The sequence below is a fragment of the Vulpes lagopus genome, chromosome 7, assembly GCF_018345385.1.
Source record: "Vulpes lagopus strain Blue_001 chromosome 7, ASM1834538v1, whole genome shotgun sequence".
Lineage (NCBI taxonomy): Eukaryota > Metazoa > Chordata > Mammalia > Carnivora > Canidae > Vulpes > Vulpes lagopus.
In genome coordinates, this window is record NC_054830.1 from 75,279,722 (window position 1) to 75,523,514 (window position 243,793).

Below are 243,793 nucleotides of genomic sequence, written 5' to 3' on the forward strand. Positions count from 1 at the left end.
CCAGGCAGCATCTGAGGAGTAAGATTAATCAGCCCATTGACCAAGCCTCATGAACAAACCTTGATTATTCCCCTCTTTCAGGAGAGGACACACTTACAGTAGAGAGAGAACTACAATGACTGAATCCATTCTATCCAATGCAATGCTCAAGTCCATTCTACAGTGGGGGGAAAGTGGGGCAGGGAGACCTTCACAAAGATTCATTCCACCTGAGAGAAAAGGATTGGACAGGGAATTGAAAAGAAACAGTTAAGAGAGGTTTCACAAGGGAGATGACATTTGAGCTTGATTAGAAAGCATAAATAGAATATTATCATATAAGGTAAAAGACATTCCAAACAGGGGGTACAGCATGAGCAAAGGCAAGGAGGCTTGAAAATATACATTGTACTTGAGGACTTCTGGGTTGTCTAGGGTGATTAGCATATAGGCAACATAGTAGGAAATAGCAAAAATTAAGCTAAACTGTGTGTGTGTGTGTGTGTGTGTGTGTGTGTGTGTGTGTGTGTGTATGCATGTGTATACACATATATATGCCGGTATATACATACATTCATATGCATATATATTTGTATACATTGTTGTTGTCAGACTGCAATCAGATTGTGAAGTCTTTCACTATAACCCTTAGGGAATTGAACCTGTCCCTAAAGGAACACATTCAAGATTTTAATCAAGCAGAGAGGCAAGATTAGTTTTATAAAATCAGTGATAAGGATGCAGAGGATAGATTGGAAGGAGAGAACTACAGCACAGACATCAGACCCATCAAAGGTCACTCACAACAATCCATGTAGGAGATGATGATGAGCTAAAGCAGAGCAGCGGTCACAGGGATAGAGAGGAAAAGGCAGCTTCAGAAGTTTTTGAGAGTTAGAATCAACACAACCCAATATATTTCCCCTATGTATTTTACATAGGGGAAAAGAAACAATGAGGTTCCTAACTTATGCATCAGAGGATGGATGAGATGGAAGTGCCATTAATGAAGACAAAAAAATGAGATTTGGGGGGACAAGATTATAAACTGGATTTAAATTTGAAAAAAAAAAGAAAGAAAGAAAAAAACAACAGCCTGGAACATAAGAGTGAGCTTATGCTATAAGATTGAGAACCCAGAATATTCGTAATATTTGAATACTTGGGAACACACAAAATCATCCGGGGAAAATGTCTTAAAGAAGGGAACCTAGAGAAAATTAAATTTGTCTGTACATGAAAAGATGTGTCATGACTACAAAAGTAACTGTAGAGACATTTTAGCTAAATGGGTATTAGCTAACAGAGAAATTCTTATATTTGAAATTGGTGGCACCTGGGTGGCTCAGTCTGTTAAGCATCTGCCTTCGGCTCAGGTCATGATCCCAGGGTCCTGGGATTGAGCCCCTTCAGGCTCCCTGCTCAGGAGGGGGTCTGCTTCTCCCTTACCTTCTGACCTTCCTCCCTGTTTCTCTCTCCCTTTCTCTCCCTCAATCTCTCTGTCTCAAATAAATAAATATCTTTTTAAAAAAAAATGGAGAAGTACTAAAAGGAGGAAAGTTTTTCCATACTCATATATGTCACACTGACAACCAGCTACTCTCCCTACCTAAGTCTTGGAAAAACAAGAAGGTAATAATGGTCTGTGGGGTCTTTTCTAGTCTTCATTGTCCTATAATGCTCTCTTCTCAGAAGCACTTGCTTAACTTATATCTTATCTACAGAATCCAGGCTTTTTCATGGGCTGATGCTGGACTGGCAATGGCACAGCTGTCATCTAAAAATGCATCTGAGTTCATGGCAATGAAATCCATCATTGAAATTATGCAGCAGACCTGGTTGACAACTTTCTGGAAACTTGCTGTGGCCAAAACTACTCTACACAAATTAAGTCTTTATATTCATCATTATTTCCTGTTAACAATTCAGACATAATTTTTCAGGTAATTCAATGACATATAGTAAATGACCTCTTCTATTACACTGATTTAGCAACAAACATACATGTTAATTAACCTGATTGTGGTAATCATTTCATAAAGTACATGTATATCAAATCATCATATTGTACACTGTGTGTTAGATCTTAATTGTTAGTTATACCGAAAAACCTGGAAAAGAAAAAAAAAACATCCAGTTTATTACATGCTTAGATACCTCAGTATTCTCAACAATAAAGCTGGGATTACAAATGTACCTTACAGAGTTGTTGTGAGGGTCAAACATTTGTGGAAGTATTTTATAAACTTTTAATTACTATATAATTTTTGTTATTAGTAGTATCAGATCCTGGAGTTTAAATGCATAGTTAATGATACACAGGATTAAGTGACAAAGTGATTTTCATTTCATTTTTACTACAGCTCATAAAAATAGTGCATGATTAATCCAGGGACGCCTGGGTGGCTCACCGGTTGGGTGTCTGCCTTTGGCTCAGGACGTGATCCTGGAGACCCGGGATCGAGTCCCACGTCGGACTCCCTGCATGGAGCCTGCTTCTTCCTCTGCCTGTGTCTCTGTCTCTCTGTCATAAATAAATAAATAAAATCTTTAAAAAAAAAAAAAGACATTAATCCAAAGAAACACATGATATTTTAACAGACAAAATTTGTATTCTGATGATCTAGCTGAAAAATAATCATAAAATTGTACACATTCAATTCAGTACCTACGTAAACACAAATAGAAACTCTGGTCCTCCAAACATATCCCTGAGAAACAGTAATGCAAACAAAGCCAGGCCCTGTGTGGAATTCACTACTCCTGCCACAAGTTCTTGCACAGATTGAAGTCTGTAAAACCTGGTTTTGTTTTTAAGTTCTTCATAGGGCTCCAGAGGATCTGCTCTTCACCTAAGTGAGGACGGAGCTGTCACAACCCTGGACAGTAGCCGAACAATGTCTTCTCATAGTAAATGAAGATGGGAGAGAAGTTGGAAATGCCCAAAGAGCAAATGACACACTGCTTACAGCACTTCATCAGCCCACATCTGACGTGGACTGAAGTCACAGTAGCATTTTGCAATGTGTCTAATTCATAAATTAATTTCTCCTTATCAATGGAGAGTGGTTGGCAGAACAAAGAATGTGTGCCTGTGGAGGCTATCAGTGAATGTGTGCCTATCACAATGCAAAGGGGGAGAATGAATGTGAACAGGCAATATGTGTATGGTTGAATGGAAAGAGCTAGGTGAGTGTGGAGATGGGCAGGGAAGAGCTGGACGTGCCCTACAGGCCAGGAGCCTCCAAGGGACTCTCCACCTGTGATGTGGGAGTTCCAGCAGAAGAGCCTCCCTTTCCCCACCCACCTCCTGAACTCCAGCAGTCAATGGTGCATACAGACATATTTCTGGGAGCTGTCCAGGAGCTCATTGATCTCTTGGCAATAGCAGTAGCAGCAAGGGAAACAAAAAGAAACGCTTGCCCTTTCATTGTGAATAAGAAAAGGTAGTAAACTAGGCTGCCAACAAGAGCCTAAATAGTTATGTTTTATCTAATCAATTATATTGTATGGACAGTAAAACTATTGAACATCAGTGAATCAAAAAGACATCAATTTCACTGTTATAGTCTTGGAGTGATATTGTACAGGCACTATTTTAGCAGAAATTTTGTTCCAAAATGATTAATCAAACCTAGATAAAATACAGAAAAGCACTGTTGTTCCAAATACTAGGCTTAATCCATTCATCCTGAGGGAATACATTCTAATTTCTCCATATCCCTGCAATATTTTATATCTATACTCAAGAAAAGTCTGGAATGAAGGAAAAGATATGACTAAATGGTGGAACATTTAGCAGCAAAACCTTTTAACTCAAAGTAGAATGATGATGAGATTAGCTGTTTCAGAAGAAAATCAAAACTATGGAAAGTAAAGAAAAATGTACGGTTAGAGTAAGCAAAGTAAATGCAGGCTCCCATAATTCACAAGAATATACATTTTGTAAGGGAAAAAAAGTGTTAACAATAAAGTTAATTCTCTTACCCCAAACAATTGAGCACATCAGGAAATTTTCTTTTAGAAAATTGTTGGGGATCCCTGGGTGGCTCAGTGGTTTGGCACCTGCCTTTGGCCCGGGGCACGATCCTGGGACCCAGGATCGAGTCCCACGTTGGGTTCCCAGCATGGAGCCTGCTTCTCCCTCCTCCTGTGTCTCTGTCTCTCTCTCTCTCTCTCTCTCTCTCTCTCTCTGTGTCTATAATAAATAAATAAATAAATAAATAAATAAATAAATAAATAAATAAATCTATCTTTAAAAAAAGAAAAGAAAGAAAAAAGAAAATTGTTTGTTCAAGAAATAAGAATTATATGGGGCACCTGGGTGGCTCAGTCCATTAAGTGTCCAACTCTTGTTTTCAGCTTAAGTCATGATTTCACAGTCATGAGACTGAGCCCTGCACCAGGCTGCATACTTAGCTTAGAGTCTGAGATTCTTTCTCCCTCCCCCTCTACTCCTCCCCCTGCTCAGTGGCACTCTCTCCCTCTCTCTCTCTCTCATAAATTAATAAATAAAATTTTTTTGAAAACAAATAAGAATTATCTGTAAATGGAACCTTTGTCTGAAAACAGAGACAGGGCACAGAGATAAGAATCATTTCTACTCTAGAAGAAAGATGCAGTTTGGTACTGTGGAGATCTATTTGAGAGTACAAATCCAGTTCTACTGCTCTCAGTGCTTAGTGTCTCTAGGATTCTCCAGCCATTTCCTTCTGCAGGGGCCCAAATATGACAGCATATGCTGCATGGGATGGCCATTAACAAAGAAATGTGGGCTTAGTATAAGAATCAATCCCAGCTGTCATCTTATGTGATCACAAGATAATTTTTAAAGCCCAAATAATTTCCTTGATTTGGTGTTAAGGCAATTGAGCTCATTTTTCAGTAGCTAAAAGTACATAATTATATATTTACCCCTAACCACTTAAAAGGGAAACAGAATGCTGTATTTCTCAAGAGAAGCAGACTTGGCTTGCCCGGACTATAGATCAAATTAAGTGGGGGCCATGAGGCAAATGAGCTCAGATTTGGGACAACACATTCTGTCAATGGATTTGGCTCCATTAGACTTGGGTTACAAACTACACCAAAATAATGGGATTTGGTTCCATGTGAGAACAAAATTATGGAGTTAAAAAAAAAAAAAAAAAGACTCCTTCCCATTACAATCAACCATTCTGCAAGGGAAATGCACTCAAATGAATTAGTTGTGTAACTGTTACTCTTTCATTAAAATGATTTAATAGTTCTACAAATGTCATGGCATTAGCATTTTATGCAAAGCTATAAAACAGTAGCAAGTAAAAAAAAATCAACTGCCTTTAAAAGTCAGCACTTTTGGACTATGTTTATGAGACTACACGGTCACTTTGTGATATGAAATGGCAGCATCGCTAAGATAAATATTGCTTGCTGGCCAGTTTTATTTTGGGCAGAAGGCCATTAAAGGAAGAAGGCTGATGAATTCATCTTTCATTTGGATGGGCTTCAACAATTCATGTATATTGGCTTAACTCAACTAAGGAAAAGAGAAGGTTTTTGGAGTATCTCCTTAAGAGATTATTTAATTTCATATTCCTACGATGTTTAAACTACTCCTTTCAGGACAATCTAAAAACATATCTACAAGCAGGTGATAGACAGACTTGTGATGGCAAAACAAATGACTTCCAGAAAGACAAAGGTGCTGACTCTGTTGACAGTCTATCCCTAATCCACTGGATCTCTAAATAAATATTAAATGTTTACCATTCTCAATAGAGTATGCCACATGATGTTCATATTATCATTGGTTGTTTCCAAAGCTATTCCTTAAACAAAATTTTGATAAGAATTAACAATACAATTAGGCTGGAGAATAGCCTAGAAGGTCTAAATTACTAACTCGACATTAGCCAACTGCTAGGGTTTAATGGCAACAAGTGTTTAATAATATATTGTTATTCAGAATAAAAATTAAAGTTTGGAAAAAATATATAGGAAGAAAGAAAAAAGAGAAGAAAAGAAAAGAGAAAAGAGAAGAGAAGAGAAGAAAAAAGAAAGAAAGAAAAGAGAAAAGAAAAGAAAAGAAAAGAAAAGAAAAGAAAAGAAAAGAAAAGAAAAGAAAAGAAAAGAAAAGAAAAGAAAAGAAAAGAAAGGACCACCTGGGTGGATCAGTCAACCAAGCATCTGACGTTGGCTCAGGTCATGATCCTGGGGTCCTGGGATAGAGCCCTGGATTGGACTCTGCTCAGCGGGAAACCTGCTTCTTCCTCTCCCTCTGCCATTCCTTTTTTTTTTTTTTTTTTAATTTTTATTCATTTATGATAGTCACACAGAGAGCGAGAGAGAGGCAGAGACACAGGCAGAGGGAGAAGCAGGCTCCATGCACCGGGAGCCTGACGTGGGATTCGATCCTGGGTCTCCAGGATCGCGCCCTGGGCCAAAGGCAGGCGCCAAACCGCTGCGCCACCCAGGGATCCCATCCCTCTGCCATTCCCCCCACTTGTGCTCTCTGGCTCTATCTATCTGTCAAATAAATAAATAAAATCTTAAAAAAAAAAAAAGGCGGGGGGAAGGAGAGAGGGGAGGAGGGAGACAGAAACGTATGTAGGTTTTGGACTGTCATAATTTTGAGTGTTGATTGATAAGATTTAAGTGATTAATACACTATCAATGGTCCTTCATGAGCTGATGCCATGTAAGAGACTGGTTAACAAAAATGAATAGGTTCACAAAACAAGTCCCTTTTCTGTGCTATTGGTCTTATTTGCATATTACCTAGGCTACTCTTTGGCTAACACGTTCAATAACGTATTGAAAGGAGATTGCTTGGGGCCTGCCTCTGGCCCAGGGCTGATCCTGGAGTCTCTGGATCAAGTCCCACATCGGGCTCCCTGCATGGAGCCTGCTTCTCTGCTTCTCTCTCTGCCTATGTCTCTGCCTCTCTCTCTCTCTCTCTCTCTCTCTCTCTGTCTTTCATGAATAAATAAATAAAATAAAAAGAAAGAAAAACAGAAAAGAAAGAAAGAAAGAAAGAAAGAAAGAAAGAAAGAAAGAAAGAAAGAAAGAAAGAAAGAAAGAAAGAAAGAAAGAAAGAAAGAAAGAAAGAAAGAGAGACTGCTTGATGTAGTGGGAGAACACTGATTTTGGAATATTAAGATCTGGGTTAAAATTCTAGCTTGATCCTGGGAAATCACATAGCTTGTCTTTACACTAAGACCCTGGATTGGATGAAGTTCTCATCTATAAAATGAAGTGGACCAAATGGTGTGGAGGAAGGAGAACACTGCATTATCACACAATAGTGACAGGCCACTAGTGGCGTGCCCAACAATTGTCAAGAGTAGTCAGAGGGTATAGGAAAACTCTGTGTAGGGATCCCTGGGTGGCGCAGCGGTTTGGCGCCTGCCGTTGGCCCAGGGCGCGATTCTGGAGATCCGGGATTGAATCCCACGTCGGGCTCCCGGTGCATGGAGCCTGCTTCTCCCTCTGCCTGTGTCTCTGCCTCTCTCTCTCTCTCTCTCTGTGACTATCATAAATAAATAAAAAATTTTTTAAAAAGTGTGATTATTGGGATCCCTGGGTGGCGCAGCGGTTTGGCGCCTGCCTTTGGCCCAGGGCGCGATCCTGGAGACCCGGGATCGAATCCCACGTCAGGCTCCCGGTGCATGGAGCCTGCTTCTCCCTCTGCCTGTGTCTCTGCCTCTCTCTCTCTCTCTCTGTGACCGTCATAAAAAAATAAAAATTTAAAAAAAAAAAGTGTGATTATTAAAAAAATTAAAAATAAAACTCTGTGTAGCCCCTTAATATCTACCTATTAAATTGATGTGGAAAACTGGATTAGAAGTGGGCTTTTCGGGCCCCCATATGATCTCATTCCAGTCATAAGATAACTTCATTTATAATCTTAAACTCCTAAATTTTATGTTACTCTAATCACTTTTAGGAGGAGGGGCAAGATGGCGGAGGAGTAGGGTCCCCAAATCACCTGTCCCCACCAAATTACCAGGAAAACCTTCAAATTATCCTGAAAATCTACGAATTCGGCCTGAGATTTAAAGAGAGACCAGCTGGAATGCTGCAGTGAGAAGAGTTCGCTTCTATCAAGGTAGGAAGATGGGGAAAAGAAATAAAGAAACAAAAGGCCTCCAAGGGGGAGGGGCCCCGCGAGGAGCCGGGCTGAGGCCGGGGCGAGTGTCCCCAGGACAGGAGAGCCCCGGCCCGGAGGAGCAGGAGCTGCACCAACCTTCCCGGGCGGAAAGGCACCCGCAGGGAGTTAGAGCAGGACCCAGGAGGGCGGGGATGCCCTCGGGCTCCCTGGGACACTAACAGGCACCTGCGCCCCGGGAGAGTGCGCCGAGCTCCCTAAGGGCTGCAGCGCTCGGCGGGACCCGGAGTAGCTCGGAGGGGCTCGGGCGGCGGCTCTGCGGAGGGGACTGCCGGGCGGGAACGCGAATCCAACAGCCCAGGCCCCGGAGCAAAGGGCGCCCGGACACAGCCCAGGATCCGGCCTCCCCCCGGGACAGGCAGAGACCAGGAGGGCCCAGGACAGCGAGGACGCTCCTGCCTGGAGCTGAGCAGATCAGCGGCCCTGCCCCGGAACCTCCAGGCCCTGCAGACAGAGAGCCCCGGAGTTACTGCGGGGGCTGAATCCAGGGTCCCAGAGCTGGCCCCGCCACTGCGGTGGTTCCTCCAGAGGCCTCACGGGGTGAACAACCCCCACTGAGCCCTGCACCAGGCAGGGGGCAGAGCAGCTCCCCCAAGTGCTAACACCTGAAAGTCAGTGCAACAGGCCCCTCCCCAAGAAGACCAGCGAGACGGACCAGTTCCAGGGGAAGTCAAGGGACTTAAAGTATACAGAATCAGAAGATACTACCCCGTGGTTTTTTGTTGTTGTTGTTTTTTGTTTGTTTGTTTTTGCTTTTTTATTTGTTTCCTTCCCCCACCCTTTTTTTCCTTTCTTCTTCTCTTTTTCTTCTTTTTTTTTTCTTTTTTTCTTCCTCTTTTCTTTTTTCTTTTTCTCTTCCTCTTTTCTTTTTTCTTTTTCTCTTTTCTTTCCTTCTTTCTCTCCTCTCTTTTTCTCCTTTTCCCAATACAACTTGCTTTTGGCCACTCTGCACTGAGCAAAATGACTCGAAGGAAAACCTCACCTCAAAAGAAAGAATCAGAAACAGTTCAACAGAAACCGTTCAACTCTCCCACAGAGTTACAAAATCTGGATTACAATTCAGTGTCAGAAAGCCAATTCAGAAGCACTATTATACAGCTACTGATGGCTCTAGAAAAAAGCATAAAGGACTCAAGAGACTTCATGACTGCAGAATTTAGAGATAATCAGGCAGAAATTAAAAATCAATTGAATGAGATGCAATCCAAACTAGAAGTCCTAACGACGAGGGATAACGAGGTGGAAGAACGAGTGAGTGACATTGAAGACAAGTTGATGGCAAAGAGGGAAACTGAGGAAAAAAGAGACAAACAATTAAAAGACCATGAAGATAGATTAAGGGAAATAAACGACAGCCTGAGGAAGAAAAACCTACGTTTAATTGGGGTTCCCGAGGACGCCAAAAGGGACAGAGGACCAGAAGGCCAGAATATGTATTTGAAAAAGTCCTAGCTGAAAACTTTCCTAATATGGGAAGGGAAACAGGCATTCAGATCCAGGAAATAGAGAGATCCCCCCCTAAAATCAATAAAAACCACTCAACACCTCGACATTTAATAGTGAAGCTTGCAAATTCCAAAGACAAAGAGAAGATCCTTCAAGCAGCAAGAGACAAGAAATCCCTGACTTTTATGGGGAGGAGTATTAGGGTAACAGCAGACCTCTCCACAGAGACTGGCAGGCCAGAAAGGGCTTCTTCAATGAGAAGAACATGCAACCAAGAATACTTTATCCAGCAAGGCTCTCATTCAAAATGGAAGGAGAGATAAAGAGCTTCCAAGACAGGCAGGAACTGAAAGAATATGTGACCTCCAAACCAGCTCTGCAAGAAATTTTAAGGGGACTCTTAAAATTACCCTTTAAGAAGAAGTTCAGTGGAACAATCCACAAAAACAAGGACTGAATAGATATCATGGTGACACTAAACTCATCTCTCTCAATAGTAACTCTGAACGTGAACGGGCTTAATGAGCCTATCAAAAGGCGCAGGGTTTCAGACTGGATAAAAAAGCAGGACCCATCTATTTGCTGTCTACAAGAGACTCATTTTAGACAGAAGGACACCTACAGCCTGAAAATAAAAGGTTGGAGAACCATTTACCATCCAAATGGTCCTCAAAAGAAAGCAGGGATAGCCATCCTTATATCAGATAAACTAAAATTTACCCCGAAGACCATAGTGAGAGATGAAGAGGGACACCATATCATACTTAAAGGATCTATCCAACAAGAGGACTTAACAATCCTCAATATATATGCCCTGAATGTGGGAGCCGCCAAATATATCAATCAATTAATAACCAAAGTGAAGAAATACTTAGATAATAATACACTTATACTTGGTGACTTCAATCTAGCTCTTTCTATACTCGATAGGTCTTCTAAGCACAACATCTCCAAAGAAACGAGAGCTTTAAATGATACACTGGACCAGATGGATTTCACAGATATCTACAGAACTTTACATCCAAACTCAACTGAATACACATTCTTCTCAAGTGCACATGGAACTTTCTCCAGAATAGACCACATACTGGGTCACAAATCAGGTCTGAACCGATGCCAAAAGATTGGGATCATCCCCTGCATATTCTCAGACCATAATGCCTTGAAATTAGAACTAAATCACAACAAGAAGTTTGGAAGGACCTCAAACATGTGGAGGTTAAGGACCATCCTGCTAAAAGATGAAAGGGTCAACCAGGAAATTGAGGAAGAATTAAAAAGATTCATGGAAACTAATGAGAATGAAGATACAACTGTTCAAAATCTTTGGGAAGCAGCAAAAGCAGTCCTAAGGGGGAAATACATCGCAATACAAGCAGCCATTCAAAAACTGGAAAGAACTCAAATACAAAAGCTAACCTTACACATAAAGGAGCTAGAGAAAAAACAGCAAATAGATCCTACACCCAGGAGAAGAAGAGAGTTAATAAAGATTCGAGCAGAACTCAACGAAATCGAGACCAGAAGAACTGTGGAACAGATCAACAGAACCAGGAGTTGGTTCCTTGAAAGAATTAATAAGATAGATAAACCATTAGCCAGCCTTATTAAAAAGAAGAGAGAAAAGACCCAAATTAATAAAATCATGAATGAGAAAGGAGAGATCACTACCAACACCAAACGATTTTAAAAACATATTATGAACAGCTATACGCCAATAAATTAGGCAATCTAGAAGAAATGGACGCATTCCTGGAAAGCCACAAACTACCAAAACTGGAACAGGAAGAAAAAGAAAACCTGAACAGGCCAATAACCAGGGAGGAAATTGATGCAGTCATCAAAAACCTACCAAGACACAAGAGTCCAGGGCCAGATGGCTTCCCAGGGGAATTCTATCAAACGTTTAAAGAAGAAACCATACCTATTCTCCTAAAGCTGTTTGGAAAGATAGAAAGAGATGGAGTACTTCCAAATTCGTTCTATTAGGCCAGCATCACCTTAATTCCAAAACCAGACAAAGACCCCACCAAAAAAGAGAATTACAGACCAATATACCTGATGAACATGGATGCAAAAATTCTCAACAAGATACTAGCCAATAGGATCCAACAACACATTAAGAAAATTATTCACCATGACCAAGTAGGATTTATCCCCGGGACACAAAGCTGGTTAAACACCCGTAAAACAATCAATGTGATTCATCATATCAGCAACAGAAAAACCAAGAACCATATGATCCTCTCATTAGATGCAGAGAAAGCTTTTGACAAAATACAGCAACCATTTCTGATCAAAACTCTTCAGAGTGTAGGGATAGAGGGAACATTCCTCAACATCTTAAAAGCCATCTACGAAAAGTCCACAGCAAATATCATTCTCAATGGAGAAGCACTGGGAGCCTTTCCCCTAAGATCAGGAACAAGACAGGGATGTCCACTCTCACCACTGCTATTCAACATAGTACTGGAAGTCCTCGCCTCAGCAGACAACAAAAAGACATTAAAGGCATTCAAATTGGCAAAGAAGAAGTCAAACTCTCCCTTTTCGCCGATGACATGATACTCTACATAGAAAACCCAAAAGTCTCCACCCCAAGATTGCTAGAACTCATACAGCAATTTGGCAGCGTGGCAGGATACAAAATCAATGCCCAGAAGTCAGTGGCATTTCTATACACTAACAATGAGGCTGAAGAAAGAGAAATTAAGGAGTCAATCCCATTTACAATTGCACCCAAAAGCATAAGATACCTAGGAATAAACCTAACCAAAGAGGTAAAGGATCTATACCCTAAAATCTACAGAACACTTCTGAAAGAAATTGAGGAAGACACAAAGAGATGGAAAAATATTCCATGCTCATGGATTGGCAGAATTAATACTGTGAAAATGTCAATGTTACCCAGGGCAATATACACGTTTAATGCAATCCCTATCAAAATACCATGGACTTTCTTCAGAGAGTTAGAACAAATTATTTTAACATTTGTGTGGAATCAGAAAAGACCCCGAATAGCCAGGGGAATTTTAAAAAAGAAAACCATATCTGGGGGCATCACAATGCCAGATTTCAGGTTGTACTACAAAGCTGTGGTCATCAAGACAGTGTGGTACTGGCACAAAAACAGACACATAGATCAATGGAACAGAATAGAGAACCCAGAAGTGGACCCCCAACTTTATGGTCAACTAATATTCGATAAAGGAGGAAAGACTATCCATTGGAAGAAAGTCTCTTCAATAAACGGTGCTGGGAAAATTGGACATCCACATGCAGAAGAATGAAACTAGACCACTCTCTTTCACCATACACAAAGATAAACTCAAAATGGATGAAAGATCTAAATGTGAGACAAGATTCCATCAAAATCCTAGAGGAGAACACAGGCAACACCCTTTCTGAACTCAGCCACAGTAACTTCTTGCAAGATACATCCACGAAGGCAAAAGAAACAAAAGCAAAAATGAACTATTGGGACTTCATCAAGATAAGAAGCTTTTGCACAGCAAAGGATACAGTCAACAAAACTAAAAGACAACCTACAGAATGGGAGAAGATATTTGCAAATAACATATCAGATAAAGGGCTAGTTTCCAAGATCTATAAAGAACTTATTAAACTCAACAGCAAAGAAACAAACAATCCAATCATGAAATGGGCAAAAGACATGAAGAGAAATCTCTCAGAGGAAGACATAGACATGGCCAACATGCACATGAGAAAATGCTCTGCATCACTTGCCATCAGGGAAACACAAATCAAAACCACAATGAGATACCACCTCACACCAGTGAGAATGGGGAAAATTAACAAGGCAGGAAACCACAAATGTTGGAGAGGATGCAGAGAAAAGGGAACCCTCTTACACTGTTGGTGGGAATGTGAACTGGTGCAGCCACTCTGGAAAACTGTGTGGAGGTTCCTCAAAGAGTTAAAAATAGACCTGCCCTACGACCCAGCAATTTCACTGTTGGGGATTTACCCCAAAGATACAGATGCAATGAAACGCCGGGACACCTGCACCCTGATGTTTCTAGCAGCAATGGCCACAACAGCCAAAATGTGGAAGGAGCCTCGGTGTCCATCGAAAGATGAGTGGATAAAGAAGATGTGGTTTATGTATACAATGGAATATTCCTCAGCCATTAGAAATGACAAATACCCACCATTTGCTTCAACGTGGATGGAACTGGAGGGTATTATGCTGAGTGCAGTAAGTCAATCGGAGAAGGACAAACAGTGTATGTTCTCATTCATTTGGGGAATATAAATAATAGTGAAAGGGAATATAAGGGAAGGGAGAAGAAATGTTGGGAAATATCAGAAAGGGAGACAGAACATAAAGACTCCTAACTCTGGGAAATGAACTAGGGGTGGTAGAAGGGGAGGAGGGCGGGGAGTGGGAGTGAATGGGTGACGGGCACTGGGGGTTATTCTGTATGTTGGTAAATTGAACACCAATAAAAATAAATTTAAGAAAAATAAAAATAAAAATAAAAAAATCACTTTTAAAATACTATATTCTATGGTGTGCTTGGTGGTTCAGTCAGTTAAGGGACCAACTCTAGGTTTCTGCTCAGGACTGATCTCAGTCAGGGTCATGAGATCGAGCCCCCAGCAAGCTCTGAGTTCAGTGAAGAATCTGCTTGGGTTTCTCTCTCTCCTTCTCCCTCTAACCCTCCCCCCCCTTCCATGCACATGTGCTCTTTCCTCTCTCTAAAATAAATAACTTAATTTTTAAAAATCTTTAAAATTCAATATTCTAATTACAATTATTAACTCCCACCAATATCTCTGTTCTTTTATTATTAAAATCTCCTCAAATTTAAAGGCAGGCAAATTGAAACAGGAAATGAGGATGTAGTCAGTGTCAGAAACTAGAGAAGTATTCATAAGATTGGCCCTAACTCTGGGTTCTAACTCTGCAGGGCCTTTGACTATTACCAGTTGCTTTAAATGTAAGTTCCATTATTTTGAATCTTTCCCAATGCTGTATGAATACATTTAATTTTGCCGTCTACATCAAAAATGCAGGTATTGAGTAAGCATGCAGTAAACATCTAAATGTTTATTGCAAACTTTGGGATTCAGAAGATAGTAGATAAAATAATCATTGACCTCAAAAAGTTCACAGTCTGGGGTGCCTGAGTGGCTCAGTTGGTTGAGCAGCTGCCTTTGGCTTGGGTCATGATCCCGGGGTCCTGGGATTGAGCCCCAGGTCTGGCTCCCTGCTCAGTGGAGAGTCTGCTTCTCCCTCTCCCTCCACTTCTCCCCATGCTTATGTGCTCTCTCCCTCTCAAATAAATAAATAAAATCTTTAAAAAAAAAAAAAAAGTTCACAGTCTATACTGCATATTCACCAAAAAAATACAAAAAAAAATTAAGTCAAAGGGATACATGCACCCATATATTTATAGCAGCATTATATACAATAGCCAAATTATGGAAGCAGCCCAGATGTCCGTCAATCAATGAATGGATAAAGAAGTGGCATATATATAGATATAAATATAAATATTCAGTCATAAAAAAGAATGATATCTTGCCATTTGCACCAACACAGAGGGAGCTAGAGACTATAATGCTAAGTAAAATAACTCAAAGAAAGACAAATACCATATGATTTCATTCATATGTGGAATTTAAGAAACAAAATAAATGAGCACAGAAAAAAGAGAGAAAGAGACAAACCAAGAATTAGTCTTACCTATGGAAAACAAACTGATGGTCATCAGAGGGAAGATGGGGGAACGGGTGAAACAGGTGATGGGATTAAGAGTACACTTTTCATGATGAGCACTAATAATAGAATTATTGAATCACTCTACTGTACACCTGAAACTAATATAACACTGTATGTTAACTATACTAGAATTAAACATTTTAAACAAAAAATAAGGTTAAGTCTTATTAGAGAGATAAATATAAAACTGAAAAGTCAGCAAAGTATGTGCAGTGGTTTTCAAAATATAGTTTATAAGATTCTAACTAAATCTACATGGTCAGGAGACCACATGTTGAAAAACACCAGTGAGTAAGTAAGAGCTCAGGCCCTGGAGTCAAATAGTCCAAATCTTACCAGTTTCCAGCTGTGTGACCTTGATTAAGTTAGTAAAGTTCTCTAGGTTTTAATGTTCTCGTGCATAAAATGAAGATAATACTACTACGTGTGTATTAGGTGGTGGTAACACTGGCACTCAGTAAACACTTAGTAAAAGTTGTTCTTGTTTTTATCATTATGACAACACTAGAAATTGATCAAGTGCTAATTGGCCTCACATTATTTACAGAATTCAGTGAATAAAAAGAGTTCTGGATAGGGGTAAAAAAAAGCTTTAAGGAAGGAGAGAAAGTTGAATCAAATCTTAAAATCAATGAAAGGTTTGTATTATCAGAGAAAATAAGAAATTCTGGGTGAAGGGAACATACTAAACAAATTGTCAAGGAAAGTGAGAATGAGCTGTGCAAGGACAGGGAAGGGGAGCAGCCCCTGGTGTGGAGGGCTGAAACGGGGAGAAGTGGGAGGTGAGGGACCAGAATACTAAAAGCTCAGCAAGCCTCAAGTTCCCCATCTTTTTATTTTAAATGCCTATTCTAAGGGGAAGCCACATTAGAGACAGACACCCACTTTAAGAAACAGGATATAAAAAGGTCAATTTATAGTAACTTATCTTTGTACAAAAATAATCCCTATTTACAAAATACATTACCTTACAGGGCTTTAATTCATTGTTTGCATTCACAGGTTTAAAACACATTTCAACTCACTAAAAATAATTTAACCTGCTATTTTTTGAAAGCAAGAGACTATTTCACTCATTTCAGGAACCTCAGACTCTAACATAAGGCCAGGAACATGATAATAGCTCTAAAATTGAATGGTTGCTCAATTAAATAGTCATATTTAGATATTGTCATGATATGAAAAGGGATACACTTTTTAAGTTTATTTTCTTTTGAAATCTGCCACATCCATTTATTGCTCATATTCCCAGGTGGGGCTACTGCTTTAAAAATGAACCAGATTGAAAAAAAAAAAAAAAATGAACCAGATTGTTTTCATTTATACTGAGTGTCCATAACTATATAAGCAGCAATAAATTAAATTAAACATTGCACATGTCAATAGTCAAGCTGGGCAATTCAATTGAAAATACACTGAACTCTCATTTGACTTCACAGGAATTGGAGTAACTTCATTACATTCATAATTTAGTGGATGAGGAGAAAAGCACAGTGCACTGAGCCACTAAAAGCCTGCCTTGTTCTTTTCTCAGGCTTCTGTCTACACGGATCCTTAGAGGTTTACTTACAGTTGCAGCTTGATTCTCCAAGAAAACAGGCATATCAAACATCTCTAAACCCCCAGGATGAAAGTATCCCCATACTGGTTCCCATTGCCCAAGAATTTCTTTTCTGATTTAGGACATTCCAATTTTTCTGTTTCTATCTTGAGAAAATGTTAATGGAGTACATGGGATAGTCCTTTTATATTTTTCTTTGACTCCTCAAATGATGTCTTAAAAATTATGTCATGGTCATAAGGCACTCAAAACATGGGCCACAAAGGGTACAAAAATACTGACTCAAAGGTGCACATGCACCCCAATGTTTATAGCAGCATTATCAACAATAGATTATAGAAAGAGCCCACCTGTCCATTGACTGATGAATGGATAAAGAAGATGTGATGTATACAATAGAATATTACTCAGCCACCACAAAGATTGAAATCTTGCCATTTGCAATGATGTGGATGAGCTAGAGTGTATTATGTTAAGTGAAATAAGTCAGAGAAACAAATACCATATGATTTCACTCATACGTGGAATTTAAAAAACAAAACAGGGGATCCCTGGGTGGCTCAGTGGTTTAGTGCCTGCCTTTGGCCCAGGGCATGATCCTGGAGTCCCAGGATCAAGTCCCACGTCGGGCTTCCTGCATGGAGCTTGCTTCTCCCTCTGCCTGTGTCTCTGCCTCTCTCTCTCTCTCTCTCTCTCTCTCTCATGAATAAAAAAAATAAAAAATAAAAATAAAAATAAAAAAACAGATGAACATAGGGGAAAGGCAAAAAAAAAAAAAAAGAAAGAGAGGGAGGCAAACCATGCCTCCCTCTCTTAACTACAGAGAACAAACTGAGGGTCTCTTGAGGGGAGACAGGCAAAGGGGACAGGTTAAATGGGTGATGGGTATTAAGGAGGGCACTTGTTATGATGAGAAATGCGTGTTATATATAAGTCATGAATCACTAAATTCTACTCCTGAAACTAATATTATACTATACATTAACTAGAAACATAAAAAAAACTTGAAACATTTATACACACACACACACACACACACACACACACACACACACGGGCCAGAAGTTCATGAGGGTGTACATACTTTGCTTTCATAGAGGCTATCCATGTCCTGCAGACAGGGCAGCTGTGTTTATCACCTATAAGGCACAAATTAAATATAGATCATGAACTATATCACTGACTGAAGAATCAGTATGCAAGGCAAAGACTAATGTCCATGTTGGTTATTAAGATATTCATTATAGTAGAAAAGACTTGCTTTATAGAAGAACCATAGCAGAAAAAAAGGAAATTATCTGAAGTGCTACTTTTACATTGCTCTGTCCATGAAGTAACTACTACAATGAAAATACTCCACTAATACGATTTGTAATCTTTGATGAACTAGAAAATGTGTCTTTGATCCCACTACCATTTACTTCCTGTTTTTGTGAACTGGGAATAAAATGACCAACTTAAGCTTCACTTCACTAATCTGATTCCAGTTAATGCCCCAAGGGGAGCTATCAGCATGTCTCTTCCAATTGCCTCCTAGGGAACAAGCGAGAAATATTTGGCCTATTAAAAACAATGAACGCATTCACTTCTGTACTGGACTGAAGGGGACCCTGTGCTTCCGTTTACAACTGCCAGGTTCATTCAGCTCTTTGATTACCTTCTATCAGTGTGCTCACAACCAATTCAAATCAATAGTGGGAGACAATTAAATCTACCGAAACAGAGTAGTTTTTATGGTCACACCTGCCTAATGTCCCCCAGTCTATTTTCATGCATTTGTAATTAATACTGCTGTATGCCAGTAACTCAAACTTCCAGCAATATAGAGCATGGTGGTAAGAGCTCTGGTTATAGCCCTGGAGCTAGCCAGGCCTGGGTTTGTGCTCCAGCTGATACACTTAGTACCTGTTTGCCTTTTCAAATACTGTGACTCAATATACCCCCATTAATCATGCTGTCTTATAAAATAAACAGAACAATGAAAGAACAGCAAGAAAGGCAGGGATTACATTTGCTTTTGTACTAACAGTCCCTGCCACTGAAGCACTGTCACTGAAAGTCACTGCTTTTCAATATAGGCAGGGGCAGAGTGGCACTATGAACTAGTAGACATCTGTTCTTCAGAATCATTTGAGTAGTCTCTCTTATAAAGGATGAGCATGTACCTTTGCTCTGGGAGAATATGATATAAACATTTGTGCCTTACCAAGTCAGACCCCTCGTAATACCCACTGGCAACTAGGCTGGCTTCTAGGTGAAAAGCTGAACCAATACTACATATTCCAAGACAGAAGGAGACGATCAATAATAGACCAGAATGGTCTGGAATAAGGCCCATGGAAGAGAAAGGAAGCCCTCTAGAGTAAAATTACCCGTGGAATGATTAGCAATCTGAGCTCAAAAGACCTGAGATTCCGAAGTCAGGGGACATAGAGATAACACAATGCACACCTTGAAGTCTCTTGGGACCCAGCCATCCAAGCACAATGTTATGTGTAAAGGACATTACACTATATACTAAAGAACATTTGAATTTATAGACTTAAATATGATCTTGGAGCCCAATTGTAAGGTACCACAGTGGTTGGCACAAGAACCCGGACTATTACCATATTGCAAAGGGGAATGCCAACATTCATGGGATACTACAGCACCCAGCTTCAACGGCAGTGCCATAAGTTAATATGAAGCAAATACCAGGTTTCTCAATTCCCTCTAATTCTGGCATCAAAAGAAGAAATAACCCTTTCCTCAATTTTAACAAAGTAAGCTTCTAGAGTTCTTAGAAAAACACTAGGTATCTTCCTACGAGAATACCTGAGGTCTTAAAGAATTAATTTGACAAAGTTAAGGTGATATGACCATATTTATACCCTACATTAATAAGGTTAGTTACATTGTTTACACTGCTGCAAAGGCAGGATCCACACAGCCCAACTTGCAAAAGGAGCAAGCACTGGCCTGTAGAAGCAGCTGCGCCAGCAGCAAACATGCATCAATCTCTCAGCAGCACAGAACTGCCACCTTCTAAAACCACTCATTTAGTTTATTGTCTCATTTGTTAGATTTCCAGATAAGGTGGAAATCTGAACTATCCCATTCCTGGTGCCAACTTAAATTATTTAAAAATTATAAGAGTATGAAAAGTATCTAATATCTTCACACAAGAAACACTGAGGTATGCAAAGGGAGCTAGGGCTGACCGTTCCCATGACCTCTCTAACGTGTTGAATTTACTTAAAAAGTGGAAGAGAGCTCAAAAGAACCCACTGAAGAGGACAAGGAATTGAGGGAGGCCAAGGTGGTCTTTTCACGTTTAAACCCCCCCCTCGCCCCCCGAGCCTCTGGAAAAAGCATGGGTACTGGAAACCACATCAAGCAAGGACCCTAGGAGGGGCTTACTCCTCCTAGTTCCCATCTAGGGGAGACTGCTCTGCTTGTCCATGTATGGGGGTACTGCCATGGCTGGCTCACTTGGAGAGCAAGCCTGCCACACCAGAAAATATGGAATTGCCCTCGCAGTCCAATTGCCACAACAAACATGGAAAATAAATGCTATTCTTTTTCTATTAGGATGCTAAATCTTTAAAATAATTGGTAGCTCAAAGCTTCAGATAACCTAACCTTTTCCTTTTCTCTTTCTTATTTATGTCTGAAATATTAACAAGAATCCATATTCCCTCCATTAGACCCACTTCAACTACCAGTAGAGGCCATGTATTGGCATTCTTCTATAAGAAAAGCAAATGGGATGGTTGGGAATTAACTGAACATGTAAAGCTATAAAGTAAATCAAATGAAGGGGAACAATCTGAGGAACCAGAATAATATGTGATCGCATATGTCACCACCAAAAACAGGAGAGAATTTTAGACATTTCCCAATGTGTTCTCAAAAGAGCGGAGAGAAAAGCTCACACTGAAACCTCAACAGACCATTACGAAGTCACAATAGCCTGACATCCAAAAACAAACAAACACACTGCAGTAAAAAACATGTACTGAAAATACTACAATGGATAATAATGAGTAACTGATTAGATCCCTCTAAACTGTATTCAGGATTACAGAAGTCAAGCTCAAAATAGTCTCCCAAGAATACAGAAGAAATTGATTAATAGGCTAATTTAATGAAAGAAAGGATAAGATATATGGAGAGATGAAGATTTTATCTGTAGAAGTAATGTCAGATGTAAAAACAGAGAGAAGAAATAACTTTTTAAAATTAGAAGCAAATGTCTTAAGATGAAGAATTCATTTTGCAAATCCCAAAGCTTAAAAGAGTACCAGACAAAATTATTTAGATGTAACCTAGATAAAATTTTGAATTAGTGAAAAAAATATGCAAGAATACAATCAGAAATAAAGGTAGTGTGCAAGAGAGCAAATATCAGATTGGTCTCAATCTTTATGAACAGAATTTTGAGGCAAAAAAGTATAATATATCTACTCAAGGAGTTATCTTTAAAGACAAAAAAATTTCTGAAATTAAAACACTCATGTACTCTTCATGAAAAAAACATCTAGAGTATATATATATAACCAAAAGATGACATAAACCAAAAATTCAAGAAAGGGAAAATTGATATTATAAAAGAAAGTGGTTAGTGAAATATAGTCTAGTTAACATATGGATTAAAAAATTAATGTGAATGTCAAATTATCAATAAAAGGCTATATGTTGCCCAATGTAAAAGTGATAATTGTCTAATAACTTGGATTTAAAACACCAATTTACAATAAACAGCAGTAAGTGGAGAGAGGAAGGAAGAAGTAAAGGCATAGTAAGTTTCTCATTTCCCAAACACAGGAGTGGGCTCAGAAGAGCCAATGTTGCTTTTCTCTTTGAACTCCAAGTCCAAAGTCATCAGGTCAATAGCTTGAAATTGGCCTTGGGGAAAGCATTTACACCACAGAAATCACCAAATGCTAAATACTGCTTTTCTTTTTCTTCCCCCTCAGAGAGCCACTACTGTTCCATAGGGTATAATGAAATAGTCCTTTTTTTTTTAGAGTGTAGTAAAACATATGTAAAATTCACAATTTTAACCCTTTTTAAGCATGCAGTTCAGTGGCATTGAGTACCTTCACGATGTTGTACAATCACCACCACACCATCCATCTCCAGAACCTTTTCATCATCCCAAACTATAACTCTCCCTTACAGACATGTTCAAGGATCTTAGCATATTGTGTCGGAAGCCTTCACCCAATTAGAGTCTTGGTACAGGAGTTGATAAACGAATGAAGAAACATGCACTGAGCACCTGTTCAATGCCAAGCACTGCGCTTGGTACAGTCACAGGCATCATCTTATCAGTCCTCATGAAATATTCTCCACATTAAAATCCTGTATGTACTCTTTGAACCAATACAGTGCACATCAATATTTACATTTCTGAATGATACATGAACTGGCTTCTCTGTTAACTTATCTAGTCTCAATTGGATTGACAACAATCAAGGAGATATGCATATATAAACTGTTCCTATGTTCTTATGGTGGAAAATCCAGGCTCACAAAGGGAATGGGAATGTGTTGATAAGAATGGAGGAAAAGAGTTCCAAACAATTTCTGCAAGCCCAGAATATTCATATTCACTTCATAATAGTAGAAGGGAAGAGAACAATTGTTTCTGCTTTCCAGATAAGGAGAAAGAGCTGAGTGGAAGAAATTAATCTAGTTGAAGAATCAGCCAATTTCTATTTTAGATTTGAATCACTGGCTTAATCTTGGTTGAGGTGGTATTTCTGGAGGTGCTTTCATTGCTTTCTTTATCATTTTAATGCTCAGTGTATGAACTATCCATGTGCTCTTCCATGTCTTTCTGCTGTCTTGACCTTCTTTTCTTCTTAGGGGTGATCCTTGTAGATTGTGCCAAACAAGCTTAATCTGATTGATTCACTGTTTTTCCGACATTTTATAAGATTACTCAGCCTCAGTGAGATTATTCAGAGAATTCCTAATCCATTCAGAGGTAGCAAACCAAAAAAAAAAAGAATGCTGGAATATATTATCAGGAGGCTGTTATATAACTCCAGTTAATGATACACTGCCTTCCCAAAAAAGGGCTGTAGGGACAGAAGCTCTTAATCCTCCAGAATACTACTAAACTTGGTTTCATCTGGGTGCCAATGGCAATTCTGATTAGCCTGGGCAATTTTTTTTATTTCCCAAAATAAATATGCAGCCCAGTCTACTTCAAGTGTGAAACATAAGAAACTGGTCCTAGTCTGAGCTCTGTGCTCTCCTGGAGAAGGCAGAAAAGGAAAGTGAACTAGCAATAATTCTCATAGAAAAGAAAAGCCACTGTAGGAAGCTTTGGCCAAACGTAGGCTGGCTGTGTGGCACCATATATCCTTGAGGTGTTACTAGATGATGTGCCTGTTATGGGCTGAATTGTGTCTCCTGAAATGATATTGAAATATTAACCTCCCATACCTGTGAATGTGACCTTATATGGAAATAGGTCTTTGCAGATGATCAAGTTAAGACAAGGTCATTAAGATGGGACTTTAATCCAATATGACTGGTGTCCTTATAAAAAGGGGGAATTTGACACAGAGACAAACACGGGAGGGATGACGATGCAAAGACACAGGGAGAAACACCATCAACAAGCTAAAGACCACCAAGGCCACCAAAAGCTAAGAAAGGATGCATGGAACAGAGTCTCCCTCCTAGCCCTTGGAAGCAATCAACCCTATTGACACCTTGATTTCCAACTTCTAGCCTCCAGAACTGAGAAAATAAATTTCTGGTGTCTAAGCCATCGAGTTTATTGTACTTTGTTACAGCAGCCCCGGGAAGCTAATATACAGTCATCAAAAGAAAGTATTGATTTAAAACCTGGGTGGACCATTCAAAACCAAACCACTAATCCAGAGGCCTAGGTAAAAAGGCACTCAGAGTATACTGTCAAAGAAGGCAGGCACCAAATAGAAGTAATCAGAGAAAGTAAAAGGGGCAGAAGGAACAGAACCAGGAATAATCACAAAACCAAAGAGGAAATTAGGTTCACTTTGTGAACATGGCTTTAGTACCCCCTATAGGCCAGGCACTGCCTCAGGTGCTGGGGATTCAAGAGCAAATGAGGATTTATTCGTCATCTGCCTCACTAGACTTTTGCAGATGTAGTGTGCCAAGACAGCAAGCAGGGTGTTCTGGGATTAAAGCAGTGGAGAATGCTCACAGAGAATATGCGCCTAGGATTTGGGGAAGACTTATTGGAAAATAGGATATCTAAGCTCAGTCTTAAAAGATAAGAAATTGGCAGGATGGACCCAAAAATGCCTATTTTCATAAAGAATCCAAGGGCCTCTAGATATTATGTTAAGAGTGTCTAACAAGATATGACTATTTTTAAGAGGAAAAAAAGTATAACCTTCATATACACAGTTGAACATAAAACACCGTAAGTTTATCACCTTTGGAGCTGGAGAACACCAATCCCGATGTAATAACCAGCAGAAACAGTTGCCACATTAATGAGCAGAGGAGGGGATCCCTGGATGGCTCAGCGGTTTAGCACCTGCCTTCAGCCCAGGGTGTGATCCTGGAGTCCTGGGATCGAGTCCCACATCGGGCTTCTTGCAGGAAGCTTGCCTCTCCCTCTGCCTGTCTCTCTCTCTGTGTCACTCATGAATAAATAAATAAAATCTTAAATAGATAGATAGTAGAGAAAACCATGGCCAGTAGAAGAAACTGACCTCAGCATTTGGGGACATGAGAACAGGAGGAACAAAACTGCATGTGCCCACTGTATTTGTTCTCAATACACATGAGACACCCCACACCATTGCCATCTTTGAGAACTACCAGGAAAACATAGGAGAACTTCCCAGGGACTCATGACAGCAAGTGTGAAAAAGCCAGAGAAACCAGAGTAAAAATGAACATAATAAGGATCTCATAGTGTTTTTTGTAAGAAAGAATATTTCAAAGCAACTGGGATATACTACCCCCACTCCATCTATCAATGCTGGGTCCTATCTGCATCTTGTTTATTTTATCATCTTGTGTTAATTTGTCATCATTATCACTTACCAATATTCATTTCTTGAAAGCAACCTACTTTGGGAATGATGGCTCCCTACCACAAATGAGGCTGATTTAATGACTGGCGAGTAGCAGTCTAATGGGGATCACCGTGGCTGCAAGCCTGAGCACAGACAGGCGTGGCACAGATCTTTGTGCTGCAGCGCTCTGCTAATTGGGTCTAATGGAGGAGTTGGAGGTATTCTTCTGTTTTCCTAACGATATTAATGTCTTCATGAGGTTAATGAAACTGCTAACATGAGCCAACTGTGAATGGTTTCATATATAATATAAAACCATCCATTCTGAGTCTTATCCAAACACCAAGATTACTACTGTTGTAGCTGGTTTTATCTATTAATGTATGTAACATCATCTTTTTTTTTTTCTTTTTTCTTCTAGGAGCCATAATCAAAGACTACTAAGGATCTGATCTGATTCAGGGATTCCTAGACTGGTAGGTGGACACCAGCTGGGGATGTTTGAGACTATCGCCCTGGTTTGGTAGCATCCTTTATGGTCTCTACTGCCCCCTGCTGGTCTGAAGGGGGAGGAGCAGATCTCCAGCACCCCCATGGGAGACGAAAAGCACCCGGAGACAAGATAAAGTACGAACATCTATTATTTACTATCACTTACAATGTGCTTTCTAATTTAATACTCACAACATTCCTGTAGGGTAGGTCTTGCTACTGCCATTTTACAGATGAATAAACCTAGGTTCAAGTAGTAAGCCAAGCCACCTAAGGGCACAGGACTTGCGAGCAGCAGATCCAGGGCAAGGTAGCAATCTGTCTGACTCACAACTGTTGTTACACTCCCACCAGGAGATGTAGTATAGTGAAAAGTACCCATACTTTAAAACCAGAGAAACTTGAGGGTTTTTTTAATTCCCCAACTCAAGGGCTGTTTAGTGTTTAAGATAAACTTTCAGTAAGTTTTTAAATTTATTTAAATTTGCTGAGCTTGGTTTCTTCATCTGTAGAATATGAATCATACCTACCCTGGAGAACTGTTGTGAGGGTTAATAATTAAAGTAGGCAAAACACAGGACCTGGAGTATAGTGGCTGCCCAATAGATGGTAGGTCCTATTTAGGCCAGAGACAGAAGGTGGACAAGGATCAGCCTTCCTATGGCTCAGCAGCTGCTTCATTCAGGTTCTCAGGTTGTAACTCAAAGCCCAGTCTCAAAAAAATACCAGAATTCTCAAGTAATGATGCTGACACATCTGAATGGCTCCTTAACACTTATAAACCACTTCTACATATGTATATTTTAGTTTATCTTCACAAATATGTACCTATAGATGCATAAATATGCTACAATTTTTTACAATAAAATAAAAAATTAATTGAGGAAACTCACAATATGCCCAGCATTTAACTAAGCACATAAAAAAATTGTTGAATTTTGTCTTCATAACAATCCCACAGGTTGGTATTATTTTCCCCATTGTCTCAATGCAGAAAGGTTCAGGAATCATCCCAGAAAAACACTGAACTAAATAGCTATGACTTAAACACTGGCCAATCTGACCACAGAGCTCATTTCTCTCAACCATCAGGCTATATTGCCTTCTTCTGGAGTAAGCAGGGTAAGTATTACATTTTTACTATATACATGAGGATAATCTGATTCATATAAAGGTAACCAACTTGTTTAAGTACTCATAAGTTGTACTTATGAAAATTAGGTCTAAATGGTAACCAGGGGTGTCCAGGAGTAAGTTCCTTGTCTCTGAAGATCATAACAAGGTAAGATGATTATTTCCCAGGTATAACACAGATGACACTTATGAATCAAATAAATTACATGCTTTATGTGGCTCTGAGGTTTTTTTCCCAAACCACTTACTCTATAACCTCATTTCTAATGTAGAGGGCCTCAAAGTCTTAAAACTAAAATATTTTTTTAATTAAGATACATTTAGAGCAACATTGGCATGAGAAGGTTCCAGGTGTGTCAGGTTTACACTGTGACAGCTGGAAAAGAACCTCGTGAAACTAGTCACTAGAGCATTAATATCCAAAGATAAATTCATAATAATGGGAAAAACCAATTATTCACTGAAACTGGAATGAGGAATGAGGTAAGAAAAAACTATATTATCTCTCTGCAAATATGGCCCAGCACTTTCACTATAAATTAAAATCTATGATAAATCACAAGTAAATTGGATGGACATCTGCAGCAGAAATTAAATTACCAAAGAAAAACTGCACATTTGGGGAATTTTAAGAATATGGAAACCACTGAGATGGCTTTCCTTACAGATTGTTTTACAGATTCATTTCTTATTTAAAATCTTTTAAAGAACAAATGTGATGCCTCCCACTCACTAGCTCCTTCTCAATATGAAGAATTTTCTAAGAACTAGACTGTAAGGACAGGTATCTCCAGCAGTAAATCCAGAAAATGCCACTGTCATAATGTCAGGTACGTAAGGACACTGCAACATGGGGACTCTAACACATAACTATAATGTTTACATACAAATTTATCAAGTTGTGGATACAAATCTGAAACTTGTAACCATAACACATAACAAATCTCAGGTTATAATTATGAAAATAATGAAATCAGAATGGAAAGGCCTTCATAAATATGAACTTCCTCATCTTTAAAAACGGTTTATGTAAAAAAAAAAAAGGCTTATGTTTATATATGTCTATATATCCCAAAATGAGTTGTGTATTTAAAATAAACAGTAGTGGGATCCCTGGGTGGCTCAGCAGTGTGGCACCTGCCTTTGGCCCAGAGTGTGATCCTGGAGTTCCAGGATCAAGTTCCACATCAGGCTCCCTGCATGGAGCCCGCTTCTCCCTCTGCCTGTGTCTCTGCCTGTCTCTCTTTCTGTGTGTCTCATGAATAGATAAATAAAATCTTTTAAAAAAAATAAAAATAAATAATAAATAAAATTAATAGTGAAAAATACAAATTAATATTTTGTTTCTTTAAAGTTGTATAGAAAGGGAATGGTTATTAAATTACTTGCAATCTTACTATTTAAAATAAATCTATTTGTCCCCTCCCTTTTTAATGTTCTTCAGTTTCTGTTATTTTAACTTATGCTTTCCTTTTATTGTATTTCCATTTATTCAACCAAGACTTTGAAGGTAATAAAGTGAATTAACTTTGCTTTGCAAGGAAAGTTACCCTTCCTGTGACCACAGCATAGAAGACACACTTGGCCATTCAGCAGCAGTGGGCCAGGAAGTTGCCTGCATCTCATAAACCATTATGAGTCACCACAACATAAGAACAAGACAGAGAAATGGCAAGTGTCCAGCCGCTAAGAAGGAAACCTCCCATCTACTGTGAGATGCTTTCATATAGGGGGCAAGGGGAGTCCTCTTGACAACCAATGGACATCCCAAATACCCATCCTCTCCTCTCTAAACCTGTGCCATCTCCCTACCAACTGAGAGGCATGATTTTATCCTATACTCTACTCCCTTCACAGGTTATTATATCTGCTCTTTCCCATTCCTGTTGATGGTATCATGTATGTAAGACTTTCTTCTATCCCCAATAGTGAGTCTCTTGGCAAAAAGGCAAACACCGCTATTTCTTTAGTTCTCTTGAGATGTATAGAAACTGGGAGTTAGGAGAGCTCTGTTTAAAAAAGCCAAAGCAGACCCAGGTGCTCTCTATACTTTGGGTTGTACCGTAGCCCCTGAAGCAGTTCTTTGTGTCAGAACAAAGTGTTACCTTTCTCCTAGCAAGGAAGCTTTACAGAACCCAGCCAGTACAGTAGCTGTCCACTGGACCAAAGGAAATGTCCAGCTTCAATCTTTGCCAAGTGTATGCTTTTGTCTGGATGAATAAATTCCTCTATTCTAGAAAAGAATGCTGGGGGAAATGCTTTTATTTTCAGAAATCCTTAAGGGGTAAAATCCACCCAGGCAGCCCAGAGAGGGAAATCAATCAGACACCAGAGCTAAGATTTCACTTTATAGTAAGTGTGAGCTGGGAGAGAAGCATGGCAGGGATTCACTTGCCCCCTACATGGTCTCAGACTAGAATATCACAGGGAGCTGGACTGCATTCCATAGTGTAGGGCACTCCAGGCCAACCTGAGAAGATTTCTGCCTCAGAACACAGGAAATCTAAACCCGGGAAGCAAGACACATATTTCTAAAGCACCTTCCTGAGCTGCAGTTTATAAAATAGAATTAGTGCTTTTTTCTAATTGTATAACACTGACCAAATATTAATGAATATTATTACCATCTGGAATAAATAGACTAGAACTTAAAAGGGAAATGTGCCAAAGTTGTATGGTGTACTATGAAGACTGGACCTATATTCAGAAGACCTGGGCTCTAGCACACTGCCATATACTACTACATTCCCAGCACCATCTCTAACTCTCAGTTTCCTCATCTGCAAAATAAAATGATTCAAAAGTTGTCAACTGGCAGCCCCGGGGCTGACTGTCCTGAGTTTTTCCAAAAAGTTTAATTTAATTATCTTTATATGAGGCACATGCTGTCTAGGCAACCAGAGCCCATTACTTTTTTTCATCTCATATCTGATCCTCCTTTACACATTTATGATACCAACCTAGCCCTAAAGCACTTATGCTAGAAATTTAAAACTCTCAAAGAGTTTACCAATCTTAAAAAAACCCTACAGATTTTGACCCAGGCAGCCATAACTACATACTCTCGTGTTCTCTCCCTATTTGAATATCTCAGCCTGAGTTGCATTTTGAAAATGAAGAAAGAGATAAAGGCAGTCCAGCAGGAGGAAGGAAAAGTATGTTAAAGTATGACACTGAGAAGTGTCATGCCAAGTTGCAGAGATTCAAGCAGTTGGGCATGACTAGACAGGGAGGTAGGGGGAGAAGTAAAGGGAATAGAAAAGTGGAGATGAGAGGCATAATGTCAAGAGACAAATACTGAAAGGAGTTGTGAGTGAAGCTGAAGATCCCGAACTTTGTCCTGAAAACTGAAAAGAGATGGTAGCAGGAGGGGGGAGAGGTCACTGAAGATTTTTTAACCTGTTGGATTTCTATATTCAGCCTCTCTACTCTGGAGGCTGCACAGAAGATGGATAAGTACTTTCCCCATCAGTAATATAAGTTGGTGTAGAACGAGGGTTCACACTGCTGGCTGCATATTAGAATCACCTGAAAAACTTGTATAAGTGCTACTCACCTAGCCTCAAGCTGAGAGATTTCATATAACTCAAGGGGAAGAAACGGGTATTTTTTTCTTAAGTGTAAAAACCTCAGAAACTCTTCTCACTCTGAAATTCTACGTCAAAGAAGGTTCCTACCATCCAAAGTGAAGTGTGGTAAAAAGTGGTTTCCTTTGTATCTTCAAACCCCAAATCTGGGACAACATGTGGAAAGCACCTCCAAACAGTTTATATCACTCTTCTTCTTTAAATTGGGTTTTACTCTCAGGCGTATCAAGCTTTTCTCTGAAAAACCACAGGATTATCTCGGAGAACGATTTTAAACTTCTATTTTAGAATTTCACACTACTGAATCATTTAGATGTGAAAGAATTTACCAGCACCCCCTAAACAAATGGAAAACTAATATGAAATCATAGCAAAACCTATTCATATCTTAGAAAGGATTATTTTTCATCAATCAGCCAATGAAGCATATACGTTAAGCAACTTAATGCTTTATGCATATACATCAAACCTTAGTCTGTGTAACAGTGTCCAAAATAAGTTATTCCAGTCTGGTAGGAAAGCATCTCCCTACTCACTCTCTGCCTCTCTCTTTCCCTAGCCTGAACCTGAAGACAGTCGCCTGTTTGCTTGCTTGCCTATTTCCAAGGCTAATATTTTATTGAGTGCTTCCTACGGGCCCGGCATTGTGCCAAGGACTTTACAAACAAGTATTTATCACCATTAATGTGGAAACTGCAAAGAGGAAAAATAATTCACTCAAGAACACCGAGCTGGTAAGAAGCAATGCTAGACTTTGAATCCAAGTCTGCCCTCCCATCATCACCCCAAAAGGTACAGCCATTCCTCCCTACCCTCTAATCACATCCTGTCACCCACCCATACCCCCCAAACCCTCGAAGCCTCTACCGTGACGTGAGGAGCAGGATTCCACTCTGGGTTCCCTCCGAGCATGAGAGGTGCAGTAGGAGTAGACACACGCAGGAGCCTGCCATCCTGGCCTCACTCTGGGACGATCCCTCAGATCGCTGGAGCAGGGCGCCCTCTGCTGTTTAAAATGATGTGGGGCCAAAGATACAGATGCAATGAAACGCCGGGACACCTGCACCCCCATGTTTCTAGCAGCAATGTCCACAATAGCCAAACTGTGGAAGGAGCCTCGGTGCCCATCGAAAGATGATGGATAAAGAAGATGTGGTCTATGTATACGATGGGATATTCCTCAGCCATTAGACACGACAAATACCCACCATTTGCTTCAACGTGGTTGGAACTGGAGGGTATTATGCTGAGTGAAGTAAGTCAATCGGAGAAGGACAAACATCATATGGTCTCATTCATTTGGGGAATATAAAAAATAGTGAAAGGGTATAAAGGGGAAAGGAGAAAAAATGAGTGGGAGATACCAGAAAGGGAGACAGAACATGAGAGACTCCTAACTCTGGGAAACGAACTAGGGGTGGGGGAAGGGGTGGTGGGTTGGGGGTGGGGGTGACTGGGTGACGGGCACTGAGGGGGGCACTTGATGGGATGAGCACTGGGTGTTATTCTATATGTTGGCAAATTGAACACCAATGAAAAATAAATTTACAATTAATCAATTAATTAATTTGAAAATGATGTGGGGTTAAGACCGGGCCAGGGAGCAATGAGAGGGCCTCCTTACAACGAGACGGCAGCTGGAGACGAATTTTTCCCTTATTAACAAAACAACTGTATCTCCCGCTCATAAAGGCAACACGCTCCCCCAAAAGAAGGCTTCGACTCAAAGGAGCAAAAGACATCCATCCCAGTTTTCGAGACGTTGTCCGAATTCAAGGCACAGAATCACCACGGAGGCGCTGACATTAGTCTCCACCCCCGTTCGATTAGATGTTATTTCCCTGCGTTCACGCTGTTCACGTTAAACGGAAGCTTTTAACCTCTGGCTACTGCCACCTTCTAACAGGGTGAGGAGGATCGCCTGCAGGAGGCATTAGAATGATGCTGAACTTGCTACGAAGAATACACAGCCCTAGATGCTTTCCTTACCCAGAAATTATAAAACATTTAGAGACCCCTGGGGCAAGTTTACCATAAAATATTCAGCAACATCTGCGCCCTATTCTTTACTGACAGACTAGACCCAGAAAACATGGCGCCTCTTCCTCCCCTGCCCTGCCTCACGTGGGCGGCGGGTGGCGGCCGGAAGCGCTGCTCCGCGGGCCTCTGCCTCCATCGCCCTCTTTCTTTCTTTTTTTTTTTTTTCCGCTCCAATGGGATTTATTTACTTATTTATTTTAGTTTGTTTTTATTATTATTGGAGTTCAATTTGCCAACATATAGCATAACACCCAGTGCTCATCCCATCGAGTGCCCCCCTCAGGCCCGTCGCCCAGTCCACCTCCCTTTCCAGCGCCCTCTTTCTCACACTCAGGCCTTCTCTCCAGCACCTCAGCCGCAAGGCCACCAATGCGAGCCGGCGATTAGGTTTGTGCTCACAGCCTCTGCGGGCAAAGCAATTTCTAACAAATGCCACCCCCCCCCCGTCGTGGGGGGGCTGGGGTTGTGGGCCTCCCCTCAGGAACTTACACAGGTGAGCGGCAAGGTGACACGGTCGCACCAGGCGGAGCACACACCCCCTCTTGTCCCCTGGGGTCTGCGCAGGCGCACAGGCACCTGCGCATGCGCGAGCTTCAGGCTGCTCCAGAGCGGTGACTGGAGGTCAAGGCCTGTGCGTGCTGGGAGGCGGCCAGTCGGTAAGTGCATAGTCAACACTTTCTCTGTGCGGGGCTCAGTGCTAGGCTCTGGCTTCCAGTCCTGACCTAGCTGCCTCGCGACCCTAATACCTCTGCGCCCATCAGTGTGGGTTTGGGGATACGGACGCAGGGTCAGGACAGTCCTCTGGAGAGCTGTTTGTTGTAAACTACATGCCCTTCCTATCACTGAATTCTGGTACACGGTTGCCCTCTCCACCGCTCTCGCCTCCTCTCCCCACCTGCATGTTTATTTTGGAAAAAGTTCCTCACAGGATACTGTGAGGCCTGTTCCCCTCAAGAACTACTGGATTAGATTCTTTGTAAGCAAAGTGACCACGCACCCGGTTTGTCCAGAACGGTCCCAATTTACACTTGTTCTCCTGGCTATTAACATCCCTTTTCACTCTCGAAAGTGTCCTAGTTTAGGAATGTAGGTTATGTGGTCAGCCTATATAAGGTCCTTTCCAGATTTAATGCAACTTTAACCACCCGTATCAAAGATTTCAGGGCTTTTAGAAACTTCTCTACAAAAATCTCTCCAACAATTGAAGAGTCCTTATCAAGGTGTCTCAGCACATGTGTTTCTATTAGACAGGATTGTTCTAGACCCTTCCAATCCAAAGTGTTCTTCACAGGGCAGCCCGGGTGGCTCAGTGGTTTAGCGCCACCTTGGCCCCAGGTCGTGATCCTGGAGTCCCGCAATCCCTGCATGGAGCCTGCTTCTCTCTCTCTCTCTCTCTCTCTCTCTCTCTCGTGAATAAATAAATAAAATCTTAAAAAAAAAAAAAAAAGTTCTTCACAGACCAGCAACTTGACTATCACCTGGAAGCTGTTAGAAATTAGGAGCTCAGGCCCCATCACAGGTGCACTGAATTAGAGTCTGCAGTTTAATAATATCGCTGGGTGATTCATCTCTACCTTGAAGTTTGAAAAGCACAGAAGACCAGAATAGACATTTTTCCAAAGAAGACACACTTATGGCCAACAGACACTTGGAAAGATGCTCAACATCACTAATCATCGGGAAAATGCAAATCAAAACCACAGTGAGATATCATTTTATACCTGTCAGAATGGCTAGAATCAAAAAGAAATGGTGAGGATGTGGAGAAAAGGAAACCCTCATGCACTGTCGGTGGGAATGTAAATTGGTGCAGCCGCTGTGGAAAACAATACAGAGGTTCCTCAAAAAAAAATGAAAAATACAAATACTACATGATCCAGAAATACCATATAATACTAATTCCACTACTGGGTATTTACCCGAAGAAAACACAAACACTAATTCAAAAAGACATATGCACCCCTATGTTTACCGCAGCATTATATACGATACCCAAGATATGGAAGCGACCCAAGTGTCCATCAATAGATAAATGGATAAAGAAAACTGTGTCTGTGTGTGTGTGTGTGTATGAGATCTTGCCATTTGCAGCAACATGGATGGACCCAGATAATATTGTGCTCAGTGAAATAAGTCTGACAAATACCATATGATTTCACTTATATATGGTATCTAAAAAACAAAATGAACAAAATAGAAACAGACCCATAAATACAGAGAACTAGTGATTGCCAGAGGAAAGGAGGATAGGGTATTGGCAAAATGGGTGAAGGTGAGTGGGAGGTGCAGGCTTCCAGTTATGGAATGAAAAAGTCATAAGGATGAAGAGTACAGCATAAGGATTACAGTCAATGGTAGTATAATAGCACTGAATGGTGACAGATGGTAGTTACATTTGTGGTGAGCACAGCATAACAGAATTGTCAAATCACTATGTTGTACACCTGAAACTAATGTAACACTGTCAACTATACTTCAAAACATTCTCATTACATGAAAAACACTTTGAAATGCACAGTTCAGAGGCCCAACATTTTCTTTACATGGCTGGATCATAAATATTTCAGGCTTTGTGGGTCATCCAGTCTTGGTCACAACTACTGAAGTCTGTCATTGTGCTATATAAAAATGAATGAGTGCAGTGTGTTCTCTTGAAACGACTTACAAAAACAGGCCATATAGTTTGCCTATCCTTGGCTGGACCGGTGGTTTCTCAAATGTTAGGATTCATTAGCATCACTTGGGGAGCCTGTTAAAGCTTGCTTGCTGGGTCACACTCTCAGAGTTTCTGACTCTAGGTTTAAGGAAGGGTCTGGGAATTTGCATTTCAAGCAAGTTTCCAGGTGAGGCCAAAGCTGCTGGACCAGAAATCACAATTTAAGAATCACTATTCTAGAGTTATGGTTTTCAACTCTGGCTGTACGTTAGAATTATTTAGGAGTCTTTTTTAAAATATCCTGAGTCTTACTACAGACCAAACAAATCACAATCTCTAAAGGTGGGGCCTGACAGCACTAGTATTTTTTTAAAAGCTCCCCAAGGTAAAAGGTGAAAGATTTATTTGATTTGAAGAGAAACGCCTGGGTGGCTCAGCCAGTAAAGCGTGTGATTCTTAGTTTCGGCTCAGGTCATGATCTCAGGGTCCTGGGAAGGAGTTCTATGTCGTTCTCATTGTTGTCATTGAGCTCCCCGATCAGCAGGTTGTCTGCTAGTCTCCTTTTCTGTCCCCTCCCCTGGCATGCACGCGCTTGCGTATATGCATGTACTCTCTCACAAATAAATGTTAAAAAAATATATTCCCCAAGTAATTCTAATGTGCAACCAGATATCTGCACATTATGAAATTACCTTCTATTCCCTAAATGACAATGGCAACGTGTTAGGAAGACAGAAATGTTAATGAACTAATTTACAATTATCTCTGAAAACCTACTGGACCTTAACACACAAAAGACAAGTATTTTACAAGGGGATTCCTTCTTAAGATTCTCAAATTGGTAAAACAGACAGTGTGACTAACCACACAATTTAAAGCCTTCGGGTTGTTCAGGGAGGAATTTTTAAGTAAGTAGGAAGAAACATAGGTTATCAGGATTTGCGTTCCCACCCTGTTTGTTTTCCATGTCACAAATAAACAACTCAACACAAGTACCAAGACCTGACTCTTAGGTCTGAGCTTGCAGATTAAACCAGCTGTGTGACCTTGTATAATTCTCTTGAGCTTGTACTTTCTTGACTATGAGAGGGTTTGGCTTGTGTCCTTTCCAGCTCTACATGTCTTTGCTTTATGATTTGCATGTTATGAATCATGACTTTCTATAAACATTTCAAGATTTTTCTCTCCAGCAGCAGCAGTGGCTATTTTGTCAAAAGGATCAGGCCAAGAGTGAAAGCAGCTGCTTACATAGAGATGCCCTGTATGTGATTTTTGTTTACAGAGAACCAAATCCGAGCACCGCATAACTTGCCATCTTTATGGACCACTCTTAGAAATCAGTATCATGGCCAGGGCCAGTATCTGGTGGAGATTTCAACTACTGTGCCAAGGTCTCAGCTCCTTTGAATAGTAATATTGGGGATGGGGATATTGGGGAAGAGAGGAGATTGAATAACCATGGACAAAGAGAATAAAAACAAAGTCCTAGGATAGAAGAGATTTTATCCTTGGACTAAGTTAAAAACAACAGACCCAAGAGAAGTCAACAGAGATATAGCTCAGCAATGGTATGAGAATAGAGGTCAAGTGGGAATGATGGTATGAGAATCGAATCTCAAACAATGGTATGCAAATAGAGGTCAAGTGGGAAATGACAATCAGTACAAACAGTGGGAGAGGGAATAAGGACACTCATGTGAACCAGAGGAAAAATGAAGGAAAGGTAGTAGGCATATATATGACTTCCTGCATCTATATTTAATGCCTAACTCACTTGAAAATAGTCCAAATGCCCTCAGAAAGACCTATAAATATACAATAATTAGATCAATTCTGATTCTTTGGGAAAACCCAGTGAACAAAGGTACTCCTATTACTAGACAGACTTTGGACATTAGGAGTCATAATTTCTATGTGGGCTTTTAAAGAAGGCATTTTAACTTCACTAGCTATGTATAAACATATTTTATGTGGGTTTTTTTTGAATTTTAATATATTAGCCCCTTAGACATTCTTTCTACTGTAAGAAAATACTGTCTTTTCTGTATCATGCACATTGGAAACTAGTTTTCCATTAGATATTTAACTTTTACTACTCTAAATAATCTCAGTTTAACAAGGAATTAATTAAATGGATATAGTGAGAAAACAAGTGAAATGATCGCTAACAGTAGTCTATTAATTCCATCTTTTATCAACAATGGATGTGAATCAATATAGGGTAAGCCAATCTCTTTCTTCCCATAAAGTCCTGTCTGGATTCATAAAATAGAAACTTTCACCAACATGTCCACCTTCTTGAGGAACTTCCATCAACAACTCCACCCTCTTGCTCCTCTGGAAGAGAGGAGAAGCAATTTACCTAATTATTGAAATTGGGATAAAATGCACAGCTCATGCAGAACTTTGGCTGAGTCTTGAGAACCAACATGAGATTCTAAAAATGGAAAAGTTATGGATCTTGCTGAATATCACTAAGCATTCCTATTACTCAGCAGGGAAGAAATGTGAAAAAGATATGAAAGTGACAGTTATTGAAGAAAACAGAAATATTACATGTTTATGCTCCAATAAGGTAAATTTCTGTTAGCATTTTTCTTTTTAATCTGAAATGGGATATATTATACATTAATCTCCAACTTAATTTTTTTCATGTAATAATATATCATTGGAACCCTTGCAGTTCACTAAATGTAAATCTGGTTTCTTCTTTTTAATTTTGCTATAAGAGTTTGTGGTAAAGATTATTATAGTTTATCCAACTATTCTGCTATTAATGTTCATTCAGTTTGTTTCCAGCTTGACTTTTTGCCCATGCAAACAACATTAAATAAATATCTTTATTCGTACATCCTTAGACATTTATGCTTTTGCTCTTTAGTGTAAATTACCCAAAGGGATTACAAAATCAAATTATATGTATTTTAAACCTTTATAGGTATTGCTGAATGTTTTCTTCAAAAGTTCTAGTTATTCAAATTCCAACCAGCAATGGACAGCTACCCATTTCATATTTTCACCAACATTTAGTGTTTCCAAAGTTTCCCATTTTTACCATGCTAATGGTTTAATGTTTATTTTAAAATTAAAACAAAATTGTACTGGTGATTACTAGTGAAATAGAGCATCTTTTCATGACTTTACTGGCTATCTGCACTTTTCTTTCTGTGAATTATCCATGCATATACTTTGCCCATTTTTAAAATAGGTCATTTGCCTGATTCTTACCCGTTTATAGGAAGTCTTTATTAAGCTTGTTAAATTTTGTCCATCATAGATGTTGAAGTATTTTTTTCCTCTTTTGTCTTCTGTCCTTTGCTTTCCTTATATTTAAATATACATATTTTTATGTTTTTTGAAATTTAATAGATTAGTCTGTTATTGCAATTGGGTTTCTTGTTTAGGAAGTTCTCCCCACCCAAGCTTATGAAAATTTTCTCCTAAATTTCATTATTCTATATTTCTACACTGAAATCTTTAATATATCAAAAAAGTATATTTTTATTGAGGTAAAATTCACATAGAGAGAAAAGCACAGATACAATCTTTTCATCAGATACATGTATTGAGAATAGTCTTTCACACCTGTGGCTTTTCTTTTCATTCTCTCTTTCTTTAAGATTTTATTTATTTATTTGAGAGAGAGAAACAGGGAGGACCGGGGGGAGGAGCACCAGCGAAGAGAGGGAGAGAGGGAGAATAGAAAGGGGGGGGAGATGAAGGAGTGGGGAGGAGAGAGGATGGAGGAGGGTGTAGGGAGGTAAAGGAGGAGAGGGTGGAGCAGGCTCCTCTGCTGAGCAGGAAGCCAGATGCAGCTCCATCTCAGGACTCTGGGCTCATGACCTGAGCCAAAGGCAGATGCTTAATAGACTGAGATACCCAGGTGCCCTTCTTTTTGTTCCCTTAACAATGTCTTTCAATGAGAAGGCATATTTAATTTTGATAAAGTCTATTCACCAGGTTTTTTTCAATTATGGCTAGTGCTTTTCTTTCTTTTTTTTTTTTTTAAGATTTTATTTATTTGAGAGAGAAAAAGAGGACAAGTAGGGGAAGAGGCAGAGAGAAAGTGAGAAGCAGGCTCACTGCTGAGCAGGGAGCCCAAGGCCGGGCTTAATCCCAGGACACCAGTTTCTAAGTTTATTTATAGTGTGAAGTAAGGCCTTAAAGTTTATTTTTTTTCTATATGTTTAATCAGCTGTTCTAGCACCACTAGACTGAAATCTTTGTTACGGCAAGACTAGTCCAATTAGAATGAGAAGATAAACAACAATTGCAATGCCTAAAATTTCCAAAAATAGGGAGAATGAGGCATTCTTATACAAACTGCTGTATAAACATAAATCATACTTCGGTAGTACCTTCCGTCAGAGCAATTTGGCAAAGTATCAAGTTCCTTAAAACATACATAAACTTTGAACTAGCAATATAATTTCTAAGAATTTATGCTAAGGAAATAATTCCTGTGCCCAAATATTTCTGTACAACAATGGTCACAGGATAGCGGTAATCTAAAATGTCCAAAATCAGGAGATAGGTAAAATAAATTATGCCATTTATAATAGATTTTATAATAGAATTTTATATGGCTATTAAAATTTGATTCATAAATGTTTTACAACTCCATTGTTATATATTTGTAATATATTAAGTGAAAAAGAAGTATAAAACACCAAAAATCATTTGACAATATTTTTGCACAAAGATAGAGTAAAAGATCAGAAGATATATACCAAAATGTTCCACTCTTAAAAGAGTAGTTTGCTCCTTGTCCACATTCATTCTTTAATCCTCTGCCAGATTCGGGTTTGAGATTATAGATCATGTTATTTTTCTTATCTGTTTCCCTTTTTCACTACAATTAGCATATGTTGCTTTTGTACCAAGAAAAAAAATAATAATTTTAAAAGTAAAAAGAGTGAGCCTCCAAACCCAATATGTGTTTTTGTCATATGTTTCTTCCCAATCAGCTTCAAAACAGTTGTATTTCATCAACTGCTACTTCTCTTCCCTTTTCCCTGGTGCAGATATCATGTGGACACATGGTGGATTTACAATTACTTGTCCTCTGCTCAACATATTATTTTCATCACAACTCTAGTAGGTTTGTGTCACATGGGCAGCCATGGAAAAACAATGATGCAGCTAATCAACACTGCCAGAGTCAACAGGAAATAAAAAACTAAGTTGAGAAAAGGGACCATTTATAGCCAGTATATCCAGAATTTCAGCTTTCACGTAGAGAGAAAAATTAGGGGAAAATTGGAATTGCATTTACTGTCCATGTTTTAGAATAAACAATGAGAACTTTGCTCATCTACTCCTTCCCACCACAGTACAATTTGTGCTATCATTTCGTACATTAGCTTTGCTTATGCAGAAAATAAAAGGGACATGCTATTTCTTGTTCTGTTTCCTATTCTATGTCAGTAATGTAATTTTAGCCCTATCAACTGTCCCTTTTTGACCAGCACCCAGAACCACAGGCTTCTCTTAAATCTTGAACTAAAAGCACACATTCATTAGGATCTGTTGCCCTCTCTCCAAGTCAGTAATCCTACTGGCAAAGACTACTGGCATAGGATCCTAGCATGTTGGAACTCAAAAAGTCTTAGAGAATATAGCTCTCAGAGTACTCACCATACAATAGGCATTATTCTAAGAGTCATGCACACAAATTAACACATTTAATCACTCTAAAGTAGGTTCTATCTTCATTACAAAGATCAGGGAACTGAGGCATAAAGAGGTTAGGGTAAATTATCCATGTCACAAAAAAATATTCTAGGATTAGAATGGATGTTGTCTGGCACCAAAGCCCCCCCACCCCCATTCTCTGCCTCTCCATCATTATCTGTATGTACATCAGGTCCTCTTAAAGATAACCAAGTACCATTCTCATTGTGGAAAAATTAGCACAGATTACAAAATGAATACGTCATTCATCATCTGTCTTTCATTTTTATTTATAGTGTTTCTGACCAAAGGAAACATTTTACTCTTTATGTACCAGATCTTCCATTGTATATTTTATGATTTCTGCCTATAGTGGCATACTTAGATTTTCATACCTCTAGATGATATGTAAATAAAGTCAACTATATTTATTTCAGTACTTCTATATTTATTTACTTATCCTATAGACTATTTCAGTTCTTTTGAAACATTTATATCTCTATTCAAGTGGAATTTATTCTGATGTGGTATGAAGTAACATTTCCAAAATTGTTTACCCTGCTGTCTACTTGATTTATGATACATTCAAGCTTTTCCTGCTGATTTTAAATGTAACCTTTATCACACAAATCTGTTTCAGGACTCTTACTCCTATTCCATCAATATGTCTCGGATTAGGACTCTTTTGTTTTCCATATTCTTTTTTAAGATTTTTATTTATTTATTCATGAGAGACACAGCATGAGAGAGACAGGCAGAGACACAGGCAGAGGGAGAAGCAGGCTCCATGCAGGGAGCCTGACGTGGGACTCAATCCTGGGTCTCCAGGATCACAACCTGGACTGAAGGCGGCACTAAACCACTGAGCCACCCGGGCTGCCCCTGTTTTCCATATTCTAATTTTTCTTTTAATATTTCACATTTTCATTCAAATTTTATTAATTAACATTAGAGTGTAATATTAGTTTAAGGAGTAGAATTTCATGATTTATCACTTACATATATTACCAGTGCTCATCACAAGGCCCTTCTTAATATCCATGACCCATTTAGCCCATTGCCCCCACTCACCTCCTCTTAAGGGACCCTGTTTTTTCTCTATAGTTAAGCGTCTCTCATGGTTTGCCTTCCCCTTTTTTTTTCCTTTCCCCTATGTTCATCTGTTTTGTTTCTTAAATTCCACATATGAGTAACATCATATAGTATTAGTCTATCTCTGACTTATTTCACTTGCAAATAACTTACTTTATTTAGCATAATACACTCTAGCTCCAACCACATCATTGCAAATGGGAAGATTTCAATCTTTTTGATGCCTGAGTAATATGCCCTTGTATGTATATACCACATCTTCTTTATCCATTCATCAGTCAATGGACATTTGGGTTCTTTCCATAATTTGTCTATTGTTGATAATACTGCTATAAATAGGAAATCATCAAAATCCTAGAGGAGAACACAAGTAGCAACCTCTTAGACATCAGCCGTAGCAAATTCTTACTAGACACATCTCCAGAGGCAAGGGAAACAAAGCAAAAATGAATTACAGGGCTTCATCAAGATAAAAAGCTTCTACACAGTGAAGGAAACAATAAAAAAAAACTGAAACCTATGGAATGGGAGAAGATATCTGCAAATGAGATATCTACTAAAGGATTAGTATTCAAAATCTATAAGGAACTTAACAACTCAACCACTAAAAAAAAAAATCCAGTTAAGAAATGGGCGGAAGACATGAATAGACATTTTTCCAAAGAAGACATACAGATGGCTAAAAGACAAATGAAAAGATGCTCAACATCATTCATCATCAGGGAAATACAAGGCCATGTTCTAATTTTAAATACATGTTAATATTTTATTGAGGAACCACCCATCTAAATTATCATTGCTTTATCAAGTTTCCCTCAATATTTGGAAAACAACTGAAATTCTCATTCAAGAATTTGTTATGTCTGTACATGTTTTCAAGTCTCCCTTTAATGACCTTCAGAAAGGGCTTATTTAAAGGAAATAATTTTATAGTGTTTTATGGATTATTAGAGTAAGCCATTCTTACTATGTTAAAAATTATATACTATATTGAATGAAAGTGGTGTAGGTGGACATCCTTGTCTTATTCCTGACCTTAGGGGAAAAGCTCTTAGTTTTTCACCATTGAGTTAGATGTTCACTGTGGGTTTTTCATATAGGACCTTTATTATGTTTGGATATGTTCCTGCTAGACCTACTTTGCAGAGGCTTTTTCTCATCAATGGACGTTATACTTTGTCAAAAGCTTTTTTTGCTTCTATTGAAATGATCATATGGTTTTTATCATTTCTTTTATTGATATGACATATCATGTTGACTGTTTTGCAATATTAAACCATCTTTGTTTCCAAGGAATAAGATCCATTTGATTGTGGCATATGATTTTTAAAATATATTGTTAGATGTCCACTCTCACCACTGTCATTTAATATAGTACTGGAAGTCCTAGACTAAGCAGACAACAAAAGGCATCCAATTCAGCAAAGAAGTAAAACTTTCACTATTCACAGATGACATGATACTATACATAGAAAACCCTAAGGACTCCACCAAAAAAGTACTAGAACTTATACATGAATTCAGTAAAGTCACCAGATATAAAATCAATGTACAGAAATCTGTTGTGTTCCTATACACTAACAATAAGCAGCAGAAAGTGAAATTAAGAAGACAATCCCATTTACAAGTGTACCAAAAACAATAAAATATCTAGGAATAAACTTAACCAAATAAGTGAAAGCCTTGTACTTTGAAAACTATAAAACACTGATAAAAGAAATTCAAGATGACACAAAGGAATGGAAAGACATATTCATGGGTTGGAAACAAATATTGTTAAAATATCTATACTATGCAAAGATAATGTAATCTCTATCAAAATGCCAACAGTATTTTCATAGAATTAGACCAAACAATCCTAAAATTTGTGTGGAACCATTAAAGACCTTAAATAACCAAAGCAATCTTGAAAAAGAAAAAAGCAAAACTAGAGGTATCACAATCCCAGATTTCAAGTTACATTACAAAGCAGTAGTAATTAAAATAGTATGGTACTGGCATAAAAAATGACACAGAGATCAATGGAATTGAACAGAAAACCCAGAAATAAACTCACAATTATATGGTCAATTAATCTTTAACAAAGGAAGAATAAATATATAATGGAAAAAAAGACAGTCTTTTCAACAAATGGTGTTGGGAAAACTGGACAGCAACATGCCAAAGAATGAAACTAGACCACTTTCTTACACCATTCACAAAAACAAACTCAAAATGGATTAAAGATCTAAATGGGAGACCTGAAACCATAAAAATCCTTGAAGAGAGTACAGGCAGTAATCTTTCTGACATTGGCTGTAGCAATATTTTTCTAGATACGTCTGCTGAGACAAGGGAAATAAATGTAAAAATAAACTATTTGGATTTCATCAAGATAAAAAGCTTCTGCACAGCAAAGGAAACAATCAACAAAACTAAAAGGCAACCAACCTACTAAATGGGAAAATATTTTTGCAAATGATATATCAACTGAAGGGTTAGTATCCAAAATATATCCAAATACTAATATTTGGTTAGTATCCAAAATATATAAAGAACTGATACAACTCAACACCCAAAAAACAAATAATCCAATTTTAAAAATAGGCAGAAGACATGAACAGATATTTTTCCAAGGAAGACATATAGATGGCCAACAGATACATGAAAAGATGCTCAACATCACTCATCATCAGGGAAATGCAAACCAAAACTACAATGAGATATCACCTCATACCTGTCAGAATGGCTGAAATCAACAACATGAGACACAAGTGGATATGCAGAAAAAGGAACCTTTTGTACTGTTGACAGGAACGCAAATTGGTACAGCTACTGCAGAAAACTGTATGGAGGTTCCTCAAAAAGTTAAAAATAGAACTACCCTATGATCCATCAATCACAAATTCTGAACATTTACCCCCAAAACACAAAAACCCTAATTCAAAGGGATATATGCACCCTTATGTTAACTGCATTATTATTTACAAGAGCCAGACTATGGGAGCAGCCCAAGTACCTACCGACAAATGAATGGATAAAGAAGTGGTATATATATACAATGTAATATTATTCAGCCATAAAAATGAATGAAATCGGGATCCCTGGGTGGCGCAGCCGTTCGGCGCCTGCCTTTGGCCCAGGGCGCGATCCTGGAGACCCGGGATCGAATCCCACATCGGGCTCCCGGCGCATGGAGCCTGCTTCTCCCTCTGCCTGTGTCTCTGCCTCTCTCTCTCTCTCTCTCTCTCTCTGTGACTATCATAAATAAATAATAAGAAAAAAAAATGAATGAAATCTTGCCATTTGCAATAACCTGGAGAGAGCTAGAGTATAATACTAAGCAAAGTAAGTCAAGGACAAATACCGTATGATCTCACTCATATGTGGAATTTAAGAAACAAAACAAATAAGCAAAGAAAAAGGAGAGAGAGTTAAGCCTAGAAGTCAACTCTTAACGATAGAGAACAAACTGATGGTTACCAGAGAGGAGTTGGGTGAGGAGATGAAGGCATGTGCCTTGACTAGATTTTCACTGGTATCCTGAAAGGACTGATCTAGTTATAGCTCTATTAAGTTACTTTAACTTTTCAAAAAATACCTTAAACTGTTAAAAGTATTAAAACTGTTAAAACTGTTAAAAATATTTTAAATATCAAAATTAAAAACTGTATTTAGAGTCCCTTGTAATTAAAATTTTAGCATAATTTTATATATTGCTACTTTTCTAATGATCTAACTTTCCATTCTTTACTGTTACTATTTTTACCTTAATTTTGTTTTCATGAAAACTATTTTGACATTTGCATTCAGCTTTATAATCTGCTTAGCTGTGTTTAATATGTTCTAGTCCTCACTATCAGACTTCCCATATTCCTACCGGCACTGGGGAAAACTGTTGATCATACAAAGCTGGGTTTGATCACACTTGCTCAGCAGAACAGAGCATCCTCTTAAGGAGGTTTCGATGGGGTCTCCTAAAGGGAAGAGGAGCTTAGTGAGGAAGGTTTCAAAGTTTCAGAGGCTGGTGTTAGTCACAGAGTCTCAAGTGGAGGTAAGTAAGTATGGTCCAGGCAGTTGTTGGTCAGAATTTATAACTGGGCCAGTTGCTGAAATAATAAGTGGTCTTATCTTTGGAACACAAGTCTACTTGTGTGGAGTTACTGTGAAAACAAATTGTGGTCTTACCCATTTGTCTGAGGGTCTAAATGAACTGGTATGAGAACAGTTTGGGCTCAGGGTTGCATTTGGTGTTTTATAGTCTGTTTTGCCAGCCAGTTATGTTTTCTGTTTCATCCAGCACTGCAAGTCACTATTTTGTTTCATGTATTTGTTATTTAGAATATGGCTTCAAAAATTATTTTAAAAGTAAAATATTTTCTGAGTCCTTTAATACATGAGTTTTGTTCTCTTATGTTTTTTTTTTTCTGTTGACTCCACCGCTTGGAAAATTGCTTATTTAGCTATAAATTTCCTGGTCACAACCTCTTTCTCTCAAAATGCTGTAAATGTTCTTCCGTTGTCTTCTGACATTTAATGAATGATACAGAAAATGGAACTCCGAAGCCAGTGGTTTTTCTTCTTTCTTTCTTTTTTCCCCTTGAATACTTGAGAATTTATTTTCCTTTCTTTTTTTTCTACGATTTTATTTATGTATTCATGAGAGACACACACAGAGAGAGAGAAAGAGAGAGAGAGAGAGAGAGAGAGAGAGGCAGAGACACAGGCAGAGGGAGAAGCAGGCTCCATGCAGGGAGCCTGACGTGGGACTTGATCCTAGGTCTCCAGGATCATGCCCTGGGCTGCAGCCTGAACTAAACCACTGAGCCACCAGGGGCTGCCAGAGAATTTATTTTCCTTTCATTCAAAAACTTTGTCGGTCTCTATTTAAGTGTAGATTTCTTTTTCAATCTTGTCTGGAGTACTAGAGCCCTATCTTGTCTACATACAAAGATACCTTTTCAATTCAGGAGCATTTTTACCAATTATAACTCTGATCATTGTTTCTGTTCCGTTTGTTTATTTTTCCCTTCAAGAATATCTAAAATTCCTATGTTTGCTCATCAATCTCTGTTTTCTACATCTTTCCTTTCTATTGTTTCTTTCACCTGTTCTTTTGCTGTATATTTTATGAATGTTCCTAGGTTTGTCCTCTCCTGTTTCAGTCTTTAGTAGTGCTAATTCTGCTCTCTCTCTCTCTCCAAGGAAGTATGACACACTAGTATAGAGCACTCCCTCTGCCTGGATTAGAAATCTGAGTTTTTCTCTTACCCAACTGTGACCTTAGCTGCATTTCTAATCTTCTCCATACTTTGGTTTTTCTCATCTGTATAATAGAGATAATAAAAGGTACTGTTTCATAGAGTTGAATATAGTGAGTTAATACATGTAAAGTTGACACTCAAAAACTACTAGCTATTATCAATTCTACTATTGCACTTCCTTTTTTTACAATTATATTTTAATCAGATCTATTTTCCTCTTCACTTTATCCCCCTATCCTTTCATCTCAATCTGTTCTCTAATTATTATTTCTTTTCTCAGTCCAAAAATCTTCTTAAAAATTCTATGAAGGATATATAATAAATACCTGAAATCCCAGAGTATTTCATTTTCAGAAATGTGCTCTTCTTCTGAGTCTTCAGGATCATATTTACTCTTCCCTGTTTTTTAATCCTTTTCCAAATGTCCCATGTTGAGTTTTAGACTTTTATCTTTAGATATTGTGAGATTTTTTTTTAAAAAAATGAAGTATTTTCCAAAAATGAGGTAAATTAATTTCTCTAGCCCATTTTTTGATTGGGTGCTGGATCTTTCTTACTCAAATCTATAGCTAATGAGTAGGTTAGATTATAGGTTAGCAATGGATTATACTGTCTCCGCCCTGGCTTCTAACAGGCAGCTTTTCTGAGATTAAGGGTTCTCCTTGCCCCCACACCTGGATCTCTGACATACTGAACCAATCCAATGAATAAAAACCACCTCCCCCAACATGAACTAAAACAACCATCTATCTTCCAGTCTTCTCCTTTAACCATAATGCTTTACCAGTTGGAATTTATACATCATCATCGTCACCATCATCATCATCAACAAGAGCTATCATGTTTTGAATGCTTGCCATGTGCCAGCACTGATTAGGACACTTTATATCTCAAATATATACAATAATTCTACAAGATAAATATTACTGCTTCCATATTAAGAGCAAAGGAGGAAACAAGCTCAGGAAGAGTAAGTCACATTTGGGAAAAGCCTCTCAGCTATTAAGTGGAAGAACTAAGAGTCTAGCCCTGATCCATCTGTTCATTTGTTGTTCTATACCAAGCCATGTGCCCCTTCTTCCAACTCTGGTGTTTTCTAGAAACCACATTCTGTATTAATGAATATTAAAAGATAGGGAGGTAGAATTTTGCCCTTTTGTCATCTTAAAAATCATTGATTCTAAGGAAAAGAAGATCAGAGCTAGGTCCCTAAGACAGGACAGATGGTGAGTAGAAGAAATCACAGTATTTTTCTATATACTTTTTTTCAAATGGGTCTGTTCCATAAGGTAAAGCATGGGTGTGCCAGACAAGGAAGATGAGGAGGTATTTCTTAATCCACCCTCTGCCAATCAGTTTTTCTTTATTAAATCTTCTTAGGTTTCAGGATTTTCCTTGCACCTCATAGACATTTCCATGCAAATTTGGGAAAGATTATGTCAGAGACAGCTAACCGCATACTATTTTAAACATTGCAATTTTCTATCATTAGGCCCAATTAGAGAGTCTGTGTGAGCCAGTGAAATACATGGTGCACACAGACCTTCCCACTCCTCTCCTACACATGAGCCCATTCCAGCGTGATACAACCATGATCCTGGGAACTCACGTAGGTTAAGTGGAAAAAATTGGCTACAAGCACTCAGCCACAATTTTTAAAATACCCCATGCATTAGTTTGAGGTTAATTAGGAATATGAGTTTTGTCATAAGGCCAAACACCTCCTCTAACCTGAAGGAATGATTATTCAGAGCATGTCATTCAAGGTGACAGAGAAGACCTAGTGTCACTCAGTTCTTTTCTGGTTGCTGATTGTAATTATCTTTGTATGAGCTTTTTATAATTCTCTACTTGAGTCAAGGGAACTTGAAGAAAAATAGAATAACTAATATCCATGTTCAGCATTCCTTTTCCTAGGTGAATATGTTACCTAAATATTTTTTCTAGAGAAAGATTAATTAAATAAAAAAGAATGCTGAGAGAGCAGAATATGATCTGGGTTATAAATTAACAACATTTACTGTTAAACGATGAGGATCATTCACTAATGAGCCAAATGCAATGAACAAAAAAGTGCATTTTACTTCTTCCAGGTCATTTGGTGAAATATTAGAGCTTAATTAAGTGTAGCCTAAGAAAGAGCATTCTCTAACAAATTTTTGATTCAATTCTTTAATAAGTGAAGCGCACTATTTAGTTTCCAGGGGTCATGAATCTGTCCTTTATGCTCTTGCTATTAACAATTTTGTACTTGTAACTACAAGTTACTAAAAATATTGAGGAATTAGCAAAGAGTTACAACAGGAGCTGAGAGCTGAAATCCTATGCCCAGAAACTGCTGTTGGTTTTGAAACTACCCATCATGGCTGAGTCAGTTGTTCATGTGTATCTCTGCTTGGGAGCAATGATCATTTTGTGCCAAATTTGGCAGGTGTTGTCCTCATATTCCAAAATAGGGAGAGAAGCTCTCTAAAAATATCTTTCTTCCTTTTTCACACAGGCATCATATTATTCTGGGAATGAACGCCTTACTATCAACAACTGGGTATGTATGTATTCATTTATCTTTTGTACCATTACTTGTTCCAAAAAAAGATTTGTGTTTATGTTATATTTTAGGATGGAGCATCTAACCTGATTCCTGGAACACAGTACCCAACAGATGCTGAAGGAATGAATATTCCAGCAAAGCAACTCAAAATCTCTTTCCCAGGAATTATATCCCAAAATGCTCAGAGCCCAAAACAATTGGCTTATTTTTAATGACCATATATTTCTTGCACATTTCTATTTGTTTTCATATTTGTTGACAGTAGTTTACAAAAGTACAGCTTTCTTTGCCAACATAGTTCCTCAGCTTCTGTCCTTCTGACCTTTGTTTTATATGTATTTTCCTAGGATTCTTCTATTTTTGTTCAAGCCATTTCTTCCTCCTCAGATGACCTCCTTATTATTCACAACAATCTGAGTCCCAGCTCAAACTATGCCTCTTATAAGACACCCACCATCCCTCCCCATTATCCTCACCACTCAGCACATACACACTAGGTCTGTGCTAGTTGTCCTGGCATCTCTAGTCTCCCCTTTAGTTGTTCTTAAGCTACTTATGATGCACTTTTTGGATAAAATTCTTTCCACTGCCCCATGTTGATTTCCCTAAGTCACATCATGTCACATATAGTAAGAATCCAATGAATGATTTGGTGTTCAAAGATCACACTTCACAATGTATCTGCTTATGTTCAAAGCAGTTTTGTTCTTAGCAGTTCTTTGGCTAATCTATACAGTCCTCTGATTCTCAGCCTTCACATCTGGCACTTCATAAACACACATTCTACTAAGTCACAAGCCACACTTCAGTAATATATTCTAATTGCACATCTTCTATAAGGCTATCCTAACAGAACCTCACAAGTAATTTTATGTCAAAGAAATGTGTGTGTGTGTGTGTGTGTGTGTGTGTGTGTGTGTGTGTGTGTGTTTGTCTAGAGCTTCCTTCTGCTTGTCCAATATAACAACACATTCTTCAAGACAAAAGGTATCACTTCATAAAACAATCTCTACTCTGGGGGAAAAATAAACCTTTGTATTTTGTTACTGTACAAGGTAGAAAATCAACCACTGTCCTCCAAGTTCTCAAACGATCATGCTATAAGAACTCAGTAAGAACTCTGTAAGGCAGAGTAGAGTGTTCAAATTTTCTTCTAGTGCATGGGAAGTCACTGGAGTGCTTTAAGCAGAGTAGGGCTTTCTTAAAATCACTCAGGCTGTCGGGTAGAGAACAGCTTGTAGGGGAAGAGGAGGATTACAGAAGGAAGCCTGTGAGGATGGCTTGGACCATGCTGATCTTTCCTAAGAGTATATTGAAAACTGACTGTAAAAAAAAAAAATTAAAAAGTGGATAATTACAAATAGGAAATCAAAAACATCTTTTTTGCAATACAACCTTGGGGAAAAACAATAGAAGTTGAGTCAACAAGCACAGAAACCTGGGGCATTCGTTGATTGCTTGTGAGTGAGAAAGCTGAGAGATGTATATACACCTCTGATAGAGCAGGCAAGATCATTATCTATCTGTGCCCTGATGTTTGTCATATGTCACTGCCTTGCATGGGGTTCAGGAATGTTCTCCATGTACTGAGAAAAGTTGTTGAGAAGTACTCCTGGATGTATGCCAAGATTTCTCCTACAGCTATACCAAGCTGAGAAGGCTAATTAGACTCTACATAAGATATTTTCATCTCAGGCACCTGCTCACCGTCCATCCTGAAACCACAGGCACCAAACATGTACAATGACAAGTTCATCTGTGGCCATGATGTTCTCTCAGCATTCTTCAACCACTTAACTATCTAAGATTTAAGCCTATATATGAAAACTATTTTACAAAGGTGAGGAGATGCAAAATAATATTTACTGATCTCCTCTGTGCCAAGCTCTGGTAGCTATTATATATTTGATATTCATTGTCTCATTTATTTATTCCATCAAGCCAGCAGAGTAGTTATGACTATCTCCAATTTATAGAAAAGTAAACTGAAGCCCAGAAAAGGCAGGGACATACAGCCAATGAGTGTAAGGGCTTGGATTTGTTTTCAAACCTCATTATTTTAAGGAAGCCAAGTACATAATATAGCTTTGATTTCTCAAAAAGAACAGAGACAAGTTGTTTTTAAAGGTGAACAATTGTGCCTTAAAATAAAATAGCTTTATTTTTGGTTTTGTAAAAGAAATACATGTTCAGTGTTAAAAAAAAAAAAAGTATAAATAATACAGAAATATTTGCTCCTACTTCATGGCAATGCCCAGTTCAGGTGGGAATCCCCAAGCTTTAGACCCACTGGAGGTCTCACTGCACTTCTGTACCCTCTGTTCCCTCCAGCTGGAATTCCCATCCAGACTCATCCACACTCCCTTTCTCTCTCTGGTAAATTTATAAGTGTCCTAAAATTCTTTCTTTTTAACATTTTATTTATTTATTCATGAGAGACACAGAGACAGAGAGGCAGAGACACAGGCAGAGGGAGAAGCAGGGTCCATGCATGGAGCCCGCCGTGGGACTCGATCCCAGGTCTCCAGCATCAGACCCTGGGGTGAAGGTGATGCTAAACCACTGAGCCACCTGGGCTGCCCAACGTCCTAAAATTCTTAGTCCAAATTTCCTTCAAGGCTCTCATTATAGCCTTTGCTTTGCTCCCGCCTTCCCCTACCCAGACAGAATCACTACTGCCTCCACCTCCTTCACTTAGCCTCTGAAAGCTGTAGTTAGCCTCCTGCCGTAGTTGGCTGTTTTTGTATCTCTCTCCTCCCCCTTGGATTGTGGGCTCCAAGAGGGTAGGGGCCAATCATGTTCATCTTCATACTGACAGCATAAATGCCATGGCACCATTTGTAGCATAACCTGGCGGCGGGGAAAAATACAGTGTCTCTATTGTTCCACGGTGAGATGGCACAGTATGGCAGTGAGGAGCAGGGACTCTGGGGCCAGACTGCCTGGGTTCAAAACCTGGTTCTGCCCTTGCCAGTTACAACTTTGTACACATTGATTAACCTCTCCATGCTTCAGTTTTCTCCTCTGCAGGATGGAAATTATAATAGCGCCCACCTGACAGCAAAATCATGAGGATTGAATGAGGTAGTATTTGTAAAGAACTTAGAAAAGCACCTGGAACTAAATAAACATTTGTTTAAAAATACTTGTTTGGAGAATAAATATTATTCAAGCCCCAAACCTGTACCACATCATTCAAGAGAGAAGAAAATACAGCTCAAATTCAGACTCTTGGGCCCACTTTTTTCCCTCCAGTTGTTTTCACCAAGTCTTTGGTGTAGGGACTAGTTGATATTGTTCCCTACATTAAAAATAGGGATTTGGCTGGAATTGATTTTAGAGATGACTGAGCTTAAGCTTCTCATTTTATGGGTGAGGAAACCAAGGTGATTTGGCTCTCTGAGGGCACCAAGACTCATCATAACAGTGTTTCATTTGCCAAACCAGTGCTCTTTCCACACATTCTCAGATAATAGAGAAACCCAGAAAGCTTGAGTGTTGTTAAAATTATTTGGGAAAAAAAATGTCAGCAAAACTTGTATGAGCACAGGGCCCATGCTGATTAAGCCTCTGTTCTTATTCAAAACAGACCTCATTATATTCCCACCAAAGCTGGATTCTACTCCTTCCAGAGAACTACTGGGCCCTTCTCCTTGGACAAAATCACAATGAATTTGAGAAAACGCCCCTAATTGCTTAATGAGTGGCAGGAAGAATTACAGGATGTTAAATTGCTTTGGTGTCATCTAGGGAGAATTTTTTCAATTTTATGCTTCCAATGGGAGAGTACAGATAACTGTTACTATTACAACAAATGTGGGCATATCGTGGAATTAAATGCAAAACGTGCTTGCTTTTATTTTATTTTATCTTTTAGTGTTACGATAACATTGCAAAGAAATTTCCCACTCCTAGGCGGATGCTTCAGGCTATACCTCCACCCTCTAGCGATCAAATCCACTCTCTTCTACCCTCATGGGTACTTTAGGAGGATGTTTTGCAATGCAGTGAAACAGCAGAGTAGAGGATATGAAGTACCTAGTGGGCTCACATTCAAAATCTCACATATACAGTCTAGCCCGAGAGATGCAAACAAACAAAAATCAAAACAAGCATGGCCACTCTTTGGACATGATTCCTGCTCCTTTGCCTTCTTCCCTTTGACAAACATAATGTGCAACCGGGACAGAGCCATTTTCATAAATGTTTCATTCTCCCTCCCCCGAGCATGGCATCACTGGAGCATGAATTATGACCAGCTTGGCCGGCAAGCATCTTTCCGCGAGCACATCCTTTCTCATTTGTGGTCGTGGTACTGCTTCCAGTGGAGCTGCCTGGGTGAAAAGAGCTCAGTATCGGAACACACCAGTGGCTCCTGCATCTCCCGACCAACCCCTTGCCTGAGAGTTTACCAGGCAGTAAATTTATGTTCTTTTCTCAAAGCCAAGACAAGGGTCTTCTCTCCTTCCTGCTTGGTTGCAAACAGGGAAATCCCACTGTTGCTGACTTATCCCACTCGGGACTCCCCATTCAAGCACTATTTCTGTTGTGCCATATTTGAACAATAAACATTGTTAGTCCTTTTTTAAAATGAACAACTTCCATGGTTGCTGACTGATAATACTCATAATTGTTGCCAACCAGGATAATCTGTTTGTGGGTGTTTCCTTCTGCAGCTGTAACCACAGCATTGCAGGGGACAAGCAAAGAGAAAAGAATATGATGTAGCCCCAAACACACACCCTCTGGCAGCCTCACTCATCTCTCCATGAATTCCTCTCCCTTACACATGCCTGCTTGGTAACATAAAACCCATCCACAGAAGCCACTTAATTTATCGAAAGGCCTTCATCAAATATTTCCTTAATATTCAGTAAAGTAGAAGTCGCTGAAGTGGAAAAATGGAGTTTTCTTTAAAAGGAAACTCACCGTGTGAGGTAAAGCAAAATGCATTAACCCTAAGACAACTGTACTTTTGAAGATTCTGTTTCTCCTTAACTCTCCAGGTCGCTGATGGCACTTCTGCCCACCCAGCTACCCAGCTCAAAACCTTTTGCTTCCTTACTTCCCTCCACTCATCACCAGCACAGTCAAGTTCTATGTCTTAGATACTTCTTAAAACATGCCCTCTCATCCCTAACCTCACCCCCACAGCCTTGATTCAAATCACCAGTTTCTCTGCAAGAGTTGTCCTTGTGGTTCTCAAAGTGGGTCTCCCAGAACACTACCACCAGCATCAACTGAGAACTTCTCAGAAATGCAAATTCTCAGGCCTTACCCCAGACCCACTATATCCAACACTCTGGGGTTGGCTTCCAGCAGTCTGTGGGTTGTTTTTTTTTTTTTTTAAGATTTTATTTACTTATTTATTTAAGAGAGAGAAAAAGAGAATGTATGCCAGCAAGCTAGGAGAGGGACAGAGGGAGAAGGAAAGAAACCAAGAGTCAGAGGCTTACCAGGCAGTCTGTGTTTTACTAAGCGCTCTGGCAGGTTCCAATGCCCACTCATTGAGTACTACTACTACTTTATTGCAGTAGCATCCTAACTTATCTCCTGCCCCAGTCTTGCCTCCTTTTCTGTTAATGACCTTTCTAAATGCAAATATGCTTATGTCAGAGCACCTGAGTGGCTTAGTCAGTTAAGTGCCCGGATCTTGATCTCAGGGTTGTGAGTTCAAGCCCCATGTTGGGCTCCACAGTTAGTCACACTTACATCATCTAAAAAGCCATCAGTGGTTCCCTCTTGCCCTCTAGATAAAATCCTAACTCCCCAGAAGAGCATGCAAGGCCTTCTCTGATCTGTAAGTTTGCTCCCCTTCTGCTGGTACCCCTCCCCATGCACCCTCTGGTCCAGGTATACCAACCAGACAGCCACTTTGAATGTGCCTCTCAAACTGCATGCTGCACCCCACCTGGGGAAGACACGAAGAGGTCAGAGCAGGTTTCACAGAGGCAGCATTCCTTGTCTGGGTCTTAAAACAGAGGAGGTGAGGGGTGCCTGGATGGCTCAGTCAGTTAAGTGTCTGCCTTCGGCTCAGATCATGATCCTGAGATCCTGAGACTGAGCTCCCTGCTCAGTGGGGAGTCTCCTTCTCTCTCTGCCCCTCCCTCCACCTTGCTCATGTATGTGTGTGCTCTCTCTCTCTCAAATAAATACACAAAATATTTTTTTAAAAAAAGGAGATGAAAGCCATTCCAGATATGGTCCTGGTGGGTACAGAGGCCATTGAGGTATGACTGTGCACACAGGCCTATCTATTATTGTAAGAACCTGGTGACTCCTGGGTTCTAGAATTGGAGATGTTCTTCCAGGGGCAGGAGCTCATGTCAACAGATACTACACTTCATTTTTTTTTTAAGATTTTATTTATTTATTCATGAGAGACACAGAGAGAGAGGCAGGCAGAGACATAGGCAGAGGGAGAAGCAGGCTCCATCCAGGGAGCCTGATGTGGGACTCAATCCCAGGACGGTGAGATCACACCCTGAGCCGAAGGCAGATGCTCAACCACTGAGCCACCCAGGCATCCCCAGATACTACGCTTTATAGAACAGGAGGCCTGGCACCAATGGCTCCATTCAGGCTGTGGTTTTCATTCACAACTGTTAGTGATACCCATGTGCCAGTAATAAAGCAAAGATAAAATATATTTTAGAAGACTTCTTGGGTGACTAGGAACCACCACAATGGTTATTTTTCAGGAGATTTAGTAAAGGGAATCAAGGCTGGAAAAAACAGAAGTAAAGGACTATTAATAGCTTGTCAGCATGAGATAGTGCTGGTTGTATGACCTTGAGTAATGAGTAAACTTTCTGTACTTCAGTTTTCACATTTGTAAAGTGGAGGTAGTGATAGTACCTACCTTACAGAATAGGAACTAAGATTTTTAACCTAGAATACTTAGCATAGCTTGGCACATAGTAAGCACTCAAAAGTGTAATCATTATTATCATCAATATTGCAATTCTTGATATTTTAAGAGTCTGTCAATGCCACGCAGTATGTGTTTGCAAAGAAAGCATCCAGATGGGACAGAACATATTCTGGAAATCAAGACAGCAATAATAAGATTCAAACTGCTTATATCAATTAAATCTTTCACTTGTCCTCCTCCAATTCATTCTAGATAGTATGTCCACTGCCTCACCAATGAAGTTAGTTACCCGTTCCAGATAATGTGTTCCAAGATTTGAGAGGATCATGGCCTAAGCTTCCCTAAGCTTTACACAACTCACCCAAGTATCTCAGCTATTGAGAGGGAGACAGAGGTGGGAATTTTTTTGTTTTATTTATTTTTTAAAAGATTTTATTTATTTATTCATGAGAGACACAGAGAGAGACAGGCAGAGACATAGGCAGAGGGAGAAGCAGGCACCATGCAGAGAGCCCAATGTGGGACTTGATCCTGGGGCTGCGGGATCACACCCCGAGCCAGAGGCAGATGAGCCACCCAGTTTGTTTTATTCAGAGAGGCACGGAGAGGCAGGGACATAGGCCGAGGGAGAAGCAGGCTCCCTATAGGGAGCCTGATGCAGGACTCAATCCCAGGATCCTGGGACCACACCCTGAGCTGAAGGTAGATGTTCAACTACTGGGCCACCCAGGCATCCCCAGAGGTGAGAATATTATCTGATAAGATCTAACTCATAAAATCAAACTCGTGTATAAAGTTATCTGAATAGCTTGGTCTCCTTTTGACCAGGGACAGTATTATTCATCAGGTTTTGATGATGACTCCCATACCTGTGGCTGACTTGTCACTAGCTTACAAAACTGAAGGTGTTTCAACAAGAGAGAAAGATATTGTCCTCACTTCTAATGCTTAGCACCAAGTGCCTTGTTTGATAAGGCATTTGTGATCATCAAAATCAAAGAATGCCACCCACATCATTTTAACAGCATATTTTAGGAATAGATTCTAGTGGCAAATACTCAGAGCAGGGATTCTAAGTTTCTGCCAGGCTTCCTGAGTTTACTCCATTCATTTTAAAATGTGAGTTTCAAATTCTGGTATATACGATTTTGTGATTGAGAGACCTGGGTAATGAAAACTGAACTGAAGCTACTAATTCTGATAAATGAGGCTATCATCAAGAAAACTCTTGACTGGGATCCCTGGGTGGCGCAGCGGTTTGGCGCCTGCCTTTGGCCCAGGGCGCGATCCTGGAGACCCGGGATCGAATCCCACGTCGGGCTCCCGGTGCATGGAGCCTGCTTCTCTCCCTCTGCCTATGTCTCTGCCTCTCTCTCTCTCTCTCTCTCTCTCTCTCTCTCTGACTATCATAAATAAATAAAAATTAAAAAAAAAAAAAGAAAACTCTTGACTATGTTTAGTCAGAGTTATAGGAGCAATAATGAAAGTAACAACCTAGGGATGCCTGGGTGGCTCAGCTGTTGAGTGCCTGCCTTTGGCTCAGGGTGTGATTCCAGAGTCCCAGGATCTAGTCCCACATCAGGCTCCCTGCATAGAGCCTACTTCTCTGCCTTTGTCTATGCCTCTCTCTCTCTCTCCCTCCCCCTCCCTCCCTCCCTCCCTCTCTTCCTCCCTCTGTGTGTGTTTCCCATGAATAAATAAATAAAATCTTTAAAAAAAATGAAAGTAATGACTTAGAAGCAATTTGGTCCCATGATTTCAGTAACTGCTTAGGGGGTCTTTGCATGATTAATAAATGTTTATTATGAGATTCCATCTAGCCCTAATTGGTTCAAATAATACATTTGGCTTCTCAGTAGGATTTGGAGTGCCATAAACAAGTTACTGAGTTGTATAGCTCAAGGGGTCTGGCTTAAATGAAGAGGTTGCTAACATGCTCATACACCTTTCCTATGTCCAAGGTGATGACTAACAACATTTATGAAATGCCAAATCTGTTTTCAATACCGTATTAAATACTTCCATGGATCTTCTCTTTTAACCTTTATGGCAAAGCTACATGAAGGCTACTACTAACATTAGTACTTTGAAATAAGTGGTATTTAGAGAGTTTTAACTTGCCCAAGATACAACAGCTGGTCAGTATAGGGCAGCAACAGTCAAACTGGGCGATCTGACTAATAGAGCCCATGCTCTGAATCACAGGGCTCTGCTGTAGCCATACTGACTTTTAAAGTCTAGGTTTCTGAGCCATTCCTGGAATGTTACAGTTCTTTTAACTGATCATCTTTTTCTCCCTTCTTTGGTTGATAAGAAAGTCAGGATCAATTTTCAGTACTTCCTGGGGAAAAGCCACTTAGCATAGTGGAGAATGGCTCAGCCCTGGTCAGTCCACTACAGGCCCATAGCTCAGCTCCTCCCCTTAACTGCCTTGTGAACATGGACATGTGATTTCACTTCCTGGAGTCCTATCGCCTCATTTAGAAAACAGCAACATAATACCTGCTCAGGGTTATTATGAAAATAAATGTTGTGAATTCATGTAGTCGTCTTGTCAGTAGACTGGTGGTGATTGTTTTATGAAAAGAGATCAGCCTTACATAGTAAGTATAAGCAATGTTTCCAAAAATGTTTGTCTGATGTCGTGTGCTAATGCACACACTCCTGGGTCACCATATAAAATGTGTTTGTTCCTGTGAGTTGGGGGCCGAGTTTGAAGGCCATTGTTCTAACCCTCCTGCTCCCAACCTTTCCTCTGAGATCTCTGGGGTTCCTTTACACCCTCTTTTTTTTGCCTCTTGCAATGAGAAGTGGAATCTTCTTTTCCTTAGAATTTATTCCACACAGACATAAGGAATATAGTCACCACAAGAAAACAAACTCTTCTTAACTGGCCCTTTCTGATTTGGGAAAAAGAAACCAAGAACTTTTTCCCTTCAAAGTGTCCTCAGCTAAGCAGCAGATACTTAGTCTGATTCTCCAAGCTATCCCACAGGCATCTCTGGACATGGAAGCTCGACACAGAGAAGCCCAACAGTTTTATGACCAAGTAGCTTACTAATAACTCTAAGTATCCAAAAAATTTCCCAAGTGTGTGTGGTAACCGGGATCAATGACCTTATCCTATTTCATTCTGGCTTTCCTGTATTTATTCCATTCTCCTAAACCCTTCTTGCTTATTTATCTCTTCGAATCCCTTTCTTCCTACTAGCCAAATAGCCTATTGGAATGCAAAATGCTAATTTTAATTCTTCATTAAGTATTTTTAATGACAATTACATAAAACCAATATCTTTTAGTTGATTTAAATCAGTACAACCCTTCAGTAATTGAATGGTCATCAAAACCATAGTTTTGGTAAAAATAGTTCCCACTTTCAATCTGCCATCAATCCATCATCAGGGGCAATAAGCTTGCACTGAATTTCCTAGGCTCAAACAGAACTTGTACAAGTGACTTATGGAGCTGCCCTTTGATTTGCTAATCATGCAGGCTGATAGAATAGTCATATATTCAGAAAGCATCCTCACTGAAGCAAACAGCTCTATTAACAACCTGAAACCCTGACAGTCATTCTGAGCCAGTAGTACCATTATGTATACGAAACAAGATGAATAGTATAGTACATGAGGCCAAGCAGACTCCCTTCCAGTACCAGATGAAAAAGACACCTGATTTACTATGACTCCAAGAGACCATTGACATATTGTGATATCCACCTACTTTTCTTCACTGCAGACTAGGAGGGAATGTTTGTCAGTCCTGTTAGCTGGGCTTTTTACTTTACCGTAAGAATTATTATTGACAGATTCATTTAGGGTAAGAAATGGTCTTTCAGGAAAACACGAGGGGATTGCAGCAGAGCCCAGGAGCAGATGTGCATTATAAAGCAATATGAGGCATAATGAGAAAAGCAGTCTTCCCTATCCTATTAATTGTTGGCCCTACCTGCTAATCAAGAATTACTGACCCCTCCCTTGAGTTAGCTGATATTTGTGTATTATAATGCACCATGGCCCATGGCTCAACTCTAGGTAATGCTAAGAGCCAGCATATCAGTAACATTAATCTGAACCCTACCTATTCCCTCTGCATTGCCTATAACACAATTTGTGAATAATACATAATTCTTTCCGGTAGGTGAATGACTGAGTAAATGATACAATGCAATTGATGAACTGTGCAAAAAATTTAATTGTCAATTATGAAGGCGATTTTAAAATATGGAAAATGCTTTACACATAGGATTTAATGATAAAAGCAAAATACAAAACCGTCAGCGTACTAAGCTTACCGATATGTAAAAATGCAGTTGGATGTAAAGAAAGAAGACAAGCTGTTGTTTTGATAAAGGATGATAAGCAATTTGTTTTTCTTTTGTTTAGAAAATACCTTTTAATGTTCCTATGCTATTCTAATAGTAAAAGTTATTTTACAATTGAAGCCCACCTCTTAGGAAAAAGTTAGTTACTGCTTACCATACATACAACCATAAAATAAAACCTGCACATGAAAATGCTGAAACATTTTTTTTTCAGGCTCAAAAATAGTGTTGGAATCTGCCAAGGAATCAGCTCACATTATTCAATGTCAGACACATTTACACTCATATGTATTAGTAATTCCTTTGGTTGACTTTTCCTTGCTGTTGTCATGGCAACCATTTCCACTGCCATTAGTACCTCTAGGGCCCTGCCTTGTTCACATATTTTTAGGCCGCTTCTCTTGTAACAAAGCAATTAATACTTGTGGCATATCCATATCGAAGCCCTGGTGACCTGTTCTGTCTCTTGGAACTGCTGAGCATTCGGTTTCCTTCCTTTCTGCTTCTGTAGGTGCTTCCCTTTCCCTTTGTTGTGCTTCTTTTTCACTAATTCTTACAAACCTCTTGACTGTTTCTAATTATATCCTATTTGGAATATTTAAAGTTTCTTTTTTTTCCCCACATACTCCATGTTTCCCTATGCAATGACATTCTCTCCATTTTCAACAAAATAGCCTATTTTCATTCATGACCACTTTGGACCACCGTCATTAAAGAGAATCAAAATGCAGTGGGGATAATTGAGACTGTAGAGTGATTCTAGACTGATGACCACATGGCTGGGTAGTCAAGGATTGCACACCTCCAGTCACAAGACACCCACCATAGCACAAGATAGCACCTTGCATTTTCTGACAGCTGGAGTGAGTCATCTAATAGTCTTTCTAATGAAGATTAAAGATATTAGCTACCTTTCTTCATGCCAAATTAATTTTTTCATAGTAATGACCCATTTGGTGAGGCTGCTATAAAACAGACTGATTCTTACATTGCTGCATAGAGAATAAATGTAGGCACTTCTTGCTAAGCAATAACTACTATCAAATAACTCATCAATGTTTATTCCCTTTGGCTCTATAATTCTTATAGAAATCTCTTCTATGAAAATTATCTAAAATGTAGGAAAAAATAAGTATTTGTTTATTTAAATTTGTTTATAATAACAAAAACACTGGTAGTCACCTAAATCTTTAAGAGTAGAAAAGAAATATGGGGTATCCACAAGATAAAATATTTGCAAGTGATGCATCTATAATGGCATGGCAAGTGCATGTGATGTAATGAAAATTTTAAATGTTAATGTGAGGGGTGTCTGGGTGGCTCAGTGGGTTAAGCATCTGCCTTCAGCTCAGGTCATGATCCCAGCATCCTCGAATCAAGCCCCATGTTGGGCTCCCTCCTTAGCAGGGAATCTGTTCCTCCCTCCCCTCTGCTCTTGCGCTCTTGCTCTCTCACTTATGTTCTCTCTCTCTCTCTCTCTCTCTGTCTCTCTCAAATAAATAAATACTTTAAAAAAATAAAAAATAAAATAAAACATTAATGTGAAAAAGCAGGATGTGAATATGTGATTATAACTTTGTAAACCACAAGCCCTGTAAGGAACCATGTTTTTCTTATTTATCTTGTATCTATATAACCTACCATAATATCTGTAAATATTTGCTGTATAAGTGGGTGAATGAATGGATGGAGAGATGAATATGTGAGCCAAAAAGAATGGAATGTAATATACCATTTTTCTAAGAATGGTTGTCTTTGGGAGATAACTTTTTGTGCTACGTTGTTCTTAATTATATCTTCCATCTTATAATTTTTAAAAACTTTTTGGAGGAGTTGAATTTATCTTAGATTTATGCCTTGCATATGGAGATAATGCAGAACAGATCTATACCCTTTCTATACAGAATCTTCCAAATAGTTCCAGCAATTTCAAACAAATTCTATAAGACATGTATTCCCAAACCTACATACAGTTCTATCTACTTCATTCTGCGAGACCAAATGTTTTTAAAATAGGTGAGAAAACTGTAAACTCTGTAAACTCAAGAACTCTATATACATATGAAAATTCTATATGCTAAAATTACTTTTGTTATTTTATAAATTCTCTTCCTAATGTATGAGTCATATCATTTCCTTCATCAAAAAATCTTCTGGCCTAATGAATAAAATTCTACTCCTTAGTCTGGCATTCAAGGCTTTCCAAAACTCAATTCCAAAGTATATCTCTACTTTCATATCCCATTACAATATTCCCAAACCCTGTGCACTAGCCTTCCCAGATTATTTGCTATTTGTCATGTCTTGCCTTCCTACCAATACTAACTCTGTGCCCTTAGCTTGAAATGTTCTTTTCCCTCCCTCTTGTCAAAATCCTTCAACACCAACCAAAACACTCCCTTTTCTGGCTATGAAGATATGATCAGTGATGACAGTCTATAGAATGCCTAAGATTAAAGCCCTTTTACACTTACAAATAACCAGGTGTGGTTTCTGCTATCAAATCAATAAAAAAAATTAAAGTATCTAATATTCATTGGCCTTCTAATTAGGATCTGCTATGATCACGTCTCATTAGTGAGACATAGCCATTTTACCTGGCAAATTTCCTTCGACTCCATCCTGACAGGAAGGTGAGAGAGAGAGAGAGAGAGAGAGAGAGAAAATTACATAAGGTTTAGACTCAGGATTAATGTAACAAACACTCTGCAGTATGTGTGCATGTGTATGTTGGGGGATAAGAGAGGGTAGCACATGTTGACTAGAAGGAATTTCTGGGATTGTGGACCATTTTATATCACTTTTAAGAGTTACAAAATATAAGTGGGGATCACTGGTGGTGAGGAGAGAACAGCAACTTTCTAGCCTGATAGATAGACCAAAAATAGCAAGTGAAGAGAGGTAAAAAGAACTTCAAAGGACATTTGTTTCTATCTTTTAAGCCATAGTTGGGAAATTTACCAAAAGATGACATTTTAAAATGTTTCTCTTTATAATGGTTACCCAAACTAGCCTTCACCCTGCCAATGAGCGCAAATAGGAAATTAAACCACCAACCCAGAAAAACACCAGCTGTCAGAAGAGACTGGCACATGGCAACTTCACTTAATTCAGGCACAGAAATGCCTTCACTGAAGTGCCATGCTCTCTTCTGTCCCTCCTCCTGTGGGGGACACTTCAACACAGCCAAATCATCTTCTCTTTCCTTGCAGTCATTTGTCTGTAGTTTTTTGGAATATTTATTATATTTCCATTTTTGTAAGTGTTCATATTTCCTTCCTCATCAATAAAAACCATATATAACACATCCTTCAATTTGTATGAAAATTAATTCAACCAGCTCATTTCCAATAAAAAATGGAGTGCACTTTTCCTCACTTTGTATTTCACTAATTCTCTCAGTAAGTTCTAACAGAATTACACCTATATTTTCTTTCTAGTGGAGAATTTTCCACTAATTCATTGGAGGATTGCTAGTTCAAACTATTGCAAGGACCCAGATAATTGATTGATGCTGACTGGTATTACTCGATCTCTCCAGAAGATTGAACAAAAAGAAATGGGATTAAATCACATCTGAGAGGAAATACTGAGACAGGAAGAAAAAGCTTCTTAAGTGTATAAATCAAATGTTACAAGGGTTTCTATGAAGGTTGTAGAACACCAATCATCAAAATTCTTTAAAAAGGAGATAAATCTGTTTTTAAAGCCCAATCTCTTGGAAGAAGTGATCCTGAATGAAAGACCTCTTGATGCCTTATCCTTCACAAAAATTCTATTATTAACCAATATTATAGCAGCAGACACCATTAACTGCCTACCCAATATCCTTTCTTCCCTCTTCCCGACCAACAGACTCCTCTTCTGCTGCCAGACATGGCCATATAACCTGGCTAATGAAATGTATGCAGGGGCACCTGAGGGGCTCAGGCAGTTAAGCATAACTGTTGATCTCAGCTCAGGTCTTGATCTCGGGGTTGTGAGTTCAAGCCCTATGTTGTGCCCCATGCTGAGTGTGGAGCTTATTTAAAAAAAAAAAAAAGTGACTGAAAAGGAGCTTCTGAGGAAGCTTTACAAAAAGGAACCAGACTCAGCAGTCATGCTCCTCTAACCCTTTGCCCTTTGCTCTTTACCCTTTCCAACTCTTCCAACCAAAAGGCAAATTCAAACCCTGGAGATGTAGCCACCATCTTGGAAGTCACACACTAGTGGTGCGTGAGTGGCGCAATGGGTCAACTGTCTTCAGCTCAGGTCATGATCTCAGGATCCTGGGATTGAGCCCACATTGGGCTCCCTGCTCAGCAGGGAGACTGCTTCTCCCTCTCTTCCCCACTCCTGATCTCTCTGGCTATCTCTGTCACTATCTCTGTCTCTCTCTCTCTCAAATAAATAAATAAAATCTTAAAAAAAAAATGGAAGTCACACACTAAACATAACAGAGGAGGAAGACACAGGTACCTTGTACTAGTACCCCAGTCAAGGATAGACTCTTCTAGACTTACTGTTATAGGACAGAAATAAAGCCCTTCTTTAGTTAAACTCACTGATACAATTGCATTCCCTCTTTCTTAAAACTGTCTACCCTTTGCTCTTGTGATACCACATTTTCCTGGTTTTCCTCCTCTCTCACTATCCCCTCCTCCTCTTTCTCCTTTGCCGGATCTTCTCTGCTCAGCCTCCACAGAACACTCCAGAGATCAGTCTTGGGCTCTTTGGCAGGCAAAATAATGGCCTCCAAAATTGTTCACATCCTAATCCTCAGATTATGCGAATATCCTATCTTATATGGCAAAAGGAACTCTGCAGCTATGATTAAGGATCTTGACATGAGGAATCATCCTGGATTATCCAGGTGGGCCCAATGAAATCCCAAGGATCTTTATAAGGGAAAGAGGGAAGCAGGAGAGTCAGAAAAAGTTATGATGATGGAAATGGGTTGAGTGACACACTATAAACACAGAAGGAGGGGCCACAGGCCAAGGAAAGCAGGTAGCCTCCAGAAGCTGAAAAGGTGAGAAAGCAGATTCTGCCCTCGAGTCTCCAGAGAGAACTCAGTCTGTCAACGCCTGATTTCAGCCCAGTGAGACCTCTTCTGACTTTTAGAATATAAAATAATAAATTTGTGTTGTTTTAAGCTACTACTTTTGAAGTGATTTGTTACAGCCACAATGGGATGCTAATACAGGTCTCATTTCTTTATCTATATGTTCTTCCTAAGAAACCTCAAGGCATCCTGTGGCTTTAAAAACTATCTACATTCCACAGTTTCCAAATCTTTCTCAGCAAATCTCACCTCACTCCAGGATTCCAGATTTGTATATTCAAATTAATATGTAAAGCACAAAAAACAAAAATAGTAGCCCTTTACAAATGCAGACTTATCTGAGCCTATTTTTGTCTGAATGTGTTACTTATTGAATTAATCTAGTTTTCTGTGCCCCACAGGTGTTGATGAGCAGCATCTGAAAATAGCAAAGATGTAGTGACAGAGTAGATCACTATCTACTTCATTCCCTCATTCCCTCATCCAAATATGGTTAATGACCCAACCTAGAATGTGCCAGTTGCCATGCCAGTCCCCCAAGTGGATAAGGCATGTTCTTTCTTGTGTATCTAATAGATATCCCAAACTCCACACAGCCATTGAAGAACCCCTGACTTACCCAGCTCATCCCACAGCATCTCCCCTTCTGTACCAAAAAACACTCTGCTCCTTTCCCAGGCTCCCTCATCTCAGTAAAAAATGCACCATCATCCACCCTGTTGCTCATGCCAAAAACCTAAGAGCTTACCTTGTACCCATTCCTTTTCCCTCATTTCGTGCATCCAGCCTATAAGCAAAAATCCTGTCAACTCCATCTTCAAAACACACCCAAATGCATTCTCATCTTCCCTCTCTACTGCTTGCCTTGCAATCCAAGCCACTGCCGTCCTTCATGTGCATACCACAACCACCTCCAACAACCTAGTCCCTACACAGCAGCCAGAAGTACATTTTTTTTAAATGTAAATTAGACCACATCACTCCTCTGCTCTTTTTTTTCTTTGCACACGGAATGCTTTAATAATTATCCAAATATAACAACTTCTTCATTGTGGTCTTCTTGGTTTGCAAATGAGAGTCAGAACCAGAGGCCTGGGCCCAGACAGGTACAAGGAGGAAGCCTGAGAAAACCATTTATTCCTGGGGGCTCCGGTCAGGTTTATTTGTAAATGGGAAGGAAAGAAAATAATGTGAAGTGGAGGCAAGAGGAAGGAGAAATGAATTCCTGAGTGAGAAGAGGAGCTCTGGAATGACTCTACGGCAGCCCTGTGTCCTGTCTCATCCCAAGAAACATCAATGATATCTTGTTTCTCTTAGAATAAATGTCACCCTGGCTTTCAGAGACTTTCTTCCTGCTTCCTCACTGTAGACCTTGTCCCATACCTGGCAATGAGTAAAAGAGGACAGTAGCCTCACTGTATCCTCAGATGTTCCCTCACCACACACAAGAGGCACATTCAAGATACAAACTAAACAGAAAATTCAGACAAAATTAAACTTAGGAAAGCCTACATTCTGTGAGGGTCTTGCTTATATGACTCCAGTGTTCACCCTGGTCAGCCTAATAGTCAGGTGGGGTCCCCCTGAACTAAGTTCAATGTAGAATAATACCCTAAGGATTCTCTGCTTAGGAACATTATGAAGAATATAAAAAGATTGATGGGGGATTCCTAAACCTTCATTTTGTAATGAGAACAAAACACAGTTCATGGAGTATACTAATACACTAAAAAGCCATAAAAATTGTCGAGTGGATTCTGATGTGTCTCATTTCACTATGGAACTAATAATAATATAATTGCATTATATTTGTACAGCAAACATTTATGGAGAATTTACTAGGACCCAGAAACGTTGCTAAGAGCTTTACATGAGCTGCGGTTTGCTATAATTACTCTTATTTTAGAGATAGCATGACTGAGTTTGAGGAACACAAGATCACACAGTTATTGCACGGCAGATTCAGGCTACAAACCCGGAGACCTGACTCCTGAGCCCATACCCTTAACCACAGCACTAGCCCGAATTAACCAGCAGGCTCAGAGACTAGTCAGACTTTCTCAGATGGTTCTCTCTGCATCCTTTTCTGGATGCATATATGCATATATGGCTCCCATTCCCGCCCAGTCCTCTGCTGAGATGTCTAGAAGTCTTATGTGTACTTCATGACCCTTAATATAAAGACCTGAGTCTCTGCTTAAGTACGAATTCAAAGGACTGATTTCATCATAACCTAAACCCCTACACATCTGGCTTTGCTTGTCTCCCACAGACTCTGGGTAATGCTGTGACGGCTGCTTGGTGCTGGAGCTCCCTGGCTCTCCAACCTGAGTGCTCTACAGCTGGTTCTCTCGGCCCCAGTGTTCCCTGTGCTGTAGCTGAGCACTGGCAGCGGGATTAACATATCCCAAAGTCTCTTTGACACGAAGAATATATATCTGCTTGAAGTGGAAAGTTAAAATGACTCCTTCATCAGACAGAAACCTGGAGGGAATGACATTCCGGAGGAAATACATTTAACAGCTCCACATTAAATGTTTAATTATTTCACGCCCAATTTTATGTAGGTTATTCTAAAATACTCTAATAGGGAGCAGGGCTTTTTAATCACATTTTGTAGATTCTAAATTGAAAACACATTAATAAATGAAGTCACAGGTACTTTCCACCCTGCAGTGCACAAGAGTCAGGTGTACCTTCTCTCAAACGACACTCCCTTGGCACTTGGGTCATACAGTAATACATTTGTCTTCCTACAATGCTTTCTTGCTTTGGTGTTTGTCCATTTACAACAAAGGAGGTGAAGATGACAAGGATAAAAGACAGAAATGTGTCTTTTCCCACCAAAATTTAAGACACATGGTCTCTATATCGTGCATCTTTGTTTTGCGTTCACATTATGGGAATATTCAGAAGAGCCAAACTAGGAGAATTCTGGCCAAACTGAAAAGGAAAAGGCACCAATATAGTTATCAGTCATGTCTTCACGCAGGTATCAGCATATTTTTAAATGCCAAATAATATGAGTAAGTAGTAAGTTGAAAGCTTTAAAAACGCATCTACATTTTAACCACTAATATCTCCTGCCTCACTACATGCATTAGGTAAACTTCCAAATGGGGGTCATGTCGCTTTAAGAAAATTAAGGCCCTAAACATAGAAATATAGCCAATTACAGTTACCAAAAATAATCATGTCTATGTTGCTCAGTGCAGGAGACATTGCTTATACCCCAAAAGAGATAGGGCTTTGTGGCATAGTAGCTCCTCACAGCTGTCAGAAGCCAGTTTCCTTATCAGTCCAGCAGGAGTGTAATTAAAGACAATAGCCAGAGCAGCTGCATTGAAAAAACAAGTCATTTGTCTTCCCCTTCCCCCACCCCTTCTGCTCACATAGTTAATCTGAACATAGCATCAGCTCCATCGTCAAGGATCCTTCAAAAGGCAGAATAATAGGAAACATATATCTGTTTCCCACTGTGGATTGTGAAGGCTGAAGAAACACTTGCTCTTATCTCGCTATTACATTACATAAAATGCAAGTAATTTAAGTTTAGAAACTCAAAAGCTCCTAAAATAGGGCAAGTTTTTGGAGAATGAGAAAAATTATTTTCAGGAATAGAGAGAATCTGGGGAAATGACCTAAACTCAGTGGTGTCCTGGAAAATGTTTAACAACAGGCCATCTAGGAGGAAAGCCCTGATTTGTAACATTTGGGATTTCTGTAAATCCCCTCGTTGTGGTTGATGTCAGGCTATCGAGGTGACCTCATTGAACATAGAGGTAGAAAGAGGGGCACAGGAGATGCCAATACACAGTGTTTATACCACACAAACAACAGATGTATGTAATCTCAAGAGCATAGATAATAGATAATTTGGACATAATCTCAAGAACACATTTTTAAAAAACTAGGAAATAGTACATTTTGATTGTTACCTTTGTTTTTAATGTAATTTATTGAAAGTTTATATAATTTTTTTTTAACAATAGCTATGTTTATTGCCTTGGAGAATTGCTGAGAACAATCACCTCTCACAGGCCAGTACAAACTGACGCCAGTCCACCACTATCTAACCTATACTCTAGTAAGCTGGCTGCCACCTTACTAGAAGTCATAAATAGTCCTCAAGTTATAACAGGTAGAAAAGGATGCAAAATAACATTTTTTTCAACAATGGAATTTGGGCACTTTAATCATTTTCCCAAGACCTATCTTTCTAGAATAATCTCCCCAAAGCCAAAAAAAGAAGGAAAAAAATGTAGGTACATGCTTATGTGTTCTTCCTAAAACAGTAAGAACATGGGTGCTTTTCACAATCATGGCTATTGAGAATGCATTTATAATCCTTTCTTCCTCACATGTATATAACTAAATGCTAATAGGATATTTTGGCTAAAGTGAAGAGATACAAAAGCTATACCCCCATTGAAGTGCAAAGCTTTGCTGAGAACTTGCAAAACGGTTGATTAAAAACAGTTATATGAACTTCTACTTCTGGGAAGATGGAGCTGACCTATTTTTCCCTGTCTCTCCTACTAAGTACAACTAAAAACCCTGGACATTATACAGGAAACAAACGAAAGACTCTGAAAGGCAGAGAGGGAAGACAGGGCAACTAGGGAGTAACAGAGGTGAGTTTCTTCCATACTATGGGGCCCATATCCTCAGCACAAACTCTTGTCCCAACCCCAAAGCTACTTGAACCTAAGCTCCTTGACTACCAGCCACCTCCCTCAGAGCAACTCAGATAATTCAGCATCTACTACTCCTGTCTTTAATTTTTGTTTTGGTCCTAACAATTTCTTTTTCTCTTGCACTCAGTTATCCTTCAAATAGATATCTATTATATTTTACCTAGTTCCCCAGGCATTCTGTACCAGGAAAGTTTTCAGGTTATCTAATCTCTAAATTGCCGAAAGAGAAGTCTAGTATGTAGAGAATTAATTCAACTTGGTATATATTATACTATCTACTGATCAATGCTTTTCAGATTTTTATTTACATAAAAATCAGCTGAGGATCTTGATAAAATTCACATTCTGATTCTAGGTCTTGGATGGCGCAAAAGAGTGGACCTTTCTAACAAGCTCCAAGGTGAAGCCAAACCACACAGTGAATAGCAAGTTTCTAGATGACCATATGTTAAGTAGTAATTATCTGATTTAATCTTAGCCTTTATACTTTTCCATGTTTTCTAAATTTACTTCAATAATTTGACAAGTAAATTATAACGATGTTATTTCCATTTTTAGGAAAACATACTCCGCTTTAATCACTTTATGGTTTAGAATCTCATAATCCTCTAGATCTACTTTTCTCCTTCTGCCTCCACTGTATTACTTTTGTTCACCACTATGCTGTCACACAGAAGAATGTGACTTCCCTGGAGGGAAAGAACTGTAACTTATTGTATCACTAACAAGATCTTATATTCAGAAAGCAATAAAAAATACTTCTAAAAAGGGGCACCTGGGTGGCTCAGTCAGTTAAGCATCTGCCCTAAGATCAAGCCCAGAGTAGGGCTTCCTGCTTAGTGGGGAGCCTGCTTCTTCCTCTCCCCGCTGCTTGTGCTCTCTCTTGCTATCACTCTCTCTAATTTACTCATTAATAAACATTAATATGCCAGGTGGACCTATCAGTCTCTACCCATAAGGAGCTTTAAAGTAACAGCTACCTATACAAGTTGAGTCAAATAGTCAACATCCTAGTCATAATAATAACAGCTAACACTTCAGGAACAACCCATTGGATGCCAAGTATCTGATATGTGTTACTTCACTTAATCCTTTAACAATCCTCTAAGGGAGGTACTATTATTATCCTCATTTTATAGATGAGAAAAGCTGAAGCTTATAGAGAGGCTGATAATTTCCCCATGGTTACTCCAATAGTAAATGGTAGAACAAGAATTTAATATCATGTCATCCTGATTCCAGAAGCCAACTCTTACCACTAGGCTATATTACGGTCACATATAAATTTCAAAGCACTCTGGCTCAGGCATGAAGCAAAAGTAACAACGTAAGGCCAGCAGGAGAGGGACTACAATAGATCCAAGGGTTTCTCATTCATGTGGACATGAATATGGGCAAAGGGTAGATAACCTACCAGCCTCATGGAAGATACACCCAAGGTTTGGTCTGAAGTAAAGTTTAATTCCAACTTAGATGGAATACTGAGACTGAGTCTGCTGCACCCCCTGATCCCCACTGGAACAGTTCCCGCTGCAACAATCCTGGGCTTTCAGATATCCAGCCGTAGACAGTTGAGGGAGAAAATTAAGTTGGAGACTCTGTGGTAGGGGCAGGCATAAAAGCACAGAAGCCAGTATGGTCAGGCTAAAGTTCACTTACGTGCTGAAGAAAGCCCATCATTTTTATAAGGATGAAGACATCAGGATTTTCACAATGTGCTATGGTATTTGAAAATGCCATTGCCTGTGTCTGGAGGACACAGCTCTGTAAAATTTATATTTTCTGGATTTTAAACAAAGACAAGTTCAGAAGAGGATTTGTCGAGTTGAAAGCATGAGAAGCTAAGGGTAAAGAGACTGAGTGAGCTGCTGCATGGTAATTTTAAGTAATTAGATAGATAAATGGTCAGTGCCAACAAACATCAAGGATGCTTGTGCCCACTTACTAGCAGGTGCAACCTCTTCTAAAGAAAAGGTATTTTCAAAAACTCAGACTAAATGGGATAGAGTAAAATTCTCACATCTGAATAGAATGTTAGAGAGCCTTGAAAAATCTCATTTTAATTTTTTATGCCAGTTTGCCATCTGTAAAATTTCTACCTAGAAAAACTAAAAGAAAAAAACTGTACACATTCTTTAATAATAACTCATGGTCTTCAGTATTATGAAAATAAGCATTATGTAATTATTAAACTATCAGATTCTTACCTGAGGCTGACTGATCTCAACACCAGACAAGGCGTAAATAAAGCCACGGCTAAGGGTTAGTTCTTACAAAGGCTATTCAGGGTCACTGTGTTTCATGACTGCCACCTGAACCTTTGCTTCAGCTGGTGGCAAGGGGAACAAAGCAAGACAGAGGAAGAAATAGTCCTAGTGATGGCAGAGGAATGGCATTGCTTTTCCATATAAAGGAAAGCATATTATTAGGTCATGGCTGACATTTAATAGGTAATTCACTGAAATGACTTACCACTTCATACCCTGTAATTTGATGTGATTCTTCTTTTAATAGCACACCAAACAGATGCGTATTTCCCATTTACATTCAAAATGACAGCAAATTCTCTACCAATATGGCTCTTGTGAAGGATAAGGAAAGAGAGGGTGAATGTTCTAGGGGACCACACAGATCTCTGGCCCTGTCTGCCTGTCTCATCATTCCTCTGCCACCCTCGGCCCTTTCCACCTCTATGAGCCCCTTCCTTAGTCCCTTTATATCCTTTGAAGTTCTATTCTTCCCTCTCTCAGCCTTGGAAAACGTGAATGTACTTATCACTTAATAGACACAGATAGATACATGATAGATTTTACCATGAAGAATCTGAAGAGTCATCCAATTCTCATCTCAGGGAAAGATGTCCCTTTCCCTCTCTCTCTCTATAATTCCTGTCTTTACCCATCCATCTATTAAAGGTTTGCTTTGACTTTTAAATGCATTTTTGATAGTTATAAGAGAAATACAGTAGGCCCTAAATAACTAATCCCCTTTCCCTCTCCATTCCTTTACCCCACCTTACCCCCACTTTACACAGAGCTTTCCTCTCCTTAAAAATAAATTTTGAAGAATGCTCTTGAAGGATATGTAATACCCTATTGATTGTTAAATTGACCTTTAAAACATTTTTTTCATTTTTTTAAGCATTTTTTAAAGGCTGTGTGAACACATACCTTTTGTTCCCATGGCTTTTCATCTTCATATGAGAACCACCAGTAATACTTAACCACCTAAAGTTTAAACTTTCTCTGAGGATTAAGTTGAAGGCTTGCAAGTCTTCTTTTAAAAGATAAAAGACAACAGTCTCTTGCACATAATGTCCCTCTTCCATCAAGCATTTTTTTTATAAGAAAATTAACATCCTCAAGTTTAGTAAAAACAATTTTATTCAAAGGAGAATTGATTGCTGCAGATGGCCCTCAAATTCTGTTGCAGCTTTGGAAAACATTCCTCCCAAGTAACCGAAAATGATTAGTCTAATATGAAAAAATTAGAACTCAGTTCTGCCATAGATAATGTAGCAAGAGCCAGTAGCTTGCATTTCTACAGAGCTGGAACTGAGAAAGAATAGCAGATCAAATAAAGGTACCACATTAAAATATTTGTCAATTGTGGGATAGCTCATATTATTGTTGACAACTATTTGTCCCCTATCCCACAAGAGAATTACACATCTTTATTGTTTGCTGTGATACCTGCAAGGCCAGAGCACATCTCACTGCCCAGAGTCAGACTTAGCCATGGGCTTGACAGGCCAATGAATGTCAGCAGAAATGACAGTGTGCTTACTCCAAGCAGGAGCTTATTTAAGAGGCCTGCTTTAGCTTTTTAATCTCTGCCTAAAGAATAGCATATCCTAGATGGGATGCTCCATTACCCTGGATCCCAAAATGAAGATTCATGGAAAAGAACCATATGGAACAGAGCCCTGACTACAGCTGCAACCAGAGGCAACTGGCAGCAATGGGGTAAGCTTCATCCACAGAGGACATGCAATGGGACAAAGAATAAATATTCATTGTTATTTGCCACTGAGATTTAGGAGTTGCTTTTTATCACAGATTAGATGATTAATACAACAAATAAGTCATGATGTGCTTATCCCAAGAATGGGGAGACTGGGTTTCCATGTTCTAGGAAAAAAGGAACATATATAAAACATTTGCTCAAAGCTAACTGCTATTCTAGGAGTTTTCAGGAAATTGGCCACCAATCAGATGCCCTCCCTCCCAAAAAAAACCTTTTGAGTCTCATCTAGAAAATGAAAGGCTAGGTTCTATGATTTCTAAGTAAGTTTCCAGAGCTGGCATTCAAGTATGAGTTCCTTACTGGAGCCATTTGGAAAAGTAAGATTCACTATATAACTTAGAGTCACTGCATTTTCAAGAGAGTAGATATCTGGCCAAGATATCTGGTCAAGAGTGGATATCTGACCCTATTTTTTTTTCATAATATGATTGATGTTTTAATGTACCAAGAATTATTAGTACCATTTTCAGAGAAAATTGTCTCCCAGTTCACTAATGTTCACTAATGTTTGAAACTTTTTATTTCAGAGAACAAATCCATTTTTAGTTCCTATATTCACCTACTTATTAACCCAACTACCAAAAATGTCGGAATTCTTCCATTTTTAATGGGAATTTTCATTTAAAATTGCTCCTTTTATATTGCCATGAATTTAAGATGCCTGTAAACATAATGATAATTATGTGAATCTGACTAATAATTTGTCTTACCCAAAATTTGTAAGTGATAATAGAGATACCATCAAAAGATTTCAAGTCATTAGAGTCTAGTATTATAAAAGATCGATACTGTCACCATTAATGAGACATAGGCATTGTTCTGGGAAGGGAAATACATCTAGAGTTTGATAAATGGATTTCAAATAAAGAGCAGAAATAATCTATCCAGGCTAAAAGAAAGCTTTTAAAGGCTGGCCAAGTGAAATATAATATTCTAAAGCAAAATTTTCCTATGCCTCTTCTGTTTTGAAAAAAAAAATGTAGAAAGATACCACTTATATCTTATAGTGATGTTAATATTTTTAACCATTTTATTCAACATTTTAACTATATAAATGTTGAATAGAACAAGAAATCTATAAATGTGCCAAACTTTTTAGTTCTAGGCAAAGAATGATAAGCTGTTGGGCCAGAATTAGAAATATAGTATTAGAAAAAAATATATGATGGCTATTTTTTCCAAAGCACATTATTAAAATTCAGTGCTATAAAACATTCATTTAACATGGGTACTGTTATATCTGTATATGAAATAAAGGCACAGACTAGAAATAAAAAAGGTAAGTTTAGACAGGGGGATTATGGGTGATTTGGTTTATGTATCTTTTATCTTTAGAATAATATTTTTAAAGTTACAGATAAATGCTACTACTGGTATCTTATTATATACTAATTTTAATGTCCTATTTATATGTTACTTTTAGTAAATCTAAGCAATCCATGATCTTTTCAGGAAACATACATCACATGAGAGTGAAAAAGAAAACAGAAGCATCTGTATTCCTACAAAAATTCCAAGTTCTTTGAGTCTTTTGTCTGTGCATATTTATATGAAAAGAGGGGGAGGGCAGCCCTGGTGGCGCAGGGGTTTAGCCCCGCCTGCAGCCCGGGGTGTGATCCTGGAGACCTGGGATCGAATCCCACGTGGGGCTTCCTGCCTGGAGCCTGCTTCTTTCCTCAGCCTGTGTCTCTGCCTCACTCTCTCTCTCTCTACCTCTGAATAAATAAATAAATCTTAAAAAAGAAAAAAAGAAGGGGAAAAAACAGAGTTTCCGCTTCAAGGATAGTTTCAGAATAGCCATCCTATTAAGAACAAGAAAAAGATGGGCACAGTGTTTTAAAATATATATTTGAAATAAACATTGGTCTCAAAGAACTGCCAAGGCAGCGAGAAGTTGTAGGACCAAGATTTAAGAGAAGAAGGAAACCAAGAAAGGTAATTCCAGAACTCAGGGCGCTTTTCCCTCTGGGCAAACTGCCAGTTCTGAAAATGATAAACAACAAATGAGAGGCTGAGAAGGTGAGCACAATTTTCTTCACTCTCACAGCACTAGAGGAATAAAAATTTGAGTTCAAGGCATGCCAAAGAGGAGGGGCTCAGAAACACCCTGCACTGTCTCTGAGATTCTGAAAGAACGTAAGAGTAAATTAGGAACAGACTAGCCCTCATAAGAACTGAAGCTCAAATTTGAATCTGGTCTCAAGATTCTGATGGGATGACATTGACTCTGTCCAGATGAACTGTATATAAAAGCCAAAGGAAATCTTCCCAGGACAAAAAAACATATCACCCAGGCCTTCAAATGATCAATAAGATTTTTCATAAACAATGCTTGCCCCTCAAAAAAAAAAAAGGCAGATAAGACAGATAAGAGAATAAGCTTTATCTGAAAATCAAGAAAAACAATAGAAATAAACTCACAAGTGATACAAATATTAAAGTATCAAAGACAGATAAACTATGTTCAATCAATAACTGATTGAGAAGATGGAGAATTTCCAAGAACTGGAAAGCAGAAAATAAATCAAACCAAAAGTCTGGAATTGAAAAATAAAACATGGTAAATTGACAACAGGGGATGACATACAAATGAAAAGACAATTGGTGAAGAGAACATCAGAGAAGAATATATACAGTGAAGCATGGAAAATCAAAATGAAAAAGTAGAGAAATGATTCTAAAAGACACATGGGATATGATGAAAGTATGCAAGAATAAGAAAAAGTAGAAGTGATACTTGAAGAAATAATGGCAAAACTCTTCCCCAAAAAATGTCAAACACATCAAGAAGTGCTACAAACTCCAAGAAAGGTAAATACAAAGAAAACCAAACTGTGACCACAGCATTCTCAAACTGGAAAACAAAGATAAAGAGAAAATCTCCAAGTCAACCAGAGGAAAAGAGATATATCACCTTTAAAAGAAAACACTAAAACCATCAGCTGATTGCTCAACAGGAAAGAAAAAAAAGCAAGACAATGGAATGATAACCTCAACGTAGTAAAGAAAACACCTCCTATCACAGAATTCTATATCCATCAAAAATATCCTTCAAAGTTTTAAGCAAAATACATTTAATACAAAAAACTGAGAGGGTGTGTGATTAGCACAAATGTACTCATGGAAACACAAAAGGGAGTGCTTCGAGAGAAAGAAAAATCATCCCAGAAAGAAGTGCCAAGATGCAGAATAGAATGCAAAGCAATTGAAAGGGTAAAGTACGTCAGTATATTTAAGTAAATATTGATGAGGATATAACAGGAATAACATCGTATGGAGTTTAAAATATATGATTAATAACCTTAACATTAGTAGCACAGAAGGCAACAGGGGGCTGCTCTACCATCTTTGCATTATCCAGAAGTGGTAAAAGTAGTAATACATACAATACTTTAATAAGTATTTGAGGGGATCCCTGGGTGGCTCAGCGGTTTAGCACCTGCCTTCTGCCCAAGGTGTGATCCTAGAGACCCGGGATCGAGTCCCATGTCAGGTTCCCTGCATGGAGCCTGCTTCTCCCTCTGCCTGTGTCTCTGCCTCTCTTTCTCTCTTTCTCTCTGTCTCTCATGAATAAAAAAATAAAATCTTAAAAAAAAAAGTATTTGATTAACAGAAGGCAAATAAAAAAAAAAGAACTTAGACTAATAGGACAAATAAGTATGAAGATGATAGCTTTATACCCAAGATATCAATAATACATTGAAGGTGAACAGATCAAATACATAAATTTAGAAAAAGTTGTCAGGCTGTCATTAAAAATAAGCAACTTGGAGCACCTGGTTGGCTCAGACTATTAAGTGTCTGCCTTCAGGGAGCCTGTTTGTCTCTCTCCCTCTGCCCCTCCTGTGCCACCTCCCCTCCCATCCCAGCTTGTGTGCTCTCTCTCATATAAATAATAAATAAAACCTTAAAAAAACTAAGCAACTCAATTACAATAAAAAGATACATCATAAATATGTGAGTTTGGAAATAAAAAGGTGGAAAATTATATACAGCATGCAAACACTCACTAAAAGAAGGCTGGTAGAGCTTCACTACCATAAGATAAACCAGACTTCAAGACAAGAAGCACTACTCTTCAAATAGAAAGAAGGATGTTTTTTATGATGATAAAAGCATAGATCTAAAGGGAAAACACAATGCCTAAATTTGTATTATGAATCTAAGCACGTTACCTCAAAATACATAAAGCCTGAAACTGCCAGAAATAAAAGAATAGAAAAATCCACATCATGGTTAGAGACTTTAACACATCCTTCTCAGTAACTCATAGAAAAAACAAATATGACATCAGTAAGGATACAGGTTTGGACAAGATTAACAAGTAACTTAATGGACAGATCAAGAACAGAACACCTCAACTACTGTCAACTACACATTCTTTTCAAATTTACCAAATTGTTTCCAATTTGAGGCAAAAATCAAGTTTTAACTTGATTTTTAGAAGATTTAAGTAATACATGTCATGTCCTGACTAACTACAGTAGAATTAGACTAATAAATAATATCAAAAAGATAACTAAAAAATCTCCTTATATTTGGACATTAACCAATGCCCTTCTAAATAGCTCAGTTAAAGAAGATAATGAAAGTGAGAAATATTTGAGATGAATGACAATAATTTTTTAAGCCATATATTCATTTTTTACAGACGAAGAACTAACACCACACTTAGAAGGACATTCATAGCCTTAAATGTGCACCTAAGAAAATTGAGAAAGGCCAAAAAATCAATGCTCTCAGCACTCATCTTATGATGTTAGTAAGAGAAAGGATATAAAATTAAACCCGAAAAGCTGAAGACAGGAAAAAATGAAGATCAGAAATCAATTAAATAAAAACAGTCATATAGGAACATTGCAAAAGCAAAAGGTTGCTTCCTTGAAAGCCCTAAGAAAGTTAACAAACCCCCATCAAGACCAAGAAAAAAGGCAAAAAAAAAAAAAAAAACAGGAATAAAAATGGACATCAGTTGCAGTATTTACAGACATTAAAACATAAGGATAAAATATTAAATTAATGCCAAAAATTTTGAAATAATAAATAGACTAATTCCTAGGAAAATGTAACTTAGCAAAAGCATCAGAAAGTCTGAAGAGTCTCATATCTATTAGAGAAATTGAATACAGCCTGGTATTTTTTCATATAGCAATATATTAAATAAATTTCCTTGTGTCATTAAGTATACCTGTTCAGTGACAGAGAACATTCATTATAGTAAAGATTGGAGTTTCATTTAAACTTTACTAATTCTTAACCATGTGACCTGTGATAAATTATATAACCTCTTTATACCACAATTTTAAAAATTCTGACCTCATAGGTGAGATATTAAATTTACCTAGCACAATATCTTGGATCTAGTAAATCTTGGATCTAGTTTGAGAATGACAGCAATGAGTACGTTTAATAACTGCATGGTTCCCCTCTTAAAAATACTGCAAGAAATCCTTATCTGCCTTTACACACATCCCTAATTTCCTCAGGCCAAAATCCTGCACGTGAGATTAATGGATCAAGAGATTCATGATGCATAGGGTCCAAGTGTCCTTCAGAAAAGCTCAATCAGCTCACACTTTCACAGACAATATAAAAGTGCTCATTTTCCTACACCCTTGGCCACTTAGATATTATCCTTTTATATTTTTGCCAATTTGGTAGAATAAAGTGGCAGATAGTATTCCATTTATTTTGCATTATATTTATGATTTAGTAAGTATGAACATTTATTAGATCTATTGGCATCAGTAATTGTCTTTTCATAAATTGTCTTTTGGCATCTTTTAGCAGAGCAGAAGAAAAGGAGGATAATTGGCACAAATCACACAGTCCTGGTGGTCAAGGCGTTCCAAAGTAAGTACCTGTTGGTTCTTAAACACAGAGTGAGGAGAGACAGAGGAAAGAAACAGGCCAGTCCAGATTGAAGGGTGGCAGGTTTAAAAAGCAAGGGAACTTGTCTTAGCAGCCACAAGGTAAAGAGATCTCAACACCAGCCCACCAGAATCTTAAGTTTACAGAGGCCTTAACAGGGTTCCGCTCCCTTATACTATCAGACAGTCCCAACAGCACCTTACTGTCTCAAGGCTGCGGCCTTGGAAATGGCTCCCACTGTGGAATGATGGGCAGATCCTACAACCCAAGGAAAAGAGAGTTGGTGAGGAGCCTCTAATTGCCACATCCAGCTCATGGAACAACCTCATGTCACGTCCTCGCATGACCTGCCCCAATAGTACCATCTGAAATGTCTTAGATAGTCTTTCCTTTCTGGGGACCTAAAAACTGTTTGCCTAGAGGCCACCTTCTTGACAGCCCTTCTTTCATCCACTTTTCTTCTGGGATATTTGTACTTTTTCATATTGATTTATAAGAGCCTTTTAGAGTTTGTTGTTTACCTTTTAATTCTGTTTAGGTTTATTTGCTTTCATTCTCATTTAATAAGGGAAGTATTAAGGCCATAGATTTGTCTCTGCAGTTTTGGTCATATCCAGTGGGTTCTTACAGGGAGTTTCTTTGTTGTTGTAATCAATTTTTACATCTGTGATTTATTTTTCTTTGCACCTAGATTTAGTACATAAATATAGAAGAGAAAACAAAATCAGGATGGCACAATGACCAACTCGCATTACCTGTTGGGTTTTGCCTCTTGAATAGTTATAGAATATTAAACAAAGCATATAAAGACCATAACCATGAGGATATGCTCATCTAGAGTAATCGAGGTTTGTTTGGGTTTTTTTCCAATTCAAAGGTTAAAGAAAAAATATGGGAGCAGGGAGAGAATACAAATTCTAAAAGGCAAAATTTTTACATAGTCACTGTCAGAAGTTGTATGAGAGTAAAATGATATTGCATTCATGATCAGATAATGCTTTAACATACCAGATGTGATCCATAATACATAGGTCTCAGGAAATGAAAACAACCAAAGCCAGGCTGCAGACCAGCCAGCATGGGCTTGCAGTGGAGCGCTGTCAAGCGAAAAACATGTCACCATAGCAAACTTCCCTGAGGTCTATTTGACTAGAACCAGAAATTACCTTCATGATTAATAGTGTATGTAGCACTGTTTATACTATAGCACTGACAGTTTAGAAATTATTGACATTTCCAAAAGAGTCATCTGATAAGAGATTTTGAAATTATTTGAATTGAGGACAGTCCATGGCTTCTTGTCAAATTAAGCTCCTATTACAAGACACAAACATGACATGAAGAATCCCAGAACAAGCTATAGGGACGCAAAATTTGATGAACTGATGCATAGACATTAACTGAACCAAGGTTTTTACTGAATTTTACATTATACCTTTTCAGGTGAAAGCTGCATGTAAAATATGTGCAATATATGAGAAAAACAGGCAACCCTGATTTTGCTCAATCATATTTGGCAATGTTTAATTATCAAAAATATCAAATTGGGGAAACCTGGATGGCTCAGCAGTTGAGCCTCTGCCTTCAGTTCGGGTCCTGGGATCGAGGCCCGCATCGGGCCCCCTGCATGGAGCCTGCTTCTCCCTCTGCCTATGTCTCTGCCTCTCTCTGTGTGTCTCTCATGAATAAATAAATAAATCTTAAAAAAAAAAAAAAAGATCAAATTGTGCCCCAACCAATGAGGTACAATAGTCCCCCTTATCCATGAGGGATACATTCTGAGACCCCACTGGGTGCCTGAAACCCCTGATAGTACTGAATCCTGTATATATTGTGCTTTTCCCTATACACACATACCTATACAGTAAAATTTACAAATTAGGCACAGTAAGAGATTAACAACAATAACTAATAAAACACTCATAACAATATCCTGTTACATTATACACATAACAATACACACTTATAACAATAAAAGCTATATGAATATGGTCTCTCTCTCTCTCAAAACATCTTGTTGTACTATACTCACCCTTCTTATAATGACGTGAGTTGATAAAATGCCGTGTAATAAGATAAAGAGCAGTGAGTGATGCTAGCGTTTTTGACATAATTAACGTGATGCTACATCAGAAGGAGGAGCATCCGCTTCCAGACAAGGTTGGACTGCCAAGGGAAGCTAAAACCTCCAAAAGCAAAACCGCAGATAAGGGGGACCACTATAGAGTCCAGCTCTGAGAGCCTGGAAAAGTAACAAACAATAGACAAAATATACAGCTACAAAAGGGAGACTGATTCTAGCCTCTATTTTGGCACCATAACCCTGTTCCCATCAAAGCATATCATAAGAGTCTGAGGCACTAGCTTTTTTCAAACACCACAGACAGAGAATTTCTTGACATCAGCATTTCCCACAGAATCCTTAGAACCCAGCGCACATTTAGCTTTGGTCTGGGAAACACCATTTAGAATATATTTTATAAAAGAATGTTTGTTAACATGCATACAGTATACTGACAAGTAGTTCAACACCATGTATAAGATAGTAACAATTGTGTTATTAGGTATTTTATATACTTTTATATATTTATTTCTTTAAATACTTATATATCTAAACATATGTAAAACACATTTATATAGTATAAATTTTGTTTTTATATACACATACACAGTTGATCTTCATTATCCTTAGGTTCCATATTTGCACATTTGTCTATTTGCCAAAATTATCTGTAACCCCAAATACTCAGGGAACTCTTGGAGTCATTCACTGACATTCAAAAAATGGAAAATTTTGAGTTGCCCAACGTTCACGTTCTTAGATGAGGTTAAACAGGCGACATTCTGCATTCTTGTTTTAGCTCTCCTATGACAAATAAAGGTCCTGCTCATGGTTTACTTAGTGCCATCTTTTTCACATTTTTGTGCTTTTTGTTGGTGATTTTACATGGAACCCAAACATAGGGCTGAAGTGCTGTCTGGTGTTCCTAAGTGCGAGAAGGCTGTGATGTGCCTGATGCAGAAAACACATGTATTAGCCAAACTTCATTCAGGCGTGAGTTATAGTGCTGCTAGCTATGAGCTCAATATTAACAAATCAACAATGATATTAAATAGTGTCTTTAAATAGAAACACATATAAAACAAGGTTATATATTGATTGGTTGACAAAAATGTGAACAGAGGTTCACAGAAACCTAACTCTGCATTTGCCCTATGAGCGATGCTGCAGTACTGGCTAATTCAGTGTTCAAGGCAACTTTATAGAATGTAACTACCAGCAAATAACAAAACTATGTTATATATAAAAATGAGGAACAGAAACTTAAAGAACTTAAACTTTTTTCAGCTAGAGAAATGAGCTTGAATAAGGTCTGTCTCTGGTAGCTATTCATTTTTTCAATTAATGAATATATATTGAGTTCTTCTATGTGCTGGGTATAAAACTTGTGCACAAATATGGACATTGCCCTGACTTTCTGAATGTTTGTGGTCTAGCAGGAAAGGGCCACCACTCCTATACACTGCGTAACGCACAACCTAACTGGGGAATATAAATATAACCAAATAATCACATTAATGAATTAATCATCTCAGACTTGGATAGGGCTCTGTAAGAGAAGAATACGGTTCTCTGCCAAAGAAGTCACCCAACTTAACTGGAAGGTAGGGGATGAGAAAAGTATTCCAATCAGAAAACATGGCCTGGGCAAAGGCTTGTAGCAGGAGGGAGCATGGCATTCTGTAGAAACTACAAGGACATTGTGCCTAAAGCAAAAGAAATAAAAATGGTCCAAAATAAAACTGGAGAGACAGGTTGGGGGGTGAACCATCCAAGGCCTTGTAAGCCCACCTAAAGTATGTTGGTTTTATTCTGAGTGCAATTTGAAGCCACGTATGAAAGGTGATTATATTATTTACCCTAAAAGATTACTCTGGGTACGGTGTAGCCAAAGCAGAAGGGGGTGGTCAAAGTCAATGTGTGTAGAACTGTTAAATTATCATAACCTCCCTCAAGTGTCTTTTACATCATAATTATAGCCTAGTAAATATATAGCTGTAAGTATGCAGATTGGACCTTATGTGGAGGGAAGAATAATGAGAAAAAGCATGGCCATAATCAAAAGAGTTTTATATTTCTTATTCTAAAAGTTATAGGGGTGCCTGGCTGGCTCAGTTGGTGGAATATGCTATTCGTGATATAGGAGTTATGGGTGTAGGGATTACTTGGAAATAAAATCTTTACAAAATTAATTAATTAATTAACTAAAATTAAAGTTCTAAATCTTGGAAATATTGTGACTTCCTTTCTTTCCAAATATATATCTGAAGTTCCTATCAGATGCACACTTAATCTTCTTTACTATGACTTCTCCTGTTTTTCAAAATGTACATTTGCATCCTCATTCAAATATATATGCATCAAAAAAGGAGGTGAAGGAGGAGAGGGAGAAAAAAGGAGAAGTTAAAACAGGAGAAGAGAAAAGAAGAAATGTTATCTTCTACCCATGTGACCTTGTCCGGTCCTCATTTGACCAAAGATTGTAAGCAGATCTTTTTAAGACAAGGGGGAAATTTGAATAAGGACTGTGCAATAAATGACATGGGAACATTTTCATAGGTGTGATAATGTTTTACATTTTAAATATAAAAATATATTTACATATCATTATTTATTAGAGATGTATACTAAAGCATTTATGGGTAAAATGACATGAAGTCTAGAATTGGCTTTATAATGATCTAGAAAGGGAACAAGATAAATGAAATGTGATTGACAAAAGTAATTGTTGAGCCTGGGTGATGATACACAGCAATTCATTACACTTTTCTTTAACTTTGGTCTATTCTTAAAAACTGAGGGAAAGGAGACAGAAGCCAAATTGCACTGAGCCAAAGAGCGACAGGGGGATACTTTGTTTTCTCCGTTTCAAAGTCTTTAGTACATTTGTATTAAACATTAAGCTTTGATTTAACTAGGATTCAAGAAATTAAGAGAGTGAATGTATTTGTAGTTGGGGAGGGATATTATGCAGCCTCCCTTCTTAGGAGACCATGGTCCAAGAACCACAGAGGGCGGCCAGTAACACAGTAGTCCCTGGTGGAGCGTCAGGTCCCAGCCAGAAGCCCTGCAACCCTGGAGGCTCAGATAAAGGTGATAAGCAACATCCAAGATGGATTTGGTGCTTGTAATGATTCCTTTAAAGCCCCAGAAAAGACTTGGGGAGGTGAACCTCATAAATGACTGCAGTTGCAGCGTTCAGCAGAATGAGTGCACAGACTCAATATTTGGGCTTCAAAGGGAAAAGCCATGCCTTGAGGCTGGACAACTGAGGAACATAGAATACACACACACACACACACACACTTAACAGAGCACTTCCTTGAGCTGTGTCCTGTTCTACACTCTTTACATATGTGCATTTCATCCTCTAAACTACTGTGAAGGGACGTTATTATATAGAAATGCAGAAACTGAAGGACAACAAGATTCTGTATTTTGTCCTTTCCAGATAGGGAGCAGAACAGCTCGAGTTCTAACCAAGCAATGTGACTCCTGAATCCATGCCCTTAATGTCTATTCTATAATGCTGCTTCTCTCTCTCTCTCTCTCTCTGTAAGGGAAAACAACCAGATGGACATTCACTAGTGTGTTTTTGGTTGAAGATTTTTTTCCTTTGCACTTAATTTATTTTCTAGGTTTCTTAAGTTAAACATGTATCACTTCCATCATTATTTTTTAAGTCTATAAATATATTTTTTAAAAGGACCTTCCAGGGATCCCTGGGTGGCTCAGTTGGTTAAGTGGCAGCCTTCAGCTCAGGTCATGATCCCAGGGTCCTCAGCAGAGAGCCTGCCTTTCCCTCTCCCTCTGCCTACTACTTGCCATCCTTCTGTTCACTCCCTCTCTCTCTCTCTCTCTCTCTTTCTCTCTCTCTCTGTCAAATGCATAAATAAAATATTTTTTAGAAGTGAAATAAATAAGGACCTTCTTCTTAGAAAATCCTCAAAATAATAATATGAGATTTTTCCCAGATTAAGTGAAAGAAAAAGTGTCTTCTGGAAGCATTTTTGTTTCATGCTCATGTAGATGTGTTCCCCAACAATAGAAAAGGACTATAAGGTAGAAAATGTGATTGTTAACATGGAAAAACATCAGGAAGACCCTCCCATGAGGTCAAAGACCTTCTGACACTACAGTAGAGAAAGATGGGATGAACAGAATGTGGTGAATTGCAAAATTGGACACAAATTTTTCTACCCCAGGATCCACACTCTTTTGTAATGGGACATTACAGCTCTTCCCATCAAGACATGGGGTCTATTCTGGAGATCTAATGCACTGCATGGTGACTATAGTTAACAACACTATCTTTCATACTTGAAAGTTGCTAAGAGAGTGGATCTTAAAACTTCTCATCACACACACACACACACACACACACACATAGAAAGGTAAATATATGAGATCATGAATATGCTACCTAACCTAATTGTGGTCATCATTCCTCAATATACACATATCTCAAATCATCACATTGTCAAACACCGTAAACTTACAAAACACTGTTTATCAGTTATATCTCAATAATGATGGTGGGGGGAAAAAGAAGTCTACTTTTCATCACCTTGAATCTGGGCTTACTCACAGACCTTAGTCTAGCCAAGAGACATTGGCAGATGTAATATAAGCAGAGACTTGAGAAACATTTGTTCCCTGTGGCTTGCTTCTTGCTGATCTTAAAAGCTTGAGATACCATATAAATGAACCCAAGCTAACCTACTGGAAGATAAGAAGCCAGACAGAGAAAATCATGGTTCTCTGGCTTATAGCCTGCCAACCACCAAAAATGTAAATGAGACCTACCAGCTGACCAGAGTTGCATGCCTCAGTTTTTTTCATCTGTAAAATAAAGTTAACTTTTTTTTTTAAGATTTAATTTATTTGAAAGAGATAGAGAAAAAGAGCACATGAGTGGAGGGAGGGGCAGAGGGAGAGGAAGAAGCAAACCCCCCACTGAGTAGGAAGCCCAATGCAGGGTTCGAGTCCAGGACCCCAGGATCATGACCTGAGCTGAAGGCAGCTGCTTAATCAACTGAGCCACCTAGATGCCCCCAAAGTTTATTTTTTTTAAGATTTATTTACTTATTTTAGAGAGAGAGAGAACACACAGGGAATAGGAGCAGAGGGAGAGAGAAACTCAAATAGACTCCCCACTGAACCTGATGGAGGACTCGATCCCATGACCCATGAGATCATGACCAAAACCAAGAGTCAGACACTCAGCCAAGGTGCCCCAAAATAAAGTTAATTTTGTGAGAGTTTACTGAGGTCAGGTATATAATGTATTTATAACTATATCAGGCATAATAACACTACCAAATATTATTACCACAGGGAAAAATTGTGAAAGATATTGAAATGGACCAAAGAGATTACTGAGTGTAATCCTACATAGCACAACCATTCAGGTTATTATCAACCTTTCATTGTCACTGGGCTATTTCACAACTCTAGAACATGGGAAATAATGTAAATTATCCTTGTCCATAAAAATGCAAATTAATTGTGTCTAGTGGAATATAATTGATTATTGCCGCATAAATAGACCTATTTTGAATCTATTTGTAAAAGTATTCCAACATTACATATTCGCCTAGATAGTGTGTGGTTGTTCTTTGAATTTCTGTTTGAACCAACTATACATCTTACTGGTTCTCTTACTAATTAATTAGTTAAATAAATAAATGTAATCTTTCATATATCTTCATTTTATGCTTGTATGAGTCAAAATTCCACTTTTTAAAAATTATTTATTTATTTATTCATGAGAGACACAGAGAGAGAGAGAGGCAGAGACACAGGCAGGGGGAGAAGCAGGCTCCATGCAGGAAGCCTGACATGGGACTCGATCCCAGGTCTCCAGGATCACACCCTGGGCTGAAGGCAGCGTTAAACCGCTGACCCACCTGGGCTGCCCAAAACTCCACTTTTTTAAAGTAGCTTCAACACTCTAATTATAGTGTTCTGTTGTTGTTTAAAAAAAAGGAAACTTTTGTGAGTCAAAACTGTTGTGCCTACTTTCTTTTATATAGGAAAACAACACAAGGGTATTCTCACATATGCAAGAACACCAATACACTTATAAAACATAGAACACATATACCTTCATTATAAAAAGTGCTTAAAGAAATCAGCATACTGAAGCATAAATCAACATTAAGAAATCTGAAAGAGCAAGAACTGAAGTGAAACACTGAAATTCCTTAAATATAAGTCATATAACATGTTTTGAAAATAACATAATATTTTAAAAATAAACTAGCAGAATCTAGGGAGGATTCTAAGGAAATGTGATACAATGCATGAAGCTGACAACCTCCTATCCCCAATTTCCGTCTTTTTTAAAAAAAATTTTTAAGATTTTATTTACTTATTCATGAGAGACACACAGAGAGAGGCAGAGACATAGGCAGAGGGAGAAGCAGGCTCCATGTGGGAAGCCTGAGGCAGGACTCAATCTCAGGACTCTGGGATCACAAGCTGAGCCAAAGGCAGATGCTCAACCACTGAGCCACCCAGGTGCCCCTAACATTTTTTAAAAGTAATCTCTACACCCAATGTGGGTCTCAAACCTGATGTGGGAAACAAAGGCAGAAGAAAAATTATTATATTTTCTTACTGCTTATAGCCCATTGACAAGTCCTTGAAACAGGCAGAGTGCCATTCCTCTAGGAACTCAGCTTTCTTGATACTAATACTTTGCTTACTTTGCTAAGGGCAAAAGGCACTCTTAGCACAACCCCCAGGACCCTGTCAGGCTATTTTAACATATAAAAATACTTTGGAAACTTCCTTTATCTCTACCTACCACCCCCCATACATGTTGGCAATCATCCTCCAAGTCTATGATCCACTAATATACATCGTGGCTGAGTATATTAGTGGATCATATACGTGGCTGAGTTTTTACTAAACAGTAATAAATGACCTTTTCCTAACAATAACTAGCCCCCTCAGGATCCCTGAAGTGTTTCCTAAATATCTGAGAGGCTTACACTATCCCTAATTCCCTCCCAACTTGAAAGTCTATAATGGGCCACTCCCCATGCCTCCAGTGCAGCAGCTCTTTCTGCCCACAGGTCCTGTCCCCATGCTTTAATAAAATCACCTTTTATCGCAAAGACATCTCAAGAATTCTTTCTTGGCCATCGGCTCCAAGTCTCACCTACATTCAAAAACTACATTAGAACCCACAACCCCAAGATCAAGAGTCACATGCTCTACCAACTAAGCCAGCCAGGCCTACCACTAGCTCCCTCAATTCCCTTCTTAAGTAGATGAGGAAATCCCATTCCATAAAGATGAGTTTCCCATACATGCCTGAAAAACTTTCTGCAAAAAAGGTACAGTGATGAGGAGGGTGGACAGCTTACCTGCCTTGTTCTCCAATAATATTCATAAGCAGAGAATGTTCCCTTCTGGCAGTTCCTTTCTGCAGACCTTGGCAAAAAGAGACCTCCCCTCTAGGCCATAGCAATCATCTGCCTACACTAAAGAGATCTAAGAGGGGACAGCTAATCTCTTAACTGTGTAAGCTTAAAACTAATTACCTTGGTTCTAATGTGCCTGTTTTTGTAAGTATAAGAACACTAAGAAACTGTAAGGACTATCTGCTATCTTGACCCAAAATGTTTTGTAAGAAAGAAGATCTGTAGAAAAATGTATCTTACTATTTAGAACTTGTAAAAATGAATTTACGTGCTTCTGACTCAGCAATGTCTGAGCACTTACAAACTCATAAATAAGTGTAGGGGGCAAAATTTGCTATCCCAACACATGCCTCTTTGGCATGTGGATTATTTTAGGTTATTTTTAAGAAACAGAAGACCCAAAGTTTTTCTTTCTTTCTTTTTTTCTTTTCTTTTTTTTTTCCTTTTTGCCTCCCTTGTAGCTGCTTCAGAGGGAGCCATCACCATGGGCATTTATAGTGTAATATGAACTAGATATGGTAGACAGAGGAACCTAGCAAGGGCCACTTGATCTGAATCCATTCTATGTCCCATTTTTTTCTGTATGGCCCAACAAATGTGTTTACCAAATATTTATTCTTTCTCTTCTTGTGAATTGCATTCCTTCCCTAAGAAATCCCAGGCCCCTATTCCTTTCTCCTTAGGCTGAATGACATACAAACCTCATTTTATTGACTGTCTTTGCAATCTCATTGTTATGTGGATTCACCATATATATGTAATTAAATTTTTTTTCCTATTAATCTATCTCATGTCAATTTAATTCCTAAATCAGCCAAAAGAACTTGAAGGGTAAAAGAAAATTTTCCCTCCCCAATTTAAGCCACACCATCCATCACAAGAATATTTATTGAATGAAAGGTAAATAGCTACAGGGCCTTGACTGGTATCTTGACAAATGAAATAATTAGTATAACAATGACTTCTTAGTCTTCCTATGGGAAAGCATGCTAAGAAACTACAAAGAATTCACCTTATATATGCCCGTATTTTCTACTTAAAAAAAAAAATATATAGCACACTTAAATGTGTAATTCTTCTACATTACATTACATTTCTTAGAAGTACAGCTTCTAAGAAATTTCAAGGAATACATATTATCCCCATCCAGAATGTTGGCTTCTTGGAAAGAAAAGATAGATCTCCCCCAAAAGATCAAATCACTACTTTTTATGAAAAATCAGCTAAATGATAACCAGATATTAAGGCTTCTAAGTATTTACATTCCTCTAGACCAAATGTTCCCCAATTTTGTCTTAAAGGGCCAGATAGTAAATATTTTTGGCTTGGCTAACCATATGCTCTCTGTCACAACTATTCATAGTCATTTAAAGACTGACAATATGTCAACAAATGGATATGGCTGGGTTCCAATTAAATTCATTTACAAAAACAGGCAGAGAGCCAGATTTGGCCTGAGGGCCATAGTTTGCTGACCCTTCCTTTAGAAGTCAGAGCTAATGGGAAACAAAGTGTGAGGCAAGTTACAGTAAACACCCCCCACTCCATCTTCCCACATGAATCAGTTTAGTGGTCCCGTACTCTGGAACTGCTCTCTAGAAAAATAGCACCTCAAGCAAGTGAACAAGAATCTCTCCTTTGTCTTGCTTATTAGTATTCCAGATTGTTCCTCAGACTCAGTGAAGGGCAGATGCAGAGGATATTTTCAGAGAAATCTGTAAGATGTGACTCAATCTCACTTTAAAAGGATCCCCTTCTGGCCAGAAAGTCATTTTAACCTGGAGTACCACTTATCTCAAAAGGAAATTAGGTACCATAGTGTCTTAGCCTGCCATCTTGTGGCAGATAGGGTAAGGAAAGGAAAATTGTCGCACCAAGACCTGGACACCAGGTGGAATGCCTGCTTTGTAAAACAGGCACTCTGTAACATGTGCTAGATGCAAGGGCTATCCAGGGAGCCAAAAAAAGCCACAGTCCCTTGTCCTCACAGAGTTTACAATTTGTAGGACTGGAGATATTTCTCAAAAAAAAATTTTTTTTTTGCACAAACATATGTAAAGTTACAACCATGGAAAATGGTCTGATGGAGCCTTACATGCTGCCCTGAAAGTGAATGGAACTCAACCTAGACAGGGAAAGGTGGAGAAAGTTTCCCTGAAGATGAGGTGATTGAAATGAGGCCTGAATATGAACAGGGATTTCCCAGATGAGAAAGTGAGGGAAGATAGATCTCAGAGACAGGGAACAGTGTCCAGAAAAACTGCCACGGGGAAGCTGGGTGGCTCAGGGGTTGAGCGTCTGATCCCAGAGTCCCAGGATCGAGTCCCACATCAGGCTCCCCCAGGGGAGCCTGCTTCTCTCTCTGCCTATGTCTCTGCCTCTGTTTGTCTCTCATGAATAAACAAAATCTTTAAAAAAAATAACTGCTGCAGGAGGAAAGCAAGGAGGACTCTGGTATGAGATGAGGCTAAGGAGGTAAAGAGGAGGACATTTTGGGCAGAGCCTCAGAAACCATGAAAATGAGGGGATTTTCTTTATCCTATAAGCAGAATGAAACCAAAACATGATCTTAAACAAGGAGTGACAAAATCAGATTTACATTTCAAAAAGATTGAGCTGTGTATCAGTCAGGGTCCAGAAACTATACAGTAATTTGAACAGGGGAAAAAAGGGTTTTTTTTAAAGATTTTATTTATTTGTTTATTCATGAGAGACACAAAGAGAGAGAGAGAGAGGCAGAGACACAGGCAGAGGGAGAAGCAGGCTCCATGCAGGGAGCCTGACATGGGACTCGATCCCGGGACCCCAGGATCACACCCTGGGCCAAAGGCAGACACTCAACCGCTGAGCCACCCAGGTGTCCCTGAACAGGGAAATTTTAAATCAAGAATTACTAACTATATTTAATAGGAGATTAAAGTAATCAGGGACTGGCCTGTAAGACATAAGCAAGACTCTAAAATATATATAAGCACAGCAGCATAAGGAGCAGCTACTTTCCAAGCAAGGGCCTCCCTACTCCCAGAGCTGAGCCCCAGACCTTGTTGGAGAACCAGAACCTCTGTGGCTCCCTGGATGGCAGTAAGTCACAGTGCTGCAACTTGCAGCAAATGCCCCCTCTGGGTACCAGGGGAAACCCTTCAAAGGGAGGTAACTCTCTGGAGGCACTCCACTATGAGACCAGCTAAGGGGGACACCCATGAGAAGCTTCTGGGTGCTGGGCACTGCTGGCCGCAGGGCACTACCAAAGCTGGGCTCAGGAACCCAGGCCTGAGGAAGCTGGACCTGGAAAATCCGTGCACAATGCAGGAGCCTGAGCAGAGCGGGAAAGAAAAGCCCTTCCTCCTCCAGTGTCTCTCCAGTGCCCTCTACTGACAAAGTTTAGCATCGTGCCAGCTGGCAGAGGAAAAATATTTAATGGACCCAGCAGAGCAGGCCATTTGAAGCCAGCATCTGTCTTGTTAGTTCGGATGAAAGAACATTAGAGGTTAGATCATCCGCAGGCGTGGCCAGAAAGGATAGAGATCCAGGCCTCAGAGATGTAATGCTTGCCTAGCAGCCAAAGGAACGTGAAGAAATGCAATCACATCAGCTTACACACACACAAGTGGTTACTGTGAGCACGTACAGGCAGCTAATCGCACTGTCCTGAACACATGCGCACCAGATGTACCTCATAACCTCTACCGTAAGAAGCAAAGATATTTTTCAGATCCCAAGTCTCTTGAGATAGAACAGGCCTGATGAAGAGGCACCCGTTATAACTAAGCAACATTTGTTAACATGACTATATGGACCTCCAGCCAACAGTGTCCACCTTCTCTGGAGACCCCTGCCTCAAAGTTTGCCCTCAAAAACCCTCACTTGTAAGCCACTGGGGAGTTCAGGACTTTGCTAGCAAGCCTGGCCTTCTGGGGCTTCATACAGGCTTTCAATTCACCCACGTTTCAAGATCATCAGAGGGTCAGGGACCACCCGAAGGGGGTAAAGTGCCCCAGCTTGTCTGTAAGAAGTCACCCCTCATTTCTCCGAAGCATTAGTGTCACCAGCTGGCAGAACCTGAATACTGCTTGAGAAGCTGGGTTAAAGTAACTTTGTCAACAATTAAAATTTACTAAGCACAAAAACAAACAAGAATTAGAGTGGCTCCTTCTGAATAGTGAACTGAGGGTAGGGAGAGGGGTGGGCCAGTAATTTTTAAATAAACCCTTCTATGCGGTTTGGTATTTTTTAAATCAGCCCTCAAATAAAAGTGGAGAGAAACTTTCAGATGAGTTATGTCATTATAGCCTTATAACACTGGACTGGAACTTTCATTACTCAAAGATTACTGTTGGGTCTAAAAGCAACTCAAGGACTTTTTATTATTCGAGAGTGGCTGAAGAAGTTTCAAGACATGCCTGAGATGGTCTGTGAGAAAAGAACACAGTGTCCCTCTGCCGCCACTTCTTTGATCTCAGCTCTCTCAATGTAAGGGCCCCCACAGGAAGTGTGCTGAAAGAGAGCTAGTTAGAATTGAGCTCTGCTAGTAGGGAGGGCACTTGTTGTGATGAGCACTGGGTGTTGCATGCAAGTGATGAATCACTAAATTCTCCACCTGAAGCTAACAACTAATATTATATGGTATGTTAACTGGAATTTAAATAAACATGTGGGAGAGGGACTCCTGGGTGGCTTAGCGGTTGGGCGTCTGCCTTTGCCTCAGGGCGTGATCCTGGGGACTCAGGGTCGAGTCCCACATCGGGCTTCCTGCGTGGAGCCTGCTTCTCCCTCTTTCTTGGTCTCTGCCTCTGTGTGTGTGTGTGTGTCTCTCTCTCATGAATAAAGAAAACCTTTAAAAACAAAAAATAAAATAATAAACATGTGGGAGAAAAAAAAAGAATTGAGCTCTGCTTGTTCAGGGGAACTGGGATTTGGACAAGTCTGAATCTAGGGGTAGCCTTGGTTTCTGACATAGAGTTGACCAAGCTCCTTCATTCCATGAAAGTTTTCCTTGGTCCCCACAGATTGGTTTTGATAATGCTGTAGCATCAAACCAAAAGTCTTGTTTTGGTGGCATTAATCAATCTATCGAACTATGTGGGGGGCATGAGCCAGTAGTGAAACAGACCATCCTGGTGGTGAGTTTGGAAAGGAGGACTTGGCTAAAAACCTTAAATCCATCATCCTGCCCATAAAGAAGATATAAAAAAGGGTAAGAGTGCAGTTTGGAAGAGGTGTTGGATGGAGGATTTCTTTGGAGCCCTGCTGATCTCCCAACCAAAGGTGGTGGGTATGAGCGGCTCGCCTCTAACTTCAAGCTTAGCGGAGGGGACCTCCTCAGGATCCCCCAGAGTTTGCATCGAGGAGTTGCAGTGGATTGCTGTTTGACTCCCATCTGGGAAATATGGAAACCAACGGCGCCTCGCAGGTGTGGCAAATCCTCAGGGCTGATTCAACCTCTGCATCCCCCAGGACAGCTCCTGCCCCCTCTGCTGAGGTCCTCTCACCCTGAGAAAGGCCCCTTAGGAGAGTCCTTCTCCGAGTGACCACCACGCCGGCTCCCTTCTGCAGACCCACCTGGTGCACACAGGACTCATTCATCATCGCCCTCCTCCTCCTCACTGCCATCGGTTCCCTCTAATGCCACCTATGGGGAGGGGACTGCACTTGCCCACTCCCAAAGCTCATGTTTATTAACAGCGTGGCTGCCAGCCCTAAGGAACAGCTCAAGAAAAGAATATTGGTACTTAGATGGCCAACAGACCCCCGCACACTCTCCCTAAACCCCTGGGTTGCATGGGTGGCACCTCATATTTCATATGTACATACTTTAATTAACGAATTCCCTCTTGGAAGGCGGTTAGATCGCGACCCATTTGTTTTAATACAATTCCTACAAATCAAACTTCCGGATCACGTGGGGCTCCGCTCAGGCGCAGGACCAGGACCCTAAAGCCCGGGAGGCCGACCCCAGGGTGCCCCCCGCGCCTGCGCACGGAGGCGGGCTCCTCTCCCTCGCGCCTGCAGCGCGCATGCGTCACCCAGCCCCGTATCCCGCATCACCGTCCCCACTCCTGCCTCCTTCGGGAAATGCAGTCTTCACCCCTCCGCCCCCTTGCGGAACCTGGGGCAAGATGGGAGGGGGCTTCTGGAACAAACCCGGTTCCAGAGAGCACGACCCGCCCACCTGGGGCCGGGCAGGGCTCCCGGGAGGCAGGGAGCCAATCAGGACCGAGGCCCCGCCCCCCGCCCCCCCTGCTCCCGACAGGTGGGCTCTGTTCCACTTGTGTTGTGAGGGTTAAAGTACTCAAAGTTCCTGCTGCTTAAAGAGTATAAATACCGCGCAGCTATTTACCTGCCTCCATGTCTACTCATTTTCCTAACGGTGTTAGTAGTAGTTTGGATCCACTTCTCCAAGATTAATCTTGTATGTTCAATCCTCTTTCTCAAGAACTTCTAACTACTTGTCACTTCTGTGGCCTCCACTTTATACTTTTCTAACTGGACATTCTCCTTCAGCCCCAGGTCCCGCATCATTTACATATAAATACCCTCCCGTTGTCTTGGATCCTCAGGGCTCTCTCTACCTCTCCTGAGATCTGTAAAAGGTTACCCATATCCATCTCTCTGTCCCTCCTACCCCCTTTACTTCACTGGAATCTGGCTTCTTGTGCCCACTCAACACTGTCCCCAGCAAGTGCCATTAGATACAACGAACAAACACTTGTGTGCTGCGCCCTCCACACCTGACACGCCTGCCTGTAGCCACTGCAAACCCCCCTGCACTCCCATTGGTATCCAATCCATAGTGCTCACACTCCTCGTATTCCTACTGATGATCACTCTTTATCAGCCACAAATTTGCCTTCCCCTTGTCCTGCTTCCCTGTTCTGGTTCCCAGGTCACACTAGTCCTGTTTCTTAAACTCTCCTTTCATAGGTGAGCTCTTTCGTGTCATGATTTTGCAATGTCAGTGACCCTAAATCCATACCTCTAGCCTAGATTTTTCTTCTGAGCTTCAGATTCTTGGAACCTCAGACTCGACACCTCTGAAGCCTACCTTTATCAGTTTTCTGTGCTCCTCATCTCGGTGGACGGTATCATGTGCTGTCTCAAGTCAGAAATGGAGCAGTTACCTTAGACTCCTTCCTCTCCCTTATGCCCAGTTGTGGGTCTGTTCCCTAGGAAATAGACTCTTGAGACTTGAGTGCAGGTGGTTTGGGGGAAGGGGAGTGCTCTCAAGAATAGCACCTGTGAGGACTGAGGGAGGCAGGATGAGGTGGAGGGACCTGAACAATTGATGCAGTTCAAACAGTGCCCTCAGCCAATCCTATGGTGACCTGGAACGGCCTTTCAAAATTATTCCACACTGAGAGAAAGAATGGAGCACATACCCCCCAAGTAAAACCTGTCACTGGATGTGAGCTGCTTTCAGGAAGGGGTGTGCCTTAGGTGGGGTGGCTCTCTGTGCTGGGGGTCTAGGCTGAGAAAGCCATCAGCCAACAAAATTCACAGCATCTGGAGGGATGAGTGCTTGTCTAAAAAGGAAAACTGGAAAAAAAAAAAGAAAGGAAAACTGGGCATCACACCACAGTACCCACTACATCCCCATACTCAGTCACCAAGTGTTTTTACCTATTCCTACATTTTAATTTGAAGATCCCTCCTTCTTTAGGCTGCTTTCTTCATTCTTCAAAAAATATATGAGAGTCCAAATGCACCAGGCACCGTGACAGGAACAAAGTAATGGATGAAGCAGATATAGTTTCAGCTTTCAAGACGTTTACAATCTAGCTGGGAAGTGAATAATCATTCAAATATATACTTTAAAACTATTATAAGTATTCTGAAAATCAAAAGTACAGAATTCCAGAATTGTGCAATATCACCATTATAAAATAAAGTGCAGAATGCTGTGAGATCTTACAAGGAGGTTTGCCCAGCAGAGCACTGGGGTGGAGGCAGGAAAAGTTTCCCTGAAGAAGTGTCAAAGAGGAGTGGGAATTTACTAGGTGTGTGCTTGGTCGTTGGACTGGAATGGGAGCGGAGAGGTGTGAACAAGATAAGGAAACCGCCTTTGCAAAGTTTTGTAACAGATGGGACGAGGATTTGGAGGACCTGAAAGGCCAGCACGTCTGGAATGCAAAAACTGAGAGGCAAGGGCAGTAAGAGATGAAAATGAGGAGCCAGGCAGGAGCCAGGCCATCCGGAGCTAGACATTGGGTCTTTCTTCCTAAAAGTTATGAAAGTCAATGAAAAAGCTTTAATCTCTGTCACAAAAATGATACACCTAGTTATGCAAAATATTCAATCACTCCAATCAATGTAGATAAAATGGATCATATAGATACACAAAATTGTTAAAAGCTAAATTCTGTAATGCTAAGTGCTGGGGAATATATATATATATTCAGTGACAGTGTTACTACTACAATCGTCCGCTTTCCTATCTCTCAGGACTACTTTGCTTCCTCTGAACAGTAACACCTAGCTGTTATTGCTTGCTAAATGCCAGTGTGCTAAGTGCTTTGCATAAATTAAATGACTTAATAAAGCATCTTTATGAAGTGGGTACTATTTAGACATTGAGATACAGAGTGTCATTTGTATAAGTTCTCATAGTCGGTAAATGGCAGACTACGACATGAAGCCAGATGTCTAATTAGAAAGCTAAAGCTTTTGACTAATATCCTGAAATACCCTACCTAAGCTTTATAAACACCCAACCTCACTTGAGTATTTCCACGCTGCCTTTAACTTCCTCCCATCATGCCCAACTCATGAGATCAGACCTATTTTGTAAATCAATGTCCACCAAACCTAATACAACCAACCACGGGCTACCTTTTGAGGGCCACCCCTAGAACCAAAGCACTTTCACCTGGTTGATCCCACTGGTCCTGACTTATTCCCTCCTCACCAGCCTATGATTTTGACGCCCTAATCTTCTGGCAGCTAAACCCGAGAACTTTAAAAACTATTTGCTAAAAAAATACAAACTTACCTGAATATGAGTCAAAGAAAAACAAGACCACAAATATGCTGTGGTCTTGTCCTAATAACTATTTTATTATCCTGTTTTTTATTTTCTATGTTAAAGCTAACCCTCTATTCCTTTCTCTTTAAGATTTCACTTATTTGAGAGAGCATGAGCATAGTGAAGGGCAGAGGAGGAAACAGGTTCCCATTTAGCAGGGAGCCTGATGCAGGGCTTGATTCCAGAACCTGAATCCTGACCTGACCTGAACTCAGACGCTTAACCAGCTGAGCCACCCAGATACCCTCACCCTCTATTCCGAATTGAGAGCTATTCCAAATGGCAGGTTTATAAAGTTATGAAAGTACCCACCAGATGTCAGCCTTGAGCTGCAATGGAGTTTACTGGGCCGTGGCCAAGGAGTAAACAAGGAGGCAACAGGGAGTGGAAGACGTTTGGAGTTCAGGTGATTTCTTTTGCAATGTAATTGTAGTTAGCTCTTTGTTTACCAACACCCTAGTTTGATTTTTCAACAAGTATAATTAGATCAATACATTAGATCGTGTCACTTCTCTGGTCAACAAGCTCCAATGTGTCCCCTTCTCACTCAAAATAAAAACAAAACTCCTTACCACAGCAGCCTTTGACACCCCACTCCTCCATTCCCGTCCTCACCCAATTCAGCCATTGTTCCCTGAACCCTGTAGCTACCTTCTCAAGAGAGGCCTTCCCAGACACCCTTTGTAAAATGGCACCCAGCCTGCACCAAACACCCATAATGCCCTACCCCCTACTTTGGCTTTTTTTTTTTTCATAATACTTTTCACCTAAAATATTACATTTACTTACTGTCAGTCTCTCTCAGGAATGTTAGCTCTCTGAAGGCAGGAACTTTTGTCTTATTCACTGCTTTATTCCCAGAGCCTAGAATGGTACCAGGCTTATAGGAAGTGCTCAATTAAATGCCATATAAATGAATTACTTGATTCAAAGATAGAAAAGATCTCATATTTCAAAGAGTCGTTTGTTTTCATTCCGTAAATACTTATTAAATACCTAATATAAAGAAGGCATTGAATTACGGGAAATATGAGAAACCTCTTAACGATGAAAAGCACAGTCTCTTGCTCTTACATTTCAGGAAATGCATACACAATATTTAAAAGGTTTTACAAGAAAAACAGTATAACAATTATGGGTGCCAATTGTGGGGAACTATGGAACAAAAACATGATGCTTGCATTCATCTTTAGGCATCTTTACCACCTTGCCTCCAAATAAACTGTTCAATTCTTAAACCCTCCCTGGTAGATGTTTTCTGCAGAGTAGGATTTCTTTGTGAGTAACCCAATTCCCTTCCCCTGCATTTGAAATCCATTTATTTTGCTTTGTCCTTAATGACAATAAAAACTACCCAGTTACCTTTCTCCAGGTTATTCAATATGCACTATTTAAAGGAGTTCCTGGCTTTGATCTTTAATTTGAAACTAGATTGTATTTCTGCCCAGAAGACTCAATTAAGTTTCATGATTTCCATGTCCATTCTCTCATTCCTATACCTCATGCCCTAGGGGGAAAAAAAATAATCATTGTCCTTTTTGGAAAACAAAAACAAAAACGTGGAAGTCAAGAAAAATAATCCACCATATGTATATGATCTGGGTTCCATCAAACCATTAGGAGTAAATTCAGACTCCTCTGGACCCAATTTAGTCTCTTCTCAGCCTCTCTCCCTTCACAGATGCAGTCATTCTGGAGCAGGGGGGAAAAAAAGGAAGGAGATGCTTAAGCAAATTATTACCAGAAGATGATTTTTTTTTAAATATGGAAGAATAACTAGTAAATCTTAAGTGATTTTACTCTCCAATACAGGTTTGTTGGTAATGCTACAGATGGTTTAATAGGAGAAAGATGTAGGAGTTTCAAGTAGAGAACATTTTGGTGCACTTTCCTATGGATCTACAACCTATGGTCTATTTGGATATTTTCTCTCCTGTTGAAGGAAATTTAGTCCTGTTTCTTTACAGCTGACAAGCATGTGATTGTTTCCCTCTGAAATCTCCATTGCTTTGAAGTACAGCCAAGCACATCCCATGCATAATCCTGTTAATTTATTTCTTTTCCTTATGGAAACATTCCGAATAAATGTGGCCACTTGAAAGGTGCTAATAAAATTAAAACAACAAATTCATTTCAATGGATTTCATTTTACCTTAAAACAACATCTAAATAACCAGTTTGTTGAGAATTTAAAGCTTTAGATAAAAGGCCTAATGAGGCCCTGGTAAGTTACAAATATTAGCCCCTAAGATTCTAAAGATAACTTGGCTACTTTACAGCATTATGCTGTAGGCAAACTTCAGCCAGGAATAATACCTTAATGGATTCACAGCAAGAACATGAACCAAACCCCCCAGACCGTAGTGCTCATTCTGGGTCTAAATTTAAGCCTAGAACAGTATTTATTGTTTCTCTTATTTTTGAGTGAATGATACCAGGAAGGTTTGGAAACCAGACAATGTTTGAGGATAAAGAATTCCTGCTCTTACAAAAGTAATGGTAATCACAGAATGTCAGGAGAAAATTCTTCTTGAAATGAGAGCCCAAGAATTGTTCAGAAAATAGCTTAATTTAGAAGTGAGCCAACTTCTTTACCCACTCCTTCTTCAAAGTCCAACTGCCCCAATTTTCTCATGAAAACACAGAATTTCACTTCTCTAACAACCATGTTTCTCCAGCCCTACCCTCTGGGCTATGATGTATAATATGCTACTTGCCTGAGACCCTCCACCCTCCTTGGTCCTATCAAGCAGATGAGCACCTCAATTCAATGTGTCTAAATGAGGCCTACAAGGAGTAGCATCCACCTTCACTGGGCTGTTTAACTGCACGTGAGGCCTCAATAGCACAAAGCAGGCTGTGGCTTCCAATTGGACCATATGTACTGGTGTGGTGGGTTTTCTGGCCCAGGAGCCCCAGTTTCTCTGCCTCTTGAATCCTTGCTACCTGCTCACCTGAGGGGAGGTCTTCCATTCCTGCAGCTCCGTCTGGATAAACATGTGAGGCAAGCCTGTGGTCTTCACTACTAGCTGATAAAATGAGCTGTTTCCACTCCAGAAACCTTGTGCTCTTCCTGCTGACACCCCAGAGCAGGCAGGCAGACAGAAATCTCCTGTCTTAGCTCTAAGCCACATTTTCCAAGACAATTTACCAGACGTTCTACATTTGGGAGATTTACTGGACCTTTGCTCAGTCAGTAATAATGACACATTGGTCCCCATTTGCTGGCAATCCTCATACAAACTCTTCTATCAGCAAGAACCTTGGAGAAGATAAAATGGGTTGCATCAGACCCTATCTTTAAACCCTTAATACATTTGCAGTGCCATGAGTCAGATCTATCACAAGAGACACCAGGGAATTAGATTTGCAATCACAGTACCCACAATGAAATTGAGGCTCTTGCTACAACTGTGGCAGCTGATAGGAGTAGCTACATAAAACTGGGCAACTGGCCTTGGTCAGTGTACCAGATTATAGCAGCTTTTACAATAATGACAGCTGCTTTGACACTGTACTGTCAATCACAGCTCTAACTGGAATCTTTAGGTGCCAAACAACTGATATTAGAGAAAAAAGTAACAAAAAAATATCCATCTAAGAATGAGAAGTAGCTTTTCTTTGGACTATACAATGAGCAAGCAGAAATCTGGCCTTGAGCAAAGATATAGATGGGAGAAGCTCTCACAGTGGCCATAAACCTAAAGACAATGCTGCTTCTCAAGGACTCTGGAGTCCTAGTGGATAGGACAACAGACGTGCTAGAGCCACTTCAAATCAGGCTTTTCTTCAAACATCGGTGAGAATCATAATGGCTAGATTAGGAAGACCTGTAGTGTGGGAACTTATGTGGAGTACAGGCATGGCTCCCCGTTGGTATTCAGGCTATCCCAAGAGACCAGGAACCAAGGCTATCATCAGAGCGAAGAGTAAAAAGCCATCAGGAGAATATGGTCTTAAAATCCCTGGACAGAATATATTTCCTATCTCAATGAATTGCATAGCTACTTGCCCAAGTTCCAGTTATCATTTTCTCCCCATCACAACCCACAGCCAAGTTTAACCCATTCATAGTTCTGTTCATGCTATAGGGCAGGTGCTATTCTCTCACCTAGGAAAATACAAGGGCCCCAGTAACTGGTCTCTCTGCCTCTGGTATGATAATAAGAGCATCCTTTCATAAACATAAGTCATGGTATTCATGGCTTCAAATCCATCAATGGCTCTCTGTGGCCTTTGACATAAAACCCAAAACACCTTCACACAATCTCCATAGCTGAACCTTGCCTTGAATTCTGTTATTTAGCTGACTCATTAGTTTTCAAATGGTAACTGAAATATTCTCTAGATTTCCCTGGCAGCCCCTAGCCAACTTATTAGATGCTCTTCATCTGTGGTCCCATCATCCTTTGTTAAATCTGAGGCTCCTATCACAACGATACTGGGTTACCTAACTCCTCCCCTAAGTTTTTCCAGGGAAAGAACTCCTTTAGTGCAGGGCCATGTCCTTCATGATATTTAATGACTGCTAGCACATGGGAGGTTCTCCAAGTGCTGGTGACCCAGACGAATAAAATACAGTTCTTGCCCTTGAAAAACATAGTCTAGTCTAGAAAGCAGTTAAGTAAACTGGAATACAATGGAAGTGCTATGACAGATGTGTGATCTGAATTCTATACAAAGCATCTTCCATCCCTACAATTCTAACATCTTATACACAGCACTAGTCACGTTGCTCAATTTTTGCTTGACTATCTCCCAGAACATGACAAGCCCAAGATAAGGGTTGGAAAAGTGGAGGGGAGGAGGAGACATAGACTGTGTTCTATTCATCTTTGAATCCACAGTGCCTCACACAGAAGCTGGCATATGAAGGTGCTGTATATATTGAATATATGAAGTAATTAATCATACCCTTCCTGGGGAGTGGGAGGTGACCAAGGAAAGCTAAAATGAGGAAATTGACATTATCACTGAACTTGAAAGTCATCTCCCAGAATGAGAGGGAGACAAGTGGCATGAGCAAAGGCATCAAGAGGCAGAGCAGTTGGGGGAGGGGAGGGGCTGGACAAGCACAGCTGATTTTAGAAAGACGCCCAAAGTAAATTCAAAGCCTAAGTACATTCTATCATTCCATCCCCCAACCTCTCAGGGATCCCTGGATTTTCTAAGCGACTCACCTTACCCTAGGTCCCCTATCTTTTTTTTTATTTTTTTTAATTTTTTTTAATTTTTATTTATTTATGATAGTCACAGAGAGAGAGAGAGAGGCAGAGACACAGGCAGAGGGAGAAGCAGGCTCCATGCACCGGGAGCCTGATGTGGGATTCGATCCCGGGTCTCCAGGATCGCGCCCTGGGCCAAAGACAAGCGCCAAACCGCTGCGCCACCCAGGGATCCCCTAGGTCCCCTATCTACTTATGAAATACACTAAAGAATTCTGACCGGGTAAGGACAGATCCTCACGCATCACATAACTCAGAGGTAGTTGGTCACAAGAATAATACACAGAATTCAGCACTAAGGCTTCTTCATTTTTCATTCACTACAGACCAGGTACTAGCATGCCCAAAATTCAAATAGAATTGAGGCGAAGACCATAATCATCATTCCCCAAAGTCTTGATTCAAATATGCCAGAGCAATTTATTTTGGGAATGTAAACTGCAATTGTTTTTAGTAGGGTTCAATAAAAGAAGCTATAGAAAACATGTCTCAAAAGGAAAAAAGGCCCAGCAATTTGGGCCTGGAATGGAACTGTAATAGAATTTTACAGTTAACAATGATTCTGTGAAATATTTTATGTAACATGACCCATGCTCTATAGCTGATGGAGTCACAATGAACTTCAGGCTTTGTTCTAAACCAAACCCTTAAATGTGCACAAAAGGCAAAGAATGAAGTCAAAATGAAAATATTTGTATTTTTAATTTATGAAAACGTGTTGAAGGGAGATCACATACACACACCAATACACTCTCAGCAAGCTGAATTTTCATGCTCCTCTTATCACTATCTCACATTTGGCCTGTTTTTTAACAAACTAGCCAGAACCAGGCCACCATAAACTCTCAGAGGAAAAGCCCCTGGATCCAACATGCGTAGAAAACAGAGCCGCACTACCAAGACTCCATGCCCTCAGTGTCTATGGTGTTGCACGATTTTGCCTCATAAAAGCAAAAAAAAAGATACATCCTGGTCATGGTTTTATTGAACAAATTGCTTAGAATCTAACATATAATTTCAAAAACACAGGAGTAAAATGAGCAAAAATATCTATTTTGTGTCATCTGAAACTTCTGAAATAAGGAACATTGACTAGAATATTCTTTGCATTAAATGGCAATGCATGATTTTATAGTCTCTAATAATAGACATTCTTTACATTAAGAAAACAGAAGGTGAAAAGAGAAACAATTATGAATGTGGAATTGAGAAATACTCTATATGGTGAAAAATGTCAAGATACAAAAGTGAAAAAAAAAAAAAAAGATACAAAAGTGATATGGAGGGGAAAATCCTGGAACTAAGAAAGCAGTATAACGTTTCAATGAATCTCTAGTTACATAAAATTGTGTTTCTGGGGTTGTACGAAGTCTACCACGATGAAGAGCTGACCAGGTTATAATGTTTTCCACATCAAAACTCAAATGTATCTATATATTCCATAATGTTAAGTCTGGTGACATAATAAGGTCAGTAAGCAAACAAACTTTATAAAAATTCCTTGGTAGTAATATCTGCAGAAAAATATTTTAGCCCCAATGATATTTACTTTGTGTAGGGCTAGAAAAAAGAAAAAGCTTATAACTTCTCATATTCTTCTTAAATTCAAAACATATCTATAACAAGAAGGGTTACTGTATCAAATTCATGCCATGTTATTTGCATTATTAGTAAAAATATTTATAAATAGGATACCAACATCAAACTTTACCTTTTTAAAATTCAAATTTATTATGGCTTTAAGGGAATACATGACCAGGCATCCAAGCTCTTTCTAAACTATAACATTTTTTAAATTATTCTTTTCAAAGAATGTTGTAAACACTTTAGTTTTCAATATAAAAATATAATCGAGATGAACAATTCATGATTTTATGTATTCATGTAGAGTGAAGAAGGAAATGATACTGAATCAAACTCCCAAACCCAAATATCTGGGTAACCAAGTCAAATACTCTAAAGCTTATTTGTATCTCTCTGTGTAAGTTGATTACAATTTTTAAATACGATATGAGCACCCAAAATTGATCTGACAGCTGCTTGTCTACACTCTTCAAACTCAACAATTCCATCATTTCTTCCCCATTACAAAAAAATGGAGATTTAAACATACCAGAAGTGCAGAACCAGTATGACAATTTTTCATGTCAGCAATAATATCTACTTCCAGATTGGCTAGATATAAAGCTAATGGTTAAGTGCAATCTGGCTTCCTCCCAAACCAGCAATGATGAATTCCTATGATCACTGTTTTGGACAGGCAGGCCCTGAGGGGTTCACTCTGGAAAAAAGAAACATGAGGCCATTTCCAAACCCATTGCATCAGGAAAGATTTTAGAAAATCCTCTTGAAAGCACACATAGTTTTACACTTCATGCTGCCCAAAGATTGCTCTAGTCTACCATAGATCTAAATCAACAGAAAATTAGAAAAGGAGTTTCCAGAAAGCATTTTAAGACCCTACCCAAGGCTGGATTTTAGTCTTTGACAAAAAAAGATGTTACTCAAATATTTTTTATCCCTTAGTCTATGAAAAGGCTTCTGAAGACCAACTTGAGCTTCTGTCCAACCTAGGTCCTCAATGCTTGGTGCTCAAGTCTTTTTTAGATGGTGTAATTATTACAATTCTGTTCCTGAGGAACCAGTGGGGTTTGTTTTCTCTGAATGTGCTTGCTCCCTGTACCCCCAGAATGTATAACATCTCCTTTGATCTTCACAACAGTCTTCTGAGATGGGATAGACTAACACTCTCCATTTTACTGATGAGCATATTAGCAGGTGTCTTGCCGAGGGGCTTGGTATAACAGAGCTATAATGCCAGATCAAATGCTCAAGTCCAGAACTTCATTTTTTTTTTAAGCAAAAGCATCAAAAAGAAGTGTGACTACTAATTTACTGATGAATCTATTTGAACATATGGATGATATAATCCACATGGGTTATTCCCCTTTGAGCTTGGCCACAACATCCATCTAGACCAAAACTGAAAGTTCACTTGCAAATGATGGCTACAAATTGCCCTTCCTATGTTTTAGACACCAAACACCTAACTGGCCCTCACTAGGAAACTACTTTCCTGCCGGGCAAGAGAAAAGAACTTAAAAATCCACAGCTGCCGTAAGAATGACATAAAAGAGAGAGTTGATAGAATCATACAAGCCCAGGGGAGAAAAAGGAAGTTATAAGGAAATGTAGAGAATCCTTGTATTACCTTTAAAATTTTAAACATCAGAAATGAAACCAGCCGTGTCATCCATGTTTTCCTATAGACACGTATACATGACTATTGTATAAAGTAAATGACTATACTATGCTATCAATGTAAATGACTATATCATTTAAACTAGAACCTGTGATTAAAGAGATTTATATTTATAATATGCTTAGTTCCTCTTTATGATTACTGCTTTAAATCTAGCAAAAGAGACTCATCATCCTCCACTTTCACCTGGGGTTTAAAAGTAACTTTTAAAGGCTCAGGGGTTGAAATCTCTCCCCCTTCTCTGGGAGGATACGCCGCCCTGGCCTCCTCATGGTCTGTTTCACTGAGCTCATCAGTGTAGATCTCACTGATGGGACCCAGAGACTCACTCCTGGCAATGATGTCCACACCCATCTCCCTGACCTCCTCCACGTCGCCTGCCACGGTTTGGTCCTTCGCTTTCCGAAGGCTACGCATCTTAAAAGCTTCCCTTGAGGGAGCTGCATTAGAAATGGATTTCTTAAACCTTTCACCTGACTGTTTCAGCCTCTCTCCTGACTGCCTTAACCTCTCTCCTGACTGCCTTAGCCTTTCTCTCCTCTCCGGGGTCACTATTCTAGTTCTAATTCTGTTCACTTTCTTGTCAAAATTTTGCCGTGTCTTCTGCATGTTTTCTTTGGAAAATGCCTTTTTGATATTGTCAATGCGCTCCTTGCCTGACTTTCTAAGCCTGGCAGATTTGCTTTCTTCCACATAATATTCTTCGTCTGAAGATAGATCTATTGGAGGGTCAAAGACATCGTCCTCGACCTCTTGATTCTCAGTTAGGCTTCTGTCCTTGACAATAGACAGGGATGTTGGACACCGAATCTCTTCCTGAAGGAGACAAAGAGAAAAAGCACATTAGGTTATCAGTTCTTTAACCTTCTGGCCACACCTTTTCCATCTCCTCCACAGGCTATGCAGCCTCTGCCTGTGCCTCAACTGTTGGTTTTTCTCACGGTTTCTCTCTCCTTATCTCTTGTTGCTTCGTCTCCCAAGCTCAACCAGAGCAACCTGACCCACTCCTCCCCTCAGATCCAATAGTAAGCAAACTCACAAATATTTTCACCTCTCCCCTTCTCCTAAGATGGTGACACAATTCTATATGACAGACAGACCTCACCTGGACGTAACAGGGACACCTCAAACTTAACACGTCCAGAGTCACCAGGGGGCCTCAGTCCGTTAAGCATCCAACTCTTGTTGTTTTTTTTTTTTTAAATAAATATGTTATTTATTTGAGAGAGAGAACAAGAGAACACAAGTAGGGGGAAGGGGAGGGACAGAGGGACAGGGAGAAGCAGGTTCCCACTGAGCCGGTAGGCTGACACTGGAGTTGATCCCAGGACCTTGCGATCATAACCTGAGTCGAAGCCAGATGCTTAACCAACTGAGTCACCTAGATGCCCTCAGCACAGGTCTTGATCTCAGGGTTGTGAGTTCAAGCCCTGCATTGGGCTCCATGCAGGATGTGGAGCCTACTTTAAAATAAATAAATTCATTAATTAGATTAGATTAAATAAATACAATTCTTTAAAATTTAACATGTCTAAAAATTAAGGTCCACACAGCATCGTCTCCATCCTCTCCACAGCTGCTTCTTTTCCTGGGCCTCTCAGCACCAAACCCCCTCCAGGTGCCACCCAAATGGAAATCTCAGAATTTTCAACCCAAGTATTTCCTCTCCTTTCAACCCATATCCCATGGGTCACCAAGCACTGGTGATAACCCTGCTTAATAACTCCTGCCCCCTCCTCCTTCCTCCTTGCCTCTACCAATGTCTTAGTTCAGGTCCCTGTCATCTCAAGCCTGAACTTTTTGAAATAATACATTTACCTCCAAAGCATCACCTAAATATTTCCTGGGAAATATTTCTAAAGTATAGCTCTGAACACATCCTTTCTCTACTGTAAAACTTTTGGGAACTTATCAACATCACAGGAAAGATAGTAAGATTAGAAGGCTCTTCAGTTTGAGCTAAACTTACTTTCCAGTCTAGCAACATACAATCGCTCTCTGCTCCTCAAACACGTTTTCATCTCTTCATGCCTTTGTATACTTTTTTTACTACCTTTTTCTTTCATTACTTTTAATGCCTTTCACTTCTTTTCAGTTCTGTCAACAAAATCTTTGAGAATCAATTTAAATGTCCCCAACGTCCCCCCAAGAAGCTAATTCTTTCCCCAATTTACACCAGAATGATAGGTACACACCTCTACATACAACACTTTTTGAACCTCTAGATAAAAAGGAAAAGATGTCAAAGAACAAAAAAGGAGAACTATCAGCCAGTGAGGCAAGAAAGTAGCACCTCCAAGAGCCAAGGGAAAAGAAGCTTTAAGAAGAGAAGGAGGGACTAACAATGTCAGATGTGTAAAAGGATAAGGATGAGGACTGGATTTGGGAACCAATCTAGACAGACACTGGGGAACCCTGATAACCAGCCCAGAAACACAGCTGCTAGAGAAACCCATCTTACTATTTAGGGATTATTTCCAAAACTAAACAGGCAAAATTTAAGGATCATGAGATTTTAAGGGAATCCATGAGCTAAAATTTCTAAAAGAAACTATGCTCCTACTTAAGATCCAGATTAAATTTGCTCAATCAAAAATATTAATAAGTATGTAAGAAATAGGTTTACTCTAAAACCCATCAGCTTGACAGTCAAGAAGGTCCTTAGAGCCTCATTTCTTTGGATACTTGCTTAAAATCAAATTCTTTGGCTACAGGATTGGAAAGTCTAGCAGTTAAAAAAAAAAAAAAGGAAGAAAAGGCAGGTGGGCGTCTCATAGCTCTCTGATGAATCAGTGTGAAGCAGCAAAATTATTCCTCTCCTTTCCTGACACCTGCTGCAGGGAGTAGCTCAGCAACACCAAGTGAGTTGGTATGGCCTGAGAAGGTATAATTAGAATAGGAAGGAGCCAACGAATAATTACTGCTTAGTAGGGGGGAAAACCTCACAATCTCAGTGTGAAGAAATCAGATATAGCTTAACTCAGGAATCACATACCCTTCTCTTCAATTGCATGAATTAAACAAAATCAGGCTTAAAAACAAAACACAGGTAGAATCAGAGAAAGTACTTGTTACATGGAAATATTTGTCACAATTCCTATTAAGTCAGAGATACCATGAGTTAATGATGAATATACTATAATAATAATAATTGAAGATTGAGGCACGTGGGTGGTTAAGCCTCTGCCTTCAACTCAGGTCATGATCTCAGGGTCCTGGTATCAAGCCCTGAGTCGAGCTCCCTGTTGAGTGGGGAGTCTGCTTCTCCCTCTCCCTCTGCCTCTCCCCTCTGCTCATGCTATCAAATGAATAAAAAAAAAATCTTTTAAAAAATAATGATCAGGGCAGCCTGGTAGCTCAACAGTTTAATGCTGCCTTCAGCCCAAGGCGTGATCCTGGAGACCAGGGATCAAGTCCCACGTCGGGCTCTCTGCATGGAGCCTGCTTCTCCCTCTACCTGTGTCTCTACCCCTCTCTCTGTGTGTCTCTCATGAATAAATAAATAAATCTTTAAAAAATAATAATAAATAAATAAATAGTGATCACTGAAGATTATGGGATTGAGTTATAGTTGATTTCCAAATAATTGTTATATATCTTTTTATGTAAAAGTCCAGGTAAAATCATTTTTGTAACAAAACAAGTACTATCGTCAGAGTAATCAGAGTGGCTTTGATTGAGTATTAAAGAAACATAGCTAAGGGACTTTTGACTATATAGAAGTCCAGGACTTATCATTAGGGAATGGCCAAATATCTCATTTGGTAACTACAAGCATGTGGTTTGTAAGCAAAAATGTTAGAAGAGACAGTATGACTGCTGGCTTGCAATGAGAAGGTTATCGAGGTGAAAAAGTATGTTCAAAGAGAAATCACAATTGTATAAAAAAGAGCAGATAATTTTTTTAATGCCAATATCCAGGATTAGGTGAAAGCTAAGCCATATACAACTATGGGTGATAAAGATGTAGCCAGGGAAAACTTTTTGAGAAAAAACCCAAATGGAAATGAAAATACACTATAGCTGAATTATCCCAGCTTCCAGTTAATTTCAGTAGGACAAGTGATCTCAGTATAACCACTTATATACATTAACGATGAGAATGAAGTATAAGAACTAATTTTAACTAAGTATAACCATGTACATACTGTATAGTGTTCTAACAGCTAATGAATCATCAAATCCATTGTTTTTTACCTTCATCTTTTCTCTACAAGCTCTACCGTTATAAAAAATAGCAGCTGCTTACTGACAAACTACTGCTTCCTCCGAACAATCTAATTTCATAAAACTTCACAGCATTGTATCTTACAAGGAATGAGATCTGACTTAAATTAGCACCTCTAAGTAGCTTTTTCATACTATCTTCAACTTTTTCAACTATAGGAAATCAAAGAGAAAAAATAACAAGCTTCAGGGAATAAAAAGGTAAATATAGAAAATAATCTTAACTGTAAAAAAAAATTTATGTCAATAGACAAGAGTCAATTAGAACATTTCAGAAACTTCTTTCTTCTAGCCTTTGTAGAGTTTGATTGGTAACTGGTTCATAGGAGAAATGTCAGATACCAAGAATGTTTCCTGGCATGCCCCGTGCAAGTGAAGGGTGCGACATAACCCATTCCAGCTAATGCCCTTGGAAAGGGAACTGAAGAATGGATCCTACATTCTCTAGTACCAAATCTAGATCCCCATTACATACACTAATACTGGAACTGGCCTCTTTTTCTTAAGTAAAACAAGGTTCTTAAAAACAAATCCAAAATACTACTCTGCCATCCCAGGGGTAACAGTCAGTCAACAGACCACTGTGGAAAACTGTCTAACGTGTGAAGAATGCTGTGGGGAGCTGTGGCCCATATCTCTAGTGCCTTACAAATATCTGCCTATGTAATCCAACTGCATTCCTATTTCATTTTGTTTTTACTCTTCGAGGTTTTTTTTCCTATGCACAGGGGTATCCATCCATTTTTAAAATACACTGTGATAACACTGAATATATATGTATGTACAAAAGTGAATATCCCTGCACACATTCCTGATTTTATGCTTAGAAAAATCCTTTGACATGAAATGTTGGGGCCAGAAGGTTTGTAAAGGTTCTTAATAACCTACTACCAAAACTTCCCTCCAGAAACGTTATACCAGTTAATACTGCCACCAGCATATGAAAGTACCTGGCTTTTTTTACCCTTAAACTCTGAGTATATGTTTTAATAACTGAAAATACTCAAATGGGCACAAGTGGAATTCTGATCATTTATTTTGTCTTTTGTAAATGGTCTGATAATGACTTTCCCATTTTTCTACCACAGGAAGAGTGTTCAACTTTTTCCTTTTGATATGTAAGTTTTAAAATATAGATATTATGCATTTTGCCATGGATGTGTTCCTATTTAAAAAAATATAAATGCGAAATGCAGAGAAACATAGGAACTTAGCACAATACGCAGTGTCACACTAAAACTAAGCTGAAACAAAAGACTTTGTAATCAAATATAAGCAATTACTTATATGACTCCAACATCTGTAAAACTGTGACAACTATAAAAACTGCCTGATTATTTAAGAAATAGTTTTTCTTACTATGATTGTAACTTACCTATAAAATCACATGTAAAAATGCCAACAAATAATATTCTGAAAAGTTTACATTTTACTGCTTAAGGATTTCCAGGCTCTCTCCATAATATAGGGGAAAACCACACTGTGGGACTCCTGGTCCTCAGTTTCTTTTTTTATACAACAAAGAGGTGTTTTAAACTAGAAGCTTCTTAGATCTCTTCTGGAACTAACATTCTCAGTCTTTGAAAGGGCATCATGCTAATATGGCTAATATGCTGGAAGAGCCTTACCAATATTAAGTTTCAAAGTCAAGAAATAGCCTGAGTTATGATCCACAGTTCATATTACACAAAATGGTTGGGAAACTCAAAATACTGATAGGATATAGTACATGAGAGAACATAGAAATGGCTTTATCCTGGGATTCTCGCTAATACAGAACTCTACTCCATGGATATATACAATAGTTATGATGTGATGCCAGAAACTTCTGATACGAATGGTTGGCAATTCAAGGATATTAAGATTCTATAGGAATCAAGCCAAATGCAAAAGTGGCAAGCTTACCTGGAAGATCACCACACGGAATTTGTTTTTTTTCATTATTTCCTCTTGCTTGGATTCAACATTTTTCACATGAACCTGTTGCCTCTCCACCCGGGCCTTCACATCTTTAATGTGAGCACTGACTTTTCGAGTTTTCTCAAACAACTTGTTAATGACATAGCCTGTATTGCTGTGTGACTGGGAAAGCTTCAACAGGTCAATCTGGACAGATTTTATGGCATTTTCCATTTCCCTATGTCTTTCCTCTAGTCTCTTCTGGCTTGCCTGCACACTGTCCACAATGGTGGCTACTTTGTCCAGCACCGTCACAATTGTAAGAGCGGCGTCTTGGTCTTCATCTTCTGTAATGCTTGACAGGCGATTCTGGTGGATTTTATCAGCATTGGAAGCAGACTCATTATGTTCCATTTTAGTTATTTCTCAGTGAAAGATGTCCCACCACAATCAATTCTGGCACTAAGAGTAAAAAGTTAGCTTGATAACAGGCAACAGGGTTGTTTAAAGGGTTGGAAACCCCACCCCTGGAGACTGGTCAAGTATTTATAACTACAAATACCCACACATGACTGTTCTGCAATATGAACCCTTGCAGAGCACTGGGTACTGTTCCAAACATGCTTGGTGACTGACTAATGAACTCAAATAAGACTGTGTGGAGAGAAGAGGAAAGCTTAAAAAAAAAAAAAAAAAGAGGTTCCCCAAAGCCACCATGTTACTAATAATAAGCCGAGGAGCCAAATGACCAAAAAACCAAATGCTGCATGTTGAGGGAAGCTTCTGCCTTTAGATAATTTCAAGCAGTCTTTGTAAAAGCACAGGGGAATTCTGAACTGAAATCTTTCTCTACTTCACATATTAAATGTACTGATTCATCAATATCAAAGAATGTGGTAAATAAATACACCAAAACAGAGGCCATATAGTGAAAACATTATATTATAACATGCTTTTCCAAACAAAATATTAAAATTAATATTTATTTTTGAACATATTCTTAAATTCTACATGCATACTTCCAAATATCTAAACTACATGTTAAACAGCTGAATACATTCTACTCACATTTCAGATCTTTAAACACCAACAATCTATTAATACAGCTATTACTACAGGACAAATTTGGATAGAGGTCTTAGATAATTTTTAAGCTCACCTTAAGAGCACCAATCATTAACAATCATTTTTGTATTTTATTCACGAACACTGATACAATTTGTTTATGTTAAAACAAATATTTCTTAAAAATGAATGTGTATTAAAGTAGTTTAACTGATCGAGTAGGCTTTATTCCAATCTGTTTGTTAAACAGACAATTCTCACAATATCTAAATCTACTTTCCAATGATCTGTTCCAACTTTGCTACCAGATACTTTTCCGAATTATCAGAATTATTTTTTCAAAGACAGGAATAATCAAATTCCAATCCATACAGCTTATAAATATTTTACATCTAACACACACAGCTTTACAGGTCATGCGATAGGCAGTGTCTAAAAAATCAGTTACTAAATCTCAAAAACATTTAAATGTATTTAAACACAGTGTCTTCTAGATTTTTTATCTTTTTTTTGTAAGAAAAGTAATCTGTAAACATCTTTACCTTTAGTTCATGCTTGGTCATTTGTTGTGGTCATTGTGGAAGAAGTGGGTATGACTTTATAACCATTTGTGAAGTGGTCCTTCTTTGCAAAAATATTACATTCCATGGGTAAAGAACAAGTCTTAGAATTACCATGTGGTATAAATTTGTGAAATCAATTTCTGTATTTAAAAACATAAAACAAAGACTACTAAACAGTCCAAAACTGTTGTAGCTGAATATTCTAAATACGAGCCAACAGTACTACACTAAAAATGTCCAAAAATAAGGCCTCTGAAATAAATATTTCCATTCTTTAAAAAAAGACATAATAAATGTACATCACATGGTTAGTGTACATATAAAAGTCACCAGTTAAACCATTCTGGATGACGTATCTGAAGTAAAATGACCTAGATTTTGCTTCTGTCGCCGTCCTCTGTTGTTTTTAGGGCATTTTCTGTTGAAAATAAAAGAAAAAAAAAAGAAAAACGTCATTTTGTTTAAGATATTTCAAACATTTCCAAAGTCATACACATTTCACACACAAAGCCATATTGGGAAACTGGATGCTGTTTGATACAAGACAAGCTGAGGACCAACATGTCAGACTGCTCTCTTCCCTACAGAGCTGGGAGGTGAGAGGGCTAGGTACAGCAGGTGTGAGCACAAGCAAAGTTCACTACCGGGTCTCTATTGCTGCCTATGCCTCCCTGAGAGGAATCTTTGTCCTTCCTCTGGCCTGGCAGCTCCCTAGCCACAGTGACTAATAACACATAAACCTTGGACAGTTGAAAGGATCCTGGCCTATATATGTCTCCTGAGCATGATGACACCCGCAAAGTGACAAGAACAGCTTGGATGAAGGAGTAATTAGGAAGAGGTGTGCATGCACAGGAACAAACACACAAGAAATGCTTAGTGATTTTAGACACTGACTCAAAAGAGGTCATTCCACATCCTGCTTGACCACAGAACCCGATAAAGAACTGTTATGCTGGGGGTAAGGGACAGTCCTTGGTTCTACTGTACTTGTTCTCCATGGTAGTATAAATCTCACTTGCTGTAACTGCTCTTATGCCTGTCCATCAGAATCCAAACTTATGAGATCTTATTACGCACCAAGGGTTGAGGTATGTAATGTGGTGCAAAGGCACTGAGATGGATTCTGGTAATTTTGAGCTTAAGCTCTGCTAAAAACTAGCTGTGCAACATCCATTTCCTGTATGCGAAATATTAAAAGTTGGACCAACCTCTAAAATCTCTGCCAGTGAGGAATTTATAATTTAATCTAAAGAAAATCTTGTGGCATGGAGTACTCCTAAGTTCCATGTTTTTAATTCAGTTTCAAAGAGCACTGCTTTGCCTTGACCTGAAAGCCTTGATGGTAACACTTCCATTTCACATACTGTATTTCATAAATTTTATCTCACTAATCCTCCTAAAAACACTTTGAGGTAGACAATGATGAAATCATCTCCATTTCACAGTTGAGAGGCCAAGCAAACCTCTTTAACTGTCACCAATTCACCATGACATTGGAAAAGTTCTAACTTCCTGGGGCCATGGTTTTGTCATCTATAAAATAAAGGGGTTTGACTAGGATAATGTTTGAGGTCCCTGCTCTTCTGTCATTCTAAGTGTCTAAAAATATGAAAGAAGATTCCAAGCATAAAAGAACAAAGTTTTACTCTTGCAGTCTTGATAAGTGAGTCAGTGGGAACATCCTTTGAAAGGGAGATTCCTCGCATGTAACAGCCACCATGGGATAAAACAGCTGTCCCATAATGGACTGTGTGGGAAAGACACTCCTTAAAAATTCAGTGAAGCTAAGTCCAAGTACATAATTATAATATTCTAAAGTCAAGAAGCAAAACATTTGAGGGGAAAAAACAACACAATAAAAATACAGGCCTCAAGGAGAGATTTATGATAAAATTCAGGGAGATGACCCCCTTCAGTCACAGAGCCAGTGGGCAGTCAAGACAATGTAACATGTTTGCAAAAACATTCTGACGTTGGAAGTGTCTGTGAAGGCAGTAAATGAATCTGGGATATCAGCTAGAAGGCATGAACTTGAAAAAAATACCTGTCAGGTAATTTTAACTTAGTAGAATTAGAATGTAGAAAATTATAGCACACTGAGAGCAGAGGCAAAGAGCAGGATAAAAGGCTGGATTAGGATTTGTAAAACGGCTTAACTACCTCCATGATCTAGAGTAAGGTACTTCCCCCTCATCCAGACCTTCAAATTTCCTTACTTCTCTAGAATGGAAGGGGTTGACTCAAAGTTGCTTCCTGCTGATTCGAACATCCTTTGATCTTCTTAAAGATGGCACTTTCACTGAGCCTCAAAAACTTCCCTCATCTTTACCTTATTTCTTTCTCTCACCCTCCATATAATTTATTACTCAACTCCTGCTTTACTAGAATAATTAATATCCTATATGGTTCCCCTGACATCATGTTTTCTCTCCTCCAGTAAAATCTTGCAGATGACACTCAGATCAATGGTCTGAAAAAAAAGGATTCATTTCAAGCTATCTCAACTCTATCCAAAAGCCCTGTCACTAACAAAATCAAGTTTGAACCTTGCTCCCATGCAATGGTCATACTTGGCAAATATACTTCCTCAAAAGACTTAACGTGGACCATCCTCTTGATGGTTCCGTGGAAAGAGGAATGGTTTGGAAATGAGGCAGCACTTAATCCAAATCCAGGCACTTCTACTTACTAGTTAGATGACCACAGGCAAATTACCTAACCTCTAAGCCTATATTAAATGGCCACAGGCAGCCCAGCTGTTACATGGGTTGCTTCTATTTTCCCTTTCTACTGTTATTTTTCACATCACTACATCCCTATTTTAATCTATTGCCCAATTTTATTCTCAGTAGTCTTGCCTAAGGGCAGATCATCTGTTCTGTGGAATAAAGGCCACTGACTTTAGCACCTAAATTTTATGAAAAATACCCGTTACTCAGAGAACGTTTTTTTAATCATTTCTAGATTTATCATTTCAGCTCCAGATGGCTTAGAGTATTGAAGGTCTGGCTTCTATCCAGATCTTAGATAGAAGAGCCATAAATCCATGATGGCCTGCCAATATCTGTGCTTGATATGCTCCAATTCTCTGCCCAGAATAATGCAGAAAAGTACAGAGATGATGTTTATGGAACTTCTGAACCAAATCTTAAAGGAGATAGGAAGAGCCAAGCAAGATGAAAAGACATGACACTGGGAAGCAGAACAATATGAATTGGATTTAGCCTGACTTTTCTTGGGTCCTGTTCATCTCCGACTTACACGTTTCAACTCAGTTTGGAAAATACCCATTTTACGCCCATTGTAATCCAAATATGTCTTTTAATTTGGAGTTTAGTTACAATAAACACCAATGGTTTTAGTTATGATGGAAAATTTTAAAGGTTCCTTATGATTGTATTCCAGAAAATGAAGTAATGTTAAGACAATGATAAAAAATAAATAAATAAAAAAATAAAAAAAAAGACAATGATAGAATAAGAAAAGTAGTTTTCTTTTATCTCTGATTTCTTCCTTTCTTATTATATTTACTGTGGATAAAGTATATTCTTAGTGCATAAACACCTTCCAGTTCTTCAGAGCTTTAAAAATTTTGGGCATGGTCCTTCTGCTACTACCATCATCATCCCTCAATGCAGTTCTAAGATCCCTAATTTCCTGCATGCTACTGAATATTCTCATGCTCCTTCTGCCTGCAGCCTAGCTATCCATATAACCCTGAGAATGAGTTTGTGCCCATATTCTAAGGAAGTAAGATAAGGAGAGGCCAGACCTCTACACAGAAACCTTAGGGAACTAATTCTAGGATTTTTTTCCTAATAGACTGGAGGACTTAAAGCATCTATCATTTTCAGTGTGCTTCAAGGTTCTTTAATTTAATAGCTACCCATCTCTAACTGAAGGTTGGTATTTCTTAGGTCATTACTTACCTTGTTATGCACATGACAATCGCTACTATAATGGCAATCTGTACAGCTCCAATAATTGCTGCAATAAGAACATGAGTGAGCTTTTGCCTACTTGGCACAACATAGAGAATACTAAAGTCCGTCTTTTCACAGTGCTGTCCAGTGTAACCAGATTCACATCTGAAAGGGGGAGGGGGAGAGAAAGATTCCTATGAGAATTAGAAATTTCAATAATCCCAGGTTTTAAAACCAAAAACATACAAAAGAATGATACATTTATACTTAAACACAATTGCCATTTGTGTATTTTCTTAAACTCTATTTAGTACGTCTGTTTCACACAGTGCTTCTTTTACCTATCATTATAAGACATTAATTTTAAAGTCACTAAATGATCATTATTACCTTCATTTAAAAAACAGGTACAGAATAGTACATTCAGTGGCCATAATATAGCTAATATCTATTCCTCACTCTAAGACATGCCAATTATTTTCTATTTTTTACAATTATGAATTAGGTGTGGTAAACTTTTGGTAAGTGTGCACATTTCTATATTTAGCATTATTCCTTAGGCTAGATACTTGGAAATGGGATGACTGAATAAATAGGTATAAACATTTACAATTCTCTGAACATAGCACCAAATTATATTCAACACACTTTTAGTATACATAAATATAATCATTTAAGATGCAGGGGGGAAATAAAGTTTTTAATGACAGAAACAGCCAAGCAGCCAAATAGGTGCTAATCTTAGAAATTATCTGAATTCCAAGTAAATAAAAAGGCAACAACATCAGCTGATAATAATAATTTGACAGGGGAAAACATTTAAGATATTTAACAGAAATTTCACATGTTTTAGCTGACAAAAGTGTAATGTATAAATTAGCCACCCTTCAGTTAAAACTGATTAATAAAACCTGAAGTGTAAGGATAGCATAGTTATTAACATCCCACACTTCATTTCAAAAAAAGATTTTTTAATAGAGCACATGTAAAGAAACCCAGGAGTAAAAAAAAAAAAAAAGAAAGAAAGAAAAGAAACCCAGTAGGGAACTAGGTAGCTAAGGGGGACATGAGTACACTAATCCCATCCCTGAGGTTCCTACACATTTGCCAGAAAGTTTCGCATTGGGCGAAGTAGTTTTCTTTTTTCTTTCTTTACTAGCAGACCAAAAAAAAAGGACAAAAAAAGTAGTAAGGTTGATTTATAGATCATAGAATACCCATACATCTATGGTCAACTGATTTTTATAAGGTGCTAAGACCTTCAATGAAAAAAATAATCTCTTCAACAAAAGCTGTTGGGACAACTGGACATTCACATGCAAAAGAATGAAGTTGGACCTCTTCCTTACAACATATACAAAAAATTTCAAAATGGCTCACACTTCTAAATATAAGAGCTTTTTAAAACTATAAAACTCTGAGAAAAAAAAAGTAAAACCTCATGATCTAGAGTAGGCAATGATTTCTTATATATGATACCAAAAGCACAAGAAACAATAAAAAGTTAAACAGGATTAAATTAAAATTAAAATCTTTTATGTTTAAGAACACTATCAAGAAAGTGAAGAGATAACCAAAAGAACAGGAGAACGTTTTTGCAAATTATTTATCTGGGGGATCCCTGGGTGGCGCAGCGGTTTGGCGCCTGCCTTTGGCCCAGGGCGCGATCCTGGAGACCCGGGATCAAATCCCACATCGGGCTCCCGGTGCATGGAGCCTGCTTCTTCCTCCGCCTGTGTCTCTGACTTTCTCTCTCTCTCTGTGACTATCATAAATAAATAAAAATTTTAAAAAAAATTATTTATCTGATAAGAGCTTTGTATCTAGAATATATTTAAGAACTATTGCAGGGCAGCCCAAGTGGCTCAGTGGTTTGGCGCTGCCTTCAGCCGAGGGCCTGATCCTGGGGACCTGGATCCAGTCCCACGTCAGGCGTCCTGCATGGAGCCTGCTTCTCCCTCTGCCAGTGTCTCTGCCTCTCTTTCTCTCTGTCTCTCTCATGAATAAATAAAATCTTTAGAAAAAAAATAAAATTAAAACAATTAAAAACTATTGCAAACTCATTAACAAAAAGAAAAAAATTACAAAATGGGCAAAAGATCTGAACAGACATTTTTCCAACCAAGATCTATAAATGGCAAATAAACACATGAAAAGAAAGCAACATATCATTATTCATTGTGGAAATGCAAATCAAAACCACAATAAGATACCACTCCATACCCACTAGAATGGCCAGAATCAAAAAGTCAGATAATATCGGTTGGCAAAGATACTGTAGGGAATGAAAAATGGCCAAGCCACTTTTGAGAACAGTCTAGCAGTCCTCAAGAGTTAAACACAGAGTTACCATTTGGCCCAGCAATTCCATTCCTGGACACTTACCCAGCTGAAAGTAACACAATTCCATGCAAAAACTTGCAAACAATCACTCATTAATAGCCAAAAAAGTGGAAACAATCCAAACACTCATCAATTGGTAAGCAGATTACAAAATGTGGTATTAGAAGGAACAAAATACTGACACATGCTACAATGTGGATAAACCTTGAAAACATTATGTGAAAGAAGCCAGACATAGAAGACCATGTTATACAAGTCCACTTAAATGAAATGTCCAAAACAGGCAGATCTACAGTGACAAAATAGATTAGTGATTGTCTAAGACGAAGAGTGATAGGGAGATTTGGGAGTAATAGCTAAAGGACACAGAGTTTCTTCTGGGGGTGATGAAATGTTCTAAAATTGATTGTGGTGACTGCAAAACTGAAAAAAATACTAAAAACTAAAAAACCACTGTTTTTTTTTTTTAAAGATTTTATTTATTCATGCGAGAGAGAGGCAGAGACATAAGCAGAGGAAGAAGCAGGTTCCCTATGGGGGAACCTAATGTGGGACTCGATCCCAGGACCCCAGGATCATGACCTGAGCCAAAGGCAAACACTCAACCACTGAGCCACCCAGGCACCTAAAACCACTGGTTTAAAAAAAAAAATTGAGGGGTGCCTGGGTGGCTCAGTCGGGTTAGGCATCTAACTGCCTTTAGCTCACATCATGATCCTGAGGTCCTAGGATCAAGCCCCAAGTGGGGCTCCCTGCACAAAGGGGAATCTGTTTTTTCCTCTCTGCCCCCCTCCACTGACATATGCAAATGTTCTCTCTCTTTCATATAAATAAATAAAATCCTAAAAATAAATAAACAAATGAAAAAAAGTGGTAAACTTATTAACATAAAATACAATCTCCACAAAATAAAATCAAACCAGTTGTTCAAAAGAATCACAGTGACTACTATTATTAGATTCAAGGGGATTTTATCTCATTGGTCCTGATTTAAAGAGAGTACTTTCTGATACATAGAACATCATCCTCAATAATATAAGTATAATAATTTCAACAATATAATAAAGTCTTATAGGATTTTTAAAATAATGTCTTTTGTGGTAGGCTAATGGTGAAAAGCCAAAGCTCAATAAAATAAAAACAGTTCTAAAGGAAGCTATAACAGTGTCCTAGATACACAGCTGACAGTTTAGCTTAATCCAAAGACTAAAATCAGAATATCAAGAAGAATGCATAGGCCATATATCATTCAGGAAATCCTCTTTGGATATTATTTTCTGCAACTGATTTTTGGATTATGCTCTCCAAATATCTGAAGTAATAACTTCTAGGTTATTATTACTTCTTCTGTTATTGATTAAAGGCAGATCCAGGCATTTGGTCCTCTACATCCACAGGTCCTCCATAATAATCTCATTCACTACTATGGCCTTACGTGCTGATTCATCCACCCATCCATTTACTGAGCATCTGACATGTGCCAAGTACTGTAGTGGGTACCTGGATACATTAGTAAGCAAAACAAATGAAAAACCCTGATCTGGTTAATCTCTAATTGGGGGAGGGAGGGTCAATAAACATGATAAGTAATGGTTATCTTAGAAGCTGATATGTACTACACAGAAAGAGAGGAGAGAGATAGTTAAGGAAATTATGAGTGCCAGTTACAGGCTAGGAAGGGAGGGTTGCAATTTTAACCAATGGTCAGGAATTCTTCCTTATGAAGGTGACATGTGAGTGAAGATATGAAGGAGGTGAGGGAATCTGCTATGTCGACAACAGGAAGGAGAACATATCGGAAAAAAAAGAGTCAGTGCAAAGACCCTGAGGAGGAAGCATGAACATAAGGCATGTCCAAGAATAGAAAGTGTGGTGGGCATGGAGTGGGCAAGAGGAAGGGAAGCAGGGGACCAAGACAGAGGTGAAGGAGCCAAATTGTGTAAGGCTTCTGCACTCAGTGAGATAGAGGAATCACTGAGAAGGTTTAGCAGAGAAATGACCTAAAATGACTTTCGTTTGCAAAGTCTCCATCCAGCTGCTGTGTTGAATATGAACTGTAGAATACAACTGGAGAGGCTGTTGCAATAATGCCAGAGAGAAAAAAATGGTAGCCTGGACTAGGAATAGCAGGGGCAATCATAAGAAGAACTCAAATTCTGGATATATTGTAAAAATATAGACAATAAGATTTCTCAACTGACTGGGTATGGAGTATGAGAGAGAAAAGTCAAAGATCTATCAGAAGTGCTTAATCTGGGGCAGCCTGGGTGGCTCAGCAGCTTAGCGCTGTCTTCAGCCCGGGGCCTGATCCTGGTGACCTGGGATCAAGTCCCACGTCGGGTTCCCTGCATGGAGCCTGCTTCTCCCTCTGCCCAGGTCTCTGCCTTTCTCTCTGTGTGTCTCTCATGAATAAATAAATAAAATCTTAAAAAAAAAAGTGCTTTATCTGAACAAAGGGAAAAGTGGAGTTGGCATCAAGTGACATGAAGAAGGTTGCAGATAAAACAGATTTAGGGGAGAAAAGGCAGAGCAGGAGATCAGCTTAGGTCCTATTGAAGTTGAGTCAAAACATCCACACAAAAACGAAAAGGAGGGAGAGTCTATGAATCTATGAGTCTCAAGTTGAGGACACAGGTCTGGGATTTATGCAAAGTAGAACCATCAGCGTATGTCATGGAAAGCCTCAACGCTTGGATAGCATCACTAAGGAAGAGGACCAAGGCTAGACCTTGGGGCGCTCCCAACACTCTGAGGTCAGGCAGCAAAGGGGAGCCAGCCAAGAAGATGCAAAGGAATGGCCAGTGAGGTAGCAGAAAACGGAGAGAGACTGCAATCCCTAGAGCCAAGTGAAGAATGCATATCACAACACACAAGAGAGCAACCAACCTTATCAAATGCTACTGGTTGTTGAAAAGCTTATTCGGATGGATTCAAGAAAGATGGGAAGTCAGGAGCTGGAAACAGAGCACAGACAACTCTTTTGAGTTCTACAAAGAAAAGAAATGGGATGGTGGCTTATAGGAGAGTGAGGGGTTTTTTTTTTCCAAGATAGAAGAAATGAAAATATTAATATATTTAAATAATGTAGGTATGTATTTATATAAGAATATATGACACACAGTAAAGGGGGGAGTATTTCTGGTAGGTGAGAGTAAAAAGTCTGTGGGAGTTTTCTTCATATTGCTTCAGTGTTCTCTGTGAACTCAGATATAAGATGGGGGGGTACTGACAATGTAAAAAGAGGGGCTGTCGAAAGCTGGCATCTAGGACAGAAGGAGAATGAATGGACTGCAGTGCAGAATGCTAACTAGGCAGCTTGTAGACCACACTTTGAGTATAAACATCACTGATGTTTTTACTAAAAAAGGAAAAAACAGATTCTGGCCAAACTGCAGGAGGCAGGAGTGAGCAGAACAACAATCTCCCCTTGTCTGTGGAAACATTACCTGGCTAATGAGAACAACCTGGTAGGGGATGAGCTCCCAACAGCAGCCAAGAAGTACTACCAGCAAACAGACACCGAACAGCAAAGAGCATTACGATCATTAGGCTGAGAGTTAGGAAATCTGAGATCTAGATTTGCTGGGGCTAACCTTGAACAAGTCACATAACCTCTCTGGCATCAGACAGTAGAAGATTTACACTCTTCCCAATTCCACTTCTCTCCTCACACCTGGTTCCACATCCCCATCCCCTTATTTTTAGAAATCTATTTTCGTATATGTTTTATTTGAGTTACATGTGCTCTATTCTTAACACATTCTTTAGTCCCTAAATCACCTTGTGACAGATTGCCTAAAAACCAAAATAGTGCTGGAATATGGCCTATTTTTATATGAAAAATGTATTAAAAATGTTAAGCCTATTATCTTAAAACCCTAATATGACATCTGGTTTTGATTTTGCATATACTTGCCACCTTTTTCCAAATGATGCTAATTTATTTTTTGACTCAACTGCAAATAAATATTATGTTTTGGTAATATTTAATCCATATTTCATGGTTTTCTACAGGGCAGTGACTGAAGGAAAATATTCCTCACCTCTGACCTTGAGGTGTTGACCTACCTACAAGAAGCCTTCTGAGTCGAATAGACGAATTCACATTTCCCATGGATGCAGTAACCATTGAGGTTTTCAGGGCAAGGCATGTGGTTTCCAATATAAACATCTTCTCTTTGATCACTAGCATCTTAAAAGAACATAAACTGGGTCAATAAACAGTGAAAAGCAAACTGAAAAATCGGGACTTCTCAGAAGTTCTGACAACAAATAAATGTGCAGGGTAATTTGGAAAAGAAAATTATCAGATAGGGCCAAGGTCTAATTATGACATAACACAGCAAATACACTATTTAGATTTAAAGCATTTGAAAACAGTTGCAGGATGAGCTACTGTTGTTTACAATCTGTCCCCAGAAAACACAAATATCTTGGCTAAAGAAATAAATACTACCTCTACAAGAAAGCTCATTTCTATGACCAAGAATATTACAGCATTGGTCTTTGGAGACTTACTCTAATCATTTACCTGAGGATTATGAAATAGAAGCCAAAAAGACTGGAATGGCAGAGAGTAGGTTATGGGAATCTTAGGATGTAAGGTTTATGTTTGGAATGAAAATTATCAAGTGTATTGATTTTTTTCTTCAAAATGAAAAATAGCTTTGCTGTTTTTTTAATATGGTTTTTCCTTAGTATATGTTATTGTATAAAAAATTCAAATAATATAGAAAATAAATAAAACTAAATCACCTGAAACCCCTCTATCAAAAGAGAACCATTGTAAACAGGTGGATGAACATCTGTTCAGACTTAGGTATATCAATTTGAACTGAGCTGAGCTAAATAAAGAAAATGGGAGTATGGTGAGTAATTTCAATGTCAGAAATGGAAGAGAGGGGTGCCTGGGTGGCTCAGTCGGTTGAGCATCTGATTTTTTATTTTGGTTCAGGTCATGATCTCAAAGTCATGAGAGAGAGCCCCGAGTGGGGCTCCAGGCTGAGGCATGGTGCCTGCTTGGGATTCTTTCTCTACCTCTGTCCCTCCCCCATCTGGTCTTTCTCGCAGAAAGAAAAAAGAGAGAGAGAGAGAAAAGAAAGGTAGGGAGGATGGAAGGGAAGAAGGGAGGGAAGGAGGAAAGAAGAAAGAAGGAAAAAGGGAAGGAAAGGAAATTTTAAGAATCAGGAAAGAAAGAGCAGGAAAGATGGAAGCATGAAGACCTAGTCCTCAAAATCAATTTCATGCATTCATTCTCTCTATCCATCCCTTTCTCCCCACCCCCTCTGTCTCGGTCTCTCTCTTGTACTTGCATACGCACATACTACTCACTCATTCATATACTCACACATTCTGCAATGGATTTTTAAACCTTTTTTTCTGGTATATACACACATACATACATACATACATTTATCCTCAGCTCTACAGACTCAAGAGTCCCCCATGTTGATAGGCCTGTCCTTCTGTAGGAAACATTCCCAGGTTTCCTGTCAGTTTCTCATAGTTCTAGCTTAAATTCTGTGCATTATTAGCTGTGTGACCTTGAGTGTACCACTCTAAGACTGAGATTCCATAACTATAAAGTCAGGATAATAAGAGGACCTATACTTTATGGGGTTGAGAGGATTATGTGAGATAATTCATGCGTGTACAAGACCACTAAAAGAATCAGCTGTCTATACAGCACATCTTGTAACAGCAAAGGCTATCTCCCCAAATATAAATAAAGGTATTGATATAATTTGAAAAGTACTAATGGAAACAAATTAAGAAGGAATACAATAGGAGGCTGTGTGAATGTATATGTGCAGAAAAGGGGAAGAACAAGGGAGAAGTGGGAATAGAGGTACCAAGTGTGAATAAAACAGAAAAATCCAAGTTTTCTGGAGACTGAGATGTACACACAAACAAAAAAAAATGTCTAACAATTATTAGGCTCAATGATAGGACAACTAAAGCAGAGAGATTGGGTCCTCTCTAACAAAACCAAACTGATGCCATTTTACCTCAAAATTTATATATTTACATTGTACTAATTTATGGCTATGAAGAAAGCTGAACCAGAAGTCAAGAAATCCAACATGCAAATTCTCAACTTTAAGGTATCTCTGCTATTTTGCAACCTTGGTCAAATCACATCGTTTCTCTAAGGCAGCTAAGATCAGCATTGTCTGATATGAAAATATGTTTCTAGAAACATATTTTTTTAAAGTAAAAAGAAAATAGGTAAATTGATTTTCATCATACATTTAATCTAATATATCAAATAAGTATCATTTCAACATATAATCAATATAAAAAATTGTGATTTCTTTTTACATTGTCTTTAAATCTTTAAAATCTGATGAGTACTTAACACTCCAGCACATCTCGATTTCAACTGGCCATGTTTCATGTACTCAATATCTACATGCTGCTAGTAGCCACCATATAAGACAGCAACAGTACAGATGACTACTCATTTATCCTTTATTGACTGTCTTCCATATGCCAGGCACTCCGCTAGGTGCTGGGGACAGAAAAATATCCTGCCCTTGAAGGGCTCATAAGGTCTCCTCCCACTCCCAAACTATAATTCTGCCATGGTGGAAGAAATCAAACTATCCTTTGGGGCGCTATAATCCTGGGCATCCACTTCTCCACTACAATACTCGTGATATTGTCTTACAACCATTTGGGTTTGTTTGTTTGTTTGTTTGTTTGTTTGTTTGTTTTGGGCCATTTGGGTTTTTAAACTCAGTCTCTACACCATGAGACTGTGAGCGCCATAAGAATCTAGACGTTTGTATTATTCATTTCTGTATAACTCCTAACACTTAAAACATAGTACTTTTCTTGCCATGGTTTCAAATTAAAAGTGCTGCTCTACATTTGCAATCAACCCATAAGTGACTTGAGGAATGCAACTGTCTCCCATAGCACTCATCATCCTGCATCTTCTCAGAACATGATACTTTCATGGTGTGTTACACCACCAAGTACATAATAATAGGACTACTGAGACTAAGGTTATGTACCAACCTATAATAATAAGATCTTACAATGCATATAATAATGGTACTCTATAGGTCTATAGAGGCTGTGGTAGTGCACTAAGCTACCATAAGAAAGCCCTATAAACAGCAGGAAATTTCAAGAATGCAGAACTGAAAGCTATCAGAGAATCCAGCTACACCACAGGAATAAGAGAAAGTTAACTAAATCAAGAAAGGGATTTTGAGAAATTAGTAAACAAAGTATAGCACCAGTAGAAGGAATGTGGCATCAGGCTCTAGACAAAGCAAAGCCATGTAAAAGCATGGACATAGGTGAGCTCGGATAGCTCAGCTGGTAAAAACAGACATATCCAGTAAGAATGTGAAGTCTGTGGCTGTCACAGAGTCCAAATTTAGCATTCCGCTCAATGCTGGCTTTATTCATTCCATTATTCTTACATACTATTTCTGTGCACAGCCATATGCTCAGCTAAGCTACAGAAGATATAAAGAAAAAGTATACATGGTCCCTGCCCTTAATAAGCTTATCATCAATTCAGGGAATCAACATATACACACACAAAGCTGAAAAATACAATGTAAGAGTTCCTATATGATAGTTAACATTAAATGACAAAAGGTTTTTTTTTTTTTACAATACAAGGTTCTACGAGAGGTTCAAGTTTAAAAGAACTTGAACTCTCTTTTTAACTTGTAGGTGATATTACTCAAGGAAGGATTCATAGAAAGGACAGGACTCAAGTAAGGTCTCAGCATATATTTAGATTTATTTAGGTAGAAGAGTGGAATTTATATAATCAGATTTATTTATATAGAAGAGTGGAAACCAAAAGGAAGGTAAAATGCACACAGCATTCTCAACAAAAACAGGAAGTAGATGAACTTTAGTCCAGAGCTGTATATTCAAATTGGGGAAGGGTGTAAGTCAAAGTTGGAAAAATAAGCTGAAATCAGATTATGGAAAATTATGAATGCCAGGTGATAAATGTTTTCTTTTTTTTAAAAAGATTTATCTATTTGAGGTAAGGGAGGAGAAGGAGAAAATCTTTAGCAGACTCCCTGCTGAGTGCAGAGTGGACATTGAGCTTGATCTCATAACCCTGAGATCATGGCCTGAGCCAAACCATGAGTCAGACACTTAACCAACTGAGCCACCCAGGTACCCCGAGAAATGTGTTCTCAGTCATATGGACAAGGAAGACATTGAAGGCCGCCTAGCTGGAGAATAACACAATGAAAGTCTTGTTTTCTATCATCTGAGAGTGGTTGCCAAGGGCTGGTGGTTAGGTGGAATGGGGAGTGACTGCTAAAATGGGCGTCAGGTTTCTTTTGGGGATAATGAAAATGGCCCAAAATTTGATTCTGATGAGATGCTTATGTAATTCTAAATATACTTTTTAAAAAAAATTAAACTGAGGGCACCTGGCTGGCCAGGTCCGTAGAGTTGGGGGCTGAGTTCCAGCCCACGTTAGGTGTAGAGATTTTTTTAATTTTTTTTTTTAATTTTAAAAAACTGAATTTCAGGGATGCCTGGGTGACTCAGTGGTTGGGCACTTGCCTTTGACTCAGGGTGTGATCCTGTGGGGAGCCTGCTTCTCCCTCTGCCTATATCTCGGCCTCTCTTTCTGTGTCTCTCATAAATAAATATATCTCTGCCTCTCTCTGTGTGTCTTAAAAAAAAAAAAAACTAAATTGCACGCTTCAAACAGGTGAACTTAGTGGCATGAAAATTATACAACAAAAAGCTGTTCAAAAACTTAATTGTATAAAAGCATGCAAGATAAAGAGGCAGGGTAACTAGAAAGACCAGGTGACCAATTAGGAAGTTACTACATAATCCAAACCTGTGGCAATGAAAAGCTGAGCTAGAGCTTAGCAGTAAGAATAAATCCTAGAGATAGAGAAAAAATAAATTCAGCTTGAAGGTGCTCTGGAATGAGCCCTCAGCAACTCAGAACTGGAAGAGCCTTTGAGGGCCATCTGGTCTGATAAAGGAATCCCTTTAGTTACAACCCTGAGATCCTGTTTCTACTTTACCACTTTCCAGAGGTAAAGAACTCAACACAATTCCAATATTATCAAATGTGCCTTATGTTAAATGAAATCTTTCTTTAGCTACTGATTTCCCCATATCTGTTTACCCCATACATCCCCATCCAACAATTTTTTTTTCTTAAGGTCAAACTTCCCCAAGCCCATTTTTTAGATAGTTCGCAACAACCATCTTTACAAGTAGTATCCAGCATTAACTCCTTCAATGTACTTTAGGCATTTAGCAGAACAGAACTATCTTCATTGAAGATGCTTTTAATACAGAATTATGCAAAAGGAAAGAAAATATGCATGAATTCAAAGAAAATAAAGTCAATAAATACATGAAAGATGCTCAACATCACTAATCATTAGACAAATGCAAATAAAAACTACAAGACAGCACCCCCACCCATTAGGATGACTATTATCGAAAAATAAAAATAATTGTCGGCAAGCATGTGAAGAAATTAAAACCTTTGTGCACTGCTGATGAGAATGTATGACATAGCCACTGTGGAAAACAGTATGGTGGTTCCTCAAAAAATTAAATATATAATTATCATATGACCCAGCAATTCCATTTCTGGGGATATATGCAAAAGAACTGCAGGGTTCAAAGAGCAACTATATACCCATATTCACAGCAATATTCATAATAGCTGAAATGTGGAAACCAACACAAATGTCCATCAATGAATGAATGGATAAATAAAACACAATCCATACATTTGATGGAACACTATTCAACCTCAAAAAGGAAATTCTGACTTATGCTATAACACAGATTAATCTTGAGGACATTATGCTCACTGAAATAAGTCAGTCACAAAAAGACAAACACTATAGGATTCAACTTGTATGAGGTACTTGGAGTAGCCAAAATTATAGAAACAAAAAGAACGATAGCTGCTGGAGCTGAGAGGAAGAGTAAGTGGGAAGCTATTATTTATTGAGTATAGCTTGTTTTACAAGATGAAAGGGCTCTAGGGCCTCTGGGTGGCTCAGTTGGCTAAGCATCTGACTCTTGGTTTCTCAGGTCATGATCTCAAGGTCATGAGATTAAGCCCCACCTGGGGCTCCATGCTCAGTGGGGAGTCTGCTTTAGGATTCTCTCTCTCTCTCCCTGCCTCTGCTACTGCCCCCATGTGCACGCACTCTCTCTGAAGTGAATAAATGAATCTTTAAAAAACACAGATGAAAGAGCTCTAGAAATGGATGGTAGTGGTGGTTGCACAACATCATGAATGCATTTAATAGTACTGAGCTGTGCACTTAAAAATGGTTAAAATGGTAAATTCTGTTTTATAGATTTTACCAGAATTTTAAAAATTGGCAAAAAAAATGACTCTAAATATGAGTCTAAAGACAGGAGGGTTCAGTAGAGTAAATGTAGTAAGCTGAGTTCAAATTGAGACCTCTAGTCATCCAAAGTATTTATTAAGCACTTATTATATTCCAGGTACTACATATGAATATATGAAACAAGCACTTAAAATTAAGCTCTAAATCAAGGCTAGAGAACAAATGTTCACCAAGGTGATGGCTGAGAGTACATTAAAGTTCCAAAGGAAATTAAGTAAAGAAAGAAAGCAAAGGAGCAGAAGCGTATTCTGGAATAACTGTGATATAAGAAAAAGAGCAGCAGGGCTTAGAGTCAGAAAGCCTGAATTCTAGTCCTTGCTCTGCCATTCTACATGCCACAAACTCACAGCTTCAGCTTCTTCATCTGCAAAATGAGAATAACATGGTTGTGATAAGGATCAAATAATAACACAAATATGTGAAAGCACCTGACACAAGAAGGGTGCATGAGGAATAACTATTGAATGGATGAATACCCTACTGATACCACTTGTTAGCCACATTAAACATGATGTAGATTACAGGTAGACTCACCAATGGTGAGACCTTTGACCACAGCCAGGTACCAACAATGAAAACAGAAAACAAAAATATTGACAATCATCATGATAACATCGACAAAAATTCAGAGATATAGCATTTAAAAATCAGAGTAATCCTAGGCAGTAGATATTAGTGTCCCCCCACTGTACAGACATGATCATTGAGGTTCTGAGAAACGAGGCCACAGCCTTTAAGTGTAGACCAAGTCTGATTCCACAGAGCAAGCTCTTAACCATCACACTATTATTTCACCAAACTACGTTGGGAGATGTATAGGGAATGGACAAAAGCAGAATGTCCAAGCACCTGCTCTCTGGACCAAGTAAATTAGATTAACTTCAAAAAGGAAATGTAAAAAGGCTTTAAAGATGTAATAAAGCACAGTTTCAGAAACCACAGCACAGATGTAGCTTCGCACAGCAAGAATTGGCACAGAATGGCCTTCTCCAAACAATGCCCTTAGGCAAGTGGTGACAGGCTCCGTGAACAATAGCTGCAATTGCTCGACTCTGAACAATGTTTGTGTGTGTGAGACATAAAAAGTATACTTGGTCACCCAGTGGCTCCTTCCACCCACAGAGGCATTCAGAAACAAATCTACCACCAGTGGCAGTGTTTTCAAATACAAAGGAGAGTATGGTTCTAAGCGATGATGTTATAAGAAAACCCAGCACCAGATGGCCTATCTGCAAAAGGCATGTTCCACTGGCTGGCTGTCCTGGTGCATCAATGAACAACCTAAATAAAGCATAAGGAGTTGCTATTAACAACCAAGACATGCACCTGGTAGATCATTTGCTGAGGACACAACAACCACATCACCACTATATCAGTAACTCTCTGGCTCATTTCTACAAATTCCTACAGTTAAGTAATTCAGTATATTCTCTCTTATTTCCCCTATACTACCCTGCACTCCAAGCTCTGTCACTAACCTATTCCTCCATACAGCATTCCCTAACCCCAGTCTCCCAAGACCCCATCAACCTATGGGGTTAAATTACCTATGTAAGTAAAAAAGCCTGCCTACCCTCCAACACCTCCCACTGTCATTCCTAAATCCCTCTATTTTCCATACAAACCCTAACTCCTCCTTTCCTACCCTTTCCACACTGCCCAGTGAAATACATTTTCTGATATAAATAAACTCATCCACCTCCTCAGCCATTCTTCCCTTAGGAAGTACTCCTTTCTTTTCCCTGACATACCAAGGATCACATTACTTCCTATATCCCCTTCCCTTCCACTTTCCCCTGCTGTGCTTCCCATCTGTCACCTCCAGATCAGTATTCCATTCTCCTCTCCCAATGACCTTCATCTCTTAGGCATCTGTGCCATCTACCCAGACGGCCTTCTAAAAATCCTCATCATGCTCATCAATCCTCATCAATCCCACCCTTTACCTGCTCCATAACACATACTCTCAGAATTCCAAGATTCTAGCAACTGGCTCAGTCTTACCATTCAATGAGGGCAATTTATCAAGACCACCTTAGAAATAGCTTATCAAAAGAGCTGTATTAAAATATTTAAATGAGGAGCACCTCAGTGGCACAATCAGTTAAGCTTAAGCACCTGATTCTTGATTTAGATCAGGTCATGATCTCAGGGTCCTGGAATCGAGCCCCATGTCAGGCTCCACATTCACAGAGGAGTGGCTGCTTGAGAATTCTCTCTCGCTCTGTCCCTCCCCCTGCTCGCACACACTCTCTCTCAAAATAAATAAATCTTTTAAAAAAAAGAATATTAAAACATATAAACAAGAGTCACCAAGTAATGGGTAAAATAATACCAGTATTTCAGTATTTCTGGTAGCACTGGTCAGCAAGAAGAGAGGCTATTTAGAGGATGAGGCCAAACAGGGGATGAGGGGTGGGGTGAAGTGACGCTCAGGAATGAAGCAAGAATGTCTTGGAAATAAAAAAGGTTGTTAAGGTTAGATTTTAGGCTGTATGAAAATATCCTTTGGATAAAAGTGGCCGCCACGTTGAAATGTCACATCCCACAGAGGAACTTCTTGGGTAGACAGAATGTTAGAGACTATGATAAAATGTAGTATACATGGGGTGTATTCATTTTTCAAAACTGATACCTTAACATTCGTATATCTCACTGAATGTAAGTGAGACCTCAAAAAAACACCTGTAAAATAAGAATAATGATAATCAAGTGGGTAGAGGTATACAGAGAAAATAAGAATGACAGAATGCTTAAAACTGTTGAAAGTGGATATTGGGTACATGAGGGTTCATTACACTATTCTGTTTATATGATGTTTGAAATTTTCTATTGTCAAGTTTTTAAAATATCACATACCCATCTCCTAAATATCTCATGCTCAACCATCATACCCTGTATGGCTTCAATATCTACAATACAGTTTCCAACACTATAATTTCAATATTTACCACAGGTTTCCCAACAGCTCAAGAAGAGCACTAATTCAGCCACCATGGACATTCAAATGTTCCATTTCATGAGCACTACTCTCCAAGAGATCAACTTTAAAAACTCTTCCCTGAGTATGATCTTCCAACTTGTCCAGTTTCTTGCTGATGTTGTATTCCTGCTTTTCACTTTGTAACCTCCATCCCTAGATCCCTACCTACCTAGTCTTGTTTGTGTACCAGGGACACAAATACTTATTAAAGGCCTCCTATAAATGCTTGTGAGGACAAAAAAATAGAAGCAAATGGGGGGAAATACAAAACAACTACCTTTTACCTCTACTCACTACTAGAATATGTCTTAACTCTTTCACAATTTGGATTTCATATTTATAACTCAAGAGAAACTCCTTGGTCCAAGATTACCAATGATTCCCTTCTCTTTAGATTCAATGCTCATCCTCTGATACCTTTATGTGACCTCTCCGTTTTGGCTTCTGTGCCACCCTAGTCATCTTGTTTGTCTCTGGATCCTGTTTCTGCTTCATCCTAAGTCAAGCCTCCTCTCCTTTGTAATATGCTGTCTAATAGAACTTTCTGTAACTCTCATTATGCTCTATGTCTCCCCTGTCCAATATGGTAGCCACAGTCCACATGTGGCTATTTAAATTTAAATTAATTGAAATGAGGGCAGCCCCGGTGGCTCAGCAGTTTAGCGCCACTTTTGGCCCCGGGGCGTGATCCTGGGGATCCAGGACCCCGTGTCAGGCTCCCTGCATGGAGCCTGCTTCTCCCTCTGCCTGTGTCTCTGCCTCTCTCTCTCTCTCTCTCTCTCTCTCTCTCTGTCGCTCATGAATAAATAAAATCTTTTTTGAAAAAATAAATAAATAATAAAAAATAAAAATAAATGAATTGAAATGATATGAAAAGTTTTGTTTCTTGATCATGCTAGCCCTATCTCAGGTGTGCAAGAGTCTAACAATCTGCTCTATAATCTCTTACTCGTTCTCAAGACTTAGTTACCTATCACCTCTATTTCCAAGGACTGACTTGTAAATTTATGCTAAATAAAGTCATCTGGAGAATTCCACAAGCAATTCAAACTCCAAAATTAATCACCTCCACCATCAACTCCTCTCTTACCTTACTTCAAACACCTTCCCCTCCCAACATCCTTAGTTCTATAAATAGAATCTATAATCCAAGTCATCTGAACTCTCTATCCCTCTGATCTAAGTTGAGTCTATTCCCTTTGAATCTACATAACTGATCTCCTTGCCTCCAGTCCAGTAAATATAATAATGTTGCAACATTCCTGCCAGGTATCATTCATTCAACTAGTTAACTTTGCAGCCTTGTCTTTTTCAAATATATTAATGATTCTCCACTGCCTACAAATAAAGTTTAAATTTCCCAGGACAACATAACATTTAAGACACTATACTGGGCAGCCCGGGTGGCTCGGCGGTTTAGCGCCACCTTCGGCCCAAGGCCTGATCCTGGAGACCCAGGATCGAGTCCCACGTCAGGCTCCCTGCATGGAGCCTGCTTCTCCCTCTGCCTGTGTCTCTATGGCTCTCTCTCTCTCTGTATGTGTTTCTCATGAATAAAGAAATAAAATCTTAAAAAAAAAAAAAAAAGACACTATTCAATCTGAGGCACCTGGGTGCTTTAGGCTCAGGTCTTGGGGCCTAGGATCAAGCCACACTGGGCTCCCTGCTCAGTGGGGAGTCTGCCTCTTCCTCTCCCTCTGCCCCTTTCCCCCATCCTTACTCATGCTTTCTCTCTCAGATAAATAAATAAAATTTTTAAATTTTAAATAAATAAATAAAATCTAAAAAAAAAAAGATACTACACAATCTGGCCCCAAGCTTTCTAGTCTACTCTCACCTTCTACTTCTACTCTTAAGCCTCCTACTCTCCAGCCAAAAAAGGATTCCTTACCATTCTATCGTAACATTTACATCCACACCTCCGCTCATACTCTTCTACTCTCCTTAAATATCCTTTTGACCTCTGTTAAATCCAAAGATCCTTCAAGGTTCAGTCCAAAATCTACTTCTTCCATTAGGTTTCTCAGATCCTCACTATCTTCCACCAAATAGTAATCTCTTCGGGATCCCTGGGTGGCGCAGCGGTTTGGCGCCTGCCTTTGGCCCAGGGCGCGATCCTGGAGACCCGGGATCGAATCCCACATCAGGCTCCCGGCGCATGGAGCCTGCTTCTCCCTCTGCCTGTGTCTCTGCCTCTCTCTTTCTCTCTGTATGACTATCATAAATAAATAAAATTTAAAAAAAAAAATAGTAATCTCTTCTTTTCTGAATGCCCATTGCACTTTTAACCACTCTACACTGATGACAATAACCAATTTCTACTTTGTTACGTTATATTCATTTCTTATGATATCAAAAGCTCTTTAAAGATGAATGTCATGTATTAGATATCTTTCTATCCATCAACAGTCTAATAAAATGACCAGTGTAATGTAGGCACATAATAAATTATATCTATTGATGATAATTTTATGAGTTATAGATCAATTCTTCTAAAAAAAAGATTTTATTTATTTGAAAGAGAGACAGAGATAGCAACAAAAATAGCATGATCACGGAGGAGAGGGAGATGCAGGCCCCTGCTAAGCAGGAAGCCCAACATGGGTGAGCCCAGGACCCTGGGGTCATGACCTGAGCCAAAGGCAAACACTTAACTGAGCCACTCAGGTGCCCCTATGGATCAATTCTCATGTGTAAAGAATTATCACTATCTCAAAAGTGGCCTAGCCACTAAATTATCCCTGTAATTTTATCAAAGGCAGATAAGTATTTGGGGCATATACAATTCTCCAAATATTAAGTATGAGTTTCTACTTACTGAAAAACAGCCTTCATATTCTGGTCATGTACTAACAGTATAGAGAATAAAACCGGGGCTGATCTATTATGTCTCCTACGGGAATACAGAAGATTTCTATTTTAAATACAGCACTTGTATCAACATAGGAAACTGGTATTTCAGGAGCTCATGAGATATAAATGATTCAGGTGTGACATGATTCTAGTGAGGGAAATAACAAATTATTCAATGATAATAACAGCTACCATTTATTAAGTACTTATGAGTATGTCAGAAACTGTTCTAAGCACTTGACATGTATTATTTAATTTTTTAGGATTAATTATTTATTTTAGAGAGAGTGTGTAAGCGTGAAGTGGGGGAAGGGGCAGAGGGAGAGTGGCAGAGAGAATCCTCAAGCAGACTCCGCACTAAGCACGGAGCCCAACACAGGGCTCCATCTCATGACCCATGGGATCATGACCTGAGCCTAAGCCAAGAGTCGGACACTTAACCAAAGGAGCCATCCAGGTGCCCCTGTACTATTTCATTTTTATAAAATTATGAGATAGGTACTATTATTATTCTCATTTTACATTTAAAAAATTTTTTAAGATTTTACTTATTTATTCATGAGCGACACAGAGAGAGGCAGAGACACAGGCAGAGGGAACAGCAGGCTCATCGCAGGGAGCCCGATGCAGAACTCAATTCCGGAACTCTGGGATCACGTCCTGAGCCGAAGGCAGACACTCAACCACTGAGCCACCCAGGCGTCCCTTATATATTTTTTATATGTAAAGCCTGCTACTCCCTCTCCATTTGCCTACCACTCCCCCTGTCTGTGTGTTCTCTCCATCAAATAAATATATAAAATCTTAAAAAAAAAAAAAAAAAAGAAAGAAATTAGGCAGAAAAGGTGGATTACACACCTAAAAACAATTCTTCATTATTATAACCCAACAAATGGATAGAAGATGCATGTGTGAAAGAGCAATTATATTTGTCTCAAAATAAGAGTCTCAAGATCTAGACCTGCTTCAGTTCTCTAGATAGAACCTCACAAAGCCTCAATGTTCCCCTTGATCCTTAGCCCTCACTGTAGTTGTAAGAATCAAATTAATCAAAGAGCATTGGACTTCAGGTCAAGGAATTCAATCCCTGCTACTATGACCTTTACTACATGTAACACTCTGTACAAATAAATCCTACAGTTTCTTTGAGCTGTATCCATTCTTTTGACAAGTATGGAGCACCTACATCTGTGCCAAACATTCTGCCAAGAATTAGGAATACAAAAGTGAACAAGAGAGATACAGTCTCCTGTCCTCATAAAACCCAGGTCCTAGAGGGGGATACAGATGAGTTAAAAAAGAGAATTATAATTAACATAGGTTAAGTGTTTGGATAGGAGAGTATATAGAGAGGCACCTAATCTAAACTTAAGGAATCAATGAATACTGCCCAAGAGGAAATGACTTCTAAGCTAAGGCTTTAAGGATGAATACTAGTTAAGGGAAAAGTTCCAAGCAGAAGGATCAAAGACTGGTGCAAAGAGGGCAAGCATTAATAGTAGATTCTAAAGAAGTAAGGAGGATTTAAATAGCAAAGATGAGAGATCTTTCTATATAATTTCTTGCAACTGCATGTGAATCTACAATTATCTCAATAAAAATTTTAAGTAAAAAAAAGCATACATGAGAGTATTCTATAAACTGAGAATAAGTACCTTACCTATTTCATTTCATAGTATTACTAATAATATAACCTATAAATTTCCATAGAGAGCAAAATTGGAAGGATCACTACTACTAAGGACAGCTAGTGACCATATTTCAATAGTTGGCCAAAATTTGGAAAATCATGATTCAATACCTTTAACATCTGGTCGATACTGTAGTCCATCATCTTTTTTTCCCAACAAACTAGTGTCATCTGTGTCTATAAGAGAAAAGTTTTCAAATTAAGACATAGGACATTTAAGTCATACCATGAAATTCGCAAATATTCCAAATGCTGCAGGTCCTTCCCAACTCTGCCCACTTATCCTACTCACGTTTCCCACCACTCTCTTGATTTATTGTGCCATTTCTATCTTAGGCCTCAAGGCATCCCAAATATATACAAGTTCTGCAAGATGAACAATCTAATTTCATTTAGAGTTCAGCTCAAATGTCATCTCCTTAAAAAGTCTTCCCTGTGCAAACTAAAATAACACCTACCCCGAAGGGAAAGGATTAGTCCTCTCTCCAAGAGACAATGGTCTCAGGATTTACCTCTCCTACCACTGTTTCCCTGGAAACCTATCAGTTTAAGATCAAGGTAGAATCTCCGCTATGTTATCAGACAAAATTTAGGACAGAAATGACCCTGGACTGGTGAATTGTATTTGGACTGGGAAGACTGTAAATGAACCACAAATGCCTGTTGGGAGCACAAGCTTCAGCTTCCTACTACATAGTGAGGGAGGAAAGCGAAGGTATAGTTAGGTATGAATGGAAGTATTATCAAGAGGACCAAGATAAAAGTTAAGGACCAACTACTCCAAAGGATTCTACATAGAATTTCAATTTAACAAAATTCTCAAGCTTGACCCACTTGAAGTTTGAAATTCCAGATAGTACCATTCAATGATGAACCAGTTCTTCATAACAAGTATTATTTCTCTAAGCTACTGTTTCAACTTAGGCTCTAAATGCCACTCTATGAAAGAAAAACAAACTATAAATTTCTTTAAGATTAAGGCTAAGTGAACTATCTACCTAAAAGGGTCTATCAGCAAATGGTTTGCTCTCCTAGACTCCACCTGGAAATCCTCTAATGAGCTTCTTGAGTATCCTCTGGTAGCTTAGACCAGGGTACTGGAATCTCTTGTGCAGTATTTCACAATTAATTTATTACAATATAAAGTACTAAACTTTGGCTTACAACATTTTCTCTTAGCTTAAATAAAAATATATCTCTTAGTAAGTCCAAAAAAGGTAGGAGGGATGGACCTTACAAGCAGGAAAGATCTACAAGTCCATGAAAATGTGTTGGCTCTTCTACGCTGTATATTACTAGGAAATGACATATTATCCTAGCTCATATGTATATTACTAAGGTAAGAAGATAGAGAATTTCTGCCTATAGTGACTGTATATTTCTAGTCAAAATGGAAAACAAGATCAAATTCTTACTTGGTATCATGGCTCTAAACTATGACAAGGGGATCCCTGGGTGGCTCAGCGGTTTGGCGCCTGCCTTCAGCCCAGGGTGTGGTCCTGGGGTCCCGGGATTGAGTCCCACATCAGGCTCCTGGCATGGAGTCTGCTTCTCTCTCTGCCTCTCTCTCTCTCTCTCTCTCTCTCTCTCTCTTTCTTTATGTCTCTATGTCTATCATGAATAAATAAATAAAATCTTTAAAAAATAAAAAATAAACTATGACAAAAAAAGCAGAAGAGGAAAAAGAATTTTAAATTGAAGGTAATAATTTTTCCTTACATTCTATAACCTCACACCAAAATCTCTAACAGTACACAATGTGTAGGGGCGAAAACTACAGTGAGAATGTGAAAATAAAGTAAACTTTTATGCTCTAAAAACAAATGAATATATGGCAATGCTTGTAGTTTTACTATAATTAAGATAAGTTAACTATTAAACAACTATAATCATTTTAAATTTGAGACAACGTTTAAGAACTATAAATGTATCTACAAGTCTATGTTAGGAAGGGCTTAGTAACTACATAATCAATAAAAAAGCATGGTTCGAGTATTGAGAAAATAAAAATAAATGGAAAAAAATCTAAATTAGTAACCAAACAAAGAAATTCAAAAAATATAAAGAAAAGAAACAAAAAGAACATCAAAGACTTCTCATTTTACAAATTTTGGAACACTACCAAAATGACAAATAAGATTTCAGACATAGAATATTAAAGACAGATCTCTCAATGAGTAGAATGGGTTTTACCTGTGCAATGACCAAGATGCCTTATATCAATTTGTTCTTGCTTTATACAAGATGCTTCTCGAACAAAACAAGGATTGTTGTAGGAACTCCCATCAGAAGCACACACAGGATTAAAACTGTAGCCACTGCAATCTATATTACATACACACCTGTTGGAAAAGACAAAAATTACCTATATTTTACAACAAAAGTATTTCACAATGCTGTATTTCATTTTCTTTTCTGCTTTCTGTTAACAGAAGTCAATATCTCGTTTTAAGTCACTATGATAAAAGATTAAGCAAAGCGAACACCCGAACACCCGTCTAACAATTTCTTTCAGGTGAGAATTCAGAGATAATTTCATCCAGATATTATTAACCAGGTGGTTTCCCAAGAATTTTTATCATCTACATACAATAATCAAGAGATGTCAAATGTCAACAATGTTAATTAAAAAGCAACATGGTAAGGACACAAAATTATGAGTCAAAAGTCATGAATCCAAATCCTAGTCCAAATAATTACTAGATTTGTGCCGATTCTTCCCTTAAGTCTTAGTTAACTTATCTGTAAAATAGAAGTTATAATAATATACCGACCCCCACAAATAACTGGGAAGATGAAAAAACATAATTTGATATAAGCCATGTAAAATGAAGGCCTTCCAAAGCGTTTTTAGCTGAACATCTACCTATATCATTGAGTGTACACTGAACACTGAGACTGCATAAGGAAGTCCTAGGCATGGTCACTCCTACCAAGAACGATAAAATCTAATTGGGAATACAAAAATTTTTTAAAAAATAGAGACTCTTTTGCTTCCAGCAACACTGTAGACTCAGAAGCTAATTTTCCCATTGAATACAACAAAAAATACAGGAAAAGTATTTTAAAATATTCTCTCAAAGGCATTCATAAGTTGACAAGAAATAAAGGAATATTCAGAACAAAAGTTAAACAAAAGTTAAATGAAGACAGGAACAGAGAAAGGTCAACTGCATTGGCTAAAGCCGATTTTCACCTTGAAAGTGTTTACCAAATTGGATAAATTCAATTATCAACTCTTTTAGCCTTGTAGGCCCCTGGGAATAGAAGACAAACAATACTGACCTACCTAAGATGGGGAGTTTGAAGACCCTTGAAAAGCTGGTACCTCAAAAAGCTACAACTCTCAGCATGCAGATAAACTAGAAATGAGCTTCTATATTCCACAGGGACTATTTAAAGGGGGTAAGGGGGTGCTGCCCTGAGCCACGGCATTGGAGAGAGGGAAGAAAAACATCTCCCCTGAGAATTAAAAACCACAAGCCAACCCTCACATGGGTAATTACAACTTAAAATACTACTTGGGTGTTCTGAAAAACCTCAAACCCAGAATTTATTTTAAGAGCCAAGGACTGGAAGGGGCCCTAGGCAAATGACAGAAGCAAATGCAATCTCCTTTGGAGAAACCAACTTTGCTATCCTTGACCTCAAACATTTTCCAAGATACACTTCTGAGAAAAATAAGCAGATCACACACTCACTCAGTCATATCTACAACAAATAAGGAAACAAAAATACCATGAATCGAACAAGTTGATTTGAAAATGAACCAAGCAAGGGCACCTGGCTGGCTCAGCCAGTGGAGCATGCAATCTTAATCTCCCTGTCATGAGTTTGAGCCCCGCATCAGGGGTAGAATTAACGTTAAAAAAAAAGAAAGAAAGAAAAGAAAGCGAAAAGAAAGAAGGGGAAAAAATGAACCAAACAGAACTTCTAATAGATAAAAAATGTGTTATTAGAAATAAAAAGCTTGGGGCACCTGGGTTCATTTTAAGCGTCTGCCTTCCATTCAGGTCATGATCTCCAGGTCATGAGATCAAATTGTGTATTGGGCTCTGTGCTGGGTGGGAAGCCGGCTTGGGAGTCTCTCTCTCTCCCTCTGCCCCTCCCCCTATCCATGGTGTGTGCACTCTCTCTCAAAAAAATAAATAAAAATTAAAAATTAATAAATTCAATAGGCAGATTTAACAGATTAGAGAAACTAAAGGTGAGTTAGGGAACTGGCAGATATGTCAAAGGAAATCACTCAGACCATAGCAGAGACTCAAAGAGGTGGAACATAGGAAAGAAAGACTAAGAAACATGAAGACAGAAGTGACAGAATTAAATATATACTCATTTCACAATTTAAAACTTAAGAAAAAGCAAGAAAAAAATTTTAAAAATTCGAATTTATTAAAGTCAGAAATGGCTTTTACATTTTGGGGGAGGGGGCAAAAGAATGTGACAGAGGGACGCCTGGGTGGCTCAGAGGTTGAGTGTCTGCTTTCGGCTCAGGGCATGATCCCGGGGTCCGGGGATCAAGTCGTACGTTGGGTTCCCCGCAGGGAGCCTGCTTCTCCCTCTGCCTGTGTCTCTGCCCTTCTCTGTGTCTCTCATGAATAAATGAATAAAATCTTTAAAAAAAAAAAAAAAAACAAGAATGTGACAGAGACCACATTTGGTCTGCAGTGTAAAATATCAATCAACTGGACTTGTACAGAAAATCCTTGCTGAGGGACGCCTGGGTGGCTCAGTGGTTACACATCTGTCCAGTTGTGATCCTGGGGTCCTAGGATCGATTCCCACACTGGGCTCCCCACAGGGAGCCTGCTTCTCCCTCTGCCTATGTCTCTGCCTCTCCCTCTGCATCTCTCATGAATAAATAAATAAATTTCTTCAAAAAAAAAAAAAAAAAAAGAAAGAAAGAAAATCCTTGCTGACCCCAGCTTGACAGGATATAAAGTGAGCAAAACTGGAATAACAATAAATGAGAAAACGTGACTAAGGGAAGATTATAGAAATATTTCAGGAACAAGAAAAGGCCCAACAACAAAGGCAAGATACCACAGCAATCCAGGAAATGATTTGGCAGTGGGCACTGAGCACAACTGTGACCAAGTGTAGGAGAAAGTCCGCATTCTTCAGTGTGATGGTACCACTGCATGTCAGACTAACAATGGTGAGAACAAACCACAGCTACTGTCCTCAATGGCACATGAGGAAAGAAAATGAAATTACCATGCCAAGGAAAGTCCAGCTCAGTGAAACTATGAGCAGAGGAGGAAAATATTAGACTCTAGAGGCTGCTACTCCTGATTATAGCATTTACAGCTGTTGGCACACTGGCAACGGCGCAGAGGGCAGGATGCCCAAAGCATAGAAGTGTGCACAGGGGTGGAAAGAAATCACTTCAGTAAATATGCCAAATTCAAAACATTTAACGACCATTTACTCTGCACCTACTGTGTGAGAATGCTCACATTTGCCTTATTTAATCCTGACAACAAATAATTATAAAAAGGGAAGATGAATAAGAACAAAGTTAAAAAGCCCAAGATCAGAGCACCTAGGTTCAGTGGCTCAGTGGTTGAGCAACTGCCTTCAGCTCAAGGCGTGATCCCGGGGTCTTGGGATCAAGTCCTGTATCGGGCTTCCCTGCATGGAGCTGGCTTCTCCCTCTGCCTGTGTCTCTGCCTCTCTCCCTGTGTCTCTCATGGATAAACAAATGTCTCTGCCTCTGTGTGTGTGTGTGTGTGTGTGTGTGTGTGTCTCATGAATAAATAAATAAAATATTTTTAAAAAATAGAGTGATTTAAATTTGAGCTTAGGGGCACCTGGGTGGCTTAGTGGTTAAGCCTTTGGCTTAGGTCATGATTCCAGGGTCCTGGGATCGAGTCCCACATCAGGCTCCCCACAGGGAGCCGGCTTCTCCCTCTGCCTGTGTCTCTGCCTCTCTCTCTGTGTCTCTCATGGATAAACAAATAAAATCTTTAAAAAAGAAAAAAAAAAAAGCCCAAGATCACAAAACATAACGTGGCTGGGATGGTGTTCTCTCTACTCATTATAGCTGTTGTGTAAAACATAGATCTCTGCACAGAAAGTGACAAATGAAAGGAGACACGAATTTTCCACATTTTTAAAAAATTTTTTTAGTATTTTTTAAAGATTTTATTTATTAGAGAGAAAGAGAGAGAGAGTATGAGCAGGGGGAGGGAGAAACAGACTTCCTGCTGAGCAGGAAGCCTGATGCAGGGCTCAATCCCAAGAACCTGAGATTATGACCTGAACCAAAGGCAGATGTTTAACCAATTGAGCCACCCAGGTACCCCTGATGTGGCTAGTCTTTTCCTTCTTTTTATAAGATTTTATTTAAGATTTTTTTTTAAGAGAGCCCAAATGGTGAGAAGGGGCAGAGGTATAAGGAGAAACAGACTCCCTGCTTAGTGAGGAGCCCAACACGGGGCTTGATCACAGGACCCTGAGATCACAACCTACGCCAAAGGCAGATGCTTAACTGATTTGACACCCAGGTGCCCCTTTCACAACATGGGCCTCACTTTTCTCTCAAACACACCATGGACACTCCTCAGGGCCTTCCCCGGAACACTTCCCTCAGACACCCACCACATTTGATCCCTCACTTCAAGTTTTTTCTCAAGTCTTAAAAAAATGGCTGAAAAATAAAGCACTAAGTATCCATTCAAGAAGTTAAGAAAAGAACAATGAAATAAATCTGATGAAAACAAAAAAGAAGGGAATAAACAAAGGAATGGATACAGATACATGGGGATATAGACATGGATATATAGATATATCTCAGCAGAAACAGAAAACAAAGTTACAACATAAAAGATCAATAAAGCCAAAGCTGATCCTTTGAAAAGACTTTTGAATCTACAAAGGAGGATAAATCCAGAAAAAGAGAAAAACATGTCAGGAATGAAAAAGACTAGACTTGGCAGGAATTATGGTTTAAGAGATAATGAAGGGTTATTATAAGCCACATTAAGACAGCAAGTTTGAAAACTTAGGTAAAATGAGTAATTTTTAAAACTATTAACTATCAAATTTAACCAAAAAAGACATAGAAGCTGAATGGTATTTTAAGCATTAAAGAAATTAATCTGTTTGAAAACAAAAGCAGTCCTTCAGGCAGCTTCAGAACCAGGCACTATTTAAAAAGAAAATTTATGAACACACTCATTATAATCATTCAATAAATAAATCATTCTATTCTTTCACGAAGTCATCCAGAGACTAGAAGGAACACTCCTTAACTCACTTTCTAAGGCCACATAAACTTTAAAAAAAAAAAATCATCAAAAGTAACAGGTTATAATTCACTGAATAAAAATGAATAAAAGAAAATTTCATCATTATGGCAGAACACTAATACTGCACAGGCATAGATATCACAATCATAAAACAATAGGATGTGATTGAAAAAAGGAGCACCGTGAGAACAAAGATGAACTCTCAGAAATTAAAATTACAGGGGCGCTCAGTCAGTTAAGCATCCAACTCTTGATTTCAGCTCAGGTCATGATCTCAGGGTCCTGGGATTGAGCCCCGCAGCAGGCTCCTCACTCAGCAGGGGGCCTGCTGGAGATTCCTTCTCCCTCTGCCTCCCAAGGTACTTGCCCGCTCTCTTTCTCTCTCTCTCAAATACATAAATCTTTAAAAAAAGAAAATTATAGCAGAAATAAAACACTCAAAAAAGGCCTGGTAGACAAAATTGAAGAAATCTCAGAAGGCACAGCAAAATTGTTTAAAAAATGAAAATGATTCACTCACACAGGGAATATAAGAAATAGTGAAAGGGATTATAGGGGAAAGGAGAGAAAATGAGTGGCAAAGATTAGAGAGGGTGACAAAACATGAGAGACTCCTAACTCTGGGAAACGAATAAGGGGTAGTAGAAGGGGAGGTGAGCGGGGGGATGAGGTGACTGAGTGACAGGCACGGAGGGGGGCACTTGACGGGATGAGCACTGGTGTTATACTATATGTTGGCAAATAGAACTTCAATAAAAAATATATATATGTATATATATATAAAATGAAAATGAGAGAAAATCTAGGAAAATTAAAGGACAAGTCTAGGATGTCCAACAACCAAATAACAGATATACCAACAAAAAGACAGGAAAGGACATCATCATTAAAGAACTAATTGAAAAAAAAAAAGAACTAATTGAAGAAGGGGCACCTGGCTGGCTCAGTCAGTAGGGCATGTGATGATTGATCTCAGGGTTGTGTGTTTAAACCCCACACTGGCTACAGAGATTACTAAAAGAAATAAAATCTTAAAAAAAAAAAAAAAAGAACTAATTGCAGAAAATTTCTCAAATCAGAAATAAGTAACTTTCTAAGAAAGGGTGTAACATTGTGAAATTCCACTACTGGGATCAAAAGATTCTATAACACAAAAGATGAGGAATCAGAATGGCTTCAGACTTCTACAAGCAATACTGGAAGCTAGAAGACAAGAGAGCAAATGCTTTCACAATTCTGAGAGAAAATTACTTCCCATTTAGAATCATGTGCTTGACAAGTGATAAATCAAGTATTAGGTGTAGGATAAAACCACTTTCAAGGGACCTGGCTGGCTCAGCTAGCAGAGTGTGTGTGACTCTTGATCTCGGGGTCGTGAGCTTGAGCCCCACGCTGGGTATAGATATTACTTAAAAATAAAATATTAAAAAAAACAAAAACACTTTCAAACATTACATCTCAAAAGTTCTTAGCTTTTTTTTTAACATCTTGTACTCTTTTTCAAGAAACTACTGAAAAATAGACTAAAATGGGAGAATAAAACCAAGAAATTAAAGGCAAAAATACAAGAAACAGACTATCCTATATAGAAGAGAGGTAAATGAATATCTAGGATGCTTGTGCTATAACAAAAAATACATTTGGTCTTTGTCCCCTGTTCTGGCACAGAGCACCTAAAACCCTTGAAACTGTCTGACTGGAGAATATTCTGTATGCTAAGGAAATGATTCATTGAGGGAAGGCAAGGAGGCACAAGTTTGACACCAGAAAAACCAACCATGTTAAAGTCAGAACATCCACTTCCCCACCCCACCAACCCACCTGACTTCTGGGGAAAGGGAGAAAAAGGGATTAGAGATGGCGTTCAATCACCAATGGCCAATAATTTAACCAAAAATGAAACTACAATAAAAAAAAAACTTCAAACAGGAGCATTCCAGGATGGTGAACATATCCAATGCTGGGAAGGTGGTACACCTGACACCATGGAGACAGAACAGAAACTCCTCAAGACCCCTCCAGACCCTGCACCTCTGCACCTCTTCATTTGCATTCTTTATAATTAAGAGTAAGCATAGCAGTTTCCTAAATTCTGTGGATCATTATTTGCAAATTATCAAACCTGAGGCGACGTTGTGGGAATCTCCAAATTAGTAATGTGCTGAGAGGAAATGTAGGGAGCCTCACTTACAAGTAGTGTCTTGTGGGTCTGTGCCTTCATTCTATGGCATCTGTGCTAACTCCAAGTAGACAGTATCAGAGTGGAAGTGGTTGGTATAGAAGAACTGAGGAACTGGTTGTTGTTGAAAAAGATACAACACTAAAGAAAGATCCCAGGGTGACAGCTATATACAAGATGTACACTGCAAACAGTCCACACTGAAATAGTTTCACTCTGTAGACAGTCCTGTTGATGGCTGTAATTACTGATTACTAAGAGGCCTAGTGCCACTATGCTCTTTTTAGCCAGGGGACAGAATAGAATGCCCAGGTAAGCCTGATCCAGATTTTGATACTTGGCTTGTCTTAGTGGGGAAGTTCCCCCACTCTCCCCCTGTATGTCCTACTGCCTGACCCAAATTAGCACACTCATTTAATTGACTCCTGAGAGCTAGAGGTCAGCTATGGCGAGGTAAGGAGAAACACAGAATAGGCCCTTCTCTGATCACTTTCCTGCTAGTCATCCATACCTGGCAACACTAGAATCCTGGCAGATGTCTCAACTGTGATGAGCTCTAGGTTCCTCATGACTCACTCATGCTCTTGTCCACTGATGTCCCCAGAAGGGAATCTTGTAAACTCTCTGGGAACCTGAAAGCTGGACTCTGACTCAAAAACCATTCAATGTGGGGGAACCCTGGGTGGCGGAGCGGTTTAGCGCCTGCCTTTGGCCCAGGGCGCGTTCCTGGAGACCCGGGATCGAATCCCACGTCGGGCTCCCGGTGCATGGAGCCTGCTTCTCCCTCTGCCTATGTCTCTGCCTCTCTCTCTCTCTGTGTGACTATCATAAATAAATAAAAATTTAAAAAAAAAACATTCAGTGTATCTTCTTCTGTAAGCCTTCATATAATCATAGCACTATTGCCCTTTCCTTCCATGGCTGAGTTAATGCTCCATTCTGGTAATAGGGTAATTTTCTATTTTGTACCCTAGGTGTTAGATACACAGATGTAGTATTCTTTAAATTACATACATATGAATGCAAACATACATTTTACAATACATGTTCTAAAATAAAATGTGAAACAATATAGTGTGCTGCCATTAGTTTTAAAAAAGAAAGAGAATGTATATACACATTTGATTGTACATACATAAAATAATTGCTGAGAGATTAAATAAACATCACAGTGACTGCCTCTAGTAAAGACAACTGAATGGCTGGGGAACAGAATTAGGAAACAGACTTTTTACTGTAGAACCTTTTAAAGCTTTTGAGTTTCTAACACTGCAAATTTCAAAGGCATGAATGCATACATACATACATAAATAAATCCAATGGCTTCTATGATTTTTGCAAATCACAACTCTGAGTCTTTAAAATAGGGATAATACCTCATAATACTGGTTAAAGAACCAAATAAGCTTTTGTAAAAAAAAATAATAATAAAAAAAAGGAAGCCCTTTGAAATAAAATACTATGTACATCTGAAGATAGTAGTATTATTATTGAAAAAAAAATCTATCCTTTCCCTTCCCTTCTCTTTACTCCATAAGGAAAGTGTAATTCCTTCTTGATATGGTAAATTTATTTAGCGGTTAAGAAAACACTGGTTTATTGAACTAATTCATGTGACGTTATTTAGATTAAAAAACACCTATGAAGCCTGCAACAAGTTCAGTATTATATCCATCTTTTTCACGTATATTAAATCCATACAATGATCCTGTGTGCAGCTCTACTTGATTAATACAGCCCTACTGTGAACAGCCATGAGTTCAACAAAGACCTATAGAGGGATACTACAACCTAACCTTATGGCAAGTTCACCCAGTCTAGAAATCAGTGGGACAAAGTCCCTGACCTTAGGGACCAACAATCTGCTCGTGATCCCAACAGCATAAGTGCAACACAGAAGGTATTTCTCAAGAACAAGAAGCAACACAGAATAGGGTCACCAAACTCACAGGGACTGTGGAAGAGAGCAAGGGAGGCTTTAGGGAAGAGGCACTGACTTGGGACTTTTGTCATACTTCATCCAGGTCGAGAAGAAAGAGTAAGAATTAAACTAGTAGATAAATAGGAATGGGACTCCAGGCAGAAGGAATAAGAAGCAAACTATCAAAGAGTAGCAGGGCATTCAGAAAACTGCAAAAGGTTATGGGGATATGGTGTTATGCATTTTAAAAACAGACCTCTCAAAAGAAACCTTTACTAGCAGCTATATAGCACTACAGGAAAATATTTCTGGACAAAGGAGCCTGTCATTGCTAACTCTGGCTTATGCTTTGTATAAAATAATGTATAATAGTGTTGTTTCCTGTGATCAGAAGAAAAAGAACAACATACAATTATTTTTCCATTATATCTAAGGGGCCATTATAGGAATTTATTAAATCTAAATAGTTTTAAAAGTCTGTATTTTTTTTATTTTATTTATTTATTTATTCATGAGAGATACAGAGAGAGAGAGGCAGAGACACAGGCAGAGGAAGAAGCAGGCTCCATGCAGGGAGCCCCATGTGGGACTCGATCCCAGGTCTCCAGGATCACACCTTGGGCTGAAGGCGGCACTAAACCGCTGAGCCACCAGGGCTGCCCAAAAGTCTGTATTATATATCCACAGTAAGGCAATGTTAAATGACAAAACTTATTCCCATCTCTGATTAGGAGGAAATAAAGAATAGATAACAACAGGAAAGGAACTTCCTTTGGTTCTTTTTTAAAAAAGTCTATGTGGCATCAGGAAGGAGAACATAATGGAGAACACACAACGTATAGCATTACTCTCTGCTCATTCTAAGAGACAGACTCATCAGATTGTGACACTGACCAGCCATGTGTGTCAAACAGAAAATGATCCCACAAATGACAAAGATGTCCAAGCAGGTAGATTAACTGTTTATCAATGTTGTCTGTCACACTGCATACCTACAACGGTTCTCTGAGAAACTCTGAAATCTCCTATCACTCAAGGAAACAGCATCTCCAAAAGACTGACATCAAAGAGGCAGAAGAGCAGGGGCTATTTTCCATAAAAAGCATCACCCACAAAGTTCAAAAGAAATAATTCAAGGATTTTGCTAACTCACCTCCATTGACATTGTGTCTGATGATTCTACTGAATCCTCAAACCATTCGTGGGCAGAGATTTAGGTCAGGAATATAAAGGGTACTGATGTGAAGGAGTTCTAGGATTATTTAGTCCCACTGTGCAAACAGTTGATGGCCATCTTGCAGCAGTAACTTCAGCTGTGGTCAGATTACAAATACTGCTTAGAAAAGGAGAGGTTTGCTGCAAACACATGGTTTAAGAAATATAACGTGCTGTAAAGTAGATGCTGTTTCTAAGTTTTAAGACTGAGTAGATCTGGGCTGAAGCCTTTTTGTTGGTGCAAGATGCTAGTGCTCTTGCTTCCCCAGTCACTGAAACCCATACAGAAACAGGGGCCAGAAACTCAAAGTAGTTTGGAATGCTGAGCCCCCACATGGAGAGCAGCTGTTCTGCAGAGTCCCACAGTATGGTGATGGACTTTATGAGAATGAGAAATAAACTTCTGTTAGCCAACCCTCCAAAGAAAGACTAAGTAGAGTGTCTATCCACTATAATTCACAATGGAATACTGAAACCTCACCCAGGTGGGAGTCAAATTTCTTGGAACTTCAGTACCTAGCCCTAGGTATAAATTCAAAAGGTAAACATCAATGAAGACAGCCATCACTAAACCCATGCAAACACCAGTGTCACTGGAGAAGCACAATGTGCTTCAAGAAGGAAAGGGGGACAAGATTACTAGAACTCATACACCAATTCGGCAATGTGGCAGGATACGAAATCAACGCCTAGAAATCAGTGGCATTTCTATACACTAACAATGAGACTGAAGAAAGAGAAATTAAGGAGTCAATCCCATTTATAATTGCACCCAAAAGCATAAGATACCTAGGAATAAACTTAACCAAAGAGGTAAAGGATCTATACCCTAAAAACTATAGAACACTTCTGAAAGAAATTGAGGAAGACACAAAGAGATGGAAAAATATTCCATCCTCATGGATTGGAAGAATTAATATTGTGAAAATGTCTATGCTACCCAGGGCAATTTACACGTTCAATGCAATCCCTATCAAAATACCAGGGACTTTCTTCAGAGACTTTGAACAAATAATCTTAAGATTTGTGTGGAATCGGAAAAGACCCTGAATAGCCAAGGGAATATTAAAAAAGAAAACCTGAGCCGAGGGCATCACAATGCCAGATTTCAAGTTGTACTACAAAGCTGTGATCATCAAGACAGTGTGGTACTGGCACAAAAACAGACACATAGATCAATGGAACAGAATAGAGAACCCAGCCAGAAATGGGCCTTCAACTCTATGGTCAATTGATATTCTACAAAGGAGGAAACAATATCCACTGGAAAAAGGACAGTCTCTTCAATAAACAGTGCTGGGAAAACTGGATAGCCACATGCAGAAGAATGAAACTAGACCATTCTCTTACACCATACACAAAGATAAACTCAAAATGGATGGAAGATCTAAATGTGAGATAAAAATCCATCAAAATCCTAGAGGAGAACACAGACAACACCCTTTTTGAACTTGGCCACAGCAACTTCTTGCAAGATATATCCGTGAAGGCAAGGAAAACAAAAGCAAAAATGAACTACTGGGATTTAAGATAAAAAGCTTCTGCATGCAAAAGAAACAGTCAACAAAAGTAAAAGACAACCTACAGAATGGGAGAAGATATTTGTAAGTGACATATCAGATAAAGGGCTAGTATCCAAGATCTATAAAGAACTTTAAACTCAACACCCAAGAAACAAACAATCCAATCATGAAATGGGCAAAAGACATGAACAGAAATTTCACCGAAGAAGACATACACATGGGAAAGCACATGAGAGAATGCTCCATATCACTTGCCATCAGAGAAATACAAATCAAAACCACAATGAGATATCACCTTACACAAGTGAGAACAGTGAAAATTAACAAGACAGGAAATAACAAATGTTGGAGAGGATGTGGAGAAAGGGGAACCCTCTTGCACTGTTGGTGGGACGGTGAACTGGTACAACCACTCTAGAAAACTGTGTGGAGGTTCCTCAAAATGTTAAAAATAGAGCTACCCTAAGACCCAGCAATTGCACAGCTGGGAATTTACCCCAAAGTTACAGATGCAGTGAAAAACTGAGACACCTGCACCCCAATGTTTATAGCAGCAATGTCCATAATAGCCAAACTGTGGAAGCAGCCTTGGTGGCCATCGAAAGATGAACAGATAAAGAAGCTGTGGTCTACCTGGATCAAGTCCCACGTTAGGCTCTCTGCATGGTGCCTGTTTCTCCCTCTGCCTGTGTCTCTGCCTCCCTCTCTCTCTCTCTGTCTCTCTATGAATAAATAAAGTCTTTAAACAAACAAAAAAAAAGAAGCTGTGCTCTATGTATACAATGGAATATTGCTCAGCCATTAGAAACGACAAATACCCACCATTGGCTTCCACGTGGTTGGAAATGGAGAGTACTACACTGAGCGAAGTAAGTCAATTGGAGGACAATCATTATATGTTTTACTCATACAGGAAATATTAAAAATAGTGAAAGGGATTAGGGGAAAGGAGAGAAAATGAGTGGGAAAAATTAGAGAGGGTGACAAAACATGAGAGACTCCTAACTCTGGGAAACGCACAAGGGGTAGTGGGAGGGGAGATGGGTGGGGGGGATGGGGGATGGGCACTGATGGGGGCACCTGACAGGATGAGCACTGGCTGTTATACTATATGTTGGCAAATCGAACTCCAATCAAAAAAATATATATATAAATAAGGAAGGGGGAAAAGCCTTTCAGAAGCTAAAAATGATTTAAATTAAAAACAAATCAGGGGATTCCTGGGTGGCGCAGCAGTTTAGCGCCTGCCTTTGGCCCAGGGCGCGATCCTGGAGACCCGGGATCAAATCCCATGTCGGGCTCCCAGTGCATGGAGCCTGCTTCTACCTCTGCCTGTGTCTCTGCCTCTCTCTCTCTCTCTGTGTGTGACTATCATAAATAAATAAAAAAAAAAATTTTTGCAAATCACAACTCTGAGTCTTTAAAATAGGGATAATACCTCATAATACTGGTTAAAGAACCAAATAAGCTTTTGTAAAAAAAAATAATAATAAAAAAAAGGAAGCCCTTTGAAATAAAATACTATGTACACATCTGAAGATAGTAGTTTATTATTGAAAAAAAAATCTATCCTTTCCCTTCCTTCTCTTACTCCATAAGGAAAGTGTAATTCCTTCTTGATATGGTAAATTTATTTAGCGGTTAAGAAAACACTGGTTTATTGAACTAATTCATGTGACGTTATTTAGATTAAAAAACACCTATGAAGCCTGCAACAAGTTCAGTATTATATCCATCTTTTTCACGTATATTAAATCCATACAATGATCCTGTGTGCAGCTCTACTTGATTAATACAGCCCTACTGTGAACAGCCATGAGTTTTCAACAAAGACCTATAGAGGGATACTACAAACCTAACCTTATGGCAAGTTCACCCTGTCTAGAAATCAGTGGGACAAAGTCCCTGACCTTAGGGACCAACAATCTGCTCGTGATCCCAACAGCATAAGTGCAACACAGAAGGTATTTCTCAAGAACAAGAAGCAACACAGAATAGGGTCACCAAACTCACAGGGACTGTGGAAGAGAGCAAGGGAGGCTTTAGGGAAGAGGCACTGACTTGGGACTTTTGTCATACTTCATCCAGGTCGAGAAGAAAGAGTAAGAATTAAACTAGTAGATAAATAGGAATGGGACTCCAGGCAGAAGGAATAAGAAGCAAAACTATCAAAGAGTAGCAGGGCATTCAGAAAACTGCAAAAGGTTATGGGGATATGGTGTTATGCATTTTAAAAACAGACCTCTCAAAAGAAACCTTTACTAGCAGCTATATAGCACTACAGGAAAATATTTCTGGACAAAGGAGCCTGTCATTGCTAACTCTGGCTTATGCTTTGTATAAAATAATGTATAATAGTGTTGTTTCCTGTGATCAGAAGAAAAAGAACAACATACAATTATTTTTCCATTATATCTAAGGGGCCATTATAGGAATTTATTAAATCTAAATAGTTTTAAAAGTCTGTATTTTTTTTATTTTATTTATTTATTTATTCATGAGAGATACAGAGAGAGAGAGGCAGAGACATAGGCAGAGGAAGAAGCAGGCTCCATGCAGGGAGCCCCATGTGGGACTCGATCCCAGGTCTCCAGGATCACACCTTGGGCTGAAGGCGGCACTAAACCGCTGAGCCACCAGGGCTGCCCAAAAGTCTGTATTATATATCCACAGTAAGGCAATGTTAAATGACAAAACTTATTCCCATCTCTGATTAGGAGGAAATAAAGAATAGATAACAACAGGAAAGGAACTTCCTTTGGTTCTTTTTTAAAAAGTCTATGTGGCATCAGGAAGGAGAACATAATGGAGAACACACAACGTATAGCATTACTCTCTGCTCATTCTAAGAGACAGACTCATCAGATTGTGACACTGACCAGCCATGTGTGTCAAACAGAAAATGATCCCACAAATGACAAAGATGTCCAAGCAGGTAGATTAACTGTTTATCAATGTTGTCTGTCACACTGCATACCTACAATGGTTCTCTGAGAAACTCTGAAATCTCCTATCACTCAAGGAAACAGCATCTCCAAAAGACTGACATCAAAGAGGCAGAAGAGCAGGGGCTATTTTCCATAAAAAGCATCACCCACAAAGTTCAAAAGAAATAATTCAAGGATTTTGCTAACTCACCTCCATTGACATTGTGTCTGATGATTCTACTGAATCCTCAAACCATTCGTGGGCAGAGATTTAGGTCAGGAATATAAAGGGTACTGATGTGAAGGAGTTCTAGGATTATTTAGTCCCACTGTGCAAACAGTTGATGGCCATCTTGCAGCAGTAACTTCAGCTGTGGTCAGATTACAAATACTGCTTAGAAAAGGAGAGGTTTGCTGCAAACACATGGTTTAAGAAATATAACGTGCTGTAAAGTAGATGCTGTTTCTAAGTTTTAAGACTGAGTAGATCTGGGCTGAAGCCTTTTTGTTGGTGCAAGATGCTAGTGCTCTTGCTTCCCCAGTCACTGAAACCCATACAGAAACAGGGGCCAGAAACTCAAAGTAGTTTGGAATGCTGAGCCCCCACATGGAGAGCAGCTGTTCTGCAGAGTCCCACAGTATGGTGATGGACTTTATGAGAATGAGAAATAAACTTCTGTTAGCCAACCCTCCAAAGAAAGACTAAGTAGAGTGTCTATCCACTATAATTCACAATGGAATACTGAAACCTCACCCAGGTGGGAGTCAAATTTCTTGGAACTTCAGTACCTAGCCCTAGGTATAAATTCAAAAGGTAAACATCAATGAAGACAGCCATCACTAAACCCATGCAAACACCAGTGTCACTGGAGAAGCACAATGTGCTTCAAGAAGGAAAGGGGGACAAGATTACTAGAACTCATACACCAATTCGGCAATGTGGCAGGATACGAAATCAACGCCTAGAAATCAGTGGCATTTCTATACACTAACAATGAGACTGAAGAAAGAGAAATTAAGGAGTCAATCCCATTTATAATTGCACCCAAAAGCATAAGATACCTAGGAATAAACTTAACCAAAGAGGTAAAGGATCTATACCCTAAAAACTATAGAACACTTCTGAAAGAAATTGAGGAAGACACAAAGAGATGGAAAAATATTCCATCCTCATGGATTGGAAGAATTAATATTGTGAAAATGTCTATGCTACCCAGGGCAATTTACACGTTCAATGCAATCCCTATCAAAATACCAGGGACTTTCTTCAGAGACTTTGAACAAATAATCTTAAGATTTGTGTGGAATCGGAAAAGACCCTGAATAGCCAAGGGAATATTAAAAAAGAAAACCTGAGCCGAGGGCATCACAATGCCAGATTTCAAGTTGTACTACAAAGCTGTGATCATCAAGACAGTGTGGTACTGGCACAAAAACAGACACATAGATCAATGGAACAGAATAGAGAACCCAGCCAGAAATGGGCCTTCAACTCTATGGTCAATTGATATTCTACAAAGGAGGAAACAATATCCACTGGAAAAAGGACAGTCTCTTCAATAAACAGTGCTGGGAAAACTGGATAGCCACATGCAGAAGAATGAAACTAGACCATTCTCTTACACCATACACAAAGATAAACTCAAAATGGATGGAAGATCTAAATGTGAGATAAAAATCCATCAAAATCCTAGAGGAGAACACAGACAACACCCTTTTTGAACTTGGCCACAGCAACTTCTTGCAAGATATATCCGTGAAGGCAAGGAAAACAAAAGCAAAAATGAACTACTGGGATTTAAGATAAAAAGCTTCTGCATGCAAAAGAAACAGTCAACAAAAGTAAAAGACAACCTACAGAATGGGAGAAGATATTTGTAAGTGACATATCAGATAAAGGGCTAGTATCCAAGATCTATAAAGAACTTTAAACTCAACACCCAAGAAACAAACAATCCAATCACTGAAATGGGCAAAAGACATGAACAGAAATTTCACCGAAGAAGACATACACATGGGAAAGCACATGAGAGAATGCTCCATATCACTTGCCATCAGAGAAATACAAATCAAAACCACAATGAGATATCACCTTACACAAGTGAGAACAGTGAAAATTAACAAGACAGGAAATAACAAATGTTGGAGAGGATGTGGAGAAAGGGGAACCCTCTTGCACTGTTGGTGGGACGGTGAACTGGTACAACCACTCTAGAAAACTGTGTGGAGGTTCCTCAAAATGTTAAAAATAGAGCTACCCTAAGACCCAGCAATTGCACAGCTGGGAATTTACCCCAAAGTTACAGATGCAGTGAAAAACTGAGACACCTGCACCCCAATGTTTATAGCAGCAATGTCCATAATAGCCAAACTGTGGAAGCAGCCTTGGTGGCCATCGAAAGATGAACAGATAAAGAAGCTGTGGTCTACCTGGATCAAGTCCCACGTTAGGCTCTCTGCATGGTGCCTGTTTCTCCCTCTGCCTGTGTCTCTGCCTCCCTCTCTCTCTCTCTGTCTCTCTATGAATAAATAAAGTCTTTAAACAAACAAAAAAAAAGAAGCTGTGCTCTATGTATACAATGGAATATTGCTCAGCCATTAGAAACGACAAATACCCACCATTGGCTTCCACGTGGTTGGAAATGGAGAGTACTACACTGAGCGAAGTAAGTCAATTGGAGGACAATCATTATATGTTTTACTCATACAGGAAATATTAAAAATAGTGAAAGGGATTAGGGGAAAGGAGAGAAAATGAGTGGGAAAAATTAGAGAGGGTGACAAAACATGAGAGACTCCTAACTCTGGGAAACGCACAAGGGGTAGTGGGAGGGGAGATGGGTGGGGGGATGGGGGATGGGCACTGATGGGGGCACCTGACAGGATGAGCACTGGCTGTTATACTATATGTTGGCAAATCGAACTCCAATCAAAAAAATATATATATAAATAAGGAAGGGGGAAAAGCCTTTCAGAAGCTAAAAATGATTTAAATTAAAAACAAATCAGGGGATTCCTGGGTGGCGCAGCAGTTTAGCGCCTGCCTTTGGCCCAGGGCGCGATCCTGGAGACCCGGGATCAAATCCCATGTCGGGCTCCCAGTGCATGGAGCCTGCTTCTACCTCTGCCTGTGTCTCTGCCTCTCTCTCTCTCTGTGTGTGTGACTATCATAAATAAATAAAAAAAAAAATTTTAAGTTAATTAATTAATTAAAAATAAATCAGCCACTGAGCAGATAAGAAATATAATACTGCAATAAATAAAGTTCATATACTTCACTCAGAAGAACCTATTTACTCTGATTTTACATTTAGAATTTATTCCTACATTAGATACAGTTCCTACAGGTGTATTATCTCGGATCCTAGGAAAGGAGAGAAGCAAATTTAAAAGCTGGGGTCATCTACACTCAGGCTCATTATCAAGGCATGCTGACAGCACCCAGAAGCATCAGCTAAGAGCCAGAGATGGGAAAAGAAAAATTATTTTTAAAGAACTCAAAACATAGCGCAGAATGGAACCTTGAGCTTAGGAACAAAACCACCACCACTGAAGAACATCAGAGTATTTACACATGTGTGTGCACAATGCAATGGATAAATCCCTTGTCACTGGACCCATGTTCTGGGTAACTGCCAGCCATTAGTCTCTTCTGAGCTCAGCCTCACCTGCAAAATCAAGATAATCTTGCCACCAGACAGAACTGCCATAAAGAGCTGAAAAAACAATTTATGTAATAGTATCTGCAAAACGTAACACAATATACCATATGTAACACTAGGACAATACATTTAAATACATTTCCATTTAATAAGCTAAATAAAAAAACAGCACTTCTCTTAATAGCAAAAAAATCAAGTTACATGATACCACTGATCCCCCTCAGCAAAATGCCAGGGTTTTTCTTTTAACTAGTAACAAGAAAAAGAGAGCTTTAAAGCAAAAGAAAGATTTTAGCTGCCCTTTGGAAACCAGATAGGTTATAAGCATTTCTTCTAACAGAAAAGACATTTCAAAATGAGAAAAGGCAAAGTATTTTTTTAATGAATACCCATACCTAAAAATATAACATGAAATACAATATTCATTACAGTTATATTATAGAAGAATATTTTCCGAACTGTAGGTCATAATCACTAGTGGAGAAAGAAGTCAACTCCAGCAATTTTTAAGGAAGTAGGATAGAAAATATTAGAGTGTCTTGCATTTAGCAAAGGTAAGTATTACATCACAGAATTTTGTTTTATTTAATATGTATTATTATCATATGAATACATACACAAGTAGGTTACACAGTAAATTTATTTCTTACATGGTATTGTAGTTAAAAAAAGTTTGAAAGTCACTGCTGTGAAACAGACAGATAGGCATATGCCATTCTCGATGGCAGCTAAGGTGTAAACAAGGAATTTAAAAGCAGCTAGTAAACAGAGTGACCAGAAGAAAATAAGGAAAGTAAAGAAATCTCAGCTGGACCAGGCCGAAGAGGGCAGTGTTTTTTAAAAAGTCATCAAGCAATCATCATTCATTCGGGGAATATAAAAAGTCATGAAAGGGATTATAGGGGAAAGGAGAGAAAATGAGTGAGAAATATCAGAGAGGGTGACAAAACATGAGAGACTCCTAACTCTGGGAAACGAACAAGGAGTAGTGGAAGGGGAGGTGGGCGGGAGGATAGGGTGACTGGGTGATGGGCACTGAGGGGGGCACTTGACGGGATGAGCACTGGCCATTATACTATATGTTGGCAAATCAAACTCCAATAAAAAATATACCAAAAAAAGTCATCAAGCAGCAGCCCTTCAAGCAGGAAAAAGATAACAGCCTCTTTCTAGGAATAAAAAAGGCCAATATAGGAAAAAAAAACTCTACTAGAATTTAGGAAAATCTGCCCCATAAAAACCCTCTGACAGTAATCCTTAATTTTCTTATCTGTAAAGTGAGAGGACTAGACTAAAAGATACATTTTAAGATCCTACTCAACCTTAACATTCCCTGATTCTGGTAGAGTTTATAATAATTAAGCCTTGACCTGAGTACTTGTTTTGTTAACCTTCTGTGTTTAATAACTATAGTTTTATCTTTTAATTAAAAAAAATATATAACATTTTCCTAATAAATGATAGATTTTTATATATAAAAACCAAGGCAGCATAACTATTGCCACATATGAGCATCTTTCAATTTTCCATCTGAAAAGGTCTAGCTGGCTGGGTCACAATTACCTATCAGCAAGCATGCCACTATTCACCTGGAAGTAATTATGAAAAGCACATAGACCTGAAGGAGTTAAATAGCATCCATATAGCTTCCTTGGTACCATGGCCCATTTAAAAGTTTTTTAAAAAATTACAGTAACGACTGAGGTATGTCTAATTGTTAAACTCAGCTATCATCAGTAATAAGTGTTTTATTCATTCATGAAACACACAGAGGCAGAGACACAGGCAGAGGGAGAAGCAGGCTCCCTGCAGGGATGCCTGATGAGTAATAAGTGTTTTATACACTAAAAGATTAATATTCCTAAAATTCCCTTCTGTCTCCTTTCATAGTAGGATCAGCCATTTTAGCTTCATCACTTACTTTCAGGTAGTTACTAACTGCTTTCATAGTGTTTTCCCATCATTGCACCAATTTCCTCGCCTGGACTTGGCTGCTTGTCCCGTCTATATGCTCCCCGGCTGGCACCTCAGCCTGCCTGCTCCTTTCTACTGGTAAGCTCTTCCCTGGTCTGTGTCCACTTCCTCGTGCTTAAAGCCTGTATCTGCAAAAATGATGGTTGCAAGCTCTCAAACAGACACACAAGATGAACTGAGTACCTAACAAAGAAGTTACCGTGACTGGGCATAGAGTACATATTGTATCATGAGGTGGTGTTCATAGAAAGATGTATATTTTACCATACAGATATCATATGTGGGGCTGCCCCTAAATCTGCTCTTCTAAGTAAAAGATCTTTATCTCTTTCAATCAAGGGATGAAAAATGAGAGCAGAGAAATGTCTAAAGCAGGACTAGATAGAAATACCATCAAAGGAATAAAAACAGATCAACAGACCAAGTTAATCAATCACTGACAACTACTTTGACTCTGAACATCTTTATAGAACAGTCCTGAGGGAAAACCCTAAAAAGTACTAAATCTTTACAAAAATACACACACACACACACACACACACACACACACACACACACACACACCAGTATTTCATCATGCCATATGACTAGCAAAAACAAGAAGAGAACATAACACCTATTAACTGTTCTCTCTGCCAGTCCATAGAGCTCATTTCTTTCCTGTTCTGTAGACCCATATCTACTTTGGAAAACATGTACTTCCAAATCAAATCACTCTAACTGAAATGAATGGACACATGTCAATCCAAGTGACCAAAATGTAGACACAGAACAAACTAAAGTTTTGCTAAATTCACTTTTTACTAAATTTATCTTGTGCCAATTCTCACCAACTTTAAAATATATACAAAGTAAATTATCAGACATTAATTTCACCATGTACCATCCAAATAGCTGATTTTCAACCATAATCCTGAAAATGGTGTGATCCTGATTTGTAAAAACTCACTTTGGGCATTAAGCTATTTGACCCATATTACTACTGTTCAGTGAAAGACCTATGTATTTAAGGGCTGAATAAAACATGGGACCAGAAAACATACAGTAAAAATATGAGTAAGGAAGAAAGTACACATCTCTATGAAATGAGTGCTTTAAAAATACACACTAAGGGGAAATTGGGGGAGTGAAGATCCATTTGTGCTTTAAGGTCCTGAAGTCAGCATTAAAGCTTTTAGAATCAACTATACAAAAAGCAACCACCATACAGAAATGAGAGGTTAAGACTGGGAATAAATAAACAGGAACCTGGGGAAAGGAAGAAACAAACATGACTGTGTTGATGATGTCAATATTGCTGCTATTTCACCACATACCATCTGAAAATTGAACAGACAATGCTGTCAGCTACAAAACCCACCTTACTGAAGGCTGAACATGAGTGAGAAAATAAAACATAATGTCTGTGCAACTGGGATTTCTAAAAATATTATACTCTTACATAATAATTACTGTGTCTTAAATTTTGAAGTAGTGTTGGATTTTTCTTAATACACTGAAATATATGAAAAGTTTCTGCATAAAAATGCAAGAAAAGAGAAACTTACTGATACTAGTAGAAAGTATAATGGTAGGATAATTCAGAATAAAAGTATTTTTGAAAAATAAAATTACCACTTAGTATAAAATATATAAAACTGTCAATAAAAATAAAGGCAGAGGTAAACCTAAAAAAAAAAAAAACCATGGATTCTCATTCTAAAACTACAAACATTTTAACTTAAATAGCTATGATATTATATCAACATAAGAGAAAAATTAATAGACCAACAATAAACAAAAAAATATAGAAGGCACACACAAAATATATAGAACCAGGTTCAAAGATAACGTCCTACAATATAATAGGGCTGATGATTAACCTCCAAGTAAGTGCATCCCTTTCCCTCAATCAACTCACCCAACATTTTCTGCATCTTCATCACACTCAGCTTTATATTTGCAAGGTCCACACTTGGAGTGTTTTCTGTGAACTTCTGCCCCTGACCCTTCCTCTTCTGTTTAAAAAGAAAAATTAAATTTTCAACCAAAAGTTGGGTTCCTTTCCAGATAAGCTTCAGGTTTTCAGCAGCCATTATCTTATTTCTAGGGAAAATGTACCTGAGTTCTTGAAAACAATCACTTCCAAAATCTATCAATGCTTGTGCCCCAAAAATGTTGTAATACAGAGTACAACATATTCTATGAGGAAAACAAGTATTAGTGCTAGCAAAATAATCCCTTAACCTATGTATAGAGGTGCAATATAGGTTTTGATAATTAATTGCCTTTGTAAGAATTACCACATAAGCATTAAATAAGAGAGAAAATAAAACATGGATAATAAATTTGCTCCAGTGATTACCATATTGAAATATTTGCCTGTGTGATGCTGGTCAGCAAATAAATGATTAAATGCAATAGAGTATAACCACTTCTTCCTCACACATCAGTTTAATACCTGCCTTTCTTACTACATAACAAATTCCAGAATTAAAAAAAAATTATCTCCAAATCTGTAAGAGGAAAGGGGTCTCCCTACAAAAGACTTGCCTCTTTTTCTACTTTGTCACTTAGCACAGCCAGAAATATCCAGAATGCAGAAGTGTGTGGTCTCCTATCATCCACACAAAAACAAAACAAAACAAAACAAAAACAAAACTGCATACCACTAAGTCCCCAACTCATATCTGACATTAAAGGGCTTACACATTTGTGGTGGTCAACTAGAATGAATCCTAGCCTGACACTCTCAAACTGGGCAGGGAGATGTGTTCTGAGGCCAATTTAGGGATTCAGCTTACTCAAGGGATCTCTCATTCTGGTTTGGAAAAGATATTAAAAGGAAGACTCCATAAACCTAATATGCCTGTTTGGTAATATTTCTGAACTTTCCATTTTTAGTGTCTGTCTACACTTTAGGTAGATATCGTTCCCAAGTTCTCATGAACATTCCCAGATACCAGGAATCACAATTCTATGTATTTCTGAGGCTTCAGAAACATCAGGAAATTGTACAGTCACCACAAGCTCACTTAAGTTTATGTACTTATCTGCGCAAACCCCTTTGCCTTTCTAAACTCATACTCCCTAAAAAAAATTGTCCATGTACATCCTCAGAGCAAGACATCCAGTATTTACACTAAATAAACAAATCTTAAGGTCAACTTCCACTTCCCTAGTATAAAAACAATGACAATCTCCTTACTGAGTGGCTGACCACAGGGACTAGCCTACATGATCTCTCTTAAAATCTTTTCCAGCTCTAAGATCTAGAATTGATGGTCTGATCCTTCACATGTGATCCTGAAGCTTCTGCTTGAACATGTCCATTTAAATCATATTTGATTGTTGGAAAGCTTTAATTTTTTTTCCCCTGAAACTGTCATCACTGAACTTCTCAGGATGGTTCTTCCATTTCTCTAAAGTGACCCTTGAAGTGTCTTCTAACTCTGACATTTTAGGATTCTATGAAATGTGGAAATCTGAAGTAAGGTTTCAGGTAGTATTGGAAGGATCGTGACTGTAAATTTTCATTTGTTTAAATGTGAATTTAACATGAGTAAGTTTTCTTTGAGTGTATGTATACCCACAGTAATTCCAGCATTATTTTGCATACAGTTGACAGTATTACAGCTTCATCAGACTTGAAATCATCATTCCTAATTCTGACCATTTAGAATAAACTCTTGTTAAATGCTATTACCAGTCATTACTTTTTTAAACAGAAGTAATATATATATATATATATATATTTGTAAAATAAAATTAAGAACATAGATTCCACTATAGTTTTTCTGCTAGCCTTCTCTTTGCCGTGTACAAATCATTTCAGAGTTTTATAACCCTGCACCTTTTGAAAACTCCTTATGAGCAAAAATCTGTAAGCAAGGGGTTAGAGATTTACGAATACTTTGATCCAATCCAAAATCACTTGTGGGGATGATCCCCAAGGAGAAGGCACTTTTGTGCAATCTCAGTTTAATGGGAGGTACAACATTTCCACTTTGTGTGTCAACAAAACTTTAGTGAAAAATAACTGCATAAAACAAAGTGCCCTAGGGTTAGTGGACAGAGGGGTTGGGAGTGATGGCTAAGAGTTTCTTTCTGAAATAACAAAAATGTTCTAAAGTTGACTGTGGTGGTGAATGCATAACTCTGTGACTATACTAAAAGCCACTAAATTGTACATTTTAAATGAGTGAACTGTAGGGTACGTGAATTTTACTCAATAAAGCTATTAAAAACAGAAAATGACAGAATACAAATGTCCTTTAAAGGGGTACTTGAAACTCACCTCCTTCTCCAGATCCAGAGCCATTATCTGAGAAGAAAAACAAACAGTGAATAGAAATATTTTCACAAAAAAAAAAAAGAAAGAAAGAAAGAAAGAAAGAAAGAAAGAAAGAAAGAAAGAAAGAAAGAAAGAAAGAAAGAAATATTTTCACTGGGGGAAAACATTTTCATTGAAAATTTTATCTTACCCAACAGGAAAATTTCCTATCAAAAGTCAAACTGTGATGAGGTGCCTGGGTGGTCCAGTCAGTTGAGCATCTCATTCTTGGTTTTGGCTCAGGTCATGACCTCAGGGTTGTGAGATCAAGCCCAGCATTGGGCACCGCACTCATCAGGGAGTCTGCTCAAGACTCTCTCTCTCTCCCTCAACCTCCCTACCTCTATCCCCACCGCTCACCTTTTTTTAAAAAAATAAATCTTTTTTAAAAAATCAAACTGTAGGGGCAGCCCCAGTGGTGCAGTGGTTTAGCGCTGCCTGCAGCCCAGGGTGTGATCCTGGAGACCTGAGATCGAGTCCCACATCAGGTTCCCTGCATGGAGCCGGCTTCTCCCTCTGCCTGTGTCTCTGCCTCTCTCTCTCTCTGTCACTCATGAATAAATAAATAAAATCTTTTTTAAAAAAAGATACTTTGTGTTTAAAAAAAATCAAACTGTATCAGGACAGGGCACGATCCCAGGATCCAGGATCAGGTCCCACATGGGCTCCTTGTGGGAGCCTGCTTCTCCCTCTGCCTGTGTCTCTGCCTCTCTCTCTCTCTGTCACTCATGAATAAATAAATAAAATCTTTTTTAAAAAAAGATACTTTGTGTTTAAAAAAAAATCAAACTGTATTGGGACAAGGCATGATCCTGGGATCCAGGATCAAGTCCCATATCAGGCTCCTTGCGGGGAGCCTGCTTCTCCCTCTGCCTGTGTCTTTGCCTCTCTCTGTGTCTCTCATGAATAAATAGATAAAATCTTAAAAGAAAATCAAACTGTGATAGTAATTCTCATGTAGTATTTTTCTCATTTTTTTGATCTAGAACTAAACTAAATTACTATTATCTACCTATTCCATGTCTTTCTCCAAATAAAAATTTCTTGGACATAAATTCATCTATACCTGATACAACTTTTGTAGCCCATTTAGGAAACATGCAGGTGCCTTGCACAGAGTAAAGGACAATAGATACTGTAAAGTAAATGGCTATATAAAAATAATTTTAATTAACTCACTTAAGAGGTAAAAAAAAATTTAATTTTGTTAAAGCTTGAGAGGAATAATGAATAAGCTACTTTTATTAGAAAGGGAGGAAAAGAGCTTTGGGTCTTGCTCCAAAAATCTTAATGAAATCTGTGGATAAATGCCAAAAGCCAAAAGGTAAGAAAAAGCCTAAAGGCTTAAAAGAACTTCAGAATTGAGGTTTTCATGTTACTGATAAAATTAGCTTTCTCTAGGAAACCTAGCCAGAATGACTCTGACCAGTGTAGGTGAGACACTCATTATTAACAAAATTAAAGAGGCTGCCTCAAAATTATCAGCAAGAAGTCAGCCTAAAATGTAATTAATATCAAGTATTTACCCTATCAATCCTAAAAAGGCCAACATATGGTGCAGAGCACGTTACAAAGGGAGTAAGGCTATAGTATCACCAGCATGGTATAGAAAAAAAAGCAGAGATGGCAAGTGAAGAACCTGACACACTTTACCCAGCATTTTCAGGGGATAAGGGAGACACAGGCTCAGGAACTCACTCCGATATTTCAAATGGTTCCCCAGAGTGAGAGACAACACCTTTCACAATATCACTCCTTTCCCTTTAACATACTTTGGACAATAATCAAATCCCCAAAACATGGTAGAAACAGAAGGAACTAGAAGAATACATATTTTTTGTAATATCCACTATAAAATCTTCATAGGATTTTATAAAGTCTTAAATTGCACTCAGTTTTGATTGATCAATCATAAATAATTATATCTGAGTAAGGAGGAAAAGAATGGAAGAGCAGAAAAAGAAAGACAAGAAAGAAAGGAACTCAATTTAAAATTGTTTTATGACCAAACTTTTCCTTCTATTCTATGTACATTGGCTGGGTACATATTATGTGCTAGGCAACATGATAAATTCCACAAATAAATTGATAAGTAAGAAAGTCCCAGTGCATGAGTTACTCACAATCTGTTTTCAACCCATGCCCAATTTTAATAAATATAATACCTCATACCTTCCTTTAGTGTCCTTTAAAATTCTAAAAAATAAATAAATAAATAAATATTGTGACTACTCTGATAACATTGAGTTCTTCTTGTAGATTATATTTTCATTGCACACGTCTTCCCCCATCCATGCAACTCTATGCAACCCTGGGACTATGATATACCTCCCTCAGCAGGCAAATTGCCTTCCTGTTGAGAAGCAACTGCTCTGGCGGCAGGAGGCACACGTGTCAGATAAATGAGATACAGTATGATATATACAAAGAGATATGCACAAAGTGTGAACAAACTCTGCCAGGAGATACCACAGAAGAAAAAATTTCAGAGGAAAAAAGGCTAAACCTCAATCTTAAGGCAAAAGAAAGGAGTTTTCAAGTAAACAAAGGAGAATGTTATTTCTAGCACAGGGACCAGGACGAATAAAAAGAGCCAATGAGAGGAACAACACTGGCCCACCAAGCAACTAATGAGATCAATACAGCACCTCACAGTTTAACTCATTCAATCTTCATTTAACAATCCCAAGAGATGATATCCAATTTAATAATTTAAGTAACTAGGGCTCAGAGGGGCTAAGTGACTTGTCCAAGGTCATATAGTAAATAAGAGCTGGAGTTAACATCAAGTCTTTCAACCCCAGTGCAATGCTCTTTCCAATCTACCACCTTCTTCTATTGTTTAATGTTCACTGCCTATCAAAATACTTTGTGTCTTCAATACATGCTCCTCATAAGGGTATAAGGGATACATAATTAACTTGGGATTATAAAGAGGTCTATGTTCTTTTTTAGTTTCTAAACCAAGTCTGTGAAACACAAGGTACTTAGAGAAATATATAAGAATCACAACAAATGATAGTCTATTGGCCTAAGAACACAATCATTTCACCAAGCACCTAATTATTTGGTATAAGGAAAAGAATATGGCCTTGTCCAAAGATAGGTCTGGTCTTTGCCCTTAGCTTCTGGAAGGTAATCTATATCATACCTAATGGAAATGTCACGTTTAAGGAGGGTGCTGACCATATCAGATCTTAGGGTGAAGGCTGGCCACACTCAACAGTCCTAGAGTGAAGCCTGGGCACACCACAAGGACCAACCTTAGAGTGGGGAGCTCTCATTCACATGGTATTAGCGGACCTGGAGTTGGAGATCAACCACATGGACAACAGATCCCTCATGCTTATGTAATGGAGCCCCAGTAAAAATTCTGAACATGGGCACTGTAATATATAGGGAAAGAAATACAGGATATAAGAAGTGTCTACACCTTTACTACTAACCTTCATCCAGTAATTCTAATTATAATACTTCACCTATATCCCTGTCCCCAAATACAAATGCAAGTAAGAAACTTACATCAGTGCCTTCCAAAATTAACTACTACAGATTCAGGAAGGAAAAGAGAAGGAAGGAAATGCAAAAAACTGGAGGAAGATAGGTGACAAGGATTGGCAGGCAGAATAGAAAAGATATAAAAAGAGACAAGCTTGGAAAGAGACACATCCTGAAATGCCACTAATGGCTTTCTACGGATATTCTCCACCCTTTCCCATGCCAAGAAAATAAAAATCAACAAAACAAATCCGGTATCATTTCCCACACCAAATCCTGTTCTAATATTCAAACCATAAGGCAAAAGATACGCAGCAAAGTCCCCACGAAAATGGCAGGAAACATTAACAATGTAAGAGAAGTAACGTAAAAAGCAACAACATGAAATGCAAACAAAGAAGAGCTCCCTCACTCCCCACACATCTGATCCACACAGCAGTTCTGAGAATACACCTCTGACTGGAAATTTCCTTTTAGAAATCATGGTGGAATCATTTCTAACATTTATTCAGAAAAATACCACACATACCAGAGTAGCATGGTCCTCTTGCTACTACTGTTATCTCTTTCTGGTGCTTACAAGCAGCCCTTCTGAGAAAGCATTCATTTTGATAAGTGTCCCCATTTGATCCACAGACAGGAATGTAATTTGTATGGCACTGCAAAAGAAACAAAAATAAATTTTCAAAACTAGGCATGAATATTAATAGCTTACTTCATATTCATGAATGTAATACCATAGTATTATGACATACTTCTACTATAGAATCATTTGTTCTTTTGTTTTTTTTAAAGTATCACTTTATCACATCTTTTTTTCACATTTATAATGAAAATAACTATCAACTAACCATTAAAATGAGAATGAAAATCTCATGCTATCTACATTTGCTTCCTATAAAAATCGAGACAGGTAAGAGGGAAATTCTTGGCAATGTCTGCAATAAGCTAAGACACACTATATAATGTCATTTTATTCTTTTTAAGATTTTATTTATTTATTTGACAGAGACAGAGCGCACAAAAGCAGGGGGAGCAGCAGGCAGAAGGAGAGGAAGAAGCAGAGCAGAGAGCCCAACATGGGGCTAGATGCCAGGACCCTGGGATCATGACCTAAGCTGAAGGCAGATACTTAACCGACTGAGACACCCAGGTGCCCCATAATGTCATTTTATTATTAGCAAAATTCATTTATTCAATACTTCTAGAATGCAAAGTCCCAAGGTAAACGCTATAGAAAACACACACAAAAAAAACACACACTATCCATATGACTGTGGACTAGCATCATCACCATTTTCCCCACATGTAAAATGGTAATTATAATAAGCATCTACCTACTAAAGTTGTTGTGAGAATTAAATAAGCGAAATCCATCTTTAGCATTTATTTCTGGTCACAGTAAATTCTTAATACAGTCAGGAACTGTGCTGAATACAATAAATAAGAAAATAATAACAAGGTTGTGATGGTCAATTTTATGTGCCAACCTGACTAGGCCCCACAGTTCCCAGATTAAACATTATTCTGGATGTTCTATGAGGATGTTTCTGGATGAATTTTCATTTGAATCAATGGATTGAGTAAGCTCTCTCTCCAATGTTGATGGGATCATCCAATCCCTGAGAGCCTAAGTAGAACAAAAAAGCAGGGGAAAGGAGAACTGGGTCTCCCTTTCTGTTGATTTTGGACATGCATATTCTCCTGGTTCTGAGGCCTTCAGGCTTGGACTGGAACTAAACTACCAGTTTTCCTCAACCTCCAGCAAACAGACAGCAGATTATGAGATTTTTCAGCCTCCATAATCAAGCAAACCAATCCCTTATAATATAAACATGCTCCACTTACCCCTCATCCTGGGTGTGTGTGTGTGTCTGTGTGTGTGTGTGTGTGAGAGTGAGTGTGTATTTATTTATTTATTTCCTACTGGTTCTATTTCTCTGGAGAACCCTAATACAAAGATCTTATAAGAGGGCATGACACCTAGCAAGAGCAGATACTGATAAATTCAGGAAAAAAGACATAGTCCAGAGAACTCTAAGAGAAAATCAAAGAGGAAGAAAGAAAATAGGAGAAAAGTCATAAGAACTCCTCATTGTACATAACCCAAGATTATTGTTGTTTTTATTTTTCTTTTAAAGATTTATTGGAGGGACGCCTTGGTAGCTCAGAGGCTGAGCATCTGCCTTTGGCTCAGGGTGTAGTCCTGGTCTGGGGATCGAGTCCCACATCAGGCTCCTGCGAGGAGCCTGCTTCTCCCTCTGCCTGTGTCTCTGCCTCTCTCTCTCTCTCTCTCTCTCTCTCTCTCTCTCTCATGAATAAATAAAATCTTTAAAAAAATAAAATAAAATAAAGATTTATTGGAGACAGAGAGCACAAGTGGGAGGGGCAGGAGAGGGAGAGTCTTAAGCAGACTCCACGCTGACCACAGAACAAAACAAGGGGCTCAATCTCACAACCCTGAGATCATGACCAAGGCTGAAACCAAGAGTTGGATGCATAATCAACTACGCTACCCCCATAACCCAAGTTTTAATGGAAAGATGCAATTTTGATCGTTTTTACTGGTACAAAATAAAAGTAGCTCTGTTTATATAATGTGGTCAGATATAATAGCTCTTATTAGCAGACTGAAAAAAACAATTTTAGACTTTATTTAAAATTCTGTGATGTTAAAATGTGTTTAAATTATATGCCAGAAAGCTCATATTAACACTAAAAGCATGCTGAATCATAAGCAAGTTTTTTAAATGAATTGAAAAATACTGCCAAAACGCCCAGCAGAGAAGTGTTTAATGGACATATGAGGTGATTTTTCTTCAACTGGCAATAACCTAAGTCTAACTTGAATAGATTTATAAATTATAAGAAGGCAGAGTAGTCAAAGGAAGGTTCGTTCAGCAGCAGGATCAAATCATGCTGTAAGCCCTTAGGCAGTTTGCTCCTACAGGGCAAGCAACTTGTCTTCAAACATCTTTATATCCTCAGCATCTAGCACTGAGCACAAAGCAAGCACTGGATAAACGTCTAGTGACCTTAACTCCTAACTTTTATTTCTCTTTCTGGCTTTGCCACCATGTAAGAATGCAAGAAATCCAGACAGATCATGAGAGGATTTTCTAGCTGTCCAAATACATTAAACAGGTCAAAAAGGCTATTTCTTTATAATCTCAGAGTTGCAGGGAAAGACTTTCAATTAACGAAAAGCAGAACCATAAAGACAAAAATAAATATGATATGAAAATTTAAAACTTCTTTATATCAAAAATTATAAATAAAATGAAAATTACACTAATCTTTTTAACATTTTTATGATCTGTATAAACTAAAAAGGAACACTGTCGGGACGCCTGGGTGGCTCAGCAGTTGAACATCTGCCTTCGATCCAGGGCGTAATCCTGGAGTCCCACAATCGAGTCCCACATCGGGCTCCCTGCATGGAGCCTTACTTCTCCCTCTGCCTGTGTCTCTGCCCCTCTCTCTCTCTGTGTCTCTCATGAATAAATAAATAAAATCTATTAAAAGAAAAAACACACTCTCTAAGGTAAATACTATTGAGTGACCTAGTACTTGATTGAGAAATTAAAACACCTACAATTGACCCTTAAACAACATGAAGGTTGTTGTTAGGGATGACAAACCCCTGCACAGTCAAAAACCCATGCATAACTTTTGAGTCCCCAAAATCTTAACTAGTAATAACCTGCTATTGACCAGAAGCCTTATCAGTAACATAAACAGTCAATTAACACACATTTGGTATGTTAGATGTGTTATGTATCATATTTTTACAATAAAGTAGGCTAAAGAAAAGAAAATGCTATTAAGAAATCATTTAAAAGAGAGAATACATTTACAGTACTGTAAAAAATCCATGTATAAGTGGACCCACACAGTTCTAGCCTGTGTTACTCAAGGGTCAACCATATATGCTTATATAACACACAATATTTCTAGAAGGAAATACAATTAACTTATGTTGCCTTTGAGAAGAGCAATCAGTAGTCTGGAGTGAAAGGAAGACATTTTTTCATTGTATTATATATCTTCTTATATAATGTTCAAGTTGTTTAATATGGACATTTGTTACTCTTTGAAAAACATAAAAACAGTACCTACATCATAGGTTCTCATGAGAGTTTATGAGTTATAGAGACTTTTATACATATATACATATATTTTTTTAAAGATTATTTATTCATGAGAGAGAGAGAGGCAGAGACACAGGCAGAGGGAGAAGCAAGCTCCTCATAGGGAGCCTGATGCAGGACTCGATCCTGGATCCTGGGATCACAACCTGAACCGAAGGCAGATGCCCAACTGCTGAGCCATCCAGGCGTCCCTGTACATATATATTTAGAACTGCTAATGGATATAATGCTCCTCATAAGCAACATGTAAGTACTCAAATAGTGTACTGTATATAGTATATGCACATATATACTCAAGTACATATTGTTTACAAATCAAACAAGGGAAAAAGAAAATACTCCAAAAAATGGGCAAAGAATATGAAATACTGATTCATCAAATAAATGATCAATAAATATATAGCACTTTTTCAATTTCTCTAATAATCAAATGAAATTTTTTAAATTTTTTTTTGTTTTACTGATTTACAGAACTTAAAAGGATTAACAAAATCCACTACCAAGAGGCCAAGGGGAAACAAGCAGTCAGATATGTTGCTATTGGTAAGAATGTTATCTGCACATGAGCATCCCATTGGCTCAACAATTGCACAGCAAGGAATTTAACCTAAAGAAATTTAAGACAGTTGGAAGAAGGAACAGCTTCAGTCTTCCCAATACATGGGTGACTAAAACACCAATAAGAAACCTACAATCTGGGATGCCTGGGTGGCTCAGTGGTTGAGCGTCTGCCTTCGGCTTAGGTCGTGATCCTGGGGTCCCAGGATCAAGTCCCACATGGGACTCCCTGCAGTGAGCCTGCTTCTCCCTCTGCCTATGTCTCTGCCTCTCTCTGTGTGTCTTTCATGAATAAATAAAATCTTTAAAAAAAAAAAAAAAGAAACATCTCTATGAATAAACAAAATCTTAAAAAAAAAAAGAAACAAATCTTTCTGGATTAAAAATCTACAATCTTTCTGGATTAAAAACCAAAAGATAGAGTTCAGGGCAATCAGAGCCACTAAAAAGAGAGAAAAACTCAGAAAGGAGAGAGTCTGAAGAGACTCCAGATTCTGTTTATAAATTCAGATCAAATTTCTGGCTGACTCCCAAACCACTCATGGGGCTGACTCCAAGTAGCCCAGCTAAGGCTAAAAGTAATGAACTAATATTTGTGTTGCTTCCCACGACAGTTGAGTTCAGCCAACGTGACGGTTTCAAAAGTGACAATACTCTTCAGGGGAACCTAACAGAATTCGAACACCTTAAAATATCATTCACCATGTGTAGGATAAATTCAAAATTACTCTAATACAAAGAAAAAGGAAAACAGAATCCATTCTCAAATGGGAAATCAACAGAGATGATCCCTCAAATGTCCTAGATGCTCAAATTAGGAAAGATTTAAAAGCAGAAATAGCATCTATGCTCAAGGAAAATATTCCTGTAATGAGTGAAAAGACAGGAAATCTCAAGAAATCAAAACTATAGGGTGCCTGGGTGGTGTAGTCAGTTGAGTGTCTGACTCTTTGTTTCAGCTCAGGTTATGATCCTATGGTCATGAGATCAAGCCCCACACACTGGGCTCCACACCAGGCATGGAGCCTGCTTAAGATTCTCTCTCTCTCTCTCTCCCTCTTCCTCAGCCGCCGCCCCCCATCCCTCCTTCTCTCTCAAAAAAAAAAATCTGAAAATAAAAACTCATTGGATGGACTGAATGGAGAGGACAGAAGAAAGGATCAGGGAACCTGAAAACAGACCATAAGAAATTATCTAACGTGAAGAACAGAAAAAAAGTAAAAGTCCACAAGGACTTTTATATACACTATGTACACCAATACCTTCTTTTAAGGAAAGAAAGCCACTTTAGTTGCTATCCCCTTTAAGAGGATTTGGGGTGCAGGGAGGGAAGACAGACACAACACACGAGCCAAAACATTCATTGCATGAGCAGCCATGTAGGGATGGGCACAAGGTTGGCTAAAGCCATGTCAAAGGTGACTATTGTGAGTAAATAGTGGATTGCAAAGTCCCTTTTGACTAAGAAGAGCCTGTCTATCCTGACAATAGTGTAACTCCCTACTCTTCCTCTGACAATTTATAGTTTTCAAAGAGATTTCATATGTAAGCTCTCTAATTTTGATTTTTATTACAATATCATAGAAAAGGATAGAAAACATGCCTTCTCTTCTCAAATGGATCATACAGGAACTTCCTGAGGTGATAGGGTTACTAGAAATACTGTCCTATGCTTTTATCCCTAATCTCTGTATCCTTTCCTTCCCTTAAAATCCAAAATGGTGGGTACAATTAGAATAAGATCATGAGTGGAAAAAATTCCAGTTTCTTCTTTGTTTCATCTCAAATCCTGAATCAGGGACCATCTCTCCTGAGCAATATTCTGAAGCCAGATTATAATTTAATCACTACAGTAAAAAGGAAGAATTGAATGTAACACATTTCCTTTCTTTTTAGCTTTTTTAAGAAACAGAATCACAACTTAAAAGAGCATCTTAAAAGCAAAGATGTTAGTTTGAGGTTCCCCTGTCTAATTTATCTCTAACCCTGACCTACCCTGAGGCACCAAGTCAGCCATATTATTTGGCCTTAAAAGATGAGACAGCAGCAAATAAAAAAGGAAGGGAAGAGCATAACACACAAAGAACTTGAATCCCTCTGTTACATACACACTTGAAACTAATGTAACATTGTGGGTCAACTATACTTAAAAAATTTAATGAACAGGAAAAAGACTACAAAGAGAAGGAAAGGAGGGAAAATACAAACTTTTTGGGGAGGGGAGGCAGAGGGAGAGGGAGAGAGAGAATTTCAGTCAGACTCCCTGCTAAGCATGCATGGATCCCATGTGGGGCTTGATCCCATGACCTGAACTGAAATCAAGAGATAGACATTCAACCAAATGAGCCACCTAGGTGCCCTCCCAAAAATGTCAACATTTTAAATAAGAAATTCATTTCCTTTCAGTGTAAATTAGAACTTACATTTGAATAGAACTTTAATTTTTTTCCAAAGCATCTTCACACCTATTTATTGCCAGTCTGTCCTCTTAACCCAAGGAAAGAAGTATGGAAGGTACAAATAATAGTACTTCATCTGACCACAAAAAAAACTCAGTAGACTGTGAACCCAACTTCTTTCCAGGGTTCTTTTTTAATTTGAAGAATGTAGAATAAAATATTAAAAATGTAAAATTTTTCAATACGTTTCCTCACCTGAAACTGACATGCACATTTCAAACCGTCCCCATCTTCTTTACAGACTCCTCCATATTTACATGACGATTCATCACAAACTCTTACATCAGACTCCCTCACATTTAATTCTGAAAAAGAAGGGGAAAAATGTTTCATATATGTACATATATAAAAGGAAAAAAAACTTAAAATGTGTTGATAACCTCACTCACAAGTATAATAATATGACATAACATACAAAAAGCAAGTCCCATAGGACACAAAATGTTCAAAATTCCCCCAAGGAGAATCTTGCAGAATAGTATGCCTAATAGTAACCCAAACTAAAATAAAACTCAAATTTTCAGGATTCCACAGAATTCTCAAAGGTAAATCTACAGAATTTTTCTACTTGGCCTGCCAAAAGCTTAAGACAGTCTTCTTACTATTGTCTTAATACCACAGATTATTTTTCTAATAGATTTTTTAAAAAATAATCTCTATATCCAACATGCGGCTGAAACTCATGACCCCCAGATCAAGAGCTGTGTGCTCTATGGCTGAGCCAGCCAGACACTCCCTTAGATTACTTTTCTAAGGATTAAGTTACTTTTAAGGAGAACAAATAGGGATAACTGAAAGAAATTTTAATTCTTTTGCTACCCAAATAAATTTCAGATGATCATAATTCACTCTAGACAAACTAATTATAAAAGAATTTATAAAGTAAACTTGAATTTCACACAATAGAGATACATATGGAACATTTATGTGCACAGAATTTAAAAGATTAAAAATCTTACTCTTAAAATTTTTAAATGACTAATTTAATTATACTCTACCAGGGGAAGCAGAGCCAATCAACAATACTAGCATTCTGTGGTCATTTCGTTCCTGCTCCAAGACCATTGGTCCTGCTCTGGATCTATCAAATTAAGCTTTCTAGAATCACACAGAATTGTGGAAAACACCATAAAGCAATTTTTATATCCTCCCTATTGGGAATGAGAGATACAACAACAAACAATAAACAATAAAATGATAGCAACAATAGCAAACAAAAAACAAAAGATTGTTTAAAAAACTCAGCCCATTGCAGAGGTAAACAAATGAGACTGGGGACAGGAAGGCCTCAGTTGGCTTCTGACTCTGTCTGTCACCCAGTAGCTGAGGGACTCTAGGAAGAGCACAAGGTCTCCTGCAGCTGTGGCTCATGATGAGGTAGGTCTTGGCAAACAGATCTCAGAGAGCATTTCTCCAGCAGTCCCCCATCCCTGGTTATTTTCTAGTTCTAGATTTCAAAGGAGGACCCAGTGGACTGAGTCAAGAAAGTTCTGTATCTAGGGACACCTGCATGGCTCAGCGGTTGAGTGTCTGCCTTTGGCTGAGGTTGTGATCCTGGGTCCTGGCGTGAGGTCCCACATTAAGCTCTCAGCAGGGAGCCTGCTTCTCCCTCTGCCTATGTCTCTGCCTCTCCCTGTGTGTCTCTCATGAATAAATTTTTTTAAAAATTTAAAAAAAAAAAAGAAGGTTCTGTATTTAATCACATCTGTCCTGATGACATTTCATTGCCTCTCTTTGCCCCATTTGTTCTCACTGCTCTGCAACAGTGTCTTGGGTCTCCCACTCCTCCTAGCTGACCCTCAGAGGTACTGGCAGTCAAGTACCTAAATACCCAAGGGAGTTAAGTCAACATTACCTATCGGAAAAACCACTCTCAACCAAATACTATACCGCAACTAGGTGTAGTATACATCTATGTAACTACAGGTTACAAATTTTTTTCTTTTCCTTAAATGAAACTTACGGTGTTTGAAAAAAAAAAAAAAAGACATGAGCTGAAACTTAGCAGGAAACTATTAGAGCTATTTTGTTGTTCTCACTGTTTCACAAATTATTTCAGGCACAGATGATCATCCTTTTATTCTTTCATCTTGGCCATTTGGTTATGGAGGCTCTATGCTCTTGGTTTCCCATATCTCCCAATTTTTGCTTATCTCTCTTCCCCTTGATGATTTGCATTAGCACTTGAGGCTCAATCCTAGGTGTGGGATTTGCTTTTTTTTTTTTCTATCTACCTACATTCCTACTGGGAACTTGTACAAGGTCCAGTTCCAATTACTATCTAATATATGTACATCTTGAAACCTAAGGAAGATTAACTAAATATTAATAAAGAACTGCTCTGGGGAAGAGAATAAGAATGCATAATATCTTTGTTCAACTATAGGCTTAACCAGTTTTAAGGGCCACAGAAATAAAAATAATTGTACAACTCAAGAAATAAAATTTAGCACATTTTTCCTCCTTTTCTTTGTACCCTTAAAGTTCACACTGGGTTCCAATACAGTCAGACATATAAAATAAGAATAAGTAGCTTTTATTCTGTTTATGGGCCAAGATTATGCTCTGAGTTGCTCTGAGTTACTCTGACTTGCTACTCGGGCTTGAGATTCTTTGAGGTATTGTACCTATTGTATTTTAAAAGTATGATGGGATTGCAGTCTAGAACCTAAATCATCCCTGTCACTAAGATTCACACATCTCTGAAGACTGAGTTTGTTCAAAGCATCTGTTTGCATGAGGTACTAAGAAACATTCTGGGACAATAATCATCCTTACTAAAGAGAGGCAGAAAAGCTTGGCCCAATAAACAAAGCTTGAATAGGAGGAGTGGTCCCATGCACAGATTGGTGTCTATCACTTGGACTGCTCCTCTAGCCCAGCCCCAAGAGTTCATCATCAGAAGAGCTATAATGAGAAACTAAGTAACAGCTTTCACTAAAAGCTTTGAAACAGCAGATATGAAGAGTTCTGCTTTGATGTCCACACAAGATATAATAGCAGGGGAGAAAAGAGGATGGGATACTTCACCAGCCCCAGCATCAGCATTGTATGTAGCAGGACAGCACAAGGCCAAGGAGATAATCAGGCACAGAGATACACCTCTGCTATTTAGGGGCAGCAAACATGGCAGGAAGAAAAAGATGTGCTATGTGGTAGTGGCCAGAATACATTAGTGAGCCCACATGAAACAAACACCCTTTGGTGACTCCAAGAATAAACTTAGGGGGGAGTAATTTGGGGAGCTAGAGATCCTACATTAATAGGTAAAGGTAAAAGTCATGAAATTCTGATTGCATTGGTTATTAGTCATGTTTTATTTTATGCCTATCCTGTTAATAAATGCATGCTATTTTCATGTGTATGATGTGTTAAATGTGATTATTTAGTTGATCAGGAAACTATTATCGACTATATATCTAACACTATGCTAAAAAAATTGGGACACAGAAAAATATATAACGGAGTCTACGATTCTTGCTAACATATGGAACAATTAGTGATGAATTCAATAAAGTCTAAAGGAGAAAATGCTGTTCTACAGGCTATGATTGCTCTCGGAATTTCAATAAGTAGGAGATAGAGATAAAAATGGATTTGAAGCAGAATATACAGTGTCAAAGATGGCAAGACTTGCACTGACATTGAAAAATTAGTAAAACTTTTTGGCTGATTATAAAACTGATAGAATATTTTAAAAAACTAATATAGGATCACTATACAGAATTTAGAAACAATTTTTTTTATTTTTTTTATTTAAAAAAAAACTATTTTTTTAAGAGTTTATTTATTTACTCATGAGAGACACAGAGAGAGAAAGAGAGGCAGAAACACAGACAGAGGGAGAAACAGGCTCCATGCAGGGAGCCTGATGTGGGACTTGATCCCAGGACTCCAGGATCAAGCTCTAGGCTGAAGACGGCGTTAAACTGCTGAGCCACTGGGGCTGCCCTAGAAACAACATTTAAAAGGTAAAGAATGTTTTAGGGGTGCCTGGGTGACTCAGTCAGCATCTCCCATCAGCTCAGATCATGATCTTGAGGTTCTGGGATCTACCCCACATGGGGCTTCCTTCTCCCAGGGTGTCTGCTTCTCCCTCTGCCCTCCCCACCACTCATGCACAGGCATACATGCACTCTTTTGCTCTCTCTCAAATAAAATCTTTAAAAAGTAAAATAAAAATAAAGGAATGTTTTCATTGCCTACAACATATAAAACTAAAAGAGAATTTTCTTATCTAGAAAAATAACAGAAGTGAAAGTAGACACAAATAAATAGTACACATAAATATTAATATCAGTGGTTCCCTAATCATGCCCCTTATGAAAACTGGTGTCCTAGAGTGTACCTTCACTAAAATCAAATAAGAATTTCATTTTCTCATTTGCAAGGGAAAAAAAGTCAATGGAAAGAATTTTCTCATTTTAAAAGTTTTCTTTCACATATTTCTTTTTTTTTTTTTTTTAATTTTTATTTATTTATGATAGTCACAGAGAGAGAGAGAGGCAGAGACACAGGCGGAGGAAGAAGCAGGCTCCATGCACCGGGAGCCCGATGTGGGATTCGATCCCGGGTCTCCAGGATCGCGCCCTGGGCCAAAGGCAGGCGCCAAACCGCTGCGCCACCCAGGGATCCCCTCTTTCACATATTTCTTAAACCTTCAGTATCTGAGATTACTTCCTTGCTAGTTAACAACAAAACTAATGGTCCACAAATAAGTAAAGAATATTAATAGAAAAAATCTAAGTGTTTCATGAGAACACAAGATCATGAATCCCACAAGCTCATAAACATACATTTTAAATTGTTTTGGTACTGTGGCAGTCACAGCTAACTGCCTACCCTGGATCTATTCTTACTTCATAGACTACCTCAATTTTGTTCAGGGAAGCAAGCTCAGCTAAATAATCTGTATTTCCCAGACTCCCTTGCAATGTATCACAGTTCATACATAAGAACTGTCCCTTCCTCCTTCATTCTTCCATTCTGTCCTGCCTGGAGAGTAAAAGCGTTGCCTAAGGTTGTACTTACATGTACAAAGATGAAAGCTACAAGCTAAAGATGGTAGACCAGGACAACAGCAAGAATATGGAAAGAGAGAATAATTATAGAATCATCACATCTATCCTGGATTTCACCCATTCAGACTTACTGTTATAAGAAATAAACAAACATATAAATTAAAAAAGCCCTTATCATTTAAGCCACTTATTGGTCAGATCACTGATACATGTAATAAAACACAAACCTGACATATTGATTGCACACAAATTTAATTAAGATAAATACTTCTAAGCAAAAGTCTTAAATAATTTGGTGCTACATCATCCACATGATAAATTTATCAAGACCATCTGACTTCCTGATATTCTTACTTCTCTCACAAACTGAAAACCAATGCCTTAGCTCAAACTCAATACAGAAGGAATTCTATTTTGGGATCATCTTCTGAATATTATTTCAAGTATTTAATATAGTACCAGGCATCAAGAGGGCACTGTACTACCTGTCAGTGATGATTATGATTACACAGCTGCCTTCCTGAACCCAAAATGGAAATTCAGCAAAACAGGTGAGCCATTATAAAGGCCCTCAAACTTCAATTCTTCAAATAGAAATATTTTACACAAAGAAACACTCCAAACGGTGGCTCAAAACAAAAATATTTTGTTCTGGTTGCAAATGTGACCATCATACAATTTTCTAAATGTAAAATTCATCTCAATTTTCACTAAGATCTCAAAGCTAGGAAACAATATACACAAGAGGAAGGAACTCTGGGAAGCCAGGATGGCTCAGCGGTTGAGTGCCTGTCTTTGGCCCAGGGCGTGATCCTGGAGTACCAGGATCGAGTCCCACATCAGGCTCCCTGCATGGAGCCTGCTTCTCCTTCTGCCTATGTCTCTCTCTCTCTCTCTTTCTCTCTCTCTCTCTCTCTGTGTGTGTGTGTGTGTTTCTCATGAATAAAATAAATAAAAATCTTTAAAAAAAAAAAAAAAAGAGGAAGGAACTCTACTCACTGTGAACCTGAGCTGCCAAAATCCCCAACTATCAGCAGCACTAACTAGGTTCAGGCTACAGTTCAAAATGAGACCCTTTAGCCCTCCAGAATGGTACGACCTTTCTACCACCCCTCCATTAAATAGAAGGCAGTCTGTGGGATCTTGTGAGAGAGCTAACACCAGTAAAGAGCCAAAACTGAAAAAACTTTGTAAGATGTTACAATAGAACTCAGGGCTTCTCAACTTCAACACTACTGACATCTTGGGTTAGATAATTCTTTGATGCAAGGGGCCATCTTGTTCACTGGAGGACTCATAAGTATTTTAGCTCCAACCAGGAGAGTTGGTCTTGTGCTTCATCCAGTCCATGTATTTGTTATTGTAATTACACAGTTTCAACATTTCATAAGAATGAAAATAAACTGTTAGGAAAGGATCCCCGGGTGGCTCAGCGGTTTAGCGGCTGCCGTCAGCCCAGGGTGTGATCCTGGAGACCTGGGATCGAGTCCCACATCGGGCTCCCTGCATGGAGCCTGCTTCTCCCTCTGCCTGTGTCTCTGCCTCTCTCTCTCTCTCTCTCTCTGTGTCTCTCATGAATAAATAAATAAAATCTTTTTAAAAAATAAATAAATAAAATAAACTGTTAGGAAAACAAAACTGAATGCTATAGAAAGACTTAAGGTGAGTTGCTTTTAAAGAGATGGTATTGCATTATGTATAGGCAAGAGAAAAATCTAGAATTCTGCATCCACAAGTCTTTAAGTTCTTCTAAAGGGATTAAAACTAGAATTTATAACCAATGTATGCTTATTCAAGAAAGGGAAAATCCCAACTATTCTCAAAGATAAATCCTGGGCCCTCTTTCAAAATAGTGTTTAATAGGGGCAACTCAGTGGCTCAGTTAGTTGAGGATCTGACTCTTGATTGTGGCTCAGGTTCTGATCTCAGGGTTTGGGATCAAGATCCTGGTTGAGCTCCATGGGGGGGGGGGAGTCTGCTTAAGATTCTCTCTCTCCCTCTCCCTCTGCCTGCCCCCTGTTCTCTCTCTAAAAATAAAAATTAAAAAATTAAAAAAAAAACAAAAACAAAATAGTATTTAATAAATCTATATTACATTTTTAAGTTCAAATAAAATGTTGCATGAATTTATAAAACATTTTTTTGACTGTCTACTTTAAAAACTTTCTTGATTAACCACTAACTACAACAATCTTCAGGCACCAACACAAGACAGATCCTACTAGGTATAAAAATGTTCTGCCCTCAGTCATCCCCCTGTACCCTCTCATCTTGCTTCATCTCTCTCAGCATTCTCATCCACTTGCACTACTTCAGTCTCCAACTGCATTAAAGCCATCTCATCTGCCATTTCCAGTCCTCAGAGCACCGCAGGGGGGATGTCCTATAATGAATGCGAAGTACTTATCAACATGTGGGCACCTTTAGTTCATCTCTAGTTGATTCCTTATTGACTCCCCACAGGATATGTTCAAACTCTTTACCTTGTTCTTATTTCTTAAGAATAACCTCATTTCAATGGGTTTATACACATTAGATGTTAACAGTATTTCCTTTTTTGGAAAAACACACCAATCCAAACTGACCGGATCCCCAGCTGGATGGTTTCACTCTCAAAACAAGGCAAGAATGTCCCTGACCCCGTATCCAGCTGTTTATGAGAACATTTCTCTGAGAAAAACCACAATCTCTACACTGTAAACAGTAGAAATATTTAAATACTTTAAATATCCCACACCAGAAAACGGTGTGGTACAGCCAAGGAATACTGTAGAGCTGTATATATTATGTGGTAATATGGAAATATGTTCATAAATGTCAAGTGAAAAAGCAGAAGACAAAACTATACATATGCACTATCATTATGTATAAAAAACACATATAAGAAAACCCAGCCAGAAAAAAACAAAAATGGTTAAGGGACTGTGTTTATACCAGTTGAGCAATGGATGATACTCTCTTCTTTTCAAGTTTCTATACTGGTTTTATTTAACAGGGAAAAAAACTCCATGTGATTTCAAACCCAACCCCAGAAGAGAGTCTGCTATTATGGACAAAGCACTCGTTTGAATGTAGAGAAGGGCCAGGTTCATATGCTAGTTCTTCACCTTTAAAATAATAACATCTTCCCTTCCTTAGATATTGTAATGGTTAGATGCGTACTAAAAAGCAACAGTGCCTAGAACAAGTAGGTATACAATAAAAATTTTCTTTCTTCCTTTCTCCAGACCAATCTAATGACACAAATCACTGAAAATACATTTCCAGGTAAAAATCAAATAACAGATTTAGTAAATGTTGACTTGAGACCAAGCAAATGAGATAAGTTAGAAATTAAATTCTCTTCAACTTGTTTATTAACCATATTATGATAGTTATCTTCTACCATAAAAATATAAGAGGGAAAATAAACTGTACTCAGTATTTCATGATACAAAACCAAAAGTAGTTTACATTAATATTAAAAAGTATCAATGATAGAGATGACTAAAACTCTCTAAGCTATATTTAACAAAAGAAATTTCACATATGCCACACAATTATCTGACTGGTATTTTTCATCGCATTCTACATACTACTGCCAAACCACCCTTTGTTAAGTATCATTTTGAAAGTGTCAATCCTCCACCCAACACCTACAATCATTCCCTGCTGCCTCAATTCTTAATGCCTCTGCTTAGGCAAGGTGATGGGGAGGACAGTCTACTACAGGATCAGAAAGAAGAAAAGAGCCAGATCCTGAGCCAGGTATTAAAGGTACTCTGGGCCTTTCCAGAGTCCTAATTATAGTTTCCAAACTGGAAAACTCTCTCCTCCTTTTTCTGACTAGCTTGGCAAGCCTGCGTGCTTTCCCTCTTGCAGATCCATAAACTGTTATATTTCAGTTATTAAAAAGAATGATGAAGAATCTCCGTACTTCCTAATATAACACATTAAGTTTTTTAAAAAGCAAGGTTTTTTTAAATGTATGACACAAACTATTTTTAATGTCTATATACAAAAATCTGAAAGGTATATACATAAAAATATGAAGCACAGTTATCCCTTGGTAGAATCTGAATTTTCTTCTTTATTCTATATTACTCTGAACTGCCTGAGTTTTATAATGAACTTGTATTACTTCTTAAATCAGATAAAATAAATATGTGCTACAGCATGTAAGAATCCTGAAAAAATGTTAGGTGAATGAAGCCAGGCACAAAAGGCCACGTACTGTATGATTCCATTTATATGAAATGTCCAAAATAAGTAAATCCATAAAGACACAAAGTCTATATGGCTGCCACCTGTGGCAGATAGGAGCAGATTAGTATTAGGGTTGACTATTAATAGATATGGAAATTCTCTTTGGGGTGGTAGAAATGTTCTATAATTATACAGTAGATAGTAGAGATGGTTACACAACTTATTGAATATATTAAAAACCACTGAACTACATACTTTAAAATGGTAAACTTTACACTATATGAATTATATCTCAAAAAACATAATTTTTAAAATCATATAAAACAATCCTATTAAAATTTTTTTAATGAAACAAAGAAAAATGAACAGGCATTATAATTTGATGTCCAAGAGGCAGGCCGCCCTAAGACAATACTGCCTAGATCAGTACCCTGGCTCTGCACTGATCAGCTCTGTGCCTCAGTAATTTGATCAGCTCTGTGCCTCAGTAATTTAACCACTCTCTACCTCGCACCTGTAAAATGGGGATAATAAAAGTACCTATCTCATAATGTTGGCAGAGAAATAAAGATAAGGAAAGCACTCAGCACTGCATGACACATCATAAGTGCTATACTGTTAGTTTTCCTTATTATTATTATTACACCAGCACTGGAGAGGCTATGGGAAATGAGCACTCAAACCAACCATCAAAGTGTGAATCAGTAGAACCTCTCACAAAATAATGTGTTGGTATATAATGAGTTTTATTAATATTTATCCTTTAACTCAATAATTCTATTTCTAGGAAATTACGATAAGGAGAGAAGAAAAAACGTGTATGGATGCATGATTGTTAACAGCACTTTTTATAACAAAGTAGAAAACGGCCTCAGTATCCATCTGTTGGGAATTAATTAAATAAATTATTGATGAAATACTAGTAGCCATTAAAGTATACAGTAGAAACACATAAACTGATATGGAAAGACCAAAATCCACGGTGAAGTAAAGAAGAGCAGGTTATAAAACTACAGGGCTATAATCCAATTTATATTTTACAACATACACATATTTACACACATATTTTAGGATTTTTTTTTAAGATTTTATTTATTTTTTCATGAGAGGCAGAGACACAGGCAGAGAGAGAAGCGGGCTCCATGCAGGGAGCCCAATGTGGGACTCGATCCAGGGACTCCGGGATCACGCCCTAAGCCAAAGGCAGAGGCTCAGCTGCTGAACCACCCAGGCGTCCCATATTTTAGGATTTTTGCAAGTAAAATTAACACATTTTCTCCATCAAAAAATTTTAAATATCAATAAATAAATCTAAACACAACAATATCACCTTCTGGTTCAATTTCTAGCCACTATTCCTTAGAATTGCAACACTAAGTAAAATAGGAGGTAGCGAGAATCCAGGAAAGTCACCCACAAAGACAAAAATCTACAAAACAAGCTACAAGTTGGCAAAGGAAAACTTGAAATTATTTTAAAAGCACATTTAAAAAGGATTTCACAAAACTCTACTGCATTAGGAAGAGTTCCAGACTTGTAGTTCCAATTATTTGATTAGATAACGCTATGATATTGGGCAAGCACCAAATCTCTCTCCAGTTCCCTGGAGTAAAAATCTCTCATAGAATTTCAAGGAGTAAATGAGATCTTTACAAAAGAGCAATGGAAACTATACAGGATACTTTTCATCTTTAGACGAAACAACCCAAACTAAAACTTTACCTTTTTTTTTTTTTTAAAGATTTTATATATTTGAGAGACAGAAGAAGCACAAGCGGGGGGCGGGGGGGGGGGCAGAGAGTGAGGGACAAGCAGACTCTTCACTGAGCCGGAGCCCCACACAGGGCTCGATCCCAGATGGGGCTCCAACCCAAGGTCCTGGCATCATGACCTGAGGCAAAGTTAGATGCTTAACTGACTGAGCCACCGAGCCACTCCCAAAACCAAAACTTTTAAAAGACACTATCACAACCCCAAGACTGTTGTAAAATAGTGAAGAATTCAAAACAAAACAAAACAACCCCAGGTCTAATTAAATGGTAATCAGGAAATACAATCTGAAAAAGAAGGGACCAATAATGGTAAACACATAGCACCACCTAAAAAATACCTTAAACCACTTTAAAGAGAAAAGTATATGAAAAAAATGAACACAGGACACTACACACAGACTAAAATGACTTGTGAAGAATGAGGAATCTAAATGTATCATTTAGACTATAAACAATTGAACTGATAGAGAAATATCAGCAATATAGATTCACTTGCAAAACAGTATTAGATGAAAGCTAACAAGACCAACTAAACTTAAAAATCTCAAAAGTCTGGATGTTATACTATGTTGTCAAATTGAACTTAAATTTTTTAAAAATTCCCAAAAGAGGGACACCTCAGTGGCTCAGTTAGTTGAGTGACCAACTCTTGACGTGGGCTCAGGTAATGATCTCAAGATTATGTAATCGAGTACCACATGGGGAAAAAAAAATCCCTGCTCAGCAGAGAGTCTATTTCTCTCCCTCACCCTCTGCCCATCCTGCGCTCACACTCGCTCTAAAATAAATAAATAACACTTTAAAAAAAATTGGGGGCACCTAGGTAGCTTAGTTGGTTAATTGTCAGCTTTTTATTTTGGCTCAGGTCATTATGTCAGGGTCAGGAGATGGAGCCCCTAAGCATCAGACTCTTGATGTTGGTCAAGCCATGATGTCGAGGTCAGAAGATGGAACCCTCTGTAGGCTTTGCGATCAGCAGGGAGTCTGCTCTGAGATTCTCTTTCCTCCTCTGCCTCCCCCACAAATAATTTTTTTTTTAAATCCCAAAAGGTGATCTCACTTATGAACCAGATCACCAGATTAAACAGAAAATGCCAAAGCAAATATGAATATCAAGAAAAAAGTTCAAATTTTTTATGGTATAAAATGAAGCAATTACAGCATAAACACTGGAGAATGGCAATCATCACGGATTGCTTCTTTGTATCTTTCTATATTCCTCAAGTTTTTTACATCAAACAAATACTGCCTTTATAACAACAAAAAAAGGTGGTTTTTTTTTAACCATGGAAGAGAAAAACTCAGAATATCTGCACAAAAATAAGAGAAATGGAGCTGTGGCTGAAAACATAATACCTGTCAAAGTTTCTGAAGGCAGAAGAATGTGTTAAGAACTTTAGAACCTGAAATGACTTTTCAAAAAATGATGAGACAACTGAGCCATGAAAAATACATGACACCTGTAAAAAAGAAATCTATTCAAATAGTAACAAAGGAATAACAGTAAAGCATCTAATAAACTCAAAGCAAATAGTGAGAGAATTTTAAGATTTAAACAGAATTGCAAAGTGTATGAGAAGAGAATGTATGCCAACTCCTAAATGCTCATTTATCCCATGAGAGAAGCTAATAATGGAACTAATTTTAAGAATAATGAAAATAGTTCTGTTAAAACAATGTTTCTAACAATGAAAAATGGGGGAAGGGGGGAGAAAGAGGAAGGGGATAAATGGGTTGACATTATCTCCCAATCCAGATTAAAAGAAACTGAGAATTTAAATTCCATTAAAGAAACTACATATACAAGGGAAATAAAAGATCAAAAAAAGTGAAATAATTGGTTATAATAAAAAAAAAAGTAATAAATGTTGACCAGGATGTGGAGAATTAGAACATTGCTGGTGAAATGTAAAATGGCACAACCACTTTGGATAACAGTTTGGCAGGTTCTTAAAATGTTAAATGTAAGGTTTACCATATGACCGAGTAATTCTGCTCCAGTATAAACCCAAAGGAACTGAAAACATGTCCACACATAAATTTGTACATGAATGTTCAGAGAAGCATTATTCATAATAGCCAAAAAGAAGAAAACAACCCAAATGTCTATCAAGTGAGAAATGGATAAACAAAATGTGATATACATATATATCCATGTATTTTAATATTACTGAAACATAAAATGGGTATGAAGCACTGACACACACTACAATATGGATGAACCTTGAAAATGCTAAATGAAAGAAGCCAATCATAAAAGGCCACATACTATAGGACTCCATTTGTATGAAATGTCCAAAATAGACAAATATACAGCAAAAGGTACATTAGTGGCTACCTCAAGCTGGGGGGCTGGGGTTTGGAGAGTGAATGCTGAAGACTATAAAGTTTCTTTGGAGTAGGACAAAAATGTTCTACAATTGATTGTGGTGATGGTTGTACAATCTTGTGTCTATTCTACTAAAAATACTGGATTATACACTTTAAAAAATGATGATGATGGAGGGTGGCACAAACATAATTACTTCATTTAGTAGAAGTGGGTGGATGCTTATAAAAAATGAATGGTCTACATCTATATTGGGAAACAAATCCTAACATTTAAAAACTAAAAGACAAACACAAATCCAGAAAGGATGGATATCATCATGACTTCAGGAGATACTTTTGTGGAAGGTTTTTTTTTGAGAGAGAGGGAGAGAAAGAGCACATGCATACATATGTGAGTGGGGGGTAAGATGGAAGGAGGTAAAATCCTAAGCAGGCTCCACACTCAGTGCAGAGCCTGAGATAGGGACTCCACGCCATGACCCCAAGATCATGATCTGAGCTGAAATCAAGTGTCAGAGACAACCAACTGAGCCACCAAGGCACCCCTATTGGAGATACTTTAAATGTACTCTACAAAAATAAAAGTACAACAAAAAATGAAATAAATAAAATTCAATGCATATATCCCAGAGTAACAAAAATATAAGAAAAACTGAAAAACCATTCAAAATAAACCTATTATCATTGTAATTGGAGGCTTCACTATTTCATTAACAGGAGATGACAAAACAAAGAATTAAAAAGCACAGAACTAATAGTGAAAGGGAATATAAAGGAAGGGAGAAGAAATGTTGGGAAATATCAGGAAGGGAGACAGAACATAAAGACTCCTAACTCGGGGAAACGAACTAAGGGTGGTGGAAGGGGGGAGGAGGGCGGGTGTTGGAGGGGAATGGGTGACGGGCACTGAGGTGGACACTTGACGGGATGAGCACTGGGTGTTTTTCTGTATGTTGGTAAATTGAACACCAATAAAAATTAACTAAAGTAAAAAAATAAATAAATAAATAAATAATAAAAAGCACAGAACTGACAAAGTATAAACTATTCTCCTTGGTAGAACCCAATCTGGCAAGAAAAAAGATTTAGACAGACAGATACATACAGATAGATATAGAAAGAGACTATGATAAGGCAAATGCTACAGTCTTAACAACTGGGAAATCTGGGTATATTATTGAACTTTTCTCTAAGTTTGAAATTAATTCAAAATAAAAAATGTTAAGTAAAATTAATAGTTATATAATAGGGGACCAAGAAGCCAAGGATATAACACTTTCTTTCTTGGACTACAGGGATCTTACACAAAATTTGTTCTCCTGCTGGGATGCAGACAGACACCTAGTTTTCCTACCAAAAGCTACAAATTCTACAAGATTTTTTTTTAAGATTTTATTTTATTTATTCATGAGAGGCACAGAGAGAGAAAGGCAGAGACACAGGCAGAGGGAGAAGCAAGCTCCATGCAGGGAGCCCAATGTGGGACTCGATCCCGGGTCTCCGGGATCATGCCCTGAGCCGAAGGCATTCAACCACTGAGCCACTCAGGTGACCCTCTACGACACATTCTTAAACCATAATGCGAAACCACAAAACAAAATATCTGTAACATACCTATACTTACATGTTTTATAAGAATGACAAGAGGAATTTTATCTGAAATATCCTTGTGGTAAGGAAAAAGACATATAATGATCAGTTTCCACCTAAAGAACTTGAAAGAGAAAAAAAGGGAAACTTGAAGGGGAAAAGATGTAATACTAAGATAGAAAATTAATAAAGGAAAACTAGATATGATAAAAACATCATCAAAGAGCTTTTCAAGGAAAACAGTATAATCAGAAGCAGGGTAGCCTTCAAATATGAAGAGGTAGAAGGTGGATTCAAGGAAAGGGTTGAAAAGGAAAAGAATAGAGTACAGTGGGAGGTGCAAGGAGCATAGGCAGGAGAGGTCTCCAGCCAGGAAGGGCTGAGCACTGCAGAAATAAGGATTTGCATCTAACTTGGTCATTGTGAATAACAGGAATGAGGGAAGAAATATATACACCAATTTGACTCTCTTCCAAACAGGCTCTCCATCTCAAATTAAAAGCAACACACTTCACACTGCCTCCTACAGCATAAGATCCAGAAGCCAAGGGAGAAAAAGATCAATGAAAGCCTAGCTAGGCAAGGATTGGCAAAGAGAAGTACTCATGCCCCACTGGACAGCTCTAGGTGACTTTTGCCATCTAGAAACAAGAGCCCGATGTTACCAATACCTCCCAAGTTTAGAAAGGGTGATCAAACTCCAGATTTTTAAGGAAAACCTCCAGATTTTTAATGGTTAGTAACCAATGCAATTTTTTTAAAGATTTTACTTATTTGAGAGAGAAAGTGAGTGAGACAGAGAGAGCATGGTGGAGGGGGGTTGGTCAGAGAGAGAAGCAGACTCCCAGCTCAGCGGGGAACCCACTGCGGGGCTCCATCCTGGGACTCCAGGATTATGACCTGAACCAAAGGCAGGTACTTAACGGACAGAGCCACCTAGGCACTCCCAATGCAAATTTTTAAAACTGTGCAGGACAAACAAATGCTCTTAGTTCTCCCCATGTCCACAGTTGTCCTCTATCACTGTGTTCCCAGTCTCTTTTCTCCAGATCGCCTTCACCAATTCCAGCCTTCGCTTTCTAAAACCATGATGTTGCTCAAATCCTTAAAGTTTCCCTGTCTTCAGAGCAAGTAGCAAACCTCAGCCTTCAAGGCCTTCCACTAATGTGGCAATGTGACTCACTTGCTACTTTTATCCCCACACCCCAAATATCCCAAGATTCCCCCTCCCTGTTTTTTTCTTTTCTTTTTTTTTTTTTAAGAGTTGTCTTTTTTAATTCATGAGAGACACACACAGAGAGGCAGAGACAAAGGCAGAGGGAGACTTGATCCCAGGACCCCAGGATCACAACCTGAGCCAAAGGTAGATGCTCAACCACTGAGCCACCCAAGCACCCCTGGGCCTTTTCCATCACCATTCCCTCGGCCTAGAATACCTACCCTTCCCAGCTCTCCTCAGTTTCTATGTCCATTCAGTTATTCATTCTACAGATAAATATGTAGAGGCACCTAATTTTGTGCCAGACACTATTCTAAGCACAGTCAATAGGGCAGTGAATAAAACACAAAAATCCCTGCCCTCGTGGAGGTATATAGAGGAGACAGATAATAACAAGTATAGTAGGTCACACAGGAAAAGTTGCTTTGAAACAGGAAAAAAAGCATTAAGAAAGATTAAGGTGAGAGAGGGGCAGAGAGGATGGAAGTTGGAAAAGGCTGCAATTTTAAGGCATTATTTTGAAAGTGACATTAAAGACCTGAAGGCACTGAGGGGATAAATTAACTGGGAAAAGAAGGTTCCAGGCAAAAGGAGTATCAAAGCAAAGCCCTCAGGCAAAAGTGTGCCTCTTGTTTCAAGTTGACATTCTACTCTGTCTATTGGGCCCAGGTGAGTGCCACTTACTCAGAGACACCGTTTTTCGATTCCTACAAATCAGAATTATTCATTCCCTCAACACCGTACTTATATCTTCCTTAGGGCACCTTACAGTAAAAAACTTTCTTTTTAAACATGTATGAGTGACCATTGAGCAATTAATCAAGAGTCAGGTAAAGGAGGAAATAATTTAAAAATGAGACATAGGAGCACCAGGGCAGCTCAGCCAGTTAAGCATCTGCCTTCAGCTCAGGTCATGATCCTGGGATCTTAGGATGGAACCCCACATCAGGCTCCCTGCTCAGCAGGGTGTCTGCTTCTGCTTCTCCCTCTCCCCCCTGCTTGTGATCTCTCTCCCTCTCTCAAATAATAAAATTTTTAAATTAAAAAAAAAAAGAAACGAAATATACACATTTTGAACTTCACACATCTAAACAAACATACATTCATTTCCTGTATAGCACCAAATGCAGTGCCCTCCTTTCTTAGGTAAGCTACACCTACAACCTATTAACTACAATGTCCATTTTCCTTTCCTTTAAATTAAGAGACGTAGGCACTTGGATGGCTCAGTCGGGAGAGTATTCAGGGTCCTGAGTTCAAGCTCCACATTGGGTGTAGAGATAACTAAAAGAGATACTTAAAAATACTTGCAAATTTTTCTAAGAGTAGAATCCTTTCAGAGATTTATAAGGTTTCCCCAAACTGTTTCAGTTGTCTTGACCACAATCTAATTCACTGAAAGGCAATTCTCTCTCTCTCTCTCTCTCTAACCTTTATCAAGTCTTTGCAAAGCATTTCATTAAAAGACAACTTTTTGGATTAATACTGCACCAATGAGTAATTTTTGTTATTTTATACTCAAAGGATCGCTCGTATAACTTTGAGAACAAACACAACTGATTCTTTCTTGGTAAGCAGAGAAGTATATGATTCACAGGCAAACAAGAGCTAACTTACCAGCTTGAGCATCTGGGTGCTATGGGAATTGGTTAGTATGTTTACTAAGGGAATGTCTAATCCAAAATGCTAAAATCAAACCCAGCAAATGATCTTAATAGACATTTTTCCAAACAAGATACGTAAAGAGCCACTAAATGCATAAAAATGTGCTCAACATCATTAGTCATTAGTTAAATGGAAATCAAAACCACACTGATACATAACTTCACACCCACTAGGATAACTATAATCAAAAAGACAAGAACAAGCGTTGGCCAGGGTGTGGGGAAATCGGAACCCTCATACATTGCTGGTGAAAATGTAAAATGGTACAGCTGCTTTAGAAAACAGTTTGGGAGTTCCTCAAAATGTTATACACAGAGTTACTATGTGACTCAGAAACTATTCCTAGGTATACACCCAAGAGAACTGAAAACATATGTCCACACAAAAATGTCTACATCAATGTTCATAGCAGCATATTCATAATAGATGAAAAGTGGAAATAACCCAAATGTCCACCAACTGATGAATGGATAAACAAAATGTGGTCCATACAATGAAATACTATGCAACCATAAAAAGTACTTAAGTTCTAACACATGCTACAAGACAGATGAACCTTGAAAACATTACACTAATTGAAAGAAGCCAATCACAAAAGGCCACATGTTGCAGGATTCCATTTACATTCAATGTCCAAAAAAACAAATCCACAGACATTGAAAGTAGATTAGCAGTTGCCAGGGGTTGTACGGAGAGAGGAAAATGAAGTGACTGTTTATAAGTATAGGGTTTCTTTTTGGGGTGATGAAAATGTTCGGTCATTAGATAGTCATGACGGTTGTACAATTTTGTGAATATACTTAATTGTACACTTTTTAAAAACTCCAGTGCTGTCAGTGTTCAATAAATGCTTATTAATAGGGGAAATGTTGAGAGAAAGCCCAGATGTATTAAACAGAAATTTCTTTACATAGATTTATAAAAGGCTAACTACTTCTGTTAGAATACAAAGCCCTTGAAGGCAGCGATGGCCTCTCATTTATTTCCCTTAACATCTAGCATACTAGAGTACCCTAAGCAGGTACTCAATCAAGGTTCACAAATAAATTAATAAAGACCCACATATTACATACCAAGGATCTAGAAGTCCTGGTCAAGATTCCACACAGATGTTTAAAAATTCACTTTTTAGTCCCCAAAATTCTGAATTGCCACTAATAAGACACATCTCTTAATATGAAATTCATAACATCCATTTGTACCATCTTTACCACTCTGTCACAGTCCAAAGGACCCACTTCTAATTTCCATGACTTTTATTTTTTTTTTTTATTTATTTATTTATGATAGTCACAGAGAGAGAGAGAGAGGCAGAGACACAGGCGGAGGGAGAAGCAGGCTCCATGCACCGGGAGCCCGATGTGGGATTCGATCCCGGGTCTCCAGGATCGCGCCCTGGGCCAAAGGCAGGCGCCAAACCGCTGCGCCACCCAGGGATCCCTAATTTCCATGACTTTTAAAACCTACTTCAAATTCTCCACCTTTATATCTACCACCAAATGCCACTAATTGGTCTCTCACTATGTTTTTCCACTTCTTTAGCCACATTCCTAAGATAGAAATACTCACATAGTTAGCCTCATTTGTTCTTCTCAACCTAGAGTCCAAACGAAGCATCGTCATTATCTTCATATTACAAATGAGGATAAAATGCCACATCTAAGGTCACCTGGTCCCTTAGGTTCAAAGTTCATCTTTCTTCACATGTAATGTGAAGTCATGTAATTCCAAATTTTTTTCTCTTTGGATGACAAGGAACTTTCTGGTAAGTTAATTTTTTAAAAATAAGTACAAATAAGAAGATACAAAACACCAAAGCAGTAACTATAAAGTCCAGAATGACTGGAGAGCTGAGGCATGAAGACAATTAAAAAAAGCTTGTTTAGAAAAAGAAGAAATAAACAAAGGACCCAGTGCTTTGGGAAGATGTTGTAATATCAAGAGATGACAAGGACAAATACAGACCCATTCAGTTTCTTCTTTGCTTTGGTAAACATCAAGGAGCTTGATCTTGAAGAAAAGAACGATCATAAAAGGAAGCTAACATCTGAGGTAAGTGGCATGATTCTTGGACAATAACAATACACAGCTAGTTCAAAAGAATCTGCATTCTGATCTAAACAAATCACAATCCGTGATACTGAAAAAACTTTAAGATCTGACTGCTGATTATCTAAGCTATCTTGACACAATGCCAGAAGACCAGAAATGTATGCTCAACTTTCAAAAAAAGGAGAAATGCCAATCCAGAAAAGCATCTATAGGTAAACATGCCACGTATCCCCTGAAAAAGTCTAGAAATGGGCAAATAGGTTTCTGAACATGATAAAATGTAAAAGCCAGCTGGGATCTTAATTAAGGCAGGCTATACAACATTATCTATCAGATAGGATTATTAAAACGGAAAAAGGGAGAATGATACACACATATACATAACTGATTCTAACAAGACAATCAGACAGAATCTTTAAATAATAGGCTAGTGAACAAAATGGGAAAATGTTGGACAGCAGAAGTTCAAAAATCTGTTAAACTCTACAAGGAGGATGCATAGCTGGCTGAACATCTGGTTGATTAATGTATCAACAACAACCAATTTGGAAGGAAGTCTCCAGTAAAATATCATAGAGCTGCATCCTTTTCCGTGATCTAGACAACTTCTATTAAAAGGTTTTTATTCTTAATAAAAACTGATTTTTATTCTTAATAAAGCCACAGACCTGCTCTTCAGATTTGCAAAGGCCACAATACTGTGAGTGACCAAAACACAAAAAGCCTGATAGAATCAGATTCCAGAACGGTCACAGTTGGCTGAAATGATGATCCAAAATTAAAAGTGAAAATTAACAGGGATTTATTTGTTTTTAATATTTTATTTATTTATTCATGAGAGACACAGAGAGAGAGAGAGGCAGAGACACAGGCAGAGGGAGAAGCAGGCTCCATGCAGGGAACCAGGATCACACCCTGGACTGAAGTGGGCGCTAAACCGCTGAGCCACCCTGGCTGCCCTTAACAGGGATTTAACTATAGGAAACAAACTGAGGGTTGCTGGAGGTGCGGTGGGTGGGGGATGAGAGCATTTCAAGTAATGAGCACTGGGTGTTATATGCAACTGATGAATCATTAAACTCTACCTCTGAAACAAATAACAGAGTACATATTAATTAAATTGAATTTAAATTTTAAAAAAATTTTTAAAAGAAAAGTAACAGGAAGTCAAGGCCAGCATTTAGATTTTGAAACTAAAATACAGGAAGGAATAATCTTCAGTTTATGTGGGAAATGCCTGGGTAATAAAAGTGACTACAAAAAAAAATCCATGTAAAATCTCACGATGCATTAATAGATGCCTATGCCCAGATCGGATTGCTACAGTTCTTAAAAAAATTACCTCTTTCCATATGAATCATTCTCGGATTTTCATTCTATAAAGTTATAACAAGAATCTACAAATATCATTTAGTTAAAGCTCTAGCTTTAGACCCAGCTTTATTCACATGAATAGCTTTATTCACATGGATCTTAGCATTAGAAAACATTTTGAGAAGCCTAATTTATTTACATGGATATCAATATATCCTTGAAAGATGGCTAGATATTATCAAATCCAAGTCACTCTTTTAACAGAAGAGGAAATTAAGAAAGATTAAGTTACTAAGCTAAGCTCCTTAGCAAGGGCCTGGATCTCCAAATCAGTCCCCTTTTCCTACACCATGAGGGTTTCCAGCCCCGTGTCCTTACTTAAAAGTTGTACTTTGCACTGAAGAGTTAGAAAACATACACAGAAACATCCATCAACACACATTGTATTTTGCTAAGGACAAATTAGCTTAGCAAGAACAAATAATCACAGCACATTAGCCAGTAAAATATTTTGACATGGTGTGATCACTTACAAGTTTGATAATAACAAATATTTGCTACAAAAAGGCACTCCAATATACAAATGGTTTTTATTCTTAACCATGAATGTGTGATTATTTATTAAAGCACTATCCCATATCCCACTTAACATTAAAAAAATAAAGTGAAAGTTATTACATGGATGGAAAAGCTTTTAATGGACATGCCATTGTTTAAGGTGCTCAAAATCCCTCCCCCATCATAAAACATACCATTATGAAAATTACTAAGGATTTTAGACCTTGAAATCTAAACAGCAGGCCAAAGGTTTTCTTCACGGAGGGTAGCATCTGTGCTGAGACCCCCTTGGTCCCTCCTCACTCCCCCAGAAACAATGCCCCTTCAATAGCCCAAAGGTACAAATGTTGTCTGGCAGACAGGCCAGTGGATCCCCGGGGTGGCCTTAAGTCCATCCTCTTTTCCCTTTCCCCTCCTCCTCCCTCCCCCCACCCTCCACCCCCCACCAAGCCTCTTCTCCCGCCCTCTGGGTTTAGAGAAGACAAGTGGAGAATTGAGAATTGATAAAAGGTAAGTTAGCAAGGCTGTGGCTTACGATCTCTACCATCTGCTAGGCCAGCTCTAGGAGGATGCACCCACCCCTAAATCAGACCTGGAAGCTTCTCCTTGCCCCAGGGTCCTCTGGGACCCCTTTTGAAAGGAAGAAGGAACTTTACAGCCCAGATACCCTCATCTCCAGTCTCTTCCATTAGAGCCCCAGCAAGCTCTTTGTTTCCAAGACCTGGGGAAGGGGGGTGGGGGGAGGGGGAAGGCCTTGGAGAAGGGGAGAGGTCACTCCCTTGCTCCCATTGCTGCCAATCTCCAGGCCCTCCCGCAAAACACACAAACACGCGCACAGGGATCATGCTCTTTGAACCGGTTCCCTTTCCCCACACCACCTTAAACACCCACGGTCACACCTAGCTACAGAGAGGCACTTCCTGAAATCCAATTACTAGCTTTCTTGACCCAAACCCTGCGCAGGATGACTCCCTAGAGCTCCCTCCCTCTGAATGGACACCCACGGGTTCACTCCAGGACACCCATCCCTCCTCCTCCGTGCATGCCCCAGGGTGTATCCCAGAGCCCCCCGCAGATCGCACGACTGCACAGGGTCATTTCCTGCGCCCCAGGACTTTTCCTTGCAGACATCCACAGACCTCGCGGTCACTCCACCCCCCCCCCACGGCAACTCTGAACCCAAAGGACAAATACACACACACACAGGCGGTTGGGCAGCGTCAATCCACGTCCTCTGGGCCGCCCGTGCCCTGCACCCGCACCAACAGTCCGAGACCCCAGGTCCCGGGTCACTCCGGGGCCGAGGCTCGCCCCCCCGCCCGCAGCAGCCCCCCGGCGTCACACACACACACACACGCACGCACGCACCCGGCCTCCCCGCAGCCCTCACCACGCACACGCACACCCGCGCTCCCGCGTGCACACCCGCGGTCACACCAAGAGCCCCGCCGCCCCCCCCCCCCGCCCCCGCCGGGTCCCGGCCCCGCAGCCCACGGCGCCCCGGGCCGCTCCCGCGCAGACGCTCGACACACACGGCCGCACGCGCGGCCACTCCCCGGGACCCCGCCGCGCCCCGCGCCCCGGCCCCGGCCCCGGCCCTGCCCGCGCGGCCGCCGGACTGGGGGGGGCGGGGGGAGGGGCCGCAAGGGCGGGCTCCGGCCGCTCCTACCTGAGCAGTTGATGCTCTTGCCTCTGCCGCCGGGACAGTCCCCGCCGCCGCCGCCGCCGCCGCCGCCGCCGCCCGGGGGCTGGTTGGACGCGCGGCTCCCGGGCAGAGAGAAGGCGAAGAGCAGGAGCACCGACGTGTAGCCGCAGAAGGCGAGCGGGGGCGCGGCAGGCAGCCGGAGCGGCGCCTCAGCGGCCGCGGCGCCCATGGCTGGCGCCCCTGGACGGCGGGAAGCGCAGGGAGCCGCAGGCCCGGGGCATCCAGCCGCGCGCCGGGAGCCCCGCCGCCGCCTCGGCGCCTCCTAGCAGCCCCTCGGCATCCCGGGCCCGCCCGCCGCGCCCGCCAGGCCCCGGCCCGCGCGCTCGGGACGGATCGGAGGGGCGCGGGGCGCGCGCGGGGGTGCGCGCGGGGGTGCGCGCGGGGGTGCGGGCCCGCGTGGGGGAGCCCGAGGCGGGGGGCGCGGGCGGGCGGGCGGGCGGGAGCGCGCGCGCGGCGGGCGGGGGGCGCGGGCGGGGCGGGGCGCGGGCGGGGGCGCGGGCGGGCGCAGCCCCTCGCTCGCCGCTCGCCTTCCCTTTGTGTCCGCGGCCGGCGCCACCGCGTCACAAAGACCCCGGCCCGCCCGGCGAGGGGCGCGTGACAGAGCCGCGGGCGGGAGGGGAGGCTGCGACCCCGCCCCGCGCACACCCCCGGCGCCCGCGTCGGCAGCCCCGCCCCCGCCCCCGCCCCCGCCCCCGCCCGCGGCCGGCGCCGCCTCCGGGGGAGCTATTGTTCCTGCGGCGGGGCGGGGGCGGGGGCGGGGGCGCGGGGGGCGCTGCCGGGACGGACGCCTTTGCCGCCCTTTGCAAGTGGTTTTCGAGCATTGCCTCGGCCCAGCAGCGAGGCCGCGAAGGAAGGGCAGGTGGTCCATCACCCATCTCTGCCCTCGGCAAAGAAACTGAGCCGCGGAGAGGCGAAGGTGACTGGTCCAAGGTCGCACCCCAAGAACTGGGCAGCATCCGAACTGGGACCCAAGTTCCAACTCCCGCTGTGCAGTTCTTAGAGATGCGGCGAGCGGCTACGCTGCTCACCCCACCCCGTCCCCACAAACACCAACTGAATTTAAAAGACCCTTTTAAACATCCATATTGCCCTCTCCCACTCCCCATAAGAGCTCATCTTGCATATGCATTTGCCAACTTGCCACATGCAAGACCTGGACGAAGCTTGTCACGAGCGTTCTCCCCAATTCTTTTTTGCAGCCCTGCAAGGGAGTTTTCATTTTCATCCCCATCCCATAGATGAGGAAGTTGGGCCCCAGAGAGGCCATGTGGTCGGCCTCCCCGTCGGTGCTGTCTCCATCACATCTTGGTAGAGGAGACCTAGGGTAGTAAGGTTATGGACTGGATTGTTCCAAGGTCCTCTGCCTTTTCCGTAGATTATGCGGCTTCTCGCCTTGGAGTTTTTTGTTGTTTTTTTTTTAAATCCCGTTGAAAAATTGATAAATATGCCTCAACATTTTTAAATGTGCGAAAAGCCACCACAAGCAAAGCCACATCAGAGAAAATATTTTCAATGTGAATAGGAGATAATATAGTCAATATGAAGAATATAAATCAAGAGGTAAACGTTGACATAACAGAAAAATGAGAAGCTGACTTGTCTTTTTAACTTAAGATACAGGGATGCCTGGGTGGCTCAGGGGTTGAGACTCTGCCTTCAGCTCAGGTGGTGGTGACCCTGGGGTCCCAGGATCAAGTCCTGCATCGGGCTCCCCTTAGGGAGCCTGCTTCACCCTCTGCCTCTTTCTGTGTCTCTCATGAATAAATAAGTATTTTTAAAAATAAATAACATAAAATACGACAATATATATGAAGGCATATTTAAACCCAGTAGTAAAGCCAAACTGTGGAAGGAGGCTCGGTGTCCATCGAAAGATGAGTGGATAAAGAAGCTGTGGTCTATGTATACAATGGAATATTCCTCAGCCATTAGACACGACAAATACCCACCATTTGCTTCGACGTGGATGGAACTGGAGGGTATTATGCTGAGTGAAGTAAGTCAATCGGAGAAGGACAAACATTATATGGTCTCATTCATTTGGGGAATATAAAAATTAGTGAAAGGGAATAAAGGGAAAGGAGAGAAAATGAGTGAAAATACCAGTGAGGGTGACAAACATGAAAGACTCCTAACTCTGGGAAATGAACAAGGGGTATTGGAAGGGGAGGTGGGCGGGGGGAGGTTGGGGTGATTGGGTGACAGGCACTGAGGGGGGCACTTGGCGGGATGAGCACTGGGTGTTATGCTATATTTGTTGGCAAATTGAACTCCAATAAAAAAAAATTTTTTTAAAAACCCACTAGCAATAAAAGGGAGATTGAAACCACAAGGGGTTTTTTTCCTCAACATAATTAACAATAGTTAAAAGAATTAACAAAATCTAGCACTATTAATTTATACATCTTGGGAGGGCAATTTGAGTTTATATCAAAAACCTTTAAAATATGTTTACCCTGTATTTTTTTAAGATTTTATTTATTCATTCATGAGAGACACAGAGAGAGAGGCAGAAACGCAGGCAGAGGGAGAAGCAGGCTCCATGCAGGGAGCCTGATGTGGGACTCCATCGCAGAACCCCAGGATCCCACCCTGGGCTGAAGACAAGTGCTAAACCGCTGAGCCACCCAGGGGTCCCCTGTTTACCCTTTAAATCTAGGAATTCCGGGTATCAGAATTTATCCTAAAGAAATCATTGTACAAGCACACAAATATGTATGTAAGGATGTTCATTACTTTTTTATAGTAGTAAATATAAACTAAATGTCCATCTGTGGGAAATAAAGTATGGTGCCTCTTTGTATGGCGAAGTATTTTGCAATTTTATTTATGATGATAACATGGAAAAAATATTGATGAGTTGAGAAAATCCCATATTTCTAAAACATACATGTGTGTGTACACATCCCTAGGAAAGATGTCAAGAAAAATATACAGCTATATATTAACTGTGATTATCTCTGAAAGGGGGCTTATGAGTAATTGGCACTTGTCCTTTATACTTTTCTATATTGTCTGAATTGTTTTTCAATGAAAATTTTTATATTTATAATTTAAAACTCTATTTTCTTCTCAATTATATTTTCAACTGGCTTTTTATGTAAATTCATATGTTAACTTTTTGTTAAGATTTGCCTCAAACCTTTAAACTGCTAGCATGGCAATTGGTAAAATGAAAATCCAGCTTCTGGCTTCTGTTTCAAGTGTGATCCCAGGTTTCTGACTGCTGAGCCACAGCTAAAGGCTCCTTCTCAGAGCATTCCTTCAACAGCTTCTCTGCTAGTCTTGACCTCTTCTTGTGCTTCTTTCCCGCCCTCTTGTCTTGGCTCTCCCACCCCCAGTATTGTGCATTTAATTTTCATTTGACTGCTAACCATAGCCTAGGCAGAAATACTAGAGGAGACAACCCTTAAATAAAACGCAAAACCCCAGTGCCCATAAATCACAAATTAATTTGCATCTACATCTTTCTCCAAATTAGGTAGGAAAAATTCAGCATAGATTTCTCAAAAGTTGTCAAGTTGAAAAGGGACTCTACTACAGAAATAGGATTTCTCCGATTTCAATCATACAATCTCAGAGAGGAAAAAAGGTCTTAATGGTCATCTACTACAACCCCCATCACATGCTTTAATATTGGTGACCCCAAAGTGTTAGGTAGCAAGAGTATGGGACTTGCTACATGAAAATCACCCAGAGTTTTAAAAGAATGTAGATTGCTGAACACCACACCAGACATGCTGAGGGGTGGGTACTCAAGTATCCCTTATTTATATTAAAGTTCTCTAGTAACTCAGTGCACTGCCAGTTTGGAAAACACTGACCTAACCTCAATCAGTCAGTTACTGCTCTGTAACAAACAACCACAACCCCTTAGCAGTGTGCCACAATTAGCATTCATTTCTCATAGGTCTGGCGGTTGATTAATCTAGGCTAGGCTTGGCTGAATGGCTCTGCTTCAAGCTGCAGGTTCAGCTGGGCTTGACTCCTGTGTGCAGGTTGAGCTCTGATCTTCTCCAGTATTATGCTTTTGGGGGCCCCAGCTGGAGGGGCAGCAAGCTACCCAGGGGGAACTCTTATGGAGTTGATACTGGTGCAGGGGGGCATGCCCAACTGTGCAAGCATTTTTCATACCGCTTGTACATGTCTGCTAACATCCCACTGACTAAATCAAGTCTCATAGCTGAACCCAAAGAAAGGGGGAAGGGAACTCTATTCTTCTGGAGGTGATTGAGAGAAGGAGTGACTACAGGGTACGTATTTTTGAACAATGAACTATCATAAATCCTATACTTGAATGCCATGATCTATTCTCCGTCAGAATGTTTTCAGTTCTGGGGTGCCTGGGTGGCTCAGTTGGTTAAACATTCTAAGCTTGATTTCTGCTTAGGGCACGATCTCAGAGTTGTGAGGTTCCTCACTGGGTGTGGAGCCAGTTTAAGATTCCTCACTGGGTGTGCAGCCAGCTTAAGATTCTCTCTATCCTGCTCCCTCTGCCCCTACCCTACCCTTCCGTCTCTTAAAAAAAAAAAAAAAGGAATATTTTCAGATCCAAGTAACAGAAAACCAACCCAAATTAACTGAAGAAGAGATTCATTGGCTCAGATTTAAAATTAAATTTTTTAAAAAGCAAAAGCTAGTGCCCTCTCTTATGAGTTGGTTTTTGTCCTCAATAAGGCTTTTCTCATGTTTAAAACATTGCAGTCCTTCAAGAAATCTTTATGAGCACCCACTGTGTACTAGGTACCACAGTAGCCTTGGAGGGGCAAGTGATCATTCTGCCTTGCTGTCTTGGGGGGAAAGTGGGAGGACATCTGAAAATTAACAATTACAACTCAGTGTGATAAACACTAAATAGAAATGGAGCATGTGGGCAGGGGTAGGAATAAATGGCAAATCCTACTCCACACTCCCAGGTTGGCCAAAATTGTGGCTTTTCTGGACCTCCTGCTGCAAGGTCTAGCTGCATAATGAAGCCCTAATAAATGGTAATGAGACAATTTGGGACTGACAAATTGGCCCTGGTAGGAGAGAGTCACAGCACTTGAGCTCAGTCCAGAAACACTGGAATGATTTATGATGCAGCACTGACACAAGCTTGGGATTGACCTCTGGCCCATCTTGGGAAATTAGAGCCCCCTTCCTAGAGAAAGCAGTCTTTTCAAAAAATGGAAAGAGTGAGTGAAGTCACTCACTCTTCAGTCATTCATTCAGTAAGTTTGTACTGAAGGACTACTCCTTGCTGAACACAATGGTGAGCACAAGAGACCTAGTCCCTGTCCTAATGAAGTTTACAGTCAAAGATTAATCAAACAATTATACAAATAAAAGTGAAATTGCAACAATGTTGATAAATGCTATGAAGGGAAAGGTCAGAGGTTTACCTGTTACAGTGATGCTTGCGCTAAGATTAGAAGGCTAAGTAGAAGTTGGCCAAGTGAAGAGAAAGTATTCCAGGCGGAGGGAACATCGTGAGCAAATGCCTGTGAGTAAGAAGGGTCTGAATGCCAGCCAGGGTAGTAAAGACAAAGTCAGCTTGTTTTAAACTTCATTCATTGACTCAACAAATATTTACTGAGTACCTACTGTGATGTAGGCACTGTTCTAGATGCAGAGAAACCTCGGTGAACAAAACAAAGTCCCTGCTTTTCATGGAACTTCGGGTCTAGTGAGGAGACCCCATCAAAGGAATCCTGGTGGGGGAGAATGATTGTTGGATCAGGCCACAACAACAGCAACTACAATTCACTGAAGACCTACTACATGCCACGTTTTGCCAGCCACTTCGTATTTATGTCACTCATCTTCCCACCCACCCTGTTGGTAGGCATTATTTCCACTTTATAAGTAGGAAACTGAGGTTTATGAGGTTAAATGACAACTCAAACCCCAAAGCTACAAATTTGGAATCACCTGACTCTGACGCCAGAGCTCCACCACATGAGCCAGTAGACAGAGCAGCAGCAGTGTCTGATACAAAACAGAGCAAAGATTGGCACCACTAAGACTGCAGCCACCACAAAGTGTGCACAAACAATCCTGAGCCCCCTGCCAGCATGTCAGGAGACTTTTGTTGGGGCTTCTTGTGATCAGGCAGGGATTACAGTAATGTGATTACATTGGTTGTAATTACAACTCTGGTTGAAAGCACTATGATTGTTACCCACATCCCCTTAATGGTCCTCAATTACGTAGATGGGCAGAAGCCAAGGAGGCAAGGGTTACAGATATCTGAGCAAAAAGTGCTATAGGGATACGGAGAAGTAGCCTCACTCTGCCTAGAGAAGAACAGGCTTCACCACTGTAATTCTGTCAATTCGAAAAGCATCGCACCCAAACAGTCCCCATGAGTGGGTAGGGAGACTGAGGAGGCATCTCTGGGTTCTTCCTGCAGGTCTTCTTGTCTTTCAATTGTTCGGTATTGCACTGAATACAGAAGTAAGATTTTTCTCCATCTTTCAGCAAATGGAAATTTTCAGCTGCAATTCAAAAATTTCTCCAAGGGTTTAACTCCTAAAGGATTGTACCAAAGAAACAGCTTTTCTGACAAAGACAATCACACATAAATAGTAGTAAGAGGTATAGCATAGTAATTAAGAGTGTAAGCTCTGGAACCAAACCATCTGGTTTTGCATCTTAACTCTGCCACCCACTAGCTCTATGACCTTGGGCAAGTTACTTCTGGATGCCTCAGTTTCATAATCTGTAATATGAAGATAAAATTTCTATTTGTTTCGAAGGGTTATTGTAAGGATAAAATGGGTTTGGATGGGTAAAATGCCTAGAGTCATGCTTAGTTTATAAGTACTCAATAAATAATTAGCTAGGAATAGTAGTAGCAAAGTAAGCGCGTAATAACTGCTAACTATTATTAGTGGCAGTAGCCATTAACTGCATTTATATACTAGGCTAAGAGCGTCACGTGTATTATCTAATGTAATGTTCCCAAAAACCTAATGGGGAAGGGTGCTATCATTATCCTCATTCTGTAGCTGAGAAAACTGAGATTTGGAGACTTTAAATAATTTGCCTGTGGTTACACAGCGAGGAGGCAGCAGGACTGGTACTTGAATCAAGGTCTGTCTGACTCGAAAGTCTATGGTCTGAGACAAAACTCAAAGAGTTAAAGTCAGCAGTCAAAACAGTTCATGTGAGCTGACAGGTTGCTAGAGAGACCTGCAGGAGGGCAGCCTGCTGAGTGGCAGGAAAAGTGGTGACAAACAGCCAGGTGGGTCAAAGGGAAGGACACGAGGTTACAGCCAAGAGTCTAGGAACTTGAGAATGGCATCCACTGAGCCAAGAATCATGAAAGAGAGCTAAAGCAAGAAGCTAACTACATAGAGGAATTAAGAGTGAGCCCAATGGAGTTAAATAATTATATTTTACCACTGTATATTTAAGTATGTCAGCTTGCCTCTGTATGTATACATACGTATAGAACATATGTCATTTGCCTGTGTGTGTACATATGTAATGAGTGTGTCAGCTTGCCTCTGTACATATGCAAAAGTGGCAAGCATATGTCATTTTACTCTCTGTGTACATATGTAGGGAATGAGTGAGTATATATCAGGTTGCCTCTCTGAGAGTGTGTATGTATGCATATTTGAGTGTGACAGCTGGGCTCTGTGTTTGTACATGCAGATTTACATGTATGTATCCATGCACTGTATATAGCAACTCATCTATATGTGTACATGTGAGCTTAAATTGAGTCAACCGTTTTCTAATTCTCCTTCCTTGGCTGTTAGTTGAAAATTATTTCCTACAGTCTGATGGACTCAGCATCTCAGCATCAGGATCAATACAGTTAGACTTGGCACTTAGTCTGGGTTCCTTTTTTTTTTTTTTTTTTAGTCTGGGTTCCTAATTAAGGAATTTATAAAGTTGAAACAAAGACCACATTCTAAAGCTGTTTCTCTCAACACAGAACAATCATGATAAGACTTAGGACAGCTATGGTGGTTTCGATGGGAGTGGGAGCAAGGGTCAGGGCTGGGTATGGAGAGTGGTGACAGTAGCACCATTCATCCCATATTCATCCACAAGTGTTTAGAGATTGCCTGTTATGTGCCAGGCAACCACATTAGCCACTGAGGATGCACAAGTGAACAAGATAGGCACAGTCCCTGTCCTATAGTCCAAGAGGGAGTCAGACTTTAAACAAACAATTATAATTGTGAAGGATTTTTGCAAAGCATGTGTGAAAGCATCAGACAGGGATCCTTAACATCCCAGGGGCAGTGGGTATCAAATAAAGCTTCTCCAAAGAAGTCATATGTAAGCTAAGGCTGGAAGACTGAAGAGTTAGGAGGGAGGAGAAAGGGAAGAGTATTCCATGAAGAAAGTTCAACATGTAAAAATAAAAGAATATGGCAAGATTAGAAGCAGAGAAACCAGGTGTGCCTAAAGCTTTGGAAAGTGAGCAGGTAAATGACATAAAGAATGAGGTTGGAGACTTCAGGAAGCACAGGCCAGATCACATAGGGCCTTTCAAGCCAGAATAAGGATTTAGATTCCATCCTAAAATTATAAACAGGAAATTGCCTGCTCAGATTTGTGTTTTTAAAAGATCACTTAGTTAGGGGTGCCTGGGTGGCTCAGTCAGTTAAGCATCTGCCTTTGGCTCAGGTCATGATCCCAGCGTCCTGAGATCAGGTCCCACATCAGGCTCCCTGCTCAGCAAGGAGCCTGCTTCTCCCTCTCCCTCTGCCTGCTGCTCACCCTGCTGGTACACTCTCTCTCTCAAATAAATAAAATCTTTAAAAAAAAATTTTTTTTAAAGATCACTTAAAGGTGTGAACCATAAGGTATGTTAATTATATCTCAGTGATGCTATTGAAAAAAAATCACTTGGGCTGCAATATACAGAGTAGATTGGAAAGGTACAATGCACCCAAGGAAACCATGGGAAAGCTAGTGCAGTGGTCTAGATGAGTGATGATGGTGGCTTAGACTAGGGAAGATGGTAACAAGTAAATGAATTAGATTGCGGGGGCGGGGGGGCGGTGATCAACAGAATTTGGTGACTGTCTAGATGTGGGGAGAAACTGTCAACCCAGGGTTATCCCTTGGTTTAGTGGCATTTACTAAAATAACCATTTCTGGAGAAGAAGCAGGTTTGGAGGAAGGATGATGAGCTCAGTTGTAGGCTCACTGAGTCTGAGTGGCCAATGAGGCATCTGTATTGAGCCAGTTGGATTTTTAAGTCTGGTGTTCTTGAGAGATTTAAACCGGACATAGAAGTGTGGGTGTCATCAAAGGATAAATTAATTGAAGTCACAGAAGTGGGTTTGATGACTTTAAAGTGACTAACAATGAGAAGAGGGCCTAGGCTGAAGCCCTGAGGAACTCCAATGGAGGGAACTATGAAAGAACTGCCAGAAATTTAGGAGGAAAATGGGAAGAAAACAATGTCATTGTGACCAAAAAGTGTTTCAAGAAGCAAGATGTGGTCAACTGCTCAAATGCTCCTGAAAAAGATCAAGCAAGATAAGTACTACACAGTGTCCAATGGATATATCCACTTGAAGTCATCAGCGATCCTAGCAAGAGCCTGTTAAGTGGTAAAGTGGTAAGAGTAGAATCCAGATTAGAGCATGTTGAGACATAAGTAGGAAGTGGAGACTGATCATTTAGACAGGTTGGCTATAAAGAGAAGAGAATCAAAGCTAGAAGTAACTATGGGTGGAAGAGGGACTTTTTAAGATGAGACTGTATAATATTTAAACAATGATGATGGGGCACCTGGGTGGCTCAGTCAGTTAGGCGTCCAACTCTTGGTTTCGGCTCAAGTCATGATCTTAGGGTCATGAAATCTAATCCTGTGTCACAGGTGGGCTCACACAGAGCCTGTTTAAGATTCTCTCTCCCTCTCCCTTTGCCCCTCTCTGTCCTGTCACAATACCCACCCCCTCAAAAAACAAATAAAAAAAACTAATGATGATAAAGATCCAGTGTGGTGGGGGGAGTTGAATGCACAATACAGGATAAAAGATAATCAGTAGTAGGATGAGGATAATTTCAAGTAACTTAAGAAGACAGGAAAGGGTGGAATTCAAAGCGTAGATGGAAGGATTACCTTGAGAGAAGACACTTTCTTTGTAATTAGAGGGAAGGTAAAGAGATGGAGGCTGACTCAAATGGGATATGGTATTGAGATACCAAGGAAATTCCTGGATCTTGGCTTTGATATTTTCCAGAGAGAAACAGAGATAGGGGTGGTGTGGGGATGGTGGGTGGGGGGAGTGGCTAGGTCAAAAGGTAGCATAAGGTAGCTATGGCCCCACTGTGATCCCTATCAGCTCCCTCTTAGCCTTTCTACCCCAATCTTCATCACCATCATTGATGTGGGCAGTTGCATTCTACCTTGTATACAAAATTACTTTGTTTTTAAGTGATCTAAAATCTGCAGTATAGGGCAGCCCGGGTGGCTCAGAGGTTTAGCGCCACCTTCAGCCCAGGGCGAGATCCTGGAGACTCGGAATCGAGTCCCATGTCAGGCTCCCTGCGTGGAGCCTGCTTCTCCCTCTGCCTGTGTCTCTGCCTGTCTCTCTCTCTCTCTCTGTGTGTGTGTGTGTGTGTGTGTGTGTGTGTGTGTGTGTGTGTCTCATGAATAAATAAATAAAATCTAAAAAGAAAAAGAAAAAAAGAAAAACATCAATAATTAAAAATAAAATAAAATAAAATAAAATATGCAATATATGTAATAGACACCATAGCCAGTACCCTGGCCCTCCCTCTTAGCCAGATTACTGCCCAAGTCCCTACTACAGAGAAATTTTGGTCAGATTTGAGAAGAGTAGTCAATGATGTTAAAGGGAGAGAAAATATGTGTTTTTCCCAGCAGAGCTCAGGAGAGATCGATCCATAGCACCAGAGGCAGAGAGCAGAGAAGCAATTTGAAGCAGGAGTACTTAAGAGAAGGAATTTAGGGGCCCTTTCTCTCACCTGGGTATTTATTAATATTGTTGTGGGGGGAGAAACTACTCCTCTTACTACATACCTCCAGCAGAGGAGTTCTAAGGTAGCTCCTTAAGAAGGTTGGGACAAAGTGGACCCTTTGCTTTCTGAGTAATCAATGTGAACTAAATTCAGATTTTTCTCAGGTCTGGCATACTTTCTTTCCATATGAATGCTGGCAAATTATCAAGACTGATTAATCATAATGTTGCAATCCCTATGAAATAACTAATCAGAGTGATGATCATTAATGGATGCTAAAACCATTGGATGGGGGAATCCCTGGTGGCTCAGCGGTTGAGTGTCTGCCTTCGGCCCAGGGTGTGATCCTGGAGTCCCCGGATCGGGTCCCATGTCAGGCTCCTTGCTTCTCCCTCCGCCTGTGTCTCTGCCTCTCTTTCTCTGTGTCTCTCGTGATAAATAAGTAAAATCTTTTGGGTTTTTTTTAGATTATTTATTTATTTATTCATGAGAGACAGAAACACAGGCAGAGGGAGAAGCAGGCTCCATGCAGGGAGTCCAATGCGGGACTTGATCCCAGGACTCCGGAATCATGCCCTGAGCCAAAGGCAGACAGACTCAACTGCCAAGCCTCGCAGGCATCCCAAAAAGTAACTTTATAATGGAGAGATCTAGCAGATATTGCCTTCACCAAGTGCTGAAATTTAGCTCCCCCAGTGGAGCAGCTTTTGACCACGTGACTTCCAAAATTATGTAATGACAAGTACATGACATTATTGACATGATAGTCTTGCCAAAGAGGGTTAACCTGAATCTAATCATGAGGAAGTAAATAAATCCAGTGTATGAGGCACATTGACAAAGCCTGGACTTTACAAGAAATTTAATGTCATGAAAAACAAAAAAGGAGAGGTTTGTTCTAGATTAAATTAGACTAAAAAGACAAAAACAACCAAATGTAATAACCTTGATTGAATCTGAGAAAATCAACAGCAATAAAAAACATTCTTAAAGCAACTGGAGAAATTTGAATGTAGACTGCACATAGATGATATTATTGAATTAATATCAGTTTTCTTAGGTATGATAATGGGATTGTGGTAATGGAGGAGCATGTTCTTATACTTAGCACATGCATGCTGAATAATTTAGGGGCAAAGTGTCATAATATCTGCAGCTTTCAAGCGCTTGAAAGAGAGAAAAGCTGTTAACAATTGGTAAATCTAGGTGGAGAGTAAAAGAAGATTTTTAAAAAACTCAATACAGTCTATTTCTTCATTACTTAATTTTTCTTTTGCCATGACCTTGGGTAGCTTTATGCTTATAAGCATAAACTGTACTTCTTAATGTGCTAAATTAAATTAGATTGAAATCTTTAAAAGCATCATAGCAAGAAAATTGTTCTGCAAAGCTTTTTAGACATAAAAGAACTTCTAATTTGTGTAGGAGTATAAGTGAAGAATAGTAAAGTGGGAGAGAGAGCCACAAAATAACAAAAGAACACTTTCCTAGGAGTCAGAAGACCTTTGGGTCCAGCACTTAACCACAGGAGATTAAATTCCTTGTCAGCAATGTGGGGCTAATGGTACTGCCTTCGTCATCCTGCTGTACAGGTACAGGAGAAACAGGATGTGAAAAAGCTTTATCACCTGGAAACGAGCATGCAAGTGAAGTGATTTTTGTTATCATGCCATGGGGACATCCTAGTAACAGTGGTTCCGGAACTTTATGATACCTAACAAGCAAATGGGAAGCTTGTTAAAAGTGTACATTTCCAGTCCAGCCTGCAGGGATTCTGATTCAGGAGGTCTGAATTGGTCCTAGAATTTGCTTTATGAGAGGAATCCCAGGACCCTGAGATTACGACCTGAGCCAAAGTCAGGTGCTTAACCGACGGAGCCACCTAGGCATCCCCCATTTTAACCATTTTTAAGTGTACAGTTCAGGTATATGATTTTGAACAAGTCACTTAACCTCTCAAGTCTTCATTTCACTGTCTTTAAAATATAGACAAGGTGCACCTGGGTGGCTTAGTCAGCTGAGCATCTGACTCTTGGTTTCAACTCAGGTCATGATGTCACGGTCTTGAAATCAAGCCCCACGTTGGACTCCACATATATTAGGGTCTGCTTGAGAGTCTCTCTCTTCCTTTCCCTCTCCCACCCCCACCCCGCTCACACACACTCTCTCTCTCTCAAAGAAATCAATCTTAATTTTTTTAAAGATTTGATTTCTTCATTCATAAGAGACACAGAGAGAGAGAGAAAGACATAGGCAGAGGAAGAAGCAGGCTCCTCGCAGGGAACCCAATGTGGGACCCGATCCTGGACCCTGGGATCACCCTGAGCCAAAGGCAGACACTCAACCACTGAGCCACCCAGGCATCCCAAAGAAATAAATCTTTAAAAAAATAAAATATTCCAATAAATAAATAAATAAATAAATAAATAAATAAATAAATAAATAAAATATACATGATATTACCTATTCCTACAGAGTATTTTAAGAATTAAATTAGATAATATATACAAACATGCCTAGGACCACAAAAGATGTTCAACAAATGCTAACTCCCTTCCTTCTTCCTTCACTTGAATTAGGTTTCAGACCCCCCTGGTTCTATAACAGATATCATCTACTGAAATCAACTGCTAAGATTTTTTAAAACATATGCAAAAAATCTACACATTATTGTCTTAGAACAGGGCAATTTGTAAAACAGAAGTATCCTATAATCTATAGAATTGGACAATTTGAAACAGCTAAAGGAAACAGTACTCAGTTATATTTTGTTGCGAAAATTATATTTTAGGAAGCAGCAAATCTTTTGTGCCCATTATACAGAAATTCTTTAATCATCTTTTTTTTAAAGATTTTATTTATTTATTCATGAGAGACACAGGGAGAGAGAGAGAGGCAGAGATACAGGCAGAGGGAGAAGCAGGCTCCATTCAGGGAGCAACGTAGGACTGGATCCCATGACTCCAGGATCAGGCCCTGGGCCAAAGGCAGGCGCCAAACCGCTGAGCCACCGAGGGATCCCCCCATTATACAGAAATTCCTATTTGATTGTATTTAGATTGTTTTAGAAACAATTTAAGTACAATCAACACCCAATATCATTAGCTTCTACAAATGGGGCTTTCAACCTTGGGAGTGATCCATTTGGATGCAGTATATGAATTCCATTTATGTGCACATTATCTGTCAAAGAGAATGCTAAATTGAAAAATTTGGATTATGTGCAGTAAATTGAAAAGATTACTTTAACTTGAGAATTAGACTAATGAGAACAGGGGAAAGGAATTTAGAGATCCTCTCCTCCAACCTCCTTATTTTACAAATAAGGAAATTAATAGCAAGAAAGACTTAGTAACTTGTCCTCATGACAAGTTACTCATGAGTTACCAGCAAACCTGGGACCAGAGCCCAGGTTCCAGGAGTGTGTTCTGGTGTCGTTTGACTTTGAAGAATGGGTGACACTTCAGCAGCATAGGTGATGGGAAGGGATTGTGGAGAGGCCGACAGCACTCCAGCCAGAGGGATCAATGGAAGTAATTGTACAGAGACAGGCTCTGAAACAGGGAATGTCAGAAAGGGGAGGCTGGAAGAAGAGATTAAGATGAAGTTCTGTGATGTCAGAAGAGAGTCTGGGATTCTCTTGTAACACAGAATATCAGAAAAGAGTTTAAGGGACTCCTTTAAAAATTTTTTTAATTTTATAGTTTATATGGCTTTTCCATATTTGTATTCTCATATAATCACTACAGCAATCTTAGGAAGTAGATATTATACAGATGACAGTCTAATATTCAGGAGATCACATTATTTGCAAAACTAAGATTTTTTTTTAAAGATTTTATTTATTTATTCATGAGAGAGGCAGAGACACAGGAAGAGGGACAAGTAGGCTCCCTTCAGGAAGCCTGTTGTGGGACTTGATCCCAGTATCCCAGGATCATGTCCTGAGCCAAAGGCAGATGCTCAACCACTGAGACACCCAGGTCTCCCTAAAAACTAAGCTTTAAACTCAGGCTCTGAATAAAAAAACTGTGTGTTATAATTTTTTTTAAGATTTTTTTATTTTGGGGCACCTGAGTGGCTCAGTCTGTTAAATGTCTGCCTTCAGCTCAGGTCAAGATCTCAGGGTCCTAGGATCAAGCCCCAAACCTTCTTAGGAGGACTCTACTTCCCTCACCTTGATGTTGGGCTCAACCATGTGACTTGTTTTGGCCAACGAAATATTAGCAGATTTAATGTTGAAATTTGAAATGTGCTTCTACAGCTGGAGTTGTCCTCTTGTACTTCTGCTATCACAGTGAGAAGAGCTTCGCCTGAATGATAGTTCCTGGCCCATTAGCCTCGGGCTCGAGAATTTGAGTACATCTGCCCAGCTCCCCCCAGACTTCCCAGTGGTTGAGTGGCTGGAGTAACCACCCTCCCATCCTTCAGAAGATCTAATACTAGCCTATCCAAAGACACTCTCTGAGACTCAAGGATAAGAATCTAGATCCATATGCACCTCACCAGCAGAGCACCAACCTCTGAGCTTCCTTCTTCCTTACTCCGGAAGCTGAACCAGATGATGGGACAAAAAACTGAAACCTTAACTTCTATGTCTACTTACAGTATTTTCTCTGTAACAAATATTCTTTTTATCAAAAAAAACCCAACTTCTTAAATAATAGGGTTTGGAATTTTTTTCCCCAACAAACCCATAAAAAGAAGACTCAAACCAGAACCCAATTAAATCTCTTGACGGTCATCAGGAGTTAAGAGAGCCCATGTTTATGGATAGAGAACGTCCCACTCTGAGCCCTTTATTTTTTTTAAGATTTTTTTAAAGATTTTATTTATTTATTCATGAGAGCCAGAGGGAGAGGCAGAGACATAGGCAGAGGGAGAAGCAGGCTCCCTGCAGGGAACCAAATGTGTGACTCGATCCCAGGACCCCAGGATCACACTCTGAGCCAGAGGCAGATGCTCAACCATTGAGCCCCCAGGTGCTCCCCACTCTGAGCCCTTTAATGAAGGTACATGATTAATCTTACACGCACACCACACACACACACACTCACACACACACACACAGGCAGTGCTGTAAGGGCATTTTGCAAATAGAACTAGAGCTTCTGATCCTTTTTCAGAAGTAGCAGGATCACCATTCTGTTCATTCCAATGAGTGAAAACAGTGAGAGAACCTTCATGCATAATCTGGATATCTGGATAATGTAGGACTAGACTTTTTCCACCTAGTGATGATAAATTGCACTGTTAGGGTTTATAATCAGCTTGCAAACCCAACAGTTAACAGTTGTATGGAGATTCAATAGATATGCTCTTTAAAAACCTTACTTCAAGTGCACCTGGGTAGCTCAGGTCATGATCTCAGGGTCCTGGAATCAAGCCCCACATTGGGCTCCCTGCTCAGTGGGGAGTCTGCTTCTCCCTCTCCCTCTGCTTCTTCCCCCTGTTCAGGCTCTCTCTCTCTGCCCCTTTCTGTCTCAAATGAATAAATAAAATCTTAAAAAAAAAAAACCCTTCAATTACTCTCCTATAAATTGAATCTCATTCTAAATGCATCAAAAGGCTGTTTAAGAAAATGTCATGTTGAAATTTTTGACAAAGCAAATAATCCCACTCTTGTATCTGTTATGGAAGTTTTCTATACTGGGTGTTCCTAAACCACAGTGTACCTGGGGTACTTCCCCTATAAGGCAGCTTCTCTGCAGGAGGCGTCCATATCACAATGACAACAGTAATGTTAAAATGCTTTACATCACTCTTTATTTCAAAAGTGCTTTACTAACATAGACTAATCTTCACAACATTTAAGGGAGGTAGATAAATATTACACCACTTTCACGGATGGAGAAACGGAGGCAAAGATGAGTAAATTGTGTTGAAGGGCATAATATATGGCATGATTAGGAAAAGAATATGTTGCTGTCACGGATCACTGGTGATCTTTCCCATGACTTCTGAGTCCACCAACACCAAGGTAGCAGATGCAGCACGGAAGCAGGTTGTCCACAGTTTGGCTAGTCTAAGGCTACGCTTCACCTCGATACCAGATGTTGTTGAATGTGCTGCCCTTTGGCAAGTATTTCCCTCACACACACACTCTCACCTGACTCCACCTCTAAAACAGGGGAGAGTGGGAGCTGTTGTGGGTGCAGAAGGAGGGGCTGGAGGAGCAGGGCTGGGAAGGCAGAAGACAGAAAATATGAACTCATATCAAAGCAAGGGCGAGGAGGAACAGGAGGACCAGTTGGAAGCAGCCCAACAAAGAGGAAAGCCACGGCAGCAAAGAGTGTCACTTCATTTGAAAAGCTCAGACATCCAGAAATGCTATTAAAAGGGTAATTCTTAGCAATGACATTACAGAACCGCTCCTTGTGGCTTTGCCAAATATAATTATCAGGTCCTTCTGACATTCCCAGAAGGCAGAGCCATTCCTTTCTCCTTCTCCAGACCAAGTGCTGATGTAATTGACCTGACACTGCAGAAGCTGTTGACAACTCAAACGCACTCTGCCACCATGCCACCTCTCTTCCTTTATTCTTTCCTCTTAAAAAAAAAAAAAAAAGCCAATGCATTTTAAGATTCTCTGCAAAATTCATAAAACATTCCCTAAAATTTTGATGCTTAAGAGGGCAGGTTTCCATGTTTGACTTTTGTAAAGGGGCTGTAATAGGCCTACATGGGGATTACCAGCCCCTCCGCCAATGCCCCTTTACACAACATGGCATGCTAAAGAATCTTTTCTGAACTTTCTAGCACAAAACCATGATGAGAGATGGTGACGTGCACTGCTAGCTGCACTGGAGGTACTGGGGGCAGAGGCAGCACAAAATGAGGGGGCTGACAAAGACCCAAAGAGGGGCTACTGTGTCGGACAGACAGGTAGAAGAGACAAAAGCCAGAGTGAAGATGGGACAAAGCAGAGATGGGTGCAGGTGCTCCTGTTTGAGGCTGAGTGGGAGGCAACAGCATTAGTTCATCTCTCGACCTCTCCTGCGTTGAGTCAGAGCCAGAAATGCATTCTTTCTGCTTTCATTTCAATTGGCAGGATTATTCAGGCATCTAGTTCTAACACCTCACCCCTCCTCTCCAACAAAAGCAATCTGCCGCCAAACCTGACTGTGTCCCCCTCTGCAGTGCTCTTGACATTGGTCTCCCCCAGTCTGACTAGAGCCTCCTCTAGATCCTTCTATCATCTCGTCCTAACCAGGGCCAGACCCTCCTACCTCATCTCCCAGACTCATCTTCTCTACACTCAGTTTCACCTTCTCTTCTTCCTCCTGGCTCACAGTTTTGATCATGCTACTGCCCAATTTGGAAATCCACCATGTTCTCACTGCCTCCCAATCATGTGTCTCATCCTCTTGAATCTTCAACAGGACCTTGCATCCAGCAAAGGTTCTCCTCTTTCTGAATCTCTACCTGTCCAAATGCCAACTCTAAAGACTTAGCTCAGATGCCACTTCCTCCAGAAGGCTTCCTTCCTCCTGGAGGAGGTGGTTATTTGCTCTGAGCTACAAATGCACTTGAAGATATGCACTAATGGAGTACATGACAGCTGTGTACAAGTCTTCCCTCCCTTACTGGGCTGTGTCTGTGATCTGGCCGGGGGGATGGTGAACTGTCTTACATTTTGTCTGTTCCCTACAACATCTATCAAGAAATGCTTTTGTATTTCCACCTCAGTTAGGGAACTACTCAACAGTGAAATGAACATATACCTGTCCATGAATGGAGACACCAAAGTACACCATAGGCATGACCTGGCTTTCAAGATAAAACAAATCTCTGATATAACCTGGAGGGATGGGGCAGGGGCAGGCAGGTGGGACTATTTGTTTTCTAATCAAGAGGCTGGGAACTGAGCTTCTGCTTTGCATTTATTAGCTACTGGTCTGGTACCAGATGGTTCTTCTCTGAGCATCATTTCCTTACTTCTGCATGACCTCACAGGATTAAGGATCAAATGAGACATATCTGTGAGCTCTACACCATTGGTTCTCAATCCCAATGATGTATTATAATCTCCATTAAAGTTTTCAAAAAATGTAGAGGACGAGGCCCTAACCCAGGTCAACTGAATTAGAATCTTTTGAGAATGGAACCAGGTGAGACTAATTATTTATAAAATACTATTTCTAATGCATAGCCCAAGTGGAAAACTGTTAAAAACTCATAAATATCATTAACAGTAGAGCAAGTTGCTTTAGGCTGCTGGTTTCATTATCCTTTGTTTGGTTAGGAATTAGTTCCATGTTTTTATAGTTTCATTATGTGTGAGCATTTTGTGTTGTGTTCTGCAATGGTTGTTTGTGTGCTTAAGTGATAAATTCTGAGAGAGGATAATATCCAGCACAAAGCTGCACACAAAGTGTACCTAACCCAATCTGGGTAGGGGGTGGGAAATAAGTAAAATCTTCTTGGAGTCCTCTGAAACCTTACTACACAGAAGTGTGATGATCAGACAGGCAGAACTGGCATAACCTGGGAGTTTGTAAGAAATGTAAAATCTCAGGTCCCACTCCAGAAGCTGCATATTAACAAGATTTCCAGATGGATCAGTAGATGAAGCAAAGCGACACTTCTCTCAGTTGACATCCATGTTGAGGGCCTGCTGTTCCCTGCCCTAATCCTGAGGGGGTGAGAGGGCATGGAGAGTCAAGTCCTGTCTCCCATAAATCATTTAAGCTTGGAACTTTATCCAGATGTGTCTTATCTGAAGAGTCCATTGGGTAAAAACGAAATGAAGGAAACAAATCCTTACAAAAGGATCCTTCCTTTCAAAGACTGGTCTTCACAGCTTTCCTTCAAATAACTAGTTCCTTATATTAAGAGATCAGGGTAGAGAATAAACTGATATCCATTCAAGTTTTATGCAGTGCATCACTAACAAGTGTCTGTTTATCTTATTGAACTTATAGTTCCCAGGACCCAAATCCCAAAATTATGAAGGCAGGAAGCTGAGCCAATGCAAGTCATCAATTACTGCCTGTTGACCCATGCCCTCTGGACAACCATGATGTTGGCAGTACCCATCCAAGACTCTACAGACTATTATAGTCGAGGAGTTGTAGCAGACTCTGAACATTAGCTAGACCAACTTCCTTGCTGTATGAACAGGAAAGACCAGAGCCTGGCTTAAAAGGAGTTACACCAGGTCACATGGTACTTTGAGGCAGGGCCACGATCAGAATTCAGGCCCTGACTCCTAGCCTTACACTCCCTACATAGCCTCTGCCACACATTCTTTTCTTTCCCCATCACATGGCCTTGATATTTCACACTCAGAAATTGCTGACCTGCCTTGGCACGTAAGTGTCATTTTGACTGTTCCAGCTACTGCTGTGTCCAACATCCCAGAAATGTTTTCAACACTAGACTACAGGAGAAGTTATATCACAACCCAATCCAAATATCCATTTGCCAATCCATATTTCCAAATATGTTGGTAATGGGTTCTTAAAAAGCCCAATGCTACCCGTGCAATGCAAACTACAAAGCATTACTATCAGCTAGCACCATGAGCACAATGACCGAAAGGCCTTTCCCTAGGTGGTTAGAGATTAAAAACAAGGCGCCCATGAATTCAGTAGCACAAAGTTGGGAGGACACTACAGAGGAAAAGCAAAGACGAGCACAGTAGGGGAGGCAGCACCTTTAAAAAACATACACAGTGTGACTATAAAATTGCAAGTCTTATCTTTTAATAAAACAGACATGACAGATTGTAGAAATCTAAATGAATGTTTCTCCCTCAAAGCCGTTACATCCTTAGTTCCAACAAAACTATCACGGTTGGAGCTGCTATTTGGAACTCCTCTTTGGGGGAAAGGCCTTAAAAGGCAGTTTATGAGCCACATTAGAAAATATCCTTCCAAATGCTGGACTGTTTAAAATCAGAAAAGCCACTCAAAAAACAAAAAAACGACACTGATAAGAAAAACAAAACAAAACAAAAAACAATGAGAGAGGTGCTGTGTGCGGCTCTCAGGGAGGTTCCCTAACGACTTCCCGCAAGTTCTGAGCAACAGCACCACCACTGCAGAAACAATGTGTGGCCTCCTGGGTCTTTGTGCTGCTTTCAATAGGAGCGCATTCATTTGGATAGAAAAGTTCTGCTATTTAAAAAAAAAAAAAAAAATCAGCCACACTTCTTTATAGTCACACTTGCAATCTGATTTAAAAAAATACAACAACAACACTCGCACATGGTTCTTGTATGAATTCTAATTAAGAGACATTACATTCAGAATTATAGCACTCGTAGTGATCATTTTCAGGAGACTGGAACAGCTTCTTTGCCACTGAAGGGGTACACAGGGTGAGGCTGGCTGTTTACCTGAATGTACTCTTAAATACGCGACTACTACCGCTCTAAGTTTCCTAGTTGTAGCTCTGTTACAAGTTCCTGACCGCAGGTTCACGTTCCAGGCTTTCTTTGCCCACATGGGCTGGTTACAAGGGAGCCGACCCCCGCAGTCTTAGGGTGAATTGGGAAAGGGCCGGTTAAATGAGGAGACAGGCCACTCCTTGGTGAAAGTTTGTAGCTTTCTTTCCCAATACATCTTCTTTTTATTGAGAACTTCCATTTTTATCCTGTGCTCCTCCTCTGCCATCTCACACTCCCGCTCTATCTGCTGGATTTTGGCCACATGCACCTCGTTCATTTGTATCAGCTGCAGCTGTAAGATGGACATTTGTTGATGGTGTTCTTCCTCACGCATCTTTCTTAAAGCACCTTCCTGAGAGGTTTTGCTCCTGTAGTGTTTATTGGCTGTGATTCTGACAGCTGAACACGAGGGTTCAGGTTGAGAGGTCCCTTCACACACTGGAAAATGTATGAACTCTTTCTCATCATCGCACAGTTCTCTATTTGAAACAGCAAATGATTCTGAAAAACAGTAGCAGAAAACATATACGTTCAAAGATTTTACAGGCAAAGAGTAAATCGATCCTATTTCAAATGACAGGTCCCCCGTCATAGGATGTAGCGGAAACAGCGTCTGCATGAGCCTGCGTGTCTATGGGTACCCTTGCCATGCCTGACTTTTGAAAAACCCACAAGTCAAAACCAGCGTTCCCTTTAGAAGTAACGATAAAGAGTTTTGTCATGTCACTTCTAGAACTGTGAACTATGGGAACAGTGGCTCAAGACTATGCTGATCCAGAACTGGAGACCCTGTTATGTTGATCTAAGTTCTAAAGGGGAATGTGCACAACTCTGAGGGAGCAGAAGGCCACGGCACGAGGCCAACAGTGGGTTTTCAGATTAAGTTCTCCCTCCATCTGATCTCCCCATCTCGGGCTCTCATCCAACCGTGAACACTTATTACATTCGATTTCCACAACGGTGCCACTGCTCCTTTTCCTGGTCACGGGTCTTACCCCTGGAGAGCCACCTCACGGATGTTCCTTGAAAGGCGAGTCTACATTCCCCGGCCTAACCTCCTAGCACATCATTTCTCTGCAATCTCTAACATTTGGCTGTTACCTCTAGCACTGCCATCTGGGGGGCAACATCCAGATCTCAAAAATACTTTTCAGTGCCCCTCTTACGTAACCTCTCCCTAGCACTTAAGAATCCTTGAAATGTCTTCCTTAGCTTCTGCACCATGGCTCTCTGATCAGTTTTCAACACTTCCTCTCTGATTGCTCCTTCTCAAGCCTCCTTCCAGGACTGAGACTCTTGCTGCATCTACTCCTCACCTTTAATATCCCCCTGGGGTTCCCATCTTTGGCTCTGTTTTCAATGTTCTGGCCTTCCTTTATTCAAAAATACCCTGGGCGCCCTGCAATCCTACTACAGGCTTCATATTCTTTAAAAGCCAAGCTCTTTTTCACAATTCTGCCTCTGTTCCTTCAGCTGGAAGCTGGGCTAATTATTCATCTCTCCCCTCTCTCCCCCAACCCGGGGCCCTGTGCTCCTTTAAACCTGCATTTACTCCAGACTCTCCTTTTTAACCTCTCCCCAACCCCTACTTTGTCCAGCATCTGTGAAACCCCGGATCTCTCCTTTCTCTATGAGTACTCTACTGTTAAGGCACTTACCACATCCTAGTATTACTGTGGGACCATGCTTATTCATTTCTTTTATCCTTGGGTACCAATTATTTTGCTTGGTACGCAGAGGATGCCTAGTAAATATTTATTGGCTGAAGCTCTGAACACAAAGGGAGAAGAGCTTATGGATACAAAAGGCTGCCATTTTAGCTGGTGCCACATTGCACTAGTATTTTTATAGGGCAATGACATTTTATCAATTAAGGAGTTTCAATAAGGAAGACACTAACTCCACTAACCTATGGAGTTTCCCAGCTGTGACTCCAAGGCTTTCTTGGGATGCTTTATGTTTCCAATAATGAGAATTGTCTCCTTGGAGAAAAATAATATCAATTTATTAACAGAGTTGATTATGTTATAAGTCCACTCCATTATTCCAGAAGATGGGATGCCGGGAATGTTAACGGCTGCTGGGGGAAACCTAACTCGTAATACTCTGTTAATAAAAGGGAAATGGCTCCTGTTTGGTTTATTTTACTCCAAGGGGTTACGCAACTACCATAACTGGTCCCTAATTAAGATGAAAGGAAAGGTAGATGTCTCGCTTCTGAAGGAGAAGGTTAAAAGTACTTCTGTGTCATCCAGAGATAGTGAAGATGTCTCCCTAGGAATCTTTCCCAACTCTGAGGGCTATGGCTTTAATTAGATGTCCTGCCTTCACATTCTTGCTGCCTCCTGAGCCTACCTCTGGCACGGCACTTGTTAAAACTGGTGGCTTAACTATGTCCCCCTCAGGTCTCTGCCTACTGTGAAGACAGAAACTGTCTATTGTTCGTCCTCGAGGAGAACCCACTATGGCCTGGACACTGCTGGCCATGTCCAAAAGGTATGGGAATGAACTGGTTGCAGGGGGTCACATCTCTCTCAACTCAGCACAATGGGGTAGACAGGACCGTGTTCTGAGTGGAGAGCCAAGGCACAGGACGAGGGAATGGGAAAGGCTTTGCCCCGAGAATAGGGTCCCTCAGATGTGAACAACTGTAAAGAGGATTACCTCACCTGCTTCCCATCTACTATGAGATCTGAAAGTGTCTTCTTTGAAGGCTGGACACAGAGACATTTTGCGGGACCTCTAGCCTCTTCTCTTCTTTGATTCCATTCCAGAGGGTAGTTCTGCACAATCCTCTAAGTCTTTAACGTTCATGCCCTCATGATGCTGCTCATCTCTCCCCATTTCTAAATTTTTATCCCAACTATTCCAGGCTTTAGGGGCCTGATGATGATGATGATGATGATGATGATGAAGGCAGCTACCATTTTCTGAGTAACTAACCAGGCACAAGGCTAGTGCTTTGCAGCATCACCTCACTTAATTGTTACAACAATCTTCTGAGGGAGGTATTATAGGAAACCAAACACGGGGCAGCCCAGGTGCCTCGGCGGTTTAGTGCCGCCTTCAACCCAGGGTGTGATCCTGGAGACCTGGCATCGAGTCCCGCATCGGGCTCCCTGCATGGAGCCTGCTTCTCCCTCTGCCTGTGTGTCTGCCTCTCTCTCTTTCTCTCTGTGTGTCTCTCATGAATATATAAATAAAATCTTAAATAAAGAAAAAGAAAAAGAAAACCAAACACAATATCCAAAGTCATTTGGCTAATTGAAAGAACCAGGACTCTAATCCAGGTTTGTGTGACTCCAAAATCCAAGCTCAACTACTACAACACCCAGCTTCTTCCTGCCTCACTCGCTCAGCTGATCACTCATGCATCTTAAAAATGCTGCCTCCAAGTTGTATTTACTACAAAATGCTCTATTATTAAGAATATGAGCACACAGTTAAAATGTTGATCTCCAAATTTGTCTCTATAGAACTGTGAACACGAAGACAAGTATGGTCATGTCTGGGAGCAGAGAAAGGACTCTACTTTTAACTGTCCTTTTTTAGTTTAAATGTGTGCTAACGTATAAATTTTAAAGAAAAAACAATTCAGGCCTCTAAGAAAACTCTGGCAGAAGCTGAAGCTTAAAACTAGAAGAGCCTGATGGAGTAGTTAATTAACTTTCACACAAATATTAGCTCCAATGAATGGAAGCTAGTGTTCAGATGGGGAGAATCTTCTCTTAATTGGAAAAAGGCTATCCTGGGAATGGCAACCTGCTGCAAACACACACCATGCAATCTCTCTCCCAGGTAAAGCAAAGTCACAACTTTGTTTTAGAAAACAACTCAATCTTGTGCAAAATGGATAGGAAGACCTGGCTGAGTCAGGTTAAGCATCTGACTCTTGATTTTAATTCAGATTTTGCACATTTAAAATACATGCATACAAAATGCCTGCTGTCAAGGACATGTGAGAGAATACACAAGCACATTGGAATGATTAGGAGGCAGAAGAAAAGAATGAACGTGGTTAATGGTGATAATAACAAGGGAATAAATGCATAAATAACACAAAAAAGGGGGGCTTTACACAGACCAATGATGTTAATGTGCCATGACTAGAACTATAACTCAGTCCCTGTACTAGAGTTCCCATCCCCAAAAGAAGAGGATTAGATTAAAAAGTGATTAATCATGGAATTTACTAATAAATGTTTGCATTATTTAATTATAGCTTTGTGTACCTATGTTTGCATTATTCACTTATAGTTTTATAATAGAAGAATAATAACTATTATATAACAGCATATGAAACTAAATATCAGTTTTCTTAAGATAGTTGAGTATTACTTGAAAGCTTAGTTGGTTTTTTTTTTTTTTGAAAGCTTAGTTTTCTTAAGTGTATTTGACATTTGGTCATCCTACTCTCCTTTCCACCTCTAGCACATTTTGTTGGCTCCCTTAGTTTGTTCTGCAAACCTGTTCCCCCACAATAACAAGAGATATATATCACAGTCAAATGATCACATATTATAAATCTATAGGGTACAAATTGTTTCAATATATTTAAGGGGGAAAATGCTGGGGTTTTTTGCAAACACATTCCTTAGAGTTAAAATTTAAGACTACCATGTTCAAATACAGATGCACATCTCAAGAAAGTCATGGACAAAGCTAAGAATATCCAGGGGATGGTGATCAAGATGACACAGCCAAAACCATCTCACACAAGAAACAGTTGGAGGGAGGCCTCTAGTGGAATACTGCCAGGCTCCATCCTGTTCAACAAATTTCAACAAATCTCTAATCATCGAATTCTGTAACAGGCACTACTCTGTAAGGTGTGAGAACAGCACCGTCCAATAGAACTATAATACGAGCTGCTTGTGTAATTTAAAACTTTCTCATAGCCACCTAAAAAAAGTAAAAGGAGGTGAAATTAATTTTAATAATATATTTTTATCCAATATAAAATATTATCATTTCAACGTGTAATCAAAATAAAAATTATGAGTAAGATTTTCTACATTCTGTTCTTGGTATTAAGTCTTGATGATACAGTGTATATGCAAGAGCATATCTCAATTCAGCCTACCCACATTTCAAGTGTTTACTAGACTCTTGGGGCTACTGTACTAGATAGCACAGAGTTAGAGACTACAGTAAAACACACACACACACAGAGGCTATGTGTCAAACAAAATACACACCACAAAATGAAAGCCATATCCTAATGCAAGTTTTCAACTTTTTCCCCACCAAGCCCCAGAAGGGATAAATGACAATTATTGCTTTCTTCTTCTTTCTTGAAAATAAGTTGAAATACAAAATGAGGTAACCTCAAGGCTGTTTTAATGGATAAAGAGAATTCCAGTACCTTATCTACTAGTGTTAACAGATTACTTTGGACACACTTCCCAACTGACAAAACACCACGGTTCTCCACTGACCTCCAGATGTGACCTAGAAACAGGAATAGCCAGCATAGGCTGTACTTTGATCGTCACCAGCAAAAAGAGAAGTCTCCCATGTCATATAGGTACAAACATTCAATTTAAAATCAATCTTTTTTACAAGTGTGAATCTCTAGAAATGTCACTACAGAAGGACACTGAGAATTCATATTTGTTCCCTTCTCACTGGAAATTTATAAATTGTGTTTATGAGTAAATGAATGACATCATTTCCTCTGAAAAGAAAGAAAAAAGTTTTTGGAATGAACTTTCCAGATCCTACTCTAGAATTTGAAAGTGGGGAAATATGACTGTCCCCTTAGAATAACCCTATGAAGTCAATACAAAATAATTAAGATCAAAGATTTGCAACATTAAGTGAAAGCAGTCTATACCAGCATCTTCTTCAGCAACATCTCTCAGGGAACTAAGCAATTTGAAAAGCAGCCCGGCTGATTCACCTGCCTCCCTCCCTCAGCACCACTCCCTTCACTGCCTGCCGAGTGAATGGCTCTGAGGCCAGGAGACAGACACTGTCAATTAGCAGTGCATTCCATCCACAATAAATGCTAACAAGGAGGGGTAAGAGAGAAAGTTGGCAGTGTCCACCCAAACACTATCTGCTGGGGGGTACCCTGGCTTGGGAACTCAAGAATCAAAACTCACACAGGGTTTCTGCACTGGAAAACAATATGTGATGTTCATGACACTATGGCTGTCCAAATGGCTCCCTGGACTTAATCTTGGTTAAATGATCAGCAAACAAATTTTTAATTATCCCCAGGATGATCTGCCTATAGTGGGAAAAAATGTGCTAATTGAAAACATGTATTCAGTTCACTTGGTTACCATCTTTTTCACTCCACATGGAAAATATTCTTAGTTTTAGACAGTTTCTTGTGACTTATAATTAACCACTCCCTCAGAACTCAGTCTAGTCTGGGAACGCTAATAAGTGAATTTCTCATCCTGCAAGCCAAAGATCATAGTTTTCCTAGGCCAGCACTTGCTGGGTCCTGGGAGCAGCCCTCTGGCCTCCCTAGGAATATTTCTCTGCTTTACAGTGTGTCTTCTGCAAACTTTAAATAAAATCTTAAATAAAATATTTAAGAATAAATAAATAAATAAAACTCCAACTCTTGATTTTGGCTCAGGTCATAATCTCAGGGTTCTGGGATCCTAGGGAAGGAGAGGGGATCCCTGGGTGGCGCAGGGGTTTGGCGCCTGCCTTTGGCCCAGGGCGCGATCCTGGAGACCCGGGATCGAATCCCACATCAGGCTCCCAGTGCATGGAGCCTGCTTCTCCCTCTGCCTGTGTCTCTGCCTCTCTCTCTCTCTCTCTGTGACTATCATAAATAAATAAAAATTAAAAAAAAAAATATGTTCTAGGGAAGGAGAGGCCTGCTCAGCACAGTCTTCTTCCCCTCTCCCTCTGCTTGTGTGTGCTCTCTGTCAAATAAATAAATAAAATCTTTAAAAAAAATAAGATTGAATAAATATAAATTCTCAAAGAAATTTTCTTTAATATGGATGACGTAGGCTGAGATAAGCAACTGAGGTACTTTATTAATAGCTGTATTAATAGAGCCCCTTATTTTTCCTTATTCTTCATAATAAAGATGAGAGAGACCCTAGAACAAGGATATCAACAGGTCCTCTTGTTTTGTTTTGTTAATATTTTATTTATTCATTCATGAGAGACACACAGAGAGAGAGAGAGAGAGAGAGAGAGAGAGGCAGAGACACAAGCAGGGGGAGAAGCAGGCTCCATGCAGGGAGCCCAATGCTGGACTTCATCCCAGGTCCCCAGGATCACACCCTGTGCCAAAGGCAGGGTGAGCCACCCCAGGGATCCTGGTCCTCTTGTTTTTATGTTCTATGCAATCTGGAGATTTTGAATTGGGAAAATCAAGTTTGACATGAAAAGTTTCTCTTTAACAAACTCCCTCGAAATTAAAGATCTTAAAACTAAAACGTCAAGCAGGCACCCAGTGAGACCACGCCTGCTGGAAGCCATACCTTGGGCTGCGTTGTCCAGGTGGTACTCGGGCTCCTCTTCTGGAGGGCTCTGCAGGAAGTAGAGCTGCTCCGGCAGCATGCTGGCGATCTTCTCCTTCCCCAGGACGTGCGTGCTCAGGAGAGGGCTGACGCTCCATTTCACCTTCTCTCTCCTCTCATGGGCCATAATCTTTTTGGTCCGAGCCTTGATGTTCTCCCAGCACTTCTTCAGCTGTTTGAAATCCCGCAGTGACACGCTTGGCTGAGAGTTGTATTCGTGGGCAAGCGCCTGCCAGGTATGCTGCTTGAGTGCAATAGTTCGCGCATCACTTTTCTTACATTCTAGCACATATTTGTACTTTTCTACCAAAGCAAGCAGGATGCTCTTTTCCAACTCCGAGAAGTATTTGGCAGGTTTTATAATTTCGTTGTTTTGCATTTTCCACTATATTTCTCCTGGCTGTTAGCTATCCTGTAAAAGGAAGTTTGAAACAATAATTACTAACTCCAGCAATGAAAATGTCTGCAAGCCACTTAAGCTGAATCCCGGGCTTGATCCCGTTGCCTGAGATACAGTACTTTCTCTCCCATTAATAGTGAATTAGGATAGTCTCAGGAAAACATTCAGAAGGTCACTAGGAGTGGGGCTTTACTTCAAAGAAGGTTTTCAAGTAGGTCCTTAATTGTGGGTCTTGGCCATTCTGTGATATCTTGTCTGTAACAGCAAAAAAAGAAAAGTGAACATCTAGGGGTACTCTTAATTTGTTCATTTATTTCTGCTCAGTGTGGGGGAACTGATCACTCCCCCACCTTCATAATGTTAGGCAGCTTTTCAACTAAACAACTTTCTCAAAGTTTTGTCACAGCCGAAGTCAAGAAAAGCCACAGTGTAACCAAATAGAATGGGTAACATAAACACTGAGATTTCGGAATCATCAGGAAATCACCCCAAAAGACTCGACATTTCCATCACTATGTCTGTGATCTTGGATAGGGGCATGCTCCTAAAGAAACCACAGTTTCTTCATCTTTAAAATGAGGGCTTGGAGTCTGTGATCTCTTAAGGTCTGAGGGTCACTTTTAAGTGTACAGTCTGATATAAATAATTCATATAATTTCAGAGGTGAAAGAGCCAACAGCCCTTTTTTCAATTGAGGGAACCAAGGGCCAGCAAGGAGATTGCTCAAAATCACAAAGATGGTGCCTTGGGAAATCAAGAACCTGGACTGTCCTAATAATCTGGCATTCTTTTTTTTTTAACACACCAAATATTCATTTTTATTGTGGATATTCCTTTAAAGTCTTTGTTCAGATATTATAATAACTGTTATCAATTGTATATTATTTATAATTTTTGAAATACTTTATATCTCTATTATCTTTTAAGAATAAGTCTACATATCTTTTTATACACTTAGTTTAAAAATATATATTAAGGGCTTCTGGGTGGCTCACACAGTTGAGCGTCCAACTCTTGATTTCCACTCAGGTTGTGATCTCAGCATCATGAGATCAGGCCCCAAGTTGGATTTCCCACTCAGTGGGGAGTCTGCTTGGGATTCTCTCTCCCTTTCCCTCTGCCCACCCCCTCTCTGAAATAAATAAATAAATCTTAAAAAAAGAAAACTATATATTTAATACATATTAATTTGATAGCTATATACATAATGAAATGATTACTACAGTCAAGCTAATTAACATATCATCTCCTCACATAGTTACCTTTTTTCTTTTTTAAGCAATCTCTATACCCCACATGGGGCTTGAATTTACAACCCCAAGATCAAAAGTCGCATGCTCTACTGACAACAAGCCAAGCAGGCACCCCAACACAGTTACCATCTTTGTGTGTGCCCTAAGAGCACCTGGAACCTACTATCTCAGCATATCTCCAGTATTTAATACAGTATTACATAGACTTGTTCATCCCATATACCTGCAACTTTGTACCTTTTGTTGATTCTCATTTCCCCCACCCTTAACCTCAGTCCTGGTAACTTGTGTTCTATAATCTACTGCTAGGAGTTAAATAGTCGAATATTTTTTTCTTTTTTTTTTAATTTTTATATATTTATGATAGTCACAGAGAGAGAGAGAGAGGGAGGTAGAGACATAGGCAGAGGGAGAAGCAGGCTCCATGCACCGGGAGCCCGACGTGGGATTCGATTCCGGGTCTCCAGGATCGCGCTCTGGGCCAAAGGCAGGCGCTAAACCGCTGCACCACCCAGGGATCCCTAGTATTTTTTTTTTTAAAGAATGTATTTATTTGAGAGAGAAAGAGAGAGAGCACTCGGGAAGCGAGAGGCAGAGGGAGAAGCCAACTCTCTGCTAATCAGGGAGCCAAGACGGGACTCTATCTCAGGCCCCTGAGATCATGACTCGAGCTAAAGGCAGACACTTAACCAATTGAGCCACCCAGGCGCCCCAGTCTAGTATTCTTAGTATCATTTCACAACTATGTCTTGGGTTCTCACCTTGGGTGATTCCAAACTACAAGTAGCCATGACTCCCATAGGTCATCTTATCATCCTCCCCAGTACTGAACCAGCATTCTTTCATGCAAAAGATGCTTAGTAAATGTCTTATTCCCCTGAACCTAGGTGTGTTTTGTCAACCCACACATTTGTGACATCTCTTCATCACAGGAAGTTTCCTACACAATTAATCACTCAAATATCTTATAGCAAGAATGTCGCTAAGCAACACTGAATACAGCAATTGAGTGTTGCATGTTTCCCTCTGTGGGAAGGACCAACACACCTCAGTCTTTATATTTTCCAAGCCTCTGATTTTTTGGAATAACAGGCAAGCATCAAGATTCTTGACGATGCAGTCATCAGATGATAATGTAGTCCATTTAAAACTGATCAAAAGAATTAGGAACCAACTTGAAAGGAATGAAACATCTGAAAATCAACAAAGGTGACAGTTACACAAAGATTCACTAAATTATTCTCTCCATCTCCGTGTATGTTTATGTCTGAAAAAGTTCTGCAATAAGAAGTTATGGGGGAAAAGGCTGTGACTTTTAAATAAATGGTATACTAATTTAAAATTACATGATTACAAGCCAGCTATTCACACACTATGCTTGGAGAGGGGTTACTATAGTTGTGAAGAGCTGAAATCTGTGAGACCTGAAGGGACCAGGCCATATCAGAGAGCCTTGCAATTGAGGCCAAGGAGAAAGAGCTTTACATGAAGGCAACAGAACCCAATTAGGTTCTCTCGTGATGTACCACCTCATCCCCAAAGTTAAGGTCAGAAAGACTGATCACTAGTGTGATTAGTGCCTCCACGTACGAGGTACCCTGCCCCACATTCACTGTGGGCATATCAGCATCAGAGATCAAGAGATTTAGATACATGTCAAGGCAATTTGACCTTCAGGTCTTAGACAAAGCTAAACAAGGAGAAATTTACCTTTGGGAATGTGTCTCTGTATTCCTTAATTCCCAGGCCTGTATTTCAATCATGTTGGTCTAATGTCCCTACAATAACCCAATCCAGGCCCCTTCCTCCTCAAAGGTCCAAAATTTTTTGCCTCCATCAATATTCCTATTCCCTATTAACCAACATACCCCAAACAGAAATCTATTAGCACATATCCACTATAATACAGCTCTTCTGTATTATCTCTAGCTGCCAAGATATCTATGTCCAACTACATGTTCTTAAACTACACAGCTCCTAGAGCAGATTTTGATCCCTCATCCCAGCTCTTCTGCACCAGATGTCAATATGCCTACCTGCCCTTACACCCTCACTCTTTTGAAGAATCATTGCTATAAAGATAGAGAAATCTAAAAGAGAGAGAGAGAGAGAGAGAAATCTGATTAACAAATGAAAGGAATTGTTCCCTACACTTTTCTATTATAGGTAATGCTATCTTATTTATATGTACTTATTTATATACTTTTTTTCCTAGATTTTTTTCTAACTTTAAAGATTTTATTTATTTATTTGACAGAGAGAGACAGCACAAGTAGGCAGAGCAGCAGGCAGAGGGAGAAGCAGATCCCCCGCTGAGCAGACAGCGGACATGGGACTCCATCCCAGGACCCCAGATCATGACCTGAGACAAAGGCAGATACTCAACTGACTGAGCACCTCCCCCCTGACCCCGGTGCCCCTCTAACTTTTCTTCTTCAAGATAATTCCTAGAAAAGGAATAGTCGCCACAAAAGATGAAAACACTGAAGACTTCTGTTCCATCACCATCTGTCCTCCAGAAACGGTACACCGATTCACATTCCTACTAATAACACATGAGCACTTCTGCTTCCCCACTTCATTTACTGGTGCCCTTAACATTTTTTTTTTATTCTATGCCAACCGTGGAGCTGAAAAATGTCAGTTCACTGTTTAATGAAAGATAAATTCCTGCTCTCAGGTAAATAAGTCACACTCTGAAAAAAGTCTCTGTGATACTTGATGGAGCTCAAATTACATGGAATTAATTTCAAGCAATTAAATGACTCTACCTCACAATGTATGCAGAACCACTAGCTGCCACTAGGTGGTGGTGAGTTCGTGGGGAGTCTATTGACCTGTGTGACCAACTGAGTCTCAGTCGGAACAGTAGCAGATAACCTGTACTGAGTACTTAGTGTGGGTTAGACGTTATAGGAAGGGCTTAATATGCACTATATCACTTAATCCTCCCAAAAATAGCCCCTGACACCATTTGTTACACACAGTATTTTCTGTTAAAAAAAAAAAAAAACTTTATTAAAGTACCGGAAGAAATTATACAACTGCTCTCAAAAGCAAATACTCAGAATTACCAACACCTGGGGACCATTAATAGCCTATTAACTAAACTGTTATTTAATCACTAGCTAAGTAAATCCAGAGTTACCAATTTACTTTGCTTAATTTTGTAGAACAGCAGGCCTCCCTGGGCCATGTGGTTGCATTCTGCAGGGCTGTAAAGGAATTCTGGTATGAGCCAATGTAACCCTAGAGGTCCCCTATGGATTCCCATCAGCCTCATGAGGGAAGCTGTTCATTCCCACTAACCAATTCCATTTCCCAGATCAGAAAAGTGAGGTTCAGTCACCTGCCTGTGGCCACACAAAAAATAAGTGGCAGAACCAGGATTCAAACCCAGATCCAATGCCCTCACTGTTCTCCATCTTTCAGACCTGGTGACTACTTGGGTCCCTGCTCAAATTACATGTTAACGAGCAATCTAAGGGTCAGCAGGGAAAGTTCCCAGGGCAGAGCTACTCCTCGGGAGGAGCTGTTCCTGCTTCTGCCCATCTCCTTTTGGTGGCTCTTCATCCCCCATCCCCCCATCACCTGGGCCTTCATGTCTCAAAGCTAAGGCCCACAGCCACCCCACCCCGAGGTGAACCACTCTCACTCTAACCAGAGCTCTGAAATAATTTCTGCTGTTGATCTGATGAAAACGAATCTGTAGAGACAGGGAGCTTTAAAATGGTCCACGCCTCAGGGGAACACTGACATTCTGCTTGAGCACCTGACAGTCCTAAGAAAACAAATACTTCTCAAAGTAAGATATCTCCAGGCAAAGCTTGTTAAAAGAAACTTCGAGGACAGAAAGCATATTCTAGCTTAAAACTACTCAGCGAGGTCCATAAATGGTTACAGATGACAACAGAACCAGCCTTTCCGGCTGCATCAGCTTTTATTAGCGAAAAGACGGGCCTTCCCCATCCCTCAACACTCTGCTCAATACAGATCATCATTTTGTTTTCTTTTTTTTAAGATTTTTAATTTTATTTACTCATGAGAGACCGAGGGGGCGGGGGGAGACATAAGCAGAGGGAGAAGCAGGCTCCTTGCAGGAAGCCTGAAGCAGGACTTGATGCCAGGACCTGGGGATCACGACCTGAGCTGAAGGCAGAGGCTCAACCACTGAGCCACTTAGATGCCCAATACAGATCATTTTTTGGCATTCTGCAAGATGATACAGCTCCTGGTCCTTATGCATGGTTGTACTTCAACTGGCAGCCCAAGGGACCCTCAAAACAATGCACCTTCATTAAACATTTAATGAGTGAATACATTTGATATAGGCATAAAACTGCCCATCATGCACACAAAGAGTGTCACACATGAAACTGTACATCAAAAGCTGCATTGAAGTAAAAATGGTCAGGGCACCTGGGTGGCTCAGTGGTTGAGTGTCTGCCTTTGGCTCAGGTCGTGAACCCATCGTAGGTCCAGTCCTTGAGCCAGCTTCTCTCCCTCTGCCTGTGTCTCTGCCTCTCTCTGTGTCTCTCATGAATAAATAAATAAAATCTTTTAAAATATAATTTTTTTTAATTTTAAAATTAAAAAAAAAAAAAAGTAAAAATCGTCCAAAAAATGGCAAACAAAAACTCCCCTTGTGCTAGGCGAGACTCGCAGACAGGACTAAATAAAAGAGCATGAATCCAATACCAAACAAGAACAGAGGAAACAGCACAATTCCCCAAACACTAACACTGACTAAAGCACCAGAAGATTGTAATAAGTACATTTAATATGACTTTAAAACAAAGACTCATCTGTTATGGGCTGAATGCTTATACACCCCAAAAATTCTTTTTTTTTTAGATTCTATTTATTTATTCATGATAGAGAGAGAGAGAGAGAGAGAGAGAGTGGCAGAGACACAGGCAGAGGGAGAAGCAGGCTCCATGCAGGGAGCCCGTTGTAGGACTCAATCCTGGGTCTCTAGGATCAGGCCCTGGACTAAAGGCAGCGATAAACTGCTGAGCCACCTGGGCTGCCCTACCCCCAAAACTCTTAGGTGGAAGTCCTGCCCCCAGGATGACTGTACCTAGAGACTAAGTAATTAAGGTTAAGGAAGATGATAAAGGTGGGACCCTGATTCAAGGGGATTTACTGTCCTTATAAGAGACATCAGAGACAACATTCCCTTTCCCTCCGTCCCTCCCTCCTTCCTCCCCTCTCCCAGGCTTCCTATCTTCCCCAGGGCTCACAAATAGGTCACATGAGCACACTGGGCACCAGCAGCCCACAAGGCCAGAGAAGCAGCTTCACTCGGAAGGAATTTTACCTCATTGGCACCACCTTGATCGTGGACTCCCCAGCCTCCGGAACTGTGAGGAATACGTTTCTGATGTTCAGGCCACCTCGTCTGTCGTATTTTTTTATGACAGTCCAAGCTAACACACCATCTAATGACATTTCAAGTCCCCCAAGGGTCAATCTAAGTCCTAAAATTTGAGCAAAGACTAGAGAAACTTGGCCAGATTTTACTTCTATTGCCTTTCATGGAAAAGGGAAGGGAGCTCTTTGAAGTCAATACTCAGAATAGGAAGCGTGACTGGAGATTGGTAGTGCTGAGATCTGGGACAAGTGTCAGGACCTTTTAAACTTTAATGAATGACTGCTCGTGAAGTGAAGTGAACCAAGACACTGAGTGCATAAAACCTGGCCTCGAATCCTGACTTCAGCCCTCACCGAGCTGTGTGACTTTGACCAAGTCAGTTCATCTCCAGCGTTTCATCTGTAACACAGGGCTAAAACCCCCGACTCTACCTCATTCCATCTGCACAACCACTCTGCAACGAGTATAATGAAGCAGCACAGACTAAAGCTTCAATAAATCTCAGTTCTCCCCCCCCCCCAAACTGGCCCATATTAAACTGCTTCCAAAAATAGAAGAGTGGGCTATATACAAGACACTCAGATACTTACTGGTTCTCTTACCGCATAGACATAGGATTCAACAAATGTGTCCTGAACACCTGCCAAAGGCTCTGTAGTATCCTAAACTATGTGGGAGGCACAAAAGCAAGCCAGACCCTCTGGCCTAGAAAGCGAGTTGGCCTGCACAAACTGATAACAAAAAGAGAAGCACACAGAAACAGATACTACGAAAGAGGACAAAGCCCCTTGGGCAGTCAGAGGAGTGAAGAGGTTCATTTGCATTCTTCATGAACAAGAGGATATCTGAGCTAGATCTTTAAGAATGTAGAGGATATGAACACAGAGAGTTGAAGGAGACCATTCAAATAGATAATCAATAAGGCCCTACACTCTGAGTGATGGTGATGATGCTAATGGAAAGGAGAAGGTGCACACCAGAGACTTCAAAGCGAGAAATCTGTGTGCGTGTCTCTACACTAGGGTGGGGGGATCAAGAGGAAGCAGTGGATCCAGGAGCATCCACTCTGTGCAGGCACAGAGAGAGGGGGTATTCCTTAAGATCGAGGAGGTCACAATCCAACGAAGACCTAACCCAGTATAGCATATTGCAGGGCAGGCCGGTGACAAGGCAGGGTGACAAGCACCGTGACAGAAATGTGCTCAGGGACACTACTCTGGGATTGGGAGGATCTCGATTAAGAACCCTAATTCCTATTAGAATAGACTGGAATTAGAATTAGCACGGCAGCAAAGGAAGACCACGATTTGGGAAAGAAAGAAAGAATGCACGGGGGTGTATGAGTGAGCGCAAGGAAACGTGGCACCCATTCCCCGAAGGCGGGCCTGGCAACCCGTTATGGGTGATCATTTGTTCTGAAGAGATGAAAGATTATTTCTTATCCTGGCCTGTTGACTGTTCCCTGACTCAGCATCCCCAAAACAACCTTGTTCTCAAGGCAACGCTGATCCTAGCATGGTGAAAGTCCAATCCTCCCACAGATGAGGAAACTGGGGATCAGAGCAAAATCAGGGGCTCCCTGGGATTCCAGCAACAAAGGAGGACCTAAAAGCAAAGCTTCCTCATTTGCTTTCAACATCTCCCCTTTGGAACCCTCTCACAGTCAAGATGCCCTCTTGCAAGGTGTCCTCAAGCCCTCCCCACTATCCCGGCTGGGAACCCCAAGGGCCCTGCTCTCAACTCTGATGTTAAATCTCTGACATTAGGTAAGTCCCCTTCCCTCCGTGACTGTCGATTTCTCATCTCTACATTATAAAGCTAAAGTGGGTGTTCTCTAAAGCCCCATCCAGCACTGGGAATTCGTAGTAACTCTGCGGCTGTGATGGTTTTTCTGCAACCTAATTTCCACAGATCTCTGCCAAATACGCAGAGATGGTATCTTCTGATCATTTATGAAGCTGGTGGCCCTACTGGCCAATGAAAGAGAACACTGCAACAGAATAAAGGGATCTCAGCACTTTAGACCATGTAAGGCCCACACACAACTTTAACCTATAGGTTAAGTAGTTCCAGGTGAAATGTCTAAAGCAGGTGATCGCATCTCATCATTACTGCAGCCCCAGCAAATTGAAGAGGGCCTGGTACACAGAAGGCACTCGATAAATATTTGTGGAATATATGTTGAAACTAACCTGCTTGCCATTTGCATTTTTTTACTAATTATATCTAGTTGTTCTACTATCTAAAACTTCTCCTTTGACAAAGATTTTATAACAGAAATGGCTTCCTGGCTTCTTCTTGTAAATGCTATTGTATTGTTTGCCAAAAATTTTTAAAAGATTTTATTTATGTATTTATTTGATAGAGCGAGAGAGTGAGCAGGAGGGGGACAGAGAGAGAGAGACAGAGAGAGAGAGAGAATCTGGAGCAGACTGCACTGAGCACAGAGCCCAACTCTGGGCTCAATCCCACAACCTCAAGATCATGACCTGAGCTAAAACCAAGAGTCAGAGGCTTAACAACGAGCCACCCAGGCACCCCCATATACCAAATTTTTAAGAGCCACACTATGACAATGACGGCTTCATGATTTCACTTTATCCAGAGGGAAGAGTTATCAGACATTACTGCGCCTGTGCCCACCTTACTGTATGCCTGCCCTCGAAAGTTCAAACCTGACCACCCAGGATGGCCACTCACCTGTGCCCTCTCCATCACCTCTCCTTCCCTCAGAGGGCTTTGCAGTCTTAAACCTTGAGATGAACTTGCTTCCTCCAATGCTTTCCCTCCTCTCTCCCTTCAGCACCCACCCCAGGCGGCCTTGTAACTTGGAAGTGTTTATTTTTACCATCTGTGTCTGAGTGTGACTGTGAGCAGAACCAGCCTTGTGTTTAAGGCAAGAGCTCCCACCTCCTGTCCTTCCACCCTCAGGCTTTCCTCTATAGACGAGATGAAGGTTCTTAAAAGTTCCCACCGCTTCTTCCCTTCCCCCATGGCTCCATCCTAAACCATCTCCCCACCCCAAGCTCCCCGAAAATTCCCTTGGAATCATTTTTATTAAAGTATCCTCTATAGAAAGTGCTTTCATAATAAAGTTCCCTCTCCAGCCCACTTCTTGCCTGTAAACCCTCCTCCCCTCCCACTGCTGCAGAACAACCTGGGGTGCTCCCTCCGATCTCTGGGCCAGGGGTCCCAAGTATTTACCTCTTCTGCAGTGCTCAGAATTGCTCTGAACAGCAATCTATCTGTATTCTCAAGTGCTGCCACTGTCTGAGGGTGAATTCCTGAGGCTGGGAACTACGTTTTATTTGTATTTTTAGCACACAGCAGATTTTCAGTGTTTGTTCAAACGATAGCAAGGGTGTCAGGGAGATCCTCTCTCCCCGGCCCCATTCTCTCTCCTCAGCAGCACACACATCCCCACTTGTCCACCAGCAACCGTGTCCAACTGCCCATGGTGGGCACCTCAGAGATCTCCAATTCTTTTTTTTTTTTTTTGAGATTTATTTATTCATTTGAGAGAGAGTAGGGAGGGAGCGGCAGAGGGAGAGAATTTCAGACTCCTGCTGAGCGCAGAGCCCAAGGGGGAGGGCTCAATCCCACAGCCCTGAGATCATGACCTGAGCCACCAAGAGTTGGCTGCTTAACCGACTGAGCCACCCAGGTGCCCCAAAAATCTCCAACTCTTCACAGCCAAAAGCAAACAAATTATTCCCCTATTTCCAAACCTCCTGATTTCTGAAAACTCAGAAATTAACTGGGCTCAAAAGCAGAAAACTCAGCAGGAACTTCCATCACAGGTAACCAATCACTAAGACCTCCTACTTTTTACCTCAGTATTTATTACTCCCTCTCTCATCCTTAATTGCCTTATATTTCTGATATCAGGCCCTGGTATCCCAACTTCCAGCTTCTCTTTCACACAGCTCAGGGTTCTTCCTAAAACATAGTGATCACGTCCCTGTCCTGTGTGTAATCCTCTTAGATCTCCCTCATCCTCAATAATATAGTTCAAACTCTGCCATAGCATTCAAGGCCTTTCCAGAGGTGCCCCCTCCACCCCATCCCAACTCCTCTTTCCATATATTTTTCACCCCCAAAATATAGTTTAAACTTGGCCATAGCATTCAAGGCCTTTCCAGAGGTGCCCCCTCCACCCCATCCCAACTCCTCTTTCCATATATTTTTCACCCCAATAATATAGTTTAAACTTGGCCATAGCATTCAAGGCCTTTCCAGAGGTGCCCCCTCCACCCCATCCCAACTCCTCTTTCCATATATTTTTCACCCCCAAAATATAGTTCAAAATCGGCCATAGCATTCAAGGCCTTTCCAGATTGGTGCCCCCTCCACCCCATCCCAACTCCTCTTTCCATATATTTTTCACCCCAGCAGACCAAACTCACCATCATGGCCTTGAACCTGCTGTGTTCTCATGACTCTGTATACAGGGCTTCCTCTAGCTGGAATCCTTAACTCCAAGGTCTGCCAAATGCTCACTTTCTTTCTTTTTTCTTTAATGATTTTATTTTTAAATAATCTCTATACATGGGGCTCGAACCCACAACCCCAAGATCAAGAGTCACATGTGCCACCACTCCCCCAAAGGGCTCATTTTCATACCTGAAGATCCAACTCTTAGGACATTTTTATGATGACTCCTCAACTAATGCCTGAGCTGTTTATTTACAATAGCTTCCTTCTAAAATGAGTTTGAGGTAGCTTACAAAGGATGCACACACTGTTAACTAGACTTTTTTTTTTTTTTAAGAGAGAGAATATCAGGGCAAAGGTAAAGCAAGGATAAAAAAAAGAAGCTATGAGGTGGTGTAGCATTCAAAATCTCTATCATAATGTCTCAGACTCTTCTTGTTAGAGGTAATTTGGCCTTGAATTTTCTATCCAGAATGAATTAGTTACTCCTCTGTGAGCTCCCTGCCAGTTGTATACGACTATACTATGATACTTCCTATATTTTTTGTAATTTGTTCTTTGTGTCCGTCTCCTTCACTGGACTGGGAAATTCATAAGGGAATACATCATTTCTGACTCATCTCTGTATCCCCAGCAGGAAGCATATGACTCAGCAGACTAGTGGTGCTCAGCAGACATTTGTTGAATGAATGTCACCATGGACAGGGAAGAAGGTACTAGTGTTGGTTGAGCTCCTTAACAGGCATCTGAAATAACATTATTTTATATTCATGAAACATTACACAGCTGAGAAATGGCAGAGCCAGGACTGGAACCCCAAACTGTCGATCTCTCCAAAGCAACTGCTCTTTCTGCTATGCACAGGAGGCTCTCTACCCTCACCACCAGTATGTGCCTAAAGACCCCCTCCTGCAAGGTCTGGTTTTAAAAGAACCCTTCTCCAAGAAGCCCCTCCTACTTACTCAGGAGAAAAGTCAGCCTGAATCCAGCCCAGACCTTCCACAAACACTCAAGTAAGGAATGGCCACAAATTGGGTAAGGAAAGGGTGCATAATATTCTGCAGATGGTGTTGGGAGGCCCTCAGCTCCCCTTTCTAGTCCCTTTCCCGGGGGTACAGTCCCTAGGCCCTTCCTGCCTTTCTCTGGCTTCTTCAGGGTTGAAAGCCTTCCAAACTAAACCCCCAAATAATCTCCTCATGCCCATGGCTCCTCTAAACAAGTGAACTGTGTTCAAAACACACTCCTTCACTGCATCAGTCAGACCTTTGTATCTTAAGAGTCTTACCAACCTTTGGGGTCCATGAGCACCCCAATCTCCTTAACACCTGAAAAGAATTTCAAGGGAAATTCCTGGGTGGCTCAGCAGTTTAGCACCTGCCTTTGGCCCAGGGTGTGATCCTGGAGACCCGGGATTGAGTCCCACATCGGGCTCCCTGCATGGAGCCTGCTTCTCTCTCTCTCTCTCTCTCACATGAATAAATAAATAAAATCTTTAAAAAAAAAAAAAAAGAATTTCAGGAATCACAAGAAGGGTCTACAACGTTTTGGGAAGACCAATCTTTTGACTCTCAACCCATACAAATATTTTTGGGGTGGCTTGGGAGTAAGAAAAGACACCCTGTGACCTCATCCCCGCATCCCTCTCCTCTCCCACAGGCAGGGGGCCTGGTCTCTAAGGACAGGATGGAATCCTGATCCAGAATGCTCCTGGGGTGGTGAACCCTGATCCCTTCCCTCAACATTTTCTTCCTTGTGTCCCCCTCTCCAGGTCCTCCCCTCCTTTCTCTCCACCGTCCCAACTCCCACAACAACCCTCAATCTCAACTCGGGGGAACTACGGTTTTGAATTTCATATTCAACAATTTCCTTGGTAACACAACAGCCTCCCATCCGACAGGCTAAAATCCACAGTCCCGGCCCCGATATTTTTCTACCCCCCCCCCCCTTAACTGTGACGAACAGACATCCCTGCATCCCGTAACCCCCCTCCTGCACCGCAGGAACCAGGGACATTTGTAATGTCGAATGTTACCACATCTAAGAACCGACCTATCTTGGATCGGAAGAGGGAGGAGGCTCACTAAATCCTTCCCTGTTTCCTACTCCTAAATAAAGATTATTCGGGCCGTTCACAGCAGCTACTACCTGCGGGCGCCGAGCGCGGGGTGATGATCTCGGGAACTCACGCCAACTGCCTAGTGCCCGGGGCCTGGTGCCCAGAAAGTGCTCAGAATGTAGCTCTAGGACCACCGATGTGCATTTTCTCTCACAATAGTACCAGGGGGTGGTGCTGCACGGGGCACTGCCCCGCAACAGCCCCCCCGGCCCCGGCAGCGCGGCGGGCCCAGCTCGGGGTGCAGCAGCTCGCCCAAGGTCAGGCGGGCGCCGGCGTGATGCTCCGCGCGGCCTCCGACCCGGCGGCCTCCGACCCGGCGGCCCTCGCACCGCAGCCTCGCGCGGGGCCCCGGGGGTCTTGGGCACAAGTGAGGAGAAGCGCCGAGCGCAGCGCCCGGGGACGGCGGGGCCCCCGGGCTGGGGGGACCCGGGCGCCGGCCCCTCCCCGGGGGCTCCCCGGGCCCCCGAGGCCGGAGCCCCCGCCCCGCCCCGCCCCCGCCCCGGGTGCGCCGCCGACTCGCCCGAGGTCCGCGCCCCGGGGCTTTGTACGGCGCAGGCCGGCCTGCGGGGCAGGGGTCGCGGCGGCTCGGCCCGCACGCCCGCCCGCCCCCCCGCGGCCCCCGGCCCCGGCCCCGGCCCCGCGGCGGGGGAGCCTCCTACCTGCAGCGGCGGCCGCGGCGACGGGGGAGGGGCCGGCGGGGCGCGGGCGCGGGCGGCCTCGGCTCCTGTCGCAGGCGGGGCGGCCGGGCGGGCCGCGGGCTCCGAGCGCCGGGCGGCGGCGGCGGCGGCGGCGGCGCGCCCCCGGCCGCTCAGGCCCCGCCGCGCGCGCCGCGGCCACAAAGCCCGGGAGCCGCCGCCCCCTCGCGGGCCGCCCGCGGGCTGCGGGTCTGGCGGCGCCGAGCAGGGCGGGCGCGCGGCCCCGCCCTCGCCGCGGCCCCCGCCCCGCGGCCCCCCCGCTCCCCTCCCCGCGGCTCCCCCTCCCCGCGGCCCCCGCCCCCCGCCCCCGCGGCCCCCCCTCCCCGCGGCCCCCGCCCCCGCGGCCCGGCGCTCGGCGCGGCCCTCCCGGCCCCCGCGGCGCCCCCCTTCCCGCCCGGCCGCGGAGCTCCCCGAGGCCCCGGCTCGCCGCCTCGGCTGCGGAACCACAAAGGACGCCCTCGCCACCGGGGCTCGGCGGCCGTGGGCGC

The 243,793-nt window shown here is 39.8% G+C and overlaps 2 protein-coding genes across 7 annotated transcripts; both read right to left on the reverse strand.

The window, feature by feature from the left end:
* Positions 1-106,039: 106,039 nt before the first annotated feature.
* Positions 106,040-113,867, reverse strand: CAVIN4 (caveolae associated protein 4). Its single transcript, XM_041764528.1, has 2 exons — positions 113,340-113,867; positions 106,040-108,023 (listed from the first exon to the last, which is right to left on the reverse strand). Exons 1-2 carry the CDS (start codon positions 113,745-113,747, stop codon positions 107,346-107,348), a joined length of 1,086 nt encoding a protein of 361 aa, XP_041620462.1. The 5' UTR covers positions 113,748-113,867; the 3' UTR covers positions 106,040-107,345.
* A 390-nt stretch (positions 113,868-114,257) lies between these two features.
* On the reverse strand, positions 114,258-243,331 carry LOC121495465 (tomoregulin-1). Of its 6 annotated transcripts, XM_041762957.1 has the most exons (11): positions 231,734-231,885; positions 228,995-229,445; positions 176,981-177,090; positions 170,147-170,276; positions 166,084-166,110; positions 163,708-163,804; positions 141,344-141,492; positions 139,262-139,327; positions 125,299-125,422; positions 118,894-119,052; positions 114,258-115,379 (listed from the first exon to the last, which is right to left on the reverse strand). In XM_041762957.1, the coding sequence occupies exons 2-11, from the start codon at positions 229,410-229,412 to the stop codon at positions 115,295-115,297; spliced, it is 1,365 nt and encodes a 454-aa protein (XP_041618891.1). In that variant the 5' UTR covers positions 229,413-229,445; positions 231,734-231,885; the 3' UTR covers positions 114,258-115,294. The 6 variants fall into 6 exon arrangements, with proteins under 6 accessions (XP_041618891.1, XP_041618886.1, XP_041618887.1 ...); XM_041762952.1 differs by lacking the exons at positions 228,995-229,445; positions 231,734-231,885 and adding an exon at positions 200,162-200,534; XM_041762953.1 differs by lacking the exons at positions 139,262-139,327; positions 228,995-229,445; positions 231,734-231,885 and adding an exon at positions 200,162-200,536.
* Between the last annotated feature and the right edge of the window lie 462 nt (positions 243,332-243,793).

Bases quoted from the DNA above. Each gene is read 5' to 3' on its own strand.
- CAVIN4 (XM_041764528.1), bottom strand. From the start codon at position 113,747: ATGGAACATAATGAGTCTGCTTCCAATGCTGATAAAATCCACCAGAAT. The intron at 108,024-113,339 runs GTAAGCTTGCCA...TGTCTCCTTCAG, and splicing joins TCCGTGTGGTGATCTTCCAG to GAAGAGATTCGGTGTCCAAC.
- LOC121495465 (XM_041762957.1), bottom strand. From the start codon at position 229,412: ATGCAAAACAACGAAATTATAAAACCTGCCAAATACTTCTCGGAGTTG. The intron at 177,091-228,994 runs GTATGGCTTCCA...CTTCTTTTTCAG, and splicing joins CCTGGACAACGCAGCCCAAG to AATTAAATGTGAGGGAGTCT. The intron at 166,111-170,146 runs GTATGTGTGGTA...TTTTCTTCTCAG, and splicing joins AAGAGGACCATGCTACTCTG to ATAATGGCTCTGGATCTGGA.